This window comes from Thamnophis sirtalis, unplaced genomic scaffold, assembly GCF_051295495.1.
Source record: "Thamnophis sirtalis isolate CommonGarterSnake01/CBP01778 unplaced genomic scaffold, rThaSir2_p1.2 scaffold_15, whole genome shotgun sequence".
Classification (NCBI taxonomy): Eukaryota; Metazoa; Chordata; class Lepidosauria; order Squamata; family Natricidae; genus Thamnophis; species Thamnophis sirtalis.
Window position 1 is genome coordinate 10,664,488 of NW_028261395.1, and position 288,358 is coordinate 10,952,845.

At 43.6% G+C, this 288,358-nt stretch overlaps 3 protein-coding genes across 4 annotated transcripts in view; 2 read left to right on the plus strand and 1 right to left on the minus strand.

The window, feature by feature from the left end:
• Positions 1–2,459: 2,459 nt before the first annotated feature.
• Positions 2,460–43,441, minus strand: ANAPC16 (anaphase promoting complex subunit 16). The gene is made up of 4 exons (XM_087702187.1): positions 43,256–43,441; positions 22,440–22,597; positions 5,486–5,560; positions 2,460–2,759 (listed from the first exon to the last, which is right to left on the minus strand). Exons 2-4 carry the CDS (start codon positions 22,579–22,581, stop codon positions 2,644–2,646), a joined length of 333 nt encoding a protein of 110 aa, XP_087558313.1. The 5' UTR covers positions 22,582–22,597; positions 43,256–43,441; the 3' UTR covers positions 2,460–2,643.
• Positions 43,442–43,621: 180 nt separating this feature from the next.
• ASCC1 (activating signal cointegrator 1 complex subunit 1) lies at positions 43,622–174,923 on the plus strand. Of its 2 annotated transcripts, none has more exons than XM_087702653.1 (10): positions 43,622–44,050; positions 47,963–48,090; positions 53,528–53,627; positions 57,196–57,293; positions 61,922–62,100; positions 93,455–93,591; positions 104,790–104,909; positions 116,263–116,387; positions 122,819–122,895; positions 174,317–174,923. In XM_087702653.1, the coding sequence occupies exons 2-10, from the start codon at positions 47,982–47,984 to the stop codon at positions 174,431–174,433; spliced, it is 1,062 nt and encodes a 353-aa protein (XP_087558779.1). In that variant the 5' UTR covers positions 43,622–44,050; positions 47,963–47,981; the 3' UTR covers positions 174,434–174,923. The 2 variants fall into 2 exon arrangements, with proteins under 2 accessions (XP_087558779.1, XP_087558780.1); XM_087702654.1 differs by lacking the exon at positions 43,622–44,050 and adding an exon at positions 47,759–47,776.
• Positions 174,924–203,034: 28,111 nt separating this feature from the next.
• The window catches only part of SPOCK2 (SPARC (osteonectin), cwcv and kazal like domains proteoglycan 2), a 124,999-nt gene continuing 39,675 nt past the window's right edge, over positions 203,035–288,358 (plus strand). Inside the window, exons 1-2 of the mRNA XM_087702338.1 lie at positions 203,035–203,440; positions 280,869–280,914. Coding sequence (XP_087558464.1) covers positions 203,255–203,440; positions 280,869–280,914 — 232 coding nt within the window. The 5' untranslated portion in view covers positions 203,035–203,254. The remainder of the gene's footprint in view (positions 203,441–280,868; positions 280,915–288,358) is intronic.

A 288,358-nucleotide genomic window follows, 5' to 3' on the forward strand; every position in this document is an offset into this window, starting at 1 on the left:
ACAAGACAAAGACAACATATTAAAAACAAAACCAACATTCACAATTTCTATGGAGGTAGATGCTTCTCAGCTCCCCACCAGCCTGCTGGAACAGCCAGGACTTGGTGGCTTTGCGGAAGGCCGGGAGGGTAGTAAGGATCCGGATCTCAACAGGGAGCTCGTTCCAGAGGGCCGGAGCTGCAACAGAGAAGGCTCTCCCCCGGGGAGTCGCCAGCCAACATTGGCTGGCAGATGGAATCCGGAGGAGACCCAACCTGTGCGATCTAATTGGTCTGAGAGAGGTAATCGGCAGGAGGCGGTCTCTCAGGTACCCAGGTCCGATGCCATGTAGGGCTTTATAGGTAGCGACCAGCACCTTGAAGCGGATTCGGAGACTAATAGGTAGCCAGTGCAGCTCGCGGAGGATAGGTGTAACGTGGGTGTACCTTGGTGCACCCACAATCGCTCGCGCGGCTGCATTCTGGACTAATTGGAGTCTTCGAACACTCTTCAGGGGCAGCCCCATGTAGAGCTCATTACAATAATCCAGTCTTGAGGTCACAAGGGCGTGAGTGACTGTCTGAAGGGCCTCCCGATCCAGGTAGGGTCGCAATTGGTGCACCAGGCGGACCTGGGCAAAGGTCCCCCTGGTCACAGCCGACAGATAGTGTTCTAGAGTCAGCTGTGGGTTGCTGTCAGAGTTCCAAGTAACAGACCCAACACAATCAAACCTCTGAGGCCTAGGTGTTCCTCGAAGTATAAATTTATTAGGCATGTCATATTGCCACATCTGGTGAAAACCTGACTCTGAAGGTCCCACAGTTTTCCCCACCCAAATTAAAAGTCAAAGTTCTTCCCCGCCCAGACATCATGGCCATCACATGGTCCAATCCGGTCACAGCCCCAAATCCAGTTGGTTTCAATCCATGCCGTCTCAACCCTTGGTGAGAATGTCTGTGATTCCCAGGAGAAAGAATTTTATTTTGGCTACAAGTCCCCAGCTATCTCCATTACCCCCTCCTGCTCTCACAGCTCCAACCAATGTAGCTGTGGCAGCCCTGAAGATGCTCCAAAATGGCTTCAGGGTTGACAGTTGCAGTTACACTGACTGTCTTATTTGCCCCTGTGTAGACCCTGTGAATCTTAGTATCTTTACTGAAACTTATCTTGGTATCTGTCCATTTCCTTATTCCCAAACCTTTGAAAGAAATTTCAGATTTCAGATTTAATTTATTTGTATGCCGCCCTTCTCCGGGAGGGACTCAGGGCGGCAAACAACTCAAAAGGGGAAAGGGGATACAAACACAATACATATAATTAAAATACACAAGAGTCATACAGCCATACAAGTTGAGAGGGGAGGGGAACTCATCAACCCCAGGCCTGCCAGCACAGCCAGGTTTTGACGGCTTTCCGGAAGGCCTGGAGAGGGGTGAGGGTCCGAATCTCTGCGGGGAGTTCATTCCAAGGGCCGGAGCTGCAACAGAGAAGGCCCTCCCCCGGGTAGTAGCCAGATGGCATTGGCTGGTAGACAGAACCCGGAGGAGGCCGACCCTGTGCGATCTAACGCGAAAACCAACGTCATGGCAAGAGCTGAAACAATTTATTTACTGAATAAGACTATTCGGGTGGAGTGGTACAGCCAACAGGACAGTCCATGCCTCTTTTTAAGACTTGTTCTGACCATTTCCACACATAATTAACAGAGGAACAGCTGTCAAAATGCACTCTCAGCACACAACCTAAATATAGGAAATGGTTAATATTTTTCTGCCCTCCAAGTGAACCTGTCCTATTATCACATTTCTCTTCAAAGCAATAGCTTGAGGCTTCAAACTACAGCTTCTTACTCAGCCCTCCCAGAGTTACACCCAAGAAAAGCCCAACTGTTCGGTCAAATTTTCATTGTGGCAGCTCAAGACTGGTTCCACCAAAAAACCGTGGTAGACTAAAGCGCGCTCGACGAAAGCGCATACGTGACGTCATCACAGCGCGACGAAAACAGCACGCTGTGAGCAGAAAACTTAAAATTAACGCGTCCCCAAACCTAACCCTAAACCTAACCCTAAGCCTAACCCTTAACCTAACCCTAAACCTAACCCTTAACCTAACGCTAAACCTAACGCTAACCCTTAACCTAACCCTAACCCTAACGCTTAACGTAACCCTAACCCTAACCCTTAACCTAACCCTAACCCTAACCCTTACCTTTACGTGAATCGGCTTGCTTTAATTTTATTTTATTTTAATTTATTTTTAATTTTATTTGTCACGCTACTGATGACGTCACGTACGCGCTTTGATCGGGCGCGCTTTAGTGGACCGCGGTTTTGACAGGTCACGCTCAAGACCAACAAATCAAGACTGTTGAATTGAAATAATCATGCCTTTCCCCCCCTGAAAAGTGATTACATCTCCTTAGTTACAGAAATCACACTCTCCTCAAGCAGTGAAAGTGAACTAAAAAGGAAAACCCTAAAAAGGATGTATAAATATGCTTTATTGGATCTGGTGGAAATCCCCCCACCCCCAAACAACAACAATAGTTTCTGGATTGTCATCAGAGTTGTGGGAAAACGCAGAATGAAAGTTTAAAGCCACTGAAAGTTTTTAAATGGAGCTACGCTAATCCCGGATCTTTCCACACCAACCAATTGCTATATTTCAGCCTAGAGACGGAGTGAAGCCCAAGAGCTGTTCGATGGGTTTGTATCTCCATTCATCTGCCTCCAGTTCTTCCACTAAGCCGGCGAGTTTTTCCATTCGAGCGACTTGCTGATCTGTATCAGAAAATTAAAAAATGGGTTTGCAATCAACTTTTGGTTAAGCCTTTTAACTGGACTATAAGCCCCACATCGCGTCTTAAAGCAGAAAAAAAAAATCTTTTATCGCAAGTAAATTAACTAGTTAGAACCCACACAATTTGTTTTCATTCTACGATTCACAAGACACTATCCACCCACAAGACAGGGTAAAAATATAAAAAAATAAACAAATTCTGTTCAAAGAATCCTCACGTTTATTTTTCAGTTGCCGGAAAACAAATGTATTATTTCTACTGCTCTAGTTCTAAATCCTACAAAAGCTCTTTTCGATCCGACTTTATTCCAGCTATCCTGCTGTTTCTCATAGAATCTGTTAGCCAATGAAAATACTTCAGATAATCCCTACATAAATAGATGTTGGGAAATATCTTTCAAGCTATGAATAAGGCCAAAATATCTGTTCTCTAGAACAACTATATATGTATGTGAGCAAAAAAGAAGAAGCTATATTTTAACTTAAATATCAAACACTTCCACATATGTTATTATTCTGCCATGTGCTACAGCTGGTAGATTACAAGGAAGCTAAAACAAAGCTATTACACTGAGATTGTTCATGCCTTTATCTGTCAGATGCTTTTCCTTTTGTCCAAATTCTCAAACATGTAGATACACTAATAGTTCAAGAAAAGCCGCAAGTAAAACAATAAGAAACGTCAGCGTTAGAGCAGTTGACAAGGAACGATGACAGAATAATTGAAAGGGTTGGGCAAAAGACATGTTTTAAATGGTTGGTGGCATACAGATAGTCCTCAGGTTATGACCAGAATTGAGCCCAACATTTATGTTGCTAAGACCTTTCTTGCCACAGTTGTTAAATGCACCACTGAAGCTGTTAAGTTAGTAACAGCTTCAGTTATTAAGTAAATCTCTCTTCCCCACTGACTTTGCTTGTCAGAAGGCCGCAAAAGCTGATCACATGACTCCGGGACACTTCAACTGTCATAAATATGAACCAATTTCCTAGCATCTGAATTTTGATCATGGGGATAATGCAACAGTTGTAAGTATGAAAAAATGGGCATTAGTCACTTTTTCAGAGGCGTTGTAACTTTGAATGGTCACTAAATGAATAGTTTTAAGTCAAGGGCTACCTGTGTTTAATCGCAATGGGGTCATAGTTCCTCATTGACATAGACCAGTGTTTCTCAACCTTGGTAACTTGAAGATGTCCGGACTTCAACTCCCAGAATTCCCCAGCCAGCGAATGCTGGCTGGGGAATTCTAGGAATTGAAGTCCCGACATCTTCAAGTTGCCAAGGTTGAGAAACACTGACATATACAAACTTGATGAATGAGACAGCTATTCTGCAGTGACTGGACAATCTTATCTATGGGGAAAGTGGGTTTTTAACATGAACATGTTAACATCAGACTTGCTCCGCCAAAGCTTCTTTAATCAATATCCAGTGACACCTTACATTTAGAAATTCTGTTTCCAAAGGAAGATAGGAAATACTTAACGTCCTTAAAAGGAATTACCTATTAAATTAAACCTGAAGTGTTAACAGTCTTAATAGATGGATGGAATGTTTATTGATGTAGTAAATGTTTATAAATATGTATAAAGCTGTGTGAGTGTTGATACACTTAATAATTACTTTGAGATTGGAAATATTTAGGAAGTTGCAATGTTGTACTAAAATAAACTTAAAGTAAAGGTCCCCCTTGCACATATGTTTTAGTCGTTCCTGACTCTAGGGGGTGATGCTCATCTCCGTTTCAAAGCTGAAGAGCCAGCACTGTCTGAAGACGTCTCTATAGTCATGTGGCCGGCATGACTAAACACCGAAGGCGCACGGAACTCTGTTACCTTCCCACCAAAGGTGTTCCCTATTTTTCTACTTGCATTTTTACATGCTTTCGAACTGCTAGGTTGGCAGAAGCTGGGACAAGTAACAGGAGCTCACTCTGTTAAGTGGCGCTAGGAATTTGAACCGCCGAACTGCTGACCTTTCTGATCGACAAGCTCAGCATTTTAGCCACTGAGTCGCCGCATCCAATAAAATAAACTTAACATGGGACAAAAACAGAAAAAAATTATCCCAAGGCTTCCCTAAAAAAGGACCCAGAAATCTTAAGAGAGCTGAGGTGGCGCAGTGGTTAGAGTGCAGCACTGCAGGCCACTTCAGCTGACTGCGGTTCTGCAGTTCGGCTGTTCAAATCTCACCGGCTCAAGGTTGACTCAGCCTTCCATCCTTTCGAAGTGGGTAAAATGAGGACACGGATTGTTGGGGGCAATATGCTGACTTTGTAAACCGCTTAGAGGAGGCTGAAAGCCCTATGAAGTGGTATATAAGTCTAACTGCTTGAAATCTTGGCCTCACGGGTATTATATAACAGCATTGTTAGGTGCCACTGATTCAGCCTGACATCCAAGGATCAAAATGCTGTCCATTTGACAAAAAATGGGACTGTTTTCATTTTTTGCTCTACAAGCCTCCTAAAGGCTATTCATGCCCCTTTTTTTTTGAAAAAAAATGGGGCCATTTTTGTGAAAAACGGGCTGTTTTGGGGAGGTTTGCAGAATGCAGAAACTTTTTTTTTTTTAAATTGCCTCTTCAAAACCTTGGTGTGTCTTATATCCAGTGCGTCTTATACTCCGAAAAATACGGTAGATAAATCCTGACACAACATACAGGTCCACTGACACAACACAGTTTGTGAGTTTATTCACTTACCGTGTTTTACTTGTTTCAGTGTGGATGCAACTTGATAGCTGAAGACAGATTCACAAAGGAATCGTTCTGACCCATCTGTAAATAGAGAAAAAGGAAATCTAAAATATTTACAATCCCCCAAAAGCAATAGCAATAGCAGTAGACTTAGCAGTAGACTTATATACCGCTTCATAGGCCTTTCAGGCCTCTCTAAGCGGTTTACAGAGAGTCAGCATATTGCCCCCAACAATCTGGGTCCTCATTTTACCCACCTCGGAAGGATGGAAGGCTGAGTCAACCCTGAGCCGGTGAGATTTGAACCGCTGACCTGCTGATCTAGCAGTAGCCTGCAGTGCTGCATTTAACCACTGCGCCACCTTGGCTCTTAAAAGCCGTCTAAGGGTATCACAAAAAATTACAGTCTTAATTTTATACCTGTGGCACGACAAAACCGCGCTCCACTAAAGCGCGCCCGATTAAACTGCGTCGCTGACATCATCAGCAGGGCGACAACAGCGACCGCGGAGAAAAAAGGGCGCTTTAAATAGCGCTTTGAAAGGAAGCCGATTCACGTTAAGGTAAGGGTTAGGTTTAGGGTTAGGTTAAGGGTTAGGGTTAGATTGAGGGTTAGGTTAAGCGTTAGGGTTAGGTTTAGGATTAGGTTAAGAGTTAGCGTTAGGTTTAGCGTTAGGTTAAGGGTTAGGTTTAGGGTTAGGTTTTAGGTTTAGGATTAGGTTTAGGGGGGTTAGGTTTAGGTTTAGGTGTTAATTTTAGCTTTAGCGTTTGCAGCGTGCTTTTTTCGTCGCGCTGTGATGACGTCAGCTATGCGGTTTCGTCGAGCGCGCTTTAGTCGAACGCGGTTTTGTGGTGGAACCTTTTATACCAATTTATAAATTAACAAGTCTGTGCATTTCATATAATAATGACAAAAAGTGACTCAGGCCAACAGTTTAGCTTCTGACCCAACAATGACTAGCCTGTTGTCTCCAGGAAACTCATTGTATGTTCAACAGCAATGCCATTTGCTGCTGTCATCTTCAAGCAATGGATTAGAATAGAATAGAATAGAATAGAATAGAATAGTTTATTGGCCAAGTGTGATTGGACACACAAGGAATTTGCCTTTGGTGTATATGCTCCCTGTGTACATAAAGAAAAATTAAATAGAATACATTCATAAAAAATCATAAGACACAACACTTAGTGATAGGTTACTAATAAGCAGTCAAATTATACTAGGAAACAAATAAAACAATATAAATTGTAAAGATACAAGCAACATGGTTATAGTCATAAATGGAAAGAGATAGGTACTAGGAAGGAAGAGAAGAATAACAGTAATACAGTCTTAGTAGGTAGTTTGACAGTGGGAATTAGTTGTTAAGCAGAGTGATGGCATTCGGGGGGAAACTGTCCTTTAGTTGTTCTGGTGTGCAGTGCCCTACAGCGTCGTTCTGAGGGTAGAAGTTGAAACAATTTAGGTCCAGGATGTGAGGGGTCAGTAGATATTTTCCCAGCCCTCTTTTTGACTCCTGCAGTATACAGATCCTCAATGGAAGGCAGGTTCGTAGCAATTGTTTTTTCTGCAATTCTAATTATCCTCTCAAGTTGGCGTCTTTTTTGGTTGCAGAGCCATGTGCTAGTCGTTCCCAACTCTAGGGGGCGGTGCTCATCTCCGTTTCAAAGCCAAAGAGCCAGCACTGTCTGAAGATGTCTCCATGGTTATCTGGCCAGCATGATTAAATGCCAAAGGCGCATGGCACGCTGTTACCTTCCCACCAATGGTGGCCTCTATTTTTCTACTTACATTTTTTACGTGCTTTCAAACTGCTAGGTTGGCAGAAGCTGGGACAAGTAATGGGAGCTCACTCCGTTATGCAGCGCTAGGGATTCGAACCGCTGAACTGCCAACCTTTCAATTGACAAACTCAGCGTCTTAGCCACTGAGCCACCGCGTCCCTATGTTATGGGTTACTCACCCATAAAAGGTAAAGAATAGCCTGCCAAGCTGATAATACCGTGGCACGACAAAACCGCGGTTGACTAAAGTGCGCCCGATTAAATCGCGTCGCTGACGTCATCAACAGGGCGACAACAGCGAGCGTGGAGAAAGAAGGGCGCTTTAAATAGCGCTTTAAAAGCAAGCCGATTCAAGTTAAGGTAAGGGTTAGGTTTAGGGTTAGGTTAAGGGTTAGGGTTAGGGTTAGGGTTAGGTTAAGGGTTAGGATTAGGTTTAGGGTTAGGTTAAGGGTTAGGGTTAGAGTTAGGTTTAGGATTAGGGGGGTTAGGTTTAGGGGTTAATTTTAGGTTTAGCGTTTACAGCGTGCTTCTGTCTCCGCGCTGTTGTCACCCTGTGATGACGTCAGCTACGCGGTTTCGTCGAGCGCGCTTTAGTCGAATGCGGTTTTGTGGTGGAACCGATAATACAGACTGGATAGTACAGGTTGAGGAAGCTCATGTATGTGAATTGAATTTAGTTCTTATTTTTGTTCCAAAATATGAAACCTAAGCTAAATGATTTAAGTGAGAACATTATCTTGTTTCTCAATTGCCCAGTTCAAATTCTAATAAATACAGGCTCCCTGCTACAGGTACTTGGGATCACCAACTGACTTTCAAAAGATACCATTACATAATTTCTCAAATAACCATCATTATGAATGTGGTACGTTCCAGACAGGGCATATTTGATTTAAATCAAGTCAATTTAAATCATAAATTTTAGAGAGCAACTGTCATATCTGTCTTGCAGCAACTCCTCCTGTGCCCTGCTGTTGTCTCACTAACAGTCCCATTCATGGGATGGCTGGTGATGCGGCAGCGACACAACGAGGTGAGGAACGTGGTGGGCAGCAGGTGAGTGGATGCCCGCTAACCGGTGCTGCCATGATGGATCTGAAATGACAGGTGCTCTTTAATATTATAAGCTTCTTAGAAAGTTTCACTTTTATTTTTACTGCTTGCCCTTCTTCCTCACACTTTGAGCCTGGTGGCACAGATTCATTTCTCTTCAAACAATCATACAGTTTGTAGTGTACATAGATTTGCAAAACAAGGGGATAAAGGAATATTCTAGATTTTTGTTTTATGATTTATCTCATAGTTACTATGAAATTGTGTGAATGCAGTGCATGTTATCTCAACTTGCAGAGCTTGGATTCATTGAATGAGTTTACCAAAAACATAAATATTGCAGAGTATACAGCAGGGGTGGGTTTCTCGCCCCGTTCCAACCGGTTCAGTTGGAACGGGGCCGGCGGTGTCCTCGTGCACGCGCGCAGTGCACGCATGCGTACTAGCGTCTGTGAGATGCTCCAGCTGCTCCTGGAGGATCGCGCAGGCGCTGTATGCGTCCTGCGCATGCGTGGAAGCGCAGAACTCGTCAAAACCAGGTAAGGAACGCAGGCGGGCGGGTGGGCCCTTCGCCGTTCCCGGAAGTTACTTACTTCCAGGTTCGCCGACCAACCGGTTTGCGGGGACCACCACGAACCGGTTGAAACCCACCCCTGGTATACAGCCTCATGCTACATAACTAAGCTCCATTTCATACTGAGTAAACTAAATTGTTAATGTATCTTAAGTAGAAAACTATCTTTAAATAGATTTTTACTCCAAAAGCACTTCATTAAAATAAATTTGATGAAAATTTAAAAAACCTGATTTAAATAAAATAATCTGATTTTTTTTTTAAAAAACCAACAGTTTTTATCCACCCTGCTTCTAAATGTTCTGAATTGTAATTCCTATCATCCTATTCACGACAGCTGCTTCTGGAGGCACCAATTTCAGAAGTGAGATATGGATGGCTAACCCCTTGATATCTAGAAATCGCTTTTCGCTTTTGTCATGGAAGAGGAAGTGCAGAGCCCAATGAGATCTAGTAGGCAGGAGACTCAAACCACATACCAGGTGTTTCTATGTCTTCTGACCTTTTAGCTGATACTTGGCAGTTGAGTGGGGGTTTTTTTTGTTGTTGTTAAAATTCTTTCAGCATAGATGCCACAATTTTCCACCATTTACGTATCTGAAAATAGTAGAAAATGGCACAGCTGATTTTCAGAGGAGGGCCTGGGAAGAATAACCAGCTCTGGTGTACATGAGGTCTGTTCTAAGACGTAGAATGGCCACACAACTTTTTTTTGGAAATGATGCGCTACTGTCATTTCCAAACTTTTTGTTGAGCAAATCTAAAAAAGATAGCTGGTAGCTTTCCCAATTCACGTTTGCTTAACTCTAGATCTTTCCTTGGAAAAATAGAACCGTAAATCCCCAAAACAGGTTTAAAATTAAGATGATGATTGTGTAATAGGGAACAAAAGTTTCAGGAGTCCCATCTTGGAGACTTAATGGAAGGTAGGAATTGTCAGCAGAGCATTTAAAGGCATGAAATGAGCTGCGGTGGCGCAGTGGTTAGAGTGCAGTACTGCAGGCTACTTCTGCTGCCTGCCAGCTGCTTGCAACTTGGCAGTTTGAATCTCACAAGGTTCAAGGTTAGCCTTCCATCCTTCCGAGGTGGGTAAAATGAAGGCCCAAATTGTTGGAGGCAATAATCTGACTCTGTAAACTGCTTAGAAAGGGCTGTAAAGCACTGTAAAGCGATATACAAGTCTATGTGCTATTGCTATTAGTGGTCCTGTGTAAAGCCATCCTTCTGAGGTGAGTAAAATGAAGGCCCAAATTGTTGGGGGCAATAGTCTGACTCTGTAAACTGCTTAGAGAGAACTGTAAACAGTGGTGGGTTATGACCGGTACGCCCCGCTATGGGCGTACCGATGCTTGCCGGGAGCACTGGGTACCGTTCTGGTACCGTGCTCCAGAGGGCCCCTCCTGTCTTACCTGCATTTGAGCTCTTCGGGGCTTCCGCGCACGGAGATATCTATCTATCTATCTATCTATCTATCATCTATCTATCTATCTATCTATCTATCTATCTATCTATCTATCTATCTATCTATCTATCTATCTATCTATCTATCTATCTATCCATCCATCCATCCATCCATCCATCCATCCATCCATCCATCCATCCATCCATCCATCCATCCATCCATCCATCCATCCATCTATCTTGTATGCCGCCCACTCCCGGAGGACTCCGGGCGGCTCACAAAAGACAAGGGAAAGGGGGAAACGAGACAAAGACAACATATTAAAAACAAAACCAACATTCGCAATTTCCGTGGAGGTAGATGTTTCTCAGACCCCGCAGCCTGCTGGAACAGCCAGGACTTGGTGGCTTTGCGGAAGGCCGGGAGGGTCGTAAGGGTCCGGATCTCGACAGGGAGCTCGTTCCAGAGGGCCGGAGCTGCAACAGAGAAGGCTCTCCCCCGGGGAGTCGCCAGCCAACATTGGCTGGCAGATGGAATCCGGAGGAGACCTAACCTGTGAGATCTAATTGGTCTGAGAGAGGTAATCGGCAGGAGGCGGTCTCTCAGGTGCCTGTGCAATGCTCGCCGAGCAGCTGGAGTGTTGCGGAGGCATCGCGGAGCGTCGCAGATGGTAAGTACGCATGAACGTGCTGTGCGCGTTCATGTGGTGGACGCCGGGCCCCGTTGCGCCATACCAGTTGCAACGGGATCCAGAACCCACCGACTGTAAAGCACTGTAAAGCGGTATACAAGTCTAAGTGCTGTTGCTATTAGTGTTCCTGTGCAAATGCCTGCAGGTTCCTTGCCTAACAAATTTGATTTTATTCAGATTAATTAAAAAAAAATGATTTGGAGGTTAACTTGCTGCGAACTGCCAGCCTCAAATACAATCTTTGCTTTATAGCAGAGTAGCTGAAGCTGAAAAAGCAGCTGTTTAAGTATAATCAGTTGGCAACTGTGTTTATGCATGTATGTACTGCCCTCTATAGTAGAGTACAACTCAGCTGCTTTCCTAGAACCAACTCAGCAGTCAGTTCTTCTGCACTCATTGACATATAGCTGGCTTACTCCTACTCTGTTCTACTTAGGAGACATGAGAAACAATTAAGTAGGCAAATTTGCCTGTGGGGCCCTAACATACAGCCTTATACATCCATAATTCTGCTGACACTTAGCTAAATGTCTGGCAACTTATTATTATTTAGTCTGCTGTAGGAGCTTTTGATATTTAATGCTTAACACGCCGCCAATATAACATCAGTTGGTGTGTCCAAACAAGGCAGCGTCCTGCTTTTCCTAGGAGGTGACTTTTTTTTCCTGGGCCCAAGACAAACCAGTGTGAAATCTAGTGTGGTATAAGTGGGTGCTGAACTACGACTGACAAGGCCCAGATTCAACTCTAATGCTCAGCCGTAGAAATTTGCAGAGTGGTTTGGGGTACAGGGGTCCAACCAACCTCTCAAAGGTCTTAGTGCAGGAATGAAATGAAAGGAAATTCCAGGGAAAGTACCGTAAGCTCCTGCACATAAATTTAACAATCAACCAACCAAACTACAAGCAGCTGGATGGCTTTGGGGAAAGTTAACCCTAAAGTTGGGCATTCAACAGTCCTCTGGCAGGGTTCCACCACAAAACTGCGTTCGACTAAAGCGCGCTCGACGAAACCGCGTAGCTGACATCATCACAATGCGATGAAAAAAGCACGCTGTGAACGCTAAAGCTAAAATTAACCCCTAAACCTAACCCTAACCCCCCTAAACCTAACCCTAAACCTAACCCTAAACCTAACCCTAAACCTAACCCTAACCCTAAACCTAACCCTTAACCTAACGCTAAACCTAACCCAAACCCTTAACCTAACCCTAAACCTAACCTTAACCCTTAACCCTTAACCCTTAACCTAACCCTAAACCTAACCCTAACCCTTAACCTAACCCTAACCCTAACCCTTACCTTAACTTGAATCGGCTTGCTTTGAAAGCGCTTTTTAAAGCGCCCTTTTTTCTCCGCGGTCGCTGTTGTCGCGCTGCTGATGACGTCAGCGATGCGGTTTAATCGGGCGCGCTTTAGTGGAGCGCGGTTTTGTCGTGCCACGCTCTAGCAGTAGGAAAAGTGAGATGGGTGGTCTTCATCATCAGAGTTGGCTGGGGGCCTTGGAGGTCTTCTAGTCCACTCCCTTCCTCAAGCAGGGGACCCTATACCCGTGATGGCAAACCTAGGTTACATGTGCCAGAGGTGGCACGCGGACACCTCTCTATGGGCACGTGCACCCTTGTCAGCTTTTTTTCTGGTTTTTGGCAAACATGGGCAGCCGGTCAGGTGCCAGAGCGCTGGAAAACGGCCTGAAAATAACCCCAAAACAGGCTGCTTTTCGGGATGATTTGGGGGGTATTTTTGGGGGCCAAAAACAGTCTGAAAAAAGGCCTGAAACAACCCAGAAAACAGTCTAAAAATGTTCCCCAAAATGGCCAAAAAACCAGGCATGCTTGCACCGGCCAACTGGTCTTCAGGTGTGCATGTACGCACATTCTGATTTGGGCACCCAGTGCCGAAAAAGTTCGCCACCACTGCCCTATACCATTTCAGACAAACGGGCTTATCCAGTCTCTTCTTAAAGGTTTCCAGTGGTGGAGCACCCACATCTTCTGAAGGGACACCGTTCCATGGTTGATTGTTCTCACTGTTAGGAAATTTCTCCTTATTTCCAGGTTGAATCTCTCCTTATTCAGCTTCCATCCATTATTCCTTGTCTGCCCTTCAGGTGCTTTGGAAAAAATAGCTTAACCCGCTCCTCTCTATGGCAGACCCTTAAATATTGGAACTCTGCTCTCAGGTTTCCTCTGGAGCACAAAGAAGGAAGCTCTGCTCTTAGTTGTGGAGGGCTGGTGGCAGGGGTGGGTTTCAACCGGTTCGCGGCGGTCCCTGCGAACCGGTTGGTCGGCGAACCCGGAAGTAACTTCCGGGAACGGCGAAGGGCGCGCCCGCCCGCGGTCCTTACCTGGTTTTGATGAGTTCTGCGCTTCTACGCATGCGCAGGATGCATACAGCGCCTGCGCGATCCTCCAGGAGCAGCTGGAGCGTCGCGCAGCCGCTAGTACGCATGCGTGCACCGCGCGCGTGCACGAGGACGCCGCCGGCCCCGTTCCAACCGAACCGGTTGGAACAGGGCGAGAAACCCACCCCTGGCTGGTGGGCTGCATTTGCCTTGTAAACTGAAAGCTCCCTTTTCTTGGGTTAGCAGCTGTGGCATAAAACGGACAGCCAACATTCAGACCATATGAATTCAACAACTCAATATAAAATCACGGTGGGAATGAATGATTTGGTTAAGGCTGTGTGGAATGCACAAAGAACAAATAAATGTCTAATCACTGAATGTCAGAATGTGCCCCATGTGAAATTCTCTGCTGCGAACTCTGCGTTGGCGACAGGAAGGGCATCCGGCCAGTAAACAGCTCCATTCAGCTGCCCCAACCGCAGCCAGATGCAAGGGATTTACAGGGTCATGAAAAGACCAATAAATAAATTTAAAAAAATCACTGGAATGTCAGAAATGAAGATAATTCAAAAAAACAGCGAAGTATCTTTTAAACCTAGTTCTTTCAATGCAATTTCAACTTGCTTGTCTTCTGGTAGATTAGCACCTAACTTGTCTTTTTGGATTCTGCCACTCCTAGTACCGAATGCAACTTAAGGAGACTCGGAAGAGTTCAAATTCAACGGTACATTTCCAATCCAAGAAAACCTACTCCTATCTCAACAAAGGGCAACTTGTTTCAGTAAGTCGGCTAACATATTTTCTTCTTTGAACCTACTTCCTTGTTTGCTTAAAAAAAAAACACATGCCAAAAACAGTCTTGCAATTTTTCAGATGTATGCCCATGCAGAACGAACCCTGTAATTAAAAACTCTGAAGTTAGATTTTTTTTGCAGATATGAAATAGCCTGGAATTTTCCACGGTATGCCTAGCAACCTCAAACTGTCATCTTACAACTGGCACTCAATAGCTAAGGATACTTTCCAGACTAATGAAACTCCTATATGAATAAACACACCTATTAACCCGAAGGTGGAATAATCACCACTTTAATCCTGATCAAAGGGGGAAAAAACACCTACATATCACCACTTTGGAAAAAAAGCTACTGGTGGAGAAGTAAAAAGAGATTTCAAGGCCAAAGTCCAAAGAATTCTGCTGCTAATTTTCTACAGATTGCTTTGAACTTTTCTTTCTCAATCGGTATTCTTCGTTGCCACATAACTGTTTTTCAAAACTAGCTGAACTGTTTCCAAAGCGGTTGGACCACAAGTCCTCACCACACTGAAGTAAGGCACAGCAGATACAACAATAGCGATTGGTAGGATTCCGTAATAGTTATTCGGGCCAAATCTTCCCTCCCAGATTCTCCTACAGCAGGGGTGTCAAACGCGATTTCATTGAGGGCTGCATCAGGGTTGTGTTTGACCTCAGGAGCCGGGGTGGGCGTGGCCAGCTCAATATCACTTGTGTTGGGGGTGCCGGTGGTGGCCCAAGCGCTCTGCCGGCGAAAACGGGATCCCAAGCTCTGTTTTCACCTGCGATGGCCTCCTGCAACCATCTGCCAGCAAAAAGGGAGCTGGAGAGGGCCACCGGCGGTGGCTACATTTTCGCTGGTAGTGGGACAGGGGTGGGTTTTAGGCGGTTCGCGGCAGTCCCCGCGAACCGGTTGGTCGGCGAACCCGGAAGTAAGTAACTTCCGGGAACGCCGAAGGATCCACCCGCCCACGTTTCTTACCCGGTTTTGATGAGTTCTGCGCTTCCATGCATGTGCAGAATGCATACAGCGCCTGCGCGATCCTCCAGGAGCAGCTGGAGCATCGCACAGGCGCTAGTACACATGCGTGCACTGCGCGCGTGCACGAGGACACCGCCGGCCCCGTTCCAACCGAACCGGTTGGAATGGGGCGAGAAACCCACCCCTGTAGAGGGACCACAGACCGGTCCTTTGCTGTTTCCAGGCAGCCCCGCGGGCCAGATCTAAGCACCCCGTGGGCTGAATCTGGCCCCTGGGCGTTGAGTTTGACACCTCTGTCCTACAGGATCAAACATAGAACAGAACAGTCAGCAGTGGCAGAATTCCAGCAGAATTTTCTGCGTTGGATGAATAGGTTATCAGTGCTATCGTTCTTTTATATGTCTCCACAAGTAAGTTTCTCAACATAGACACTACATCAGTTTTAAAAGTCCAGACAGGATTAAGCCACTGATTGGACTACAATTTAGTCCTCAATTTAGGACCACAATTGAGGCTAAAATTTAAGTGAGACATTGGTTAGGTGAGTTTTCTTGCCACGGCTGCTGAGTGAATCACTGCAATTGGTAAGTTAGTAACCCGGTTGTTAAGTGAATCTGGCTTCCCCATTGACTTTGCTTATCAGAAGGTCGCAAAAAAGGATGGCATGACCTTGGGACACAGCAACGGTCATAAATATGATCCAGCTGCCAAACATCTGAATTTTGATCACATGATCATGGGCGGATGCCGCAAACTGTAACTGTGAAAAACGGTCAATAAGTCACATTTTTCAGTGCTGTTGTAACTTTGAACGGTCACGAAATGAAACTGTTGTAAGTCGAGGACTACCTGTAATTTAGCAGACACACACACAGGAAGGTAAGCCCAGAACCTGCAGAATGGAATAGGCCCCATCATCATGTCCCAACTACTTTTAATGAACTTTAGCTTTAACCAGTATTTATAAGTTTAACTGCATCCTTCAAATAAAGGCACCATTTAATTAAAAAAAAAAAATTGCACTAATGGCAAAAGCAGCATATAGATTCCATGCCAGTCCTAATTAGAGAGAAAACACAAAGTTAATATGCTTGAAATTTGGAAAAGGCCTTCTGTTTACATTGAAATAGTATCACCAATGAGTACTGGCCAAACGTCTACACCAGAGGTTGGCAACCTTAAACACTCAAAGAGCCATTTGGACCCGTTTCCCACAGAAAAGAAAACACCGGGAGCCACAAAACCCTTCCTGTGTCTGGCTACTTCCTGAGCGGCCACAAAACTAGCATATGTAGTTGCATTAAACTTCTGAAACTTTCCTTTTTCTTGGATTTATCCATGGTTGGCCTGATTGTACTGTTATAGAGACTAACCTGATTTTGAATTTAATAATGGCAGCAAGACTCTGGTCCAGAACGCGGCCGCGCGAGCGATTGTGGGTGTACCTCGATACACCCACGTTACACCTATCCTCCGCGAGCTGCACTGGCTTCCAATCGGTCTCCGGATACGCTTCAAGGTGCTAGTTATTACTTATAAAGCCCTTCATGGTATTGGACCTGGGTACTTGAGAGACCGCCTGCTGCCAATTACCTCCCAAAGACCCATTAGATCGCACAGGGTCGGCCTCCTCCGGGTTCCATCCACCAGCCAATGCCATCTGGCTACGACCCGGGGGAGGGTCTTCTCTGTTGCAGCTCCGGCCCTTTGGAACGAACTCCCCACGGAGATTAGGACCCTCACCTCTCTCCCTGCTTTCCGAAAGGCCGTTAAAATCTGGCTGTGTTGGCAGGCCTGGGGTTGATGAGTTCCCCTCCCCTCTCGACAGGTGTGGTTGTTGGTCATTTTAATATGTGTATTTTGTACTTGTATGTTTTCCCTTCCCGTTTAAATAAAAATAAAACTTAAACTTAAACTATTGGTGGCGCAATACTGGAAGAAGGAAGATTTGCCTACTAGTCAAGAATGGACTTTAAAAGTAACAAACCTAGCAGAGATGGCTAAAATATCAGCATATCTCAAGGACCACTCAAACGAGAGATATAAACTGGAGTGGAGAAGATGGATTGACTATATTCAAAATAAATACGGGACTAAGAAATTCCAGATAGTTTACGAATGAAGAAACAAGGAATGATATAATCTGTTTAGAGTTAGCCTAGCAAAGAGGAGTTAAAGCTCAAATGAAAGATGATATTAACTTTCTTTAAGTTTATTTTAGAACATCTTGTTAAAGATTTATACTCTGTATTTGTTCTGGGAAGTCGGGGGAGGTGGGAGGTGGGGGGGGAGGTAAACATTTGTAAAAGTTTTTTGTTTTAAAATTTTTCAATAAAAGAAAAAGAAAAACTCAATAATTGGTGTGCCGGTGGGTGTCGCACATTGGTGGTGGTGACACATATTTTGGGCGACACGGAGCTGCAGCAGTGGGATAAAAGAGCCACATGCGGCTCCAGAGCGACGGGTTGGTGACCCCTGGTTTACACCATCATGAAGAAGCTTGTCCTTAGCTTGTTCTCTTTCTTATCAGCGATGGCAAAACAATGAAAGGAAATCACCATTAATCAATGGTAATCAAGGCCAATGCAGTTATATAGTACCAGCCAACTGATCCCAGCCCTTCCTCCTGGCACCCTCCAGATCTTTTACATTACACAGCTTGACGTTCTGAGCCACTTATAGCCAATGGCTACACTGGTTAGAAATTATGGGGTTTACTATCTGACCCATTAGAGATTTTTGTTTTAATATTAGTTGCAACACTTCATTGTGTATAAGTTGAGGCCAGCAGTCCATGGGGGACGAGGGCTTAGTTATCTTTTCACAGAGTGAATCACACCTGGCATATCAGACATAGCTAACAGAAGGGCCCCTGGTTTATTTATTCTTTTGCAATACAGGTAGACGACTTGTATCCTTCATCCAATCAAAGTAGGGATGGCAATCTAATCCCTTCCAGGTGTAGTTGAGTTTTATGCTCATCATTTCTGACAATGGCCACATAGCTGATAAGAATGGAATTCCAAAACCTGATGTATGAAAGAAGAGCAACGAAGATGATTAGGGGACTGGAGGCTAAAACATATGAAGAACGGTTGCGGGAACTGGCTATGTCTAGTTTGATGAAAAGAAGGACTAAGGGAGACATGATAGCAGTGTTCCTATGTCTCAGGGGCCGCCACAAAGAAGAGGGGGGGTCACCCAGTGGTGAAATTCAATTTTTTTTACTACCAGTTCTGAGGGCGTGGCTTGGTGGTGTCCTGTGACTGACTGGGCGTGGGCAATTTGATGTCACTCCTGGCCACGCCCACTCAGTCACATGCGGCCACCACCACCACCAAGCCACGCCCGCAGAACCCGGTAGGAAAAAATGTATGTATGAGTCCATTCACAGCAGAGCTGTTGCTCCCTTTATGGTCCCCCGCGGCCCCCTCCCTCCCAGGGACTACCTTAAAGGGACAGGCTGCAGCAGCTCTGCTGTGAACGGAGGGAGAAACGTTTGGATTGGGTGGGCAGGCCGAGCAGCTGGAAGAGGTGAGCGGCGACAGGGTGACCAGGCAGGCTTGGGTGGGGCCACCAGAGATTTTTGCCACCGGTTCAGAGAACGGATGCCAATTGTTCCTGCTGATTTGGCCGAACAGGGCCGAACCGGGAGGATTTCAACCCTGGGCTCCCCCTATTTTCCAAAGCACCATAAGGCAAAACAAGAAACAATGAATGGAAACTAATCAAGGAGAGACGCAACCTGGAATTAAGGAGAAATTTCCTAACAGTGAGGACAATCAACCAGTGGAATAGCTTCCCTTCAGAGGTGGTGGGTGCTTCATCACTGGAGGCTTTTAAGAGACTGGATGACACTTGTCTGGAATGGTATAAAATGGTTCACCGACAAATGCGCGCCAACGAAACCGCAGCGACAAAACCACGATGTCGAAAGCGCGACAAATGCGCACTGACAAAAGCGCGCCATCAGCAAACAACGTGAAACAACGTGAAAACAACATTAACAACCCTAACCCTAACCTAAAAACCCTAATTGCACTTTTGTGGGTGCGGTTTTGTCGGCGCGCTTTAGTGGGCGCGCTTTCGACGTCATGGTTTTGTCGGCGCGCATTTGTCGGGTAACGGTATAAAATAGAGTCTCTTGCTTGGACAGGGCATTGGTCTAGACCAGTGTTTCTCAACCTTGGCCACTTGAAGATATCTGGACTTCAACTCCCAGAATTCCCCAGCCAGCGAATGCTGGCTGGGGAATTCTGGGAGTTGAAGTCCAGATATCTTCAAGTGGCCACGGTTGAGAAACACTGGTCTAGAAGACCTCCAAAGTCCCTTCCAACTCTGTTATTCTATTCTGTTCTTATGGAGAGTCCAATTCCAAACAGAATTGGATAAAATTCTTGCTCCCTTATAATAGCCAAATTATCGACTCTGATGTTAACACAAAGGGAAAATGTTTACTTCCTCTCTATTGGGGTATATTATAGAAGACTGTAGGATATTGTTTTCTACTTGCAGAGCAAAGCTAAGCACTGCCTTATCTCAACAGGAATGTAGAATGGCAATTAAATATAACACGATCAATGGCAATGGTAGTTTCTTAGGACTAATGAAAGAATAAATGTAAAAATGATGCTGAAGGAGGACTGAAGATAATTAATCTTCCTCTGGGTAAGGCAAGGAAAAGCTACTATTCAGCAAAGGGAGAATGCCCTATCAATACTTCTAAGCAACTCTAAGAATTGATAATATTGCATCTGTTACACAATGTTTGGTTGGACCAGTAATGGTGTTGGAAGATCTAGTGGCAAACAGTTGCAATGGCAACTTCCATAGCAATAGCACTTAGACTTATATACCGCATCTTGCCTCCAACAATCTGGGTCTTCATTTTACCCACCTCGGAAGGATGGAAGGCTGAGTCAACCTTGAGGCAGTGAGATTTGAACTGCCGAACTGCAGCGAACAGTCAGCTGAAGTAGCCTGCAGTACTGCACTCTAACCCCTGTGCCACCTCGGCTCATACGCCTTTGTTCCAGAGTAAGTAGCACTGAAAACCAAGGTGTATAAGAATGAAATTTACATAATCCCTAGAAGTCTTAGCTGCAACTTTTGACAGTGGGTAAAAGCATCAACTTTTGATCTCAACATTGGATAAAGCATCTCCGCCTGATCTCAAGGCTGTCAGTCTGAATGCAAATAAGAGTACATGGATTTCAAGGAAAACGCTTATATTTGGTGGACCCTAAAAAAATAAAGTATGTCATACAATCCAATAACCTGGGGAACAACATGAAATTAGCCAAGACATCTATTGATGTTGTCTTGATCAAGCAGAGTGACCAGATGTGCATGCTCTTCCCAACAGTTCCTTAAGAGTGAGGTTGAAGAAGATAGAGGATGGTGTATTTATTACATTTTACAATAAACACAACATACAAGAAAGATATAGGGGAGTGGTGCGGTGGCCTAAGAGGTGGGGCTCTCGCCTCACTATCAGGAGGCTGTGAGTTCGATCCTAGGCAGAGGTTTCTCTCTCTCTGGGCACAATGTGAATATATCTGATGAACAAAGCTATGCATTGGCGACAGGGAGGGTATCCAGCCAGTAAACTCTCAGCTCCATTCAGTTGCCCAGACTCCACCCCGCAAGGGATTATGGGGTTGTTAAATTATGATGATGATACAAGAAAGATATAGACTACAAAAAGCTGGGTCAATCTATCCTATCAAGAATCTTGAATGTCCAGAGAGTTTATATATCAACAAGTCTACGGTGATTCTTACTTTCTCATCCCATTCCATGGCCTCCTAGATTTGACCATTGCAATGTTCATATACTAACTATGATTATACACATTTTCCTTAAGAATTCCACAATGCTGGTTAGAAGAAGAGGATGAACCCCAATGAGGTGGTTGAACTCTATTGCAGTAATGATGGGCATTCTGTTGGCAAGCCTGAAAGGCTAGGTTGGGAACGGATTATTGTGGAGAAGGCTAACATGGCTGTTAGGAATGATTTCTGATTTGATGGCACATCATCAATCAATGGAAAATATAACTGGAACAGAAGAATCTGCGTTAAATGATGTCAAAATCTCTTCTGAAAAATATGTTCAGGGCTAACGCCAGTCATGCGAACATGTCATTTCATAGAGGACAGATGTATATTTTTGCTGGTTCATTCTCTTCTCTTCCCTCTCAAATAACTATGGATGCCCCTTCAATATCATGAAGAAAGACACTGCCCGTTTTATTACTTGGTTTCACTACCCTATCAGGTTGTTTGTGGTCCCAACATTTCTGCGGTGACATGCTTTTGGTATTGGCTTCCTTCAGCAGTGCGTTTCACATTTTGTTACCACTAGTTGGCCCCGTGCACGCCCGCTTCACTGGAGCACGAGCCCCTTCTAAGCATGCACCCAGCCTTCCACGCCTTCCACTCATGCACCCGGCCTCAAAAACAAGCCTAAGTAGGGCGGCATAGAGCCGAGGCAATTTCTGCTACCGGTTCAGACAAACCGGTCCAAACCAGCTGAATACCACCTCTGGCTTCCTTCTTCTTAGGCAAAGTACTGTATTTTTAGTATAGGATGCACCAAGATTTTGAACAGGCAAATTTTAAAAAAAGTTTTTGCACTCTGCAGACCTCCCCAAAATGGCCTGTTTCTTTGTCAAAAAAAAGGGGCATGCATAGCCTTTAGGAGGCTTGTAGAGTGCTCCTGGGGGCTGGGGCAAAAACAAGCAAAAAACAGTCTATTTTTTGCTCATTTCTGCCCTCCCCAGCCCCCAGGAGCACTCTGAAAGCCTCCTCAAGGCTATGCACGGCCATTTTTGCAAAGGGGGTGGGGTTTTGGAAGGCCAAAAATGCCATATTCAGTGTATAAGAGGCACCCAGATTTTCACCCTCTTTTTTGAGAGAAAAAGGTGTGTCTTATACTCTGAAAAATATAGCACTTACTTTCTTGATATGGATCTAATTCAGAAGATGAATCAATGTGGTGTCAGTGTTCCATAGTAGCCTTTGGATGAAAGAAACACACACAGATAGAGAGAAAGAGCAAGAGAAAGAAAGAGGGAGAGAGAGAGAAAGATAGAGGGAGGGAGGTAAGGAAGGAAGGTAAGTAGGTTCAGTTTATAGGTAATAGTAATCTCTGATTAGTTTGGCCTTAGAACATTGCACAAATCCACCCATTTTTAATTATCAACTGCGCCACTGTCATTCATTTCACACTAAAATTAAAAATCTTGACACACAAGACTGTGAATGCAGCCATACTATTAAGCACTACTATCTTGACTTACAAACCAAAATAATGTAGAACACTTTTACCTTCTAACATTTCCCCAGCTCCTTTAGGATATGTAAAGAGGGCTTTCTGTGGCGTGGCGAGATCTGAGACACTAAATCCAGATCCAGTCATAGAACTTCCACTCACTCCACCAGCTGATGATGACGAAGTAGAGGCTGCCATCTTGCCTCCCTTAAACCTGAATGTAGGAGAAAGAGAAACAAAACTTAGCTAGGTAGATTCCACCACAGTACAACTGTCAATCAACCAAAGAACATTTGCATTTCTAGTAGGGTATATATATATATATGTTTTCTGAGGTTTTCGCGGGTGTTAGTATGTAGGTCTCTAGTTATTTGGGTTTTCTCCCGCGTAGAATTGGAGATGTCTTGGCGACGTTTCGACGAAGTCTCATTCGTCATCTTCAGGCTACTTCAGGCTTGGTGTTTCCAGCAGTAATGTGAGATCTCGGCTGTTTCTTCCTTTTAACTGCCAGTGGGGGTTTGAACTGATTGGGTGGGGGCTTGGCTGTGTCCTGATTGGGTGGAGGTGTGTTCTGTTCTGATTGTTTGCGGGGTTGTGTTTCATGTAAGGGTAGGAGGGGTTTTAAAGAGGCTAATTGTGCATTTGCAGTCTGGCTTCTGGTTCTGGGTCGTGCCTCCTCATCAGTTTGTGTTTTTGTCTGTTTTCTTTGTGGATGTTTGGTGGTGATATTCTGTGTGGATCTTGTGAGTGTGGGCCTGGTGTCATTCATCATGTTCGGGACTCGTTTATCAATAAGGGCAGGCTTCCAAAAGGCTGGCAGGCGGGAGGTATCGTCCCGCCTGTTCATGCTGTGTGGGCGTTTTTCTATTTCAATTGCTTCTCTGATTATTGAGATCTCACATTACTCCTGGAAACACGACTTTGTCGAAACGTCGCCAAGACATCTCCAATTCTATGTGGGAGAAAACCCGAATAACTAGAGACGAGATTCAAATGTGCTTGAACTACCCTGTCCTAAAATAAGACCTCCCTGGATAATAAGCCCAATTGGGCTTTTGAGTGCATGCGCTAAAATAAGCCATCCCCCCAAAATAAGCCCTTCCTGAAAATATTGCAACACAGCAGCAGCCATGAGGTGACCACGCTCGCCATCTCCTGCACCTCAAAAATAATAAGACCTTCCCCAAAATAAGACCAAGTGCTTATTTCAGGGGAGTCAAAAGAAAATAAGACCCTGTCTTGTTTTCAGGGAAACACGATAGCAGTCTCCAAATCAAGAGTTCCTAGCATTTCTGCACTGATAAACATATCTGGAATTTTGAGATAGAAGCTATGGCTTCTATCAGAAAATGATCCTTCATAGGAGACTGGCCAATGACAAAAGTCCCACTGAACAAGATGAAAATTAGCAAAGTTCTGTCATATCATCTTACAATAGCCATGTTTTTGGGCTGCAACTTTTTATTTTCATTTTTGATGAATGCCTTTGTGGCACATATGAGAAAAATAATTTTGTAAATAAGATTTGCAGCTGCATTCTGGCTCCCCGTTTAAACTTTCTAATATTTTATTGCATAATGCGGATGCTGCTATTCAGTTGGCATCTGTTGAAGGAATCAATAAAGGGACTTGAATTTCACATGGCTATGTTAAAAATAAGAGTTTGCCTGAATGATCAGATGGTGAACCTATGGCACGCATGCCACAGGTGGCATGTAGAGCCATCTCTGCAGGCACGCGAGCCGTCGCCCAGGTCAGCTCCACTGCACATGTGCGTGTGCCTCCTGCCTGCCAGCTGACTTTCAGGTCTCTGCTGGGAGACACGCGCACATGCATGAGGGTGGGTGGGGGTCACGCACACATGCATGTGCAATGGGTAGGGGGAATGCGCCGCACCCTCTCCCCCCATTTTTGGTCCCAGGAGGCTTCAGGGAGACCTGCTAACACCAAAACAGGGGTCGCGTACGCATTTGCGGGGGGAGCGCAGGGGGGTCACATGCGCAGGGGGATGGGCCTGTTGGGGGCATTGCATTATGAATGTTGGCAGATGCACATGCGCTATTGCACGCGCACACATGCTTCCGGCTTTTCTTCGAGGGGAAAAAGGTTCGCCATCACTGGGTTAGACGTTATCAAATTTTTAGTAGATATTATCTTGGATGAAGCATCAAGTGAATCTTTTAACAAGGGGAGAGAGGTAATGCATCCCTAAAGAGATTAGTCTTTAAATACCTAAAACTAACTTGTAATCACATGATTTAATTCCAATTTTTTACTTGGAAAAGCATCAGCGTATTTGCACCAGGCGCCTCTTCTGCCCATATATCCAATTCAATTATAAAATCTGTTTCTAACACAAAACCATGTCATTTAAATGCTTGCATTATTAGAGGGGATGAGGAAACGTTAAAAGGAAATTTGAGACATTAACCCCAATTTGAAGTCAAACTGTTTTAATGCCATGCACTTACACATCAACAAAATTAAGGGGAAATCATTCCAACACAACACAGGGGTTTCCCTTTGGGCCAAGATTAGCAAAATGTTTGGTTGCAGGGATTATATAAATGTTTCTCCTATCTGGATGAAATCCAGGAATAAAATTCTGGAGGCTGATTTAATGATTTTGGCCTGGAGAAAGCTTGTTTCTATTGAAACAGAACATACATCAAAGTCAACTGGATTTGAAGCATAACTGGGGCCGGATATCCCGACTGTGTCAGGGAATTGCGCAGCCAACAGCCCAAATAAAGCCAGAGAGACTGACACGAACCTGTAGTTTTATATAAATAAATATATTTTATATTTATATTTATAGTAGATTAGATAAATCAGGAAAGTAGAAACATCAAGAGGTAAATCCAGAGGTAAAACTCCCTCTTTTTTATACCCGCAGCAACCAATCTTAGCGTAGATTGCCTCATGCATGAGCCAGCATTCTCCAATTAATCAACTACAATTGTGTGTTCTGGCACATTGTACACTTTACTGTTCTAGCTACTAAATTTAATAGCCTAACTATAGAATGAGGTCGTTGGGATAGACTTAAAAAAAACACAGAAGAAAGCTTAGAATAGAATAGGATAGGATAAAGCAGTGGTTCCCAAACTTGGCAACTTTAAGACTTGTGGACTTCAACTCCCAGAATTCTCCAGCCAGTCTTAAAGTTGCCAAGTTTGGGAACCACTGGGATAAAGGATAGGATAGAATAACAGAGTTGGAATGGACCTTGGAGGTCTTGGAGGTCTTCTAGTCCAACCCCCTGCTTAGGCAGGATATCCTACACCACTTCAGACAAAGGGTTATCCAACATCTTCTTCAAAACTTCCAGTGTTGGAGCACAACTTCTGACAGCAAATTGTTCCACTGATTACAGTAATTGTTCTAACTGTCAGGAAATTTCTCCTCAGTTCTAAGTTGCTTCTCTCCTTGATTAGTTTCCACCTATTGCATCTTGTCCTGCCCTCAGGTGCCTTGGAGAATAGCTTCACTCCCTCTTCTTTGGGGCAACCCCTGAGATATCAGAACACGGCTATCATGTCTTCCCTAGTCCTTCTTTTCATCAGACTAGACATATCCAGTTCCTGCAACCCTTCTTTGTACATTTTAGCCTCCAGTCCCCCAATCATCTTTGTTGCTCTTCTCTGCACTCTTTCTAGAGTCTCAACATCGTTTTTACACCATGGCAACCAAAACTGGATGCAATATTCCAAGTGTGGCCTTACCAAGGCATTATAGAGTGGTTATTAACACTCGCTGAGGAAACAATATGGAAATGCCCACAAGGACAAGATTATCAAGAGTAAACACAACTTTACAATTTTGGTTAGGAATCTGAAGTTTTATATCTCATAAAAGCTGGCTTCTGCAAACTTGCGAAGAGCCTGGGTGGGGAAGATTGCTGGATTGCTGAAAACACTTTTTGGTTATAAAATATACACAAGGCATGGGAAGGTGAAAGATCAAGTTCCCACTGTTTGTCAATGCAGAAGGTTTCGTAATACAAAACGTTGAAATCAACTAACCAAGATCACTCTCCTATAAAACCCAATTTTATACAGCTATTGCAGTTTTGCAATTTCCTCCAACAGAAATAGATGCTACACTAACAGAAATGAATTAGTCCGGGATGTGTCTTAATATCTTTGTAGTGACACATTTCAAATGCTATCATTCACTATCATAAATAATGAACAGGGAGGGGGACTCATAAAGCCCTCCCAAATTACTAAACAAATTAAATCAACAAATCAAAAGCCCCTTTCACTCTTGCTTCCAGCTAGCAAATCTAGAGTAACTTGCAGGAACATTTGTCATCAGTTGATTACACCTTTTATTAAAATTCCCAGGGCCCTGATAGCTTTTATGTGCACTTTATGTTAAATAATCAGGATAAATTTATTCGTCTAAAATTAGCAAAATTTTGATATGTTGTTTGTAAACTTTGCCCACAAATGGTTGCGGGTAGGATAGGGTAAGGTAGAGTAGAATAGAACAGAACAGAATATTATATTATATTATTTATTGGTCAAGTATGATTGGACACAGAAGGAATTTGGCTCTGGTGCGTAAACTCTCAGTGTACATACAAACAACACGTGGCACGACAAAACCGCGCTAGTCAAAATCGCGGTGATAAAATTGCGGCGCTAAAGCCGCGACGTCATCACCGCGCGTCATTACTGCCGCGACAACAGCGCGGCAACAGAAGGGTGCTTTAAAACGGTGCCGCAGCAGAAAGCCGACTTCAATTAAGGTAAGGGTTAGGATTAGGTTTAGGGGTTTGTTTTAGGGTTTGTTTTAGGGTTAGGGTTAGGGTTAGGTTTAGGGTTAGGTTTAGCGTTAAGTTTAGGGTTAGGGTTAGGTTTAGGGTGCTGAGTGCTTGGGAATGCGCGATTTCCCCCTGCGCGATTATGTCATCGCGGTAGGGTCGCGTTTTTACTTAGCGCTTAGAACGGCGCGAATTAGTCTTCGCGCTTATGTCTCCGCGGATAAGGGCTTCGCGGATTTGTGGTGGAACCCAAACAACAAAGTGATAGATCATAAAGCATACTGTCGTTATAATCATTAATCATAAGATATAAACAAATGATAAATCATGAGAATAAGAAGAACAATAAGATGAGAAAAGATGAGAAATGAGGAAGATGCAAGGATAATAGCAATACAGTCTACTACGTGGGTACTACTACATTTTGGCTTAATTCATTACTGTGAGAATTAGGTGATCAGCAGAGTGATGGCATGGGGAAAAACTGTCTTTGTGTCAAGTTGTCTTGGCATGAAATGCCCTCCAGCCTGAGGGGAGACGTGAGGGGTCTGATTTAATAGGGAATTGCTTTGTGCTGTTTATTTTATTGATTGGATTTGTATTGGTCAATGACCAAAATAAAATTCCGTCTATCTGTCCTACATTTTACTTCTGGATCATTTTACATGATCAAGTCAACAAGCCTGCCACACAAGATAAAATAGTTCATTATCCTAAGTACCAGTGCATTTAGCACTATGCACACTTGAAAAAAGAGATGAGGGAAAAGACAGCACCGTAAATGGAGTGGATAAAGACGGACTGTGGTGTCGAATTTTAAAAAATGAAGAGAGATTTACATCAGCACTGTCAGGAAGCAGAGCACCTTTACAAAATAAGCTACATACCATTGTGCCTTAAAGTTCAGGTTTCTTTAAGCTTTATAAGATAAGAGGCAAATTGAATGAAATCTGCACCTGTTTCTATGGGATTGGATCAAATAAACCCATACATTGCCCAGTTTTTATTGCATGTCTAACAATCTTTACCGGTTGGCAAGCAGATGCTGGGATATTTCCAACTTCCAATTTTTCCTCCCTTTGTTCCGTCTCCCGAGCTGTGCCAATGGTCCACCGCGGAATTTATTTCCGACAGGCGTTTTCACAGACAAATGCAATACAAAATGCATCCAGAGGGTGGCATCCTGAACTCAGAAATCCTCATCTTCAAATCTTGCAGCACATCCTAATTCTGGATCAGTTTCAAATGGGGGCCATGTTTTAAACTTTCTTCCCACTATAGTTGATAAGGTTGCTTCTCACGCTGTTTTAGTCTATTTATCCAAGCTCTCAATTGACAGCGGCGTGACGGTTATCTTTATTTTTTTAGCTTTATTTCGTGAAGTCATATTTTGGAATGGGCGACACAAGAAAGAACAAAAAAAAAGAATGCAATACCATGGCCATTCCAAAGTGCTGTTCTTAGGTCTGGTCCACTCATCTATTGTTAGCATCTATTGTTGGTATTAGAATAAGGGTATCAAACTCAAGGCCTGGGGCTTGGATCCAACCTGTGGGGTACTTAGATCTGGCCCACGGACCGCCCTGGAAACAGCAAAGGGCCGGCCCATGATGCCTCTTCAGCAAAAATGGACTCCCGAGCTCAGTTTTTGGCTGCTACGGCCTCCTGCAACCTTCTGCCAGTGAAAATGGAGTTTGGGAGGGCTGCACATGGCACTCTCAAGCTCCGTTTGTGCTGGCAGAGGCACCACGGGCCGGTCCTTTACTATTTTCCTGTGGGCCAGATGTAGGCCTTGAGCTCGGTTTCACTGGCAAAGGGCTACAGGAGGCCGTGGCAGCCAAAAACAGAGCTTGGGAGCTCCTTCCTCCCTTCAACTGGGCGTGGCACGACAAAACCGCGCTCGTCAAAATAGAGGTGATAAAATCGCGTCGCTAAAGCCGCGACGTCATCACCATGTGTCATCACTGCCGCGACAACAGCGCGGTGACAAAAGGGCGCTTTAAAACAGCGCGGCGGAAGAAAGCGGATTTAAATTAAGGTAAGGGTTAGGATTAGGTTTAGGGGTTTGTTTTAGGGTTAGGTTTAGGGTTAGGGTTAGGTTTAGGTTTAGAATGCTGAGTGCTTGGGAATGCGCGGATTTGCCCTCCGCGATTATGTCATCGCGGTAGGGTCGCGTTTTTCCTTAGCGCTTCGAACGGCGCGAATTAGTCTTCGCGCTTAGGTCTCCGCGGATAAGGGCTTCGCGGATTTGTGGTGGAACCTCAACTGGGGCTCTTGTAGAACTACAAAATTACTGTCATGCTTCTGAAATGAAAAGGTGGTGAAAGGACTGTTCCAAGTTTTACAAATCCCTGGGCCCCATCATAATTCTATTAAAAGGCAAGCAAAGTCTTTGTCACACCATTTCAAAGTTAGAATTAATGAAACGTTAAGGCTACTTGCCGAATATGAGCATATTGGTCTCACAACCGAAATAGACTTTCCAGGTATTAATATAGGCACAGCAGAAGGCAGCTGTTGCTTTCTGTTAATTTGCTGAAAATCTACTGCAGTCATTACTAAATCCATGTTCAACAATATCTTCTTCTTTCATTAGAAAATCCCTTACTGCCTTTTTCACAGGTGCACTACCCAATCAATGGCCCAGCATGGCATGCCAGTGTTTGTTAGAGAAAATGCATCTTCCTCACTACACGGACCACCAAGACTTAAGATTTAAAACACTAGCCTGCATAGGAGTGGTGTGGTGGCCTAGAGGTGGGGCTCTCGCCTCACAATCTGGAGGCTGTGAGTTCGATCCTAGGTAGAGGCAGATGTTTCTCTCTCTCTGGGCACAATGTGAATATATCCGATGAACAAAGCTATGCACTGGCGACAGGGAGGGCATCCAGCCAGTAAACTCTCAGCTCCATTCAGTTGCCCAGACTCCACCCTGCAAGGGATTATGGAGTCGTTAAAAGAAGATGACTTGCATCAAGCCTTTAGGATTGAGAACCACTGTTCTGAAAGCTTGTTAGGGAGAGAAAATTAAGAAAACGATTTTTTGAACTTGTATTAATTGCTCTAGCAAAAGCCAGAAAAAAATATTCAAAGGAAAATATACAACATCCATTGGATTTCTTATAAAAAGGACAAAAATAAGAAACTAAGAATCCAATGTCTCTTATTATAACAGGAGACCTGCCATCAATAAAACCAATTCACTGATTCTAAAATACAAAACAAAAAAAAGAGGAACAGATGCAGCTGTCTCTCCCAGCACAAAGAGCATCCATCTTTGAGATTATTAGCATGCAAATACACTTTCTCTACAACTTGAACAGTTGGGAATCCAAACTGTTGTATAAAATCTGCTTAGCCGCACAACCTGAAAACTGGAATGTGCTTAGATTGTTAAATTGGTAAAGCTAGTTAGGTGGTTAAAGTTCTAGTAGTGCCAGGCATGAAAACCAGCTGGGTGACTTTGGGCCAGTCACTCTCTCTCTCTCAGGCCAAATTACCTCTAGGAGTTGTTGTTGTGTGAAAAATGGGTGGAGGAAGGAGAATTAGGTGTGTTTGCCACCTTGAATTATTGGCAAAAATCATAAAGGGATAGAAGTAAATAAACATACATTCATAAACTCGAAATTAGAATCACAACTACTGTAGGCGTTCCCTTAAAGATAATTCAGCAGATTTACAAAAAGCTAATTCCAAAACAGTAGGCAGGTATATGTGTGTGTGTATACACACATAAACAAATATTCCAGTACCTTAAGGTTAAGGTTCCCCTTGCTCATATGTGCTAGTCGTTCCCGACTCTAGGGGACAGTGCTCATCGCCATTTCAAAGCCAAAGAGTCAGCGCTGTCTGAAGACCTCTCTGTGGTCATGTGGCCGGCATGACTAAATGCCGAAGGGGTACGGAATGCTGTTACCTTCTTACCAAAGGTGGTTCCTATTTTTCTACTTGCAGTTTTACATGCTTTTGAACTGCTAGGTTGGCAGAAACTGGGATAAGTAACAGGAGCTCACTCCAGGAAGTTGTTCAAGCGAGACGTTGGGTCTGAAATGCATGAATATATAAGTACTGAAAAAGTGGTGGTTCCGGATCTCATTGCAACCGATACGGTGCAACGGGGCCCGGTAGCCACGCAGCAGCGCATACACCCTCACCTCCTGTGATGCTCTGTGACACCTCCGCGATGCTCCAGCTGCTTGGAGCATCATGCAGGCACCGTACGCTGCATGCGCCTGCGCAGATGCCCCATTTCCTTCAAATACAGGTAAGGAATGAGGGCAGGCCGGTAGGCGCTCCGGAACACCGCACCGGAATGATACCCGGTGCTCCCGGCAGGCACCAGTATGCCAGTACCAGAGCGTACCGCCTGCAATCCACCACTGAACTGAAATAAAAATCATACACACACACACACACACACACAATTATTTATAATTATGAATTAAATCAAGCATTTTCTGCTCAGGGTTTAGCTTCTCTAATCTTGATAGACAACCATTGGTTTCTATCCCTAGTTGCTATATACATATACAATAGCATGATAAATAAAGCAAAAAACTTTAAGACTTTTTCCAAGTAACAGAAAGAAGCAGAACCAACTTCAAAACAGTCAATAGAGGAAGTGCTGTGGGTTGTTTTGTACATTTCTTGCCATAATTATCAAAACACGAGCTACTTTGTTACACTACCTCTTCAATCTTTATGCAAAACGCTTCATGGCTTTGGCAGGGATTTCTGAAAGAAGAACATGCCTCTAATTAATAGGTCCCACCACCAAAAGGTGTGTGTTTATGTGTGTATCTTTCTAGCATCACTGAACAAGCTCATGTGCATATTGACATCTTTGTGGGGGTCACAACAGCGAAATGATCAACTATTATGCTGACTAATTATAGGGTAGGCAGTGAGATCCATTACTATGCCCATGTACTTGACTGTCTCATTACTAAATGTTTTCACTTAATTTGAGACCATGGGTTTAGAACAATTGGAACAGATCCTCATCACAGATCCTGTAATGAAATGACTAGCAAACCATAAATATTTGGCACGATTGCCAGCAAAACGATCTTTTCTTTCTTTCAGCTTCACGGTCTTCTCCAAATCCTTCAGAATTTAGTCATTGCCTTCAGAAGTTGTAGGTGCTCCATCATTTGAGGTTTCTAATAAGAGACTGGGCAGCCATTTGTCCAGAATAGTATAAGGCCGAGATGGCGAACCTATGGCACGCGTGCCACAGGTGGCACACAGAGCCATTTGTCAAGGCACGCGAGTCATTGCCCTGTCAGATGGCCAGTGCGCATGTGCGCGCTGGCCAGCTGAGTTCAGCCTTTTTTAAAGCCATTTTTCGCCCTCCCCAGGCTCCAGAGGCTTTATAGGAGCCTGTGGAGAGTAAAAACAGCCTCCCCCCCGAGGCCCTCGGGAAGTTTCAGGAGCTTCCCTCAAGCCTCCAGAGCGTAGAAAAACCGGCCCTATGGGCAAACCGGAAGTTCGGGAACAGACTTCCAGTTTGCTCATAGGGTCGGTTTAAGTCCTCCCGAGGCTTCAGGGACCATCAGGAGGCTTCCCTGAAGCCTCCGGGGGGCTTAAACCGACCCTACAATCCGGTTTGCTCATAGGGTCCCTGAAGCCTCCGGAGGGCTCCAGGGAGGGGAGGCTCTTTTTGCCCTCCCCAGGCTCCTATAAAGCCTCTGGAGCCTGGGGAGGGTGAAAAAAGCATGCAAAAAAATGGGGGGAGCGCCTCTCATGCGCGCATTCACACTGAGAAGTCGCACGTTGCATAATGGGTGTGGCACACCCGCACACGACCCCCCTGCGCTCCCCCCACTTATGGTACGCGAGCCAAAAAAGGCTCGCCATCGCTGGTATAAGGTCTCCTGCTTGAGCAGAGGGTTGGACTAGAAGACCTCCAAGGTGCCTTCCAACTCTATAATTCCTCTTCAAATGATTGGAAGAAAGGCATTTCCAGGCTACGGTGAATACATCTTACTTTGTAGCAGGAAGGTCTTCAAAGAACAATACAGGCATCAAATGCTCCAATCTTTGCTACTGGTTTGGAACCAGGAGTGCACAGCCCTTCTGAGCATGCGCAGATCATCAGTGATGACATCTGGGTGGGTGGGCGTCGCCTCCCGCTGCTACCAGTACTGGTTCGTCCAAACTGGGGCGAACTGGCAGAATACCACCTCTGGAACAATACCTAGTGTGACCAGTTTTCCAGAAGTGTGTCTGTGTGTGTGTGTGTGAAAAGAGCATGTTGATTTATGTAAATTTACCTGTTTATTTGTGCTTAACTGTAACTTGTTTTTCTCCTAGACAAACTTACTAAAACAAACCAAAATCTAACACAGCAGTCTGTCTTTTTGAGTCTAGCCGTTCTCCTCAAAAATCATAAATGGTGAGACTTGCTCTTCATGATTATTCGCCTAACAGGTATTTCCTATAGAATGATTTTTTTAAAAAAAAAAGAATACTTTTGTTTTTTTTAAGAAGAAATTGTAGAATTCAGCATAGTATTATTATAGCTGACTCCCACAATAAGCAGTGTTTCAGAGATGTCAATTCCATTTGTCTTTTTTCATCTGCCCAAATATTATTCATAACGAAACATTTGTTTTACAGGCAAATATGTAGTAAATTCTACAAGGAAGCCAATATTGTTAAAATAAATGCGCCTGTTTACCAAACGGCTGAAAATCTGTATCCATAGCTTATCTGCTGAGTTTTTCCCTGTTCCATTCTATTATGTTGTCTGCACAATATTTCTTTGTATGTCAGCTCATCATCTGCTTCACTGGTTTTGTAACTGCAAACTGTAAAGACTGTTCCACCTTTTTCTTTCCAAACAAGGATCTTCTCTAGCAGGGTCCATGGGAATGTATTCATCTCAATTTAAATTTAGTTAAATTTAGAATATTACGCATAAAATGAAGCAATAATAGTTATAGTCAAATAATAAATGATTAACAATGATAATAATGCACAAATATACACTAGATTGATAATATGAAATTTTATACAAATTGTAAGTGAGGACTATGGAGAGGATGCCCAAAAGTTTTGTAACTAAAGATAAACAATTTTATATAGAATATAATATAAAGATGTAGTATTATTGGATGGTTTTAGGATGAAGTAATGAAATGCCATAATATAAATTTATTATAAATTTACAACATCTCACATAAAAGGATGTAATAATATAGTCAAATGAATGTTTAACAATGAAAATAATTGTACACATATATATTAGATTGATGATATGAGATTCTATATAAATTGCAAGTGAAGACTATTGTGAGGAAGCACAAAAGCTTTCTAACCAATCGACATACTGTATGTAACCAGGATGGTTTCTATGTTTTGTGTGTGTTTGTTTGTTTTACATACATACATACATACATACATACATACATACATACATTTAAAGTCACAACCCCTGGTATGCCCAAATATGGGAGGAAGCAGACTGCTTCCATTCTCTGTCCATTGGCTCGTCACAAGAGACCATCCAGACAGAAACCCAATATTTTTACTGTTGCCTTTGTTACATTTGTGTTGTATTTGTGCTGATAAATAAATAAAGGGAGACTAGTATAGATCTATTTCAAGCTATTTAGCTCTCAGTGTTGTGACTTTAAATATATACCTTTCTCCCTGTCTCAGCTGATAAGGAGAAGAACCTTGTAGCTTAATGGTTAACACATCTGCCTAAGATGCAATACAGCACAGGTTCTAATCCCAGTAAGGGTATGGCTAGCTGATGAGAGCTAAATAGCTTGAAATAGATCTATACTAGTCTCCCTTTATTTATTTATCAGCACAAATACAACACACACACACACATACACACACACATATATAAAAGAGAGAATGTATTCATCTCACTGAGGTGTACACCCCTTCCTCACCATTTCTCTGAGTAAGCAATACAGCTGTCTTAGAAAGAATGCATACATTTCTAAAACCAAGTTGCTTTTGCTGTTGGAAGTGAATTAACCTGCAGTTCATGGAATTTGTGGGCTTTCAACCAACTTTTCTTTCAGGTTTTTCATCTGGATGCTACCTTCTTATCACACAAAGTATTTCATCCTATAACATCTATTGTGATGTTGAACAGAGGAAATAGGGTCAGATTTCACTCAAGAGGCAATTCAAGTAAACAAGATTCGCCTTTGCAAATTTCTTCGTTAAATTTGCAACCTTGGTGTTTTCACTATCAACAGAAATTTGAGGCTTTTTTTTTGTTTGAATACAATTATCAGCATCTAAGGCAAAATCGAGAGGTTTTAAAGAGAAGAATCTATCTAGTTTTATCTCTACTTGGAAACCACTTCTGGACTTTGTATTCCAAACTGAAAAAAATAAATAAATTTGATTTTAGGTTTCGAAAACTAGAATGACTATGCTGTGACAGAAATGGTTTGGAAGATTTAGAAATGTAACAAAAAGATTGAAGTTATAACTTTTTTTTGTATTCTACTGCACCAAAAATAAGGTCAGAAGTCACACACTTTTTTCTTTTCTTTCTTTCTGTAGCTCTCTTAACTTTCATATCTTCTGTTTCTGAATGTATTTCATCCTATACAGGTAGCCCTCAACTTACAACCACAATTGAGCCCAACATTTCTGTTGTCAAGTGAATAAGTGAGTTTTGCCCCACTTTATGACTTTTTTTGCCACAATGAAGTGAATCACTGAAATTGTTAAGTTAGTGACAAAGTTAAGTGAATCTGGATTCCCCATTGACTTTGTTTGGTAATAGGTGATCATGTGACTTTGCTTGGTAATAGGTCCGTGATGGCGAACCTATGGTACATGTGCCACAGGTGGCATGCGGAGCCTTCTCTGCAGGCACGCGAGCTGTCGTCCCAGCTCAGCTCCACTGCGCATGCGTGAATGCCTCCTGCTGGCCAGCTGATTTTTGGGTCTCTGCCGTACATGTGTGTGCATCAGGGGTGGGTTCCTGCCAGTTCTAACTTCTTCTATAGAAGAGGTTCCACAAATCTACAGAACTGTTTAGAACAGGTTCCAGCTCCCTCCCCCTGCCCATCCGCACATCACCATCAAGATGAAGAGCGAGAGGAGGAATTCTGCGAGTTGACGTCCACAAGTCTTAAAGCTGTCAAAGTTGAATACCCCTGGGTTTTTTTTTCTAAGGGGGTAGGGGTGTAAGGGTCTTGTAACTTGACAGCTTTAAGACTTGCGTGCTTCAAATGCCAGAGTTTCTGAGCCAACATTTTGGTTGCTAAGTGAGTTTCACCACATTTTACAAGTTGGCCACGCCCACCCAGTCATATGGCCGGCAAGACACATCCACCCAGTCACATGGCCGGCAAGCCACTCCCACCCGATCACATGGCTGGCAAGCCACTCCCACAAAGCAGGCCTCCTCCGAGTACCAACTGCCAGTCAGTGTCGACTGGCAACCACACGGAGGAGAGCCTTTTCAGTAGTAGCTCCGACCCTTTGGAACGATCTCCCCGTGGAGATTCGTACCCTCACCACCGTCCAGACCTTCCGCACAGCCCTTAAGACCTGGCTAGCCCGTCAGGCCTGGGGATAAAGATAATCTGGCCCCACCCGAATGATGAATGAATGTTGTTTACTATTTTACCTTTATGTACTATTTTGTGTCTATTGTCTGTACCCTCCCTTCCCTATTTTATGTAAGCCGCCCTGAGTCCCCTCAGGGAAAAGGGCGGCCTATAAATATTAATAAAATCACTAAAATCACACCTGCAGAAGAGGTTCTAAAAAATTTTGAAACCCACCACTGGTGTGCATGCATGCGTGGGGGAGCACAGGAGATCGCATGCAGCATAGGGGGGGGGGCACACGGGGTGTCACACATGCATTGCATTATGGGTGTGGGCAAGTGCGCGCTGTTGCGCATGCACTTTCAGCACATGAGAACAAAAAGGTTAGCCATCAGTGTAATAGGTGGTCATACGACCATAGGACACTACAACCTTCATAAATATAAATCAATTCCCAAGCATCTGAATTTGGATTATGTGGCCATGAGGATGCTACAAGAGTCATAAGAGTGAAAAACAGTCATAAATCACTTTTTTTCAATCCCGTTGTAACTTCGAACGATCACTAAATGAACTGTTGTAAGTTGAGGACTACCTGCAATTAAATTTAATGAAGTGTTTAAAAACCATCAACATCTGACTTGCCACTATAAATAATATGTTTGGTAGGCCTTCTATAGGTCTCCATTGAATGAATAGAAAGTTCTTACTTTTTGCTTAACGAACTGCATTGCAAAATGTTTTAGTTATGGAGTACCAATTAAAACACATATTTGAGAAGTACAAATTTAAGGGGGGCGGGAGTAGTACCAATATTCTGAATTCAGTGTATTCTTTTTTTTAATCATTTTTATTTTGTTTTTTTCAACCCCCTCCAACTTTCATTCTTCCTTCTTACATACCCCTCTACTACCTACTTCCCCCCCTCTATCACTCCCTCTCTTAATCCAATCCCACCCTTCCTTCTCTTCCTCCTCTCTCTCTCTCCTCCTCTCTCTCTCACCCTCTCCACTCTCCTTCTTTCACTCAACTCCTCCCTTCGGTGTACTTCTATTACCTTCCAATATATTCAGCTTGTTCTATTTTAACACTAACATTAAAAAGCCACAGTATACAATTCAGTGTATTCTTGACTACAGTTTAAACATTTAAACCATTTTTCCCAGATAGGTATCTATCAAGAAAGTTCAATTTCCCGATGCAGGTTCTAAGATATTACTGTGCCTTTGACAGATGCATGGGTTGTGAACATGGAAATTACTGCTACTCAAAATATTTGGCATTCACACAAAGCTAGACTTCTGCAAATTCTGTGGTTGCCACTTGATGGCCAGTCAGGTTTGTGGGATTTGGAATATGTTTCTGGTTGGTTAAGGTATGTGCCTGGTTCCCACACTAAATTGAGTAGACTAGAACTGGAATGTCTAATCATCCTTAAGAGTAACAGCGCTTTATCATCCGACTACTTTATTTTGGTATTCAACATCACTGTGGGAACTCACTGTGGGAACCCTGAGTCCCTTCAGGGAAAAGGGCGGCATACAAATGAAATAAAATTCTAAAACTCAGTATTGGAGCAGGTGGATCTTTGATCCAATCAAGCAAAGTTCTTATTTATTAGGAAGATGTAACATTCATTTCATTTCATTTCATTTTATTAAGTTTGTATGCCACCCTATTCCCGAGAGACTCAGGGCGGCTAACAATAAAAAGAGAGAGGATACAAAAAATAAAATAAAAAACAACAATTTAAAATTCTACAACAGCCGTAACCTCGAATGGGGCTGGATAGTTCAACAGCCCCAGGCCTGCCAGAACAGCCAGGTCTTAACTGCTTTGCGGAAGGCCGGAAGGGTAGTAAGGGTCCGGATCTCCACGGGGAGATCGTTCCAGAGGGCCAGAGCAGCCACAGAGAAGGCCCTCCCCCGAGGAGTCGCCAGCCGACATTGGCCGGCAGATGGAATTCGGAGGAGGCCTAGTCTGTGGGATCTAATAGGTCTTTGGGAGGTGACTGGCAGGAGGTGGTCTCTCAAGTATCCAGGTCCGATACCATGTAGGGCTTTAAAAGTAACGACTAGCACCTTGAAGCGTCTCCGGAGACCAATGGGCAGCCAGTGCAACTCGCGGAGGATAGGTATAATGTGGGTGTACCGAGGTGCACCCACAATCGCTCGCGCGGCTGCGTTCTGGACAAGCTGAAGTCTTCGAATACTCTTCAAGGGCAGCCCCATGTAGAGCGTGTTACAGTAATCCAGTCTTGAGGTGACGAGGGCATGAGTGACTATCCGAAGGGCCTCCCGGTCCAGGTAGGGCCGCAATTGGTGCACCAGGCGAACCTGGGCAAAGGTCCCCCTGGTCACAGCCGACAAATGATGTTCTAAAGTCAGCTGCGGATCCAGGAGTACTCCCAAATTGCGGGCCCTCTCTGAGGGGCATATAATTTCACCCCCCAGGCTGAGAGATGGAATAGCTGGACCATCTTTGGGAGGGAGCATCAATAGCCACTCGGTCTTGTCGGGATTGAGCGCCAGCTTGTTCGTTCCCATCCAGACCCTGACAGCCTCCAGGCACTGGCACATCACTTCTACCACTTCACTGAGTTGGCACGGGGCGGACAGATACAACTGTGTATCGTCCGCATATTGATGATATTTAATCCCGTGCCGGCGTATGATCTCACCCAGCAGCTTCACGTAGATGTTGAATAGGAGGGGGGACAGGACCAAACCCTGCGGCACCCCATAATTGAGGGGCCTAGGGGTCGATCTCTGCCCTCCGACCAACACCGACTGCGACCTGCCCGAGAGGTAGGAGGGGAACCACCAAAGAACGGTGCCTCCCACTCCCACCTCCCGCAACCGTCGCAGAAGGATACCATGGTCGATGGTATCGAAGGCCGCTGAGAAGTCAAGAAGCACAAGGATAGAGGAGTGACCCCTATCCCTGGCTCGCCAGAGATCATCGATCAGCGCGACCAAAGCAGTTTCCGTGCTGTAACCAGGCCTGTAACACTCTGGAGTCAAAGCAGAAAAAAATACAGTATTCTGGAGTAGGTCTGTAAGTGCATGTCTCACCTGTCAGTGCTAAGGAAAATACATGCATGCATTAAAAAGGCATCAACAGGATGCAGTACACTGGTTTGAAGTTGGGAATGACACCATTGGCACTTCCTTATCTTAAAATCTATGTTTTCTTGGTTCTGCGTAGCCACCAGACTGTGAATCATCTTTGCTTTGGTTCAGAAGTCATGGTTATTCCAATTTACTATATTTTAAGTTTTTCTAGGTCAACCATGATATTTAACTTCCAGTACAAGTGTCAGGGTTGGAAGCCATCTTTTGCTTTGGACCTTCAATTCTGCCACATTGAGAAAATGGGAGGGGGGAATTATATGGAGTATGGGATATATATAATCAAAATAACATTCCTTTCTCAGAGAGTCATGGACATCTTGCCCTGCACCTGGAGTGGTGTGACTGGGAGGCATCTCCAGTTGGGAAGGGGCCTGATTGGGCCATGTGATGGACATGTGGGTGTGGGCAGGGACTTGGACTTTCGTTTGGGTGGGGAAAACCTGGAAGATTTGGGTTTTCCCAGATGTGCCAATATGACACCTCTAATAAAATGGAACTTTGGGGAAACTCAAACTTCAGAGTCTTCTTTTGTTAGAGGGGTTACTTGGAACCCTGACATTAACCCCGAATTTTCTTTACAAACTCAACCAGCTCTCCAGAACTCTGGGTGCTGTCCGGGTCCTGAGACCCGAACGTTGACCCAAAACCGGGCGGTGAGAAGACTCAGGGAAGATGGAGGAAGATGACAAGTATATGCAACATGTTGGATCCAAATATTGAATTTCTTCCTCCATCAGTCCTAACAAGTGTAGCCAATGATGATAGAATTAGAAATTCAACATTTGGTCAATAAATTACCTCCAATTCTAATGTTAACAGCAGCCCTTATATTTCCATCTAACTTTATTAAAACAAGTATCAACACAATGTAGTGGCTAATGTACTCGGTTGGCACTGGGGAGACTCTGGTTCAAATCCACTCTCGGTTATTAAAGGTGAATGTGGGCCCATCATTATCTCTGAGCCACCTTTTGGCAGGGTTTATATGTGAAGGGATACAGGTCTTATCTTATACTTATATAGAAGTGCATGTAAAGTGCATTCAGATACTGTAATATATATATAAAATATATATATTATAGTATAAAATATATATTTCATATCCCAGTAAGGGTATGGCTAGCTGATGAGAGCTAAATAGCTTGAAATAGATCTATACTACTCTCCCTTTATTTATTTATCAGCACAAATACAACAAAATGTAACAAAAAGGCAACAGTAAAAATATTGGGTTTCTGCCTGGATGGTCTCTCGTGACGAGCCGAAGGACAGAGAATGGAAGTAGTGATCTTCCTCCCATATTTGGGCATACCGGGGGTTGTAAAAATCATATATAAATATAAATATAAATATATTAGCAAAAATAAACACACACACACACATATATATATACATATATACATATGTTATATTTATGCTGATAATAAATAAAGGGAGACTAGTATAGATCTATTTCAAGCTATTTAGCTCTCATCAGCTAGCCATACCCATGCTGGGAATCGAACCTGTGCATATACATATACATATACATATACATATACATATACATACATACATACATACATACATACATATATATATATTATACACACACACACACACATACATACACACACTACTGTATATGAAATTAGTTTCCCAAATTGAATTCATGTAGGTTAATCTGCATCCCGTTCATAATTTAGTCAACATAATTTCTCCTGCTACTTTCAATGAAATATTTTCCAAAACACGTGCACAAAGGCAGCAAACAAAGAGCCCACCAACACTTTTCAACCAAGGAGGTAAAAAGATCTGGAAGGTAGGAAAACATATGCAAACAGCAGGGAAAACTAAGAAGTTTAAAAAAATTCCCTCCAATCTACCCTATCGGGGGCAATATGCTGACTCTGTAAATCGCTTAATGAAGGGTGTAAAGCCCTGTGAAACGGTATATAAGTCTAAGTTCTATTGCTATTATGTTAGGAAAAGCAGTTTGCAAATTTAGTGAAATAACGCCACTGGTCATTTGCATTTGTGTAAGGATAGTGGACAAGAAGCAAACCCCCAACCCTCCCACCTGCATCACACCAGCCACAACACACATTTGTCTGAAATAATATCTAGGGGTTTCCTGTCTAAGCAGAGAGTTAGACTAGAAGACCTCCAAGGTCCCTTTCAGCTCTGTTATTCTATTCTATTGCATTCTACTCGCTGATGTTCCTTCTGCGCCAACTCAGAAAGCTCAAACTGTCCAAGGAGCTGCTGATATAGTTCTACAGAGGAATCATTGAGTCTGTCATCTGCACCTCTATAACTGTCTGGTTTGGTTCTACAACCCAACAAGACAGACACAGACTTTAGCGGACTAGAACTGCAGAAAAAACAATTACTGCCAACCTGCCTTCTATTGAGGACCTGTAGACTGCATGAGTCAAAAAGTGGGCCATGCAACTATTTACAGATCCCTCGCATCCTGGACATAAATTGTTTCAACTACTGCCTTCAAAACGACACTATAGAGCACTGCACACCAAGACAACTAGACACAAAAACAGTTTTTTCCCCAAACACCATCACTCTGCTAAACAAATAATTCCCTCACCACTGTCAAACTATTTACTAAGGCTGCATTACTATTACTATTAGTCTTCTCATCGTTGCCATCACCCATCTCCTTCCACTTATGACTAGAGGACTGTAACTTTGTTGCTTGTATCCTTACGATTTATATTGATATTGGTTGTTTCCTGATTGCTTATTTGTACCCTATGACTATCATTAAGTGTTCTACCTTATATAGAGGAGCCGAGGTGGCGCAGTGGTTAAATGCAGCACTGCAGGCTACTTCAGCTGACTGCAGTTCAGCAGTTTGGCTGTTCAAATCTCACCGGCTCAGGGTTGACTCAGCCTTCCATCCTTCCGAGGTGGGTAAAATGAGGACCCGGATTGTTGTTGTGGGTGATATGCTGACTCTGTAAACCGCTTAGAGAGGGCTGAAAGCCCTATGAAGCGGTATATAAGTCCAACTATTGCTATTGATTGCTTATGATTTGTAATGTATGTATCTTTTATTTTTATGTACACTGAGAACATATGCATTAAAGACAAATTCCTTGTGTGTCTAATCACACTTGGCCAATAAAGAATTCTATTGTATTCTATTCTTGTCCTGTCCTGTCCTTATCCTTATCCTTATCGTATTCCTATTCCTATTCCTGTCCTGTCCTATCCTTATCCTTATTCTATACCTATTTCTACCCCTATTCTATTTTCTATTCTATTCTGATGTGCCATTCGCCGCTCAAAAGCGAGGAACCCGGCCGAGCAAAGCAGCGGATTCTCTTTTCCGGTGTTTTGCGCTGCTGCTGCATCGCCTAACCAAGAAGAGGCAAAGAAGGAGAGGGAAGATTGGGGGGGGGGGGGGCAAGGCAGCTTGTTACGGTTACCAGGCGTCCAGATTATCCAGGATGGTCCCGTCCTCCTCCGGCCGGTAGGGATGGAGAAATATCGCGATAGGTTAGGTCTTAACGAGAGAAGGCGGGCGACTCGGAGACGGAAGCCATTCAAATCCGACAGAAGCCAAGCCGCCAGTGACGCAGTCCCCACACCGGTCCGCCGCCAGAGTGGGCGGTGCCTCTGGCGGGAGCTTCGGTCATAGAAGCGCGCCCTCGGGTACCTCCTGATTGGTGCGTCAAGAAAAGGGCGTGGCCAGGAAGCCTATAAATAAAGGGGCCGATGGAGACATAAGCCTGAGAGGGGAGGTTTGGATTCGGGGGAAGTTTGTAGGGTTCGTGGGCTCCGGCAGAAGCCGGTTTCTCGTCTCAGATACCAGCTGAGTGGAAAAGAATTAGAGTTTAGCAGCAGCACCGCAGGAAATTTGGATTGTGTGTCCCAAACACTGGATTTCTGGGTCCCGACGGCAAAATACCCTTTTCACTTGTACGGATCCCAGACCACAAACACGGGTTCAGATTGCGGTCGTCTGAATCTGTTGCTGGGTTTTGCAACCCCTTTGCCTTTGCAACCACCGTGCTGGGTTGCATTGATAGTCTGCCCCTCCTCTCCCTTCGCGCCCCAATCAGCAAGGGCGAAGGGCTGCTTGCAATTGAAAAAGCGCCGCGTGTAGCCGCGGTTGGTCCGGTTTGTCCCATTCGGAGTTGGCACCACGTAAGGGCAGCCGGGTCTGCCGGGGCCGGTCTGTCTGTTAAGCGTTTAATCCCTCGACCAAAGAGCTAAGGGAGGTAAGATCGGGACGGGCTGGAGCATACTTGTACCCATTTTGCGAAATGATAAAAGATACGAGTAAGAGACGTAGCATGGGTGAAATAAATTCACCTGCAATGATGCACCCGGAATGATCCTGTTCCATTCATACAGGATAAGAACGGTTGCAGGAACTCGGTATGTCAAGTCTTATGAAAGAAGGATCAGGGGAGACATGACAGCAGTGTTCCCAGGGGTTGCCACAAAGAAGAGGGAGTCAAGCTATTCTCCAAAGCAGTGTTTTTCAACCTTTTTTGTGCAAAGGCACACTTTTTTCATGAAAAAGATCACGAGGCACACCACCATTAGAAAATGTTAAAAAAATTTAACTCTGTGCCTATATTGACTATATATAAAGTAATTCTCCCACGGCACACCTTACACTATGTCACGGCACACTAGTGTGCCACGGCACAGTGGTTGAAAAACACTGCTCCAAAGCACCCGAGGGTAGAACAAGAAGCAGTGGGTGGAAACTAATCAAGGAGAGAAGCAACTTAGAACTGAGGAGAAATTTCCTGATAGTTAGAACAATTAATCATAGGAACAGCTTGCCTGCAGAAGTTGTGAATGCCCCAACACTGGAAGTCTTTAAGATGTTGGATAACCATTTGTCTGAAATGGTATAGGGCCGTGATGTCAAACCTTTGGCACAGTTGGCACGCAGAGCCATTTGTTAGGATACATGAGGTGTTGCCCTGTCAGTTCCAGCGCGTGCGTGACTTCTGCTTTCATTTTCCGCCATTTTTTGTCCTCCGGAGGCTTCCTTGAAGCCACACACTTTGGGAAAGTTGGTGCCGGAATGCCCCTAAGAATTTTAAGAGTTGGCATTATATAATTCTCTGCCCACTCAGGTTCTCCTGACCAACTTGTTCAGATTGAAGAAGTTGCTTGGATGGACAATGAAGTACAGTAAACCAACAAGAAAATAAGCCCGTTGCCATGACCCAGTGTCAGATATCTCTGAAATGTTAACCCAAGGGGTTTTCTAGTTATTAGTAATTTTTGGTCAAGCATCATGCTAGGTGAATGTAACTACAAGGCAGACATTGTAAGTCTTCTTTTGAGAAAGACACGAGTAACAGAAGAATTGCTTTGGAATATACAGTCCTATGTTTGGTTTCTAAACACAATGACTGATTCCTAAGTTGCTTCTGGAATCTCAAAAAGCAGAATATAAAGGTAATGACCTCCCTCAGCTATGTTTTTCTAACATCTGGTATCTAGCAATGCTATTGACTCCATTCATACATGGATGGAAGGGACGCAGTGGCTCTGTGGCTAAGACGCTGAGCTTGTCAATCAGAAAGGTATTTGAATTTGAATTTGAATTTATTAAAATTTATAGGCCGCCCTTTTCCCTGAGGGGACTCAGGGCGGCTTACAATCACAAGGGAGGGAAGTGCAACATCAAAAACAAAACAAAATGTGAACAAAGAAAAAAAATAGTAAAACACAACTTTCGTTCAACAATCAAACACTCGGGCGGGTGAATTAGGAACCTATCCCCAGGCCTGCTGGGAGAGCCAGATCTTGAGGGCTGCGCGGAAGGTCTGGACGGTGGTGAGGGTACGGATCTCAGCGGGGAGATCGTTCCACAGGGTCGGAGCTGCAACAGAAAAGGCTCTCCTCCGTGTGGTCGCCAGTCGGCATTGACTGGCAGATGGGATTCGGAGGAGGCCCAGTCTGTGCGATCGAATTGGTCGAAGGGAGGTAATCGGCAGGAGGCGGTCTCTCAAGTACCCAGATCCACTACCATGGAGTGCTTTAAAGGTGGTCATCAGTACCCTGAAGCGCACCCGGAGACCAACAGGTAGCCAGTGCAGCTCGCGGAGGACAGGTGTAACGTGGGCGAACCGCGGTGCGCCCACTATCACTCGCGCGGCTGCATTCTGGACTAACTGTAGTCGCCGGATGCACTTCAAGGGCAACCCCATGTAGAGCCCATTGCAGTATTCCAGCCTAGAGATCACAAGGGCTCGAGTGACTGTTGTGAGAGCCTCCCGGTCTAGGTAGGGCCGCAACTGGCGGACCAGGCGAACCTGGGCAAATGCCCCCCTGGTCACAGCTGACAGCTGGTGGTCAAAAGTCAGCTGTGGGTCCAGGAGGACTCCTAAGTTGCGGACCCTATCTGAGGGGTGTAAAATTTGACCCCCCAGCCTAAGTGTTGGTACATTAGCCAACAGTTTGGCAGTTCGAATCACTAGACCCACGTAACGGAGTGAGTTCCCGTTACTCGTCCCAGCTTCTGCCAGCCTAGCAGTTTGAAAGCATGTAAAAATGCAAGTAGAAAAGTCGGAACCATCTTTGGTGGGAAGGTGTTCTGTGTGCCTTTGGTGTTTAGTCATGCCGGCCACTTGACCACGGAGATGTCTTCAGTCAGCTCTGGCTCTTCGGCTTTGAAATGGAGATGAGCACTGTTCCTAGAGTCGGGAACGACTAGCACATATGTGCGAGGGGAACCTTTACCTTTATACATGGATATTCTGCTTGGGCAGTATTGTTAAGAAGAACATATATTTAATATTATGTTTTGCAAATAAATTGATATATACCAGGTTTTTGAATTGTGACCCTTATATGTGAACATGTTGTTTTTTGGGAAATCCAGTCCTTGGTTCAATCTCTTCCCAAAATATTTTTTTTTTACAAACCATAATGTTTTGCCCTTCCTTACTAGGCATAAACTTTAAGAATTAATAATCTCACTAACTTTATATTGTCGCAGTGGATTTGCTATTTTGCAATATATACAAGACTGTGACTTCAGATTGCCTTTCTCCTATTTCTAATACAATCATCAAACATTTTGCAGTTCTCAGTAATTTAGTAATGGCATTTTGGCTGGCACCACATTTTCTTAGCCTTGCATGAAATAAGTATCTACCAAAATATCCTATTAAAATACTATTGGAAGGAAAAGGAACATTATACTGTTTGGCATCTAAATCAGCGTTCTATAGTATCCTGCTGGTTTTAGATTTGCAAATTTAAATCCAGCATATTTGGAGGTCATCAAGATGGAAAAAAACTGTCTTAATATATTCTTTTCCCTTTTTTGTCTCCCTGTGTCACAAATTTTATGTGGTTCAAAGACATAATTTAGACAGCTTTCATTCAGTTTTTTGTTAAATTTGATCCAGATAACAAACACCAATAGTTTTAGTTAACCTAGGAAGATAAAGGAGCTGAACAGCTCTGTTAAGATTCAGTATGTTTCTGATTATGATAATGATAATGAAATGGCATCTTTCTTCATTTCTGAGGTTCCTAATGCCTGCACAAAGTTGATGCAGTGCTGATATAATAGAATAACAGAGTTGGAAAGGGACCTTGGAGGTCTTCTAGTCCAACCCCCTGCTCAGACAGGAAACCCGATACTATTTTAGACAAGTGGTGGTTCCATCTCTTCTTAAAAACTTTCATTGTTGGAACATTCACAACTTCTGGAGGCAAGTCGTTCTATTGATTAATTGTTGTAACTGTCAGGAAATTTCTCTGTAGTTCTAAGTTGCTTCTCTCCTTGATTAGTTTCCACCCATTGCTTCTTGTCCTACCCTCAAGTGTGCTTTGGAGAATAGCTTGACTCCCTCTTCATTGTGGCAGCCCCTGAGATATTGGAACACTGCTATCATGTCACTCCTAGTCCAGCAGGATTCTTCTCTCATCCTGAAAAAATAATTCACTCCATGACTGAGGAAAATGTAAATATGTGACATTAGGTATTGGAAGATTAGATCCAAATAATTAGATCCAGAAAGATGGATCATTTCCTATTCACTTTCCTATTCTCTACAGTGGACATCTCTGAACTTGATATATTACTGTTAATATTGTGATGAATAAGAAACTGAAGTGATGAGACACATTTTATTTTATTTTTCTTTCAGCCAAATACAGTTATTGGTCATGGAAGTGCTACGGCCAGTTCTGATAAGAATCGATGGACGTGTTTATAGGAAAAATTTTATTCGAGAACAACCTCACCAACAGGAAGAAGAGGAAGATTTTAATACAGGTATAATCAATTCTCTAGAGCCAAGGTGGCGCAGTGGTTAAAAGCAGCACTGCAGGCTACTGCTAGATCAGCAGGTCAGCGGTTCAAATCTCACCGGCTCAGGGTTGACTCAGCCTTCCATCCTTCCGAGGTGGGTAAAATGAGGACCCAGATTGTTGGGGGCAATATGCTGACTCTCTGTAAACCGCTTAGAGAGGCCTGAAAGGCCTATGAAGCGGTATATAAGTCTACTGCTATTGCTATTGCTATTGCTATTGCTCTACAGGATCCCTTCATTTATGTTTATCGTATTTTTCGGAGTATAAGATACACTCCCCCACTAAAAGTGGGTGAAAATTTCTGTGCATCTTATAGACTGAATATGAGCTCATTTTTGGCCTCCCGAACCCACCACTTGTTGCGTTTTCACTTTCCCCAGTTCCCAGAAGCACTCTGCAGGGAAAAAATGAGTGCCTTGTTGGTGAAGTTGGTGTGCGCAGGGTTTGGGAGACCAAAAATGGGCCTGTTTTTGGCCTACAAAGTGCTTCTGGAGGCAGGGGAGGGAGAAAACGGGACATGTGGAGGCCAAAAACTTTTTTTTCTTGTTTTCTTCCTCTAAATCTAGGTGTGTATTATAGTCCAAAAAATACGGTATATCTTGTTTTAAACCCCACCCCCAAATGGTTTGGCAGAAATTGCTAAGCTCTTCCATTACTTTATTTTGGTTTCCTAAACTAGACCATAAACCCAGGTACATTTTCCTCCTCAATATTTCTAATTTTACCATCTTCTTTGCATGTTTTGTCCACTTAAGATTGAACTAAACCATAAAATGTATCCATTTCCTCCTCTTCTGAATCCGAGAGCAAAAACTTGGATAAAAGACATATGGAAGATTAGTGTCAACTTTCCGAGTAATGCACCCATTGAAAGCAGAACTCCGAGGTAGGCAGATTCCTCTAAAGAACATTTTAGGAAGGCACTACAGAGATTGGATTGGATTGGATTTATTACATTTATATGCCGCCCTTTTCCCCAAAGGGGACTCAGGGCGGCTCACAATTCAGTCAGGGAAGGGAGTACAGACAGGGGGATAAAAAGACGAACATAACAATACAAAATTTAAAAAACACACAACAACCATACTATTCGAGAAGGGGGGCAAAGCTCTTTAGCCCCAGGCCTGTCGGAACAGCCAGGTTTTAAGGGCTTTGCGGAAGGCCTGGAGGGTGGTGAGGGTTCGAATCTCCACGGGGAGCTCGTTCCAGAGGGTCGGATCAGCCACAGAGAAGGCCCTCCTCTGGGTAGTCGCCAGTCGGCATTGACCGGCGGATGGAATTTGGAGGAGGCCTAATCTGTGGGATCTAATCGGTCTATTGGAGGTAATTGGCAGCAGGCGGTCTCTCAAGTACCCAGGTCCAATACCATGAAGGGCTTTATAAGTGACGACTAGCGCCTTGAAGCGTATCTGAAGACCAATAGGCAGCCAGTGCAGCTCGCGGAGAATAGGTGTTATGTGGGTGAACCGAGGTGCACCCACGATCGCTCACGCGGCTGCATTCTGGACAAGCTGAAGTCTCCGAATGCTCTTCAAGGGCTGCCCCATGTAGAGCACGTTGCAGTAGTCCAGTCTAGAGGTCACAAGGGCACGAGAGAGTGATCACTTCGGCACAAGAAACCATTGGCTGCCCTCTAACACCACTGGATGACATCGCCAGGTTTCGCTGCTTTAGCAGAGTGAGAAAGATACTCAGAGATGATTCATACCGTGGTCAGTGTCTCTTTGCAATTCTACCATCAGGCAGAAGACATCGAAGCATAGCCAGGCGAGCAAATAAGTTTAAAAATAGTTTTTATCCTTGGGCCATCAGGCTCTTAAACACAACCACAATCACTCCATTCGCACACGGAAATGTATGAATAGTTTTTCTTTCTTTCTCCCCCCCCCCCCCCCCCGCAATGGTTCCACCACAAAACCGCGTTCGACTAAACCGCACTCGACGAAACCGCGTAGCTGACGTCATCAACAGGGCGACAACAGCGCGGAGACAGAAGCACGCTGTAAACGCTAAACCTAAAATTAACCCCTAAACCTAACCCCCCTAAACCTAATCCTAAACCTAACCCTAAACCTAACCCTTAACCTAAACCTAAACCTAACCCTTAACCTAACCCTAAACCTAATCCTAACCCTTAACCTAATCCTAAACCTAACCCTAACCCTTAAACTAACACTAACCCTAAACCTAACGCTAACCCTTAACCTAACCCTAAACCTAACCCTAAACCTAACCCTTACCTTAAGTTGAATCGGCTTGCTTTCAAAGCGCTATTTAAAGCGCCCTTCTTTCTCCACGCTGGCTGTTGTCGCCCTGTTGATGACGTCAGCGACGCAGTTTAATCGGGCGCGGCTTAGTCGAGCGCGGTTTTGACGGGTCACGCCAGGCAATTACTTGCATAGGGATTATTCTTTATACTATTTGTTGTTTGTATTTTTTGTCATGGATTGCATCATGTACAATGACAATAGGCTATACTGTACTATTTTATTAGATACATCATATCGGCACACCCGGTGGAAACCAACTCTGAAGGTTCCCATGCCAAACCAATTATTTCTTCATTACAAACACAAACTTCTGACTATAAAAATGATGCCTATGCATGTGGATATTACCAGATCGAGTATGCAGAAATCAAATGGACTATCTTAGGGGTTCAAGGAGGTAGAAGGAGATCCAGCTTAGAATGGGAATGCCAAAGGATGCCATGGACAGATAGTAACTGATTCAAAGAAGATCAAACAAAAATGGAATGAGTGGAGTGAAATTCTGGGCAATAAAAGTGTCAAAATCTAAGATACGTTAAGAAAATATTGGTCAAGCCCCAGAGAAATCAAGAGATCCGGGCAGTTCAAATGGATGTAAAGATTTATTGCAGGCTTTGTCAGGGTTCCAAATAGCATCCAAAATTAAATCAGAATCCGAGGCAAAGTATTCCTCAAATTCCAATTTATTACGAGAGCCATGTTGGGACATCTGGGAAAACCTGAATCTGAAAGCTTCCTGGTTTTCCCCACCCAATTGAAAGTTCAAAATCTTGCTCCCACACCCACAAGTCCATCACATGGTCCAATCTCCCACTTCCATGCTGGCAGTTCCACCCATCCAGTTCCGGTCAGGTGCAGAGGTGCAAAGACAAAGGATGGCCTTGGCTTTCTAGAAAGAATTTTGTTATGGCTGCATAGCATCTAACTCCGTATAATCCCCCCCTCCCCGCCGCCGCCTTTTCCCACAATAAAAAATGCATAGTAGAATAATAGAAAGTGTGGCAGGCCAAAGATCCAAAAGAAAATATGACTGCAGGCCGGACAGGCTTAAACTCTCTACAATAATCTGAACTATTGATGGTCAAAGAAATTTCGCCGTGAGTAGTTCAGGAATTCCAGCTTAGGAATTCCAGGTGGGCTGGACTTAGATCTCTTGGGGGACTCATGACTGATGACCCATTTGCCCCCCTTCCTTCAGGCTCCGCTTGATCATCTCCTACAATAGTCCATGTTTACAAGAACCTTTGGTACTAGAAAATCAGGTTATATAAGTACGGCATTCATTACCAAATCAAAAGGCTGCATGAATTGATGGAATATCTTAAGGAGGTGACAGATAAGAGAAGAATCAATAAAATTTCTATCTAAACAATGCTAGCAAATCCAGAAAAATGACATAAAGGCCAAGAGATTGTTCACGCTGCATATTAATGTACCAAAAGAGTTGTAAGAGAGAGAATGCAAACTCTCTTAACAATATACTTAATTTCACATGCTGGCAGAATATTAAAATAAGGATCATTAACCTTGTCTATATTTTATTTATTTTATTATTTTATTTTAACTTATTGTATTTTGTTTTATTTATTTCAAGACTACTGCCAACATTATGTAAATTGTCAAGTGTTTTAGAAATACATTATTGTTCTGACCTAGGATTCCCAAGAGCATGAAGCAACTTGACCCCGCAAAAATCCCTTTTATTAATTGATGTGAATTCTGCTCATTCACATCCAGCAAAGTCTTTCAAGGAAGGATTTACAGTCACAGGCCTTATCTGGCTTGGAGAGCTGCCAGGCCGATATTTGCAAAATAGCATCTCGGAGAGTCATGAACCAATTAAGTGAACTAATTGTCTCCTATGAACTCCCCTCCCCTCCTTTTCACTCCTCTTTTATTTCCTCTGGGAGGGGCTATTCATTGTCCACCTGTGGCCTTACTCTCAAGTCAACCTCTGTTCTTTAGCTGTTCCCTTCGTCTGGCAACTCTGTGCATGCACAGACTGGGAACAGGCTCCAGCTATTTGTCTGCCTCACTGATGTCTGATTCTGAAGGCAGCTGATAACTGGCATACGGCTCTGCCCTCCCTCTCTGCCTCCGACACAGAGCCCCCATCAGAGCCTTCGCCAGACTCCAGGACTGGCCCATGTTCCTCCCCAACCTCCTCACTGTCCGAATCTGCTGCCAGCTCCACTGGCTGCTGACAGGCCACAACAATTATATATAAGGAAAAGTTATATCCCATCAACTTATTTGCTGAATTGCTATTGAATTAATATAATTCAGTTTTCACATACGCAGCGTTTGGAAGATGATTGGTAGAAAAGAATAATTGCTATGTTTTCTTTTTCAGCTGAGAATATTGGCTATGACAAAGAGAATCCTTTTGCTTCCAACCGTCAGCTTTCAGAGACTGCATCTGCACCCTCTATCCTTTTATGCTTTCTTAAATAGACATTTGCATCAGTGGCAGAATCCACTGAAAAGTTTCCGACAAGAGTTCCTTTGCAGCTTGTATTCAAAAGCAGATTAAAAGAAAACATTGTTTGATTCACTATAGCAGCTGCTTATTGAAATGCCTGCAAGACTAAAATGTCAGTAGGATGGTTTTGAAAACCAGGTTGAAACAAGGCTGCTAGAAGTTCCCTCTCTCCCCTTGATGGTGAATCTATGGCACGCATGCTCAAAGTGGCACACGAAGCCATGTTGCCCAGTACACAACCTTGCCTGTTTTGTCTTCTGAGTTTCTGGTTGCAATCAGCTGTCTTTAGCGCACATGGCAGTGCCAAAAACCAATGCACACTGGCCAACTGATTGTCGGGTGCATATGCTCACCAGAACCCGGAAGTTTGACTTTTTCCGGAATGCGATCCCTTTACGCACACAGCAGTGCCGAAAACTGCAGTGATCATGCGCGCCAGCCAGCTGATCATCAGGCATAGCCGGAGCATTTTCCGGAGCATGGCCCTGCTGAGCGTGTGTGCGCACGCAACATTTCCGCACAACAGGTTCACTATTACGGCTCTATCCCATTCATTTAACAGGTTTTTTCCCCCTTTTCTTTAATTATCTGAGAAATGAGATGGCTGGACCATCTTGGTAAATGACTTATCGGCTCATGTTTTATAGGTCTTGGAGATGGCTCAGATGAATTCTGTGATGCATTTGCAGTAGAAGAGACAGAAAGAGGATACCAATGTGCTATGGACATTCCTAGTCCACTATATAAGTAAGTTTGAGGGAATATAATCGCAAGAACTGCATGCAGATGGGTATCTCCTGCTCTAATAGCAATAGCAGTTAGACTTATATACCGCTTCACAGTGCTTCACAGCCCTCTCTAAGCGGTTTACAGAGTCAGCCTATTGCCCCCAACAATCTGGGTCCTCATTTTATGGACTTCTGAAGGATGGAAGGCTGAGTCAACCTTGAGCCAATGAGACTTGAACTGCCAAACTACAGGTAACTAGCAGGCAGCAGAAGTAGCTTACAGTACTGCATTCTAACCATTGCGCCACCACAGCTCTAATGTTGACAGAAAACTCTTCTCTACCTATGCAAAGATGATGAAGGCTAACAATTCAGTCTCATAGAGTCCTGGCAGCACAGTGGTTAGAATGCAGTATTGCAGGCTAACTCACTGCTCGCTGCTAGGAGTTCGATTCTGACTGGCGGCTCAAGGTTGACTCAGCCTTCCATCCTTCTGAGGACCCGGATTGTTGGGGGCAAGATGTTGACATTGTAAACCACTTAGAGAAGGCTGCAAAGCACTATGGAATGGTGTATAAGTCTAATGTTAGTGCTAGTGCTGTTGCTTAAATAGCAGGGGTGATATGCTCTGAAGTCTGCTACCAGTTCGCTTCACTACCGGTTTGCTTCGTGTGTGCAGGCTACCGCGCAGCACTGAAAAAGGAGGATTAAGACGCCTTTTCTGAGTCTGCAAAGGTAAGTAGAACAGCAAGGGGGGGAAATAGCTGTGCTGCGCGATTTATATTCGCTAGAAAGCAGGATTTCCTGCTTTTTAGTGAATATAAATCTCACAGCACAGCTGATTGTTACACAGCTGATTGTCGGAATTATCGGTTGACCTGAACCGGTAATAAGAAAAATGCTACCGGTTTGGCCAAACTGGTAGTTCTGATGATCAGCTGTGCCGTGGGTTTTCTAGCGAATATAAATCACACGGCACAGCTGATTGTCACACAGCTGATCGTCGGAACTACCGGTTCGCCCGAACTGATAGCATTTTTTAAAATACTTGTTCAGGCGAACCAGTAGCATTAATTACTACCGGTTCAGGTGAACAGGTCCAAAACGGTAGTTTCAGTTCAGTTCAGTTTATTAAATTTATATGTCGCCCTTTTCCCCCGAAGGGGACTCAGGGCGGCTCACAACTCGAACCAGGGAGGGGGATACAGACAAAAGATTTAAAACAACAGTATAACAATATATAATTTAAAACTCACAACAGTCATACCATTCGAGACGGGGGCAACAGCTCTTTAGCCCCAGGCCTGTCGGAACAACCAGGTTTTGAGGGCTTTGCGGAAGGCCTGGAGGGTGGTGAGGGTTCGAATCTCCACGGGGAGTTCGTTCCAGAGGGTCGGAGCAGCCACAGAGAAGGCTCTCCTCCGGGTAGTCGCCAGTCAACACTGGCCGGCGGATGGGATTCGGAGGAGGCCTAATCTGTGGGATCTAATCGGTCTAGTGGAGGTAATTGGTAATTGGTAGCATTTCACCCCTGTTATATAGGGATGTGGGAAATGTTGTAAGCCCAGAATGATCTGCTACTATTATTGGACTGCTTCAGAAGACTTGGCATGTGTTGGAATAGCCCATTTTGAGGTGTGCATGGCCCATTTCAGTTGTAAATGTTCCATAAGGGAATGTTTTAAATGCTTCCAATTCTATAGTTATCTCTTAAGTGACTTTCATTGACAGCATCACATATCACAGTAAAACCAAGTTCTTGCTTACCCCCAAACAACCAGCTTTTTCTGCCCATATGGAGTGGCTAAACCAATCACAAATGCCACTTCTTTAAAATGTGCTAAATGTAGCTTCAGCCCTGCTTTGCATGTAATGATAATGTTTGGCCACTTCTGTATGGAGGGAAGGCCAGAGGGAGTGATCAGGAAGGATGCGCTAGCAAGCTTGTTTATTTCTAATCAAGTTACAGTATTGTAAATTATTTTATTTTATGGAGCACAGCCACAGCATTCAGTGGGGCTTGCATTTAGGAAGGGGATAATAGGATTGCAGCCTAAAACGCATTTAGCATCATCTTCTTTTCATGTTATCTTATGAGAGAATTAACAAAAAGAAAAGGCTTAAATGGGTGATTTTAACAGATAAGTGTATTATATCTTTTTTAAAAAAATGATTTTGCTTGTTTGGTTTGGCTTTCGTTCCAAATCACTTGGACAGCTTTGGACTGCTACAGAGCCGAGGTGGCGCAGTGGTTAAATGCAGCACTGCAGGCTACTTCAGCTGACTGCAGTTCTGCAGTTCGGCTATTCAAATCTCACCGGCTCAGGGTTGACTCAGCCTTCCATCCTTCCGAGGTGGGTAAAATGAGAACCCAGACTGTTGTTGGGGGCAATATGCTGACTCTGTAAACCGCTTAGACAGGGCTGAAAGCCCTATGAAGCGGTAAATAAGTCTAACTGCTATTGCTATTACTATTGCTTAATTTGACGTAGCTTCTATCTAATTTTGACCGTCGTTTCTCGCTGCGATTCTTTGTTGACGATTGTGAGCGTTACAATGAAGGCGTGTCACAATTCACTTACAATCAATCCGTCTTTCCTTGCATCGCTCGCCAAAGTCCACTCGCGGCAACCGCCATTTGGGGATGGGCAGCTTGAGACAACAGAAGACCTAGCCTTGGTCAACCGTCAAGAGTTTACATTGGAAACATCTATGCACATCTTTTAGTGAGATTGAGGACAAGCGATCACACTATATGCCAAAACAGCACACAGAATTTTTTATTAACTCCCTGGGTTTTTTTGAGACAATAAAGCCAAGTCATACCTCAGCATTTTCCGCACATACACTTTTTTCTCTCTCACAAACTCAGTATGAAATGCTACCTAGAAAGTGGTCAATGAACCTGAGAGGAATGGAGGAAATGAGCCACAACTACCTAGTTTTCCCCAACCAGTTTCCTCTTCGCCCATTTTCCTTTCCACCTCATCTAACAGTTGTTGTCACGGAGATAAATAAGTCGCCCTTGATGTGCAGTTTTGGCTTCCAGATTGGTTTAGTTTCAAATAGGGTCCCTCACTGAGCCTTTGCAAGACCACAGGCCCACCCAAGACTACATTTCTCATATTGCTTTATGTTTATTGGTTTGTTTCCTTGGTTCGTTGTTTTTTCTGAAGCGGCTGCCGATACGCCATGCCAGTAAATCCACATTGCGAAATTTATGGAGTCGTATCAATTTTACAGCCAGCATATAATCAATTACCACATTCTCTGGCTTTGCTTCTATTTCCTCTAATAGGTGGAAGGGAAAAAAGCCCCAACTTCTCATGCTGTTTCATTTACCAACTAATAAATGTGCTATAAGATAATTCCTAACGCTTGAATTTTATACGATGACTCCCTTTCCCAGGCTATATTTTGTGTCTTAAGGATTTGGATGTTGTGAGAACAATTGTGCCTATTAAGCTCTTACATTCCATAACAGACAGGACAGTTATTTTTGTGATGCAGGGAATCATTTAATACTAATTTAGCTCTTTAAACTTGGCTCCTTTTTTCTTCCTTATCCCGCTCAATGTTTTCTACAGGTATATAATAGGGAAGAAAGGAGAAACCAGGAAAAAACTAGAGACCGAAACCCGAACTTCCATCAGTATTCCCAAGCCAGGGGTAGAAGGAGAAATTGGTAAGATTTTGAGCTTGCAAAAATCAATAAACTTCTGAGTTTATGTATGCAGGTTACATAAAACTAAGAAATAATATATTTTGGTACTACAGTGTTTCCCCGAAAATAAGACCCTGTCTTATATATTTTATAGAGCTGAGGTGGCGCAATGGTTAGGGTGCAGTACTGCAGGCCACTTCAGCTGACTGTTATCTGCAGTTCAGCGGTTCTAATCTCACCGGCTCAAGGTTGACTCAGCCTTCCATCCTTCTGAGGTGGGTGAAATGAGGACCCAGGCTGTGGGGGCGATATACTGACTCTGTAAACCGCTTAGAGAGGGCTGAAAGCCCTATGAAGCGGTATATAAGTCTAACTGCTATTGCTATTGCTATTTGCCAAAAAAAAAAAAAAAGGCACCAGGTTTTATTTTCAGGGGAAATGTCGTGCATCGCCCCCAGCCACCATTCTACTATTAGAGGCCTTCAGGAACAAGCAAGACTTTCCTGAATGCCTCTGCAGCTGATAACAGAGCTCTGGATTGATCCGGAGCTCTGTTATCGGCTGCAGAGGCCTCTAGAAAAGCCTTGCCGGCTGCAGAAGAAATGGACTGGCAAGGCAGGTGTTATGGTATGTGAGGCTTGGCTGCAACTGTCCGAAAGTGAGTAGTAGGGTAACTCCACACACACCCCATCCCCACTCTAGCTTAATTTTTACTCGTGCACCCTGGAATGGGTGGGGAGGTCTTAATTAGGGCTTATATTGGGGGTTGGGCTTATATTGGGCACATGTGTAAAAAGCCAAGCTAGGACTTACTTTCGGGGAAGGTTTTATTTTCGGGGAAACATGGTATTTGAAAAGAATATATTACTATATATGAGATGAGCTACAAAAGGGAAATTAAAGAGGATTTGTTTTCCATTCCATGAGAAATAAAGACTTTCCATAAACGGGGGCAGTCTTTCATTTCATAGAAAAAGGAATCTTAATCAATGACAATGAAACAGCTGTTATCCAATGTGCATTCTCTACTTCTCAAAATCTTTAATTTACTTGCGGTAATTATTATACCGTTTTCACTTCTTTTTCCTTCCTCCAGTCTACTATAGTTGTTATTGTTATTATTATACAATTGTATCACAGCAGCCAGTTGTTTTGCCGGATTTGGCATTCGTTACTAGTTGGGCCCCACCCAGGGGCCTAGGACGTCGTAACGTATTTTCGTAATATGCGTGCAGATCCAAGCAGTGCGGCTTTTTGCACTTGACGGTGATTTTGTCAATTTTTAACTGTTTTAAATGTAATTCCAGTGCTTTTGGAATAGCACCCAGTGTGCCAATTACCACTGGAATTACCACTGCTGGTTTGTGCCATAGTCGTTGAATTTCAATTTTTAAGTCCTGGTATTTTGCGATTTTTTCATGTTCCTTCTCAGCGACCCTGCTATCACCTGGTATTGTGATGTCTATGATTGTGACCTTATTTTTCTCAACCAGTGTGATATCTGGTGTATTATGCGCCAGTATTTTGTCCATTTGTATACGGAAATCCCACAAGATCTTGACCATCTGATTTTCGGTGACTTTTTCAGGCTGATGTTCCCACCAGTTTGTTGCTGTTTTAATATTATAATTTTTGCACAAATTCCAATGGATCATTTGTGCTTCTGAATTGTGCCGCAATTTATAATCAGTCTGCATGATTTTTTTACAGCAGTTGAGTATGTGATCAACAGTTTCATCAGCTTCTTTGCAAAGTCTGCATTTGGCATCATCAGAGGATTTTTCGATTTTGGCCTTAATGGCATTTGTGCAGATAGCTTGTTCTTGCGCAGCCAGGATTAGTGACTCTGTTTCTTTCTTTAATGTGCCTGTTGTTAACCATAACCAAGTTTGTTCACTGTCCACTTTATCTTTTATTTTTTCCAGAAATTGGCCATGCAGTGCTTTGTTCTGCCAACTCTCCATTCTTGATTTTGACCATCTCAGTTGTTATTTCTAATACTTGCATTTGTTTGTTGCCAATGCTTTTCTCAAAGTCATGTATCCACTTTGCTTTCTTATTGTAGTCCTTCGCATTTTCCCACAATTCTTTCCAGAATTCAACTGTGGCCTGCTTTTCTGGTTTTTCACTTTTGGTGTCACCATTCACATTAAGACTTTGATAAAAACGCCGTTGGTCTGATCGAAATTGCTGATTTTGTTTATATTGGATGATTCGTGCCTCATATCTTTCAATTTTTCTAGCTGTTGCTGTTATCTGCTGTTTTACAATCTCTACAGCTTCATTGATGTTTCTTGTATCCAATTTATATCTTCTGATTAGCCGATCTATGGTTTTATTGTTTTTAAGCCGTTGCTCATGCATGTTCTTTAAGTTACTAGCATCTGCCCTTAATTTTTTGACTTTTTGTTCTAATCGGATTTTCCACTTTGGCTTTGATGCTTTTTCTGTTGTGTGACTAGGTACTTTGATTTTAATGCCTAGTTCATTAGTGACTATTACAGCTGCGCTGTACATTAACTGGTTCGTTTCCAAGATGGATCCCGATTCAATTTTTGAAAACACTGCATATAACCATTTTCATGATAGGGGCCAAAATTTTCTTAGGTACAGTTTTTAGTGATGGTAAACGTTGCCTTTCCTCATTAAGCAGAAAATGCTCCATGATCTTATCCTTCAATTCTTTTTGTTTTTGAGTTAGTTCATCAGTTGGTTCAGTGATAACTGGTTCTAGTAGTGGTGGTGTTATTTCCTCTCCGAGAGCTTCTTCTGGGAGTTCTACTATAATGTCTTTAGTTGTGTCTTGAATATCAGTTATTTCTGCTTATGATATTGTTTTTTGGGTTTTGCAATTTGCCTGAATTTCCTCCAGTTCAACTTCACTAAACATTTTATTCCGTACAATAAATCGCCTTTGATCTGCTAGTCGTTGTTCACTAACATTTGAATCTGGATATTGTTCTTTCCATAATTCATACATTCGCTTTAAATAACCTCTTTTTCTGCCTCTGAGTTGTAGTAACAGGCCATTATGGCACGGTTTTCATCTGCACTATATTTTTGTTGTTTTGTTGGCTGGTCCACTTGTAGCCCACTTGTCGACGGATGTCCAGGGACCCCAACATCCGCCGCGGCCCTTGTTAACCCGCGCGACGACCGAAGCGGTATAAAATTTTATTTAATTAATAATAATAATAATAATAATAATAATAATAATAATATCTTCAGTGAAGATACAAAAATCCACTGACAACCCAAACTGCTGACTTTGCAATAATAAAGTCGAAACTGTTTCACATTTCACATTCCTGGAGATGCCAGAGTCAAAGAAAAAAAATAATGAAATATTGCGACCTGGCCATCAAAACTACACAGCTAAGGATGAAGCATGTAACAGTGATACCCATTGTCATCGGGGCACTTGGCACCATGTCCAAGAATTTTACAAGATACATCAACAAATTGCAGCTTCCTGCAATAACACCAGCGGAACTGCAAAAAACTGCACTACTCAGAACATCTTATATTTTAAGAAGGTACTTGGTTGATACCTAGGACACTGGCAGCAAACCATATCAACCATTAGCACCAGTCACTGGTATTTGTAATGCATTTTTGAATGCTCAGTTGGCTGAGTTTCATGTTTAATGAATAAAGTATTATTATTTTTAAATATTCAGTTGACTGAGTTTCATGTTTAATGAATAAAGTATAATAGTAATAATAAATTTTTAAATGTTCAGTTGACTGAATTTCATGTTTAATGAATAATAATAATAATAATAATATCATCATCAATCATCTCCTGATTTGAGATAACATTCCATCCAAGAGTCCTCACATACCAACTATTCTTTTAGCAATCATTCGAAGTTATAGATAGTTCTAATTTTTTAAAAAAAACTTTACAGCTGATTTGCAACTTTCCCAGTGCCTGACAATCATGTTATCTCTATTGCAGACAATAGATAATGTCCTGTGGTTTTCTTCTTCTTCTTGCAAAGCAGAGAGATTGGGAAGGAAGGGATTTCCAAAGAATTTTGCTCTTATATACATCAAAAGCAATGTGTTCACGCTGGCAGCCCAGGCCTAGGAACTGGGCTCACTGTGCCTACTGCTTACAATATTCTATTGAAATCTTCCTCTCGAATCTCTTCAGTTTGCAAGAGAGTGGGAGAAAAAAGGCAAGCCGTAGGCAATCTTTCCTTTGCCTGACCTTACCCAGCCACACACCCACACCCCCCCCGCAGAGCAGACAGGTTGGAGAGGAAGGGATTTCCAGAAAATAAACTGTTTGCTTTAGTACACATCTAAAGCAATGTAATCATGCCATTAGCAGGAAAGGGTCGGAGCAAACAGTATGTATGCCCTCTTAAATCTCTTTACAAGCACAGGACATAGATAAAACAAAGTTGGAATATGAAGATCAAAAAGTAACATTTTTTTCCCTCTAACAACTACTTACTCCTTCCTGGAGAAAAGCTCTTCACTCCATGCCTATGTTGTCCTTTGTCAACTTAGCAGCCATGTTGTTAATTGGGTTTTGAGTACAGCAAGGACTTGCTAGCTGCCTGCTATTCTTAGATTTCTGGAGGGAATTTTGAAGCACATTAGCATATATCATGTCCTATTATTTCCCTTGTTTTCAGTGATCACAGGACAACATCGGAGTGGTGTTATTTCAGCCCGGACACGAATTGATGTTCTCGTTGAAAGCTTTCGTAAAAAACAACCCTTCACACATTTTCTATCGTTTGCACTCAACCAGCCTGCCATCCAAGCGAAGTTTTTACAATTCAAAGAGGAAGTGTTGGAGAAATGTTCCCATGTAAGTTTTCATTATAATATTCGGAAACAGTGGAGTAGACAGAAAGTAACTATGCTTTCCTTTCAAGATTGTTACCAAAACAGAAAATAATGTTTTAAGTCTTGCTTGGCATTATTTATTTATTTATTTATTTATTTATTTATTTATTTATTTGTTTGTTTGTTTGTTTGTTTGTCTTGTATGGCGCCCACTCCCAGAGGACTCCGGGCAGCTCACAAAAGACAAGGGAAAGGGGGGAACGAGAGACAAAGACAACATATTAAAAACAAAACCAACATTCACAATTTCTATGGAGGTAGATGCTTCTCAGCTCCCCCCAGCCTGCTGGAACAGCCAGGACTTGGTGGCTTTGCGGAAGGCCGGGAGGGTAGTAAGGGTCCGGATCTCAACAGGGAGCTCGTTCCAGAGGGCCGGAGCTGCAACAGAGAAGGCTCTCCCCCGGCATATTGTTTCTTGTTCTTATCTCGCTTGTTCAGTGTTTTCATTTTTCTCTCAATCCTCATATCTGTTTTCATTTTGGAGTGAGAATATATTAGACAGGTGAACCATAATGGAAGTGCCGTTCGTTGTCTACTTTTGATATAAACGAACACCAGCCAAAATTCCCAAGAGAAAACAATGGTAACTTTATTTACTACTTTGCAAAGAGGGTGCACCATGCACATGCAGGTACAGTGAACACACCTTAAACCATCGATGTGTTTTCTTTATATTTCCTATCGCCGTTGCAAATTTATCTCCCACCTTTTTCCTCATTGGCTTAGTACTCATGGCATCACAACCTATCCGAAACGTCCAAAGTGAATACGTTATCTCTGCCCCGATTACATCTCCCGTTGCTCTAATTCTATTACCCCCTGCCCTTATTTACAAATTACCTTTTACAGTCCTGGTTCCTAGGGCTTGTCGCTAGAGTAACTATCGTATCAGCAAATAATGGTTAAGACAGTGAGGAGATTGGGGAGCAACGTGCCCTGGAGTCTGGGGAAAGCTCTGATGAGGGCTCTGTGTCGGAGGCAGAGATGGGGCTCAGAGCCATATGCCAACTATCAGCTGCCTTCAGAGCCAGACATTAGTGAGGCTGACGAATGGTTTACTTGAGAGACCGCCTGCTGCCAATTACCTCCCAAAGACCCATTAGATCACACAGGGTTGGCCTCCTCCGGGTTCCGTCTACTAGCCAATGCCACCTGGCTACTACCCAGGGGAGGGCCTTCCTGTGGCAGCTCCGGCCCTCTGGAACGAACTCCCCGCAGGGATTTGGACCCTCACCTCTCTCCAGGCCTTCCGAAAAGCCGTCAAAACCCCAGGCCTGGGGTTGATGAGTTCCCTCCCCTCTCGACTTGTATGGTTGTGTGATTCTTGCTTATTTTAATTATCTGTATTCTGTTTTATGTTCCCCTTTTCCCTTTTTGAATTGTTCGCCGCCCTGAGTCCTTCCCGGAGAAGGGCGGCATACAAATAATAAAATTCAATTCAATTCAATTCAATTATAGCAGAGCAGAGCAGTGGTGGGATTCAATTTTTTTTTACCATCGGTTCTATGAGTGTGGCTTGGTGAGTGTGGCAGAGGAAGGATACTGTAAAATCTCCATTCCCCCCCCCCCACTCAAGGGGAAAGTTACTGCAAAATCCCCACTTCTCCAAACTATTCAAAATTTCCGCTACTGGTTCTCCAGAACGGGTTAGAACCTGCTGAATACCCCCTCTGTAGCAGAAGCCTTCCGACATACAATTATCAAGTTTCAATCTAGCTTATGAGATTAGAAATGTATTTTCTTCACAGGTTAGCATGTCTTATAGTTCTGCAAAAACAATAGGCTCTGTTTCCCACAATCCATAGCCTAAAAAAAATTAGGAAGGCAGTTATGAATTACATTTTTCTTGTTTGAGAAGCCTGGAAGTATAGAATTTTACATTTTTTTTATGCCAGCTTCATCACTCTCATGATGTGGTGAAAAAGGAAGGGAAAAGTGGGGCGGAGTTATTATATCTATATATATATTTATAAATCAGTGGCTACAGCAGTACAATGGAGGGAGCAACGGTTACCATGGTAACCGCTCTAGACGGAGGCAATGATACCGCATCATTATTCAACAACAACCAAAATGCTAATTTCGGCACCTGAAATTTGTGTGCTTGCTGATCTGCGTTTCTGATTGCTATTCAGTTATATCTGAATAGAGACGTCATTAATAGTTTGCTCTGTTCTGAAGCTCGAAAGAGCAGCACAAACTGCGCCCGGCAACAGATATATTTTCAGGTTCCTCGGAACATCCTACAAACTTCCCTGCTGTTTTGCGCAGCTCCAATAATATATCCTTATTATTGGGATGCAGTGCATAGATTTTTCCAAGACTCCTGGGTTTTCTGGAGCATCCTGCAGTGAAAATGATGGGGGCTAGGAAGAGCAGGGGTGACTATGAAAAACAGACCCGACAGAGATGGGAGTCTCAAGCAAGCAGCCAGGCTGTACATCTTCAACCCAACTGGAGCCAAGTGGAAAGTAAAATTATGTATTTCCTAGTCATAAAAAGTAGGCTCTTGCAATGACATAATTGTATCAGCTGGCCAGTTTGGGGGAAATCCAACAGAAACTCCTTAGAGCAGGGGTGTAAAACTCAAGGCCGGGAAAGGCGGGGGGAATCTGGTTTGCAAGGTGCTGAGATCTGGCTAGTGGGGCCGCCCTGGAAACAGCGAAGGAACAACCCACAGTGCTTCTGCCAGCGAAAAACGGAGCTTGGGAGGGCTGCGTGTGACTCTCCCGAGCTCCATTTACTCTGGCAGAGGGTTGCAGGAGGCTGTCACAGCCTAAAACAGAGCTTGGGAGCTCATTTCCTCTGGCAGTACAATAGCAATAGCAGTTAGACTTGTATACCGCTTCATAGGGCTTTCAGCCCTCTCTAAGCGGTTTACAGAGTCAGCATATCGCCCCCACAGTCTGGGTCCTCATTTCACCCACCTCGGAAGGATGGAAGGCTGAGTCAACCTTGAGCCGGTGAGATTAGAACCGCTGAACTGCAGATAACAGTCAGCTGTAGTGGCCTTCAGTACTGCACCCTAACCACTGCGCCACCTCGGCAGATCACTAGGGCCACCACAAGCGCCCCTGACAGGAGTGATGTCAAGCTAGCCACACCTACCCTGACCCCCTGAGGTCAAACCCAGCCCTGATGTAACCCTCAATGAAATCTAGTTGCCTTAGAAACACCGTAAACAAGCGTGTAACCAAATTTTTTTTAAGTCAAAACATACATTATAGGTAATCCTTGACTTGCGATTCGTCACTTAACGAATGTTCTAAGTTACAATGGACCTCCCTTGGGGTACTTAAGACCCAGATTCAAAGTTATGACGGTCGGGGTCCTTCCCCGCCTTCATGTAACCACCACTTTAAGTGCTCAACAACTGGGCCAAAATTATAGTCATCTGCAGAGTCCTACTGTCATTGTACTGTAACAGTTTTTGCCAAAACCTGGCATTTACTGCTGTTTTTTGGCAAAGCTACTTCCTAGTAAACACTATATGCACTTAACAACCGTGGCAAAAATAGTTGTAAAATTACATTGGTCATGTTGGTGTCTGATTTACAACTATCATGAGTTACAACCATGACAATAGGCGTGGTACGACAAAACCGCGCTCGACTAAAGCGCGCCCGATTAAACCACGTCGCTGACGTCATCAACAGGGCGACAACAGCGAGCACGGAGAAAGAAGGGCGCTTTAAATAGCGCTTTGAAAGCAAGCCGATTCAAGTTAAGGTAAGGGTTAGGTTTAGGGTTAGGGTTAGGGTTAGGTTTAGGGTTAGGTTAAGGGTTAGGGTTAGGGTTAGGTTAAGGGTTAGGATTAGGTTTAGGGTTAGGATAAGGGTTAGGTTAAGGGTTAGGTTTAGGGTTAGGGTTAGGATTAGGTTTAGGGGGGTTAGGTTTAGGTTTAGGGGTTAATTTTAGGTTTAGCATTTACAGCGTGCTTCTGTCTCCGCGCTGTTGTCGCGCTGTGATGACGTCAGCTACGCGGTTTCGTCGAGCGCCCTTTAGTCGAACGCGGTTTTGTGGTGGAACCGATAATAGGTTCCGTTAAGGTGGCAGCTTAAGGAGTATCTGTAATCAGACCATGTAAAGCTTTTGCATTAGGTAAGCATCTGTCTGTGAAAGTGTGCGAAGTTCAGGCACCAGCATAGATCCATTAATTTTCCCTTCTGTTGTTAATAAGATAACCACTTCTGTTTCTCCGTGGAAGTTAATGTTGCAGGTAACCTTAACACCATTAGCATAACAGCCATTGCAAATCCTAATTCATCAAAATGAAAGGAAGGCTGAATTCAGCTCCCCTAAGTGGGCAAGAAAGCAAGCCAAACAATCTGCTTGAAAATGGAAATGTCATCGCTCAGATGTGGCAGGTCGTCCTCAACTTACAACCATTCATTTTAGTGACCACTTGAAGTTATGACGACGACGGCGAAAGGGACTGATGGCTGTTGTGCACAGCATCCCCATGGTCACAGGATCAAAATTAGGACGTGGCATGGATTTATGATGGTTGCAGTGTCCCAGGGCCTTGGAATCACCTTTTGCAAGGTCAAGGGGGAAGCAAGTTCGTTTAACAACTGTAGTAACAACTGCAGTGATTCAGTGAACAACAGTGGCAAGAAAGGTCGTAAAATGTCAGGGTTCCAAGTAACAGCCCCAACGACGTGGCACGACAAAACCGCGCTCGACTAAAGCGCACCCAATTAAACCGCGTCGCTGACGTCATCAACAGGGCGACAACAGCGAGCGCGGAGAAAGAAGGGCGCTTTAAATAGCGCTTTGAAAGCAAGCCGATTCAAGTTAAGGTAAAGGTTAGGTTTAGGGTTAGGTTTAATGTTAGGTTTAGGGTTAGGTTAAGGTTTAGGGTTAGGGTTAGGGTTAGGTTAAGGGTTAGGGTTAAGTTAAGGGTTAGGACTAGGTTTAGCGTTAGGTAAAGGGTTAGGTTTAGGGTTAGGTTTAGGATTAGATTTAGGGGGGTTAGGGTTAGGTTTAGGGGTTAATTTTAGGTTTAACGTTTACAGCGTGCTTTTTTCTCCGCGCTGTTGTTGCGCTGTGATGACGTCAGCTACGCGGTTTCGTCGAGCGCCCTTTAGTCGAACGCGGTTTTGTGGTGGAACCCCCCAACCTTGAAGATTCCTCAAAGTTCCATTTTATTAGAGATGTCATATTGGCACATCTGAGAAAACCCAAATCTGAAAGTTTCCAGGTTTTCCCCACCCAATTGAAAGTTCACGTCCCTGCCCAGCATCCATTTCTCCATCTCATGGCCCAATCAGACCCCATCCCAACTGGAGATGCCTCCCAGTCATGCCACTCCAAGTGCAGGGCAAGGTGTCCTTGACTCTCTGAGAAAGGAATGTTATTTAGACTATATATCTCCCATACTCCATATAATCCCCTCTCCCAGTTTCCCCCAGCAGACAAATGTGGCATGCCTGAAGGCCCAATGTAAAAGATGGCTTCCTGGCCTGAGACAAACAGTACTGAACAAATGTCTTGCTTAAAGACAGAAATTTTGTGCTCAGTTGTGATCATAAGTTAAAGACTATCTCTATCTAGAAAAAATGTGTGTTTCCTACCTTGAGTTAATCACTCAGTACCCCAAAAAGAGAAAAGTGTGTTTTTGTGGAAGGCCTGCCATGCTAAAAATATAAGGCCCTCCACATTTAGAGGCACCCTTTCTTCGAACGTATTTATTCATCAAATGTATACAGGTAGGCCTTGAGCTTGGCAATTATGGTTGTAAGTTGAGATGGTTGCAAAGCAGGTCTCCATGTAACCGGACCGGATTATAATGACCTTTATTATGATGGCCGTTAAGTGAATACCATAGTCATTAAGCAAATTGATTGTGTACTATTGGCTGGTTTTTGTAAATGTGGACCAGTTGCCAAGCACCTCAGATTCAGGCACTTTTTATGTTGGGGGAGGGTGCAACATCAGAACTTCAAAACCAGGCACCTTTTGGAGAGTCCGTCTTAACTTCAATTGGTCATAAGTAGAAGTCTACCTATATCAGGGGTGTCAAACTTGCGGCCCACGCACCAGATGTGTCACACACTGCCATGCCCACTCCCGGTTTAGCGAAAGGGGAAAAATATCACAATATGTAACGTGACGACAACATAACGACCAGAGGTAGTGTTCAGACGGTTCGGACCGGTTCTTTCGAACCTGTAGCGGAAATTGCAGGGGGGTGCCCCCCCCCCGGCTCTATGTTGTCCTATTTAGGCACGTTTTTGAGGTCGGGCGCTTGCGTGGAAGGCTTATGCAAGAGCAAAGCACATGCGTGGAAGGCTGGGCGCATGTGCAGAAGAGGTGTGTGTGGAGCGAATGTGAAACCCACCGCTGGTGATGACGTGAGTTTGACACCCGTGACCTATATGATCGCCCATTTCCCCAGAAGTTTCTTCAAGAATAACGTTGAGAAAACGTGTTTGCTTTCAAGCCCTGTTTGTGAACTTTTCAGAGTCTTTTACTTGGGCGTTGTTGCGTATAGGACAGAGGTGGGTTCCTACCAGTTCGCACCTATTCGGTAGAACCGGTTCGACAAATCTACCGAACCGGTTAGAAGAGGTTCCACCAGTGGACCCGAAAAGCAGGCCACACCTACAGAAGAGGTTCCAAAATATTTTGAAACCCACCACTGGTCCTTGGATATGATTATTCTACACTATCATGCTCATATTTATAAAACTCAGTGCCTCTGTGAAAGGTAAGGATGACTACTGCATTTGTGGTGCAATCAGAACATTGTGTGTGTTGAAGTTGTTTTAACGCAAACCAAAGATGCCTTTTAAAAAACAAGTTTACATCATATTTTTATGCACGGCAGTGCTGTGTGTGAGGTAATTTAAGGTGGTTCTGACAAGTGTCGTCGGCATCTTCATATCCGGTCACATGGGTGGCAAGCCACTCCCATCCGGTCACATTGGCGGCAAGCCACTCCCACAAAGGAGGCCACACCCACAGAGTAGGTTCGAACAATTTTTGAAACCCACCACTGGTATAGGATAAACTAAGAAGGCCTTTAATCTGAATTTGTGGCTCTTTTTATAATGCTTTAAGGAGTTACTTCTGGGGTTGAGGGCATTTTCAACCCATTTGAGAAGAGAGAAAGATCCACACAGAAACTTCTCAGTTATGCAGTTTCCAAAGGTTAAGGAACCAGCCATCCAGTCAGCACAATTGATTTGGCGGGCTGAGGAATAAAAAAAAATACAACAGAGGTTGTTTATTGATTAGGATAATGTAGACTCTGCTTATCTGCTGCCTTTGCAGTAGTCTGGGTTTCCTTACATAATTGGTCTGCCAGTAAAATGGTAAGGCAGGCATGAATCACTTGGAAGTCCTTTGCAGTCGTGGCTCAGTTGTATTTGGAGCTTTCTTCTGAAAGAAATTGTGCTGTCCCATCACTCAAGAGAACTCGGAAGATATTTTTATTGACTGTGGTTTGGGTTCAGGTATTAATTTACCATTAAGTGAAAAATAGTGGTACGTTTTGCCTGCAGTTTGGGTCTCTCTGCTCTTGAATCAGTAAATATCTATGGAGATTCTCAGTCATCCAGGACATGGTTATCCCAAAGGTGCTTTTTCAAGAGGGAACTGGACTTGTTTAGTTTTTCCTTGAAGAACATGTCCCTTCTCATCCCAGAAGCTTTCTTCACTTCTGATAGCCAGAGCTGAAGAAGCTTCTTGGTTGAGAAGCAAAACATCTTCATGGAGAGTAGAGTAGAGTGGAGTGGAGTAGAGCGTGACCCGACAAATGCGCGCACGACAAAAGCGCGCCGACAAAACCGCAGCAAGAAAACCGCGACGTCGAAATCGCACTCACAACAGCGCGACAACAAAACTGCGCCCACAAAAGCGCGATTAGGGTTAAGGTAAGGGTTAGGGTTAGGATTAGGTTCAGGGTTAGGTTTAGGGTTATTACCTTGTTTTCGCGTTGTTTGTTGATGGTACGCTTTTGTCGGCGCGCTGTTATTGGTGCGTTGTTGTGGGCGCGATTTTGACATCGTGGTTTTCTCGCCGCGGTTTTGTCGGCATGCTTTTGTCGTGCGCGCATTTGTCGGTGAACCGAGTAGAGTAGAGTAGAATGGAATAGAATGGAATATAGAATAGAATATAGAATATAGAATAGAATAGAATAGAATAGAATTCTTTATTGGCCAAGTGTGATTGGACAAACAAGGGATTTGTCTTTGGTGCATATGCCCTCAGTGTACATAAAAGAAAAGATACATTCCTCACAAATCATAAGGTACAACACTTAATGATAGTCATAGGGTACAAATAAGCAATCAAATCATATTAGGAAACAATATAAATCGTAAGGTTACAAGCAACAAGTTACAGTTATAAGTGGGAGGAGATGGGTGATCAGAATGATGAAAGATTAGTAGTAGTGCAGACTTAATAAATAGTCTGACAGTGTTGAGGGAATTATTTGTTCAGCAGAGTGAGAAAGAAAACAAAGTTCAGTTGCCTCTTAAAAGAGCATCTTTGGTATGTCTTGAATCAGTGCAAAGCTAGTGGTTATGATCACCTGTAGGTTGGGTGAGCATGGGATAACAGGATCCCCAATCACAAGTGAACTGTAACGATGGATTTCAATAATCTTGTTGAGAGATTTACTCTTAGAAATTCCCTTCAATTTATTCACCTTTTGCCCAAATAACTTCTCTTCTTGGAATGTACCCTGTACTCAAATTAAGCTACCTACAACATTAAACAACATTAATTTACTGTTTGGTAAATTCTACATTTAGAATCAGGAAATAAAAAAAAATCATAAGAACATTGTGTGTGACAGAAAGATTGATTTGCAATGTGTTCCAGAGACAGAGAGTAATTGGATTGATTTTAGAGAATTAGACACTCTCCAATATCTTTAAAAAAAAAACACTTTTAATATCTCAAATTCAAAAATTTCCTGTAAATTCAATCAAAAGCCTTTAATATGTGCCTTCCACAATCTGTATGAATTAATCTGGAAAATAATTTATCTATTTGATACAAAAAAATAAAACTCAGGATAAAATTAAAAGCTACATAGCAAAAACTATCTATATTTGGATTTTTTTTAAAAAATCCTCATAAAATAGAAAATCACTTATACAAAGAAATTATAGATGCAGTGGAATTGATTATTGATTGGGAAGAAGTACTTCTGGCTAATTTGGAGTTAAAATCTTATGTATGTATGTGAGGGACGCGGTGGCTCAGTGGCAATTAGGTCCATCTTAACTCTAAACAGTCATTAAGCAACAAGTTATAAGTCAAGAGTTCAATGGAGTTGAATAGAGTTCAATGGAGTTTGTGATAGAGTTCAATGGAGATTACTCCCATCTGAGTTCAGCCTAGCATTTACTCCCATCTGAGTTCAGCCTAGCATTCTCAGGAAGTCTACCTCCCTAAGATGAATACTCCTAAATGAATTCAGCTTGTGCCAAGAAGAAACTGGGATTCATAAACTTCAAGAAAGATGAAAGCAGGAGCCATCAGAATTTAACTGCAGATTATTCAGTGAAATTTATGTATTTATTTTATTTTATTTATTTGTCAACAAGTACAAGGAAACAAGTATGAAAACACATGGAAGATGGCACAAATAAATAGATATAAATAGGCAAAACATAGCCATAAACACATTAAAAAGTATATATAAATGGGACAATAGGACAGGGACAGTAGGCACGCTGGTGCGCTTATGCACGCCCCCTTAGGGACCTCTTAAGAAACACGTAAGGTCCACGAAATTTAGGTAGTTGTGGACTGAGTCCACTTACCGTATTTTTCGGAATATAAGACGCACCTTCCCCCCCCCAAAAAAGAGGTTGAGAATCTGGGTGTGCCTTATACACGGAATACAGCATTTTTGGCCTCCCGAAAACCCACCCCCTTCACAAAAATGGATATGCATAGGCTTTGGGAGGCTTGTAGAGTGCTTCTGGGGGCTAGGGGGGCAAAAATGAGACCCCCGTTTCCCCCCAGCCCCCAGGAGCACCCTACAAGCCTCCCAAAGCTTATGCATGCCCTGTTTTTTTGCAAAAAACGGGCCCATTTTCACAAAAAACGGGCCTTTTTTTTTGCTCGTTTTTGCCCTGCCCCCAGGAGTGTTTTTTCACAAAAAACAAGGCATGCAGAGGGTTTGGGAGGCCTGCAGAATGCAATTTTTTTTTAATGTACCTTTTCAAAATCTTGGCGCTCTTATACTCCGGTGTGTCTTAGTCCGAAAAATACGGTAGCTAGACCATGAGGGAAGGAATAAATTGAGTATGAAAGCTTTTCTGTGGGTTTTGCATTTTCCTCAGTTACATCTTATTTCTGCCTTTTGACTGGTCCTTGAGTTCTGAATTGTTATTTAGTCATGATTCCATGTGTCTTTAAACCTGTCTCCTCTTCAATCCTGAGTTGTTGTTTTTTTTTCTGTCTTTGGCTACTGACTTATCTCACATCCAGTTCTTTGAGATTTCTAACTAGCTGTACAAATATAACACAAAAATGAGAAGGGGAATAAAACTTAGACCACACTTATAATATTGCAATCAGTTTTGATCGCCACAATATAAAAAAGGTGTGGAGACTTTAGAAAGAGTGCAGAGAAGAGCAATTAAGATGATTAGGCTAAACCCCACAAAGAACAGTTGTAGGAATTGGGGTATGTTTAATTTAATAAAAAGACGAACTGGAGTGACATGATAGCAATGTTCCAATATCTAAGGCAGTGTTTCTCAACCTTGGCGACTTTAAGTCCCGTGGACTTCAACTCCCAGAATCCCCCAGCCAGCTGGCTGGGGGAATTCTGGGAGTTGAAGTCCACGGGACTTAAAGTCGCCAAGGTTGAGAAACACTGATCTAAGGTGATGCCACAAAGAAGAGAGGGTCAGCCTATTCTCCAAAGCACCTGTGGGCAGGACAAGAAGGAATGGATGGAAACTAATCAAGCAGAGAAGCAATCTAGAACTAAGGAGAAATTTCCTGACAGTTAGAACAATTAATCAGTGGAACAACTTGCCTCCAGAAGTTGTGAATGCTCCAAAAACTGGAGGTTTGTAAGATGTTGGATAACCATTTGTCTGAAATGATATAGGATTTCCTGCTGGAGCAGGGGGTTGAACAAGAAAACCTCCATGGTCCCTTTAAATTCTGTTATTCTGTTAGAAGCATCTCATTGAAGCAATAAGATGTATAGTATTCTTTTTTATGGGGGGGGGGGGGAACAATAGGGATTTCAGGGCTATTAAGGATTAATATGATGAGGACTTCAAGTGAGTCAATTGGGAATTACCCATAATAGCTAGGAACATTGGATCCAATTTAAGTTTCTGAAAGAAATTCACTGGGGAAATGACAGCAAGATTATAAACTGTTATTAAAGAAAATGGAAAAAATAGGTGTTGGGACAACTGGGAGCTTATTTAGAGATTGCTGCTGTTGCATGCGGTACAAATAAAGCATTTTGCATTTTGTCTTGAAGGTGAGGGCTAACGCCTAATTTATTTCAGAAAGGTCTTGTCTGAAACAATTCTTGCTAGCTAATTTAGATTTTGCAAGATGGATGCCGAAGCAGGAGGAGGTGCCAGAAACAAACACTTTTTTTATTTTATTTTAAGTATCTCCATTTCATTACTTACAGCGCCAGGGGCTCTTCCTTCACGGTGATGGTCTCTGGAATTTGACTTGCAAAGAGGTTGCTTTCGTTGGGACGGATGTTTTATAGGCCTGCAACTTCTCTCTTTTCCCTCTCCATCCCCCCAGAGTTTCTCTGTTTAGGCATCAGCAAGGGAAACATACATATTAATGAGGATTAAGTGCCTGGCAGGCACCCACTTCCTGCCAAGACAAAAGTGAGGAATAATTATCTAATTGAGGTTTGAACCGAGAGCTTGTTATCTCACAAGAGTAAAAAAAGGAAAAGCGAGCATGTCTAAGCAGCCTCTCTTCCAGGTGTTAATTGAAAAATACCGGTCAATTACAAGAGAGGTGCAAAGCTTGATTTCTTAAAAAATTATGTAATAAATTAAGTAGTTGTGTTATGTCCTCTGATCAAATGTCCGGATTTACAAGAAACAAATCTACGGCTAGTTCTCAGAAAAACCAGTAAATCTGATCCAAACAACTACTATCTAATTAGTTTTTAAGGCATCGCCTCAATTAATCGTTGATAGTTATTGAATGCATTGGAATGGTGGAGCTTTCTGATTTCTAACAAACAAAATGTATTTATTTGTATTTGTATTTATTAGTTTGTCAAACATGTACAAGATAGCAGGTATAAATATAGGTTCCACCACAAAACCGCGGTCGACTAAAGCGCGCTCAACGAAACCGCATACCTGACGTCATCACAGCGCGACGAAAAAAGCACACTGTGAGCGCTAAAGTTAAAATTAACCCCTAAACCTAAACCTAACCCCCCGAAACCTAACCCTAAACCTAACCCTTAACCTAACCCTAAACCTAACCCTTAACCTAATGCTAAACCTAACGCTAACCCTTAACCTAACCTTAAACCTAACCCTAACGCTTAACCTAACCCTAACCCTAACCCTAACCCTAACCCTTACCTTAACGTGAATCAGCTTGCTTTCAAAGCGCTTTTTAAAGCGCCCTTTTTTCTCCGCGGTTGCTGTTGTCGCGCTGCTGATGACGTCAGCGACGCGCTTTAATCGGGCGCGCTTTAGTGGACCGCGGTTTTGTCGTGCCACGTAAATATAAACATGGACATGAACAAAAGAAATGAATACCAAAAAATGGGGACAGTAGGCACGCCGGTGCGCTTATGCACGCCCCCTTAATGGACCTCTTAGGAATGGGGTCCATGGTAGACAGTCTAAGGTTAAAGTTTTGGGGGTTTGAGGATGTAACAATGGAGTCAGGTAGAGCATTTCAGGCAGTGACCAGTCCGTTGCTGAAGTCGTATTTTCTGCAATTGAGTTTGAAGCAATTTACCTTAAGTTTGTATTGATTGTTTGCCATGTATTATTGAAGCTGAAGAAGTCATTGACAGGTAAGACGTTGTAGCAGACAATTTCGTGTACTGTGCTTAGATCAAAATGCAGGCGGCGCAGTTCCTGATTGTCCAAGCCCAAAACTTCAAGCCTGGTGGCATAAGGGATTCTATTGTGAGCAGAGGAGTGGAGGACTCTTCTCGTGAAATACCTATGGACCCGCTCAATCGTATTAATGTCCAAATACAGTGTGGATTCCTGGCAGATGAGCTTTATTTGAGAATTGGTCTGGCAAAGGTTTTATATGCCCTAGTTAGCAATACAATGATGCCGGAGAAGAAGCTTCGCAAAATTAGGTTAACAACTCTTAATGCCTTTTTGGCAATGCTGTTACAGTGACCTCCAGGGCTTAGATCGTTTGAGACAGTGATGTGCGGTGAGGTTTATGGCTGGTGAGGCAGGCACTGACACAGTGGTGGGTTTCAAATTTTTTTAGACTTGTGGACTTCAACTCCCAGAATTCCACAGCGAGGCATGCTCAGTTCCGATTTAAAGCGACATCATTTGTTTTTCTCTTTTGCGAAAAAGTTTCCTTCATTCTTTTTCTTCTCCCTCCCCCTCCTTCCTCCCTTCCTCCCTCCCTCCCCCCTCTCTCAAACAGACACATGCACACAGAGAAGTTGGATTGGACTATCTCTCCTACCTCCTTCCCTCTCTCACTCTCTCTCTCTCAAACAAACACAAACACAGAAGTTGGATTGGATATATTTTCCAATGGCTTGAAAGCAGCTCCTCTGCCATACCCCCCCCCTTCCCCTGCTGCCTTCCCCAAACACCATTGCAAATGCAGCCTGCTGTCTGGGTGGGAAGTGCCTGAAACGCAATAAAGCCCACCCACCCACTCATCTCCTGCTTGCAGGCTGGGGTCAGAGAACCCGGAGGGGAGCCGATCCAAGCCTTTGATTGCAGGCAGAGCCACATTGCCTTTTCAAACTTGTAATCAGTGAAGCTGGGCTTATATAGTTTTATCCGTGTGTGTGTGTGTGTGTGTGTGTGTGTAAAGGCAACATGGCTCTGCCTGCAATCAAACTACACTTGGGGAGGGATCTACATTTGAGGATGAAGTTTGAATTCCTCCCCCTCCCTCCGACCCACACGTACCTTTTCCAGCTGTTTCAGAGAAGATTTCAACTCTGCTCTTGCCTGTCATCATGAAAAGAAAAGAAAATTAAAAGGAAAAAGGCTGAGTTAGTTGCTGCCAGAGTCACCGTGGATGACTCTGCTTAACAGTTTAAAAAAGCCTCTAAAAAGTGCCCTCTACAGGAGGAGGCAGGAGAACGATGTGCCTCACCTACATCAGGAATTTTTTGGCTTTTAACCCTTGCTTAACTCTGCTCGAGTGATCATAAAATGCCTAAAGTCAGATTAGATGAGGCACGTTGTTCTCGTGCCTCCTCCTGTAGAGGGCGCTTTTTAGAGGCTTTTTTAAACAGTTAAGCAGAGTCATCCATGGTGACTCTGGCAGCAACTAGCTCAGCCTGACCTCAGCTCTTGCCTTTTTCCTTTTACATTTTCTTTTCTTTTCATGATGACAGTGGTGAGGCTCTGCCTCCCTTGACTGCACATCCCTGGTTTGAGATGAGTACTCCTAGATCCTTGACAGAGTAAGGGGTCTTCGACAAGATAGTTTCTGTCCAACTTGTATTTGGTGTTCTGATTTTTTTTTGCCAATGTGTAGGACAGAGCATTTATTAGTCAAGATTTGTAACTGAACATCATTTCCCCCTTCAGTTATAAAATGTATCCGTAGAAAAATCTTTGTCCCCCTAATATTCTGTAATAAAAATGATGATAACATTATATATAAATCTAAAGAATTTTTCCGTTATACAGCAAAGATCCAACTGGCTCACGAGCCAAGGAAAAAGAAAAATCATATTAAGAACTTAATAACCCTTTTGTCAAAAGTAAAACTTCAGAAAGGAAAATCTTTACATTTGAATAACATAAAAATGATAGTAGTAGTAAAAAAAAAGGGAAAAGAGTAAAAAGAACTAGTGAAAATAAAAAGGTGAGGAAATGCCACCTTTGGCTGGCCCAGATTGGGATGGGAATGGAGATTTTGAGTATCCTTCCTCTGCCATGCCCATCAAGCCACGCTCACAGAACCAGTAGTAAAAAAAAAAAAGAATTTCACCACTGGTCTTAAGTAGAGGCTCAGATGCTGTTTTCAAGAGCTCATGGAGGAGCAGAGAAGCAAACTATCCCAGCATTTCCACATCCTGAGCAGAAGTTGAGACCTGGACCCTTTCCCATAGGAAAGGCATCTGTCATATTCATTGCAGTCCCCCTCCACTACCTACCAATACTGCTGAAGAACCCAATACCGAAAAAGACAGATGTTCAAGAATGGGACACTCCCTCACCCAACAGACTTGTTCATCCAGTATTACTGTGGACGATTATCATCTTACTAGAAACTGATCCGTCACAGCAACACAAGGACATTCATTAGCAATCTGACCTCCTGGACAGGGGCAAATTGACCCAAGTAGAAACTAGCAGCACATAACTGGACTGCCTTGTACTATCAGTTGTTGTCATTAGAACTAAGATAGAATAACAGAATTGGAAGGGACCTTGGAGGTCTTCTAGTCCAACCCCCTGCTTAGGAAGGATACCCTACACCACTTCAGACAAATGGTTATCCAATCTCTTCTTCTTAAAAACTTCTGCTTAAAAAGCTAGGACAGGGGCAAATGGGGAAGTAGCAATCAGAATCAAGATAAAAAATGGAAATTGGGCAAAATATAATAAAACAAGGAGGAAAGGAGGAAGAAAGCTGATTAAATGGAAGAGACAACCCTGTTTTGCAGACTTTCACTCTCTCCTTAAAATTGAAACTCTAATCTACTTCAAAAAGTAAATTAAAGAAAAATTTGTGCTTCAAAATTTGATGCGCAATAAAAGAATGGTCCTCTTGATGTTTATCTAATTACGGTGAGGACTGCTGTTGTATTTCGATCTCAGTATGAGCTTCAGATCTTTTCTCAGATAATTAACAGCAATATTAGGATCATAAAAATGTTCCCATCCATCGAGAGATAAATAAAATTGGCAGGATGAAGAAAAGTTTTCACTTGTCTTCCTGTCTCAGTAATAGGGTTAAATTATTTGTGCTTTTTAACTACCTCAAACCTGAAACAAACCTGGAAAATACGTTACTTTTTTCCCCCTCCACCATATTCTAGAGAAGTTCATTTCCTAAAGAGGTGCAAATTGTTGCACTGAATAGATTTCTTGAGAATTCTAATTCTCAACTGGATTTGTCTATAATAAGATTAAAATATTGATGATTATAGAATTCTTTGAAACTTAATAGCCATGGAGGCTACTAGTCCTGAATATCCATGAGGCTTAAAACATCAGACCTGGCTATTTTATAACCCTATGGCCGGTGATGGCGAACCAATGGCATCCATGCCCAAAATGTTGCCCAGCGTGTGCGGCCTTCCCTGTTTGCCTTCTGTGTTTCTGTCACGAATGCGTGCATGACGATCAGCTGACCTTCGCGTGCGCGGCAATGCGGAAAACCAGTGTGTGCATGCGCGCCGGCCAGCTGATTGCCAGGTGTGCATGCATGCCAGAATCCGGAAGTTTGGCTTTTCCGGAGCGCGATCCCTTCGCACGTGTGGCAGTGCCAAAATCCGGCCTGCGCATGCGTGCCAGCTAGCTGATCATTGGGCACGCATACATGCTAAAGGTTCAGTTTTTCCAGAGTGTGGTCCCGACAAGCATGCATGCATGCACGAATATTTTCGTGTGAACTTTTTGGCACTTGGTGCCAAAAAGGTTCACCATCGTTGCCTTAGGCACCTCCAGCCCTTTGACTCTCCCTGCCTAGCCCACATGGATCTGGATCCGCTTCAAGGCGCTGGTCGTTACCTATAAAGCCCTTCATGGCATCGGACCTGGGTACCTGAGAGACCGCCTCCTGCCGATCACCTCCCATAGACCGATTCGATCACACAGGTTAGGTCTCCTCCGGATTCCATCTGCCAGCCAATGTGGGCTGGCGACTCCCCGGGGGAGAGCCTTCTCTGTTGCAGCTCCAGCCCTCTGGAACGATCTCCCCGTGGAGATCCGGACCCTTACTACCCTCCCGGCCTTCCGCAAAGCTGTTAAGTCCTGGCTGCTCCAGCAGGCCGGGGGGGGGCTCTCGATATATCCAGCCCCCCGGAGATTGTGATTGTTGTATATTTTAATGTTGTTTGTGTATTATTCCCACTCCCTTGTTTTATTGTAAGCCGCCCGGAGTCCTTCGGGAGTGGGCGGCATACAAATCAATAAAACTATAAACTATAAACTATTGCTTTTATTTTAAAGGCAACCGCTATTTTATTTTCAATTTACGTACATGCCTGTGTGCATATCCTGTGTACCTTCACCGCCCTATTGATTTGGTCCTCCACAACAGTCTTAGTTTCTCTCGTAGCCTCTTGGGAAAATTAATTTCCCATCCCTGGCCTAGATTTTTTTTTTCCCTTCAGGAGACCATCAGTTCCTTAATTTTTGATTTCTTTCTGCGTAGAATCAAATCTTCTTTCAGGTATGTTAATGTTCATTTTTGGAGATGACTTCATGCAGATTACACCACGACAAGATATCTCAGAATTAATTACAGTACTTCTCTTGGCTCCGCTTTGGAGTTCTCCTACCTCATCTTCAGTTGAACTGTCAACCAAAGCAATTTCCTCTTCTGTCTCGGAAAGGAAAATCATTGGACCTTTTACAGCTGCTGAAGCTGGTAATTATTTTTCTATTTCTGCCTGAGGTGATGTAAAAGTTGAATTAGCATTATGTGGCTAGTTAGTCTTAAACAAGGGTGAAGGTAGTTTGAGTAGTTTGGAGAACTGGCAAATGCCACCTTTGGCTGGCCCAGATTGGGATGGGAATGGAGATTTTGAGTATCCTTCCTCTGCCACGCCCATCAAGCCACGCTCACAGAACCAGTAATAAAAAAAAGATGAATTTCACCACTGGTCTTAAGTAGAAGCTCAGATGCTGTTTTCAAGAGCTCATGGAGGAGCAGAGAAGCAAACTATCCAAGCATTTCCACATCCTGAGCAGAAGTTGAGACCTGGACCCTTTCCCATAGGAAAGGCATCTGTCATATTCATTGCAGTCCCCCTCCACTACCTACCAATACCGCTGAAGAACCCAATACCGAAAAAGACAGATGTTCAAGAATGGGACACTCCCTCACCCAACAGATTTGTCCATCCAGTATTACTGTGGACGATTATCATCTTACTAGAAACTGACCCGTCACAGCAACACAAGGACATTCATTAGCAATCTGACCTCCTGGACAGGGGCAAATGGACCCAAGTAGAAACTAGCAGCACATAACTGGACTGCCTTGTACTATCAGTTGTTGTCATTAGAACTAAGATACAATAACAGAATTGGAAGGGACCTTGGAAATCTTCTAGTCCAACCCCCTGCTTAGGCAGGATACCCTACACCACTTCAGACAAATGGTTATCCAATCTCTTCTTAAAAACTTCTGCTGTTGGAGCATTTACAATTTCTGGAGGGAAGTTGTTCCACTGATTAAATGTTCTAACTGTCAGGAAAGAGGGGCCACTCAGTGTCCACATCAGAGGTTGTATTCAGCAGGTTCTGACCAGTTCTGGAGAACCGGTAGTGGAAATTTTGAGCTGTTCAGAGAATAAATACCACCTCAGGCTGGCCCTGCCCCCATCTATTCCCTGCCTCCCGAGTCTCAGCTGATCAGGAGGAAATGGCGATTTTGCAGTAGCCTTCCCCTGGAGTGGGATGGGAATGGAGATTTTACAGTAGATTTAGGTTAGATTTTGAGGATTTTTAGGTTAGTTTTTTTAGATTAGATTTTTTAGGTTTAGATTTTGAGATTTAGGAGGTGTGCGCACCAAACCCTTTTGCAATCATCTGCAACAGAGGTGGTATTCAGCAGGTTCTGACCGGTTCTGGAGAACCGGTAGCAGAAATTTTGAGTAGTTCGAAGAACCAGCAAATACCACCTCCGGCTGGCCCCGCCCCATCTATTCTCTGCCTCCCAAGTCCCAGCTGATCGGGAGGAAATGTGGATTTTGCAGTAACCTTCCCCTGGAGTGGGGTGGGAATGGAGATTTTACAGTATCCTTCCCCTGCCATGCCCACCAGGCCACGCCCACAGAACTGGTAGTAAAAAAAATTGAATCCCACCACTGGTCTACATGTGCCTTGCTTCCTGAGTCGACTCCTTGTCCTCAGTTGTTCTCCTGTCCTAAGAGCTCTGTGCATACGCACATCTGGAACAGGACCCAGCTGTTCTTCCTTTCCACTTATCTCAGCCTCCAAAGGCAGCTGCCTCTCCAGTGGCTGGGAAATGTCGGACGGCCCTGGCTCTATCTCTGTGTCCGATGCACAGCATCCATCAGAGCCTTCCCCAGACTCCAGAGCTGGCCCAAGTTCCTCCCAAATTTCCTCATCGTGTGAGTCTACTGCCAGCTCTGCTGGCAGCTGGTGAGCCCTAACATTATTCATAATTTCTGCTTATGTTAACATTCTTGTTAGAGGGTGTTCAAATTGCCCACCTCCCAACAGAAAGTTGAATCAACCCATCAGCATGCAATTAATGGGTAGTTGAGATTTAGGAGGTGTGCACATCAAACCTTTTGCAATCATCTGCAGCAGAGGTGGTATTCAGCAGGTTCTGACCAGTTTTGGAGAACTGGTAGCAGAAATTTTGAGTAGTTTGGAGAACTGGCAAATACCACCTCTGGCTGGCCCGCCCCATCTATTCTCTGCCTCCTGAGTCCCAGCTGATCGGGAAGAAATGGGGATTTTGCAGTAACTTTTCCCTGGAGTGGGGAGGGAATGGAGGTTTTACAGTATCCTTCCCCTACTACATCACGCCCATCAAGCCACACCCACAGAACCAGTAGTAAGAATTTTTGAATCCCACCACTGGGAGATTTGCAACCTATGCTTATCAACCCCTTTGTAGCAAAAATATGCATCAATACTTAAGTGCTGTTCCGGACAAGTTTAAATCAAGATTTAGGGACTTTTGCTACATACAATTTCATCTTGTTGGTGAAAAGTCATGATGCTTGCATCGTGCTGTTTTTTTTGTGAAATACAAAGAAAATCCTTCCGTTCTCTTGTGGGACCAAAACCTCAGAGTTTGATGGATGTTAGAACAATTGGAAACAAGTGCAGCAATTCGAAAAAGACGGTAACTCTCTGTTTTCTAATTAGAATGGAAGCAGGATAGATCTCTGTGGGGGAAATATATTATTTTTATGTATTACTGTAAACTGTCTAAAACAGACTTGAATATATTACCAGGATATGTTTCCTCAGGAAACAAAGAATAAATCTAACAACCATTCTAATTCCCAGAACAAATTTAAAATGTGCGTACATGATATCATTTTCAAGGGCTAGGCAAAATAAAAAAGGGGGTATCAAATATACTGAGAATTATAATGATTGAATGTTAATGAGTTGTAACCAAGCCTGACTTGGTGTGACATACTATGAATGATCAACAGCTTCCAATTAATACAAAGGGAACAGTGAGAGATTCAGGGCAATATTAACATTTGTAGGCTTCAACTCCCAGAGTTCCCCAGCCAGGGGAACTGGCTGGCTGAGTAATTCTGGGAGTTAAAGTCCACTACAAGGTCGGACACCTCTGCTCTAAGCATTTGTTTCTTGGTTCAAGGTACTAAATGTTTACAATAAAACGTGTCTCTGATTAACTTAAGTGATATTTTGTGGAAATAATCTTCTGGTAAAATCTTGGCTTTTTTCAGTAAATCAAGCCTGCAATTTATCAGGCTAAATATACTGATAAACTAGATTCTCTTAACCCAGAAAGGAATGAAGTCCCACCAAGTTAAGAAAAGAGGAAATGTAAAGAATTAGAGGTGTTTTTGTGTTTGTGAATGACACAAATGTATGCATGCTCCTTTTAGTCATTCTTGACTCCTAAGACTCCTGTGTATATAATTTCTTGATGGAATAAAATGATCGTTAATGATCCCCCCAAAAAAGTTGAATTGCCCCATAATTTTTTAAAAAAACCTATAGATTTTACAAGCTACTGGAATGACAACATAATTGCCTGCTGTTCTTTGAAATATAAAGTTAAGGTTTTACAATGATTTTATATCCAGCAGAGGGCAGTATTTGGAAAGTAGTTAGGTTGACTTACCTTTAGCAGATTTTTAGAAATCTGTACATTTTTTAGCTTGGAATATATTATGTAGATTTACATGGAATTTATTTTTTTCTATTCTACGCATAGAATTAAAATAAGTAATTTATAGATGCCTTACTACCAAACACTTTTTAATCAGAACCATATGAAATTCTGTAACAAAAATAATAATCCAAACCATCATCCTTAACTTAATGGCGTTTAGAAATACTGCTCTGTTTCTCAAAATTAGCAGTCCTTGTTGTCAATGTAAAGTATTAAGAAGCTGAATCAACTGCTTCAATTAATAAAAGAAAAGTTCAGTGTTTAAAGTAAAACCAGCAGTACTTAACGGTTCCACCACAAAACCGCGTTCGACTAAAGCGCGCTCGACGAAACCGCGTAGCTGACGTCATCACAGGGCGACAGCGCAGAGACAGAAGCACGCTGTAAACGCTAAACCTAAAATTAACACCTAAACCTAAACCTAACCCCCCTAAACCTAATCCTAAACCTAACCCTAAACCTAATCCTAACCCTTAACCTAACCCTAAACTTAACCCTAACCCTTAACCTAATCCTAAACCTAACCCTAACCCTTAACCTAACCCTAAACCTAACCCTAAACTTAAACCTAACCCTTACCTTAACTTGAATCTGCTTGCTTTCAAAGCGCCCTTCTTTCTCCGTGCTCGCTGTTGTCGCCCTGTTGATGACGTCAGCGACGCGCTTTAATCGGGCGCGCTTTAGTTGAGCGCGGTTTTGTCGTGCCACGGTACTTAACATTTCATATTTGCTTGAAAAAGGTGGAAAACCTCAGACATGAAGATGTCTGTATGGTGTCCTTGGTGTTCTCTGACCTTGATAGCTTCTCTGCAAAACTAGGTAATAGCCTCCATAGCCTCCTCTATCGGTGCATGTCCATATAGATAGCTGGAGTTAAGCCAGGTTTTAATTTTTCTGAGGTGGATTGTTCTAGGGCAGTGTTTTTCAGACTTGGCAAATTTCAAATTATGGACTTCAACTCCCAGAATTCGCAGCTTTCTCAATAATAGCCAGCACACTTGAAAACATGCAGCCCTCAGAAGTTCTGCTCCTCTTCACATTTAGGAAGGTCTTCCATTGTGTTTTATTTCAATGGCCTTTGGCTATACAGTACTGAGGAATTGGGCAGCAGCTTAATTATTGATTCATTGATTGATGTATTATGTATTGACTCTGAGCATAGATACATAGGTAGATTTTATCCTTAACGATCAGTCTCCAAGCTGTTCCTTCAGATCTTCCAACAGGATCCTTCATGTCATTGTAACTAAATCCACTCACCTTGCTCTTGGTCTCCTTTTCTCTTTCTTTCTGCCTTTCCCACCCTCAGAACCTTCTCTAGAACTTCTATGGCAGGGGTGTCAAACTCGATTTCATTGAGGGCTGCATCAGGGTTGTGTTTGATCTCCGGGGGCCGGAGGATGGTCGGGGGACATGGGCAGGGTGGGTATGGCCGGTTCCACCACAAATGCGCAAACGACAAAAACGCGCCTGACTAAACCGTGGTGACAAAACTGCGCCGACAAAACCGCGCTGACGAATGAGCGCTGAAGCGCGCCGACAACAGCACACCGACAGAAGCGCGCTGTAACCCTAAACCTAACCCTACACCTAACCCTACACCTTACCTTAACTTAAATCGCGCTTCTGTCGGCGCGCTGTTGTCGGTGCACTTTTGACATCGCGGTTTTAGCGCCGCGGTTTTGTCGGCGCGCTTTTGACGTTCACGCATTTGTCGGGTCACGGGTATGGCCAGCTCAACCTCACTCATCGAGACTCAGTTTTCAACGATGACAGCCTCCTGCAGCCTCCCTGTGCGCCCCCCCCCCCCGGACCTCCGTTTTCACTGGCAGAGAACTGCAGGAGGTTATCGCAGCCGAAAACGGAGCTCATGTGGGCCTTGCATGGCCTCCCTGAGCTCCCATTTTCGTTAGCAGAGGCACCGCCGGCTGGTCCTTTGCTGTTTCCAGTGCGGCCCCATGGGCCAGATCTAAGTACCCTGTGGGACACACCCAGTCCTGGGCCTTGAGTTTGACATCCCTGGTCTGTGGAGATTGTCAATCATCCAGGTGATGGTTGTTCCAAAAGTGCTTTTTCAAAAGGCACCTTTGTTTTTCTGTGAAGTTTCTCTGCTCATCCAAGAAGCTTCTTCTGTTCTAACAGTCAGAACTGAAGAAGCTTCTTGGATGAGAAGTGAAACATCTTCAAGGAAAAACAAAGAACGTTCAGTTGCCTTTTAAAAAGGCACATTTGGGACCTTCTCTAGAATCCTCACATATCTGAAGTAGGATATTTTGAGCCTGGGCACCTATCCCTTGAATTCTGGACTATTTTGTACAGTTTCCTTTTAAAAATATATATATATATTTTCTTGGTTGTCCATGGTATTTTCAGGAGTCTTCTCCAACACCCAAACTCAAAAGCATCAACATTCTTTTTTCATCATAATATTAATTACAGTTTGATATACTAACTTGTAGTGAATTCTTGTGATTTTCTACATTAATAAATTGCTGCATTTTTGCCCATTCGTACAATTGACAATTTTGTGCATTCATATGATCGGGATAGCTGTAAAATGAATAAACCTCAATTATACATTTTGAGGAGCAAATTGGAAATTATTTATTGGAATCAATGAAAGGATACTACAGTTGTACTGCAACCCTTTTGGATGCCTTCACAGTTTCATTTTATTCTGCTTCTGCTCACTGTAGTGACTTATTACAGGAAATTATCTTTCCAGTGAGATCTGAAAACTATTTGTACAAATGATTCTGTCTAATTGCTCGTCCTGTTGCAATATCAGGCCAAATGAATTTGCCTGGATACGTTCCGGATGGAGTCTTATTATTTATGCAGTACTATCTGTAAGCGTGGTACTTTGTATGAGAAGATAGCTTTACTGGTTGGATGGCCACCCAAGGTTCCGTGGGCCTCATAAGCATATAAAGGTAAACGTTCCCCTTGCACATATGTGCTAGTCGTTCCTGATTTTGAGGGGGCGGTGCTCATCTCCGTTTCAAAGCCAAAGAGCCAGCGCTGGGACAAGTAACAAGAGCTCACTCCATTGCACGGTGCTAGGGATTCGAACCGCCGAACTGCCGACCTTTCTGATCGTCTTAGTCACTGAGCCACTGCATCCCTACGTATATATGAAGCCCAATATATTTATTGATTTTGTATATGGCATATCATACATGGACTAGCAATAGATATTAACATTTCATCTAGATTAGCAGACCACATTAAAATATTAATGTTAAAAAGATCTATATTCAAACACCAATGTCTAGGCCAGGAGTCTCCAACCTTACCTGGCTGGGGAATTCTGGGAGTCCACCAGGCTTAAAGTTAACAAGGTTGGAGACTTCTGGTCTAGGCCACCTAACCAGTGAAGCACAGCATCATTTATATTTAAAACATCAGATACTGGACTGGTATACGCCCTCAGCTTACCGCCGGGCACTGTGATCTACAGTTTGATGTGAGACCCCAGTGGTGGGTTTCAAAAATTGTTCGAACCTACTCTGTAGGTGTGGCCTCCTTTGTGGGAGTGGCTTGCCGCCCATGTGACCGGATGGGAGTGGCTTGCCGCCCATGTGACCGGATATGAAGATGCCGACGACACTTGTCAGAACCACCGTAAATTACCTCACCCACAGCACTGGCATGCATAAGAATATGATGTAAACTTGTTTTTTAAAAGGCATCCTTGGTTTGCGTTAAAACAACTTCAACACACGCAATGTTCTGATTGCACCACAAACGCAGTAGTCATCCTTACCTTTCACAGAGGCACTGAGTTTTATAAATATGAGCATGATAGTGTAGAATAATCATATCCAAGGACCAGTGGTGGATTTCAAAAAAGTTTGGAACCTCTTCTGTAGGTGTGGCCTGCTTTCCGGGTCCACTGGTGGAACCTCTTCTAACCGGTTTGGTAGATTTGATGAACCGGTTCTACCAAATAGGTGCGAACTGGTAGGAACCCACCTCTGTGAGACCCCCCACAGTCACACTGAAGGGAGGATACTATGCCCCCTTTATAGAGAAACTCCTGGCAGATAGCACTTAGACTTACATACTGCTTCAAAGTGCTTTACAGCCCCCTCTAAGCAGTTTTACAGAGTCAGCATATTGCCCCCAACAATCTGGGTCCTCATTTTATGGATCTTGGAAAGATGGAAGGCTGAGTCAACCTTGAGCCTGGTGGGATTCGAACTGCTGAATTGCAGGCAGCCGGCAGGCAGCAGAAGTAGCCTGAAGTACTGCACTCTGACCACTGCACCATCGTGGCTCCAGACGCTATGTGAGGTGCCACTCCTGTTCGGGATTGTCCATTGCTGACGTGGTTGTTCAAAGCCTGGCACCATTTTTTTCTAGGATCATTTATATGCCTTCCTATGACTGGTGGTTCAGTGGCCCATTTGGCTTTCCATTGGGAATCAGTGTTAAAGTTGTGCCAGTTGTGGCTTCCAGGTTTTGAGTCAGTAAGCAACTGCTGTCATCCAGACAACTCTGTAGATCACGGATATCAAACTCGCGGGATCACGATGCTGTCACATGACGTATCATGACGTTTTCCCCTTTACAGAGCTGAGGTGGGCATGGCCTGTGTGTGACACATCCAGCCCATGGGCCACCAGTTTGACACCCCGGCTGTAGATTTTCCTATGAAACCCAGTTTAAAGTCCATTCTGTACTCCCAATATGAACCACTGGTATGCCTTGAACCCTAGACCATTCCAAGTACTTTTATTTACTTGTTGTCTCATAAGATAATTGATGCTTACTAAAACATGCTTACATCTTAACTGAGTTTATAAAGAATTTGTTAGAAGCAATCAGCCAGAGGTTATTAACAGCCTTCATTTTAATATAAGACTGCAATTTAGTTTGACCTAGTTGCATGTTGAAAAAAGAAGTTGAATGTAAACATACATTTTACTACAAAGACTCCTCCCAGATGTTTTTAGAGTTTTCATCCTATGTTGCCAAATTGATTTCAGCAGCATATATGAATGAATGAATGAATGAATGAATGAATGAATGAATGAATGAATGAATGAATGAATGAATGAATGAATGAATATCTTCCTTAAACATCTACTGCTTGGTCCTCTTTGGTATTAATTGTCCAATGCTAGGATATTCAAGTTTATTAGGATTTATAGGAATTTGCAGAGTGCAGTTTTAAATAAAAGTGTCAGTGCAGCTCAGAATCATTAAATTCATTGCAAATATATAATATATGTTCTTTCTAGAGCAAAACCTTGAACAATCCGCTTCAACTTTGCCAAAGGTTTTTAATCAGAAAAAGCATTGATTTGGCATATTTTAAGACCTACAAAATTTCATTGGAAAGAGGCAGCATGGATAGTAATACAGCAGATACTAATTTCGGAAAATCCCAGAAAACACTTGTAACAACAATTGTTATACTCAGGTGTTTAAAAAAAGTTGGCTTCATGAACCTTTTGTTTCTATTATAGCTAGTCCTCGATTTACAGCCATTCAATTAGTGACTCTTGAAAGTTACCATGGTGCTGGAAAAATTGGTTTTCACACTTATCACAGCATCCCAATATTAACAACTTCAAAATTTGGGCACTTAAATTTCTCAGCTGGCTTCTGACAAGCAAAAGTCCATTGGGGAAGTCAAATTCATTTAACAACCACACGATTCACTTAACAACTCCAGGCATTCACTTAACAACTATGTCATTTAAGAGCCGCTGTGGTGCAGTGGTTAGAGTGCAATACTGCAGGCTGCCGGCTAACCGCAATTTGGCAGTTTGAATCTCACCAGGCTCAAGGTTGACTCAGCCTTCCATCTTTCCAAGATGCATAAAATGAGGACCCAGATTGTTGGGGGCAATATGCTGACTCTGTAAAACCGCTTAGAGGGGGCTGCGAAGTTGGTATATAAGTCCAAGTGCTATTGCTATTTAGCAACTGCCTCGCTTAGCAACAGAAATTTTTGAGTCGCAAGTTACATAAGTCATAAATTGAGAACTGCCTATAACCGCGATGGAGAACCTATTGCATGCATGCCACAGGTGGCACGTGGAGCCATTTGTTAAGGCACGCGAGGTGTTGCCCTGTCAACTCCAACGCGCTTGTGTGTGCTGGCCAGCTGATTTCGGCCTTCATCTTCAGCTGGTTTTCACCCTCCAGAGGTTTCCTGAAGCCTCGGGAGGGCGAAAAACACTCCAATGCGCAATCCGGAAGTCTCCTGAAGCCTCCGGAGGGAGAAAAACGGCCCTACGGGCAACCCAGAAGTTTGTGAACGGATTTCCAGTTTGTGCATTGTGCTGTTTTTCGCCCTCCGGAGGCTTCATGGAAGCCTTCTGAAACCCCAGGAGGGAGAAAAACGGCCCTATGGGCATGCATGAATGAGGGTTGTCACGTGTGGGCATGACCCCCCCCTACGCTCCCCATGCTTTTGGCACATGATAGCAAAAAGGTTAGCCATCACTGAGCTATAATAAAGCATTCCAGCCTTCTCTTCTGCACTGGAGCATAGAAAAATACAGGTAGACAGTTGTGGGCATGGAAGATGACTTTGATTCCTGGAAAGCTTTAGAGGGAGAATTCAGCTATTTAAACTGATAGTAATTATGACATTAATTCAGGATTGTGGTTTGTTTGTTTTTTGCCACCATTCCTTCTCTATGGGATTAGATTAGACTATTCTGTTTTCCTAGAAGCTGCTTATTTATTGTGTTAATATACTTTGTGCTCATTATATCTGCAAGCATTGCAGAAATTAAAAAGAACTGCTGCCAATAATTGGAATCTACCAGATCTGCTCCCTGCTGTTTCACCAGCTTCTCTGTGCTCCTGATGTTCATTATCGACTATAATAGCTTCTGTTGCTAGGCTCTGATGTTTGGAGATTAAGAAAAGTTCATAAAAATAGACACTGAGCTTTGGAAGATATCTAAAACACCTTTTCACCCAGATGGGAGTTAGAGCTTTTTCTCAACTTTGTTTTGATAGTAAAGGATGGGGGAGAAGGACAAAATAGAGGAGTAAACTCCTTGGAGTTTTTTTTAACAGTTTAACAGAGTTGGAAGGGACCTTGTAGGTCATATAGTCCAACCCCACCCCCCCACCCAAGCAGGAGACCCTACACTATTTTTGACAATGGCAGTCCTGTCTCTTCTTGAAAGCTTCCAGTGATGAAGCTCCCACAGCTTCCAAATGCAACCTCTGTTCCGTTGGTTGATTGCTTTCACTGTCAGAAAATTTCTCCTTATTTCTAGTTTGAATCTCTCCTTGACCAGTTTCCCTCCATTATTCCTTGGGTGGCCTTCAAGTGCTTTGGAAAATAGCTTGACCCGCCCTCCTCTTTGTGGCAGCCCCTCAAATATTGGAACCCTGCTATCGTGTCTCCCCTGGTCCTTCTCTTCACTAGATTAGTCAGTTATGCAACCGTTCATTGTATGTTTTAGCCTCCAGCCTCCAGTCCCCTAATCACCCTGGTTGCTCTTCTCTGCACTGTTTCTAGAGTCTCAATATCTTTTTATAGTTGTGGTGACCAAAACTGGATGCGGTATTCTAGGTGTGGTCCAGGGGTGGGTTTCTCGCCCCGTTCCAACCGGTTCGGTTGGAACGGGGCTGGCGGCGTCCTCGTGCACGCGCGCGGTGCACGCATGCGTACTAGCGTCTGTGCGATGCTCCAGCTGCTCCTGGAGGATCGCGCAGGCGCTGTATGCGTCCTGCGCATGTGTGGAAGCACAGAACTCGTCAAAACCGGGTAAGGAGCGCGGGCGTGCGGGTGGGCCCTTCGCCGTTCCCGGAAGTTACTTACTTCCGGGTTCGCCGACCAACCGGTTTGCAGGGACCGCCGCGAACCGGTTGAAACCCACCCCTGGTGTGGTCTGACTAAGGCCTTATAGGAGTGGTGTTAGTACCTCACTTGATCTTGATTGTATCCTTCTGTTAATGCATCTTAGGATTGCATTGGCTTTTTTGACTGCCACTGCACACTGCTATCTTATATTTAACTGGTTGTCCACGAAGACTCCATCCCTCTCACAGTTACTGCTACTAAGCCTGGTTTCACCCAGTCTTTATGTGTAGTTTTGGTTTTTCTTGCCCAAATGTAAGACTTTACTTTCCTCTATTGTGAATTTCGTTTTGTTAGATAGGGTCCAGTATTCGGTTCCACCACAAATCCGCAAAGCCCTTATCCGCGGAGACATAAGCGCGAAGACTAATTCGCGCCGTTCTAAGCGCTAAGGAAAAACGCGACCTTACCGCGATGACATAATCGCGGAGGGCAAATTCGCGCATTCCCAAGCACTCAGTACCCTAAACCTAACCCTAAACCTAACCCTAAACCTAAACCTAACCCTAAACTTAACACTAAACCTAACGCTAAACCTAACCCTAAACCTAACCCTAAACCTAACCCTAAAACAAACCCTAAAACAAACCCCTAAACCTAATTCTAACCCTTACCTTAATTGAAGTTGGCTTTCTGCCGCGGCGCTGTTTTAAAGCGCCCTTCTGATGCCGCGCTGTTGTCGTGGCGGTGATGACGTCGCGGCTTTAGCGTCACGATTTTATCACCGCGATTTTGACAAGCGCGGTTTTGTCGTGCCACGCCAGTATTCAACTCTTGTCAAGATCCATCTGGATCTTGAGCCTATCTTCTAGAATGTTGGCTATTCTGCAAATTGGGTAAGTTCCCCTTCTACTTCCTCATCTAAGTCATTTCGAGTCTGCCATGAGAAGTACCATTCCCATTTACCATGTTTTAATAAAAAATCATTTTTCCCCATTGCTCGGTAACAATAAAAACCGTCTCCCAATAATACCATGTTTCCCCGAAAATAAGACAGGGTCTTATTTTTTTTGACAACCCCCCCCCCAAAATAAGCACTTGGCCATATTTTCAGGGAGGTCTTATTATTTTTGAGGTTCAGGAGGCAGCGAGCGTGGTCACCTCATGGCTGCTGCTGTGTTGCAATATTTTCAGAGGGGCTTATTTTAGCGCATGCGCTCAGAAGTCCGATTGGGCTTATTATCCAGAGAGGTCTTATTTTCAGGGAAACAGGGTAAGAACAGCTATTAATAGAAAATAAATAAGGAAAAGGGTTTCTAATCTGTCGGCAGATTGTTTTTCGTGCCATTAAGGTCTGGAGAGCTGAGAGTCATGATTACAGTCACAGAATATGGAGCAGTGTTGCTCTTTGTACTTATGCGTTCCATCTTTTTCAAAACGTGGTTATATGTTTTGAAAATTTCTAATGGCAGAGATTCCTCAAAAAGGAAATATTACTTCTTTCAGTGCCAAGGAGTGGCCTATATCACAGGCTTCTGTTATTTGAGGATCAAGACTTCATCATTATCATCAGAATTCGAAGGGACCTTGAAGATCTTCTAGCCCAATCCCCTCTTCAAGCAGGAGCCCCTATACCCATGATGGCAAATCTATGGCACATGTGCCGGGAGTAGCGCGCAGAGCCATCTCTCCGGGCACACAAGCCATTGCCTGTTGCTCTTCCAGGTTCTGGTGTGTCGGCCAGCTGGTCTTCATGCGTGCAGAGAGCCCGAAACTGGAAGAGCAGCCACCCGGCGTGCATATGTGCACCGGGCACCTGCTCTTTTGGTTTCTGGCACGCATTCATGCACAAAGACCAGATGGTGCGTGCTTGCTCACCGGGCAGCTCCTCTTCTGGTTTGTTTCACATGCGAGCTCCAGTTTTGGCACTTGGTGACGAAAAGGTTCGCCAACACTGTCCTATACCATTTCACATAAATGGATGTCCAGTGTCATCTTAAAAGCCTCCAGTGATGAAGCATCCACAACTTCTGGAGTCAAGCCGTTCCCTGGTTGATTGTTCTCACTATCAGGAAATTTCTCCTTCATTCTAGGTTGCTCCTCTCCTTGGTTAGTTTCAATCCATTGCTTCTTGCCTTGCCTTCTGATGCTTTGGAAAATTCTGATGTTTCTGCGCTCCCCATATGAGCCTCTGTCTTTGCTCAATACAAGTTACGTCAAAAATATTGAATGCACATGAAGTTTCTAATGTACACTTTTCTCACTTGAGGAATGCCTAATGTTTTTATAGGACTGTGGAGTCAGCAGCAGCCTGTTTCAGAACCCAGCAAAACTCCATCTGACAATTGGGACTCTGGTACTTCTGAATGATCAAGAAATCCAGAAAGCTCAGGAACTCCTGCAGAAATGTAGAGAAGACCTTGTCGAGTAAGTAAAACAGAAGTTTGGGAGTAGAGGAAAGAGTTGCATACTTTTGTCCATACTTTTGTACTGTGGAAAGAATCGAATCGAAAAAAGTATAGAATTGTAAGAAATTGTAGCAAGCAGCTACAACTACTGTGTTTCTCTGAAAATAAGACAAGGTCTCATATTATTATTATTTTTGCTTCAAATTTTTGCATTAGGGCTTACTTTCTGTTAGGTCTTATTTTCAGGGAAATACAGTCTAAATGCATCCATCTGGCTGACGATCTAATTGGGGGTAGGGCTTATATTACGAGCATCCTGAAGAAAAAAAGGGCTTATTTTCCAGTTGGTTCTTATTTTCGGGAAAACAGGGTATTTAAAGACCAGGGACCAATTGTGTTTTGTTTATGACATCAGTCAATAGTCAAAGAATTCCTTTTGATTGATTGATTGATTGATTGAATTTGTGCCAGCAAGTTGACATTGATTTTAATGATAGTTTTTCTCCATGACAACCTATCCCTATTCTAGTTCTTCAAGTTTTCTTTTCTTTCCCTGCCATTTTATTATTAATCCTTGGCTACGTTTTTTCTTGTGGTGATTTTGTGCATAAGCAAAGACTGATTTTATTCCATTGAAGTTCGTGAAAAATGTGATTTACCTTCACACTTTGTTCTAGCAGAGTGTTTGGCAAATAATTCTCTTAGCCCCAGATGGTTGTATATCCCTGAGATTCATTTCTTGGGAAAGCTGTAGACAAAAAGAGCCTTGGAAGCACACAACCCGTATAAGAAATCAGTCCTCAAACAATAGATCAGTGACTCCGAAGGGCACAAGTTGTCATAAAGCACTGCACAAAGGCACGTGGTTTGAGATGTAGGATGATAGATAAAAATCCTCTCTATCCTCCCCCCTTCCCCGCCCTTCAATGCAGTTGTGTTTGTAATATTTTTGCAAGAGCTTTCTAGTACAGTGATTTCTTAAACTAGAAATCACTGCACCAGAAAGCTCTTGGAAAAACAATTAGATACATTCTGAGTTTACAAATGAGCTCTTTTGTGATTAAGTAAAGGTAAAGGTTCCCCTCGCACATATGTGCTAGTCGTTTCCAACTCTAGGGGCCAGTGCTCATCTCCGTTTCAAAGCCGAAGAGCCAGCGCTGTCCGAAGATGTCTCCATGGTCATGTGGCCGGCATGACTAAATGCCGAAGGAGCAAGGAACGCTGTTACCTTCCCACCAAAGGTGGTTCCTATTTTTTCTACTTGCATTTTTACCTGCTTTCGAACTGCTAGGTTGGCAGAAGCTGGGACAAGTAATGGGAGATCACTCTGTAACGCAGGGCTAGGGATTCGAACCGCCGAACTGCCAACCATTCTGATCGGCAAGCTCAGCGTCTTAACCACTGAGCCACCACTCAGTATGTTTGTTTGTTTGTGTATATATATATATATATATATATATATACAAGTCTGTCTGTCTGTCTTTGGCGACGTTTCGACAAAGTCTCATTTGTCATCTTCAGGCGTCGCCAAGACACTTCCAATTTTACATGGGAGAAAACCTGAATAACCAAAGACCTACATACAAACGCCCGCGAAAACCTGAGAAAACAAATATGTGTGTGTGTGTAGGTGTGTGTATATGTGTGTGTATATGTGTGTGTGTGTATATATATATACACAAAAATATATACACATATATACACACACACATATATATATATGTATATGTGTGTGTATGTGTAGGTGTGTGTGTGTGTGTGTATATATATATATATATATATATATATATATATATATATATATATATACACACACACACACACACATACACATATATATACACACACACATATATATGTGTGTGTGTATATGTGTGTGTGTATGTATATGTATGTGTGTGTGTGTGTGTGTATATATATATATATATATATATATATGTATGTATGTATGTATGTATGTATGTATGTATGTATGTGTGTGTGTGTGTGTGTGTGTTTTTATTTGTGCTGATAAATAAATAAAGGAAGACTAGTATAGATCTATTTCAAGCTATTTAGCTCTCATCAGCTAGCCATATCCTTACTGGGATTCGAACCTGTGCTCTATTGCCTCCCAGGCAGGGAGTTAACCATTTGAGCTGCAGAGAACGACTCCTTTTATCAGCCAGCCAGGGTGGGAGGTATATACTTAAAGTCACAACCCCTGGTATGCCCAAGTGTGGGAGGAAGGTCACACTTCCACTGGTTCGAATCCCAGTAAGGATATGGCTAGCTGATGAGAGCTAAATAGCTTGAAATAGATCTATACTAGTCTTCCTTTATTTATTTATCAGCACAAATAAAAACACAAATATAACAAAGGCAACAGTAAAAATATTGGGTTTCTGTCTGGATGGACTCTTGTGACGAGCCTAATGACAGAGAGTGGAAGTGTGACCTTCCTCCCACACTTGGGCATACCAGGGGTTGTGACTTTAAGTGTGTGTGTGTATATATATATATATATATATATATATATATATATATATATATATATATATATATATATATATATATATATATATATATATATATATATATATATATATATATATATATATATATATATATATATATATATATAAATTATATTTATGCTGATAAATAAATAAAGGGAGACTAGTATAGATCTATTTCAAGCTATTTAGCTCTCATCAGCTAGCCATACCCAAGTTTGGGAATCGAACCTGTGCTCCATTGCCTCCCAGGCAGGGAGTTAACCATTTGAGCTACAGAGAACGACTCCTTTATCAGCCAGCCAGGGTGGGAGGTATATACTTAAAGTCACAACCCCTGGTATGCCCAAGTATGGGAGGAAGGTCACACTTCCACTCTCTGTCATTAGGCTCGTCACAAGAGACCATACAGACAGAAACCCAATCTTTTTTTACTGTTGCCTTTTTGTTACATTTGTTATATTTATGCTGATAAATAAATAAAGGGAGACTAGTATAGATCTATTTCAAGCTATTTAGCTCTCATCAGCTAGCTAATATATATATATATTCTGACCCCCACCTTGTTCGTTCAAAAACGACAGCCAAACAGAACTTCAAAGGAAATATTTTTATCAGTCCCGGCTTTTGCTGGCTGCGAGCCCAAAATAAATATAGATAAATTCTCTGGCAAAAAGTTAAACAGAAAATGCAAAAACAAACTCTTACAGCAAACCACTTCTCCAAGTTGGTTTCTTTGAATCATGAACATGAACACGGAACATTGACTAGAACAGGAACGGAACGGAATAGAACGGAACGGACAACGAACGAAATGAAACGAACGTTGATTTCTGCAACTAGGGCGTGGCACCATCAGTCTTTTATCCGCAGGAGGAGATCATTAATGAGCCACAGCTGCTTTTTATCCTCTCCTACATGCATCCCGAAACAACTCCCAGGAGGCTTCTGCTGAGTCACAACATATATATATTTCATCAGGTTTTTTTTTCCGGGGAAAACATGGAAGGAAGGAAATCCTTGAGGTCATGAGCTTGAACCTGTCCTCATTGTCCCAGTGATGAACTAGATTCACTTGTTCAGGCAGTGAGGCCATGAACCATGTCTGGCTGAATTTCAGAAGAGAAACATGGGTGGCTGGAGAATTCTGGGAGTTGAAGTCCACAAGTCTTAAAAAGCTGCCATATTTGGAGAGCCCTGCTTTAAACCAATGGTTTCAGACTTTCCTTGGGAAACCTGGGCACTCTTTTTAGATATTGATTACTCCGCAATACTGGAGACGCTTCTCTGAGAGAAACTGAGAGGTCTTCTGTTCAGTCTATCTCTGTGATGACCCAGGATAAGCCACGAAGGTCACCCAGCCAGCTGAGAGTTCAAACTCCCCTTTAATGCTCCAAATGTCCCCTCAAACGCTCCCACGTTCTTGGCAAGCCCCAGAGCAAAGTGTGCACATATGCGCACGCCAGGGGTGGGTTTCAACCGGTTCGCGGCGGTCCCTGCGAACCGGTTGGTCGGCGAACCCGGAAGTAAGTAACTTCCGGGAACGGCGAAGGGCCCGCTCCTTACCCGGTTTTGACGAGTTCTGCGCTTCCACGCATGTGCAGGACGCATACAGCGCCTGCGCGATCCTCCAGGAGCAGCTGGAGCATCGCACAGATGCTAGTACGCATGCGTGCGCTGCGTGCGTGCACGCACGTGCTGCGCGTGTGTGCGAGGACGCCGCCGGCCCTGTTCCAACCGAACCGGTTGGAACGGGGTGAGAGACCCACCCCTGGCGCACACGCACACACACACACACACACATACACACTAGCTAGCCTCTGGCTGCGCCCATTCCAGCAAAACAAAAGAAACAGGGAAAAGAGTCCATAAACCAAGGAACAAACAATGAGTCCACAAAGTCAGGAAGCAGTCGTACAAACTCCAAATGTCTGTAGCACCACACCAAACTCTACCAATTCAGCATTTCAAGCATCCCTCCTTACAGTGTCTCCTTAAATCTCAGTCCCCAAGTGTGCCTTGTGAAGAGGGTGTCAGGGTTCCAAGTAACATCCTCCAACAAAAGACGACTCCGAGGGTTGAGCTTGCTCAAAGTCCCATTTTATTAGAGATGTCCTATTGGCACATCTGGGAAAACCCGAATCTGAAAGTTTCCAGGTTTTCCCCACCCAAACGAAAGTTCAAGTCCCTGCCCAGCACCCACATGTGCGTCACATGGCCCAATCAGACACCGTCCCAACTGGAGATGCCTCCCAGTCACGCCACTCCAGGTGGAGGGCAAGATGTCCTTGACTCTCTGAGAAAGGAATGTTATTTGACTGTTGTCAGATGCTGCTTCACTTAGTAACCACGAAAGAAGCCACTCAACTCCATTTTGCAGAATTAAGAGTACTTTTACTGATTATAAGTAAATAGAAGCTAAGCAAAGCTGGATCTGAGCAAAAGCGCGCGGAAGCATTAGATATCAATACATGACCCATTCTCCTCCCCTCGGTAACCCCAGTCCATAGTCCAATCGTATATCTCCACAGCTATCAGGTGGGAGACATCTTCAAAAATCATCATCAGGTTGGTATGCCAGACAGTTGGCCTTGGCGGGAAACTCCCCTTCTTCCACATGCGCAAACGAACAGTGAGAACAACTCCCAATTAACAGTCCTCCTGTACAGAATATTTCCCTCTCCCAAATACCATGCCCCCCCTCCCCGTTTCAATGGCAGCCGAAAAGCAAGCAGCAAAACAGAGGCTGACACTGTATCTCCCATACTCCATATAATACCCCCTCCCAATTTCCCACAATAGAAAATGTGGCAGGGCTGTAGGCCCAATTACATGGCTTCCAGGAAGATGGCTTCCAGGCCTCACAGAGGTGTCAGCTTGCACTGTTCCTTCTCTCCATGCTTGGGGATCAGGAGGGGGCGGTTGTTGTTTATCGCCTGAGCTCTGTTGCTCCTCATGTCCACTGTTTGCCCTCTTTCGGTCATCCTGCCCCATTCCATCCTGCTAACAAGCCATCCCAATCCTCAGAGGCCCTAGGGTATCTCGGTATGCTCCTCTCACATTCCTCCGAAGCCAATGAAGCTGCCTCCTTGATCCCCGTTACCTGAGGACCTGGTTACCTGAGAGACCGCCTCCTGCCAGTCACCTCCCAAAGACCTATTAGATCCCACAGACTAGGCCTCCTCCGGATTCCATCTGCCCGCCAATGTCGGCTGGAGACTCCCTGGGGGAGGGCCTTCTCTGTCACTGCTCCGGCACTATGGAACAATCTCCCCGTTGACATCCGGACCCTTACTACCCTTCCGGCCTTCTGCAAAGCAACTAAGACCTGGCTGTTCCAGCAGGCCTGGGGCTGTTGAATTATTCAGCCCCATCTGATGTTATGACTGTTGCTGTATTTTTTTAATCGTTTTTTATTTTTGTACCCCCTTCCCTTCTTATAGTTAGCCGTCCTGAGTCTTCCGGGAATAGGGCGGCATACAAGCCAAATAAATCTAATCTAATCTAATCCCGTTGACTCCAGCTCTGGCTCCTCCCCCTCCGCAGATTCAGGCTCTGACAGGGACATGACAACAAGAGAGAACACTTAGAAATGAAAGTCTATTTGAATAATCCCTAGATGAGGGGTGTCAAACTCAAACCCCGGGGGCTGGATCTGGCCCGCAAAGGACTGGCCAGCATTGCCTCAGCTAGCGAATACAGCGTTCCGTTTTTACTGGTAAAGGGTTGCAGGAGGCTGTCGCAGTCCAAAATGGCGGTTGCAAGGGCCACGTGTAGCTCTCCAGAGCTCCGTTTTGCTGGCAGAGGATTGCAGGAGGCCGTTGCAGCTGAAAACAAGGCTCATGAGCCCGTTTTCACTGGCAGAGCACTTGGAGCACCATAGGCACGCCTGACTTGAGTGACGTTGAGCTGGCCATGCCCACCCTCGCCATGCTCACTCTGTCCCCCGCCTCCCCCAAGGTCAAACACAACCCTAATGCAGCCTTCAATGAAATCAAGTTTGACACCCTTGTCCTAGATGGTCTTGTGGAAGGATCCGGCTCAATAAATAGCAACTAAGTGTGGATGAGATAGCTGGAGCCTCAAGTATAAAACAACTTTGAGATTAATTTATTGTTGGAAGTCTCTTCTTTACAACCGCAAATAAGTTGTTACTTACATGCCATGAATCTTGATGAAGTCTTCTCTGCTCGGTCAATGAGTTTTGCTTTTAACATTTGAAAAATTGCTCAGAGTGAGTTTGGCTTTTGACTTCTGGATTAATTTACTAACTACTTAATCTAGGATTGCCATATCTGGAGTGCAGAACCCCAATTACTACTAGGTGGCAGCAAAGAGTCAGTGGGTCCTTCGTATCATTGCTGCCATCTAATGACTATCTAGATTTCTGTAATCTAGGTAATTCTCTGTGTGTCTCTGGTCACCAATAATCATTTTAGAATATATTAGTGTGTGTTTTCACTCCGAAACTCTAATCCTGATCTAAGACAGGATATTGGCTTAGTCTGATATGCCAATTTTTCCAGTGGTTGGTTATTCAATAAACCATGATTAAAACAAGGAGTAGCGTAATGCAGTATGTCATCACAACTCAGCCAGTGAGGTCTCGAGGGAGAATAGTTAATAATATAAAGCCTCTCAGGTCTGTAACATTCTATCCTGAATGTCAGGATACTTCCATGCTGGCTCAGGAATTCTGAGAGTTGAAATCCACAGGGAGTTGAAATCCACCGCATGGATGGGGGCCATAGCTCCCCATCCCTGCTGAATGTAGTACCAAGGGCTCCATTCACTGAAGCCATCAAATGGGCCCTATAACAGCTAAGCATAATTTTATATTTATGGGTTTATTATGCTGGTTTCTACTCTTATTGATAATTCTGAGTTATTAGTCTACTCCTTGATGCGTCTGAGTTTGATATATTGTATTTGCATTCTTTCCGGCTCTAATTAAACAAGAGGCACTCTAAATAATTATACACATAAAATTAAACAGAAGCTACTCACAGCTTCCTAGATTCAGAATAATGTCAAAGATACGATCAAGAGTGACAGCCTTGGTAGCAATAACAAATTTGGTGCGTATATTGAGGCCAGCCAAAATATTAAGACTTATGACCTGCTTTGCTATCACAGGAGCCTTCTTGATTTGTTACTAGTTTAATTGAAATCAGGAAATGCTACCTTAATTTAACATGCATTAATTCGATTTTTATACCACATTTTGGGAGGAAAATCTCAACCCTCCTCCTCCTCCAAATACATACATGCATACATACATACATACATACATACATACATACATACATACATGGCTCTGTGTGTGTGTGTGTGTGTGTGTGTGTGTGTGTGTTCCAGCATAACTCTGGAACGCCTCAAGCAATTTCAACCAAACTTGGCCACAGATTACTTACTCTCTGGAAATAAATACTGTGGGGGCAAGACACTCCTAAAACCCCTAGGTGTGTATGTTCTGATAAGATGCACCCTGATGTACCTTAAAATGGCTTCTACTGTACTGCCACAAAATGGCTTCTACTGTGCAGCGCCATGGAGTTGCCACAGTAACGGCTTCACAGTACTCCACAAGGGGGCTCCCTCTGGTGACGGGGAAAATCCAACATTAGAAATTACATTTGGTCTGGACCTATAAATAAATACCTGGGCAATGCTGGGTTATCATTTAGTTACAAATAAATGGCAGTGAATTAAAACAGTAAGGGTGTGTGTGTGTGTGTGTGTGTGTGTGTGTGTGTGCATGAGAGAGAGAGAGAGAGAGAGAGAGAGAGAGAGAGAGAGAGAGAGAAAGAGAAAGAGAGAGAGAGATTAAAAAAATAGAACGAAAAGAGGAACATTCTGATAAGGAAGTCTAGGTGCAGAAATGCATCTTTTATCTTTACAGCATTAAACGCTGAAAAGATTTTACAGTAAGTGCATCCTTAGGGAAGAACATTACCAGAGCATAGACGCAACCATAAAAAAGGAGGGATTTTTTGTGAGTAACTACGGGATGATAATAAGCAAGCTGAACCACAAGCAACTAGACCTGTTTGATGGCCTTAGCAGATGTGTAGGCCAATAGAGGTGAAGACTCATTGAAGAATTTACTGACCTTGCTCCTATAAATTCCCATGGATTATTCAAGAGCCTATTAGATTTCATAATCCCCAGAGACAGGCTAATCTTAATGGAGAAGATAGATACTGAGAATAGGTTTCACCAGATGAGGCTATGACTTTGACACTGGAATGACTTTAATGCTCACCCATCTACCCCCAGTTGTCCATTTTTGCTCTTCATTTCCCCAAAGATGGTACCTATATATATAAAAATGGCTGTGTATGTGTGTATGTTCCAGCATAACTCTGGAACACCTCAAGCAATTTCAGCCAGACTTGGTACACAGATTACTTACCCTCTGGAAACAAATACTGTGGGGTAAGACACCCCTAGCACCGTTTGGTGTGTGTGTGTTCTGTTAAGAGCCTGTTGTGCCTTAAAACGGATTCTACCGTACTAACCTAAAATGGTTTCTACTGTACAGCGCTGTGGAGTTGCAATTGTAACGGCTTCACAGTTCTTCACAAAGGAGTTCCCTCTGGTAAGGCAGAAAATCCAACATTAGAAATTGCAGCAATGTTCATGGAAGGAGGGTTGGGATAAATAAATACCCCAACAGGGACAGGTTATTAGATAGCTAAGGATATAATCCTTTGAGATGGTCTCAGGATTATTGTGGTGGCCATGACATGCTGAGATGTGCCTTGGAGCATAGTCTTAATCTGAATTGATGATCACTTTTATTGAAGTTCTACAAGGCCATTTTAGAAGCCAACTTGCTAAGGTAGGCCGTTCACTCAACACCACGTAAAAATCCTCAGTTTGATTTTCTGGTAGATTTTTTTATAAGTAGGATGGCATTTCAGTAGATTGCTACAAACCTTTCCTTCTGTCTGAAATCAGAGAGAATAACACTTCCAACCATATATTCTCTATTTTAGGGGTGTCAGACTCAAAGCCCGTGGACTAGATCTGGCCCGCAAGGTGCTTAGATCTGGCCCGTGGGGCCGCCCTGGAATCAGTGACGGACCGACCTGCAGTGCCACTACCAGCGAAAATGAAGCTTGTGAGGGCTGCACGCGGCCCTCCCAGGCTCTGTTTTAAGCTGCAACAGCCTCTTGTAGTTCACTGCTAGTGAAAACAGAGACCAGGGGGGCTGCACGTGGCCCTCCCGGACTCCGTTTTCACTGGCAGAGGGCTGCAGGATGTCGAGCTGGCCATGCACACCCTGGCCATGCCCACTAGCCGTCCCCCCCCCCCCCGGCCAGGTCAAACACAACTTTGATGTGACCTTCAATGAAACCGAGTTTAACACTCCTGCTCTATTCTTAGCTTATTCAGTTCTCCCAAACAGTTACCATCTTTATCACTAGTATAATGACATATTTATCCTTTCCTCAACTCAGGTGTATCACACAAATATTACACTACAAAGTTTGTCAGCTACAATCCCGTTGATTACACCAATTCTCTTAATTATGTGTTTTCAAAAATCAGGGATCCAGCTCTCCTGTGGTCCGGAGGTGCAAGTGGAAATGGTGGGCTGGTGCGTACACACGCAGCTCCGCTCATATCACGGAATGGCGTGCACGCACATGTGCGCCTGCCCGTCGCTTGTGCGGACTGGTTCCCTTCTCCTCCACCAAGTTGGACCGCTGCTCTGGTCCCTGCCCACTTTGACTCCACTCTCCCAAGACAGGATACCTCTCCTGTTATTTGAACTCCTAAGTGAGGAGATGGTATAGTTATAATGCGAAGCAACAGCAGCCACAAGAACAATGAGGCCTGCAGTATTGAGAAATCATTATTGCTAATGGAAAATAAATTGTACGGGTCTAGCTGTGTGAATTTCGCTATCTGCAGAACTGCACTGAATAAAAACCTCAGCTTCTAAGATTACAAAATGTTGGCCTTTCAATTTTATGTGAAAGACAGTACAATTCCTTGTATTATTTAACATTCCTTAATATTAATGCTATGCAGTGTCTAAAAGGGATGGGAGGTTTATAACCTAACAGCAGAATTCCATTTTTCTTCTTATGGCATGTAAATGCTGAACAGACAACTCTAAAGCTACAGCTATAGTCCAGGTAAAAGATTGCAGTGACATTTGAGTGGCATGCCAAAGGTCGCCGTTGCAAAGAAATAAACTAAATTTAATGTGATGCTCTTCATGAATATGACTACAGCAATCCCTTGAATACATGCCGAAGGATCATACCGTAGTAATTCTTAGAAGTGTTATTACTATTTGTTATCACTAGTATTGCACATAAATTAGAGCTGTTTGAGTATCTGCTGGCACAGAAGGGCAAAAAAGTGACTTCACAAGAAATATCCATCACTACAGGCAGTAACTCAATCATAGCAAAGACAAATTTAAGGAACCTAGAATGGGGAACATCCATTCTGTATGTTATCTGTAAAATATCCATTGACAGTGCAGCTCATGCAAAATAAACTATATGTGGTATATACAGCTGGGGAACTAACCGCACTCAAATATATTAAATTGAACAGCAGGTTACATACAATCGGGCCAGTGGTGCTTCTTTTATGTCTAACACGGTTGAAGTAACAAAATATGTAGTTGCTAGCTAAAGTTCAGAATGAACCATTTGGTATGTTCACACAGACCCTTTTATTTTTTGTTTTCAAATAGCACAATTACCGAAGGCAAACCGCTAACTGTGGAAGTAAGAGGTATCGAGTACATGAATGATGACCCAGCCATGATTGATGTGCTGTATGCAAAAGTCCGCATGAAAGATGGTTCCAAAAGGTAAACTTTTCCCTTCTTTCCTCGATAGTCATTGATGTAACGATACTCCAAAATCCTCTCAACCTCTTGAGTTTGATCATATCTGTCAGGAAACATTCCACCAGGCATCCAAGAGATGAAACTTCTGTTGTTCTGCATCTAAAAAGAGGCCGATGCTAACTTTTTACCCTTAGGTTCATAATAACTCACAATACATATTACTGAAAGAAGCGAGACATCTTCCACTTGTGCAATTAATCAGAACAATTAATGAGTGGATCAACTTGCCTCCAGAAGTTGTACATCCTCCGACACTGGAAGTTTTTAAGAAGCGATTGGACAACCATTTGTCTGAAATGCTACAGGGTTTTCTGCCTGAGCAGGGAATTGAACTAGGACACTTCCAAGGTCCCTTCTAGGTCTGTTATTCTGTTCTGTTGTAATTGCTGTTTATTCTGAATGGTTTAAAAACCAGGAACCTTAGTACTGTATTTTTCGGACTATAAGACGCACCTAGCTTTTGGGGAGGAAAACAAGAAAAAAAAATCTGCCTCTGCTTCCCAGCAATTTGCCTCCTTACAACAAACAGCAAATAGCCTGGTCAGCTTCAGCACAGCCTGATGTAGCACAAGCAGCTGATTGGCCATTGGATCTGCCTCCTGGAATACCACCGATCAGCTATTCCAGACTGCGGGGATTGTGGCACGACAAAACCGCACTCAACTAAAGTGCGCCCGATTAAACTGCGTCGCTGACATCATCAACAGGGCGACAACAGCGAGCGCGGAGAAAGAAGGGCGCTTTAAATAGCGCCTTGAAAGCAAGCCGATTCAACTTAAGGTAAGGGTTAGGTTTAGGGTTAGGTTAAGGGTTAGGTTAAGGGTTAGGTTTAGGATTAGGTTTAGGGGGGTTAGGTTTAGGGTTAGGGGTTAATTTTAGGTTTAGCGTTTACAGCGTGCTTCTGTCTCCGCGCTGTTGTCACCCTGTGATGACGTCAGCTACGCGGTTTCGTCGAGCGGGCTTTAGTCAAATGCGGTTTTGTGGTGGAACCGCGGGGATCACCTTCACCCATCGGCACTGCCACTTATTGCTGCCTCCGTGTGCAACATTTCCGGCCTCCATGCATTCTGTTTTTGGCCTCTACACACACCATTTTTGGCCCATTCCAAGCAGCGAGGATTACCAAAGCCGCCTATCCCACCGCCTGGAACAGGCCAGAAATGGGGCATGTGGAGGCCGAAAATGAGGCACACCGATGCCAAAAACAGGATGCAGGGTTGCTGAAAATGGGGCTCACAGAGGCAGTGATAGGTGGCAGCGGCAAAGGGCGGCACTGCTGCCGATGGGCAGCAACTATCCCCACAGCCTGGAACAGCTTATAGGCAGTATTCCCAGAGGCCGATCTAAAAGGCTGCTCATGCTAAATCAGTCTGTGATGAAACTGATCAGGCTGTTTGCTGCAAGGAGGCAAATTGCTGGCAGGCAGAAGCCGAAGGGTGGGGGCCAGTGGATGGGTGGGGCTTCAGCAACATTCATTCTATAAGACGCACAGACATTTCCACCCACTTTTTTTGCGAGGGTGGGTAGGTGCATCTTATAGTCTGAAAAATACGGTATTTTAAAAATGATAAAAGATTTCCATTCTCATAAGATTTAATTTCTGGGCCTAACTGCTTGGTCATGTTTGCATATAGTCCAGTTATTCCATAAGCATAAATGTTCTCGGGTGTGCTTTTTCCTCTCTCTTATTTGGCTTGCTCTGCTCAACAAATAATGGAAGGAAGTTTCTATAACGTGCAAAAAAGCATCTCTAATTTCTCTCTCCAAAGGAGACAGAAATTGGGGTGGAAACTACTAATAAACAGTGACTTCTGACTTTGATATTAGTGGCTAATAAACTCGATCCCTGGTTTCCATATCATGATAAACAGAGCAAGAAGCTTCTATGATTGGTTTAGCCATTTTCTCTGAAAAAAAGGGCCAAGTAGATATAACCAACATATCATGGCATTTATACCTAATCAAAATGCTGAATAATTCTGTTTAGCTATGAAATGTAAATGCAACCACTGTCTGTACCAGATGCTATTTAATTACTCAGCTACCAACTTCATAATATTCTCTCTTTTCCTAAATTATGTTGCATGCTTTTTTATTTCTTTCCAAATGCAAAATCGTATTATCTGGAAAGTCTTAAGTTTTCTTTTCCTAATATACACTAAATGTACTTCTTCCTTCTCCTTTTTCTTTTAAATGTATCTGTAATTTCCCCCAAGGGGAAAAAATATCAAAGTAAACAATATAATCAGATCTTAATACATCATTTTAAATTAAACTTTTGTTAAGATGAGAATTACCATATTTTACTTTGCTTCAATTGTCTGCCTTTGGGCTACTTGCATGATGCTCATAAAAGATAAATTCTAATCATGGTTGGAATTTACATCTTTTAAAAACTGATATCCTTGGCATTAGATCTCTTTCAATAGGCCAGGAGTGCAAAACTCAAGGCCCATGGCCCGGATCTGGCCCACTGGGTGCTTAGATCTGGCCCCCGGGGCCACCCTGGAAACAGCGAAGGACTGGCCCTTGATGCCTCTGCCAACAAAAACAGAGCTTGGGAAGACTCCTGACTCCATTTTCATTGGCGGAGGGTTGCAGGAGGCCATCACAGCCTAAAACAGAGTTTTGGAAGCCCATTTTCTCTGGCAGAGCCCTTGGGCCGCCATAGGCGCCCCCAACGTGAGTGGCATCAATCTGCTCCCCCCCCAAGGTCAAACATAATCCTGATGCACCCCTTAATGAAATTGACTTTGACATCCCTGCAATAGGGAGTAAATAAAACCTGGACTCTCAAAGTATATGCATTAGTTTACTAAAGATTGTGGCTTACTCAGTAGATTGTCTCTTGTGGTTTATCTCTGAAACCATAGGAGTAAATAATACGTATTATTGCAAAAATCACCTCTTTTTTTCTACCTTGTAATTAAAATATGTTCCTCCAACTCACCCATTCTATTTTTGACAGTGTGACAGCTAGATGTACTTTTGATTTTTTTGTTTCTCCTAAATACACAATTCCACAAAACCAAAGAGTCCCAATTTCCACCATCGCCGACATTATTGGAAAATTTCTCTGATCTTTATTGAAGAAGAAGGGGAGAAAGACGATGAGGAATGTTACGGTGCAATGATTCCGATCCAGCAGGCCTTTCATTATAATTTAATTTTCTTTCTTTCCTCGATTTTGTGGTATAATAAAGTATGGCTTTATTTGAGATATTTGTATTAATTGCTGAGGTATCATCCCACTTTTCATTAGGCGGGTCTAATTTCAACAGTGTATCTGCAGAAAAAAATAGGAGATTGAAATTGGACAGCTAGAAAGTAGCCATCAACAGCCTCATGGGGTCAACTGAAGGCCATTGGGCTATTACATTAGCTCATCAAGAATTATCAAACAAATGGTGACTAGAGGGGAAGAACATGTCTGAGCGAGACCGAAAGGGTCAAGAGACAAATCTATTACTGGAAAAGTGTGAACTGTCCAGCAAATTACCTTCCTAATGGATTCCACATATATAAGATGGTGTCTGTGTGTGTGCGTGCGTGCGCACACACATTATACATATACATATACACACACACACACACACACACACACACATATATATATATATATATTAGATTTTTTACAACCCCTGGTAAGCCCCAATTATGGGAGGAAGCTAACTGCTTCCATCATCTGTCCTTCGGCTCGTCACAAGAGTCCATCACGACAGAAACCCAATATTTTTACTGTTGCCTTTGTTATATTTGTGTTTTTTTATTTGTGCTGATATTTATTTATTTAAATATCCTTTATTTATTTATCAGCACAAATAAAAAAACATATATATATATATATATGTATATATATATATGTATATATATATATATATATATATATATATATATATATATATATATATATATATATATATATATATATATACATACATACATACACATACACATACATACATATATATACATACACATACATACATACATATATATACATACACATACATGTTTTCTGAGGTTTTCGCGGGTGTTAGTATGTAGGTCTCTAGTTATTCGGGTTTTCTCCCATGTAAAATTGGAGATGTCTTGGCAACGTTTCGACGAAGTCTCATTCGTCATCTTCAGGCTACTTCAGGCTTGGTGCTTCCAGGAGCAATGTGAGATCTCGGCTGTTTCTTCCTTGGAAGATCTCACATTGCTCCTGGAAGCACCAAGCCTGAAGTAGCCTGAAGATGACGAATGAGACTTCGTCGAAACGTCGCCAAGACATCTCCAATTTTACGCAGGAGAAAACCCGAATAACTAGAGACATACACATACATATATATACAAATGTACGTACACACACACATACAGTATATACATACATACATATACACATACACACTGTGTACATACACAGTGTGTTTACCCCAAAATAAGATAGGGTCTTATTTTCTTTTGACCCCCAAAATAAGCACTTGGCCTTATTTTTGGGGAGGCCTTATTATTTTTGAAGTGCAGGAAGTGGCGAGCGTGGTCACTTCATGGCTGCTGCTGTGTTGCAATATTTTTGGGAAGGGCTTATTTTTAGGGGGGGTTATTTTAGCACATGCGCTCAAAAGCCCAATTGGGTTTATTATGCGGAGAGGTCTTATTTTCAGGGAAACTGTTTGTGTGTTTGTGTGTGTACACATATATACAGCCCTTCCAAGCTCCACTTTCACTGGCAGAGCGCTTGGGCCACCACAGGTGCCCCCAACACGAGAGATGTCAAGCTGGCCACACCCACCGAGCCCCCAAGGTCAAACACAACCCTGATGCGGCCCTCAATGAAACCGAGTTTGACACCCCTGCTTTACACCTGTCCAAGCTTTGCTCACAAGTGTTGTTTGGGACTTTATTTTTGCCAGTACTCAGAAAATAAGCTTGTTCAATGGAAGTTTGTTGTGTTAGCAGTATTTCTTTGTGGACTGCTCCTAACACAGACATTTAAAAAAATAATGTATAGCTTGTAGCACTCTCAGTTTTGTTTATCATTTATGGAGGTAATATTTGTTACACAGTGAGGAGTCTTTGGTGCTCCAGGTTGTGTCAAAGGCCAAGTCAGCAGACAGGTGTTATAATGTTGAGAGAGCAGAAATTAATCATCATGAGAGAGATTGGGCAGGATATATTAAGTGTGGCGTTTCTCCTCCTCCTGCCATATATATTCAGAGGAACAAATGTCTGTTGTTTTCCTCTTAATGGAAACATGTCTCAGGAAAACAAAGTGATCGAAGCACATTAGGACCAGGAAGGATAATTTAAAACCTTACTGGCACATCTTTCCCTCCAAGGATCCCCCAATAAATCATACATGTGATAGGTTGCCAATGATCAGGCTTCAACCTCCTGACAACTTTTAATCATTCCTGCTGGGAAGCCATTTTTTGTTTCTTACAGTCCAGTTTTGGGAAGACTAGTTGGAAGAACGCTCCGGGTATTTCCATTGTTGTATTCAGGAGACCATACATAGGAAGTCTGTCTGAAGAGAGGTGAAGTCTACATAGCTAGCGGGAGCAGAGTTTTAAGGAAACAGTGCAGGAGAATGAATTTGTTTGTTTGTTTGTTTGTTTAATTTGTATGCCGCCCACTCTCAAAGAGACTCAGGGCGGCTTACAAGTAAAAAAAGGGAAAGGGAAGGACATACAAAAACAAGACAACATTAAAAGATCCACAACATTCACAACTGAGGATGGGGCTGGACAAAAGCAACAGCCCCAGGCCTGCCGGAACAGCCAGGTCTTGGTTGCTTTGCGGAAGGCCGGAAGGGTAGTAAGGGTCTGGATCTCCACGGGGAGATCGTTCCATAGGGCCGGAGCAGCAACAGAGAAGGCCCTCCCCCGGGGGGTCGCCAGCCGACATTGACCGGCAGATGGAATCCGGAGGAGGCCTAGTCTGTGCGATCTTATAGGCCTAAGGGAGGTAATTGGCAGGAGGCGGTCTCTCAAGTAGCCAGGTCCGATACCAATTTCTGGTATCTTAGATAACAAACCAACTAGTCCTTTTTGAACACGCATCAATTTTCTTGTGAAGAAGCAGACATACACCCATCCACAAAAATCTGTATAAACAAACAGACAGACAAACAAACAAATTCCAGACTTAGCAGAATAACAGAGGTGGAAGGGACCTTGGAGGTCTTCTAGTCCAACTTCTCTGGGTTCCGTCCACCAGCCAATGCCACCTGGCTACTACCCGGGGGAGGGCCTTCTCTGTGGCAGCTCCGGCCCTTTGGAACAAACTCCCCGCGGAGATTTGGACCCTCACCTCTCTCCAGGCCTTCCGGAAAGCCATCAAAACCTGGCTGTGCCGGCAGGCCTGGGGTTGATGAGTTCCCCTCCCCTCTCGACTTGTATGGTTGTATGACTCTTGTTTATTTTAATCACGTGTATTGTGTTTTATGTTCCCTTTTTTCCCCCTTGAGTTGTTCGCCGCCCTGAGTCCCTCCCGGAGAAGGGCGGCATCGAAATAAACTAAATCTTAAATCTTAAAACTTCCTGCTCAGGTAGGAAACCCTATATCCCTGATGGTGAACCTATGGGACGCGTGCCACAGGTGGCATACAGAGCCCTCTCTGCCGGCATGTGAGCCGTTGGGCCAGCTCAGCTCCACCTGAAAGGGACCTGAAAATCAGGGGATCGTGCATGTATGGGATAGAGAGGAGTGCAGGGGCGTACGGGGAAGGTCTATGAGGCCCAAAATGAGGGGGAGGTGTCCCGCTGGCATTGCATTATGGGTGTGTGGGAGCGCACGCACACTGTTATGCACGTGCATGCGCTTTCAGCACGCAACAACAAAAAGGTTAGCCACCTCTGCCCTATACCATTTAAGACAAGTGGTTCTCCAATCTCTTCTTAAAAATCTCCAGTGTTGGAGCACCCACAATTTCTGGGAGCAACTAGTTCCGTTGATTAATTGTTCTAACTGTCAGGAATATTTTCCTTAGTTCTAGGTTGCTTCTCTCCTTGATTAGTTTCCATCCATTGTTTTTTGTCCTGCCTTCAGCTGCTTCAGAAAATATAGTAAACTCTGGTGAAGACTGAGTTAAAAAGAAATCATTCCAGTTTGGTATAGATATCAGGTATAAAATTCCACAGAGCATTAAGAGTATAAGTATAATCTTTATTGTCATTGTACTACTAGTACAACTACTATTACTACTAGAAGAGTAGTAATAAATGTTTTACCTTAAATAGGGATTAGTAGAGTTCTGCCTAAGGTGCAAACTCTTTATCCTACTTGAATTATTTATAGCAATAATTTACCAAGTGTCAACAGAGCAAGCCAATTTTTCCTCATCCATTTATTTCAATCTTGTTTTGGGCTAATAGAATTGTGGTAACCTGACATAACATCTTTAAACTTCTTTTTTTAGTAAATCACTATCCAGGGCAATAACAGAAACTTTTAAGAGCAGGAATGGCTGAGTTTCAGAAGATAAAAAGGGTTCTTGTTTCTAAACAGACTAGGAATTATGGTTAATTTACGTTGTCCTACTTGACAATAGCAGGATAGAATAGAATAGAATAGAATAGAATAGAATAGAATAGAATAGAATGTTATTATTTGTATGCCGCCCTTCTCCGGGAGGACTCAGGGCGGCGAACAATTCAAAAGGGGGAAAAGGGGAACATAAAAACGAAATGCAAATAATAAAAAGCAACAATCACACAACCATACATGTCGAGAGGGGAGGGAACTCATCACCCCCAGGCCTGCCGGCAAAGCCAGGTTTTGACGGCTTTTCGGAAGGCCTGGAGAGAGGTGAGGGTCCGAATCCCTGCGGGGAGTTCATTCCAGAGGGCCGGAGCTGCCACAGAGAAGGCCCTTCCCCGGGTAATAGCCAGGTGGCATTAGCTAGTAGATGGAACCCGGAGGAGGCCAACCCTGTGAGATCTAATGGGTCTGTGGGAGGTAATTGGCAGCAGGTGGTCTCTCAAGTACCCAGATCCAATACCATGAAGGGCTTTATAAGTTATGACTAGCACCTTGAAGCGTATCCGTATGAAGCGTATGAAGGATCTTCATATTGTGTAACTATGCCACCTTTTTCTTCCTAAAAAGATGTTTTCCAATTAAAAAAAGAAAGGAAAAGAATGGGAAGTGATACCTATTTGTCTACTCGCATTTGCATCCTTTCAAACTGTTAGGTTGGCAGGAGCTGAGGTGAGGATGGGAGCTCACCCCATCGCGTGGTGCTCAGGTCTCGAACCTGGACTGCTGGTTTTCCAGTCTACGAGCCCAGTGTATATTAACTGCTGAACTACTGTGCCACTCTGTGATGTCATGTTGGCCACATGCCTGCAGAAATGTCTTTGGTCAGCGCTGGCGCAGTGGCCTTGAAACAGAAATGAGCACCGCCCTCTAGAGTTGACAATGAGTAGTGAAGTAAACCCTGCATGGACTCCTTTTAAAGCAAGACTACATCATAAACAAGGGACGCAATGGCTCAGTGGTTAAGACTTGAACTTGTCGATCAGGAAGGTCGGCAGTTTAGCGGTTCAAATACCTAGCGCCGCATAGTAGAGTGAGCTCCGTTACTTGTCCTAGCTTCTGCCAACCTAGCAGCTCGAAAGCATGTAAAAAAAATAGGAACCACCTTTGGTGGGAAGGTAACAGCGTTCTGTGCGCCTTCAGGGTTTAGTCATGACCCTGAAGGCCACATGACCACGGAGATGTCTTCGGACATTGCTGGCTCTTCGGCTTTGAAACAAAGATGAACACCACCCCCTAGAGTCAGGAACGACTAGCACATCTGTGTGAGGGGAACCTTTACCGTTACTTGAGAGACTGCCTGCTGCCAATTACCTCCCACAGACCCATTAGATCTCACAGGGTTGGCCTCCTCCAGGTTCCATCTACCGGCCAATGCCATCTGGCTATTACCCGGGGGAGGGCCTTCTCTGTGGCAGCTCTGGTCCTCTGGAATGAACTCCCCGCAGGGATTCGGACCCTCACCTCTCTCCTGGCCTTCCGAAAAGCCGTCAAAACCTGGCTTTGCCGGCAGACCTGGGGGTGATGAGTTCCCCTCCCCTCTCGACATGTATGGTTGTGCGGCTGTTGTTTATTTTTATTATTTGTATTTCGTTTTTTATGTTCCCCTTTTTCCCCTTTTGAATTGTTCGCCGCCCTGAGTCCTCCCGGAGAAGGGCGGCATATAAATAATAAAATTCCATTCCATTCCATTCCATAAAGCCAAATCAAGTGTGGAGTTAATGCATCTAAATAAATTTATTTGTTCTGCATTATTTTGATAACACCAACACTATAAGATCAAAGTCGGAGAAGCTACCAAGTTCTCGAGGATAAGTAAAGCATCAGCAGCATCCAACTCTGTATGTCATGAACCTTGTCTTGTTAGGGATGAGTAATCTGAAGGATCCCTGTAGAAAAAAAACCCTCGTTATTCATAGGCCTTTTTCTTATGTCAGAAAGGCTTTTTTATCAAGTTCTTACTTTCCACATAGTAAACATTGTATGTCAAACTATTTTTATTGGCCTATCAAAGCGGTGTCGTCCCCCCTCACCCATCTCAACCTCTTTCTTCATAGAATGCAGTTTTGTTCTGTTTCAGTGACGGATGTGCTATCTAGGCTGCTCATATTCTAAGGCCAGGGATTGAAATGTGTTTCTGGTACTTTGGATTTATTCTAGTTTTTTTCCCCCAGTGTTAATCTTCCCCCTTGAAGAAGTAACAGGACACCAACGACGTACAGGCAGCCCTCGACGTGTGACCACAATTGAGCTCAAAATTTCTGTCGCTATGCGAGACATTCGTTAAGGGAGTCTTGCCCCCTTTTTGCATCCTTTCTTGCCACCGTTATTAAGTGAATCAGTTAGTAACACGGTTGTTAAGTGGATCTGGCTTTCCCATTGACACTGCTTGTCAGAAGGTCGCAATAGGGAATCATACAACACTGGGACACTGCATCTGTCATAAATGAGTCAGTTGCCAAGCATCTGAGTCTCGGTGGCACAGTGGTTAGAGTGCTGTACTGCAGGCCACTTCTGCTGACTATCGGCTGCCTGCAATTTGGCAGTTCAAATCTCACCAGGCTCAAGGCCAACTCAACCTTCCATCCTTCTGAGGTGGGTAAAATGAGGACTCAGATTGTTGGGGACAATATGCTGACTCTGTAAAACCACTTAGAGAGGGCTGGAAAGCTCTATGAAGTGACATATAAGTCTAAGTGCTAGTGCTATTGGGACCAAGGGTTTACTGCAAGGGCTGAAAAATTGAAAACCTGTCGTAAGTCACTTTTTCCCCGTGCTGTTGTAACTTTGAACAGTCACTAAAGCCCTTCATGGTATTGGACCTGGGTACTTGAGAGACCGCCTGCTGCCAATTACCTCCACCAGACCGATTAGATCCCACAGACTAGGCCTCCTCCGAATTCCATCCGCTGGCCAGTGTCGACTGGCGACTACCTGGAGGAGAGCCTTCTCTGTGGCTGCTCCGACCCTCTGGAACGAACTCCCCGTGGAGATTCGCACCCTCACCACCCTCCAGGCCTTCTGCAAAGCCCTTAAAACCTGGCTGTTCCGACAGGCCTGGGGCTAAAGAACCGTGCCCCTATCTCGAATGGTATGATTGTTGCGCTTTTAAATTATGTATTGTTTTGTGTTGTCAAATTGTTTGTATCCCCCCTTCCCTTGTTTTGAGTTGTGAGCCGCCCTGAGTCCCCCTCGGGGGAAAAGGGCGGCACACAAATGAAATAAACATAACATAAACATAAACACAAACATAAACACTAAATGAACTGTTACAAGTCAAGGACTACCTGTACCGTACTTGTGTTTTGAGAATAACTGTTTGGAAACAATTGTTTTAATTCTTCTTCAGAGTATGAACCTTCAAGTATCTGTTCCATAAATACAGATACAGTCCTCGACTTACAACAGTTTACTTAGTGACCACTCACAATTAAAACGGCAGGGAAAAATGTGACTTAGGACCATGTTTCACCGTTACGATCTTTGCAGCATATTTATGACCGTCGCTGTGCCCTCAAGGTCACTTGATCCCCTTTTGTGACCTTCTGACACACAAAGTCAATGGGGAAGCCAAATTCCTTTAACAACCAGGTTACTCACTTATTAACTGCAGTGATTCACTTAACAACTGTGGCAAGAAAGGGTGTAAAATGGCCTAAAAATCACTTCACAGGTATTTCCCTTAACTACAGAAATTTGGGGCTCAATTGTGGTCATAACTCAAGGACCAACCTGTACGAGTTATTGAATAAGGCATCTTTTTTTCTCTACTTCCTTTTCTCTTGCCTAGGCTTCAGCTCATAGCAGATAAACTGGTGGATCAGTTTGCGACCTCTGGGCTGATGAGGAAAGAATGGGATAGAGTGAAACTCCATGCCACTGTTATGAACACGGTGTTCCGGAATGATCCTAATGGTGAGCCTCTATTAAGATCTTTTGGGAAATGTTAACCGCAGCTTTGACCCCCGAGTTTGCTACAACAGTCCTTAGGTTTGCTATTGCTCGCTCGCGCTCTCTCTCTCTGTCTCTCCCTCCCTCCCTCCCTCCCTCCCTCCCTCCCTCCCTCCCTCCCCCCCCTCTCTCTCAGTATGTACGGTATGTGTGTGTGTGTGTATACATACATACATAAATAAATACCGTATATACTCGAGTATAGGCCGACCCGAATATAAGCCGAGGCACCTAATTTTACCACAAAAAACTGGAAAAGTTATTGACTCGAGTATAAGCCTAGGGTGGGAAATGCAGCAGCTACCGGTAAATTTCAAAAATAAAAATAGATACCAATAATGTTTTTGAATATTTATTTCAAAGAAAAACAGTAAACTAGCAGTGTATTCAATGAAATACTTCACTCACCTCATGATGCTGATGTCCCGCTGTGATGATGATGTCCCGTGCAGCCGCGGGAGCGATGTCCCGCCTAATATGACACACGGCACAGTGATTCCTATCATTGGATCACTGTACCAGAGGAGGTGGGACATCGCTATGTGGCTGCTTGCCATAACAAGGAGGAGGTGGGACATCGTTGCAGAGCGGCAGGAGGGGGAGGAAGGGGAATCGTAAGACAGCCCTGCATTACATTAGAACGTGAGGAGGGGGGATGGTGCGGTGCGCGCTGCGCGGCAAACTGACACAGAGGGAGGGGAAACTCACAGGGGCACTGGGCCATTCACGAGTGTCACCCAGCGGCATGGCCCCGCCCCTTTTTCTCCTCCATTTCGGGCAAATTTTTCACTGACTCGAGTATAAGCCGAGGCGGCTTTTTTCAGCCCAAAAAGTGGGCTGAAAAACTAGGCTTATACTCGAGTATATACAGTACATACTTGTATTCATACATACATACTGTGTTTCCCCAAATATAAGAAAATAAGTCTTATTTTCTTTTGACCCCCGAAATAAGCGCTTGGTCTTATTTTCAGGAAGGTCTTATTATTTTTGAGGTGCAGAAGGCAGCGAGCGTGGTCACCTCATGGCTGCTGCTGTGTTGCAATATTTTCCGGGAGGGCTTATTTAAGCACATGCGCTCAAAAGTTCAGTTGGGCTTATTATCTGGGGAGGTCTTATTTTGGGGGAAACAGGGTACATACACACGCACATTCGCACACATACGTACGGACGTATGTACATATGCATATACCAGTATATATACAAAAGCAATAGCAAACCTAAGATATATATAGCAATAGCACAGACATATATACCGCTTTACAGTGCAGCCCTCTCTAAGTGGTTTACAGAGGCAGCCTATTGCCCCCAACAATCAGGGGTCCTCATTTTACTGACCTCAGAAAGATGGAAAGCTGAGTCAACCTTGAGCCTGGTGAGATTTGAACTCCCAAATTGCAGGCAGACAGCAGGCAGCAGAAGTGGCCTGCAGTACTGCATTCTAACCACTGCACCACTGTGTGTGCCACTCATATATTTGAGACCTTGCAATGCAAAAATATTCAATGCATCTTTTACACCCAGCAGATATTTGGTTCCTACATTATACTCTCTTACGTCTAAGAGAAGCTTTGATTCTGTATGGCTTTTTAATCAAGGTTGTCTCCTCTCTTTTAAAAGGTGGATTTGATAACATGTCATTTGGATTGAGGATTACAGTTGAGTACCCTGAGTCTGCTTTTCCATTTAAACGGGCTTGGTATTAATCGAGCTGCAGTTTCTTTTTAATTTTTAAAGCTGTTTTTAAAAGCTTCTTTAGTAAGCAGAATAAGAATAGCTGCTTGTCTGTCTGCTAAAAATAGCAACCCTTAATTCCAATGGAGGGCTAAAGGCAAACTGATGCACGTGGCTATAAAAGGACATCTGAAGTTGTACGAAAGAACCATCAAGCCATGGGGAACAAGTGATCTATTTACCATACCTCCCGTGTTTCCCCGAAAATAAGACAGGTTCTTATTTTCTTTTGACCCCAGAAATAAGCACTTGACCTTATTTTCAGGGAGGTCTTATTATTTTTGAGGTGCAGGAGGCAGCGAGCGTGGTCAACTCATGGCTGCTGCTGTGTTGCAATACTTTCGGGGAGGACTTATTTTCCGGGGAGGGCTTATTTTAGTGCATGCGCTCAAAAGCCCAATTGGGCTTATTATCTGGGGAGGTCTTATTTTGGGGGAAACAGGGTACATGTAAATATATCTACCTTGAATATAAGATACGTGTGTGTCTGTTTGTCTGTATATGTACTACAGTACATAATTACACAGCCCTATAAATGCCTGTGGATAATGTTCTGGAGTACACTAGCTGATACAGGAGCCGTCTGTTGCAACGGGCCTTGCAAATAAAATGGAAAATGTTCTTAGGTCCCCACAGTTTTTCCTATCCTGCGTGTACAATTTGCATACACGATTGGCTTTTGTACAACTATCTTAAGGATTGTTGATCAAATTTTATTTTTCATGCTCATGTTCAGATTTTTTAAGAATGACAAGAGTAGAATGATGTACAGCAGGGGTGTCAAACTCAAGGCCCACGGGCCAGATTTGGCCTGGAAATATCAGAGGACCAGTTCATGGTCCTTCTGCAGCACTCTGCCAGCCAAAAACGGGCCTCAGGAGTGGTGTCAAACTCGATTTCATTGAGGGCCACATCAGGGTCGTGTTTGACCTCGGAGGGCTGAGTGGGGTGGGCCTGGCCAGGTGGGCACCAGTGGTGGCCGAGGCAGGGCTGAGGGATCCATTTTTGCCAGTAGTTTGTTTTGCTAGCACTCTGCCAGCGAAAACAGAGTTTGGAGGGACCCACATGGCCTCCCCAGGCTCCATTTTTGACTATGATGGCCTCCTGCAGCCCTCGGCCACCAAAAAGGGCCACCACGCGTGGCCCTCCTGAACTCCATTTTTGCTGACAGAGGCACCACATGCCGGTCCTTTGCTGTTCCAAGGGCACCCCTGTACGCCCAATCCAGCCTGTGGGCCTTGATTTTGACACCCCTGCCATAATGGATGCATGCCCTGGCCTAGCTCAAGGCCTGGGGGAAAATCCAGGTTTCCATTTGAAGGAAAATAGGGTGGGCCCACCAGGGACAGTGCTGGGGTAATGCGCCACGGCAGAGAAGGCACACCTTCTGGGTGCTCTAAGATGGCACTTTTGATAGATGGACCCAGAACATGCTTATAGGAACAGGCAGAAGACGTGAAAGAAAGATTGTCCTTTAAGTAGAGTTAAATGTTTTGGAGATTAGGAATTCTGGGCCTGTATCATCAGTATACAGGAAGCTCTCGACTTATGACTCCCACAGTTGAGTTCAGATTTTCGGTTGCTAAGCAAGACGGTTGTCAAGTGAATCGCGCTGGATACTACAACCTTTATGGCATGGTTGCTAAGCGAATCACTGTAGTTAAGCAATTCATGTGGTCTGTAAGCAAATCCAGCTTCTCCATTGACGTGGCTTGCCGGGAGCCAGTTGGGAAGATCACAAAGGGTGATCACATGACCATTGCAACTATACCATGATTGCCAAGGGCCTGAATTTTTATCACATGGCCAAGGGGATGCATCGACAGTTGTAAGTGTCAGGGTCAGTCGTAAGTAACTTTTTTTCAGTGCAGAAGCTTGCTGTGAGTTGAGTCGGGATGCAAGATTAACCATGCAGCTGGGGCTCGTTAGTGTCGTCTTCTGGAGATAAAAGGACGGATGGTACCACACCCTGGTTGCAGAAGGCAACGTTCGTCGTTCGTTTATGGAGAATTCAGTTCCGATCCTGTTTGAGTTTGTGAGACACTTGGAGAAGTGATTTTGCTTCGTGAAAACTTGGTGCTGTAAGAGTTTTGCTTCTGCATTCTGCTGCGTAACCCTTGTTTGCAAGAGACTTTATCTGTGTTTGCTTTGGGCTCGCAGCCAGCGTGAGTCGAGGCTGATAAAGTTCTTTCCTTTTAAGTCTGTCTGCCTGTCGTCTTTGAATGAGCGAAGGAGGGGGGACAGAACAGTAAACTGTGTGTTGTTGTGGCCCGCCAGCAGAGCTGGCACCAGATTTGGACAGTGAGGAGGTTGGGGAGGAGCATGGGTCAGTCCTGGAGTCTGGGAAGGTTCTGATGAGGGCTCTGTGTCGGAGGCAGAGAGGGGGCCAGGGCTGTATGGCAGTTCAGAGTCAGACAGCAGTGAGGCAGATGAACAGCTGGAGCCTGTTCCCATTGTGTGCATGCGGAGAGTTGCCAGACAAAGGGAACAGCTAAAGAACAGGGGTCTACTTGGGAGCAAAGCTGCAGGTGGACGAGATGAATGGCCCCTCCCAGAGGAAATGAAAAAGGAGCAAAAGGGGAGTGGAGTTTGCAGGAGACAACTAGTTTGCTTAATTAGTTCATGGCTTTCCAAGACTCCTTGCCAAGTTTTGCAGTTATTGGCTTGGCAGCTCTCCAAGCCAGATAAGCTCTATAAATCCTCCCTTGAAAGATTTTGCTGGATGTGAATGAGCAGAATTAACATAAATTAATAAAAGGGTTTTTTGTCGGGACCAGGAGTCTGCTTCATGCTCTTGGGAAGCCTAGGTCAGAACATGTGTAATGTTCCTGTTTATGAACATTTGCTGCACAGTGGAACACACTCCTAGCAAGGCAACTAGAAACATGCTTTTTGAAAAAAGGAAGCATGAAGTTCTCAGTATGTTTCCCAAAACCTGCGATTCTAAAGATCAGATGGGTAGCGGTACACTTGCAAGGAATATCCACAGTCGGGCCAAGTGAAAATAACTCTTGGTTTAAGGAGCCATTGATCTTCTTTTGTTTGTTCCCAGCTTTGAGGAATTAGAGGCACCTTGAGAACAAGGATGGATTGCCCAAGTACCCAATTTTTCTCACTGGTTTTTAAATTTGTAGCCTGCAGAATGATCAGCCCTTGAAGGCTGGACAGGGAAGCAAGATGAGGGAATGCTTTACTATCAAAGCTTGCTTTGACAGAGCACTGAATCTTAAAAGACTGGATTGCCCTGGATGATTCTATTACACTAAGCTGTCAGCCTTAAATAATCCTCAAGACAATATTGATGACTCTAAACATTCTGACAATGTATTTTTGGAAATAATTTCTGTTGTTTAAAAAGCTGTTATGGTAAATGGATAAAAACAATTCAGAATAATCTCCCTACATTTAAATCAGTCAGTCAGTCTGTCTGTCTGTCTGTCTGTCTGCCTATCAATCTATCAACCTACCTACCTACCTACCTACCTACCTACCTACCTACCTACCTACCTACCTACCTATGCTGGTGTGTGTGTATTCCAGCATAACTCTGAAACACCTCGAGCAATTTCAACCAAACTTGGTACACAGATGACTTACTCTCTGGAAACAAATACTGTGGGGGTAAGATACACCTAACACCCCTCGGGGTATGTGTTCTGTTGATGTTGATGTTTAATGAATTTATAGGCCGCTCAATCCCGAAGGACTCTGGGCGGCTTACAACAATGCATTTAAAAAATAAAAAAGTTAAAAACACAGAAACATAGATTTAAAAAGATCACAACATACACCCAGTCTAATCAGGGCTGGAACTCAATCATGAGTTCAACAGCCCGGGGCCTGCCAGAATAGCCAGGTCTTAAGAGCCTTTCGGAAGGCCATGAGAGTGGGTAGGGTCCGGATCTCTGGGGGCAGTTTATTCCAGAGGGTCGGAGCGGCTACAGAGAAGGCCCTCTCCCGGGTAGTTGCCAGCCGACATTGTCTGGCTGACAGCACCCGGAGAAGGCGTGTGATCTTATCGGTCGTTGGGAAGTATGTGGCAGAATACTGTTAAGATACAGCCTGTTGTGCGGTAAAATGGCTTCTACCAGGGGTGAAATTCAGCAAGTTCTGACAGGTTGTAGAGAACCAGTAGCGGAAATTTTGAGTAGTTCGGAGAACTGGCAAATATCACCTCTGGTTGGTCCCAGAGTGGGGTGGGAATGGGGATTGTGCAGTATCCTTCCCCCAGGAGTGGGGTAGGAATGGAGATTTTGCAGTATCCTTCCCCTGCCATGCCCACCAAGCCACACTCACAGAACCAGTAGTAAAAAAAAATGAATTTCACCACTGGCTTCTACTGTTCAGCTCAGTGGAATTGCCATGGTAACGGCTTCACAATACTCCACAAGGGAGCTGCCCCTGGTAAGGGGGAAAAAAAACATTAGAAATTACATTTGGTCCGGACATTTTCAACAAGTCTTTGATTAATTTTGAGGACAAATGTATGGCTTCTGGTGGCACAGGGAAAACATTTGTAACTATTTTAATTGTCGCTGAAATCAGGGCTTTTCTTATCTAATACAGGATTAGGATAAATAAATACCCAGGCAACACTGGGTTATATATATTGGGGAAAAGGCATTGACTCAGTTTGAGTTGAAATCCCATTTATTTTGTAGCTGAAGAACCGAATAACAGAGCCACGGGCAAACCGTTCAAGGAAAGGGAATCATTTGATGGCAGAACAATTTTGAAGGTGAGTATAAAATTTCATCCTGCTTTATCTTATCTTAGTCGACTTTTAAAAGTCAAGTTTCAACTCAACTGTATATTGCAGATGGCGTTCCAGTGCAAGAAACGCAGAGAGTTTGAATCTAATATATTGCTGGAATTTCCAGCAAACACACAAAATCTAAATGGACTTTGGCTCCCTCATATTATTTTCAGACTGTTGTTCCTATATCCATTTATGTGTAGGCAAAATTCAAATGAACGATAACAAAAAAGGGGATTTGGTCAGCAGAACTTTTAATCTGATGGGGACCTGTGTGTGTGTGTGTGTGTGTGTGTGTGTGTGTGTGTGTGTGTGTTATGCACTGTTTTTCCTAAAACACAAAGACAAGTGAAAGAGAAAAACTGAACTCTTCTACTTTGACCATTTATTTATTTATTATTTTTTATGCCGCCTTTATTGTTTGTTTGTTTTTATAAATAAGGTGGCAAATACGGACTTCTTCCTCTTATTTTCCCCACAACAACCTTGCGGGGCTGAGAGAAAGGAACTGGCCCAAACTCACTCAGCTGACTTTCATGTCTATGGTGGATCTAGAACTCACAGTCTCCTGGTTTCTAGCTTGGTGCCTTAACCACCAAACTGGCTCTAGTTCCATGATGGCAAACCTATGGCACAGAGCCCTCTCTGCTGGCACGTGCGCCGTCACCCCAGGTCAGATCTCTGTGGCATTTCTTTCGTGACCTTCTGTTTCCCTGCAAGCGACGAAGCAGAAGCTCATGAAAGAAAAAGATCTTGCCACGATGCCCCACTTCCCGCTGGCCAGCTGGTCCTCAGGTCTCTGCTGTGCATTAGCACATGTCCATGCATGTTTGTGCATGCGTCCGCACATGTGTGCGCACCTTTCAGTTTTGGCACACGTGTATGTGCAGTTTTGACACTCGGTGTCGAAAGGATTCACCATCACTGCTCTGGTTGATGTAGCAAATGACCAGGGTGAGTTTGAGGGTGGGGTCAAATGCATCATCAGTCTGGAGTCCATACGTGCCTGAAAGTCCAGCCTCCCTTGAAGTCTGTTGACTCTCAACCTGGCACCAATTTGCCATGACTGTTAGTAGATCAGATTCTTGTATATAGTTTGTGTATGGAATAAATCTGCAGTGCTTTTGAACTTTAACCTGTTTCCTGGTTTCTTCTGCCTGACAGTTTAGTTACAGTTAGTTAGTTAATTATATATACAAAATCTCATTCACGTATAAATATTCTTCATCTGAAATTTAGAATACTGTATTTTTCGGAGTATAAGACGCACCTTTTTTCCCTCAAAAAAGAGGCTGAAAATCTGGGTGCGTCTTATACACTGAATAAGCATTTTTGGCCTCCCAAAACCCTGTCCACTTCACCAAAATAGCCATGCAGAGCTTGTAGGAGGCTTTCAGAGAGCTGCTGGGGGCTGGGGAGGGCAGAAATGAGCGAAAAACGGCCCATTTTGTGCTCGTGCCCCCCAATCCCTAGGAGCACTCTATTAAAAAAAATGAAAAAAAGGGCCCATTTTCACAAAAAACGGGCCATTTTTGGGAGGTTTGCAGAGTGCAAAAACTTTTTTAAAAATTTTGTTTCTTCAAAACCTTAGTGTGTCTTATACTCAGGTGCGTCTTATACTCCAAAAATACAGTAATTGCAAATAGCCTATTACTTTGCAGTCAGTAAGTATCTAGCAGTAGCAAGACTTTATAAATAGAGTTGCAGTGAATGTGTTAAATCAAACAATCCACCGAATATAAAATTAATTGATCCTATATCTTCATAAACATAATCCAAACTATTGTCTCATCAAAGTAAATGTACTTTGAGCACCTGTAAGAGCACCTGTTCTTTTATGAACAGTTAAGTGGTTCAAAACTCAAAAGAAATAAATAGGAATAAATGGGCAATATTCTGAGTTCCTCAAGGACCCATTTTGAAAGAAGTGCTTTTTCACTAGTCCATAAATAATGTTAATTTAGGAACAAACAGTGAACTGACCAAATTTGCAGATGGGATTAAACCAATGAGAATGGCAGAAAACAAAAAAGTGACTATGCAGAACTTTGGAATGATCTCTTTAAACCAGGTGATTGGTTAATCAAATGCCAAAACCAGATCAACTAGGTGCATTGTGGACAAAAATTCCAACTTCCTAAACTCTTTGGTGTGGTATGAACTGTCTGTGACTATAATCAGAAAAAAAGAGATTGGGTTTATAGCAAATAGTTCATTTGTGAACTGTGAAAAAAGGAAAGAGCCATGCTAAGTATCATTAAGCAAGGAGGCTATAAATAAAAGCATCAAAGTTATTCTTATCAATCTGTGATATTTCCATGTCAGGAGAACTGTGTACAGTTCTAGCCACTGTATTTGAAAAAAGGGTATAATAGAGCTAGAAAGGATGAAGTCAAAGGCAGTTAAAATGATCAAGTGGCTCAAAGAACATATCTTCTTCTAATATGTGTGTGTGTGTGTATGAATGTATGTATGTATCTGTGTATGTGTATATGGGTGTGTGTGTGTGTGTGTGTGTGTGTTCCAGCATAACTCTGGAACGCCTCGAGCAATTTCAACCAAACTTAGTACACAGATGACTTACTCTGGAAACAAATACTGTGAGGGTAAGACACCTTCACCCTAACATCCTTCAGGGTGTGTATTCTGTTAAGAACCTGTTATGCCTTAAAATGGATTCAACCATACTGCCTTAAAATGGCTTCTACTGTACAGCACTGTGGAGTTGTGTGGATGTGTCTTGTGTGTGTGTGTTCCAGCATAACTCGGGAACGCCTGGGACGCTGAAATGAAAAGGACTGAATTATATCTATAGTGTCAAGTCACAGTACTTTTGACAGCAATCGTGTGCATTTTGGATTCAAGTTCTGTTAAGATACAGCCTGTTGTGCCTTAAAATGGCTTCTACTGTACAGCACAGTGGAGTTGCTGTGGTAACGGCTTCGCGGTACTCCACAAGGGGCTCCCTTTAATACAGGATTGTGATAAATACGTATCTACCCAGGCTACGCCAGATTATCAGCTAGTTTACTAAAAAAAAAAAGAACCTAGAATGTTGGGGATTCTGTAATTTTGGAGAGAGAGAAAAGAATTGGGGGGAAATGATTTAGGCATATAAAGTTATGCATGCCCTATAGAAGAGAGGCAAGAAGAAGGATAATTTAAAATGAACTTTGCACAATACCTAACTAACCTATGGAATTTATTATCATAATGGTTATAACTTGGATGGCTTCAAAAGGGGATTAGGCAAATTCATGGAGAACTGATCTACAAAACCTTTTTAAAAAAAATTTGCCTCTTCAAAATCTTGGTTTGTCTTCTACGCCGAAAAATATGGTATGTGGAGCCTTAATGCATGTAGTCTAATAAGATGCTAGTTTAGCATAATGAAGTCATCCAATGTATCTCGAGAGCATCCACTTAGGGAAGGCCGATGCCAAACTATGTATCACAATAATGGGGGACAAAAGCACAACAATTATACTGCTTTCCTTTGCCATTTTGTCAGGCTGACCTTGAACGTCCCTCAAATTATTTCAGGTGTGAAGGCAAAAAGGTGATTCAGAGCATGCGGGGGTGCCACTGCAGCACCCTGCCTGTCGCTTCCTAAACCAAGCATGTCTTTTCTTCAGACTGCATCTGCAGAGGGGCTGCTGAACAATCTGGCTGTTTTGAAGAGTTGTAGACAGGTGCTATGTGCCAGCTCTCCATCCAACATTCCAAAGCACATTTTTGCCTTTGACTCCAGAACCTTGCACCAAAAATCTAGGTCTCTTGCAGTGTTGTATTGCAGTGCAATAGATTTCAGGGGAAAAAAAGCCATTCCTGTTGTGGCTCGCCAGCAGCCAACAGAACTGGCAGCAGATTCGGAGAGTGAGGAGGTTGGGGAGGAACATGGGCCAGTCCTGGAGTCTTGGGAAGGCTCTGATGAGGGCTCTGTGTCGGGGGCAGAAAGAGGGCTAGAGCCGTATGCCAATTATCAGCTGCCTTCAGAGTCGGACATCAGTGAGGCAGATGAACAGCTGGAGCCGGTTTCCAGTGTGCGCATGCACAGAGTTGCCAGACGAAGGGAACAGCTAAATAACAGGGGTCAACTTGGGAGTAAGGCCACAAGTGGACAATGAATGGCCTCTCCCAGAGGAAATGAAAGAGTAGCGAAAGGGGAGTGGAGTTTGCTGGAGACAATTAGTTTGCTTAATTCGTTCATGACTTTCCAAGACTCCTTGCCAAGTTTAGCAGAGATCAACCTGGCAGCTCTCCAAGCCAGATAAGGTCTGTGACTGTAAATCCTCCCTTGAAAGACTTTGCTGGATGTGAATGAGCAGAATTCACAATAAATTAATAAAAGTTTTTGACGGACCAGGAGTTTGCTTCATGCTCTTGGGAAGCCTCAGTCAGGACAATTCCTTTAAGCCAAGGGTGTCAAGCTCGTGGTCCGCGGGCCAGATACATCATGGCCACCCCCACTCCCGGTTTAGTGAAGGGGGGGGAATTCATGATATGTCACATGATGCCATGATTTTGACACCCCTGCTTTAAGCCTTAGGAAGAAAAAAAAAGTAGAGAGAAGTCTACAAGTAGTCCTCGGGGTAGGACCAAAACTGAGCCCCAAATATTCTGTTGCTAAGCAAAACATGTGTTTACTGAAGTTTCCTCCACTTTTAGGACCTTTCTTGCCACCACCGTTAAGTAAATCACTGCAGTTGTTAAGTAACACCGTTGTTAAGCGAATGAGGCTTCCCTGTTGACTTTGCTTGCAAGAAGGTCGCAAAAGGGGATCACACGATCCTGCGACACTGCAATCGTCATAAATATAAGTGGCCAAGCCCCCCAGTTTTGATCACATGATCATGGGGATGCTGCATCGGTTTTATATCTGAAAAAAGCATCGCAAGTCCATTTTTTCAATGCCATTTTAAATTTGAACAATCACTAAATGAACCGTCATACGCTGAGGACTACCTATATTCTCTGTTTAGCCCCTTCAACTCCCTTATTGGAGAACAAATACAAGATGCTCCCCCTGCTGGTTGTACTTAGTATTATTTGCAGCTGAGTATTCTCTTGTGCAAAAGGGATGTGGTGGCTCAGTGGCTAAGACGCTGAGCTTGTCAATCAGAAAGGTCAGCAGTTTGGCGGTTGGAATCCCTAGCGCCGCATAACGGAGTGAGCTCCCGTTACGTGTGCCAGCTTCTGCCAACCTAGCAGCTCAAAAGCATGTAAAAATGCAAGTAGAAAAAATAGGAACCACCTTTGGTGGGAAGGTAACAGCTTTCTGTGCGCTTTCAGCGTTTAGTCATGTTGGCCACATGATGACGGAGACATCTTCGGACAGCGCTGGCTCTTCGGCTTTGAAACGGAAATGAGAACCACCCGCTAGAATTGGGAACGACCATGTGCAACGGGAACCTTTACCTTTATCTTCTTGTATAACATTACTTCTAAGCAGAGAAACACATTAGGCTCCATCACTCCCCTTATTCATAAAACTGCTCTGTGAAATGTGAAGCACAACATTAGGATTCTCCACTCCCACACACGCCCACCCTAAGCCTTAATTGATTTTGTCTAGCTTCAGCCAAAAAACACCCAATGACTCTTCGATGCATGAAAGAACGTGGATAATGGCCTCCGAGCCGAAAGGCCGTCTTTTCCCACAGCTCCCACGTTCTTTTCCAGCCTCTTTGACATTTCCCTCCGCTTTGCCAGGCACCCAGGGCAGCGCCCACTGGCACTCGTTACTTATGACTCATAACTGGCAGTCGAGTCCCATCCTGCTGTCCTTTCATCGGAGGAGAATGATCTGATTGCGTGCCTCCGTGTCCCTCTCTTTTCATAGATCCGTTCCTCTTCCGGGCATCTTATTTGCAAAGTGGCTTCCATGGGCTTAGAACAGGGGCCTCCAACTTGACAACTTTAAGACTTGTGGACTTCTACTCCCAGAATTCCTCAGCCAACATTAATACTTATGGACTTCTACTCCCAGAATTCCTCAGCCAACATTAATACTTATGGACTTCTACTCCCAGAATTCCTCAGCCAACATTAAAACTTATGGACTTCTACTCCCAGAATTCCTCAGCCAACATTAATACTTATGGGCTTCTGCTCCCAGAATTCCTCAGCCAACATTAATACTTATGGGCTTCTGCTCCCAGAATTCCTCAGCCAACATTAATACTTATGGGCTTCTGCTCCCAGAATTCCTCAGCCAACATTAATACTTATGGGCTTCTACTCCCAGAATTCCTCAGCCAACATTAATACTTATGGACTTCTGCTCCCAGAATTCCTCAGCCAACATTAATACTTATGGACACTTCTGCTCCCAGAATTCCTCAGCCAACATTAATACTTATGGACTTCTACTCCCAGAATTCCTCAGCCAGCATTAATACTTATGGACTTCTACTCCCAGAATTCCTCAGCCAACATTAATACTTATGGGCTTCTGCTCCCAGAATTCCTCAGCCAACATTAATACTTATGGGCTTCTGCTCCCAGAATTCCTCAGCCAACATTAATACTTATGGACTTCTACTCCCAGAATTCCTCAGCCAACATTAATACTTATGGACTTCTACTCCCAAAGTTCCTCAGCCAACATTAATATTTATGGACTTCTACTCCCAGAATTCCTCAGCCAACATTAATACTTATGGACTTCTACTCCCAGAATTCCTCAGCCAACATTAATACTTATGGACTTCTACTCCCAGAATTCCTCAGCCAACATTAATACTTATGGACTTCTACTCCCAGAATTCCTCAGCCAACATTAATACTTATGGACTTCAAGTCCCAGAATTCCTCAGCCAACATTAATACTTATGGACTTCTAGTCCCAGTCCACCAGTCTTTAAAGTTGCCAAGTTTGGACACCCCTGGTTTAGAGGACACAGCCGGAATTACCACAAGTGTGAGAAAAGCCACTCCAATTCCTTATAAAAGGCATTTTTGGCAGCTTTCTGCCATCCCAACACCATGTGCTATTAATTCTCCATTTGCCTATTGCTTTAGCTGTAGCTTTGATTTTGTTTTTCATCATTATTAGCTTTTGATCCTCATTTATGTTTCGTTGCTTAATTGCTTCGCTTTGAGAAGGCTTCTACCCCAAGGGGCGTGATGGGGTTGATTGTCCCAGGGTTGCTTAATAACCAAGAACAAGGCGATGTGAGACCAGAACAAAAAACGTTTCAGTGAGCAGCAAAAACAAAAGAGGTCAAGCAGTAGCTGAGCTCACAAAGGAATTCCCTGTGAAACTAATAATTAAAGTGTACTTGAAAACTTCAAATGGGAACGAGGGACAATGGAGAACTGCTTTATATCCAGCCAGTGATAATTTCCAATATTAATGCTTCCCTACTGTTAAGTCGCTATTCCAATATGCTTTCATATATTTCATTTTAGGACTCAGTTTCTTCAAACAGATACATGTTTAGATCAGTAATGGTTTTCTCTTACCTTCGCTAGTGGTTCGGAACTGGGAGTGTGTGCATGCTCGCTTTGCTCACACTCACTTTGCTCGCACACAGCACTTCTGCATATATACAGAACCTTCTGCACATGCTCAGAGCATCTGTGATGACATCTGGGTGAGTGGGCAGAGCCTCCCACTGCTGCCCCTACCAGTTCACCTGAACCGGGGCAAGCCAGCAGAATACCACCTCTAGTCTAGAGCCAATACCTGCCCATAAAGGTGTTTTTCCCTGTGTTTCCCCAGAAATAAGACCGGGTCTTATTTGGGAGGGGTCCCAAAATAAGCACTAGGGCTTAATTTCGGTAAATGTCTTATTTTTTTCCCCATGTGCTTGCTCGCGTTGGGGCAGGAGGCCACGGGCTTGCCAGTGCTGCAGTTGCGAGGCAAGAGGGGTGAAGCTTCCTCACGCGCCACACATTGTCTTACCTCAGGGCCCCCGCAACCAGGCCACCCATGCCCCGATATCTGCCTTGCCTCACGGCGGCAGTTCCAACAACCCCATTCATCAGGACCCCCTGTAGCTGCCAGCCCACTTACGCTTGAGGCCGCAACAGAGTAGGAGACTGAGCGTGCCACCTGTGCTGCGGCCACAAAGAGATGGCCCATCTGTGGGGGCCCTGAGGTAAGCCAGTGCAGGGTGCATGAGACAGCTCCACACACCTCTCACCTCATGTCGGCGGCACTGTGAACAGCCAGACGAAATGGGTGGGTGGGTGGCTGCGTAGGCACTTAAGTAGGACTTATTTTGGGGTTAGGGCTTATATTAGGCACATGTGTAAAAAAACACCATGCTAGGGCTTATTTTGGAACGAGCTCCCCGTAGAGATCCGTACTCTCTCCACCGTCCAGGCCTTCCGCATAGCCTTGAAGAACTGGCTCGCCCGTCAGGCCTGGGGATAAGGACTGTTACCCCGCCCGAATGTAGTATGCATGTTGTTTGCTATTTTATTATGTGTTGTAATCTCAATGTCGTATTCCCCCCTCCCTTGGTTTTCTGTGAGCCGCCCTGAGTCCCCTCAGGGAAAAGGGCGGCCTACAAATACAAATAAAACCATAAAACCATAAAAACCATAGGTCTTATTTTGGGGAAAACGGGTAGTTGTATTATTATAGTTGCATTATACGGTCAACTTGGATAAGTAGTTAAGGCACCTGGCTAGAAAGCAGGAGACCAGGGGTTCATGTTCCTTTGCGTGCGCTCATTACCAGTGAACCTGTTGTTAAAGTTCACCTCTGGGAACAACTGATTGGGGGTATTCCGGGAGGTTCATCCACCCGCCAATCAGCTGCTCCTGCTGTATCAGGCTAATGGTGCTAAAGCTGACCAGGCTGTTTGCTAAGGACGCAAGCCAGATGAATACCGATGGAAGCTGGTAGACAGAGGCATAATTTTTCTCCCCTTATTTTCCTCCCCAAAAACTAAGGTGCATCATACGCCGAAGCGTCTTATATGCCGAAAAATACTGTATCTTCTGGATTAATTCATATATTTGTATCCAAAACTTCCTGGCTTTTTAATATACCCACCAAATATAATAAAATGATCCTTCCTGTTGTTCACACTTTTCCTATCCTCCGCAAGCTGCACTGGCTACCTATTAGTCTCCGAATCCGCTTCAAGGTGCTGGTCGCTACCTATAAAGCCCTACATGGCATCGGACCTGGGTACCTGAGAGACCGCCTCCTGCCGATTACCTCTCTCAGACCAATTAGATCGCACAGGTTGGGTCTCCTCCGGATTCCATCTGCCAGCCAATGTCGGCTGGCGACTCCCCAGGGGAGAGCCTTCTCTGTTGCAGCTCCGGCCCTCTGGAATGAGCTCCCTGTTGAGATCCGGACCCTTACTACCCTCCCGGCCTTCCGCAAAGCCACCAAGTCCTGGCTGTTCCAGCAGGCTGGGGGGAGCTGAGAAGCATCTACCTCCATAGAAATTGTGAATGTTGGTTTTGTTTTTAATATGTTGTCTTTGTCTTGTTCCCCCCTTTCCTTTGTCTTTTGTGAGCCGCCCGGAGTCCTCCGGGAGTGGGCGGCATACAAGACAGATAAATAAATGAATGAATGAATGAATGAATGAATGAATGAATGAATGAATGAATGAATGAATAAAGTCCTTGTTTTATTCCCAAAGCAGACTTTAGGAGTATTGTTCAGTCTTTAGCTTGCTTTTCTCTTAAGACATTCATAGTAAGATATTCTATTTGTAATGGAGAAAGTGACAACATAGAGGAGCTACCAATCTTACATCTTCATCCTAAATCAGCTTTTCCAACTGGGTACCCATTAGCTGCTTTAGATGTCAACTCCTATAATTCTCAGCCAGCATGGCTAAAAGTCAGAACTAACCTTGAAGCATATCTAGAGGATGAGATGCTCCTGAAATCTGTGATCTTCTATCAGCTATCAGTTCCACTGCCGTGTGTCCCTGAAGCAATCAAGCAGTAAACTCACAGTTCTCTAGGTTATTGAAGTGCAACAGCTGGTGAGCTTTTATTTCACATTTTTAAATGTGTACCACAATAAATCTTGAAACTAGGTAGCATCTGGAATAGCGAGAGAGAGAGAGAGAGAAAAAAAAGGCCAATTGCCATTTTATTGTAAATACTAATGTCTCTTCGACATACGACCACAATTGAGCCCTAAATTTATGTTGCTAAGTGAGGCATTTGTTCAGTGAATTTTGCCCCATTTTACGACTTGTCTTGCCACAGTCGCTAAGTGAATCGCTGCCCTTGTTAACTTGGTAACCTGGTGGTTAAATGAATCTGGCTTCCCATTGACTTTGCTTGTCAGAGGATCGCAAAAGGTGACCCCAGGACACTACAGCCGTCATAAATAGGAATCAGTTGTCAAGCCTTGATCACGTGACCATGGGGAGGCTACGGCGGTCGTAAGTGTGAAAAATGGGCATATGGCGCATTTTTCACAGTCGCTAAATGAACTGTTGCAAGTCTAACAGGAGGACTAACTGTAATACGCTGCATTTTTGAAATTGAAAGAAATATCTTAAAGACAAAGCATAATATAAGGTCAGAGGCTATATCTGTTCAGGAGGAATAAGCTACCCAGTTGATTGTCCCCAAATAGTTCACTGATGCTTTTCTTTCATAAATTAAAGTAATCTTAGGAATTAGCAATGTTAAAAAATGCCTATTAATGGCTATTTTACATCGTCCTTTACTTAACATTCTGCTTGAAAAGTGAGATTTTTCTTCGTAACTTAGGCCCATTTCTCGCCAAGATGGTTAAAGGAAGCCAATATTTGGATAATGCTTCTTTAAGGCAATAGTCTGGAAGTTTTAATATGAGACAGTCTTCAGTGGCATTGGCAGGAAGGGTGGCAAAAAAAACAAAAACCAGCACAAGACACAGTGGCTGCAGAAATGTGATTACAGCCTTGCCTCTTTTGTATATAACAGGAAGGCACCTTGGAGGTCTTCTAGTCCAACCCCCTGCTTAGGTAGGAAACCCTACATCACTTCAGACAAATAGTTATCCAACATCTTCTTAAAAACTTCCAGTGTTGGAGCATTCACAACTTCTGGAGGCAAGTTGTTCCACTGATTAATTGTTCTAACTGTCAGGAAATTTCTCCTCAGTTCTAAGTTATTTCTCTCCTTGATTAGTTTCCACCCATTGCTTCTTGTCCTGCCCTCAAGTGCTAGATAGTATTTTGTTCCTATGATGTCATGCCCTTTAGTTTAAAGACTTCCAATTTATGGTTCTTGTTATAATTGTCTCTCCTTGAAAATTTTCCATTTGTTCTCAATTCTTGACCTTAAACTTGTACATTCCCTTCGGTTCTTCGGAGCTCTGTTTTCAGCTGCAACGGCCTCCTGCAACCGTCTGCCAGCAAAAGGCGCTCCTGACACGGGTCATGAGCTGGCTAGGCCCCCTAGCCATCCCCGCCGCCCTCTGAGGTCAAACACAACCCTGATGCAGCCCTCAATGGCATCGGGTTTGACCCCCCTGGTCTAAGTCCTAGTACTGCATTGTCCTGCTGAAATTCTTCTCTTGGCTTGATTTAAATCTTGCATTTATGTAATGCATTTACAGTTTCGATCCCCCAACAACTGTCTTCTGGAAAATGCAGAGGAAGAAAGTAGATTAGGATGTAAAAAAAAGAAAAGAAAATCTGTCTGTATGGATGAGAATATGCATGTGGAAAGGAAGCCAAAAATTATTTGACAAATGTTTTACAAGAGCTAATGAGTCATGGCCCATAGCTATGATACTCTACTATGAGTAACTTCCATGTTAGTAAATAAAAGCAACCTAGTTGTAAGACCCGTTTTAGTAAGGCACTTATTTTTGCAATGTCACAGATTTGTATAATGCATAAGGGAAACAGCCTGGATCAAAATACAATAGTTGGATTAACAGCTGCCTACATAATACTGAGCCGATTTAATTACTTGTGGAAGTCCATCTGACAGGGCAATGTTTTATGGCATTCTACCGTGACTATTTTTTTTAAAAAAAAATTGATAATGCTTAATTTACCTAATGATGCACCTCACAAGTTTTACCCGGCCTGATATTCCAACTATTTTGTAATGCCCATATTGTTAACGCTGGTTCAGGTGTCTACATGGGATAGTTTTGATGAATTGCAACACCATACATGAATGCTAAGTAAGGATTGTCTACTGAGCACAATTAAGCCTGTGGCACCAGTGTTACGGACTGGTTGTGAGTCGTATACTTTGCATAAATCTAGGAATGGTGCATTTGCAAAATACATCTTTTCTGTCTCTTTGCCACACAATGCCAGGGATGGGGAATGCTGTATTGCAGGCTACCGTATTTTTTGGACTATAAGATGCACCGGAGTATAAGACGCACCACGGTTTTGAAGAGGTAATTTATTTATTTATTTTAAAAAAAGGTTTTTGTACTCTGCAGACTCCCAAACCCTCTGCACGCCTCATTTGTTTTGCAAAAAAGGGTGGGAGGCATGCAGAGCTTTGAGAGGCTTGTAGAGTGCTCCTCGGGGATTTGGGGGGGGGGGGGCGGCAAAAACAAGCATTGTCATAAGGTTAAATGCATCAAAATATTCAGCATCATATAGATACATAGACTGAAGTTTAAGTGCCATTGTCCATATAGGAGCAAAAGACTAAAGCAATAAGGATTAAAAGATGAAGTTACTAATTGTAGTCATATTTACTACTACAGTATATGACCTATTTTAAGTCCTGGATCAGAAAATACAAGGATAATAAAATACGTATCTTCCTCTTATCTTAGAATTAGCAGTTAAAACAATACAAGTACTGCATTGTAATTATACAGCAATTTAAGCATACATATTCTTCAGCCTTTCTTCATCCTGAAAAATAGGCTTATATATAAAAAAGCTTTTATTTTACTTGGCTTTACTATGTGCTGAGTTTTAGTGTTCAATATTTTCTGTTCCACACTTTTATACATATATATTTACAAGGGAATACATAATACATAAATATTAACAAGGGAATTATTAATGAAACTATAATAGTTTTTAAGAGAGAAAAATGGATAATGAATATGCTAGACACACTCCCTCTATTTGCTAAGGAATGCCAATAATCAATTGTCAAGCAAAAACCTGGCCTTTTTTGCAAAAAAGTAAGGGCATGCAGAGTCTTTGGGAGGCTTGTATAGTGCTCCTGGGGCTGAGGGGGGCAAAAACGGTCCGTTTTTTGCTAGTTTTTGCCCTCCCCAGTCCCCAGGAGCACTTTGCAAGCCTCCCAAACCCTCTCCACGTCCATTTTTGCAAAGGGAGCAGGGTTTCAGTTGGGCAAAAATGCTATATTCAGTGTATAAGATGCACCCAGATTTTTACCCTCTTTTGGGGGCGGGGGGAAACGGTGCATCTCATACTCCGAAAAGTACAGTAATTCTGCTGACTGCCAACTGCTGTTCAGCCGTTTTCATCCTGACCAGCTCAAGGTTAGTGTTCTTAGGAGCCATGGGGGCACAGTGGTTAGAATGCAGTATTGCAGGCTGACTCTGCCCACAGCCAGGAGTTCAATCCTGACTGGCTCCAGGTTGACTCAGCCTTCCATCCTTCCGAGGTCAGTTAAAGGAGGACCCAAACTGCTTGGAGGCAATACGCTGACTCTGTAAACTGCTTAGAGAGGGCTGCAAAGCACTGTGAAGCGGTATATAAGTCTAAGTGCTATTGCGATTGCTGTTATCTTCTCAGTTTTGGATGTTAAGTCAGTATAAGTAGTCCTCGGCTTACGAAGGTTTGTTTAGTGACCGTTTGAAGTGACAATGACATTGAAAAAGGGGAGTTATGACCATATTTTCACACTTACAACCACTGCTGAATCACCAAAATTCAGCCGCTTGGCAACTGGTTGATATTTATGACAGTTATCGTGTCCCGAGGTGATGTGAGCCCATTTTGCCAGCTTCTGCCAAGCAAAGTCAATTGGGAAGCCGGATGTCCCTAACAAACATTTGTTACTGGCTTAACAACTGCAGTGATTCACTTAACAAGTGCAACAAGAAAGGTCGTGTAAAGGTCGTGTAAAGGCTATAAAGCGCTCCATGGTAGTGGATCTGGCTATTTGAGAGACCGCCTTCTGCCAATTACCTCCCTGCGTCCCATCAGATCGCATAGAGTTGGCCTCCTCCGTATTCCATCCGCCAGTCAGTGCCGACTGGCGACTACTCGGAGGAGAGCCTTCTCTGTTGCGGCTCCGACACTATGGAACAATCTCCCCGTGGAGATTCGTACCCTCACCACCGTCCAGGCCTTCCGCACAGCCCTCAAGAACTGGCTAACCCGTCAGGCCTGGGGATAATCTTATTTCGCCCCTCCCGAATGCTGAGTGAATGTTGAGTTTTATTGTCTAATTTACTTTGTGCACATTTCTTTTTTCGTATTGTCCTACACTCCCCTCCCTTTTTGATTGTAAGCCGCCCTGAGTCCCCTCAGGGAAAAGGGCGGCCTATAAATAAATAAAACAAACAAACAAACAAACAAAGGGGCAAAATTCATTTAACAACTGTTTCACTTAGCAACAGAAATTTTGGGCTCAATTGTGAGTGAAAGACAGGGCCTACCTATTGTTCCCATCAAATTAAATACACATTCATGTCTCTCTCTCTCACACACACCCTCTCTCCCTCTGTGTAATGAAATCTATCCTTTGATATAGCTCTTAATTCCATTAAAGGAAGAAGTGGGTTCGTCTCTCACCATAATAGCATTTACAAACACATCTCTTAAAAAGATAATAACAAAATGGCTACCATTTGATGTTGTAGAGGGAAGAACAGACCACTTCATTAAATTATTTATGAAGCAGCAATTGTTTATCCTTTTTCAGAAATGTAGATGTTTAGGTTTCACTGATTGGGGCTATAATGTATGCAAGATGCTATACATTCCACAATATCCCTTCACAATGCAGTGATTTCTACGTAATTAAAATAAGATGCATTGCTTGCCGGCTTACTTTAAAAGGTGGGATGTAGAACAAAGAGGTAGAAGAATGAATGTGAGTTACGTTTTGTACCATCACTGACTAAAAACATTTGGTTAGAGAACAGCATTTTTTATTTGAGTAGCGATGTAGTAGAAGAGAAGGGAGAATTGTACTATCCAAGATTGTATCCCTTTCTGATCTCTGCATAATTCAAGGATTTTTTATTGTAAAGAACATTCAAGAAGTCGCGGTAAGAGATTGCGGCCTAAAGAAAGAAAGACAGTTAAGGCTTGCATTATGCAGAGACAGGGAGGTTAAAAGGGTGGAAAACTATATAAATATTACAGTAGAATTTAAATTTTTGATAAAGGACTGATTTAAATTATCTGAATATGGAAGAACCTTAGAGTGGTAAGAAAATGAGATAATTCAGAAGAGAAACTCAATAGAATATTTATGTCATTTAAATGACAGGGATGCAGAAGAAAAATTGATTTGAGAGGGATTTCAAAAAGAATTAAATAAGACCTTCAGTAAAACTATATATACAGGGGATTTTTTTCTGAGATTAATCTGAATGGTGGTGTCCTGCATTATTTGATCTCCCATGATAATTACCTAGAAACCTGATTGTTTTGAGATTATCACTATTTTATTTTTTGCTAAGGTTGTCGACGCTGAGAAATTCCTGAATTCAAATTCCAATTTTCCCTACGTTCTCTTTACTTCTGCAGTTTCCTTTCTGAAATGTTTCTTACGCAACAAATTCAATTTATCTCTTTTTCAGCAACTGAAAAGAAATGCTATAATTGATTTATAGTATCCAATAGATCATAGACACCCAATGCATTTTGGATTTGGAATAGAAACAAAATTTGGGAAAGTAACTAAATTATCTTAAAGGTTCTTCATTCACTTTTTGTTATCCAAATTTAAGTGAAATATGATTATAATCATACTTAGACTAAACTTTTCTTGTTAGACTAAATATTTATTGTTGAATTAATACCAAAGGTACCATTTTATCCATAATTTCACTGATGGTACAAATATAATGATGTGCACAATTCTTGATGTCTCCCCTTTGAATAGCTTTACACAGCACACCTTAAGTGTCACTCACAATGTATGTCAGATTTTTAGCACTTACCCGAAAGTGTTATTTGATTATTGTCTGCAAATAACCTTGAATACATTACTGCAGAAATGTGACAAAGATGCACATTCGACAGCTTAAGAAAAGATACTGACTATGATAAAAGCCATTTATATTATTTCATCTGAAACCCTCATTAGGTATTTTTAGCTCCTTACACTGGTTAATCTTTAAATAAATCTTTTTCATAGAAAACGCAAACAGTGACACAAACATACCGATCAGCTGTGTGGAAGTAAAAAAAAAAAAAGAGTGCTTTGTACGGACTATCAGTAGATCAAAAGCCAAACTGTCTATGGAACAGATAATTTTATATATGACGGTAGAAGTTACAACAGCGACAGAGGTGGTATTCAGCAGGTTCTGACCACTTCTGGAGAACCAGTAGCAGAAATTTTGAGTAGTTTGGAGAACCGGTAAATACTACCTCTGACTGGCTCCGCCCCATCTATTCTCTGCCTCCCGAATCCCAGCTGATCGGGAAGAAATGGGGATTTTGCAGTAACCTTCCTCTGGAGTGGGGAGGGAATGGAGATTTTACAGTATCCTTCCCCTGCCACACCCGCCAAGCCACGGCTACAGAACCAATAGTAAAAATTTTGAATCCCACAACTGAACAGCGCTGAAAAAAAATGGATTATGACAATTTTTCACACTTCTTACATTCCCACAGTCCCAAGATCAAAATTTGGACATTTGGCAGCTGACTCATATTTATGATAGTTGCAACGTCCAGGGATCATATAATCACCATTTGTAATCTTTGGATAAGCAAAGTCAATGGGAAAAACAGATTCATTTAACAACCTTGTTTCTAATTTAACAACTGCAGGGATTCCCTGTGGTAGGAAAGTTCATGAAATGGTGCAAAACAGGAGTTGTCTTGCTTTTAACAATGGAATTTTTGGACTTTATTGTGATTGTAAGTTGAGGACTGCCTGTAGAGGGAACCGTCATGGCATTTGTGTAATGGCTTTAATTGACAGCAATTATTCGTTGTGGCTTGCCAGCAGCGGGCAAAGCTGGCAGCAGAGTCAGACAGTGAGGAGATTGGGGAGGAACATGGAGCAGTTCTGGGGCTGAGGAAAGCTCAGATGAGGGCTCTGTGTCGGAGGCAGAGAGGGAGCTAGACAGCAGTGAGGCAGAGGAACAGCTGGAGCCTGTTCCCAGTGTGTGCATGCGCAGAGCTGCCCGAAGACAAGAACAACTAAGAAAGCAGGGTCAACTTGGGAGTGAAGCCACATCTTGGAGGTGATTGCCCCCGTCCCATAGGAAACAAAAGAGGAGCGAACAGGGAGTGGGCTTTTGCAGGAAACAATTCATTCATTTAGTCATTTCAAGAGTGGAAAGTTCTGTTTGTGACTATAAGAGACTCTGTGCCAAGTGTGGCCTTGCCTTCCGTTTGGAAACTAGTTATCTGGCAGCTCTCCAAGCAAGATAAGGTTCATGTTGATAAATATTCCTCTGAAAGACTGTTCGCCATGCCTTGCTGACTGTGAATGAAAGGAATTCAAAGAGATTTTGCCAGGACCAAGACTCTGCTTTATGCTTTTTCAGGAAGCCTAGGTCAGAACACTATTAGGTAGCAACCAGTAGAAGTATCTTACACTTTGACAGCTATCAGTACCTTATTTAAGCATCAATTTTAGAACAGCAACATTCAAAATGCATAAAACCTCATGCAGCATGAAAGGGAGCTTTCAAAATCACAAATATTTATTTTCATCAATTATTTTTTCAGAAAGTACCATTACTATTTATTTAACATTGAATCTAAAGAATATACCAACACAAGTGATCCGTTTTCCTTGCTCTTGTGGTGCTTTGAATGGGTACCCCCGTCCACCTCCCCCCCCAAAAAAAGGATTAGATGGGGTATTTCCAAATTAGGTAGTTTAATGTTGAGCGAAGGCTATGTCAGATGAAGTTGGTTCCACATGCGTTGGTAATCAACAAATCTGTATTTGCAATCCATCCTAATTTAGGAAAAGTAAGTTTTTAATTTAGAACTAATTGTGGACTTAATTGCCTTTCATGCTGAGGCACTGATGATGCGTGTGCAAAATGGTTATCCCTTAAATTAATAGGATCGAGACTCCAGTTGCTCTTAAGATTTGTTTCTCACCTCTTTTACCTTAGAAAGAGGTGTGAGAAATACAATTAGGTAACAGTCCGTATCAAAACAGTAGATAAAAACAAAAACTGAGGGGAAAAAATAAGCCTAAACTTTAAAGATAAAGCAGCATGTGTGAGTTGTTTGTGACTGCAGAATGAGCCTCAACATTCAGAAAGTTTTTGAAATGCTCTAGGGTAATCATGTACACAGCAGAGTCTCCATTAACACTTCAGTACTCTTGTAATAAAATATGTATGATTAGAGATGTTCCAGATTATAGCTGCTTAAAAGGCTAATTCTAAAAAAGGAATGGAAAAGGTTGGATGGGAGTAATTGTGTGCTCTTCTTAAAATTGAGCATGTTTCATGCTTTCAGGCCTTCACAATAAAGCCATATCATAGCTCTCCAAATTTTCATGGAACGCTACTCATTACTGGAATGTATTTTGTGATAGTTAGTGCCTTCATTTTTGGAGACCTGACATATCTTGTGAACTGAGAAGGTCGCTTTTCTGTTGCACCTATTCATTACTGATATTGTCATCCCCCCCCCCCCCCCCCCCGTCAGAGACAGACTCTGCGGAGATGGAGCCAACGGAGATGGAGGGGGTGGTTTTGTTGGCTTCAGAGGAATGTGGGGAGGAGCAGGCCAAGACAGCCCAGGGGCCCTCAAGTTTGGGATAGCTTGTTAGCAAGGAGGAAGGGGGGGTCAGGATGGCCAAGAGAGGGCAAGCAGTGAACATGAGGAGTGACAGAACTCAGGTGATGAACAAGGACCTCCCCCTCCTGATCCACAAGCACGGAGAGGGGAAAGAAGGCGGGAACAGTGCTGGCCGACCCGGCAACTTGGGAGGAGAGTGCCCCGCCCCTCTTCACAAAGCACACCTGAAGACTGAGATTTAAGGAGATGCTGTGGGGAGGGGCATTCTTTCCCTGTTCCTTTGCTTTGCTGGACTGGGCGCAGCCAGAGGCTGCCATGTGTGTGTGTGTGTGTATGTGTGCTTTGCTCTGAAACTTGCCAAGAAGGTGGGAGCTTTTGGGAGGACATTTGGAGCATTAAAGGGGAGTTTGAACTCTCAGTGTGACCTTCGTGCCTTGTAATCACAGTGAACAGAAGACCACTCAGTTTCTCTCAGAGAAACGTCTCCAGTATTGCGGAGTAATCAATATCTGAAAAGAGTGTCCACGTTTACCAAGGAAAGACTGAAACCATTGGTTTAAAGCAGGGCTCTCCAAATTTGGCAGCTTTTTAAGACTTCCCCACCCCTGCTGGGGAAATCTGGGAGTTGAAGTCTACAAGTCTTGAAGTTGCCAAGTTTGGAGACCCCTGATTTAAAGCACGGCCGAGGAGGTCAACAGCATCAAAGTCACAGGAATAAATGGGCACTCTTAAAATATGCATTGCATCACACAATTTAAAACGGAGTGGGGTTTCCATCACCCTGGTTGTGCCCACCATTTTGTCACTGTTGACTCACCAAAGATGCTTTTAGATATTTCTCAAGAGAAGGACAAGTCAGCAAAAAGCATACCAGCCAAGCTGCTTGCAAAGAACAGAGGTCTGATTGAAGAATTCTGAGAGTTGAAGCCCACACATCTTAAAGTTTGCTAGGTTTGAGAAATATTGATCTATCTGGGCCAAACCAGATAGATACTACGGTGTGAAGCATAATGTTTACAAATTGGATTAAACTCTGAGAGTAAATTACATGTCATTTAGCAAACTGGTGAAGGGGAAGTCATTCTGGGCCATTTATCATAGTTTTATCCCGGAAGTGACAGTTTGAGAGGTGTAGCCACCTGATCTATCCAAGAATTATGGAAAACAACTAGGATTTCAAACCTGGCTTGAGAAAACAGTTGCATCTTCCAAAGCAAAATGGAACAGAAATTCTATTGCATGCAGGATTGCTGGTTTGTTTATCAGTATAGCAATATGCCGTCCTATTTAGGCACATTTTCAAGCCGCGCGCATGCATGCAAGCCACACATGCAATCAAAGTGCATGCACGGAAGGCCAAGCGCATGTGTAGACGGGGCACATGCAAGCGAAGCCACCATGCGCACACGCTCACCTTTGCTAACCAGTAGGGAAAGTAAGTGAATACCACCCCTATTCTACTAGCAGAAACCCTAGCAGAAATTCACATTTTTTATCCCAGTTTGTGAGCCATAGCCACCTAATTATTGTAGACACACACAGACACAGACACAGACACACACACACCAAGTAAACTCAACAAGTTCTATAGGAGACCCCATTTACAACAAAAACATGTTTAATGTATCTCACAGGTATAAGATTAGATGATTGGAAGATTGTGCTATGATGACTTTACAATCTTGTGGTCCCTCAGATACTGTGGATGGACCTGTTCCAGTGGTCTCAGCCAGCAGAGGAGATATTGGTACTTGTAATCCTGAAGGGCCACAATGCTTAAACCTCCTATCGAAATGTTTGTGCTACGAAATGGAAGGAGAGAAGAGAGCTTGGCGATTCATTGAATTATATTTAATTTTGCTTTTTTTTTTTTAAGTTTGGGTGCCCTGTTGTTTTGTAGAGATGAAGGGATGGTATCCCCCCCACCCCTTTGTGTAATTCCACCTTCTTTTTGTGAGATGTTTTGGCACATCTTAATCAAAGAACACCTGAGCCATAATTAAATATTTGAGTTTGTCATCTAGCTTTGGGAAGCTGTTTGAAAAGGAGCCAGCATGGTCATTTTGACAGAAAGTGAAATGCATTTGCAGGATTTTTTTGCTCTGGATATGAATTAGCAACGTCCTCTTTTTATTATTGCTACTGAAAAGTTTCCAGGCATCATTAAATGATGTCAGACAATTATTAGTATAGCAAAGCCAGGAATCAAACTGAGTTCGAAAAAAGTATGCATTTTGTCAGTGAACTGTTCTTGAATGTGGAATGAGAAATCAGAATCTATTAAATTAAGGTCTTTTATTTGTTCTTTTGATAAGTTGATTTGAGTGCAAATTTATTTTTCGTCTAACATGAACCATTAAGGAAGCTAATCTTTGTATGTATGTGTGCGTGAAAGAATATCAATATGCATGTTTATTTCTGTCTGATTTATATCACAAGTGGATATAATACAATCAGATTTTAGTTGTCAGAATCTTTTAGTTGAAGAATATTTTATTTTGAATATTTAGCTGAAAAATAGCAAGGGGAATGTTCCTCAGAAATCTTGGGGATGATCCTGGAACTTGAATAATTTAAGCTCTAGAATAAGGTTTCCCACCTAGGCCCCTCTGTCAGTGGTGGGATTCAGCCAGTAGCACCACTTTGGGGAGAATTGGTTAACTTTCTGAGCAGTTTGGTGAACTGGTTGTTGGAAGAAATCATTAGGGCAGAGAACCGGTTGTTAAATTATTTGAATCCCACTATTGCCCTCTGTCCTCCACTATCTCACAGTTTGCCCAAATTCATGTTCATTGCATCAAAGAGACTATCTAACCATCTTATCTTCTGCCGTCTCCTTCTCCTTTTGCCTATAATCTTTCTCAACTTCAGGGTCTTTTTCCAATGAGTTCTCTCTCTCTCCTCATTTGGTGATCAAAGTATTTGAGGCTCTCTATTTGTCTTTACAAAGGTTGACTTTTTAGGACTAACAAGCATAAAAAGTTCCTAAATATATATTTGCAACACCAATTTGGTGGAACAGGGGACAGCAGACTGTATGGTTACAATTGCAGCAATATTATTAAATGCTAATTGCTCATCGGCCATATATATTGTATTTCCTTTTGCTTTCTGTTTTGTGAGTGGTTTTTTTTTTTTAATTTAAACCATGGGTGAAATCGACTTATCTTTGCTACCGGTTCGCAAATGTGAGCGCACATGCCACCTCCATGCATGCACAGGACATTCAATGCATGCGCGGAGCGTAAAAAAATGGGTGATGACGTCTGGGCAGATGGGCGGAGCTTCCGGCCGCCACCACTATGGGTTCGCCCAAACTGGATAGAACCGGCTGAATTGCACCACTGATTTAAACCATTCTCACTGCACATGCGAGTGTGTGCCGACTATTTTGCTTTATGCTTAGGTTTAAGTGATTTTCAGATTCTTTTTCACAGCTTTTTAATTCTAGGAATAAAATACTGGCTTTGTTCCATGTAGCAATTAAGGTTCATTAGCAGAACTGTGTGGTACAGATGGCCAAAGCATACTATGTCTGCTCCCATCTGCTTCTTAGCCAGGCATGTCCGTTCTATTGCAGTCATGAGCTGTGAAATTCACCCCATTTATATCACTCAAACTTCTTTGCCCTATCAATCACTTTGATTTATTCCCTATCCCAACATGCATTCCTTTCCCTGTCCTCTTGCTCACACAGTATCAAATGTGTTTCTAAATCCATATAATTCCCAGAGGACTGCCACCACAGTTCTTTATTCTTCCTGACCTTTCTTTGATTTTAAACTGGCCTTAGCTCTCTAAAAGATCTTGCAGTTAGACGTAGTTCAGCTACTACTAGTTAAAAAGAATGGTCAGCTGATATGGTCAACATTCCCTTTGTCGATAAATTAGAACAAGATCAATGGGATAAACTTTTCCTTCCATTTGTGCTGGAATAAAGAATTGGATTTTTCCAAAACGTTTACTGATTATGATATGCTACATTTTGAATAAAAGTTCCTATTTTTAGTAATCCTGTTGACTGGGGTTTAAGGAAATAGTTGCCTCTTACATACTTGGAGGCCAAGAGATTGGGCAAAGCCCCAAAGATGCTTTTTGTAAAAAGCAACTGGACTTTCTAGGGTTTTTTCCCCCTTTAAAAACATTTCACTTCTCATCCAAGAAGCTTCTTCAGTTCTAAAAAATGTCCAGTTGCCTTTTGGAAAGGACAACCATGATCTGGACGATTAAGAATGTCCATAGAGATTGGTGAATGTTTTTTTCCAAAATAATATGTTTGTGATGAACTAAGTAGAGAGTCCTTATAAATCGTATAGGTAAAGATTCCCCTTGCACATATGTGTTAGTCGTCCCCAACTCTAGGGGGCAGTGCTCATCTCCATTTCAAAGCCAAAGAGCCAGCGCTGTCTGAAGTTGTCTCTGTGATCATATGGCTGGCATGACTAAACGCCAAAGGCACACAGAACATTGTTACCTTCCCACCAAAGGCGGTTCCTATTTTTTTACTTGCATTTTTACATGCTTTCGAATGTCTATGCTGGCAGAAGCTGGGACAAGTAAAGGGAGCTCACTCAGTTACACAGCACTCGGAGTTCAAACCGCCGAACTGCCGACCTTTGTGATTGACAAGCTCAGCGTCTTAGCCACTGAGCCACCGCGTCCCCACATTATATCCTATGATATAAATATCCATATTATATCCTATGATATAAATATCCATATTATATCCTATGATATAAATATCCATATTATATCCTATGATATAAATATCCATATTTTATCCTATGATATAAATCATAGGATTCATGTAATTCCCAATTTAGAGAACCCCACCTAGAGCTTGTTTTCTTTAATGATAGATTTATATTTAATGAGAGTATTATCTTTTAGGAGAATCAGTTTGGAGTTACTGGTACTCCCTTCTGCATTTGGCAAAATAGGCTTCCACAACGAATAGTTGAAACATCTTTATACATCCATTGGGAATCCAAGGCAGAAGACAGTTATAAAGGGAGGCACTGGCAGTTAGAAACTACCAAGTATCCAAGTTTAAAAGCAAGGGGAATTGTGGTTTACAAGCCATAATCTGAGCAAAATCGCCTCATAATACTATCTGCATTCCGAAAGCCTCACGGGGCTCTCTAAAATTGTCTTCCATCTTGTAAGACTGTCGTGCAGTATTTAGTCCAGTTTTTGTACCTGTCAAAATCCCAGTCTGAATATCACTTAATTCGGATCCACCCTCTTCTCTTTTTGTCAGAGTGGCTGTATTGAAGATTGTTTTACTTATTTTCATAGGAAGAAGCCGTTAGAGGCTTATGAAAAACATTTAAAATATTGGTTGCCTTCACTTGACTAAAGATGAATTAGAGTCAGTCAGCATCCCTCATAAAAAAATATGGCTCCAAAACGTGCAGATCTGTCCTTCAGAACATAAATAACCCCCGGTAGATATTCGAGGGGAAATTAATGAGAAGTCAAAGGTTGCAGACAGGCAGAGAAAAAGACCTTTGCTCTTTTCTGGTGAAAATGTACTCAGGCTGACTGGTGGTGCTCTCCATTAAGATGGAGACGGACTGAATGGTTTAAAGGCCTGAGGAGACATAACCAAGCCCATGTCTGTTTGATTAAAAACTCTCTCTTGAGTGTGTTTGTGCAGACGTGCCATTGTGTTCTGATGGGAAAGGCTCTGTCTTTGTATCTCCAGCACAGACGGGCCTATTTCTGTCTTTCAACTGTGCCCTCCTCCCTTGTAACCGAGTCTAAGACTTGCTGTAAGGTTGAATTTTGGAGATCCAGATTTAAGATCCATGAATTATCTAATTGCTTTTAGATCCTAATACATTCTTCTCCAGGTCCTTTGCTTTCTGCAATTGCTAAATATTTGTGTCTGCCAGCCTCCCATGTTCATCTGACTAAAGAAAGTTTTGTACCATTAATCTCCAGGAATTCCTACTCTAAAATGTAGTTGATATTTTTCTCCCCCACCCCCAACAGAAGGAATTCCCTCTTCACTTAACTGCAAGTGGGTGTGTGGATGAATATGAAAACTTCATCATCATAGTGATAATGCTCTTTTGGGAGGGTTGTTTTGCTTCTTGCTGTTTCAGTGCAAAGCATTACAACTAATTGTTCCCAAAATATTGCAAAATTGAAATTCTTGGCAAAGTAACTTCTTCCTTCCTTCTTCCGCCTGTCTTTCTTTCCTCTCTTCTTCCTTCCTTCCTCCCTCCCCTTTCTTCCCTCCTTCCCCCCTCCTTCCATCCCTCCTTCCTCCCTCTCTCCTTCCCAGTGACGTGCGGTCAGCTTTAGCCCTGGTGAGGCACTTTTTAGACTTGTGGACTTCAACTCCCATAATTCCACAGCCAGGCATGCTCAGTTCCGATTTAAAGCGACAGCATTTTTCCCCCTTGCAAAATAAGTTTTCCCATTCTTTTTCTTCTCCCTCCCCCTCCTTCCTCCCTCTCTCCCTCCCTCCCTCTCCCCTCTCTCAAACAGACACACGCACACAGAGAACTTGGATCCCTCTCTCATTCACTCACTCTCAAACACAAACACAGAAGTTGGATTGGATATATTTTCCAAAGGCTTGAAAGCAGCTCCTCTGCCATACCCCCCCTTCCCCTGCTGCCTTCCGATCAAACTTTTGGAATTCCTCCCCCCTCCCCACACGCACCTTTTCCAGCTGTTTCAGAGACGATTTCAACTCTGCTTCTCCCTGCCCTGCCCTCCCCTCTTGAAAAGCCAGAGCTCTATCAGACTGAGCTAGTTGCTCCCATAGAACTCTAAAAAGCCCCTAAAAATGCCCTCTACAGGAGGCGAGAGTATACGTGCCTCATTTGCATAAGGAATTCTTTGCTTGTTAACCCTTGCTTAACTCTTAAAAGGCAAAAAATTCCTTATGCAAAAGAGGCCCCTAGTTCTCTGGCCTCCTCCTATTTAATACTGAGAGCAGACACCAAGCCACTGTGACTTGAAATCTGGTAGCAACTACCCTGGCTTTAATTATTTTAAGAAAATTATTTAAAATCCTTTCCTTTCTCTGAGGAGACTGGTGAGGCCCCGCCTCCCTTGCCTCTAGTGACTGCACGTCCCTGCTCCTTCCCTCCCTCCCTTTCCTCTCTTCTTCCTTCCTTCCTTCCCTTGTAAAGTCCACCAAAATCTTTGAAACTGATCAGAGTGACTTAAATATCTCAGCTTCTCCATTCTCTCTTCTGGATGTTTTTGCACATTTTCAGGCAGATCTATTAATGTTTCTTATCCTTGTTGCCTACATGACAAGTGACTTAAAAATAGTCATTTGTCCTGGCTTGCCCAGGCTTTCAAAAACGGAGCTGCATGGTTGCTCTACTAAGATTCCGATGCAATATCAGCCCTGTGATTTATTATAGCTGTTTCAAGGTTTAAAAATCGAAGCATTGCATCACGTCTGGATAGAAGAGAAGGTCCTCTTTCTCAAATGCCTTAGCAGCGTTGTCAAGGACTTTTTGTGAATTCATAGGATTTGTTGAAAGATGCAGTGCAAAATCTTTTTGAATATTTTCCTGTCTTATTATCCCAACAAATAGTGAAGAGCAAAACCAGATGGCTACTACACTATCCATTCACCATCACCATTTAGCTCTGCCAGTTTAATATATAACTAGACATATATTATATATTCATATTTTTATTATTTAGTTCCTATTGTGTATAGGCTTTGTAAATTTTTTATCTTTTTAATATTGTAAACCTCCCAGGGTTACCTTGGAATATGATGGACAGTCATTAAATTTAATAAATAATAATTAATAAACCGACCCTGGGTTTTTCTGTCATCTTCTGTTGATTTTTATTGATAATTAGCACGAAAGGAATGAAACCATGGCTTGAGGCTTAAAATGGATTTCAAAGGGAAGGTTTTCCTCAGATGAACATTATGCAGCTGAAGTGTTCTCTTACATATGCATAAACTCTCTTGGTTTAATGTGTATTTATGCCACTCTATTTCTAAAGTCTCTAACAATATATTTATTGGTAATCTTTTTAGCATTGGTGGTTAAAATGGAGGATATCGGGCTGACTCTGCCCACTGCCATGAGTTTGATCCTGACCAGTTCAAGAGTGAACTCAGCCTTCCATCCTTCCAAAGTCAGTAAAATGAGGACCCAGATTGTTGGGGGCAATATGCTGATTCTGTAAACAGTGGTGGGATTCAAATAATTTAACAACTGGTTCTCTGCCCTAATGACTGGCTGGGTGGGCATGGCCAAAGTGGGCATGGTCAGGGGATGTGACAGGCAGCACTCGACCTCCTGCACCCCACTGGTAGCAAAAACGGGCCGCAGGCAGTTGTACACCCCCATGCCCAATTTTGGGCCTACTAGGCCTACCTACAGCTTCCTGGGAGCAAAAACGGGCTGTGGGGGGACTCCAGGAAGGGGCAGGAAATCCAGCCAGAAATTTAACAACCAGTTCGCCCGAACCAGCTGAATCCATCCCCTATCTGTAAACTACATAGAGAATGCTATAAAGCACTATACAAATCTAAATGTGATTATTGTTGCTTTTTAGAAGTAGAAAAGAAGAGCTAGCTGGCATTGTTTCTCTCTGAGGCCAGCAACATTACTTTTTGCCTCAAATTCTAACTGGGAGAACTTGGGCTTCCTTGCATCCCTTTGTGGTAGACAGATTTTGTTGCATGTTGGTTTGTCTAGATTATGCCCGGCTCCATTTAGGAATCTTTGAACTTCTCTCAAATTAACACTGCTGCTGGAGATCAAAACTTTTCATTTCCAGATCATCAGCCAATTTTACTCATTATTAAAACAAATCATCAACAGTCAGTGCTGTCTAAACCCATCTTAAATTACATGTTATTACAACTTCTCCATCTAAGTTCTTCTCCAAAGTACTCTTTTTAGAAAAAAAAACAAAACAAAAAGACCCCACATTTCTTCATTAGCTTACCAGCCTTCCTCCTTTCTCCTATGGGAAAGTCTTTTTTGGGACAACTAAGCTGTCTCCTCCTCTAAGTTTTTTATAGAATAGAATAGAATAGAATTCAATTCTTTATTGGCCAAGTGTGATTGGATACACAAGGAATTTGTCTTTGATGCAATATTTTCTCAGTATACATAAAAGAAAAGATACATTCATCATGAATCATAAGGTACAACACTTAATGATAGTCATAGGGTACAAATAAGCAATCAAACCATACCAGGGAACAATCAATATAAATCGTAAGAATATAAACACAAAGTTACAGTCATACAGTCATAAGTGGGAGGAGATGGGTGATAGGAACAATGAGAAAATTAATAGTAGTTGCAGACTTAGTAAATAGTTTGACAGCATTGAGGGAATTATTTGTTTAGCAGAGAGATGGCATTCAGGAAAAAACTGTTCTTGTGTCTAGTTGTCTTGGTGTGCAGTGCTCTACAGCGTCGTTTTGAGGGTAGGAGTTGAAAACGTTTATGTCCAGGATGTGAGGGGTCTGTAAATATTTTCACAGCCCTCTTTTTGACTTGTGCAGCATACAGGTCCTCAATGGAAGGCAGGTTGGTAGTAATTGTTTTTTCTGTTGTTCTAATTATCCTCTGAAGTCTGTATCTGTCTTGTTGGGTTGCAGAACTAAACCAGACAGTTATAGAGGCGCAGATGACAGATTCAATAATTCCTCTGTAGAACTGTATCAGCAGCTCTTTGGGCAGTTTGAGCTTTCTGAGTTGGCGCAGTGTTGTAATATAGTTCCTTGTGTAGGTGTGTGTCCTCCATGGCCCAGTTCATACTAGGGCTTGCAGAGTCACGCTGAATCACACAGGAGAAAACAAACTCCTAGAACGCCATAACATCTTGATAGTGCATAATATAACATTCTGATATGTGCCCTACCATTGACGTCCAGGATTTAACCATATATAGACTGAGCAGTAGATTAGAAATTGTACTTTTACAGGCTGTTTTTATTCACATGCTATTGCTCCTCCTGCCTTTGTCCTATCTCAATAAAAGGGGCTCTCAGACCCCCAATCTGGGTCGCTCCATCCCGAGAAAGGTTGTCTCCTGTCTTTTCTCACCATTGGCCTCATGGGCGAATCACGGGAACTTTACAGCGCAGAAAGAACATTCTTTGTTGTGCTTTTTAATGGTGTTTTTGATGTTAGGTGTCCATTTTAGGTCTTGAGATATGGTAGAACCTAGAAATTTGAAGGTCTCTACTATTGATACTGTGTTGTCTAGTATTGTAAGAGGTGGTAGTATGGGAGAGTTAGGGTTAGGATTCATTCAAAAAAGTGTTGAGGTGCCTATAGTCATCCCTCAAGTGACATTCATAGAGTGAATTGACCTCCTCTAGCTTGTGACAAGCATGATTTAGAAAAGCCTCATTTTGAGCTTTAGCAAACTAAAGCTAAAATATTTTTATTTACTTTTCTCTATCCCTAATTTACCTCATGAGTTCAATTTCATCCTTACTCTACCCTTCAAGCAGCCAAAATCTTAACCAAGCTTTGATGACTTGAAGAAGCAATAGAGGGTAAATATTTCTTTCAGTTTACTTACATTTTCTTCATGATATTATTTCTTTATCTTGAAAGAAAACAAACACTGTCACCCAGTATCTATTTTCTTCTGATTCATCAACCTTATGGACTATAAACCCAACTCTAAAAAGACATATACAAGTACAGTAAATACAATATTTACCACAATGGAAGATGATACTGAATTTAAGACACATGTACACATACCCCCATGGAAGATCATCACAGATAAAAGATAATCCGTCATTGGTATTCTCAGATGACTGTCCCATTTTAAAGTGACATTATCTGGGAAAATAACATTGATTTTTATTTTCAGGAAATGTAGTTAGAGATTATTTGTTTTCTTTTCTGTGATACTTTTATTAAGTGTTTGTGAGAAAAGAAAGCAAACAGACAAGAAAAGAGAAATATAAAAGGAAAATAAAATAAAATAAAAGGAAAATAAAATAAAATGAATAAATACAGAATTTGAAATGTCTTCAATACATTACAGTACAATACAGTACAAATTAGCATATATATAAAATGGGGAAGTTTAAAAACAGTTTTTTTTCTCTTTGTATGTCTGTCTTTCTCTCTTTAATTATTTTTGATATTTTAATTTTTTAAAATATGATCTGCCTATATTTTTTTATTTTATTAATGTCTCATAATAACTCATAATTTTTTTGTGGTACGATACTAAAAGAACAAAAAAAGTGCATTTAGTCAGATGCATCATTAAAAAAAATTATTATGGGATTGGGAGAATATACGTATAAAAATGAGTTATAAAACCGATGACAGATTAACTTCCATCTGAGTGAAGAAAAATGATACTACAACAGCCCTAAAGGGCCAAAATATAGAAAAGCAATTTATCCCTTTCTTCTTTTTTTGGCTGGTCGTGGTATAAGAAAAATGAACCAAAAGGAATAGAAAACTCCATGGATACATTTAATACATACCTGTTAGTTTGCCAGCTAACATCCATGAATGTCTTTCTTCAGAAAACCACATTAAGCATGTGAAGTGGAAGGTAATCTATTAAACCAATGGAAAAATCAAAAGATTAATTTTGAGCAACCCAAACTCTTGTAGTGCCATTTGTATTCCTCAAGGCCTTTCTTAACTGAGTTTGGGGGGGTGGGAATCTCATGTCCTCCTGCCCTCATTTGCCTACCTGTGATCTTCGGTCGCTTTATTATTTGAAGCCTGGGGGAATAAAGTGATGTGGTAACAAAAATAGAAGTCCTGAAATGAAAGCAAGACTTTTTTTAAGGCATGCTTGTCCCTTAAATCAGTATGTTTGTGATTAATATGTGGCTGGCTAGTGTTCCAAAAATCAATTGTTCTAGCAAAGTTTTCTGTGCAGAAGAACGAAGCCTAATATGCTCACTGTCTCTTTTATTCTCAGTCTTCTATTTTTATTTATTCTAAAGCACCCACATTCAGGCACCAGATAACCTCTGTCAGTTCATGTTTTTAAACAATTGTATAAGCTTTGGCCTATCGTGCATTCTTATCTTTGCATTTCTGTGTTGTTAATTAAACAATAGGGTTGACTCAGAAGTACATTCCTTCTCATTCTGTACATTTTTCTTTATGGCTTGCAAGGATATACGGAGAGAGAAAGGGGGTTGGACTGATGAAAACAGCATCATGTCACAACTCCCTTCCCTTCTCTACCTCTGTTGCAATGTCATACATGTGTCACGTCCCAAAGATGTAGGTAGAGGTTATAGCATGATGCCACCACACCATTTTCTCCGTTCTTGTAAAATCAGCAAGGTTTGGTAAAGGTAAAGGTTCCCCTCGCACATATGTGCTAATCATTCCCGATGCTAGGGAGCAGTGCTCATCTCCATTTCAAAGCCAAAGAGCCAGCACTGTCCGATGACATCTCCATGGTCATGTGGCCGGCATGACTAAACGCCGAAGGTGCACAGAACGCTGTTACCTTCCCACCAAAGGTGATCCCTATTTTTCTACTTACATTTTTATGTGCTTTCGAACTGCTAGGTTGGCAGAAGATGGGACAAGTAATGGGCGCTCACTTTGTTACGTGGCGCTAGGGATTCGAACCACCAAACTGCCGACCTTTCTGATCAACAAGCTTAGCCACGGAGCCACTACTCAAGGTTTTATAGGCACAGACAATTACAGTTGAACTCAGCAGAAATTGGATGATCAGAACATTGAGTGACTGATTTTGGGGAAATTATAAACCCACCTCTTATCCAGGGTTGGTCTTTTTAAACCAACAATGCCCTTTAAAAAGTTGAAGTGCTCTTTCGAATTAAAGTTCAAGGCTGTTAAAGGGGATTGTTTAATTGTGTGTGTCTGCATGAGAGAGGAAGGAAGGAAAGAAGGAAGGAATTTAAAAAAATCAGATACCCTATTTGAACCGTGGTAGCGATATGATGACCCACAATTCAAGGATACTGTTTTATGAAACATTGTATGAAATCTTAAGACAGGGTTATTTCTTAAAACCAGGTATTAGGAATTCCTGTGAAGAATAAGGGGAACATTCTTTCAATCTCTCTGTTGTATGACATTTGGCAATATAAAAGCACATGTCAAACTCAACAATTCAGGGACCAAGGTTATTCAAATGTGAAACAGTTTAATCCATGTTAGCTCACAACAAGAATCTGAACTACTAACAGTCAAAACAGATTGGTGGTAGATACAGTCAACAGAATTCAAGGAGGGCTGGACTTAGATCTCTTATAGGCATGAAGGGAGTCCAAACTGATGACATGCTTGGCCCCTCCTTCTGGCTCAGCCTGGTCATCTCCTATAGCAGTCTAGATACAACAAACTCCAAGCAGAATCATAAGAAACATATGAGGAAACAAGGAAAGATATATGTGTAATTGTTGGTGCAACCATGGAAGTTATATCTAGTCATCGATGGTGCAAGGGGCAGTTGTGTTTTAAGGTACTCTTTGTATCTGCATTTTGAGTTGAAAATAGCAGTTTAATCCCATAAATTCTCCACTGATCCAGAGCTTGAAACTTTGTAAAGAATTAATGGCAAACAAAAATAGGGAAATACAGACAAAGAGGAGATTTCACTGTAACTTTTGACCTTGATGCTTTTGGCCATCTCATATAGTATTACAGCCAGACTCCAAAATTTATTTCACCCGCTGTTCAGAATGCAATTAAACCTACTGTATTAGTTTTTAAAATAAATGTAATAAAATAATAATAAAATAATAATTGGCATAATAGGTCCCAACTACACTCAGTTTAAATGTCTTATTGAAGGCTTCAAGTATGAAAATGAGTCCTTGAAGGTATGAAACAGATTTTTGGAAGTAGAGATGTCATTTTAGATTCTCTGTTAGCAAAGAGAAATTGGACACAAATTTTGTCTGGGTGACCTTTGAAGCAGAATAAAATTTGCAGTCCAGTATGTAGATTCAATCTCATCCAAATTACATGGGAAGAGTCCCTGAGGAACTGAAGTTTCATAAAAACCTGCCTTCCCCCCAAAAATGCCAAGAATATAGATAGCACTGAAGGAAACTCCAGAAGATACCCATCAATTTGGGAGATAAGTAAAGAAGATAAACTGCTGGAGCAGATCTTTGGAATTCTCTAAGATGTTGAAAAGTCTTTGAAGCTCAGCTTAAATGATTCTGAGTGCTATGTCTCAGCTCATCTGTTTGATCCCCTCTCTAATCTTTTCTGATTGTGAAGGTAATAGATATTCAGGTGCAAGAGCATAGAAATGCAAATTATGTCTGGTGCTCTTCTACTATGTAGAGATAATATAAGCAGAAGAACTCCCTTTGGAGCTAGAATAAGCCTTAGCCAGGTTCTCAAGATAACTGACCAAACCAATATTCTGTAAGCCACCTTGAGTTGCCATGGGTGAATAGGCGGCAATATAAATTCCCTAAATAAAGCATCATCAGTTTGGAGCAACGTGGCCTCACACCTAAGAACCACATTAAAAACATATTTGGGTGACTTGAAACATCTAAAAATTGGACATTTTCAAGGGGGGGGGTCATCACTGAAATGAGATCCCCAGTCCACTTCATAAGATAATGGTGTAATTTATTTGTTACAAAAAGTTTGATAGCTGATAAAGTTCCTTCTGTGCTTTCGATTGAATCTTAATGTTGCTGTCCCCCCCCCCCTTTTTGAGCCATATATTTAAGGCGAGCAGTTTTCTTGAGCAAGCTTGGAAATGGCTAAATATTTAAAACTTTTGATTTATTCCTATGCCACTGGTGTCTGTTCACCAGCTGTGGAGCCCTTTATAGGATTGGGAGGGGGGGAAATGCAAACTCTTGTTTTATAATATTTCATGATTATATTGGTCCTATTGGTAATTTTGAACAAGGGCCTTAAGGGATCTAATCTTGTCTAGGTAAATGGCAAAATGACAGCATCTTCTGCATAAGAGAAAACAGAAAGATATTTGTCTGCAATTTTGGCATGCAAAAGTGTCCCCTGAAGATTCTGATGAGAGAATTTATATAAATATCAGCAATAAGGAGTCAAAAACTAACCTTGTTCTACCCTCTCAAGGAGCTCTTCAGAGTGACTACATTTCATTCTCAGTCTTATATTATCATGTCATTTGAGTATCAACAGTGGCAGATCAATAGAAGAATTCTTAAGTTTTCCCCATTAAAAGATAAAGGTGAAGGTTTCCCTTGTCCAGTCATGTCTGACTCAAGGGCCATGAGGGTGATCCTATGGCACGCGTGCCGCAGGTGGCATGCAGAGCTATATTTGGTGGCATGCCAGCTCTCAGCTCCGGTGCGCATTCACATGCCGGCCAGCTGATTTATTGCCCTTCTGGGGGGCAGGGAAGCCATTTTCACCCTCCCCAAGCTTCAGGAAAGCCTCCAGAGCCTGGGGAGGGCAAAAAATGGCGCCAACAGGGCAACCGGAGGTTCGTTCCCGAACTTCCGATTGGGCCGTTGGGGCCGTCTTTTGTCCTCCCCAGGTGCCGGAAGCTTTCCTGAAGAAGGAAAGGCGTAAAACAGCCCCGAGGGCCGAACTGAAATTTCGGAAATCATCTGTTTTCAGCTTCTGGCGTGCCGGGGGAAGCCGTTTTCACCCTCCCGAGGCTTCAGGAAATCCTTCAGGGCCTGGGGAGGGGTCTCGCAGGCATTCACGGAGGATCGCACATGCATGTGCAGGTGGGTGGGGAGATTGAGTGAGTACAGCACACATACATAATTTTGGCATGCTGTAAGAAAAAGATTTGCCATCACTGCTCTAGGGAGTGGTGCCCATCTCTTTCTTAGCTTTGGACATTTCAGCGGTCATGTGGCTAGCAAAGCTATATGCCAAGGCTCATGGAATGCTATTACCTTCCCGCCAAAATGGTACCTATAGTATTTTTTCAGAGTATAAAACACATCTTTTTCCCTCAAAAAAGAGGCTGAAAATCTGGGTGCATCTTATACACTGAATACAGCTTTTTTTGCCTCCCGAATCCCCGCCACCTTCACCAAAATGGCTGTGCAGAGCCTTTAGGAGGCTTATAAAGTGTTCCTGGGGGCCGGAGAGAACAGAAATGAGCAAAAAATAGGCCATTTTTTTTGCTCACTTTTGCCCCCCCCCCAGCCCCCAGGAGCACTCTATAAGCCTCCTAAAGGCTATGAATACCCTTTTCTGACCAAAAAAAAAACGGACCCGTTTTTGCAAAAAACGGACCCGTTTTTGCAAAAAACGGACCATTTTGGGGAGATCTGCAGAATGCAAAAACTTTTTTTAATTTGCCTCTTCAAAATCTTGGTCCGTTTTATACTCCAGTGCGTCTTATACTCTTATATGGCATTTATCTACTCACACCTGCATGCTTTCGAACTGCTAGGTAGGCAGAAGCTGAGGAAAGTAAAGGGGCCTCATCCAGTTGTGTTGTCTCGAACCCAGACTGTCAGCTTTCCAGCTGACAAGCTCAGTATCAGTAATTGTTGAGGCATTGCTGCCCCTTCTCCATTAAAGGATTCCCTAAATCAGTCCTGAAATCCACCAAAACAGCAGATGAGACATTTTTCTGCATGTGTAATTTTCCATCAAACTCTCCAGAGTCAGGCGGTAAGCCATAATAGACCTTCCTGCTCTGAAGACCACCACACCACAGCATTCATCCGCCAATATATTCTCCTACACAAGCCAATTGCAGAGTTTCCACTTCCATTCCTGGATTTTAATTTGCTAATTATGTTCTATGTAGACTTACAAGTCTTGAGCTGGCAGGATAATTACTACAATCTTTTTTCAAAAAAAAAAAAAAAGGACAATAGCTGTACCCCAAATCTCTATGTAGCATATACTCTGTTTCCCCGAAAATAAGACCTCCCCAAATAATAAGCCCTCCCTGAAAATATTGCAACCCAGCAGCAGCCATGAGGTAATCACGCTCTCTCCTGCACCTCAAAAATAATAAGACCTCTCCCCAAAAAAAGGCAAAGCACTTATTTTGGGGGTCAAAAGAACATAATACTATGTCTTATTTTCAGGAAAACATGGTAGTATATGCTAGGTTGCTTATATAGACAAACTATAATCCTAAAATAGCCGGAGTTAACCAGTCTCTGTTGGATGTTGTGATCTCTGCTAGAATGAAATGATGATCAGGAGTTTGATTTCATTTTAACTGGATGATTTAATGGCTTATTCTCTGTTCACAATTTTGGAAGCCACCATTGAAAGGGAGCCAGTGACATAGTTAAAGGAGTCATCACAGATTGATCCAGATAGAATGTCAAAGTTTTGTTCCCATGCCAGCATTAGTATATAACAAGGCATCCAAGATAGACTGGGGTCATGGTGTCCTCGGTAAATGACCTGCCAAAAGGATAAGGTATCTTTATCTTTGGCCCTCGCAGTAGGTCACTGCCCCATTAGTTCTAGAATAACTCTTTTCTTCTCTTTCAATGCAGTTCTATAAAACCTTTTAGATTGAATCATATTCCGGCTATTACTGATTCGTGGGTTTCGTTTTCTTTCATTTATAAGAGTCAAGCTGGGCTTTTTGGACAACCACACAGTCATGATCAAGCCAAAATCGAAAGCAGGATTGTGTGGATTAACTTGGCATCTGTCCTCCGCACATTTCTGAATCATCACCATACCATCTATACTTCCAATATATCAATGGGGCAAGTGAAATCTATTCCTGAAGCAAAAGACTGCTTTTTGCTGGCTTTAATTGTGAAAGGAGAAAGCTTGCTAATTAGGATACAAAAAAATAATAATGCTAATCATAAAATAATCTATAGCTGAGAGTCACTGGCTAGATCAGATTGAACATTGGCTCAGGTGAGCACTTCAAGTAGGCAACACAATTCAAAATTAAAAGGTCCTAATTATTTGCCATTGAACTAGGCATAGCCTAGTTCAGGGGTGTCAAACTCGATTTCATTGAGGGCTGCATCAGCATTGTGTTTGACCTTTTGGGGGGAGGGCATGGCCAGGGTTGGCATAGCCAGCTCAACGTCATTGTGCTGGCCCGAGCGCTCTGCCAGTGAAAACGGGCTCCCGAGCTCCGTTTTTGGCTGTGACAGCCTCCTGCAACCCTCTGACAGCAAAAACAAAGTGGCTGTCAGCCTCTGCTTTGCTGCTGCTTCGGCTGCCATTGAAACGGGGAGGGGGGCATGGTATTTGGGAGGGGAATACTGATTGTGCTGGAGGAAGATTCTGGAGTTTCTGCTGCCTGTCTTACTGCGCATGCGGAGGAGGTTTCCCGCCAAGGCCAACGGCACCGACATTCCATCTGGGTGATGCCTTTCGAAGTTATCTCACACCTGACACTTGGGAGAATTATGATTGGACAGTAACTGGGATGCCAAGGGGTGGGGAATGGGTTATTCTATATATCATTTGCTTTCGCGCCTAAATAATCAGTCTTCGCTTTGCTACGCTTCTAATCATTTATAATTAGTAAAAGTACACTTGATTTCTATCAATGGAGTCTCGTGGTTTTCTTTCCTAATTATTCAATGGAGGAGTGCTGACAGCGGCCCTCCCGAGATCCATTTTCACTGGCAGTGGCACCACGGACCAGTCCTTTGCTGTTTCCAGGGTGGCCCCGCGGGCCAGATCTAAGCACTCCATGGGCTGGATCCAGCCCACATGCCTTGACTTTGACAGCTTTGGTCTAGCTGTATTGAAAATATAGTGAAGATGCACAAATAGAGGCAAATTATTATGTCCCAATCTGGCAATGAAATCACTTTGGATAAAATTTGTTAAGTCTGCAAAAGATACTACCACAAGGTAAAATTACTCTTGGATGTGAGAAAGTTACTATAATTCTAAATAGTGCTCAATATATCATTATAGCTTTTGATTTGTGCAAGACAATCTTCTGGGGGGCAATGAATAGAGTTAGCCCTCAACTTTATATCTGGTCACTTGGCAACCATTTCAAGTTATGACTGACACACCCTCCCTCCAAAAGTTACTTATGAAATTCCAAAGTCGCAATGCCTTCTCCTCCCATGTGATTGTGGTTTGGGTGCTTGGCAACCAGTCCAGCTTTACAATTACCACAATTTGTGAGGGGTTTTTTGTTTTTGTTTTTGGCCAGTTTCTGGCATTTATTTCCAGATTCCAGCAAAAAGACACAAATTGGATAAAATGATTTGCCTAACAAATGACCACTCAAAAAATTCTGAAAAAATCAAGTCCGGTCTCATGGTACCTCAATTTACAATCTCAGCAATTTACGATCACAATTCCTGGTTCAATTCCAGTCATAAACAGAAGACTACCTGTACATCACATCAGGGGTGGGTTTCAACCGGTTCGCGGCGGTCCCCGCGAACCGGTTGGTCGGCGAACCCGGAAGTAAGTAACTTCCGGGAACGGCGAAGGGCCCACCCGCCGGCCGCGTTCCTTACCCGGTTTTGACGAGTTCTGCGCTTCCACGCATGCGCAGGACACATACAGATCCTGCGCGATCCTCCAGGAGCAGCTGGAGCATCGCACAGACACTAGTACGCATGCGTGCGCTGCGCGCGTGCACGAGGACGCCGCCGGCCCCGTTCCAACCGAACCAGTTGGAACGGGGCGAGAAACCCTCCCCTGCATCACATGCATCTAAAATTCTTACGTAACTCCAATCTTGTAACACATACTCTTAAAAACCAGATCATTGATTGGAAAACTCTTAACTCAAATGTCAATGTTGCATGCTTCCTTTTCATGGACATATCTCGGTTCTTTCTTCTCCCTAAATAACTAATGTGGGAAGCAGGTTAACACATGCAGCCAAATGTGTGTGCTGGCCCATTAATGAAAACAAAATGTGTACATATTAAGAAAACTACTGGCTTTTGTTTTTGCCAATATTTATTAAAATTGCACCAATCAGTGGTGCAATTCAGCCGGTTCTGTCTGGTTCGAGATAACCATTAGTGGCAGTGGGAGGGTCTGCAGATGCTCACATTTGCGAACCGGTAGCGAAGGTAAGTTGATTTCACCCTTGGCTCCAGTACAGGTAGTCCTCGACTTATGACCACAATTGAGTGCGGAATTTCCATAGCTAAGCAATGTAAGTTGCAAAGCAAGATGTCACATGACCATGCACAATTGGTTGCTGTCACAGCTACAAACAGGCAAGAATCCTAGACGGGGCAGAGGAAGGTCCTAAGGAGTGCTTTGTGGTGCAGCTTCGGGGGTTTCTTGGCCTACTGTATCTCTGAAGCAGGAAGCCTTAGTCATCCCTGAAAGCCTCACCCCACGCCAACTTTACCCAGCAGTGTGGCAGGAAGCCACTATGCCCAGAAAGCAGCAAACACCCTGCACTGCACTCCACAATCCAGCTGACTTTCGCCCAGATCCTCCCTCTGTTGATGTATGTATGTATGCATGCAAGGCTGCTTTTTCCTAAGGTCACTCGCATTGTTTTTATTTATTTTTCATTCGTTTGTTTATTAAATTTATTTGCCTTCATCTGGTTTCGAAGCGACTCTGGGTAGCTTATAGTTGTGATGGCGAACCTATGGCATGTGTGCCACAGGTGGCACGTGAAGCCATATCTACCAGCACGCAAGCTGTCAGCTCAAGCGTACATGCGCGAGCCAGCCACCTGATTTTGGGCCTTCCGGGGGCCGATCCATTTCTGAACTTCTGGTTGGATTTGGATTTGGATTTGGATTTATTACATTTATATGCCGCCCTTTTCCCCGAAGGGGACTCAGGGCGGCTCACAATTCAGTCAAGGAAAGGGGTACAGACAGGGGATAAAAAAGATGAACATAACAGTACACAATTTAAAACAAACAACAGCCATACCATTCGAGGAGGGGGGCAGAAGCTCTTTAGCCCCAGGCCTGTCGGAATAGCCAGGTTTTAAGGGCTTTGCGGAAGGCCTGGAGGGTGGTGAGGGTTCGAATCTCCACGGGGAGTTCGTTCCAGAGGGTCGGAGCAGCCACAGAGAAGGCTCTCCTCCGGGTAGTCGCCAGTCGGCATTGGCCGGCGGATGGAATTCAGAGGAGGCCTAATCTGTGGGATCTGATCGGTCTATTGGAGGTACTTGGTTGGTCCGTTGGGACATTTTTTGCCCACCCGCAGCTCCGGAGGCTTTCCTGAAGCCTGAGGGGGGGGGGAAACGGCCACCCCTGGCCCTCTGGAAGTCGGAAACAGATCATTTCTGAACTTCTGGTTGGTCTGTTGGGCCCGTTTTTCTCCCTCCCCAGGCTCCGGAGGCTTTGCCGAAGCCTGGGGAGGGCGAAAACTCCCCCCCACACACACACACATGGGCTCATCTGGCCCACCCGCCGACGCTCTGTACCTGTTTTTATGGCAAACGGCAACGTGCACATGCACACACAGTGTGCAGTGCCTGCGCGAGCCCCAACAATCAGCTGGTTGTCGCAGGGGTGGTGGATTGCGCATGCGCGCACAGCGCAGGGCAGGCACATGCACGAAGAGAAGTCAGGCACATGCACGAACCGGTAAGAGCAACCCACCACTGGTCAGGAATCTCATTGCTCGGCGCCATCCTAACTTTGAACATTCACTGAGGGAATAGTTGTAAGTTGTGGACTAGCTGTATTCCATCCTTTATAAACTTACTCAGCGTCAAGGTAATATTTCCTGTTGGGTGCAGTGCAGGGAGGAACCATTTATGCTGAGAAAGCATAAATGTAGTATCATGAGGACCAGCAAGCACTCCTAATTTAAAATATATGGAAAATAAAAGCAGGCGTTGTCTTAAATTCTTTTGTCTGCCCCTCAGGTACAAAATATGTGCCCTGTCAAAAGTGCTGTGCTCGACAAAAAAATTACTGTCTCAGTATGGCACTCAATCAAAGTAGCTTTTATGTAAAACAACTTTTGTCCCATCCGTGCATATATATGGCTAAAGACAAAAAATATATCCTAGGTAAACTATATATATTAGTTCAATATATATGTAGTTCGCCTAGGAGATATTTTTATCTTTAGCCATATGTATGCAGGGATGGGACAAGAGTTGTTTTAAATGAACACCACTTTTATGCACCATGTTTCCCTGAAAATATGACATATCCTGAAAATAAGGCCATGCCAGATTTTTGGGGTGGGCAAAAATATAGGCCCTCCCCCTGAAAATAATAAATAACTGCCACCCTCCGGCCAGGCAGAGCGCCACTCATCGACCTAACGGTATCCCAAAGGCACCAAGCCCCAGAACCCGGGAAGAAAGGCGCTTGCACAGCTTGGCGCCTTCGGAATACTGCTAGGTCGGTGAATGGTGCTCTGTCCAGCTGGAGAGGAGGGTTGCTGGGACGCTGCTCGCGAGCGTGGTCATCTTATGGCTGCTGTATTGCTAATACCCTGTCGTATTTTGGGGGAAACTGTGTGTGTGTGTGTGTGTTTGTGTGTGTGTGAGAGAGAGGGGGGGGGAGAAAGAGAGAGAGAGAGAGAGAGAGAGAGAGAGAGAGAGAGAGAGAGAAAGAAACAAGCCTCATTCCATATTATATTTTATTCTTATAATTGGGTGAAACAATTTTCCAAAGGAATTGTCTAATCTTCCTGCCCGCCCTTGCTCCTAAATTAGATAGCATGCTGGACCAATTCTTTTCTGAAAAATCTTTCCTGCCATTTATTGTCGCTAAGCTTAACAAGAATAAAAATTCAAATCTTGATTGTACAGGGATTCTAATTATTCCACCTCCCGTCTTTTCAAACATGTAACCACCTATTTTTAGTGAGTAAGATTTTTTTCCAGACCATTCTCAAAGGGATTCACAGAATGGCTTCCGAAGACAATTCACAATAACATGACTGTGTGTGTGATAGAGAGAAGGGGGGGTTAAGCCACATCTGTATGTTCTTGTGGGGCCTAGAATTCTTCAATCACCATTTGAAAGGACCAGGTAGAAAAAAGTTTATCAATTTGAAAGATTCCATTTTATTCATGGATTCCTGTATCAAACATAACAGGTAGCCCTCAACTTAAGACGGTTCGTTTAATGATGGGTCGGAGTTATGAAAAAGTGACTTAAGACTGGTCCTTAATGCACCACCCCATGACGATGTGATTGCAGTTCAGGCATTTGGCAACTGGTTCACAGTTACAAAGATTGCTGTAGCTTGTGTGCAGATGATTGCAAGTTGCAACCTTGCTAACTTTTGACAGTCAATTGGAAAAGGCATATTCTCTTAATGGCCATATGATGTTGTGGCCCGCCAGCAGAGCTGGTAGAAGATTCAGACAATGCGGAGGTTGGGAAGGAACATGGGCCAGTCCTGGAATCTAGGGAAGGCTCTGATGAGGGCTCTGTGTCAGAGGCAGAGAGGGGGGCGGAGCCATATGTCAGTTATCAGCTGCCTTCAGAGTCAGTGAGGCAGATGAACAGCTGGAACCTGTTCCCAGTCTGCGCATGCACAGAGTTGCAAGATGAAGGGAACAACTAAAGAACAAGGTCGACTTGGAAGTAAGGCCATACAATGAATAGCCCCTCCCAGAGGAAATGAAAGAGGAGCTAAAGGGGAGTGTAGTTTGCAGGAGACAATTAGTTTGCTTAATTAGTTCATGACTTTCCAAGACTCCTTACCAAGTTTTGCAGATATTGGCTTCTCAGCTCTCCAAGCCAGATAAGGTCTGTGACTGTAAATCCTCCATTGAAAGAAAAAATTGAGCAGAATTCACAGTAAATTAATAAAATGGTTTTTTGTCAGGACAAGGAGTTTGCTTTATGCTCTTGGGAAGCCTAGGTCAGAACACATGACTCACTTAACAACCACATAATTTGCTTAATAACAGAGGTCACATTATTTGCTTTATGACCCCACCAACCTACCATGGACATTTGGGTCCCAATTCTGGTTGTTAGTCAAGGATTACAAATGCTTCCAATGCTAATATTTTGATTTCATAACAGAGTTGGAAGAGACCTTGGAGGTCTTCTAGTCCAAACCTTGCTGAGGCAGGAGACCCTATACCCTTTTACACAAATGGTTGTCCAATCTCTTCTTACAAGACTTCCAATGTTGGGGCATTCACAACTTTTGGAGGCAAGTTGTTCCACTGATTAATTGTTCTCACTGTCAGGAAATTTCCCATTAGTTCTAAGTTGGTCCTTGATTAGTTTCCACACATTCCTTTTTGCCCTACATTCAGCTGTTTTGGAGAATAGGTTGACCCCAGGGATGGGTTCTTCTACTGCCAGTTTGCTCAGGGGCATGCTTCGGGTGTGCGCACATGGGTAAAAAATTGCTCCTGTGCATGCGCAGAAGCAAAAAACAAGATGCCGGTGCCTACAGCACTGCCAATAGAACCAGTTCAGGGGAGCCCACCTCTGGTTGACCCCCTTTTCTTTTTGGCAGCTCCTTAGATATTGAAGGCTACTGTTATGTCACCCTTAGTCCAGAGGTGGGTTCTTACCAGTTCGCACCTATTCGGTAGAACCAGTTCATCAAATCTACCAAACCGGTTAGAAGAGGTTCCACCAGTGGACCCGGAAAGCAGGCCACACACCTACAGAAGAGGTTACAAAATTTTTGAAACCCACCACTGACACACACATACACACACAGACAGAGAGACTGACACACACACACACACACACACACACACACACACACACACAGAGGAAGGAAGGAAGGAAGGAAGGAAGGGAAGGAAGGAAGGAAGGAAGGAAGGAAGAAAGAAAGAAAGAAAGAAAGAAAGAAAGAAAGAAAGAAAGAAAGAAAGAAAGAAAGAAAAAGAGTGAGAGAGAGATGAAAGAAAAAAAGAAAAAAGGGAGAGAGAGACAAAAGGAAGGAAAAAGAGAGACAGACAGACAGACAGAAAACACATGGCCGGCAAGCCACTCCCACAAAGGAGGCCACACCCACAGAGAAGGTTCCAAAAAATTTTGAAACCCACCACTGCCTTAGTCCTTCTGTTCATTGAAATAGAAATACCTAATTCCAGCAACCATTCTTTATATGTTTTAGTCTCCAGTTCCCTAATCATCTTTGTTGCTCTTCTCTGTACTCTTCTTGGTTTTTCTTGCCTACAAGTAGAGCCTCACTTTTTTCACTCAGTTTCATTTTGTTACGACACAGTGTTCAAGTCTGTCAAGATCCTTCTGTATCTTAAACCTGTCTTCTGGATTGTTGGCTTTTCCTGCCAGCTTGGTGTCATCTGGAAATTTAATGAGTTCCCCATCTATCCTCATCTAAATCATTGATGAAGATATTGAAGAGTACTGGGCCTAAGACAGAGCCTACTTACTTCTGTCCATGCAGATGCAGTCCCATTAAGGACTACGGTACCTTTTAAGTGCAGTTGGTCAGCCAGTTACAAAATCCATCTGGTGGTGATGTTGTCAAACCCACCTATGATACACTTGAATTGAAGAATATTCATTTTAGTATATGCTGAAAATAAAAAAAACAAAATTCAACATAAACCAGAAGTAGAATACTGTATTTTTCGGAGTATAAGATGCACCTTTTTCCCTCAAAAAAGAGGCTGAAAATCTGGGTGCTTCTTATACATCGAATACAGCATTTTTTTTCCTCCCAAAGCCCCGCCCCTTCACCAAAATGACCATGCAGAGCCTGTAGGAGGCTTTCAGAGAGCTGGGCTGGGGAGGGCAGAAATAAGCAAAAAAAAGAGCTGTTTTTTGCTCAATTTCCTCCCCCCTCCCCAAGCCCCCAGGAGCACTCTATAAGCCTCCATAAGGCTATGCATGCAATTTTCTTGACAAAAAGCAGGCCTGTTTTCGCAGAAAAAACAAGCCGCTTTTTGCTCGTTCCCCCCCCCTCCAAGGACCACTCTGCAAGCCCCCCCCCCCGACTATTCATGCCTTTTTTAAAAAAGAAAATCAGGCCCGTTTTTGCGAAAAACAGACCGTTTTTGGGAAGTTTGCAGAGTGCAAAAACTCCCCCCCCACCCCCGGAAAGCTCTTTAGTTAGAGTGATTGATGAGAATTAGATTGATCAAGTGCTGTGGCAGCAAAAACAAAGTCTTAGGTGCTGCAGATTGTCAATGATTTCCTTCTCCAGCACATGGATAAATACACCTGGAAACATCTACTACCTACCTACTCTCTCTCTCTCTCCCTCTCTATCTACTATATTTCTCTCTCTCTCTATCCCTCTACCTACCAACCTACCTTCTCTCTCTTCCTACCTACTGTATTTCTCTCTCTCTCTCTCTCTCTCTCTCTCTCTCTCTCTCTCTCCCTTTATCTACCTACCTACCTAACTACTCTCTCTCCCTACCTACTGTATTTCTCTCTCTTTCTCTCTCCATCTCTCTCCCTCTATCTACCTACCTACTTTTTTTTAATTTGCCTCTTCAAAACTTTGGTGTGTCTTATACTCCAAAAATATGGTATTTTATATTTCAGTCTCATTTCTAACTACCAAACTTTTGGGTTTAATTTATTTTCTTCGTGATGCATGCCTGTGGAAACTCTCTGCCAAACACATCTTTTCTTGTACACTAGTCTGCTTAACTAAGTGGAATTGATTCAGATCATTACCGTTGCATCTCTCTTGAGACCAAATAGTCCAGCTCTACCTCTGCAACTTCCAAACATTTTGTGCAGCCAATTAAGTCTTTCTATCTGGGCTTTGGGATCTTTTTTTTTTTTTTAAACTCTTCCTATCAGAATTCTTTTAGCTCAAAAATAGCTTGAAGTCTCCTTGCTTGCTCTGCATGTTTGAGATCACCTCAGATTGCAAAAAGCATTGACATCTATGGACTGCAAAGATCATTTAAAAATCTTTATCTTTCCTGTAAGCACTTCATGATTGATTTTTTTTTTCAATTTTGTGTGTGGGGAGGGGAGGAATCATCATCTTGTAAAAAGATCCAGCCTCATTTCAGTTTCTTCACTGATTATTATGGGACACAAATGCTGATATTTATTGGAATTCAATTTTCTGCACACCTTTTTTTTTCCTTGCGTCACTGGCTGCTGTACCCCAAAATATCAAAGAGTCAACAGATGCTTTCATTTTTTCCTTTTTCTTTCTTCCAATGTGGCTTTGGTCTGAACAATTGATTCAATTTTGCATATTTTACAATGACTGTGATAAAGTCAGAGAAAATATTTCCCTCTGGCAATTCTCCCGTACAGCCGCTTCTTGTTGTTTCAGTGAAATTGTATAGTGGACAGTTCAGATTAGTCAAAATTTTCAGCAAGCTATTTATAGTGATTGGTGGGTTCTGACCAGTTTCCAGACACCATATTTTTCTGACTATAACGTGCACCGCCATATAAGACGCACCAAGATTTCGAAGTAAGAAAAAAAAGTGTTTGCCTTCCCTCAGCCTCCAGCATTACTCTGCAGGCTTCAGCAGGGCTGGGGTAAGGTAAAAACACCCACGTTTTTGCAAAAAATGGCCAGAAAACAGGTCGTTTTTTTGAAAAAAGAGAGGCATTTTGGCCTTATCTCAGCCCTGCTGAAGCCGGCAGAGTGCTGCTGGGGGTTGAGAGAAGGCAAAAATGCCTCAGTTTTTTTTCAAAAAACGGCCATTTTTTTGCCCGTTTTCCGCAAAAAGGGGATGCAGGGGCGGGGCTTTGGGAGGCCAAACATGACTGTATTTGGTGTATAAGACTCACCAACATTTCCACACCCTTTTAGTGGGGAGAAAGTTGTGTCTTATACTCTGAAAAATACGGTAGTTCCATCAAAAAAAATTCTTGACTTTTCATGTTTTGCCCTGACTTCAACAAATGCAAGTTCCATTATTTCACAGCATTTCTCATAGTTGAAATTGCTTCTTGGAGATATTTAGAAGGTTTTCTTAATAGCCCTGCTTTGTAAGAGTGAATTATCTTAGTTTTCAGTTGCCCAGACAACTGCTTTGAGGAGCTCATGTTCTTCAAAGTAGATAGACCTGAGAAGTTAGTGAGGGGTTGCAGTATTTGTGCACCCGTGGAGTTTTCTTTGATTCATTAGTAGCAAAGGTGGTATTCAGCAGGTTCTGACCAGTTCTGGAGAACCGGTAGCGGATATTCAGAGAACCAGCAAATACCACCTCTGACTGGTCTCGCCCCATCTATTCTCTGCCTCCCGAGTCCCAGCTGATCGGGAGGGAATGGGGATTTTGCAGTAACCTTCCTCTGCCACGCCCACAAAGCCACACCATGCCCACAAAGCCACACCCACAGAACCAGTAGTAAAAAAAATGTGAATCCCGCCACTGCTTTCTAGGTCTCACAATTCGATTGCTTTTTCAGCTTTATTGGTCTCTTCAGAGCTTTCAAAATAAAGCTGAATCACCTGGAAGGGTGACCAAACTTCTGTACCTGCTACATTCACCATTTGCTTATTTTAAATCCGAAAACAACCACTAATGTAATTAGCAAATACCCATTGAGATGAGCAAAAAGATACCTGCTTAACTTTGTATCACATGAAGTTAGTCTCTGTGTCTATTTGCTTAGAGGATTTATACAGCTTGATCAGGGGTGCTTAAATTTTTGCATGCAACTCAATGGGCCATATAGAAAAACATAAAATAAATAGACGAAAACCAATAAAAAAACCATTTAAGATAATCAGTGTTGGGGAGAACTCAGTATTTTTCTGGAACTGGGGTAACAGATATTTAAATTTTAATACTGAGCTTGTCAGTTGGAAAGCTGACAGACCGGGATTGAAGTCCGAGAGCCACCTAATAGGGTGAGCTTCCATTCCTGTCCCAGCTCCTGCCCACCTAGCAGTTCGAAAGCAAGTATATAAATAGGTGTTCTGACCTAGGCTTCCCAAAAGCACGAAGCCGACTCCTTGTCCCAATAAAACCCCTTTTATTTAGTTTAAAGTGAATTTATCTCCAGCAAAGTCCCGGCCAACAGTCTTTCAAGAGATTTCACAACTATAGACCTTTATCAGGCTTGGAGAGCTGCCAGGCGGATATCTTCCAAACACCACTCTGTGGCAGGCAATACTTGGCAAGAAGTCAGGAACAGATCTTCATCCTAATGAATTGAACTAATTGTCTCCTGCAAAGTCCACTCCCCTTTTGCTCCTCTTTATTCTTTATGGGAGGGGCCATTCACCATCCACCTGTGGCTTTACTTCTGAGTCCACTCTTGTTCCTTAGCTGTTCTCTTCTCCTGGCAGCTCTGCACATGCGCACATGGGGAACAGGCTCCAACTATTCTTCTACCCCACACAGAGCACTCATCAGAGGTTTCCCCAGACTCCAGGACTGGTCCTTCTTCCTCCTGAGTCTGCCTCAAGCTGACCACTGGCAGGCCACAAAAAGAGGTACCACTTTGGTGGAAATATAACATTCTGCGAACCTTTGGCATATAGCCATTCTGGCCACATGACCACAGAAAATGTCTTTGACAATGCTGGCTCTCTTGGCCAAGAAACAGATGAAACCACCTCCTAAAGTCGGATATAACTGGATAGTAGAGGTGGGTTCCATATCCTGGTGCTACCAGTTTGCTTGTGCTCACACACACGCATGAAACTTCTGTGCATGCGCAGAAGTGTCTGGGTGAGTGGACGGAACATCTTGCCACCCCCGCTACCAGTTGCCCGATCCCGGTTGAATCAACCTACCTCTGCTGGAAGGGAGACCTTTACCTATACATTACTTCAGTAGACAATCCGTGGGTTGTTAACTAGGAATGGAGAGAGTATAATGAAACTCTAGGCCTTTTCAAAGCCACTGGGATGACCTTGAGCTTAATGACAAGAAGAGTTGGATATAACCCATTTTGAACTAAGGGCTGGGGGAACAGATGTAAAAATGCAGGCGTACTCAGATGGAGTATGGATTTTTAAGCTTGTCTTAATGGGGAAACTAGATTATTCAGCCTTTGTTGACCCTTGGCACAGCCACATTCAGCTGAGTTTGAAATTAATGCAATTGTTCAAAGATTTTTCTAAGAATTACTTTCATTTTAAGGCAGAGCAATTTCCTGCTTCTTTAATAGAATGAAGAAAACCACTTGAATGTTTTGGTTCATCAAAGCAATAACTACTGAGTTCATACAATAATCTGTGTGTGTGTGTGTGTGTGTGTGTGTGTGTGTGTGTGTTTGTTTGTTCATCTGTCTCCTCTATTGCGCCATTGTGTTTCTCCTGACCTGTACATACGTAAGCGTGCAAATGCCCTTGAATAGCTATATTGCTGGTATTTGGAAGAAGAGTGCTTCTTATTTTATTATTCTGACTTGGACAAACTGGCCATAGATGGATATGGGTGGATACACTAATTGCAGATTAGTAATCTACATAAATTAGAAATTTCTCTCCTTGCCCCATTACCCTCCTCCCCCATCGCAAAAACACCTACTCAGTCTTGACTAAGCAACTTAAAGGTTTGTTGTTGGATCTTGGTGCCAAAGTCTTCTATCTTCTTTTATGTACAGGCTTTCTTTGTGTAATCTGTGGAAGCAGCAATTAAACTTCTCTTGTGTGATGAAGAGCTGCAATCATATTTCAGTAGAAAGAGACATTTAAGAAAAGGATCATGTTGGTTGGGCCAGCTGATAACCACTATTACTTTTCTTTTTATGTCTTCCAGAAGGTTGTGTGAACAAGAAATGTGAAATGTCAGAAACAGAGATGATTAACTGATGGGCTATAGGCCACATGCTACTGGATGTAGCCTCTGGCAGCAATATTAAAATGCTCCTTGCAGATTTACTCATGCCTCCAGAAGTTGTGGGGTGCACATTGGCTCAGTGATTAAAATGCTAGGCTTGTCAGCTGGAAGTGCCAGCAGCCCAGGTTTGAGACCCAAGTGGCACGTAACTAGAAGACCTCCCAGATTCCTTTCAACCAGGGGTGGGTTGCTGGGGGTTCACAGGGGTTCGGCAGAACCTCTAGCTAAGATTCTGTGCAATTTGGAGAACCCTCAAATCCCACTCCTGGCTGGCCCCGCCCATCCCAGGAGTCCCCATGCGGCCTGTTTTGGATGCAAGTAAGTGTAAGGCACCTGCGGAGGCTCAGGGAGGGCAAAAAAATGGGCCTACCAGAAGTTATAGAGCCCGTTTCCGGCCTCCAGATGGCCTCTGGAGCCTGGGAAGGTCGTTTTTCCCGGAGGCCCAAAGAAAGCCTCTGGAGCCCAAGGAGGGCAAAAACACCCACCCACCCCCCCCATTGTGGTGCAGGAGGCCAACTAGGCCACGCCCACCATGGCCATGCCCACCCAGCAACCGGGCAGGGAACCACTTTCTAAATTTTTTGAAGCCTACCCCTGCTTCCAACTGTTTTACACATAAAGAAAAAAAAATGGTTTGTAACAAGGAGGGGGTTATTGTTTTTGTCTTTGGATATTGCATGTAATTCCTTTGATAAAATATTCTCAAAGAAGAATCAAAGTGAGTGTATGCCTGTATAAACACACGTGTGTGCCCAAAGGGAGATGCATACATACATAAATACAAATAGTTATTCATAATCTCCTTATTTGTTCTTCTCAGATTCTTCCCCATCAGTCACTTGTAAATGTATGTTACTAACTTTATATTAGAACTTGAATAGCTATGAAAACATGAGGTGATGGATCCAACTCCCCATAGAGACTGTCACAGACAAAACCACGCATTTTCTAGCTGTTTAGCTTTCCTTTCTGCGCCTTTTCAAAATGAATTTTTGGTCATGTCACGTAGGTTAATAGCTGTCAGCCAAGAGGCTGGGTTTGCCCTCTTCCTGCAATAGATCAAATGGAGCGAAAGTATTGTTGGTACTCTGCTATAAATAAAGTTTCAGAAACTCCCTTCCTGTTGGATAATTTTATATATGTGTGTGTGTGTGTGTGTGTGTGTTTTATTTATGCTGATAAATAAATAAAGGGAGACTAGTATAGATCTATTTCAAGCTATTTAGCTCTCATTAGCTAGCCATACCCTTACTGGGATTCGAACCTGTGCTGTATGGCATCTTAGGCAAACGTCTTAGCCATTATGCCACAGGTCTCCTCCTTATCAGCTGAAGCCAGGGAAGAAGGTATATATTTAGTGTCACAACCCCTGGTAAGCCCCAATTATGGGAGGAAGCTAACTGCTTCCATCATCTGTAAATTAGTATAAATCTATTTCAAGCTATTTAGCTCTCATCAGCTAGCCATACCCTTACTGGGATTTGAACCTGGGCTATATTACATATTAGGCAGATGTGTTAACCACTAAGCCACAGGCTCTGATCCATTATCAGCTGAGCCAGGGAGAAAGGTATATATTTAAAGTCACAACCCCTGGTATGCCCCAATTATGGGAGGAAGCTAACTGCTTCCATTCTCTGTCCATCGGCTCGTCACAAGAGACCATCCAGACAGAAAGCCCAATATTTTACTGTTGCCTTTGTTAGCACAAATACTACACAAATGTAAATATAAATTTTATATATATATATATATATATATCCCAACAGGAAGGGTGTCTACCAGTTCGGACCGGTTTTGCAGAGCTGGTAGTAATTTGGTGGCCTGGGTCTCTGGAACCAGCAGCGACCCAGGTCTGCTACGCCTCTGAACCGGTACTCCTGCGGGCGCTGTAGGCACCGCCATCTTGTTTTTTGTTTCTGCACATGCGCAGAACAATTTTCAGTGTACTCTTCAGTGTACTCTTTTTGAGGTTTATAGTTTCATGAGTCCTCTCTCCTCTCTTTCAGCTCTTTGAGAACTTCGAATTTGGAGAAGTGCAGCTGAATTCCGTCTACCTCTCACAGCGATTCTCCACTGACCACTCGGGTTACTACGCCTCGTCTGGGCAGCTCAATTTCTTCTGAATTGCAGGCTCATCTGTCCCGATAGATTGCACATAATGATATTTAGGAGTGTCTAGTATACAAGGCAGTAATGATTTAAATCTGCCCTCCTATTAGATCAGGGTCGCTCTGTCCTCCCGAATCAACCTTAGAACTTTGCCAATATCTGCGCAAAAAAACCCCTGACCTACATTGAATGAAAGAAAATGGCTATGCAATCAAATAAGTTACATTGCTTGACAGGTAGTTTGTTGGAAAAAGAAAAGGCTGGAAATAAAAGACAGTCATAGCAACTGCAATTAGAAAGCTATAAATGTACAAAAATTACCCATTCGTTATTTTTAATGGCTAACTTTTCAAATTAAAGGGCGGGGGGAGGTCTTTTTGTGGCACTTCAGAGTGAAATCCAAGTCTTTTTGTAGCTTTCAAAACAAAAACCACTCTCTTTGGTAACCTTGTGATAGTTTTTCCTTTAACTGCGAACGGCAATATATTTGCATTTGTGTGGGTATTTTTGTTGTTGTTTTGTTATTATAGCTAACGTGCTGAATCCGCCAAGGATTCATGGTGGTTTACAACTAATAATTAAAACAAGCACATTACAAATACAATTAAAGCATCCATGGTAAATAAACTAATTAAGAGAATTAAATCAAAACATAATTGCAATCATTGTCAGAACATTAACAGCCAGTTCAAAAGCAACCATAATAGTGAAAACGATGCCGAAAGAATCATCACCAAAGGCCCTTCGGAAGACTGTTCATTGTCATCTTCTAGAAAGGCATTAACGAAGATACCAATTTAATTTGTAAGGGAGCCAGTTCCACAGAAATGGAGATGAGAAAGCACCTCCTAGTTTCATCTCCTCTCATGGGAAGTGAGGAAGAATCCCTAGCCTTTCCTGGAATAATCATTAAGGTTGGAATGATTCAATTAGGAGATGATGACCTGTGTGCATTTAGGTGCTGAGCCATTTACAGTTTTAGAAGTCAAAACCTAAGGTGGAATTTAATCTGAGGGATTCCCAGGAGGGAATCTAAAGCACCAGAAGGCAAGACAAGGGATGGAAACTAATCAAGGAGAGCAGCAACCTAGAACTAAGAAATTTCCTAACTATGAACAATTAACCAGTGGAATGGCTTGCCTTCGAAAGTTGTGGGTGCTCCACCACTGGAGACTTTAAAGAAAACACTGGACAGCCACTTATCTGGAATGGTATAGGGCAGCGACGGCTAATCTTTTTTGGCCCACATGCCATAAGGGGGGAGTGCAGGGGGATCGTGCGGGGGGTGCTGCACCCATAATGCAATGCACGACACCCCAGTGCGCATGCGCACATGAGATGTGCTCCCCCCCCATTTTTTGCATGCTTCACCCTCCCCAAGCTCCAGAGGCTTTATAGGAGTCTGGGGAGGGTGAAAACAGCCTCCCCTGCCCTCCAGAGGCTTCAGGGACCTTCAGGAGGCTTCCCTGAAACCTCCGGAGGACTAAAAACAACCCTACAAGCAAACCGGAAGACAAACGGCTCCGCGTGCCACCTGTGGTACGTGTGCCATAGGTTCGCCATCCCGGGTATAGGGTATCCTGCTTGTACAGAGGGATGGACTAGAAGGCCTCCAATTTCCTCCCAACTCTTTTATACTGTTATGGCTGCCAGTATAGGTAGGGGTAGAGATTACTTGACATAAAGCCATGGTTGCCATCAACCTTTCCCATCATAACCCACAGGGCACTATCAAAAGATGAGGGGACTCCAGGGTCAGGCTTGGGAGGAAGTTGAGGAACTCAGGAAGAGGCCCTGCTGGACAGCAGAGCATCCAATTCATCAGGTGGATTCCTACTTAAGTCTGCTCAGCCCAAGTAAGCATCAGGCCTATTCTAGAAAGGTACCACTGAGAAAACCACCCTCCTGACAGGTCCTGCTGTCAAAGGATGCCCTAGGGTCCCAAAGCTAGAAGAGATGATTTCCATAGGGTACAGAGGTGGTATTCAGCAGATTCTGACCAGTTCTGGAGAACCAGTAGCAGACATTTTGAGTAGTTTGGAGAACTGGTAAATACCACCTCTGTCTGGCCCCGCCCCCATCTATTCTCTGCCTCCTGAGTCCCAGCCGAGGAGGAAATGGGGATTTTGCAGTAACCTTCCCCTGGAGTGGGGAGGGAATGGAGATTTTACAGTATCCTTCCCCTGCCACGCCCACCAAGCCACAGAACCGGTAGTAAAAAAAGTTTGAATTACACCACTGGTAGTGTGACATTCCTACTCTCACTCAACCAGGTTTTGATAATACACAGATCAGTGGTGGGTTCCGGATCCCAGTGCAACCAGTATGATGCAATGGGGTTGGGCATCCACCACATGCACACGTGCATGCATACTTACCGCCTGCAACGCAATGCAACGCTCCAGCTGCTCGGTGGAGTGTCATGCAGGCGCTGTGCGCGGAAGCCCCAATCGGCTCAAATATAGGTAAGGAGGGCAGGCGGATGGGTGGGCCCTCCGGAGCACCGTACCGAAACGGTACCTGGTGCTCCCAGCAGGCACCAATATGCCTGTACTGGGGCGTACCGGTCGTATCCCACCTCTGACACAGGTTCATCTATTCATTCACTGCCATATCATAGAAGAACAAAGTCTTCTTATCAAGCCTGAAGCAAAATCACCAACAATCAGGCCACGAGGACCAAGGAGTAGGGCTACTGAAGTAGAAATGGAATTAACTATCAAACATCAGGCCTCTTTCCTTCCGTGACCCGTCAAAACCGCGGTCCACTAAAGCGCGCCCGATTAAAGCGCATACCTGACATCATCAGCAGCGCGACAAATACGACCGCGGAGAAAAAAGGGTGCTTTAAAAAGCGCTTTTAAAGCAAGCCGATTCACATAAAGGTAAGGGTTAGGGTTAGGGTTAGGCTAAGGGTTAGGGTTAGGGTTAGGTTAAGGGTTAGCGTTAGCGTTAGGTTTAGCGTTAGGTTATGGGTTAGGTATAGGGTTAGGTTTAGGGGTAGGTTAAGGGTTAGGGTTAGGTTTAGGGTTAGGTTTGGGGGGGTTAGGTTTAGATTTACACGTTAATTTTAAGTTTACCGCTCCCAGCGTGCTGTTTTCGTCGCGCTGTGATGACGTCACGTACGCGCTTTCGTCGAGCGCGCTTTAGTCTACCGCGGTTTTGTGGTGGAACCCTTTCCTTCATAGTGGGAATTGTCTTGTGGCATATACTTCTGGACCTATTATCACCTCACAACAACTAAATTCCAGAGGGCTAGCAATCTGGCAAGGCATTCTCACTGATCTTACTCCTTATACATAGTAGAGGCTGCTACAAAATCATGGGAATTGATGGAATCCCTGATATAATTCCACAAATTACACAAGGACAACTTCCTCCCTCTAGGCTGGGCCTTTCTCAGACTTTCAATCTTTCAAATTGCCTTCCTGAATCCCTTTCCAGCAGCATGTCAGTCAAAAAGATTAATGCAAATACCCCCAGTCACCTCCTCCATGCTGGCTTTTGCTATTCTTCCTCCCACCGGGTCTTCTGGAAATGGTGGTGCCATGATGTCACTGCTGTTGTCACTCTAGACTCAGAGCTTCATACCGACCAGAAGGATACTGCTGAGGATTCAGCACCAATTCACTTAAGCAGCAAGGATTCTTGACACCCAGTGGTCCAGACAGACCAACACCATGTTGTCAAACACCTCATAGCTCAGTTTCTTTCTTCAAGTTCCCTCAAGATTGAATGCCATTCAAACCCACAATTATCTCAGTAGCCCTCATTCAAACACACCACGCCTACAAACTGTTCTGACCCAGGCTTCCCCTAACCACGAAGCAGACTCCTTGTCCTGACAAAAAAAACCTTTTATTAAGTTACTGTGAATGCCTCCCATTCACATCCAGCAAAGTCTTTCAAGGGTGCATTTACAGTCACAGACCTTATCTGGCTTGGAGAGCTGCCAGGCCGATATCTGCAAAACATGGCAAGGCATCTTGGAGAATCACAAACCAATTAAACGAACGAATTGTCTCCTGCAAACTCCACTCCCTTTTGCTCCTCTTTTATTTCCTCTGGGAGAAGCCTTTCATTGTCCACCTGTGGCCTTACTCCCAAGTCGGCCCTTGTTCCTTAGGTGTTCCCTTCTGTCTGGCAATTCTGCATGCACACACTGGGAACAGGCTCCAGCTGTTTGTCTGCCTCACTGATGTCTGACTTTGAAGGCAGCTGATAACTGACATATGGCTCTGGCCCCCTCTCTGCCTCTGACGCAGAGCCCTCACCAGAGCCTTCCCCAGACTCCAGGACTGGCCCATGTTCCTCTCCAACCTCCTCACTGTCCAAATATGCTGCCAGATGTGTTGGCCGCTGGCAGGCCGCAACACAAGCTCTGCCCTCCTCCTCACCAATAATACTATCTTCAATTTCTCTCTCTCTTTTTTATATTCATAGCTCTCTATCATTCCCATTCAAACATTATGATAAATGCTAATCCATGTTTAGAGCGGACATAATTACCACAATTCAGATAACACTTTTTTCAAAGAGTCCAGTTTCTGTGGGCGGGGACCAGGCTTTGTAGAATGATCAGAAGTGCCTACATCTGTTCTATGGTTTTGAAAGTCCATATCCATATCTTAATACTTAAGTGAACAGTCCGGTTCCACCACAAAACCGCATTCGACTAAACCGCGCTCAACGAAACTGCGTAGCTGACGTCATCACAGGGCGACAACAGCCCGGAGGCAGAAGCACACTGTAAACGCTAAACCTAAAATTAACCCCTAAACCTAAACCTAACCTCCCTAAACCTAACCCCCCTAAACCTAACCCTAAACCTAACCCTAAACCTAACCCTTAACCTAACCCTAAACCTAATCCTAACCCTTAACCTAACCCTAACCCTAAACCTAACCCTTAACCTAACCCTAACCCTTAACCTAACCCTAAACCTAACCCTTACCTTAACTTGAATCGGCTTGCTTTCAAAGCGCTATTTAAAGCGCCCTTCTTTCTCCGCGCTCGCTGTTGTCGCCCTGTTGATGACATCAGCGACGCAGTTTAATCGGGCGCGCTTTAGTCGAGCGCGGTTTTGTCGTGCCGCGTAGCAGTCCAACATTGTCACCAGCCTAGATTACAAGCTTGAAGGATCTGCTTCCAAGATCGCAAAAATTGCTCCGTCTATGAATCTCAGCCTTTTGGCTTTCATCTGGAAACCATCAGTCAACTGTTTTACATGAATTCTGTAAGTCATTTCATAATCATGTACAACATGAGGAAACAGGGTAGGGAGATAGTTAAAAGAGAGACAAGAATAAGTACACAGGGAATGCCTCAAATTTTCAGACAAGTAGACAAATGGACTTCCCGGATGCTGAATCAGTGTAGCAAAACCCAACCCATCAGTTTTACTGACTTGCTGGTTGAATATTTTGTTGTCAATAATTCATTTAGGATTTAATTGCTTTTCAAGGGGGAAGACCAGCATCCATTCCCTCCCCACCACTGTTACGAATTGGGGCTATTTCTGAGAAGTCGACTGAAAAGAATCTGAGTATGTGGTGTTTCCAGAAAGAAAGCTATATTGTTCCACAGGGTCTTCATGTAATAATAAAGAGTTTCAGCAAGGAAAGGTTTTGTTATTGTTGTTGTTGTTTATTTGCTCAGTCTGTGGACTTGTGTTTGACTCTGGATTAAAATTAGACTACAATAGAGCTGGAAGGAACCTCTTGAAGCAGGAGATCCTATACCTGTAATGGCGAACCTATGGCACATGTGCCCGAAGTGGCATGTGGAGCCATTTCGCCTGGCACATGCGGCATCGCCCGTTCCTCTTCCATGTTCTGGTGCACATATGCACATGCTGATCAGCTGGCCTTTGTGTGTGCGGCAGTGCCGAAAACTGGAACAGCTGGTCTTCTGTTTTCCGGCGTGAGCATGTGAGCTGGCCAGCCGATTGGTGCGTGCGCCTGCGCACTAAAACTCGGAAACCAGAATTTCATTTTTTGCTATGCGCATGCCACCTTTTCGGCTCCTCTTTCTTGTTGCAGCCCAGACGAGCGTGCATGAAGTGCTCCCTTTTTGGCATTCAGTGTCCCGCGTGCCCAAAAGGTTCGCCATCACTGCCCTATACCATTTGAGACAAGTGGCTGCCCAGTATCTTCTTAAAAACTTCCAGTGATGAAGCTGTCAGCCCTGGCGCTCTCAGCAGCTTGGGTCTGCCATCCCGCTGATGGGGAGATTCGTGAATGGGGTGTTTCGTGCCTTGGACTGCTGCTATGCCATGCGTTTCCCTGCAATGTCAAGAGCTTGAAGGACCTTCGGATCTCTCCCTGCCAGATCCTTGGCTGTGAGCGCTATGTCAGTGGTGTGCAATGACTTTCATACGGAGTGGCACCAGCGCATGCGTGGCAATGTAAACCAGCATGATCTGTCACATCATCGAAGTATGTTGGGTGTATTGCGTGTGCATAGGAGGGTTTAAATGGTGGAGGGAAGAACGGAATTACAGGCTTGACTTTATTTCACTCGTGACTTACATTGTGTGATGGTTAGAAGTGCCAGAATAGACTTATAACGTATAAAATACACTTACCACAAACTACCAGTTTAGTCCTCTTTTTGAACCTGACAGAAGCACCTACAATGTTTGAAGGAAAGCCTTCAACTGGTTAATCATTCTCATTGTCAAGAAAGGTTTTCCTTAATTCCAGATTGCTTCTCTCCTTGATTAGTTTCCATCCATTGTTTCATGTCCTGCCCTCTGGTGCTTTGGAATAATAATTTGACACCCCCCCTTCTTTGTGGCAGTCCCACAAATATTGGAATACTGCTATCATGTTGTTAGGAATATAATCTAATGGTTGGGTTGGCAATATATTAATCATGTAACAATGCTATACCTGTTTCTTTAAATCATACTGTAAAATGTGATTGGTTGCTGTTTTCCTCAATCGGCCATAAGCGGGAGCCAGAATTACTGTTAGCTCTCTGTTTGTTAGATGCTGGGCTGATCTGATCTGAGTGTTATGGAAGCTGGCTGTTAGAAAGTGCCATGAGCTATTGTAAGTTTTGCAACTGCTAGCAAATTTTGAGTACTGAACTGTTTATATGATACTGGACTATGTTATTTGGATTATCCCTTAACTGAAAGACATTGATGACTGACTGTCTTATCCATGTATGACTTGGACTGTTTGATGGACTCTGATACCTCTATTTCCACGAAAATAAAAGCCTATTTAAACTGCAGTGTTTCTGTATGCTGGTTTGTGTGTTCTCCAACACAACTCTCACAACGCTTCTCTGAACGCACTCGCTCTCCCAACGGGGAGCTTACCTAACACTGGTTATGGGCCCAGAGTGTACCAGACGTAGCTAAAGGAGAGTTGGTGTTGATACGCAATACCGCATACAGACAGCTGTTTATAGTAGTGATTGTTACTATCCTGGGGAAGATGGCAAGCGACCCATCAACAAGCCTATTGATGATAACCCGGTTGGATGGAACAAACTATGTTTCCTGGTCTATGAAATGCAGTCTACTCCTGCGTAGGGAAGGTTTATGGGATGCTGTACAGAATCCACCAGATGTAACTGCTTGGCATCCAGATAACAATGATGATGCAAAAAGATAGCAGATTTTCAATGATGCAACAAACGGATGTTGTGTACTATTGGTCTAACACTGAATGACCAACAATTAGTTAATATTCGTGGAGCAAATTCTGCTGCAAGATGTTGGGAAAATTGGAAGAGGATTTATGTATGTGACACTGTAGGTGCACACATACATCTCACACGCAAACTGTTTAGGGCACGTCTTCTGAGAGGTGGAGATATGTTAGCTCATTTAAACTTCATGAAAGGGGTTTTTTAGGAACTACCTGAAAAAGAACTATTTTTTTTTCTGAGCTACATCAAGTTTATATCATACTTTCCTCACTGGATGAGAGTTATGATGTTTTTGTGTCTTCTCTTGAAGTCCTAACCCGAAATGAACTAACATTGACTGACATAACTGCACAACTGTTGGAAAAGTCAAGGAGAAGGACGGAAAGGGAACAACCGAGAGAGAAACCACCACAACATGAGGAGTCACCTTCTACTGCCTATACTGGTCAAAAATGTTTCTCTTGTGGGGCTAAGGGACATATAGCTAGGTTCTGTCAAAAGGCAAAACAACAGAATGCCGGAAGAGCTAGAAAAAACGCTAATGTCAACTTAGCTATGTCTATTTTGGCTATGTCTAGCAATGTACCAGTAAACCATGATTTATGGGTTGTTGATAATGGAGCATCACAGTCTATTGCTACAGATAGAAAAAGGTTTGTAAAAATGGACCACGAGCAAGGATCAAGTATTTTTGGCAAATGGATGGAAGGAGGAGAGGGATTTTGGGAGTGGGCACTGTTTGTGTTCCACTTGTCCATAAAAGCCCGTAATATCTTCTGCAGCAGAGCGCATCTAAAAGCTTCTTGACACAACAGTCAAAAAAGAAGCTGTTTATGCACTTAAGCTACATACTGTGGTGGTTCGTGCTGAATAGTAAAGGCTTAAAGAAAAAATAAGAAATAAAGACTGTTTTTATTCTGTTTGTTTGCAAGTTCCTCCCAAACCTCCCTTCCAGTTTCTTTTTCCTGATCCCATTTAAAGTTTAGCATTGATTTTTTTTTTCTTTAGCTGCTTTTGTCTTTTTGGGTGTCAGAATTAAGAGCAATGGATCTGATTGTTTCAAACCAAGGGCTGCTGCTGGTTCTTCTTTGGCTGTAGCATCCTCCACCTTTGGCTGTAGCATCCTGCCAGCTAAACAACATAAAAGGAGTAGAAGTGAAGATTAAATCAGCACAGGGGCCTTTTCAGCTCCATAGATTCAGGCCCAGAGCATAACATTTCCATGCAAAACCATAAGACATTATTTATGAGGTTAAGACCTTCGCATAGCATTTATTTTAATGAAGTTAGAAAGTGTTTCATTTGTGTGCGTGTGTGTGTGTGTGTGTGTGTGTGTGTGTGTGTGTGTGTTTGTGTGGTGTTCTCCTGTATAATGTATGAGATGTAATTAATTTAACAATGTTGGATTAAGTTGCTAAATTAAACTCGCAGTGGAAATAAACATCTGGAATTAATTCCTATCAAACGGAGCGCTAGTCTAATATTTCACAGGGACACTTTTAAAAGCAAACTATTTAATACAGAGATGTTAGTGTTATACTAATTAAGTTTAGCTGTTTAGCTGAGAGGGGCCTTGTGCATGTGTGTCAGTAATGGTTTCCTCTTATCTTCGGAACTGGGAGTGCGTACACATAGCACTTCTGCACATGCGCAGAGTGTCTGTGATGAGGTCTGGGCTGGTGGGCAAACCGGCAGAATCCCACCTCTGGTGTGTGTGTGTGGTGTGTGTATTCCAGTAAATGTTGACTCATAGCAACTGCCTGGAGAAATCCCTGCAATTTTCTAGCAAAATTTTGGAAGTGGTTTGCCATTGCCTGCTTTCTAGGGCTGAAAAGAGCCAAGGTGGCGCAGTGGTTAAATGCAGCACTGCAAGCTACTGCTAGATCAGCAGTTCAGCGGTTCAAATCCCACCGGCTCAGGGTTGACTCAGCCTTCCATCCTTCCGAGGTGGGTAAAATGAGGACCCAGATTGTTGGGGGCAATATGCTGACTCTCTGTAAACCGCTTAGAGAGGGCTGAAAGCCCTATGAAGCGGTATATAAGTCTACTGCTATTGCTATTGCTATTGAAAGAGAATGACTGGCTCAGGGTCACCAAGGTGACTTCCTGCTAAGGCAGGACTAGAACCCACAGCCTCCAGGTGCCTTAACCACTACATCAGTAAAGAGGGTTTAATAATGCTCAATATTAGGCACATTTGGAAATGTTTCATCATAAATCACACAGTGTATTGCAAGGAAACGTGCAAATGAATGGACTCATTGCATGAAGCAGATAAAAAGCTAGTTCCAACCTTATGTAATTACTGTATTTTTCGGAGTATAAGACGCACCCTTTCCCCCCCCCTAAAAGAGGGTGAAAATGTGGGTGTGTCTTATACACTAAATGTAGCCCCACCCACCCACCAGCCCCCACCCTCCGGCCTCTGCCTCCCAGCAATTTACCTCCTTGCAGCAAACGGAGAAAATGGGATTTGCTGAGGTGGCAATAGGCTACGGCAATCCCTGCAGCCTGAAACAACTGATGGTTGGGAGCCCCTTGCTTAAACTGAAATTGAAAGCGAAACAGGCTGTTTGCTGCAAGGAGGCAAATTGCTGGGAGGCAGAAGCAGATTTTTTTCTCTTCTCCTAATCAGGCTAAACTGAAACAGGCTGTTTGCTGCAAGGAGGTGCGTCAATAACTATAAATGCCTACAGAATGTTCACATTATAAGACTTACGTTTTTAAAGACTGCTTTATAGACAACTTAACAAAATGAAGAAGCTTTTTAAAATAAATGCTTGATCTGAAGAGGCTCAGTGCTATTGTATTTTTTTTTAAATAGCAGAGAATAATGTATACTTCCAGAATGTGACATCAATTTTAACAGCATTTGTACAAGTATAGTCTGAAATGTAACACCATAAACAGTGTACATTTTCTGTGCTGTTCGCTGCAAGGAGGTAAACTGTTGGGAGGCAGATGGCAGATTTTTTTTCTCTTGATTTCTTTCCCAAAAGCTAGGTGCATCTTATACTTTGGAGCGTCTTATACTCCGAAAAATATGATATATCTTTCTCAAAGCCACAGATAATTCTCAGAATCTAGGAATAAACAGGAATAGCAATAGCACTTAGACTTATATATTGCTTTACATTGCTTTACAGCCTCTCTAAGCGGTTTTACAGCGTCAGCATATTGCCTCCAACAATCTGGGTCCTCATTTTACAGACCTTGGAACGATGGAAGGCTAAGTCAACCTTGAGGTAGTGAGACTTGGACTGCCAACTTGCTGACAGCCAGCAATCATCAGAAATAGCCTGCAGTACTGCATTCTAACCACTGCACCACGGCTCTTATATGTATTAATGCTTTTGCTAAATGCTATTCATTGTAAATGACGATATCCAGTTGATGAATAAATGGACTCAAAGAACAACAAGTACATGTTCCTTGCAGCTGGATTTTTCTCTCTCTCTTAAATAGGCTCACCCTTCCATGTCACTGCAATAGGAAGCTGAAGTACAGCAATGAGCCTGAATCAGAACGTTGATTGACTGATGTGTCAGTGTTACATGGCACTCATAAGTCTAGGAAAGCTTACATTGTGGCTTACCCCTTGCTCAAGGTGACAGATTTTCAGATTGGTAAAGAGGGACACCTTTGACCGGGAGGGGGGGGGGGCTTGATTAAAAAATTGATACGGAGCAACAAAAATTTTCATACAACGCAAAAATAGTATTGTAATATTTTTTATTTCAACATAACTACAATTTACAAATATAAATTGTAACTGAGGCCAAACATCAAAATTTTGATTACGTGACCATGAGGATGCTGCAATGGTCGCTAAGTGTGAAAATGGTCGCTAAGTGTGAAAAATGGTCACCAGTCCCTTTTTTCAATGCCATTGCAACTTTGGTCACTAAATGAACTGTTTGAAAGCTAAGGCTAGCTTGCATTATAACGCCTTATGGTAGCTTACATTTTCAAGAGAGAGAAGCTAAACTCCTAAACACACAAGGAATTTGTCTTTGGTGAATATGCTCTCAGTGTACATAAAGAAAAATAAAATAGAATACATTCATCAAGAATCATAAGCTATAACACTTAGTGATGGTCACTAAAGCCTGGAGGATTGTTCCCTCTGTGCTTCTTTAAAACAGTATATATTAGAATAGAATAACAGAGTTGGAAGGCACCTTGGAGATCAGCAAAGCAAGCAAAGCAAAGTTAGACTTATATACAGCTTCATAGGGCTTTCAGCCCTCTCTAAGCGGTTTACAGAGTCAGCATATTGCCCCCAACAACAATCCGGGTCCTCATTTTACCCACCTAGGAAGGATGGAAGGCTGAGTCAACCTTGAGCCGGTGAGATTTGAACCGCTGAACTGCAGATAGCAGTCAGCTGAAGTGGCCTGCAGTACTGCACTCTAACCACTGCGCCACCTCGGCTCGCTCGAGATCTTCTAGTCCAACCCCCTGCTTAGGAAGGAAACCCTACACCATTTCAGAAAAATGGTTATCCAACATCTTTTTAAAAACTTCAAGTGTTGGAACATTCACAACTTCTCTCCTTGATTAGTTTCCACCCATTGCTTCTTGTTCTACCCTCACGTACCTTGAAGAATAGTTTGACTCCCTCTTCTTTGTGGCAACCCCTGAGATATTGAAACACTGCTATCATGTCTCTCCTAGTCCTTCTTTTCATTAGTGGTTCAGGCACCAGACAAGAAATCAGGAGTTTCTAGTCCCATTTTGGACATGAAAACCTGCTTGGATGAAATGAGACCAGTCACTCTTTTTTCCCCTTATCTGCTTATCTCAGATTCTCCTTAATAGCCCATCCCCATTGCCCTCCCTTTCTCAGTTGTTCTCCTGCGCTTAATTTAGATTGTAAGCTCCGCACTGCCTCCCTCTCATATTTTGCAAACCTCCGGAGATATTGATTATGCTGCGTTAATAAATAAGGAATGGAGTGGTCAGTACAGCACGGCTTAAAATGTTGGCTCCCTTTTCAACAGCATTCAGAATTTGAGGAAATCCCACACAAGGAGGCTGCAAGGAAATCAAATGTAGCTCTGCAAGTCACTGAACGTACGCAGAAGTTTTTTAAAATGCTGCATTGTATTGTAGAAGCTGCATTTCCGACTGTTCTGATAATCACTGCAGCATTCGTTGGCTGATCCTGGGCTTTAGATTTGTCTAATCAAACGCTGAGTCGCTTTACCCAGGAGTGGGGTTTTCTGCCCGGATGCTGGGTGGGTGTGACCATGGTGGGCGTGGCCTAGTCCGCCTCCTGCACCACTGGGAGGGGGGATAGTTTTTGCCTTCCCTGGGCTTCAGATGTGTTCCTCGAGCCGCTGGGAGAATGAAAATGGCCTCTTCAGGCTCTGGAGGCCTCTGAAGGCTGGAAAATGGGCCCCTTTCTGCCCTTCCCAAACTTCCAGTAGGCCCATTTTTCGCCCTCCCGAGTCTCCATGGGGCTGCCCTTGAGGAGTATTCGGCGACTTCAGCTAGTCCAGAATGCAGCCGCGCGAGCGATTGTGGGTGCACCTCGCTTCACCCACGTAACACCTATCCTCCGCGAGCTGCACTGGCTACCTGTCGATCTCCAGATACGCTTCAAGGTGCTACTTGCCACCTATAAAGCCCTCCACGGTAGTGGATCTGGGTACTTGAGAGACCGCCTACTGCCAATCACCTCCACACGACCTATTAGATCTCATCGATTAGGCCTCCTCCGAGTTCCATCCACTGGTCAATGCCGACTGGCAACCATGCGGAGGAGAGCCTTCTCGGTGGTAGCTCTGACCCAATGGAACGATCTCCCCGTGGAGATTCGTACCCTCACCACCCTCCAGACCTTCCGCACAGCCCTCAGAATCTGGCTATCCCGTCAGGCCTGGGGCTAAAGATTGTAACCCGCCCGAATGGTATGAATGTTGTGTTTTAATCATGTATTGTTTTATATGTAAAAGTCTGTTTTCCCCCCTTCCTTTGGATTGTGAGCCGCCCTGAGTCCCCCCCAGGGAAAAGGGTGGCATATAAATAAACCTTCTAATCTAATCTAATCTAATCTCTGTGCGCACCCTGCATTTACCTGAACCCAAAGCCATGTGGGGACTGCTGGGAGTGGGGAGTGGGCGGGGCCAGCCAGGAGTGGGATTTGGGGGTTCTCCAAACTGCCCAGAATCTTAGCTAAAGGTTCTCCGAACTCCCAGCAGCCCATCCCTACCTTTACCTCCCTGAAAAGTATTGCAAATTAGGTTTCCTAGTTTTGAAATCAACCTCTTTCCCTCTGTACCACCACCAAAAACTCTGACAAGTTGCTGGAGCCAATGCCCACCTCTCTGTTTGCAGCTTGGCTGCAGCTTAAATTTCTAGTGCAACATTTCAGATTTTGCTTTCCTTCCCCTCCCCACACCCAGCCCCGGATACCTTGGCGATGCATTTGACAAAGCATCGCTTTTCGTGGTGCAATCCAGCTGAATCGATTCTGCGTCTCGTGTAGCCCTGCCTTACACGTCCCTTGTGTTTCTTGCTGGAAATTACAGGTTTAGTCTTACTGTAAAACCTTTTTTTCTTGATGGCCACTTTGAAATTACATCTCTGCCTTCCAAAAACGGTAGTGGCACTCAAGACTGCAGGGCTTTTGCATGCGAGACACTAACGATTCAGAGCTGATCTATTAATTATATGTTTTTCTCCTTTCATTTCTGGAACCCAGTAGAGCTTTTGTCCTGATAATCTCAATCATAGCTCTTTATCGATGCAGGAAAATTAACATAAGTGCTGTTTGGCTTACTTTAGTTTCATCTAGCAAAAATCATCGAAATGCATTGAAGGCACCAAAAAAACAATATTATAATGTCTATTCGGTGTTCTTTCCTCTAAATCACAATCAAAAGCAAAACAGAGGTGAGGCGAAAGTGTTAAGAATCTTGGGTCCTTTCGAATTCTGCTATCTATCATCACATCTGAGGTTTAAAGGCAGGTGATGTGATGAGCCATCGTGCTCACAGACAATAAATAAGATGGATGAAACAGTTTAGTGTAGCCTGTACTTGGTCAGATTGTAGAAAGATTTTAACAGTTCAAGCCTCTCTGTTCTCATAATGAAGGAAAATTATGACCACTGGCTTAAGAAATAATTATCATCATCCCAAAATACGAAGATCTTCAAATAGATATAGAATAACTGTGCATAAAAAATCATAATCAAAGGTTGTATCAATAGTAATAGTCACCTTGGGTGCCATCCCAAAATGTCTGAAACGTCACTGGAGCATCACTGGCATTGACAAAATCCTTTTTACCCTGTTTCCCTGAAAATAAGACCTCCCCAGATAATAAGCCCAATCGAGCTTTTGAGTTCATGTGCTAAAATAACCCCTCCTGCAAAAATAAGCCCTCCCCAAAAATATTGCAACACAGAAGCAGCTATGAGGTGACCATGCTTATCACCTTCTGCACCTCAAAAATAATAAGACCTCCCTGAAAATAAGGCCAAGTGCTTATTTTGGGGGTCAAAAGAAAATAAGACCCTGTCTTATTTTCGGGGAAACACGGCAGTCAATTGCAAAACACAGTTTTACTTGGAATAGTTTGCATCCTGCAAAGATAACTTTCACACTATCAGACATCAACACCTGCCTCATATGGGTTGCCTATGAATAAATCCCACCTACTTTGAATTGAATTGAATTGAATTTATTATATTTCTATGCCGCCCTTTTCCCCGAGGGGACTCAGGGCGGCTCACAACCCAAGTCAAGGGGGGAGGGGTACAAATAAGGAATAAAAAAGACGAACAAGACAATACCAAAATTTAAAAGCACACAACAACCATACCATTCGAGAGGGGACAAAAGCTCATTAGCCCCAGGCCTGTCGGAACAGCCAGGTTTTAAGGGCTTTGCGGAAGGCCTGGAGGGTGGTGAGGGTTCAAATCTCCACGGGGAGCTCGTTCCAAAGGGCCAGAGCAGCCACAGAGAAGGCCCTCCTCTGGGTGGTCGCCAGTCGGCATTGGCCAGCGGATGGAATTCGGAGGAGGCCCAATCTGTGGGATCTGATCGGTCTATTGGAGATAATTGGCAGCAGGCGGTCTCTCAGGTCCAATACCATGAAGGGCTTTATAAGTGACGACTAGTGCCCTGAAGCATATCCGAAGACCAATAGGCAGCCAGTGCAGCTCGCGGAGGATAGGTGTAACGTGGGTGAACCGAGGTACACCCACAATCACTCACGTGGCTGCATTCTGGACAAGCTGAAGTCTCCGAATGCTCTTCAAGGGCTGCCCCATGTAGAGCACGTTGCAGTAGTCCAGTCTTGAGGTCACAAGGGCACGAGTGACTGTTGTGAGGGCCTCCCGGTTCAGGTAGGGACGCAACTGGTGCACCAGGCGAACCTGGGCAAATGCCCCCTTGGTCACAGCTGACAAGTGGTGTTCAAAAGTCAGCTGTGGGTCCAGGAGGACTCCCAAATTGCGAACCCTGTCTGAGGGGCGTACTGTTTGACCCCCCAGCCTGAGAGATGGAAAACTTGTATTTAAATTGTACCTCTATATTTTAAGAATCCATCAGAAAAACCCTTCAGGATGTCACCGCGCAGCAGCCACCAAGGTTGCATCAATTTCAGACCCACTTAGACCCCTCAATGGAAGAATGTAAGTAGCAGCAGCATCTATGATGGAGCTACTCTATCAGAAGAGCATCACACAGAATCTAATCGTGCCACTTTTGCCAATGGAGCAGATGGCTAGGCTTTTTGGTTATAAAAAGTGGTGCCGCCCAGGCATTGTCTGCAAAGTTACAGCCACATGGAGCTTACTCATAAATCAAGCAGCCAAGTCTGAATCTGCTCAGATACTAATTCTATGCTTCATGTATTAATTGCACAGGTCACCTTGACTGAGCCTGAAAACTAACAGGCTTCATCTTGGTTGCAACCAGTGGTGGGTTGCAGACAGTACGTCCTGGTACGGGCATACTGTTGCCTGCCAAGAGCACCGGGTGCTCCGGAAGGCCTTCCCACCTGCCTGAGTTCCTTACCTGTATTTTAGCTCTTCGGTGCTTACATGCATGGAGCGTAGGGCGCCTGGGCGATGCTCTGCCAAGCAGATGGAGCGTCATGGAGGCGTCATGAAGGCAAGGATGTATGTGCATGTTGTGCGCATGTGCGCGTGTGCATGTATTGTATTGTATTATATTGTATTTTATTATTTGTATGCCGCCCTTCTCCGGGAGGACTCAGGGCGGCGAACAATTCAAGGGGAAAAAAGGGGAACATAAAAAGACAAAATACAAATAATAAAAGTAGACAACAGTCGCACAACCACACAAGTCGAGAGGGGAGGGAACTCATCACCCCCAGGCCTGCCGGCAAAGCCAGGTTTTGACGGCTTTTCGGAAGGCCTGGAGAGAGGTGAGGGTCCGAATCCCTGCGGGGAGTTCGTTCCAGAGGGCCGGAGCTGCCACAGAGAAGGCCCTCCCCCGGGTAATAGCCAGGTGGCATTGGCTGGTAGATGGCACCCGGAGGAGGCCAACCCTGTGAGATCGAATGGGTCTGTGGAAGGTAATTGGCAGCAGGCGGTCTCTCAAGTACCCAGATCCAATACCATGAAGGGCTTCATGGTCCCCCATGTGGGGGACATCAGGCCCCATTGCACCGTACTGGTTGCAACTTACATGGGTGGCTGGCTAGACAAGAGGACCAAAGAATTTTCTGGATGCCAGGGCACTCTGGATGATGCTTTCCCCTGTAGGACGTTAGCACCCACACCTCTCCTAGAAAAATGAAATATCCTGGGAAATATTGAAGAAGCAGAATATTATATTTCCCTGGCATTCTTTGAGCCTCTGGGAGGGCGAAAACTGCCTCCCCCTGGCTGTGGAGGCCTTCCAGGAGGCCTGTTTTCCCGCTTCCCCAAGCCTCTGTGCAGGCCCTGCACTTATCTTGCATCCAAAATGGGCCGCATGGAGACTCCTGGGAGGGGAGGTGTGTGTGGGGCCAGCCAGGGATGGCATTTGGAGGTTCTCTGAACCGGCCATAATGTTAGCTACAGGTTCTCGTGAACCCGTAGCAACCGATCCCTGCGGTCACAAATGACGAGAACAGAAATGAGAATTGAAAGAAATTACGGAGCAAAAAACAGAACTGAACCCAGAAGCACTCTTATTAGGAGTATTAGATCAAAAAAACAGATAAACAACCTCAATACATCATAATACACATGCTCACTGCAGCTAGGATTGCTTTTGCACAAAACTGGGGGAAAAATCAAAACACCCGCAGATGAAACAATAATTAGAAAAGTACTCGAACGTGCAGAGATGGACAAAATGACAATAGAACGAAAAGAAAGAGAAGAATTGGATTTCTATAAAATATGGAACAGAATTTATAAGTGTCTAGAAAACAGAAGCCAAAACAGAAAACAGAGAATGTAAATATATGGTGATTATAAATAATTAATATTATTGTAAGCGTTAGTACTACTGTTGTTATATTATAGGGCAAGGTAAAAGCAATAGGAAGGCAATGCAGAATGGAGAATTATAAAGGCTCAACTTGAAAGCCAATACAGAAGGCTGTATAATTACTTTATATCGTTATTTATGTTTTGTGTTTTGTTTTGTCTTGTTGTGTTTTTCTTTCTGTTTTTAAAGATAAAAACATTCAATAAAAACTATTTTTAAAAAAGAGAATTGAAAGACACTAAGAAACTCAGAATAAAGAACGGAAAAAGTTGTTTGAAGCATGGACGAACCTGCCTTGTTTTTCAGTAGTGGATTCCTTGCAGGGTTCTTGGTATCTTTCTTATGAGAGGCCTTGATTTTAAAACTCATTGACTTGAGAAAAAGGAGGTGTAGGAGGAGAATTCCACTGCAGAAGTGGAACAAAAACAATTGTGAAAAGAACTTGTCTGCCTCCTTGGGGCTAGGCACTAAAGGGGTAGAAGGTATAAAAATAATTCAATTAGCAACATAAAGGTCATATATGATAATTTTGCAAGCCAGGTGATATCTGACATCTGGCATATATTTTGAAATCTTTGGATTCTTGTATCAGGGCATGTGTAAACAGAGTAGAGTAGAGTAGAGTAGAGTAGAGTAGAGTAGAGTAGAGTAGAGTAGAGTAGAGTAGAGTAGAGTAGAGTAGAACAGAACAGAACAGAACAGAACAGAACAGAGTTGGGAGGGACCTTGGAGGTCTTTTCTTGCTCAGGTAGGAAACCCCACACCACTTCAGACAAATGATTATCCAATCTCTTCTTAAAACCTTCCAGTGATGGAGCATCCACAACTTCTGGAGGCAAGCCGTAACCATGATTAATTCTTCTAACTGCCAGGAAATTTCTTCTTGGTTCTAAGTTGCTTCTCTCCTTGATTAGTTTCCACCCATTGCTTCTTGTCCTCACCTCAGGATGGATGGATGGATGGATGGATGGATGGATGGATAGGTAGATAGATAGATAGATAGATAGATAGATAGATAGATAGATAGATAGATAGATAGATAGATAGATAGATAGATAGATAGATAGATAGATAGATAGATCCAGAGGAGAGAGAGAGATTTTACTGAAGAAATTTTTAACCAAGTAAAAACCATAATGTCAGGATTCCAAGTAACACCAAGTAAGACTCCGAGGCAAACATTTCCTCAAATTTCCATTTTATTAGAGGTGTCATATTGGCAGATTTGGGGAAACCGAATCTGAAATCTCCTGAGTTTTCCCCACCCAAAGGAAAGTCAAAGAGCCTTTCCCCTGTACCCACATGTCCATCACATGGTCCAATCAGGTCACCATCCTAACTGGAGTTGTTTCCCAATCACCCCTCTCCAGGTGCAGGCTGAATATCCTCAACTCTCAGTGAAAGAATGTTGTTTTGGCTACACATCTCACCCCATCACCATTCAATCCCCCTGCCAGTTTCCACAGCATGCCCATCCACCAAGTGTGGCAGCCCTGAAGATCCCCCCCCAAAAAAAAAGATGGCCTCTAGGGCTGACATAGAAAAGAAAACAAGAAGAAAGAAAAGTAGTAAATAGTAGGGAGAAATGTTGTTGTTAATTGCGAAGTCATATCCGACCCATCGTAATCCCATGGACAATGTTCCTCCAGGCCTTCCTGTCCTCTACCATCCCCTGGAGTCCATTTAAGCTCAGGCCTGCTGCTTCAGTGACTCTATCCAGCCACCTCATTCTCTGTTGTAACCCTTCTTCTTTTGCCCTCAATCCTTCCCAGCATCAAGCTCTTCTCTAGTGAGCCCTTCCTTCTCATTAGGTGGCCAAAGTATTGAATTTCATCTTCAGAGTCTGACCTTCTAAAAAGCAGTCAGAGTCAATCTCCTCTAGGACTGACCGGTTTGATCGCCTTGCAGTGCAAGGGACTTGCAGGAGTCTTCCCCAGCACCATAATTCAAAGGCTTCAATTCTTTGGCGCTCAGCCTTTCTCATGGCCTGACTTTCACAGCCATACATTACAACTGAGAGAAATAGAATACAAAAATATTTTTAAAAGTGGGGGGATTATAAAGAAATGGCTTCCAAACTTCTTGACAGAGGTGATAGATGAATTATATTTTGTACTCTCTCTCTCTCCAAAGGTAAATCACAATTCCCTTATTTCCATAAGCTCCCCTTTCTAATCTTCAAACTCATAAATCACAAGTTCATTTCTCTCTCTCTTTTCCCCCCAACAAAAAGTCCTTCAAGGGTTTCCAATCACTGATAAAGATAGTTGTTGATCTTTATGTAACTATGGGAAGTTATCACCTAGCCCTCTCCCAGAAAAATGAAATATCCTAGGAAATATTGAAAAGGCAGAATATTTCTCCATGTGAAAAGAAAGAAACATGTTTTAAAAGACAGAATAGCTGCCTGTAGCTTCCTGCCCATCCCCACCTTGTTAATGGGCCATTAAGAAGACCAAGTTAGTCCATTTTACATAATAAAGACTTCTCCACTTCAGCTACAGGAAAGCATGATAATATTGGCCCCAACTGACCACATGGCATCTGAGAACTCAACCAAACCTGGATTCAAAACATAGCCTAGAGTGTTGCCCCTGCATAGCCCCATGGGAGTCTGACAACCAATCAGAATACCTTTCTTACACAGGAACAGGAAACCGAGAGGTGGGACTGAACAGGTTATAAAAAAGCCTAGCAAGCCCATTCCTCAGCCCTTCTTTTCTTCTCCATCAACATTGAAGCAGATGATCACCTTTTCTGTTCAGGGCTCAAGCCATGTGGTCCTGTCCAACAATAAACCATCTTTCCAAGCAGCCTCCATGTCTCCAGTGTCTTTTTCCCCACTTGGAGCCGAACCCAGAAGGACATTTCTTTCATTATAACCAAGCAATTTTGCCATTTCTGCTAGTTCTGTTGTCTTTAACAATTATTCCTCTATTGTGTCTTTCATTCAGAATCCTTCCTTTTGTGCATATAATATTTTACACTTATTATGAAATAATCTTCCAGGACACTTTCCTACTGGCTGTCCATTAATCCTACCAAGGAAAGATTTAGTCTCAACTGAATGTAGATCTTTACAATTCTTTGTATCATTATGTCTGTGTAATTTTAAAAAAATGATACAATTCAACCAATACAATAACACAATATGTGTAACTGAAGAAATGATACATTTTTTGTATCACTAGCTGGCAACCCAGCATTGCCTGGGTGTTCATTTATCCTAATCCTGTATTGGATAGGAAAAGCCTTGATTTCGGCGACAATTAAATTAATTAGAAATGTTTTCCCGTGCCCCCAGAAGCGTTAAGAAAAGTGATACCACCTACATTTCTAATGTTGGATTTTCCTTCTTACTAGAGGGAGCCTCCTTGGAAAATACCCTGAAGCCATTACCATGGCGACTCCACTGCATTGCACAGTAGGAGCCATTTTACGGCAGTACTGTAGAAGTCATTGTAAGGCACAACAGGCTGTATCTTAGCAGAACACACACTCAGAAGGGTGTTAGGAATGTCTTACCCACACAGTATTTGTTTCCAGAGGGTAAGTCATCTGTGTACCAAGTTTGGTTGAAATTGCTCGAGACATTCCAGAGTTATGCTGGAACACACACAAACACACAGCCGTTTATGCATGTATTTGAATCCAGAAATTTCTGCCTTTTTTACAAGTCTGTCAGGCGTGATAAAGTGACCTTTCATTGTTGTCCATATTTTCAACCTACAGTTGATGTGTATTTATGCTTTCTAGACACCTTTCTGGAGTCATATACCAACAGTATGTCATTTTATTAAAATCTACTAGGGTGTAACATAATGTAAAGGTCAATCCTCTTAGCCACATATTTTCTCACTGTTCCATCAGTATACAGGTACTCTTCAACGTATAACTGAATTTGAGTCTGCAAATTATGATGTTAAGTCATTATGGTTATTAAATGGGTTATCACATGACCATGCTTGATTTTATATTCTTTTTTGTGGCAGCTGTTCAGCGAACACCATGCCTGTAAAGCAAACATTACAGTTGTTAATAGCAATAGCACTTAGATTTATATACCACTTTATAATGCTATTACAGCCCTCTCTAAGCAATTTACAGATTCAGCATATTGCCCCAATAATCTGAACAGAATAGAATAGAATAGAATAGAATAGAATTTTTTATTAGCCAAGTATGATTGGACACAAAAGGAATTTGTCTTTGGTGTATGTGCTCTCAGTGTACATAAAAAGAAAAGATACATTTGTCAAGAATCATAAGGTACAACACTTAATGATAGTCATAGGGTACAAATAAGCAATCAAATCATACCAGGAAACAATCAATATAAATCGTAAGGATACAAGCAACTAAGTTACAGTCATACAGTCATAAGTGGGAAGAGATGGGTGATAGGAACGATGATAAGATTAATAGTAATGCAGACTTAGTGAATAGTTTGACAGTGTTGAGGGAATTATTTGTTTAGCAGAGTGATGGTGTTTGGGGGAAAAAATCTTTATCCTCATTTTACTGACCTTGGAAGAATGGAAGGTTGAATCAACCTTGAGCTGGTTAGGATTGAACTGCGGGCAGCGAGCAGTGAGTTAGCCTGCAATACTACTTTCTAACCACCGCACCATCACGGCTGTTTAAACAAACACTGCAATCATTATGCAAACCCACTGTACATTATGGGACGTACAGTGTGAAAAATGGAAGTGAATAGGGAGTTTCCAGCAAAAAAAAGATGTAAATCAAAGTCATGAAACTATGAGAAGCTGCAAACATCTGTAAAGGAGCATCGGTTGCAAAGCACTCCAGGATATTCCAGGATGACTGAAATAATTATCATTTTGATATTTTTTTACTTCCTTGTTCAGCATGGTTGTGGGGTAGACATGTTGGAAAAGGCATAAAGGTAAAAGTTCCTCCGCACAACAATATAGTTAAATCAGACTATATATAAATTCCTTATTTCAACAGATTATTTCCTTGTGACTGACAGTAAATAAACACATAAGATTTATTTTAGTTTTTAAATTTATTTTATGAAGATATTGGGAATTATTACACTCATGGATTATTCTGTATCCTGGAAATTCAGATGCATTTTTTTCTCCCTACTTTCTCATGTACATGTTTTTATCATACAGAGTTTTCCCCCAAGCAATGCCTTTGATTTTTTTTGAATTAATTTAGATAAATGCATTTTTCTTGCATTGTATTTTAATTGATACATTATTTACTGAAAACTCTGTTCACTGGCTCAATAAAGGTAAAAGTTTCCCTCGCACATATGTGCTCATTGTTCCCGAGTCTAGGGGGCGATGCTCATCTCTGTTTCAAAGCTGAAGAGTCAGCGCTGTCCGAAGATGTCTCTATGGTCATGTGGCTGGCATGACTAAATGCCAAAGGTGCATGGAACACTGTTATCTTATAGTTAGTTTATAGTTTTATTGATTTGTATGCCGCCCACTCCCGAAGGACTCTGGGCGGCTTACAATAAAACAAGGGAGGGGGGAATAATACCCAAACAACATTAAAATATACAACAATCACAATCTCCGGGGGGCTGGATATATCGAGGGCCCCCCGGCCTGCTGGAGCAGCCAGGACTTCACAGCTTTGCGGAAGGCCGGGAGGGTAGTAAGGGTCCGGATCTCCACGGGGAGATCGTTCCAGAGGGCTGGAGCTACAACAGAGAAGGCTCTCCCCCGGGGAGTCGCCAGCCGACATTGGCTGGCAGATGGAATCCGGAAGAGACCTAACCTGTGTGATCGAATCGGTCTATGGGAGGTGATCGGCAGGAGGCGGTCTCTCAGGTACCCAGGTCCGATGCCATGAAGGGCTTTATAGGTAACAACCAGCGCCTTGAAGAGGATCCGGAGACTAATGGATAACCAATGCAGCTCACGGAGGATAGGTGTAATGTGGGTGTACCTGGGTGTACCCACAATCGCTCGCACCATAGTGGTCCATATTTTTTCTACTTGCATTTTTATGTGCTTTTGAACTGATAGGTTGGCAGAAGCTGAGACAAGTAACAGGAGCTCATTCTGTTATGTGGTGCTAGGGATTCAAACTGCCAAACTGCTGACCTTCTGATCAACAAGCTCAGCATCATAGCCACTGAGCCACTGCGTCCCTTATATATTTTATTTTTATATATGTTTTTCCCTTTGAAAAGGCATATTCCCTTTCAAAATGACCCTGAATCCGAGGAGGTCGATGAAGGGTGACGGATTTTATAAGCTTCCCTTCTTCCAAAGAGGTTATTTTATGTTATCCCCAACTCAACCCTGTCAATTAAGTTAGGCTGAGAGTTTGTAACCGGTCAAAGGCCACCCAATGGGTTTTGCAGATGAGTAACCATTTTAATTAATTAACCACCAAGTTCTACCGTCTAGCCATGACACTGTCTCTTTTTAACAGCCTGGCAACTGGGTGCAACGAGACCTTTGTTGTTGCAAAACCCAGAGTGAGTTTATTATTTATTCTGGCCTGCCTGAGAATCTGGAAATGTGTAAATTAAATGCAAAATGCAAAAGCCGCAGGGGGACAACAAACAAATTTAAATTTGTCTGGCTCCTACATTTATTTATTCAATCCACCACCCAACTCCAGGGCAATTTGGAGTGGGTCGCAGAGTAAAAAAAACAAGACAGGAAAAGATAACAACAGGACAAAACAAATGATAAAAGGAACAAAAAATGGCAACAGGAGGAAACAACAAAAGGCAGACCCACACAATTCGGAAGTTTTTCAGAGGCCCCTGAAAAACTCACAAGGGAAGAGTGAGTGATCACACCAAGATCTTGAGGGGGAAACCTCAACTTGGCCAGAAAACAATTTTGTATTTATTCTGTTCAACAGATGTTCATTACTCTAGAAAGAGGAAGGATGGAATGAAATTTTATTATTTATATGCCGCCCTTCTCCGGGAGGACTCAGGGCGGCGAACAATTCAAAAGGGGAAAAAGGGGAACATAAAAAACGAAATACAATAATAAAAATAAGCAACAGCCGCACAACCATACATGTCGAGGGGGGAGGGAACTCATCACCCCCAGGCCTTCCAGCAAAGCCAGGTTTTGACGGCTTTTCGGAAGGCCTGGAGAGAGATGAGGGTCTGAATCCCTGCGGGGAGTTCATTCCAGAGGGCCGGAGCTGCCACAGAGAAGGCCCTCCCCCGGGTAATAGCCAGATGGCATTGGCTGGTAGATGGCACCAGGAGGAGGCCAACCGTGTGAGATCTAATGGGTCTTTGGGAGGTAATTGGCAGCAGGTGGTCTCTCAAGTACCCAGATCCAATACCATGAAGGGCTTTATAAGTGATGACTAGCACCTTGAAGCGCATCCGGAAACTAATCGGTAACCAGTGCAGCTCGCGGAGGATAGGTGTAACGTGGGTGTACCGAGGTGCACCCACAATCGCTCGCGCGGCTGCGTTCTGGACGAGTTGATCAGCATTCCAGCAGAATCTAAACACAGCTAAAGGCTTTCAGTCCCATAGATGACTTTCAGAGAGGAAAGTTGTGTTGAGGCTTAGTTCTTGTTCACAGGAAACCAAAAAGAAACAGCCATTCTTAATTTAGTCTGGATCATGGACATTAATACAATTGAGCGAGTCCAAAGGTGTTTCATGAGAAGAGTACTCTACTCCTCTGCTCCCAATAGAATACCTAATGCCATCAGGCTTAAAATTTTGGGCTTGGAGAACCTAGAACTACACTGATTAAGGTCTGACCTAAGCGTAGTACAAAACATTGTCTGCTACAACTTCCTACCCGTCAATGACTGTTTCAGCTTCAACCACAATAATACACCGACAACCAATAGATACAAACTCAAGGTAAACTGCTCCAAACCCAATTGCAGAAAATACGACTTCAGCAACAGAGTGACCAACTATGCTGTTGTTATATCCTCAGACCCCACAACTTTAACCTTAAACTGTCTACGGTGGACCTCACCCTATTCCTAAGAGGTCTGTAAGGGACGTGCATAAGCACCGTGGCACAACAAAACCGCGCTCGTCAAAATCGCGGTGATAAAATCGCGGCACTAAAGCCGCGATGTCATCACCGCGCGTCATCACCGCCGCGACAACAGCGCGGCAACAGAAGGGCGCTTTAAAACGGTGCCGCGGCAGAAAGCCGATTTCAATTAAGGTAAGGGTTAGGATTAGGTTTAGGGGTTTGTTTTAGGTTTAGGTTTAGGGTTAGGTTTAGGGTTAGGGTTAGGTTTAGGGTTAGGATTAGGTTTAGGGGTTTGTTTTAGGTTTAGGTTTAGGTTTAGGTTTAGGGTTAGGGTTAGGTTTAGGGTTAGGGTTAGGGTTAGGTTTAGGGTTAGGGTTAGGTTTAGCATTAGGTTTAGCGTTAGGTTTAGTGTTAGGTTTAGCGTTAGGTTTAGCGTTAGGGTTAGGTTTAGGGTTAGGGTTAGGGTTAGGTTTAGGGTACTGAGTGCTTGGGAATGCGCGGATTTGCCCTCCGCGATTATGTCATTGCGATAGGGTCGCGTTTTTCCTTAGCGCTTAGAACGGCACGAATTAGTCTTCGCGCTTATGTCTCCGCGGATAAGGGCTTCGCGGATTTGTGATGGAACCCATAAGCACACCAGGATGCCTACCATCCCTGTCTTACTGTCCCCATTTATTTGTACTCATTTCCTTTGTTCATGTCCATGTTCATACTTATACCTGTTATCACATACATGTTTGACAAACTAAATAAAATAAATAAATAAATGCTCCTCATGTGAAAAGCAATGGTCTCTTAGTGCTAAGATCAAGCAGGCTTTAATGGTATTTTGATACCAACAGAGGACAGTGAATAATCTGTTTGATTCCTATGCTTGCATAAGAATCAGAAGATCTATTAAGATGGTAGCAAAATCTAATTGGTTTCAGTTTCAGAGTTTGGCATTTAAGTAAAAACAGCTGGCTTTCAAATGTTTGGCATTTAAGTAAAAACAGCTGGGTTTCAAATGTTTGGCAAATTCATTTGGTGATCTACTTGGAATCCTACAAATGAAATAAAAATTAACATGGGAGGGAAATTATTATTTTTTTAAAAAACACAACCATTTGATTATTTTAGCATGGAAATGTGTCATATTTCTGCATCCTTATTGTACAATTGTACAATTATGTCCTTGGATGCTATGTCAATCTTAATCTTAGCTTTCACTGAATATGTCAGAGGATCCCTAGCGACTTCCATTGAAGCCATCTACTTATTGTCCCAGTGGCAAGACTTTGGCCAAAGTTTGCAAACTGTTCATCTACTAAATTACATCTTTCTGATCTTCCAGGATCTGTATGGCAAGTCATGCAACAATCTGTGGGGTCAGTGATCTGAAGAGGAAGAGGGAGAGAGCGGGGTGGGGGGAGAAGGACAAGGAGCAGGAGGAGAGGAAGAAGACAGAGGAGGAGGAGAACAGGAGGAGGTGGTGGTGGTGGAGGAGGAGAAGAAGAAGAAAAAGGAGGAGATGGTGGTGGAGGACTTAGGACTTAATCTTCGTAAATGTCAACGTCCATAAGGCAGTGACAGTTGCATTGTGAAGGCCAGGGGAAGGACGTCACGGATTACAGCACGCCATTGATTCTGATTTAGGGCAGCTTGTTGGGCATCCGTTATCGAGAAATGGAGTGGTTGAAGATCGTGAGCCACTTGGGATATCCACGTTTTCTTTGGGGCATTTCGTGCGATTTTCCACCCATCCGGTCGCAGTGAGTTAATCGATCGGTAAGGTAATCGGCTATTGTCCATACGGCAAACGTGTCCAAACTATCTAAGTTGTTGTCTTCTTAGGTAAAGTTTGATTGTAGTTTGGTTTTTACACAGCTGCAAACCCCCAACCCCCCCCAAAAACCCACCCCCAATGGTGGTGGAGGAAGAGAAGAAGAAGAGGAGGAGGAGGAGAAGAAGAAGAAGAGGAGCAGGAAGAGAACAGGAGGAGGAGGAGGTGGAGGAAGAGAAGAAGAAGAAAGAAGAGGTGGAGGTGGTGGTGGTGGAGGAGGAGGAGGAGGAGGAGGAGGACGAAAGGAGGTGGAGAACAGGAGGAGGAAGTGAAGGAGGAGAAGAAAAAAGAGGAAGTGGTGTTGTTGGTGGTGATAGAGGAGGAGGAGGAGGAGGAGGAGGAGGAGGAGAAGAAGAAGAAGAAGAAAGAAAGAAAGAAAGAAAGAAAGAAAGAAAGAAAGAAAGAAAGAAAGAGAAGGAAGGAAGGAAGGAAGGAAGGAAGGAAGGAAGGAAGGAAGGAAGGAAGGAAAGAACGCTATTGTAGCCTCTGTATGGGAAGGGAACTCAGCACCGACGCTACCTGCGGATCAGGCTGGTCCCCCTTCCTGAATCTCCTATCTCCCGCACCCTCCCCAGCCTCTTCTCCGCCGCCGGGCTGGGCTCCCCCCCCCTCCCCAGGTACCATGATGTCAACCGTGATGCTGCCGCTCCTGTGACTTAAGCCAGCCTCTTTTGGCGCAGACTCCGTCCCCCTCCCCGACGCTGCCGGAGCTGCCTTTTCCCGAGCAGCGCATCTGCAAAGCCGGTCGCTCGCCTTTGGGGCTCTCTCGCGCTCTCTCGCTCTCTCTCTCCCACCATCCTCGCCTAGCCCGGGTCCGCCGAAGGGGCGCCCGGGAGAGCCACAAGGCGCTTCGCGGCCATCTGAGGAGAAGGAGGAGGAGGAGGACCACGATCCCCAGACCCGCTAGCCCGTCCCGCGATGAGAGCCCCGGGTTGCTGCTGCTGCTGCCTGGTGCCGTTTCTGCTGGCCGTGGCTTGGGCGGAAGGAGACGGCAAAGCGGCCAAGGAAGGCGAGAGCCCGGGCAATTTCATGGAGGACGAGCAATGGCTCTCTTCCATCGCCCAGTACAGCGGCAAGATCAAGCACTGGAACCGCTTCCGAGACGTGAGTGGCCCCGGCTCGATCCGCTCCTCTCTTCCCCCCCCCCCGCTCCCCTTCCCCGGGTTTCTCCCGTTGCTGGGGAGGGCGGCGATGCCTTAAGGGAAGCCCCGGAGCATGTGCAGAGGGCGGCGGGGAGGAAGGGAGGGAGGCAGGCAGGAGCTGCTTGGTCGCGCTTCGCTTCGCCACTTGCTCCACTTGCTCCTTGGGCGGAAGGCTGAAGGCGAACCGGTTGCACTCCGGGCTCCGAGAGGCGCTGCGGCTGGAACGGGGAAAGGATGCGGGGTGGGTGGGTTTTTTCGTAACCGGCGCCCGGTTTGTCCCCGGGAAGGCAAGCCTTTGGGGAGGAGGGGCAGTGGAAGCTGGGGAGGAGGAGGGCGAGAGAAGCCTTATTTGGGATGAATTGGTTCTTTTTTCTAAATAAATGTTATTAAATACATTTATTAAGCATATATTTTATAAAATGAAATTTTATCAAACCTATAGAAGCAACAAGATACAGTTCCACTCATTACAGTGTATTCCATCACTTAGATTAACCTAGTTACTAATTATATCGATTACCAGGCTAGGTGTTATATATTTCATTTAAATTATCACCATATTTACAAAGATAGGAATGTGTTCTTTTTTTAAAAAAAATTTTTTTATTTAACCTATTTCAGCATTAAAAACAACAGCATATAGTTCCGCTCATTACAGCGTTTCCGGATTGATGTCCACTTAGATTAACCTAGTTACTAATTATATTGATTACAGTGCTAGGTATTATATATTCATTTAAATTATAACCATATTTGCAAAGATAGGAATGCGTTCTTTATTCAGCCTCTCATCCTTCCCAGGTGGGTCAAATGAGGATCCCGATTGTGGAGGGGGGCCAAGCGGGCTGACTCTTGTAAAGAGCTTGGGGAGGGGGCTGTAAAAAGCACTGTGAAGTCGAAGGGCTCTTGCTAGGATAGCTTAGTATCAGTATAGCAATGGGGGAGGGGGGAAACCGGACCCTCAGGGCAGCCGGGGGAGGTGGAGGTTGGGGGGGGGGCTTTGGCGGTGTGTCTTGTGAAACAAACTCACCCGGCTGCAGAATTTGCCTTCACCAAAGGACCCGCCCTGCCAAGGACGGATGGATGGGCGACAGGGCGCAAACCGGGCATGGGAGTGTGCAGTTGCCACCGAGACCTTTCCCCTCCCCCACCTGTCGGATGTCTCCTCTGTCTCTCCCTCCCTCTCCCCCCTCCCTCCATCCCCCCCTCTCCCTCCCTTCCCCCCTCTCTCCCTCCCCCCCAACCAATCCCAGGCGTTTTTAAGCCCTCTGGCCGTGGCATGCTTCACCAACCCGGTGCCCGCCTGGCCACAAGAGCCATTCCTGCTGATGGGGATGCGGAGTACCTGATGCTTTTTGGAGGGCACCAGGTTGGGGGCTGGCTGCCCACCCCTGGGAGGAACAGGGAGGGGGAGGCGAGGGTGGGATGGACGCAGGGAGTGGGCTTCACGTGGTGATGCCTTGGGCCAGGCGGGGCTCCCGTTGCTGCAGTGGTGAAGAATTCGCCTCTTTTTCCAATTTCCCTCTGGTGGCTGCTGAGAGTGGCGAGATGGGGCAGGGAGAGGGAAAGCCTCCAGCTGAGGGGGAGAAAACAGTTCCTCGCCATCATCATCATCATCGCCAGCCACCTAAGGCAAAAAAAAAAAAACCCTAACCCATCCCTTCAATAAATGTCTGCTGGTTGCCAGAGTCCCTTTTCTTTCCTGGGAATTCAGCGTCAGATCGCTTCTACTGCAAAAGGATCTCTGGAGGAAATGCCTCTGAAATGGGGGAGGGAGGGGGGGGGAGGATGGTTTCCCCAGAACTAGAGACCTTGAAGAAGTGGGGAAACTGCAGGGCGAGACTCCCTTCAGTGGAGAGGATAAGATGGGGGACCCAGACTGTGTGGGTGGGATAAAGGAGGGGAGGGGAGAGAAGCAGGATGCCGATAAAGATACCCAAGCAGGTTTGTGAAAAGGTCCTTCTTCCTCCCTCCCTCCCTCCCTCCCTCTCTCCCTCCACTCGGAAATTCATGTCCGCCTGGAAGGCACAAAGGGGAACTTTGAAATGCCATCCCCCCTCATCCTAAAATGATTTGGCTCCCTTTGGAATTTGGCTCCCCTTGGAGTCACTTAGAACAGATTCTGCATGCCACTGGGGCTGTCCTTTTTGCATAATTTTGCTTCTTCCAAGGCAAACTGTCTGTGGCCCGTTTCCTACCGCACCTGGCTCAGCGGATGCCCTGCACAAGTGAAACCGCCTGGCTGCAACTGTTGGTGGTGCTGAGAATGCAGCGGTTGAAGTAAGGCGAGGGTTGCTACATTCAGTAACCAGATAAACTTGCCCCTGCTTGATTTTAGGGATTCCCGTGGCTGAAAGACTACCCTGGATTTGGCAGGGTTTCTCCATATATTTGCTCCCCTTAGGATAGGGAAGCTGGATCCCTCTTGATTGCTTCTGTCCACGTTCTCACGGAATAATCTCTCCAGCATAAAGGGATTGTTTTTTTTCTTTTTCAGTTCTTTGTTTATTTATACTGGGTAGACAATGGAACACTAAAAGGCGATTTGGCTCAGACTCATGCAGGCGTATTACTAATTCGCATCTCCTCCCAGTCTCTAAAGAGATATTCTGTAGGATCTAGAATGAAATGAAAGACAGCTATCTAGAAAAAAAAAAGAGTTGAATGGGGATCCTTGTTTCCCCTGCTTTGCAGTTTCATTCCGGTTACGCTTTCGTGCTGATAAAACCGTGAAATGCAGGAGTTTTGAGACTTCTCTGTTTAAACTTGTTCTAAGCCAAACCTGATCATCTTCCACTCTTAAATTTAGCAAATCAAAATCTCTTAAATTTAGCAAATCAAAATCTGCTTTTCTTCGTGCCAGGTAAAGTTTTGCCTGCGTAATTTCTTGAGTGCCAAACGATAAAGACATAGAGGTCATGAAAAATGAAGGAAGATTCCCCCATCTAAGCTCTTTATTTGAGATGGGGAGAAAATGGATAAAGTTTGCAATTTTATTCATGATCCTGGACTTCTGCAGCAGATGGTTTAACATCTGCACTAATAGACAAAAATGTACCTAGCAATTCCTGAGGGCAGTAACTGAAGACCATTTCATACAGAAATGCTTTCCGTCCAAAGATTTCATCAGCCCCACTCTGATTTTTAATCACGTTACGGTTAAAACGTTGGATCTCTCTCCCAACCATGAATCAAGATCCAGTTGTGTCCTTGTGAGCATAGTAGCAAGTTTAATCCATAAGGGAGAGAAGCCACAAAACATAGCAAAACATTGAGTGCAGCCAGCTAGCCAGCTGTGCTACCTTCAAGAATATTCTCCTCTGTTATCTATCTAATTTTCTCCTCTACTTCATCCAAGACAGATTTCTGACCATCATTAGCTGCTGGTAGTCCAGGTTGGCTTGTGTTGGGTTTCTTCACCCCGAGAATTGCCAGTTGGCAGTTCCCCCACTGAATTTAGCAACTAGGCATTCAGAATCAGGAGACCCTATCAACTACTTCATTTCAATCCGCTCGCCTAAGCATGAGAAAAGCTGGGTGTTTGAGCAAATATTTTCCAGTGTCATCCTGACCTCTGGTCTGGTCTATGTGAAAGCTCATCCCAGCGATGACACGGTCTGCTTGGCTAATGGGAAGAAAGGCCTGGAAGCAGCTGTGGTTTCACTTAATGGCAACTTCATCCGTAGGAAAAAGCCTATTTGGTGAAGCAGTAAAATTCAGAAAAGCCTAGCCTTTTGCCCCTTTGATTGTATCTGGAGAGCGACTTTGTTTTTTTCACTCACTGCCCGCCCTTTCCTGATTTATTAGCAAATGCTTTCATAAAAGCGCGGAGGGGGGGAGACATTAAGCAGACTGGATCTCCATTGAGTCGAGATTCTGAACATGTCCCTCACAGGTGGTATTCAGCAGGTTCTGACCAGTTCTGGAGAACCAGAAGCGGAAATTTTGAGTAGTTTGGAGAACTGGTAAATATCACCTGTGACTGGCCCCGCCCCAATCTTTTCTCTGCCTCCCGACTCCCACTTATTTGGGAGGAAATGGGGATTTTGCAATAATCTTCCCTTGGAGTAGGGAGGGAATTGAGATTTTGCAGTATCCTTCCCCTGGAGTGGGAGGGGAATGGAGATTTTGCAGTATCCATCCCCTGGAGTGGAGAAGGAATGGGGATTTTTCAGTATCCTTCCCCTGGAGTGGGAAGGAATGGGGATTTTGCAGTATCCTTCCCCTGGAGTGGGGAGGGAATGGGGATTTTGCAGTATCCTTCCCCTGGAGTGGGAAGGGAATGGAGATTTTGCAGTATCCTTCCCCTGGAGTGGGAAGCGAATGGAGATTTTTCAGTATCCTTCCCCTGGAGTGGGAAGGGAATGGAGATTTTGCAGTATCCTTCCCCTGGAGTGGGAAGGGAATGGAGATTTTGCAGTATCCTTCCCCTGGAGTTTCAAGTTTAATTTTATTTATAGGCCGCCCAATCCCAGAGGACTCTGGGCGGCTTACAGAGAGGGGAAAGAAAATAAAATAAAAAATAAAAATAAAATAGACAAGTTTAAAAAACAACACAGATACATTCACTTCAGTCGGGGCTGGACCTCAACAATGCGGTCAACAGCCCCAGGCCTGCCGGAATAGCCAGGTCTTGACAGCTTTTATGAAGGCCATGAGAGTGGGTGAGGTCCAGATTTCTGGGGGTAGTTCGTTCCAAAGGATCGGAGCAGCCACAGAGAAGGCCTTCCTCTGGGGAGCCGCCAGCCAACATTGTCTGGCTGATGGCATCTGAAGGAGGCCTACCCTGTGGGATCTTACCGGCTGCTGGGAGGAGTGTGGCAGTAGGCGGTCTTGCAGGTATGGGGAAGGAATGGGGATTTTGCAGTATCCTTCCCCTGGAGTGGGGAGGGAATGGGGATTTTGCAATATCCTTCCCCTGAAGTGGGAAGGGAATGGGATTTTGCAGTATCCTTCCCCTGGAGTGGGGAGGGAATGGAGATTTTGCAGTATCCTTCCCCTGGAGTGGGGAGGGAATGGGGATTTTGCAGTATCCTTCCCCTGGAGTGGGAAGGGAATGGAGATTTTGCACTATCCTTCCCCTGGAGTGGGGAGGGAATGGAGATTTTGCACTATCCTTTCCCTGGAGTGGGGAGGGAATGGAGGTTTTACAGTATCCTTCCCCTGCCACTCCCCCCAAGCCACTCCCACAGAACCGCTAGTAAAAAAAAATGAATCCTACCACTGATGGCCCTCCATCCTGCCTCAAAATAACATGAAAAGCAAATAATGTGCAAAGGATTTGAGCAAATCTCAGGATGGCTTGGCATAGCTTGTCCACTTTAGAAATCTCTTCTTTGCTTAGGATCGAAATTGTGGGGTTGTTTTGTAGGTCTCAACAACCTCAGCCTGCCTTCCTTGCCATGACAGAGGGATGTTGAAATAATAGGGAGCAGGCATTTGGAGCCACTCACACGTTTTCCCAGCTGCAGTGTGGATTCTGAAAAACAAATCTAGGATCCCACTACAGGTAGTCTTTGACTTATGACCCTTTGTTTAGTGACCGAAGTGACAACGGCACTGAAAAAAAGTAACTTATGACCATTTGTCAGACTTACAACCATTTGCAGCATCCCCATGGTCACATGATCAAAATTCAGATGTTTGGCCACAGGTTCATATTTATGACCATTGCAATGTCCCGGGATTGTGTGAGTCCCCTTTTCAGACCTTTTGACAAGCAAAGTCGGAATGGGGAAGCCAGATTCACTTAACAACTTTGTGATACGTAGCAGTTGCAGTGGTTCACTTAACAACTGTGGTAAGGAAGGTTGTAAAACAGGGCAAAACTCACTTAACCAATGTCTTGCTTAATAATAGGAATTTTGGGCTCACGGGGGGCTATAGGTTGAGTACTATGGCTGCAAAATTCAGGTGTTGTTGGTTCTCGTGACCCGTCAAAACCGCGGAGGACAAAATCGCGCTCGACGAAAGCGCCCATTTGACGTCATCACAGTGCGACGAAAAAAATTAAAAATTGAAATAAAATTAAAATTAAAGCAAGCCGATTCACATAAAGGTAAGGGTTAGGTTTAGGGTTAGGGTTAGGTTAAGGGTTAGGGTTAGGTTTAGAGCGTTAGGGTGACGTTTAGCGTTAGGTTAAGGGTTAGCGTTAGGTTTAGCGTTACATTAACGGTTAGGTTTAGGGTTAGATTTAGGGTTAGGTTAAGGGTTAGGTTTAGGGTTAGGTTTGGGGGGTTAGGGTAAGGTTTTCGCTTTATTTTTACATTTTTCGATCACAGCGCGCTGTTTTCGTCGCGCTGTGATGACATCAAATGCGCGCTTTTGTCGAGCGCGATTTTGTCCTCCGCGGTTTTGTGGTGGAACCGTTGGTTCTATTGCCTCAGAACAATATGTGGCCCTCAATTCCTACAATTCACTAATAATGTAGAGGGGCTTTGCAAGATTATAGTTGGAAGTATTAGGAGGATATTTATTTAACAATACATACTATTATGGCAGCAAGAATGGTCTTTGCGCAAAACTGGAAAAACAGGGAAATTCCACAAGGAAATAATTAGGAAAACTCTGACTTGTGCTGAAATGGATAAATTGACATGGGAATTGAAGAATAAAGATGAATCAGAATATTATAAGACAGTGATGGCTAGCCTTTTTGTTGTTGGGTGCAAAAAATGTGAGGGCGTGTGTGCATTAGCATGCGTGGATTACGGCACCCATAACGCAAAGTGCGCCCCCACATGCGCATTTGCACACAACCCTCCCACAAGCTTCCCCCCACATGTGCCACACTATGTGCCTCCAAGCTGAGCTTGGTATTTCCTTCAGGGGGCGGGGGGAACGCTATTTTCGTCCTCCCTAGGCTCCAGGAAAGCCTGAGGAGGGCGAAAAATGGGCCCAATGGGCCAACCAGAAGTTTGGATATGATCCATTTCCGGCTTCCAGAGGGCCTCTTGGGGGCCCAGGGAGGCCATTTTTGCCCCCCCCAAGCTCCAGAGGCTTTCCTCCAGAAGGCCGAAAATCAGCTGGCTGGTGTGTGCATTCACGCTGCGGCTGATGGCTCGCGTGCCAGCAGATATGGCTCCATGTGCCATCTGTGCCACCTGTGCCATAGGTTCACCATCACAGTTCTAAGATCTGGGATAAATTTTGTCGATGCTTGGAACGAAAAAGGAAAGATGCAAAATAAGCAATGGCTAAGATTCATAGAAAGGAGACTAGAATTATGTATGAAGCTATAATAGTGAAAATGTATAAGATAAACACAAAGCAACATGGTTGGAAATGTGAAATTTCTATATTTGTAAATACGGAATAGATCAAATGTTAAAAAGCAGGGTGGTTAGAATGTATAACTTTATATCTTAGCATGTATGGCATAGATTTCGCCAGGACGGTGACACTCTGCCCAATGTTTTAATTTGTGTTCAATGAAAAACTTTCTTAAAAAAGGAAGTATTAGGAGGTTTGTGCAATGTCGATACTGTATGCATGGTAGCCCTACCAAAGATCATAAATTAAAAAATATACAAAAAGGATAGGGGAAATCTCTTTTAGTTCTTTCTTAAGAGGATTTTTCTTTTTCTTTTCATGCCCTCAAGTCAACCTTGACACTTGGGAAGCACCTGAGCAATTCCTGCAATTCCTGCAGCTTTTTGCTCTGCCCTTGTAGGGGGGGAGAGAGAAGGACCACTGTGTTTCCCCAAAAATAAGGCAGGGTCTTATTTTCTTTTGACCCCTGAAATAAGCACTGGGCCTTATTTTTGAGGAGGTGTTATTATTTTTGAAGTGCAGGAGGCAGCGAGCGTGCTCACCTCATGCTGCTGCTGTGTTGCAATATTTTCGGGGATGGCTTATTTTGAGGGGAGGGCTTATTTTAGTGCATGCGCTCAAAAGCCCAATTGGGCTTATTATCTGGGGATGTCTTATTTTCAGGGAAACAGGGTAGCTCAAAGTCAACCAGTTAGTTTTATGTCTGAGGTGGGACTAAACCAGGGGTGAAATGCTGCCCGTTTGGGCAGATTCACCTGAACTGATAGTAAAAAATGCTACTGGTTCGCCTGAACTGGTATTTCCGACGATGAACTGTGACGCACGATTTATATTAGCTAGAATCGTCTGATTTCTTGCTTTCTATCTAATCTAAATCGCGTGGCACAGCGGATTCTCCCCCCTCGCTGTTCTACTTACCTTTGCAGACTCTGAAAGCTTCAAAATGTTCCTTTTTAAAGCATTGCACAGGCGCGCCTCAGGTGCACATGCGCGCGCCCTCACCAAACCGGTAGCAGACTTCAGAGGATTTCACCACTAAACTAAACCATATGGTCTCCCAATTTCTGTGATGGGCACAGAAGGGGTGACCTTGCTAAACAGGAGGAAGAGCTGCAGTCAATACGACCGTCAGATAAAAGAAACTCTGAGCTCAAGGCAGAAATATAATTTTACAAAGTGGCTCAGGCACTCTCCAGTTCTCATGAGCAAAAGGGGGGGGAATAATTATTCAGATTTGCAAGATTTGATTACTTATAATAAAAGTAGTATTCACATTTATAACTTTGGTTTTCTAGTCTCATCTACCTTGAAGAACTATCAGTTTCAAGGTTTGTGCCTTAACCAGTACGCCAAAACTGGTTCTCTACTGAATTTAAAAATGTTCTCGTGGGAAGAAGGCGGGGCTTAGCAGTGAGAAGACGGAATTTCAGGCTACTCCTGAAACTCCTCTATTCCGAAGCATTTGGACGGTCCCTTTTTGGACCCAAGCTGTCCCGGAGAGATAGTGAAAGGTAGGAGGAGATCCAGTGGTCCCAGAGACGTTCGCAAAGTCTCTGGGGAACTCGAAAATAACCTCCTTTGCCAGTGACTTCTGGATTAGCCATAAGGCTAACTGAAACTGCAGACAGCCCTAAAGAATGTCGAAAGTGTTTTCCAGCTGGTAAGATGATTTTATTACTCAGAGAAAAACAGTCCGCCTAAAAATTCAAGCTAATTTAAATTAAAGAACAGAAGAATCTAGCGGCGATTTTGATCTTTTTATTGGTTTTTGGACGGTGGTTATCCTACTTTTTAAATGTTTTAAATGCTATTCACACGGACAAAGGATAGATTACTCCAACATCTCCTCTGATCCTCTGCAAGCGGGCTGTAAACCAATTCACTATAATTTGGTTGTTTACAACTTGACACTTTTATTGCTTGGCTGTATTGGTCTAAGATCTGATAAGATTGCATAGCTCCCAGCTTGCTTTTATTTGCAAATACCTCAGAGCTCTCAAGAAAAAATACTAACTGCGTACAAATATGGCGTCTATTCAAGCGTCGATTCAAATGATTTTTTCAGCACTACAGAAATTATCTGCCACACATGATAGAATTGAGAGAAAATTGGATTATTTGGTGTTTTTAGCAACAAAATACGAGGAAAAAAATGAGAATGTTCTTCAAATACAAACTAAGGATGTCAGAGATAAAGATTCTCAATTTGCTGATATTCAGGGCAACTGGTTTACCTCTGAGGGAGAAAAAGATGGAATGTCTGAAGGGGGAGCAGCCACACAGAAGATTTACTTCGAAAGACAGGGCGCAGGAGGAGTGAGAGGCATTAAAGAATTCATACTTTATGAAATATCATCTGCAAAACATTTGATACCACCACTGAGAATTAAAAACAAGTGATAAAGGAAATAAAAAGAGGGCAGCAGTATTATATGAGAGGCACCATAAGCAAAAAGGTGCAAAGATTTTTTCGTATGGACTTGCTCATAAAGATGTTTGGAGAACTGGACCCACGAATGGTAACAGATTTAAGGCTGTTCTGTTACTGGAGAGACACAGGCTGATAGATGGAAGAGTATAATTTAAAATTAGCTAAACCTAGTTAAATTCATTTGTAATAGGTATGGTTGAATAATAATTGATAATGATAGTAATGTATATAATGTTGAGTTGCTATGATAAATAATAATTGGATATGAGAAGGGAAGGCTAGAAATATCTTTGGACTATATATAAAGGTTATTAATCACAATAATAATTATTATAAAAAATAAAATAAAACTATATCTATATAGAGTTAAATTTTAACTAATAGGGGGAAAATGCTATGATATAGGATATAATTAAATAAAGAAAGGAGAATGATAATAAATTATATACATGGAGGATGAAATTTTTGGTATTAAATATTATGGATGTTTAACTAAAACAGGATATGAGGATTTGATGTTAATGGAGGATTTTATAAATAAGTAAATGAAATGCCAGCATGTGGTTATGGATTAAATCTTTGGTAGAGTTAAGGATGAAGGATGTTTAAATAACTGTAGTCTATTAAAAGTGGCGGTATGATGATGTTAATATAGTAAACATTTGAGTTAAGATATTTGAATTAATATGAATTAATGGAAGAGATGCACAAAAACTTGTTGTAACCAGCTGATATACTTTTTTATAACATATACTTGTGTTGTTGTTTTTTTGCTGTGAGTGTGTGTTTTTCTTTTTTAATTGTTGTGTATATACAAAGTGTGTCTGTGGGGGGAAATATAGTTAGGATAAACTAGTAAAGGTAAGGGAATACCTATTAAATGAAGTAATAAATGTATAAGAATGATAAATGTTAAAACGCCTGTAACCAAATGACATGCTACATGTGATGATGGTTGTTTTTTTCTTCTCTGTTTTGTTTCTTGTTTTTCTTTTCTTTTCCACTGTTGTGGGTATGTGTTGTTTATGTAACAAAAAAATAAAATAATTTTAAAAAAATTGTTCTCGTATGGCTGTCCCTCTATTTTGTAGCTCTTTTGAATTCATTTTATATTTTCTGCTGATTTCCAAGATGGGAATCAACCATCCACACCTTGGGTATAATGCATTCCCCACCTTCCCACTTTAAAAATATGCCCCATTTTGGCTCCCAGGTAAGTGCAGGGAGGACTACTAGGCCCAAAACGGGGTGCAGAGTGGCCCCTCCGTGGCTCGTTTTTGCTCGCAGGGGGTGTAGGAGACCAAGTGCTGCCTGTCACACTCCCTGGCCATGTCCACCCAGCCGGTCATTAGGGCAGAGAACCAGTTGTTAAATTATTTGAATCCCACCACTGCCTTTTTGTAAATGTGTAGTATATTTAGGCTACAAGCAAATTGGAGCTAAGAGTATCTCCTGAAATACTATAATAGGTGTGGTGAGCTGATAAAGGACAATTCACACTATCAAATACTTTTAACTTCAAGTTCTAGCACTTCAAACGAAAACTTGTGTTTTGAACTGAGGTAGGTGGCAGAGACAGAATTTAAGTTTTCCAAAGGACAGATGTCACATACCTTTTGTAGAAAAGGGCATACAATCTGATCCCCCAACACTACCTGTAAGATTATAAATTTTAAATACTGACAATTCTTCCAAAACTGCCACCACAATGCACCTTTTACGGTGGCAGAAGAGGAAAACACTGCAAACATATTCAATGTAAATTAATATTCAATGCATTTTAATGCTAACTAAAATTAAACAAATATGAAAGCAATTGATTGGGCACCAACTACTTAATTCCCCTGCTGTTGTTTACTTTTAGGGATATGACCTTCACTTGCTATTTGAAAGTCAAATAAGAAAAGTAACCTTAAAAGTTAAAACAGATCACAGTACCTTGGTGGTCTTGACTGATCTTGAAAAAGATCAGTCAGCTTTAATTCTGGCTATGTCTAGATTGGGAGATCGCCATGAGTTTCCATTCCTGTAAACTAAAAATTTTGTACAGTGGGAACAATAAATCAGTGGAATGACTTGCCTCCTGAAGTTGTGGGTGCTCCAAAGATGGTAAATTTAAAATATTAGCCTTAAAAATGGGTATGTGTGTTCATTATTGTGTGTATTGTTTCATTGTACCTGATGTTCCTTCCCTTGTAATTTTATATTTTTATTTTATTTATGCTTGTCACAATGCTAGACAAACTGGTTAGTGGGCCTTTATCTGTTTAAAAAAACAAATAATTAAAATTAATAGATGGTTGATTACAATGGTATTAGATTCAGTTATGACCATATTTAAAAAGTCAAAAGGTGGGAAATGGATTTCCACTAGAAATTTCCTATAATTAATCAGTGGAACAACTAACCTCAAGAAATTGTGGGTGCTCCATCACTGGAGGCTTTCAAGAAGAAACTGGACAGCCATTTGTCCAGAATGGTAGGGTCTCATGCTTGGGGGTTGGACCAGAAGATCTTCAAGGCAGGGGTGAAATTCAGCAGGTTCTGACAAGTTCTGGAGAACCGGAAATTTTGAGTAGTTTGGAGAACCGGCAAATACCACCTCTGGCTGGCCCCAGAGTGCGGTGGGAATGGGGATTTTGCAGAATCCTTCCCTGCCATGCCCACAGAACTGGTAGTAAAATAATTTGAATTTCATCACTGCTTCAAGGTCCCTTCTGACCCTAGTGTTGGAGGTTCTAGATCAGAAGTTTAGAAGAAGGCAGCTGCAAATCATTTCTTCATTGTTGGTCTCGGGTCACCATGAACCTCACATCTCTATTCAGTCACTAAGAGCTGAGTTTGACTCAGAAAAATCTATCCTTACCTGTGCCTGACATAAGTGGTACTAATTCTAATTTCTGAATCATTACTGAAGAGTTATTGAAGATGTCAGAATAATTACATCCTAGTAGGAGCATTCTTAGCATGCGATGAATCATATCATAAGGAAAGAAGAAAATTGTTAAAAGAAGCCCCAATGTTTTGGAGTTTGCAAATTTTTATATTTACGGAGTCAATTTAGTGCAGTGGTTAAGGCATCAGAGGAGAAACCAGGAGACACTGTGAGTTCTACTCCCTCTCTAGGCACAAAGCCAGCAGGGTGACCTTGAGCCAGTCACTCTCTCTCAGCCCTAGGAAGGAGACAATGGCAAACCATTCAAAAAAAAAAACTTGCCAAGAAAACGGTGGGGACTTGTCCAGGCAATCTCCAACAATCAGACACAATTGAATGGAAAGGGAATATGAATATCCATCCATCCATCCATCCATCCATCCATCCATCCATCCGAACATCATTTGTCAGCTGTGACCAGGGGGGCATTTGCCCAGGTTCGCCTGGTGCACCAGTTGCGTCCCTACCTGAACCGGGAGGCCCTCACAGCAGTCACTCGTGCCCTTGTGACCTCTAGGCTGGAATACTGCAATGTGCTCTACATGGGGCTGCCCTTGAAGAGCATTCGGCGACTTCAGCTAGTCCAGAATGCGGCCGCGCGAGCGATCGTGGGTGCACCTCGCTTCACCCACGTAACACCTATCCTCCGTGAGCTGCACTGGCTGCCTGTTGATCTCCGGGTGCGCTTCAAGGTGCTACTTACCACCTACAAAGCCCTTCATGGTAGCGGACCTGGGTACTTGAGAGACCACCTACTGCCAATTACCTCCACTAGACCGATACGATCGCATCGATTAGGCCTCCTCCGAATTCCATCATCCAGCCAGTGCAGACTGGCAACTACCCAGAGGAGAGCCTTCTCGGTGGCTGCTCCGACCCTCTGGAACGAACTCCCCGTGGAGATTCGGACCCTCACCTCCCTCCAATCCTTCCGCGCCGCTTTAAAGATCTGGCTGTCCCGGCTGGCCTGGGGTTAAGATTCTAACCCCACCCGAATTGTATGACTGTTGTGTTTTCCTTTTTAATATGTTGTATTGCCTTTATGTTGGAAAATTGTTTGTCCTCCCCCCCCCCTTTTTGAACTGTGAGCCGCCCTGAGTCCCCCCAGGGAAAAGGGCGGCATACAAATAAAGGGAAATAAAGGGAAATACATCCATCCATCCATCCATCTATCATCTATTATCTCTATCTATCTATCTATCTATCTATCTATCTATCTATCTATCTATCTATCTATCTATCTATCTATCTATCTATCTATCTATCTATCATCTATCTATCTATCTATCTATCTATCTATCTATCTATCTATATGATGTATGTGTATGTATGTAGATGTATGTGTGTGTATGTATGTAGATGTGTGTGTACACACACACACACACACACACACACACACACACACACATTCAGAAAACCTCCAAATCACACCCGTGGTTAGCCTCCCCCCCACCCCAAGCGTCTCCACACGGCCCGTTTTGGATGCGAGGTAAGTGCAGGGCCCATGTGGAGGTCTCGGGAAGGGAGAAAAATGGCCCTCCTGGATGTTCCAGAAGGCTGGAAACAGAACGCCTGTGCCTCCGGAGCCCAGGGGAGGGAGTTTTTGCCCTTCCCGAGGCTCGAGGAAAGCCTCCTGTGGAAGGGGAAAACGCCCCTCCCACCGGTGGTGCAGCAGGCTGACTAGACCATGCCCACCATGGCCATGCCCACCCAGCAACCAGGCAGAGAACCCGTTGCTGAAATTTTTGAAGCCCACCCCTGACTGAATCCTTTAATCTGGGTAATTTTCCAGTGTTATCTGAGAACACTCAAACGTTCATGGACATAGGTAACATAGCTATTTCCCTTCCTGTTTCAGCAATGTTAACTGGTGCTTTGTCATTGACTTTTTTCCCATTGTTAAGACATGCTGTAATTCTGTTGTGCCTTGTCAACGTGTTTTCCTTTCATCAAAGGAACGCAGAAGGAAAGTGCTGTTCTACCATCTCAGCTATGTGTTGATCTTTGAGAAAGTAGACAAACAAATGTTTCTTTGTGCTGGATTACAGCCATGGTGCCTGCTGGCATCTACGTGGAGAATAGTTTACTGGTGAATAGTTACTGGTGAAGGTATCTCACACACAATCATTTCATGTGCGAAGAGTTGTCTTTCCCACAGTAACATGTAAAGCCCCCTTGAGCTAGGAACAATTCCCAGAAATCTTTTTAATTAGAAAAGGAAGAGGAAATGGCAGCTGGTGGGCATAAACAGAAGGTGGAGGTAAGAAGCAAAAATAATTTGAGAGACCTTCCAGACAAGAGTCTCCAACCTAGTACAGTTGGCTGGGGAATTCTGGGAGTTGAAGTCATCCAGGCTTAAAGTTGCCAAGGTTGGAGAACCCTGCTCCAGAGTGTAATGTTACAGCCTATAGCAAGAGCTGGGGTGGCGCAGTGGTTAGGGTGCAGTACTGCAGGCCACTTTAGCTGACTGTGATCTGCAGTTCACTGGTTCAAATCTCACCGGCTCAAGGTCGACTCAGCCTTCCATCCTTCCGAGGTGGGTGAAATGAGGACCCGGACTGTGGGGGCAAGTTGCTGATTCAATTTGCTAAAAAAATTGTAAACCGCTTAGAGAGGGCTGAAAGCCCTATGAAGCGATATATAAGTCTAATTAATAATTAATAATAAATAAGCATGAGTGATACTGATGACTGGATCTGAGAGAGCTTTGGGGTTTTCTAGTACAGGTAGTCCTCAACTTACAACAGTTCATTTAGTGACCATTTGAAGTTACAACCGAACTAGAAAAAGTGACTTATGACATTTTTCACATTTATGAACGCTATATCATCTCCACATTATTTATTGTGATTTGTATGTAAATCACGTGAATTGCATGCGGATACTTTATATTTTTACGGTTGCTGTGTGCCAGGGTCATATGATCCCCTTTTGCGACCTTCTGACAAACAATGGGGAATCCACTTAACAACCGTGTTACTAATTTAATAACTGCAGTGATTCACTTAACAAATGTATCAAGAAAAGTCATACAATACACTCACTTAACAAATGTCTCACAAATATCTATCATCTATCTATCTATCTATCTATCTATCTATCTATCTATCTATCTATCTATCTATCATCTATCTATCTATCTATCTATCTATCTATCTATCTATCTATCTATCTATCTATCATGTATCTATCATCTAAAGAAGATTTGTATGACTGTCTACTCACTCTTAGTGATTCTGGGCAGCTTACAAAAATAAAAACCCAATATATAAACAATAAAAAACAATAACCCTCCACCTGGCAACAACAATCAATCAACCTAGCCACTTGATGGGCTCCATCCAGATCTTGGTTTCACATAATTTTACCACTGGTTCCCCACACACCAAAAATGTGAGAGAGCTCTTACTGCACATACAGCAGCCTTCTGCATATGTGCTTTGTTCACATGTGCAGCTTGCATCTATGCGCACGGCTTAGAAAATGTGACTAAATAGGACAACATAGTGCCAGGGAGGTAGGGGGTGGGCAGGTCTCCTCTACCGGTTTGCCTGAACCGGCTGAATACCACAACTGGCTCCATTCCACTCTGAGTTCCCCAACCCATTGTCAAAACCAGTTCCTTTTCCTGAAACTTTTTTGCACATTCCTTATTTTATGATGCTGTTGACACTTTGTTTACATTAAGTGTTGTGATTCACGACAGAAAACCAAGTAGATGGCTAGAGATGACCATTGAGAAATCAGGATCAAGAGAAGGCACATGTACAGGGTGTATCTAAAACGAGCTCTTTCCTCTCTAGTTTACAGTAAAAATAGAAATTCCCCTAGGTAGCAATGTTCACTCTGGCCACATGGGAGTTATAAGGCAGAAATGGAGATAATAATCTCTCTTCTGTCTTTAGTACCTTTTTCCCCTCAAAAAAGAGGGTGAAAATCTGGGTGTGTCTTATACACTGAATACAGCATTTGTGGCCTCCTGAAACACTGCCCCCTTTGCAAAAATGGCCATGCATAGCCTTTAGGAGGCTTCCAGAATGCTCCTGGGGGCTGGGGAGGGCAAAAATAAGTGAAAAATGGGACATTTTTGGCTCGTTTTTGCCCCCCCCAGCCACCAGGAGCACTCTATAAGCCTCTTAAAGGCTATGCATGCCCCCTTTTTTTGACAAAAAACAGGCCCGTTTTCATGAAAAACAGGCTGTTTTTGAGAGGTCTGCAGAGTGCAAAACCTTTTTTTTAATTTGCCTCTTCAAAATCTTGGTGGGTCTTATACTCCTGTGAGTCTTATACTCTGAAAAATATGGTAGCTTTCCCTTTCTCCTATCTTCAAGCCATTGGAACTAGTCGAGAGCACTGTTCCCTCTAAGGTGCACGGCTGCGCGGCCGCGCACATGGGAAGAAAACACCGTGCAGCCGTTTCTAACTGCGCGCAGTGATTTCTGTCACAGGCTCCAGAAGCTGAGGGGAATATCTGCTGCCGCCTCCTCCTCCTCCAACAGCACTGCCGGATTTGCCGCCAACGCTGCAGCCGAGGTGAAGCCTCCAAAGCTCCTGCAGGCGCCCCCGCCCATGGCAGCGGCGGCGGTGCCTCCCCCTCTGCTCGGAGCACCTCAGCTGGGCTCTGGGTTACCCCTGCCGCCGCCTCCACCTCCGCCGTGCTTTTGAGAAGCCATGAGGCCTTTTTTCCTGCTCCCGCCCCCTCCGCCACCTTCCTACTAGCTCCCGCGGCCTCATGGCTCCTCAAAAGCACGGTGGAGGAGGAAGGGGGAGGGATAACGCGGGGCCCACCTCAGAGCTAGTAGGAAGGCAGCGGAGGGGGCGGGAGCAGGAAAAAAGGCCTCATGGCTTCTCAAAAGCACGGCGGAGGTGGAGGCGGCGGCAGGGGTAACCCAGAGCCCAGCTGAGGTGCTCCGAGCAGAGGGGGAGGTGCTGCCGCTGCTGCCATGGGTGGGGGCGCCTGCAGGAACTTTGGAGGCTTCACCTCGGCTGCAGCGCTGGGCAGCAAATATGTTGGTGCTGTTGGAGGAGGAGGAGGAGGCGGCAGCAGCTATTCTAGTGGTGGCGGGGGCTCGTTGGCATCTTCAGCGGCAGCCCTGCCCCCTTTGAAAAAAACCAAAGATAGAGCAGATCCACGCAGATGACGTCGATGCAACATGACTGGAGGAGGAATTCTGGGAGTTGAAGTTCACAAGGCTTAAAGCTGTCAGGTTTGAAGAACCCTGGGGTTTATTTTCTAAAGGGTTAGGGGTGCAAGGGTCTTGTAACTTGACAGCTTTAAGACTTGCATGCTTCAATGCCAGAGTTTCTGAGCCAACATTTTGGTTGCTAAGCAGGACCGTTGTTAAGTGATACTGATATTATATAACACTTTTAATTAAGAGGGTACCTTGAATAAACATAACTTTGAGTTTCAAATAACACTGATTTCGTTGTTGTCTTAGGTGACATCTGTGAAAAAAATTCAGGTGCTCAGGCATGAAAATATGCCGCTCAAACACTATACTTTTCTGCTCACACTGAAAAAAAATTAGAGGGAACATTGGTCGAGAGAACCATGAAACAAATCCCTTGTCTCTATTTTTATTAAAGATCACCCGAAAGACAGACAGTCTTGCAATTTTGAAACTGACAAAACTTGCCTGAAGTGGACAAGTTTCTCCAAGAAAATTGACCACACACATCTCTAGCTAGAATATGCAGCCTTTTTTGTGGTTAACAGGCATTATTATCTTGCTTAACGTCCTTTGGATAAACTCAACAGCCTGACATACTCAACCTGACAGATGGATGTGTATGGAGCAGCGATGGTCAGGACCTTTTCATTTGGTTAAAAGGAAAACAGATCACTTCTGATGATAGCCTCTTTTGAATCTTCCCAGCCTTAGAATGTCCTGATGTTTAAAAAAAGCATCCTCTAATGCTTTCAATCTTTTGAAGTTCAAGCTGTTCTTCTGACCTCCAAGAAGAACATTCAAAACAAACAAAGGCCCCTAGGACACTGTTTCAGCAGCTCTACTATTACAACTGCAAATGTTCTTCTCCAAGGAGGTTTGACTACGGCAGGGGTGTCAAACTGGATTTCTTCGAGGGCCGACACATCAGCTTTGTAGTTCTCCTCTGCAGGCAGGCTGGGAGGGAGGCGGAGACGCGACGGATGCCTCCTGCAGCACCCTGCTGGCCAAAATGTGACCCCCCACGCCCTGTTTTTGGCCTGGATGGCCTCCTGCAGCACTTTGTCAGCCAAAACGGGGCACGCCCACCCCACATACAGTCCCCCCACATCCCGTTTTGGCTGCCAGAGGCACTGCGGGCTAATTCTTTGCTATTTGCAGGCTGGCCCCGTGGGCCAGATTTAAGCACCCTGCGGGCCAGATCCAGCTTGTGGCCTTGAGTTTGATACACCTGGCCTATGGCATCTATATATGAGTAACTGCCTTAGAGTATAGTAAGCTGTCTTATATTGAGCCAGATAATTAATCAAAACCTCTGGTATTTCCAGAGGTGGGCTGCTACAGGTTCGCCCAGGTTCGGGAGAACCCGTAGCTAACGTTATTGCCGTTCAGAGAACCTCCAAATCCCACCCCTGACTGGCCCCATGCACCCCTCCCAGGAATCTCCACCCGGCCTGTTTTGGATGTGAGCCAAGTGGAGGGCCCGTGCGAAGGCTTGGGGAGGGGCTAAAATGGGCCTCCCAGAAGTTCCGGAAGGAACTTCAGAGAGTCTCGAGTGCCCAGTGGGGACAATTTCACTCTCCCAGAGGCTCGAGCAAAACCTCCAGAGCCTAGGGAAGGCGAACCCCCCCCCCCCATGGTGCAGGAGGACAACTAGGCCACACCCACCATGGCCACACCCACCCAGCAACCGGGCAGAGAGCCCATTGCTGAACTTTTTGAAGCCCACCCCTGGGTATTTCCATACTTACTGGCAATAGTAGTTCAGGCCTTCAAGTCGGTAATTGAATGTGGGATCTACTCTTAAGAGGCATTCTCAGAATGAATGATTCATGCCAACTCAAGGCAGGTAACAGTTATATTTTCACACTCTGTATGTAACTTATTTTGGTGGCAAGGACAAAGTGTGACTCTGTAAGGCTAATTAAGGAAAAGTGTCCCATTTCTCTGGCTTTGAGGAAGTCCAAAGGCAGAACAAGGGAAAATAATCACTTCTGCAGTTATTTTTAGATCAAGTGTGGAGAGCCTGTGGGTTTCATGATTTCACTGGATTTCTCATCCAAATGCAGCAATATTTAGCAGGCTTGTTAGCCTTTGAATAACCCCTAAGTGGGCACCCAAGTCCAGAAACCCCTGAAAGGAGTTTCACTTGCATACTGGATTTCATTGCTCCAATTGCATTCAAATGGCCTGACTATGTTTAAGGTCAGTTTTAGGCATGTTGAACAGAGTTAACTTGAGGTTAAGTGAAGTCAGCAACGCAAAACTCTCCTTTATCAACAATACCTAGTTCCTCATACAATCAGTAAGGGGAATTTGTGAGGTTTCTATCTCCTCTCTCCATGTTCCCTTCCTGGTCCTAGGCATAACATTCTTGGTGCTCTGATTAAGCTGAGCCAATGCACCAGTGGTGAAATTCAATTTTTTTTACTACCAGCTCTGTGGGTGTGGCTTGGTGGGCATGGTTTGGTGGGCGTGCCAGGGGAAGGATTTTGAAAAATCTCCATTCCCACCCCACTCTGGGGCCAGCCAGAGGTGGCATTTGCTGGTTCTCTGAACTACTCAAAATGTCCCCTACCGGTTCTCTGAACTACTCAAAATTTCCATTACCGGTTTGTCAGAACCTGCTGGATTTCACCCCTGCAATGCACCCTGCTAAAACGTGATCAACAATCCTTAAAATAGTTGTGCGAAAGCCAATCGTGTATGCAAACTGTACAGGCAGGAATACCACCTTCTGGTTTTTCTTTGAAGATGTTCGCTTCTCATCCAAGACGTTTCTTCAGTTCCGACTGGTTGGTGGAGAAGTCAGTCAGAACTGGATGAGAAGCAAAACATCTTCAAAGAAAAACCCAGAAAGTCCAGGTGCGTCTTGAAAAAGGCACCTTGGGGACAACCATGATGTGGATGACTGAGAATCTCCATTGACATTAAGTCTTGTGACCATGAATTTTTGAGGGGGTTTTTTGGGTCACTTTCCGGCATTTACTTCTGATTTTGGTAAAAACAACATCCATTGTATAAAATGGATTCAGTTAACGATTGCAGCATTCCCTTAACAACCGCTGCAACCGCCCCCCCCCACAAAAAAAAATAGATACAGTCACATGATGCCTTGACTCAGGAGTGGGCTTCAAGAATTTCAGCAATGGGTTCTCTGGCTGGTTGCTGGGTGGGCGTGGCCACGGCGGGTGTGGCCTAGTTGGCCTCCTGCACCACTGAGGGCGGGAGATGCTTTCGCCTTCCCCAGGCTCCGGAAGCTTTCCTCAAGCCTCTGGGAGGGTGAAAACTGCCTCCCCTGAGCTCTGGAGGCCCTGCGTAACTTCCTGGTGGCCTGTTTACACCCCTCCCTGAGGCCCTGCACCCAAAATAGGCTGTGTAAAGACACTTGGGAGGGGAGGTGCGGAAGGGGCAGGGTGGGATGGGCAGGGCCAGCTAAGGGTGTGATTTGGAGATTCTCTGAACCGGCCATAACATTAGCTACGGGTTCTCCCAAACCCTGCCTTGATTTACCAGAGGAATGATTTACAACCATACTTCCAGGCTCAGTTATGGTTGTAAGTCGAGCACAATTGTAGTCAACAACATTAATCTAGGTTTTGCTCTTTCTGCGGTTTAGTGTCAACGAGGAAACAAATCAGGAAAGGACGCTCTTGTTTTCCAAAGGATTTCAGGCAGACTTGCTCAATTCCGTTTCCTCTTCTCTGCCAGACTGGATGCTGAGTTACCAGATCAATTTTTCCTAGCCATATGGAATTCTAAGATTCTCAGTCAGCATTTCTAAAGGATGTTTTTCTGGGGAGGATTGCCACAGAGTGAATAATGGGGGGTGGGTGGGGTGTTTATGAAAACTTGCTGTGTAAGAAAGGGGAAAAAAACTAAGAGCGAATAAGTATTTGGCTAGGGACACAGTGGCTCAGTGGCTAAGACACTGAGCTTGTCGATCAGAAGGTCAGCAGTTCAGTGGTTTGAATCCCTAGCGTCGCATAACCGAGTGAGCTCCCGTTACTTGTCCCAGCTTCTGCCAGCCTAGCAGTTTGAAAGCATGTAAAAATGCAAGTAGAAAAATGGGAATTACCTTTGGTGGGAAGCAGAGGTGGGTTCCTACCAGTTTGCACCTATTTGGTAGAACCGGTTCATCAAATCTACTGAACCGGTTACAAGAGGTTCCACCAGTGGACCCGGAAAGCAGGCCACACCTACAGAAGAGGTTCCAAAAATGTTTGAAACCCACCACTGGCAAGGATCTTGTAACTTGACAGCTTTAAGACTTGCATGCTTCAGTGCCAGAATTTCTGAATAGCTACTTGGACCGACCTAAGTACTAATTCATAATTTCATATCCGGTCACATGGGCATCAAGTCACTACCATCTGGTCACATGGGTGGCAAGCCACTCCCACAAAAGAGGCCACACCCACAGAGTAGGTTCCAACAATTTTTGAAACCCACCACTGGTGGGAAGGTAACAGCGTTCCGTGCGCCTTCGGCATTTAGTCATGTCAGCCATATGACCATGGAGACTTCTTTGGACAGCGTTGGCTCTTCGGCTTTGAAACGGAGATGAGTGCCCCCTAGAGTCAGGAACGACTAGCACATATATGTGAAGGGAACCTTTACCTTTAAGTATTTGGCTAAAGAAACCTTAGTACTTATAGCTAGTCTTCATTCCCGCCCCCCCCCTCCAAGATAGACATTTTATCCTCCTGTATTTGATAGCTTGGGTTTTATTTCTCTTTGCTAATGCTTAATAGACACAATTGCCCTCGGATGCCTCCTTCCAAATAAATTGGATGTACAGTATGCTGAAAAGCTGCAGTGGGCTCAGTGGAGGACCGACTTGGAAGAAGCTAGTGATATATCTGGGCTTCGGAATTATGCAGGAGCTGGGTTGACTATGATTACTTTATTTGTTTTTAATCTGTGGGAAGAAATTTATTGTGTTTACAGGCTTTTGGCTCTACACGAGTAATCATTCCTCTTCCCTGCCCACTGAGTTAATCACTTCTTCTTGTGATCCAGATGGTTTTCTTCTTCTTCTTCCTTTTTCGGTGCAAGAGCAGTCAGCCTCTAAATAGCAGAAGGAGTTTAATTATTATTATTATCATTATTATTATTATTAATTATTATTATTATTATACAATTGTATCACAGCGGCCAGTTGTTTCGCCGGATTTGGCATTGGTTACTAGTCGGGCCCCACCCAGGGGCCTAGGACGTCGTAACGTATTTTTTTCTGGCTCTGAGTTGTAGTAACAGGCCATTATGGTACGGTTTTCATCTGCACTATATTTTTGTCGTTTTGTTGGCTGGTCCACTTGTAGCCCACTTGTCGACGGATGTCCAGGGACCCCAACATCCGCCGCGGCCCTTGTTAACCCGCGTGACGACCGATGCGGTATGGAATTCTTATTTGTTTTTTTCACCATATTGTATGGGTTGGCGGTTTTTTTTTTACGGGACCAGATGCCAACCTGACCCGAACCCTCCTCCTTTCTCATCCGGGCTTGGGACCGGCAACGGCGGAGTTGTTGTTGTTGTTGTTGTTGTTGTTGTTGTTGTTATTATTATTATTATTATTATTCAATAATGAATATGATTGCAGAAAGCCTGGAGCTTCCTTTGAATGCTCCAACAGGGAAGTTTTAAAGAAGAAATTGGATAACTATTTGTCTTAAATGGTGTAGGGTTTCCTGCTTGAGCTGGGGGCTAGAGTAGAAGAACTCGAAGGTCCCTTTCAGCTCTGCTGTCCTCTGCTGTCCTCTGCTGTGCTCTACTCTACTCTACTCTACTCTACTCTACTCTACTCCATTCTGTTCTGTTCTGTTCTGTTCAACTCTGCTCTGCGCCACTCCAGTCCACTCCATTCCATTCTATTCTTTGAGAAATGACTGGTAGGATGAAAAAAATCCATTCTACACATCTACAGGTATTCCATGGAGTAAATTTCATTCAGGTTAATGGGGCTTACTTCTAAATAAGTAACCTTAGGATCATTCATTCATTGCCTTTATTTTTACAAATAACTCAAGGTGACGAACATACCCAACACACCTTCCTCCTCCTATTTCCCCCACAGCAACAACAACAATCCTGTGAGATGAATTGGGCTAAGAGAAAGTGACTGATCGGAAGTCACCCATCTGGCTTTTATGGCTAAAGTGGGACTAGAACTCACTGCCTCCTGGTTTCTAGCTTGCTGCCTGGACCTCTAGACCAAATTGGCTCTCTTAGCTTGCAATGCAATCCAACCGTCACCTGGGAGTAAGTATGCAGAACCCATCATTATTACAAGGTAGCATCTCTTTCAAGCTGATCTCAACTAATGCAGATCGCAGCGTGACTATATAGACACATCTGGGTGGACTTTTGTCGCAGCAATATGGATTGCTAATGCCTTTCTTTAGAATTGTGGCACGACAAAACCGCGCTGGTCAAAATCGCGGCGATAAAGTCGCGGCGATAAAGCTGCGACATCATCACCGCGCATCATCACCGCCGCGACAACAGCGCGGCAACAGAAGGGCGCTTTAAAACGGCGCCGTGGCAGAAAGCCGACTTCAATTAAGGTAAGCGTTAGGATTAGGTTTAGGGGTTTGTTTTAGGGTTAGGGTTAGGGTTAGGGTTAGGTTTAGGGTTAGGGTTAGGTTTAGGGTTAGGTTTAGGGTTAGGTTTAGGGTTAGGTATAGCGTTAGGGTTAGGGTTAGGGTTAGTTTTAGGGTTAGGATAGGGTTAGGTTTAGGGTACTGAGTGCTTGGGAATGCGCGATTTTGCCCTCCACGATTATGTCATCACAGTAGGGTCGCGTTTTTCCTTAGCACTTAGAACGGCGCGAATTAGTCTTCGCGCTTATGTCTTCGCGCAGAAGGGCTTCGCGGATTTGTGGTGGAACCCTTTAGAATGGTTTTCAAACTTCCTAGCCTTGTTTCCGTTCCTTTTTTCTGATAGTGTCCCTTCAAACTATCAATCCTGTTTAGTTTTCTTTCAAGCTGTCACCTGATTGGGCTCATCATTAAGCAACCTCTATTAGATAATCAATATAGGGATTGAAGTTGGATTTTATTTTAATGGACCAGTGTGATCGATTAGTCAATGGATTTTGTTCCATTAAGTTATTGCTGTCTCTTGATGATCACAGGACTTTCTCCAGGACAATTAGTCCCTAACCTGGACCTTCACATCTTCCAACAGTACTCTCATTGCTGCAGGTCATCCTCTTCTTGTTTGACCTAGGCTTCCCACAAGCACGAAGCTGACTCCTTGTCCTGATAAAACCTATCTTATTAGCATGAAAGCCTTTCCAGCAAAGTTCTGCCCAACAGCCTTTCAAGAGATTTCACAACTACAGACCTTTGTCAGGCTTGGAGAGCTGCCAGACCGATATCTTCCAAACGCCCCTCTGTCGCAGACAATCCTTGGCAAGAAGTCAGGAACAGATCTTCATTCTAATGAATTGAACTAATTGTCTCCTGCAAACTCCACTCCCCTTTTGCTCCTCTTTATTCCCTATGGGAGGGACCATTTACTATCCACCTGTGGATTTACTCCCAAGTCATCCCTTGTTCCTTAGCTGTTCCTTTCTCCTGGCAGCTCTGGGCATGCACATACTGGGAACAGGCTCCAGCTGTTCTTCTGCCCCACTGATGTCTGACTCCAAAGGCAGCTGATAACTGTCAAATGGCCCTGGCCCCATCTCTGCCTCCTCTGCAGAGAACTCGTCAGAGCTTTCCCCAGGCTCCTCACTGTGTAAGTCTTCCACTAGCTCCATTGGCAGGTCACAACAATAAGAAGCTCCTTTGATGGAAAGATAACAGCATTCTATGAACCTTTGGCGTATAGCCATGCTGGTCACATGACCATAGAAAATGTCTTTGAATAATGCTGGCTCCCTTGGCCAAGAAATAGATGAAACCACCTCCTAAATTCGAATATGTTCGGGAGAACCTGTTGCTAACATTATGATTGGTTCAGAGACCCTCCAAATCCCACCCCTGGCTGCCCCTCCCTGCCCCTCCCAGGAGTCTCCATGTGGCCCATTTTGGATGCGAGGTAAGTGCAGGGCCCATCTGGAGGCACGAGGAGGGGGGAAAAGGGGCCTCTTGAAAGTTCCAGAAGGCTGGAAATGGCTGACTAGGCCACACCCACCATGGCCACCCAGCAACCGGGCAGAGAACCAGTTGCTGAAATTTTTGAAGCCCACCCCTCCCATCACACAATTCCATCATGAGATCATTTGGCGAACATTTTAATTTGAGTCTTACGTTTTTGGGGAAGTTAAATTTACGTGGATTCACCCATCCAGGGTCTACGTTCTGTAGTAATCCAATGTATTGTATTGTATTGTATTGTATTGTATTGTATTGTATTGTATTGTATTATTTGTATGCCGCCCTTCTCCGGGAGGACTCAGGGCAGCAAACAATTCAAGGGGGAAAAAGGGGAACATAAAAAGACAAAATACAAATAATAAAAGTAGACAACAGTCGCACAACCATACATGTCGAGAGGGGAGGGAACTCATCACCCCCAGGCCTGCCGGCAAAGCCAGGTTTTGACGGCTTTTCGGAAGGCCTGGAGAGAGGTGAGGGTCCGAATCCCTGCGGGGAGTTCATTCCAGAGGGCCGGAGCTGCCACAGAGAAGGCCCTCCCCCGGGTAATAGCCAGGTGGCATTGGCTGGTAGATGGCACCCGGAGGAGGCCAATGTGTTTTGTCAGCCCAGAGCAGCTCTGCATTGGGTGAAGCCAATGTGTTCAATTTTTTTCCCAATTCATTGGGTGTGTTGGGTTTAACGAGCAAAACCAGTCCTTGAAGTCTCTTCCTTTTGTGCCCTAAAATCCCAAAGGACACCAAAGTGTTGCACCCATCCACTCTGGCATCGCCTTAATGTTGCAGCCATTAGCAACAAGATAGATAAACACGCCTGAGAATAATATAATAATAATCACCATCAAAAAAATAATGATAATAGACCTGCCAGTTGGCCCTTCCATCTGTTCTGGAAAAGTGCCAGTGCTAATAGGGTGTGTGAGTCAAGGCAGGATGTTTTTTCTGCCTATACACTAATGTGAATAAGATGGAGGATTATATGTTTCCATGGCATCTCTTTGATAAAAGTACTCTGATCATAAACACGGTTTAAAAAAAGAGAAAAACAAAGCAGAACTGGCAGCTATGGGTTTATGGAAGCTTGTTTGTATTAAAAAGAAATAATGGATGCATTTTTAATGTTTGTATCAGGACAGCTGTCGCAGATGGCGATGGAGTTATTTTTGCAAAGTCTTTTTCTCTGAAGTCATTTAAATTGGATCTCTCTAATATCTCTCCCCCCACCTGCCTCAACCTGATAATATTCTCTCAGGGTTTTAATTTTGCAAGTTGTGAAATTCCCTTCCACTTCACTTTAGAAGATAAAGATAAAGTTCCCCTCGCACATATGTGCTAGTTGTTCAAAGCTGAAGAGCCAGTGTCCCAAGACGTCTCCGTGGTCATGTGGCCGGCATGAATAAACACCAAAGGCACATAGAACGCTGTTACCTTCCCACCAAAGGTGGTCCCTATTTTTCTACTTGCATTTTTACGTGCTTTCGAACTGCTAGGCTGGCAGAAGCTGGGACAAGTAACAGAAGCTCACTCCATTATGCGGCGCTAGGCATTCAAACCGCTGAACTGCCGACCTTTTGATCGACAAGCTCAGCATCAGAGCCACTGAGCCACTGTGTCCATTCACTTTAGGTTAAACAGATACAAATAAACCTTTACTTCATCTGTAAGAATAACCACTCAAATCCATGCTAGTTCTGCTTTGATTGTAATAATTATTAGCCCAGGTTCAATAGCTCCCCATACGTGCTTTGAGAAGTCATTGCTTTTTACACCCAGCAAATCTAAATCCCTAATTTAGCATCCACAGCATACCAATTCACAGTAAAAATGGCACCACAACAACTTCAGGCACCAATATATCATTAAAGCAGGTGATGGTTCTAGCTAACTGGCAGGTGTTTTTATTAAAGACATGTTGATAACCTGGCATTGCCTGGGTATTTATTTATCGGGGAAAATGTCCAGACCAAACGTAATTTCTAATGTTGGATTTTCCCCCTTACCAGAGGGAGCCCCCTTGTGGAGTACTGTGAAGCCATTACCATGGCAACTCCACTGTGCTGTACAGTAGAAGCCATTTTAAGGCACAACAGGCTGTATCTTAACAGAACACACACACCGAGGGGTGATGGAGGTGTCTTACCCCCACAGTATTTGTTTCCAGAGAATAAGTCATCTGTGTACGAAGTTTGGTTGAATTTGCTTGAGGCGTTCCAGAGTTATGTTGAAACATATGCGCATACACACACACACACACACACACACACACACACACACACACACACACAGAGCCATTTTTATATAGATAGATTTTCCTGGTTCCTTGTTCTGCTGTAAAAAGCAATGCTTAGAGGCCTCTCTAGGCAACTAGGTGAAGGATGATCTTTGTGGTTTGCATGCTGTTCCAGAATTACCTCACTGTGGAACTGTGGTTTGCTTGGGTTGTGCTTATTGTGTTGTGTGAATGAATTGCTGTCAGTAATCCATGGTGGGCTTTGTGTGGACTGGGACATTGTAGCTTGTTCTGATCAGAACATGGAATCATAGGGCTGGAAGGGACCTCGGAGATCTTCTAGTCCAACCTCTGCTCAAGGCAAGAGACCATATAGCATCCGGGACAAATGGTTGTCCAGTTTTTTTCTTGAAAATCTCCAGTGAGGCAAGCTGTTCCATTGATTAATTGTTCTTAGTGTGAGAAAACTTCTCCTTAGTTCTATATTTGGTTTCTTTTTAATGATCTTCCACCCATTACTTATTGCCCTGCCCTCAGATGCTTTGGAGAACAAGTCAATCCCTCAAGTACTGGAAGACAGTTACTGTGCCCCCCTCAATCCTTCTCTTCAATGGGCTAGAGACATACCTGGCTCCCTCAACCGTTCATCATAAAATTTAACCTTCAGATGCCTAATCATCTTAGTTGCTCTTCTCCGCACATTTTCTAGGATCTCAGCATCTTTCTTAATATCATCATGGCAAGAACTATATACGGTTCAATGGATGTTAGTCCAATGTCTGAGCCCTATCAAGCCTCCTGTGGTTTTTACCAGAAGGATCATGTACAAATTGTGTGAAGGGTATCTGAGAACATTCTCATATGCACAGTAAAAAGGAAATATTATTTTTCTCATCTGAAATGTGCCAGGGGCAAGAGGAGGGGGGAATATTTAAAAAAATCAACATGGTATCTGCAACTGCATAATTGAAGCCAGGCCAGTGGTGGGTTCCTACCAGTTTGGACCGGTTCAGCCGAACCAGAAGTAGCTTGGCGGCCTAAGTCACTGGAACCAGCAGTGACCTAGGACTGACACGCCTCTGTTTGGTTCTACGGCACCACCATCTTATTTTTTGTTTCTGTGCATGCCCAGAGCAATTTTAATTGTAAGGCGCATGTGCGTGCAGTGTGCATTGAGTGCTTGTAGCACACATGCGGGGCACCTCCTTGAGTGAACTGGCAGTAGTCTCTGCCGGAACCCACCCCTGAGCCAGGCCCTTTGTACAAGCATCTCATGTGCAATGAACATAGAAGAGATGGAACTTCAGTCACGTATATGCAGCAGCCATCTTGTCTTTATGATCCTCCCTGCAATGCAGCCTGTGGAAAGACAGGTCCATTCTCTGATCTGCTCGGGCAAACAATTCAGAAAACAAGAGTAGACATGTTTTTATTAGATTTGCCAGTCATTTTGTTGGCTCTCTACAACTGTATTGCTTTTAAGAGCAATCCAAGATAAAGATGTTGATTTGTAGACGGTTCGAAGCGCAACCTCTTGAGTTGCTAAGTGTCCAAATCAGGCAAAGTAGAATCAGCGGAAATAGCCAATAATTCTTAATTCCTCTGGCTCCTATCTTGTCTCAGCAATACTCTGCCATTCAATAACACAATTTACAAAACTTTTCAGGAGAATTGAAATCGACTGTACCCAGCAGGATTTGCCACCTGATTGAATTAGTTTCATTGCTCAGTTGAATTGTACAGGAACTAGTTGTGAAATAGGAAAAGGGAATGAGGGAAAAAAGGCACAAATGCAAATTAGGGGGGGGGAAGCACTTAGGGGAGAAGGGAGAGTTGGCGTGGCAATAATAATAAATAATGAAGGTTCTTGGAAACTTCTTGGTGATTGGAAGCTCTGTCAATAGAAGTACAGTTGTGTAATCCTGGCAAATAATATTTCTGCTTCATTAAACTTTGGTCAGAATCCAACTTCAGTTCTGTCTCCAATTTTGGCTGTTGTATTTCAGAAAAGATGGACACTTATCATCGAGAACAGGTTCAGAAAAAAATGTTATAAGGTTATCCAACCTGGAAACTAAGCATACAAGGAAAAATTAAAGGAATTTACAGAATACCAAGTAACAGAATTGGAAGAGACCTTGGAGGTCTTCTAGTCCAGCCCCCTGCTCAAACAGGAGACCCGATATTATTCTGGACAAATGGTTGTCCAATCTCTTCTTAAAAACCTCCAGTGATGGAGTACTCACAATTTCTATACGCAAGCTGTTCCACTGATTAAATGTTCTCCCTGTCAGGAAATTTCTCCTTAGTTCTAGGCTGGATCTCTCTTTGATAAGCTTCCATCTGGTACTTCTTGCCCTGCCCTCAGGTGCTTTGTAGAATAAGTTGTCCCCTTCTTCTTTGCAACAGCCTTTCAAGTTTTGGAAGACTGCTGTCATGTTCCCCCCATTCTACCTCTTTGTTAGACTAGACCAGTGATGGCGAATCTTTTTGGCACCAGGTGCCCAAACCGGAACACATCTGCATGCACGCCTGCCAGCTGGTCTTCGTGGGGGCCAGAGCACTGGAAAACAGCCCGAAAAATGGCCAACAACCAGGCTGTTTTTTGGGTTGTTTTCAGGCTGTTTCTTGGACTGAAAACAGCCAGAAAAATGGCCAACAACCAGGCCATTTTGGACCGTTTTTAGGCCAAAAATGGCCTGAAAATGGCCCAGAAAACGGGCTGTTTGGGGGGCATTTTTTGGGCCATTTTCCGGCACTCCAGTGCCCACAACGACCAGCTGGCCAAAAACCAGAAGAGCAGCTGGCAACGGTGCATGCCCACAGAGAGAGCTCTGTGTGCCACCTCCGGCAGGCGTGTCATAGGTTCACCATCACAGGACTAGACCTACCCAGTTCCTTCAAAAGTTCATCACAGGTTTAATATGGGAAATGAAAGCTGAGGGAACATTGCGATTGGTAAGAGGAGATGGCAGTAAAAAAGGCAAGATGGTAATCATAGCAGAATGATGAAGCCATTTGTCAAAGTCACACACACACACCAGGGTTGGTCATTGGTTGTGCTGCTTTGATCACCATATATTTTTTAAACCTCTGGTGGGCACCAACCGGGAGGAGATACTGATCCTTAAGGTTACTGAAAGACAGGACAAAAAACACAGGAGAAATTCAAGGCTTGTTTTTTTTTTAAATTATTATTATCCCAGAGTGCAGGACACAGTGGGATAATAGATTTAACTTAAAGTAAAGCTACATTCCAAATGAATGTTAGGGAAAATTCTCCATCTGCAAGACCAGTTGGACAGAAAGTCCAGTTATCTGGGAAGGAGCTGGGTGGGCTGTTGAGGGGCACAAGCTCAGAGGTGGTATTCAGCAGGTTCTGACCAGCTCTGGAGAACCAGCAGTGGAAATTTTGAGTAGTTTGGAAAACTGGTAAATACCACCTCTGACTGGCCCGGCCCCATCTATTCTCCCGAGTCCCAGCTGATCGGGAGGGAATGGGGTTTTGCAGTAACCTTCCCCTGGAGTGGGAAGGGAATGGAGATTTTGCTGTATCCTTCTCCTGCCATGCCCCCCAAGCCATGCCATGCCCATTAACCAGTAATAAAAACCAGTAGAACCTGTAGTAAAAAAAATTGAATCCCACTATTGGACATGTTAGATGCCTTAGATCAGGGGTGAGGAACAACGGACCTTTTATGAATTATGGACTTCAACTCCCAGAATTCCTGAGCCAGCCATACTGGCTCCGGAATTCTGGGAGTTGAAGACCACAACTCATAAAAGGGGCTATCACTCCTTACCTCTGCCATATTCATTGTTTCTCAACCTCAACAACTTTAAGACTGGTGGACTTCAACCAGAGGTGGGTTCCTACCAGTTCACACCTATTTGGTAGAACCGGTTCGTCAAATCTACCGAATTGGTTAGAAGAGGTTCCACCAGTGGACCTGGAAAGCAGGCCACACCTACAGAAGAGGTTCCAACATTTTTTGAAACCCACCACTGACTTCAACTCCCAGAATTCCCCAGCCAGCCTTGAGGTTGAGAAGCCCTGCTCTAAATTAAAAACCTCTTCCAGCTGTCTGCTTTTATAAAGATGTTCTCCTCCGAAGCAAAGTTTATCTTCTCCATAAACATGGCCATTTTTCATATCGCTGGGGGTGGAAGAGTTGAAGTGACAGTGGTGAGAGTGGAGATTTCTCCCATTGAAATAATGTCTCCTTCAAATTGCAAATAATTGCTATGAAGCCTCTTTGAGATGGACTCTTTTGCCCAGGAGGACTGTTTTTAACGGCCTTCTATTTCTCTTCCAGCTCCCTACAGCTTTTTCTAAATTCTACAAGTAGATGTGTCGAAAGGAAATGAAAGCTTTCAATAGACTAGTGTGTATCTTTGTAGGCTATAATGTTCCTTTTCTTTTCATGGCTGGCTGTGCCGTTTACTCTTGCGATGCTCCCAATGACCCGTGAGGCTGTTTTTATTGAAGGGGGGAGCTTATGATGTAAGCATTTGGTGTATCTTCCTGTATCTATTTCTGCCCTCTTTCATTTTTTGACTGCAGCAGGATAGAACTGTGGTGCCGTTGAGGCCTCAAGGCACCACTTGATTAATACGGCAAGTCTTTTGGAACACACTTCTCTGCCGAGAAAGATTCTGCGTGTTGTGAATCACAGTTCGCTGTGTCACCAGAGTCATTGAGGTGGCATTCAAAAATAAATAAATTCTCAACTCAAGGTCTTGCTTTTTGTAGTGCAGAGTGGAAACAGAGGTGGTGAGAATCTGGGAAATGAAGAGTCATTATCTTATCAGATTAACAAAACTAATCTTATAGGTTATCTAGTCCAACCCCTGCCCATTTCTTACAATCTCTTCTTGAAGCCCACACAACTTCCAAAGACAAGCTGTTCTACTGGTTGATTGTTCTCACTGTCAGAAAATTTCTCCTTGTTTCTAGGTTGAGTCTCTTCTTGATCAGTTTCCATTCATTATTCCTTGTCTGCCTTCAGGTGCTCTGGAAAATAGCTTGACCCCTTCCTTTCTATGGCAGCCCATCAAACATAGGAACACTGCCATCATATCTCCCCTGGTCCTTCCCTTCACTAGATAAGCCATGCCCAGTTCCCGCAACTGTTCATTGTATGTTTTAGCCTCCAGTTGCCTAATCATCTTGGTTGCTCTTCTCTGAACTTTTTCTAGAGTCTCAGTCTTTCTTCTTTCTCAGTCTCCTTCTGTATGGTTCTTCTTGACATTGCTTTAGGGCAGCGCAGGGGTCTCCAAACTTGGCAACTTTAAGACTTGCTGGCTGGGGATTTCTGGGAATTGAGGTCCACAAGTCTTAAAGTTAAAACAGGGTTCTGGTATTTGAGGGGCTGCCACAAAGAAGAGGAGGTCAACCTATTTTCCAAAGCACCAGAAAGTAACTAAGGAGAGAAGTGTCTGTGCTAGTTGGGCATGGTCAGAAAAGGCTCCCTAAAGTCTCCCCTTTTGTGTAAAATAGAAGGGCAAAAGAGGAAAAGATCTGGAGTAGAAGTCCTTTTCTACATAATATTTTTTGGAGATGTTGGGTATATGTTAGTTGTGGCTGGAAATAAGAGACGTCTGCAAAGAATGAGTGCCTATTTTCTGTGTCATGGAATTCAATTTTTTAATACTAGAATCTTTACTGACCGAATAATAACTCACCGAAACATGAAAGCCACTCCTTCTGGCCAGTCTCTTATCAACTCATTGAACTGATAAGTGTAAAATTCAAAAAGCAACTAGCTCCTTTGAAGAAAGGTTGAATTAAAAGCCATGCTTCCATTGGTACAAAACACCCAACAGTAGGCAATGCAGAAATACTAGAAACTCTGTTGTATGCCCCCCCCCCCCAAACATGAGGAATGTTGATAAGCTGACAATGGACGATCAGCCGATCAATTCAAAGTGAAACTGCTGTCAAGCTTGGCGTTTCATAGGAACATGTGGGCCACGTTTTTGATGTTCTTCAGCAACAGAAGGCTTGTACAACATGGGCTCCTCACATGTTGGTTGTGGCTTAGTGGGTTGAAATTTGTCAACAATTGTGTTCACACTATAAGAATTAAGAGGAGGGATTTCTTCACGGCATTGTGACAGCTAGCATAATGTAAACTGTTTGGTATGCTCCAGAAACAAAGCATCAATCTATGGAATCTCTCTCTCTCTCTCTCTCTCTCTCTCTCTCTCTCTCTCTCTCTCTCTCTCTCTCTCTCTCTCTCTCTCTCTCTCTCTCTCTCTCTCTCTCTCTCTCTCTCTCTCTCTCTCTCTCTCCCTCCCTCCCTCCCTCCCTCCCTCCCTCCCTCCCTCCCTCTCTCTCTCTCTCTCTCTCTCCCTCCTTCCCTCCCTCCCTCCCTCCCTCCCCCCTCTCTCTATATGTTTTTCTGTGTCTATGTGTGTCAACTGCACATGGGGGGAGTGTTTATGGTGAATAAAAGCCCAAGTTTCAGCAGGAAAGCTCATGATTACAATTTCTGGGGATATAGATGGATTAATCTAAATTCATGGAGATTTTCTTGAATTGGGCACTGCTATCAACTCCGACAGCTAAATTGCAACACTCAAAACTTTGAAACAACCATGTTTGTTTATTTAATCGTGTCAGATGCATCACAATTGAAATAAGGCAAACTCTAAGTCATAAAATTTGTAATATAAAATACAAGATTAAAACATGGACAACTTAAATGGCTCTTGCCCAGAAACTAGCAACATTAATTGTGTTCTGATGCGTTGCCATGAGATCCTCAAGTGTACACTGATCGGGGCACAAAGGACAGATATACATATGTGTTGTTCTCTGCATGATAATCACAAACAGCAGAAACAACTGGATAGCCCAGGGGCCAGCAATCTGCGGCTCCAGAGCCACATGTGGCTCTTTTATCCCTATGCTGCGGCTCCCTCCTTTCATCCCTCTTCTGCAGGGCTGATAGCCCCATTTGTACAGAATGGCTTGGGATCTTGTGGTGGTACCTGTGTAGTCTATTCCCATGATGGCGAACCTATGGCACGCCATTTGTCAGGGCACACGAGGCATTGCCCTGTGAGCTGGCCAGCACACATGTGCGTACTGGCCAGCTGACTTTGGCCTTCTTTTGAGGCCATTTTTCATCCTCCAGAGGCCTCCTTTAAGTCTCTAAGGAGCAAAAAACGGCCCTACGGGCAAACCAGAACTTCAAAAATGTACTTCCAGTTTGCTCGTAGGGCTGTTTTTCATTCTCTGGAGCCTTCAGGGAAGCCAGGTCCCTGAAGGCTCCAGAGGTCGAAAATCGGCCCTGCGAGCAATCTGGAAGTACGTTCCTGAACTTCCGGGTTACCCGTAGGGCTGGTTTTTTGCGCTTTGGAGGCTTCAGGAAATGGTGACTTCCGCTTTGTCCGTAGGGCCGATTTTCAACCTCCTGGGCCTTCAGGAGGCTTCCCTGAAGGCTCCAGAGGGCAAAAACTGGCCCTACGAGCAAACCGGGACTTCCACTGGGGGTGCTTGCATAGCATTACGGGTGTGGCATGCCGGCGCATGACCCCCCTGTGCTCCCCCCGCTTTTGGAATGGCAGCCAAAAAAGGTATGCCATCACTGGCCTATTCAATGATTTCTATACTTCCTAGCTTTCTTCTGATCCAGATGCCAGCTCTTCCACTTCCATCAGTTCCATCCAGTGTTTGTCCTTTGTAGCATTCCAGAAGTCTGCTCTGCTTTCAAATCCTTCAAAGTCTTCCTTTGGAAGCTTGTCCTGGATTTTAGTCTCTGCTGAGCTGGCTGTAGGTCATAGAGAGAGTGATTAAACAATGATTAGGCAGCGTTTGGAAGCATAAACAACCATTTTGTTGCAACATGGCATGACAGTCTTAAATCAACCAAGAGGCAATTGTAAAGTTAGTTCTCACCATCTTCTCCATCTGCCAGGCAGCCCAGAATTTGCACCATGCAACTTCCACATTTTCCTAAAACTTTCCTTTGTTGGCATCTGTTTGGCTCAGATTAAGAGGTGGAAATGACTCAGGGCCTGGTTGAAAAGACAAAATATGTGGTTCTTTTGTGACAGCTTTAAGAAGCTTGTCCATTGTTGGTAGAAGGAAATAGTGAATAGTGGGGATTATGTAAAGAAGTAAATATGGTTAACAAAGAAGCTCATTTCAAGGATGACTTTTCTCTTTCATTAAATTACCCCTATTTAAACTAAGACTATGGAGGCAGAGACATTATTTTTCATCCCGTCATATTTTTCAGCATTGTCCCAAGCTTCCAAACACACACTTCAGGTGAAGTTAGTTTTGGAAGAGAAATAATGGACTGGAAGCAGAACTGCAGAAAATTAGATATTGGAGCAAAAGAGGGGCCTGATTTGTATTATAATCCCTGCTTGTCACACTGCCAGCATACACATATATTATGGGTGTTGCTATGCATACAATTTTAATTATCCTGTTGTCATCCCTGAAGCTGACCTGACCAAAAACATCTTGGACGTTTCAGTGTTGCCACACTGGAGCTGAAGGATAGGGAGGCGGGATTTTAGATAGCTGGGATTTTATAGCCAAAACAAAATACTTTCTCTTGGGAACCAAGGACATTCTCACACCTGGGCAGAGGAAAGTGGAGTGATGTCACCAGGCAACTAGGCAGCGCCGTGATTGGACCATGAGACTGATTGTTTTGAGAAAGTGACAAACTTTTACTTTTAATTAGGCGAAAACCGCAGGAACCTTCAGAGTCAGTTTTCACCAGAGGTGGGTTCCTCCTGGTTCACACTGGTTCGGTGGAACTGGTAATGGAAATGGCGAATGGGTCTCTGGACCAGTAGAAACGGCATATTCGCCACACCCTCAGACTGGTTCCCCGGTCACCGTGACATCTTTTTTTGACCTTTTAAAATGTTCTGCGCATGCACAGACCTATTTATAGGCAATTATGCATGTGTGTGCAAAATTGTGCCAACAGAAACCTACCCCTGAAATATGTGCCAATATCTGTTTGCAACGGGTGTATTACTTGGAACCCTGACAGATCTATCCAATAAAGCTATTTTTTGAGGAATCTACCTGCCTCGGAGTTTTGCTTTCTATGGGTCTATTACAGGGGTGTCAAACTCGCCGCGTCATGGCGGTGTCATGTGATGTATTGGAACTTTCCCCCCTTTCACTAAACCGGCGGGCCGGGCCAGCATGTGACGCATCTGGGCTGCACTAGTCCATGTGATCCTCCCAAGATTTAGGTTGCAGTGGTTGAGTTTAAACAGTGTCCAAGATACAGCAATTAGCAAGCTGATGTCTTGCCAACCTGGAGCAACTCAATTATGTTGGGAGAACTACTTTGAAATTCTGCAGTGAGAAAAAGCCACACTGTTTTAGAGAATTTTAGGGATTTCTATTTTATGTAGTTGGATGCTCCAAGACTAAAGTAGAGAAAGGGAATTTTAAGAAATGGTAGTGCTTCCTGCAGTGCTGCATGGGTACCAACCAAATACATCAGTTGGCAGCTCCTATATTTTAGCTGAGACTAACGTCTTATATCAGGTTTTATTCTGTATGTGTGCACATAGGTAAAGGTAAAAGGTTCCCCTCACACATATGTGCTAGTCATTTCCAACTCTAGGGGGCAGTGCTCATCTCTGTTTCAAAGCCAAAGAGCCAGCACTGTCCGAAGATGTCTCCGTGGTCATGTGGTCGGCATGACTAAGGCGCACGGAACGCTGTTACCTTCCCACCAAAGGTGGTTCCTATTTTTCTACTTGCATTTTTACATGCTTTGAAACTGCTAGGTTTTCAGAGCTGGGACAAGTAACAGGAGCTCATTCTGTTACACGGCACTAGGGACTCGAACTGCTGAACTGCCGATCTTTCTGATTGACAAGCTCAGTGTCTTAGCTACTGAGCAGCCAAATATTTATTCGCTCCTAACTTCCCCCCCCTTTCTTATGCAGCAAGTTTTCATCTCCCCCCCTCCCATTATTCACTGTGGCAATCTTCCCCCACTAGAAGCATCAGTGTGCACCAGGTTCTTTGCACCAGCTGACTTGCACACTTAAAAACACTATCCAGATATTTTGATTACAACTTCCACCATGTACAACCTATAGGTAATGATAGGATCTGAAGTTCAATACAATTAAAGAACTTCAAGTTGAGCATAACTGTGTTACATATTCTTGCTGCTCCATTTGTTGTCCTGAATCTCTTTTGAGTCATTCACCATTTATCCCATCTTGATCTAAATCATATGAAGCAGCCTGTTCTTTTCTTCCTTCTTGTTCTGTGTCCAGTCTCCAATCTAATTAATTCTGGGCTATTCACCCTTGCTGAACCATTAGCAGTGATACAAAGACCAACTTAGATCTCATTTCCATTTTCCGTGATTCAACAAACCCATTTTGTTGTTGTTGTTATTAACCATTGCTGATTGTATCTTCTATGGTTTATCCCTGTACATTTTCAAGCTAGTGTCGCTGTTAAACTGAGTTTTCTGGTCAAAGATAATGTAAGGATATTTTATTTCCAGAGAGTTTAGAGACGGGAAAGGAAAAATAGAACCAAGAAAAAGACAGAGAGATCTCCCTCTTTTGCTCAGGAACCTGAAAATGGTCCGATGAGATGAGTCATTGCTTTTAGTGAGACTATAGATGCATCATAGATTCCTACTGGATTTTGGACACTGTAATTCTGGGATGGAGATAGATGGATAGAGGGATGGATGGATGAATCGATAGATACGATATAGAAGATAGATGGATGGATGGGCGGATGGATGGATAGATATATAGATAGATATGATATAAAAGATGGATGGATGGATGGACGAATAGATAGATATGATATAGAAGATGGATGGATGGATGGATGGATGGACGGATGGACAGACAGATAGATAGATATGATATAGATGATAGATGGATGGACAGATGGATGGACGGACTAATAGATAGATAGATATGATATAGAAGATGGATGGACTGATGGACGGACAGACAGACAGAGATGTGATATAGATGATGGATAGATGGATGGATGGATGGACAGATGGACGGATGGACAGACAGAGATAGATAGATATGATATAGATGATAGATAGATGGACAGATGGATGGATGGACTAATAGATAGATAGATATGATATAGAAGATGGATGGACTGATGGACGGACAGACAGACAGACAGACAGAGATGTGATATAGAATGATGGATAGATGGATAGATAGATGGACAGATGGATGGACAGACTAATAGATAGATAGATATGATATAGAAGATGGATGGACTGATTGACGGACAGACAGACAGACAAAGATGTGATATAGATGATGGATGGATGGATGGATGGATGGATGGATAGAGGTAGAGATAGAGAAAGATAGCCAAGCCCATTTGGCAGATTTTAGGATTGTCTTAAAATCTATCTGACCCTAAATAAGAGAGGAATATGCACTCCTTGGGGTGTTTGCCTGGACATGAACATTGGTGAGGAGTATTTCAGCTCATCTTGTGATGGGCCTCCAAGGCTTTGGACGACCCTTTCAGATCTCTCAAGCCACAGAAACCTCCTGAAACATGAACAGGGTGGGGGAGAGAGTCAGCAACATCCTGGCCTTTTTAGCCTGCAGGAGGCTTCCTCTGAAAAATTCCATGTTTGGCTTTGAAGAAGAACTTGAGCTGTAACAAATCCTCAATTCAGTAAAAGACACAATAGCTCAGAAATGCTGTTGGTGTGACCAGATTTATAATTAGATTACAAAGCTGGGTTTGTTGCTTGCTCCTTTTTTATTTTGCATAAAGTTTTTATCTTTTTTAACATGTCAACGTTTCATTTTCGATTCGACAGCGTGTTGTCTGGGTATAAATAGTTTGAAAGATAGTAATCATAATGTTTACAACAATACTAGTTGCATTGATATTAATTCTATAATAATAAAAATAGCAATCATAATATATACTTCTATATTTTAACAAATCTCCCTTATTTCATTAATCTTTTTCTTATATTTCCATGTTTCTAACTTCTGTTTTTGTTATCTAACCCCATTGATAAAATAAATCCCATATAAAACATTCAGTTTGTTCCTTTTCCTTAATTGCAATTGTTAATCTCTTCATTTCTGCACATTCTAATAATTTTTTAATCACATTTTCATCTATAGAGATGTCTTTTCCATTGTTGTGCAAATATAATTCTGGCTGCAGTTAATACATGTGGGATCAAATATGTATTCCCCTTATTATAATTATCTGGTAGACTGCCCAACAGAAATATTTCTGGTTTTAAATCAATATGGTGCTTTATCATTTGTTCCAACCATATATTTTTGTCCAATATTTTTTTTTGCTTTGGGGCATGTCTACCACATAGGACAGTACAAACCAAGCATCTGATGGCATTTCCAGCATTTAACCAACATATCCCTAAACATCTTTGCCAATCTTGAGGGTGAGAAGTGCCATCTATAAAACATTTTATATACATTTTCTTTATATGCAGTTGACATCGTTAATTTGTAATTCCTATCCAGTGGTGGGTTTCCATTTTTTTTTACTACCAGTTCGCTCATGCAGGGCGCTTCTGCGGATGCGCAGAAGTGGTGGGAGAGTGGGCGGAACCTCCCACCGCTGCCACTACCACTTCGCCCAATCCGGGCCGAACCGGGAGCAACTCACCTCTGTTCCTATCCCATAATCCAAAGTCAATTATCTTTTATGCCTCAAACCAATCCATTCCTTCACCCAAGGAAGTACCGAGGCCTGATAATACAACTCCCAAAATCACCTCTATCTTTCAAGTAGTTTTCAAGCTTATTCTTGCTTTTTTTCCCCTTGCCAAATATATCTTAATATTATTTTATTTAGTTCTTCAAAATATCTTTTTTCTAGCTTTATCGCAATTATTTGAAATAGATAGAGTAGTCTCGGCAGGATATTCATTTTTATAGTAGCTATTCTTCCTGTCAGCAACAGGAAGTTGCAAGTTTTTCCACTTCTCTAAGTCTATTTTAATTTGATGCATCAGTTTATAGTAATTATCTTCTTTAATAGTTACACATCTTGCCATTGCTTGCTCCTTGATGCTGTCTAGATCTAATAGATTCTCTTATTTGCCAAGGTTTCTCTTCTCCCCCCTCTTCCAGATAGCATCAGTCTCCAAATAATATCTTCAGGATGTACTATCCTTTCTCTCACACTGCTCTCCTTTTTTAAATTTCTCACACTAATAGCACTTAGACTTATATACCACTTTACAGCGCTTTACAGCCCTCTCTAAACGGTTTACAGTCAGCATATTGCCCCCAACAATCTGGGTCCTCATTTTACCCACCCTGGAAGGATGGAAGGCTGAGTCAATTTTGAGCCTGGTGAGATTTGAACTGCCAAATTGCAAGCAGCCGGCAGGCAGCAGAAGTATCCTGCACACTTAACTACTGCACCACCTTGGCTCTATGCTGAACTCTTCTTCCCAATGGTGCTATCAAACATGCCAGAGGCTCAGTTTAGACATCAAACCAGTACAATAGGCTACCTGTGCTCTCCAGTTTTGTAAATATGAAGCCTACCTCCTGATATAATGTTAAGTTCATCTCCTGCTAGTGATGTAGACAATTTCCACATGGCTTTCTGGGCATGATTTGCACTTTTGAGATATTTTTGCACCTTCCCAATCTGCACTATACTTGGGTCCAATCATACTTAGCTCTAAGACCAAGTAGGATAGCCCCAGACATCTGTTGTCACTAGGGATGTTTTCTAGGGATGCTGGGAGTTGCAGTTCAGCAACATTTGGAGTATAAAAATTGCTCATTTTGGAGCTGAAGTCACACGTAGCCACCAGCTTTGTATTAAACACCGTATTTTTCGGAGTATAAGACGCTCCAGAGTATAAGACGCACCAAGGTTTTGAAGAGGCAAATTAAAAAAAAGTAGGTAGATAGATAGAGAGGGAGAGAAAGAGAGAGAAATACAGTAGGTAGGTAGAGAGAGAGAGTAGTTAGTTAGGTAGATTGGTAAGTAGGTAGGTAGGTAGATAAAAGGATAGAGAAGAGAGAGAGAAATAGAGAGAGAGAGAGAAATACAGTAGGTAGGGGAGTGAGAGTGTGTAGGTAGGTAGGTAGAGAGAGAGAGAAATAGAGAGAGAGAGAAATACAGTAGGTAGGGGAGTGAGAGTGTGTAGGTAGGTAGGTAGAGAGAGAAATAGAGAGAGAGAGAGAGAGAAATACAGTAGATAGGTAGGGAGAGAGAGGGAGAGAGTAGGTAGGTAGAGGGGTAGAGAGAGAAATATATATAGAGAGAAATGTAGTAAATAGGGAGGGAGGGAGAGAGAGTAGGTAGGTTGGTAGGTAGAGAGATAGAAAGAAAGAAATAAGAGAGAGAGAGAGAGTAGGTAGGGAGGTAGATATTTCGAGGTGTATTTATCCATGTGCTGGAGAAGGTAATCGCTGACAATCTGCAGCACCTAAGATTTTGTTTCTGCTGGCACAGCACTTGATCAATGTAATTCTCATTAATCAGTTAAAGATTTTTTTCCCAAAAGGGGAAAAAAAAGTTTTTGCACTCTGCAAATCTCCCAAAAACGGCCCGTTTTTTTTTTTTAAAAAAGAGAGGCATGAATAGCATTGGGGGGGCTTGCAGAGTGCTCCTGAGGGGGGCAAAAACGAGCAAAAAATGGCCCATTTTTTAATCAAAAAATTGCATGCATAGACTTATGGAGGCTTATAGAGTGTTGCTGGGGGCTGGGGAGGGCAAAAAAGGCCTGTTTTTTGCTCATTTCTACCCTCCTCAGCCCCAGGAACTCTCTGAAAGCCTCCTGAAGGCTATGCACGGACATGTTGGTGAAGGGGCTGGGGCTTTGGGAGGCAAAAAATGCTGTATTCAATGTATAAGACACACCCAGATTTTCAGCCTCTTTTTTGAGGAAAAAAAGTGCATCTTATACTCCAAAAAATATGGTAGGTAGGAATTGTAGAACATATGTAGGAATGAAATATGCAGGAATTGGATATGTCTAGTTTAATGAAAAGAAGGACATCTGGTGACATGATAGCAGTGTTCCATTATGTAAGGGGCTGCCACAAAGAAGAGGGAGTCAAGCTATTCTCCGAAGCAGGACAAGAAACAATGGATTGAAACTAATCAAGGAGAGAAGCAATACAGAACTAAAAAGAAATTTCAGTGGAAATTTCCTCAAGAAGTTGTGGGTGCTCCATCACTGGAGGTTTTTAAGAAAAAGTGAGCAGGGAATTTGACCTCCAAGATCCCTTCCAACTCTGTTATTCTGTTATTCTATTCTCTTAATGTGGGAGCCATTGCTGAGTAGACTCTGATATGTGTGTTACTATGTTGGATAAGAGATTTAGTAGTGTGAAGTGTGTCTTCCAGTTTGTAGTTTTAGAGTGAAAGGCAAGAAGAGAGGAGTAAGGACAAGCGTGGAGTTATTATTGCCTTCCTCTGGGTCATTAGTAATCAGTATTCCAATAGATGCAGAGACATCTTGTGTTGTTGTCTCTCAAGACAGACTCAAGAGATGATTATTATGCTACCTACTTGTTTTATTTACTCCTGTTGGGAGCCTCAGGCAATGCCTTGCCTTCCTCTGAACTAATGAGCGGCATCTGCTCTCAAATGTTCTCATTGACAAGAGAATGAGGAATGGACCGAAGTCAGAGATGAGCCACGGTTATGTCTTTTTCTAGCTCAAGATCCTGCAACAAAATTTGCTTCAAAGGAACAGACCTGGCACTAACTCTCCTCTGTTGGAATGGAGTGGCTGACAAGGACTTTTATCAAGACTGTATAATGAGGTAGCTTCTGGAGGAAAAGGAATTCTGAATTTTCCAGCTGAAAAGACTGACCCAACAAAGGTGTCCATTTAGAGAGTTTTGACTCTAGGGCTTTAACAATCAAACATTTTCCCCCATCAAAATTATTAGTGGTAATCACCAGTGATAATTTCCATTGTATGAAATATATATGGCCTCCATGCTGATACCCTCACAAACCTCTAGGTGTAGATAATCTTGTTTCTGCTTACCTTGCGATAAAAGTTCTATAAATCCAAAGGTTCTCTGGATTATTCAACGTGTTTGTTCTGACAAGGCCTTAGCAGAAGCACAAAACAGACTCCTTGTCACCTCTTCATTTACCTCTTGTGAATTAATTGCATTCACTCACCAAGAAGTCCAGGCAATAGTCCTTCAAGGAGTTAACTGCAGTACAGACCTTATCAGTTCCTTGCGATGCCAGACGGCCCTGGCTCCATCTCTGCTTGTGACATGGAGCCCTCATCAGAGCCTTCCTCAGACTCCAGGACTGCCTATGTTCCTCCCCAACCTCCTCACTGTCGGAGTCTGTCACAAGCTCCGCAGGCCACCTGCCCCAGCGGGCCACAACAGTGTGCTCTTCAATCTACACTCTTCTTCATACACCTTGACGGGGAAATAAACCAAACCTAATTACCCTGTTCCAACCCCCCAGGCTGTGTTCCTTCATCAACTCACAATGCCTTATTGTTCTTCTGGTTCTCCAAATTGATATGGAGCATGTGTGATGTGGCGAAAGCCCTTATCCTTGCATCCACCTGAGACTCTTCCTGCTGGATCAGTTGTTAGAAAGAGAGAATAATATTAATCCATGCACAAGCACACCTATTGACACAGTATGGCTGCAGTGTAGAAGCGGAGAGCTGTTATTCATGCGAGCATTTATTGGAGCACCTGCATCAGTGATTCGGTGCTAGTTAAGTACAAGCCGCTTCACCACACATGAGGGCAGTTTCTTTATGATTCCTGCTTGCAAACAAATGATGGTACGGAGCATATGGAAGGGAGCTTAGCCAAATAGGCTGCATTGCTGTCACGTGACATTTTGTGACGCTTTCCACCTTCATGGAGCTGGGGTGGCCATGGCCTGCGCGTGACGCATCTGGCCCGCAGGCCACCAGTTTGACACAGCTGCAGAGGTGGGTTCCTACCAGTTCGCACCTATTCGGTAGAACCAGTTCGTCAAATCTACCGAACCGGTTAGAAGAGGTTCCACCAGTGGACCCGGAAAGCAGGCCACACCTACAGAAGAGGTTCCAGAATTTTTTGAAACCCACCACTGGTCCTTGGATATGATTATTCTACACTATCATGCTCATATTTATAAAGCTCAGTGCCTCTGTGAAAGGTAAGGATGACTACTGCGTTTGTGGTGCGATCGGAACATTGCGTGTGTTGAAGTTGTTTCAACGCAAACCAAAGATGCCTTTTAAAAAACAAGTTTACCTCCTATTCTTATGCATGCCAGTGCTGTGTGTGAGGTAATTTAAGGTGGTTCTGACAAATGTCGTCGGCATCTTCATATCCGGTCACATGGGTGGCAAGCCACTCCCATCCGGTCACATTGGCGGCAAGCCACCCCCACAAAGGAGGCCACACCCACAGAGTAGGTTCGAACAATTTTTGAAACCCACCACTGCACAGCTGCATGTAGTTGATAAGTCATTTCACCCCTGATGCCCTTGCTTACAACTCTATTAGAAGGACAGAGGTTCTTCTCTCTCAAGCAAACCCCAGAGCTTTTGTCTAGGGGGCATTAAACTCACCTTCATGCTGTGTTGTTTGAGAAGGGAGGGAGGGAGGAGCACTCCCTTTGAAACGCACATTGCTTTCATCTCTCCTCTGTTTGGGAGCTCCATGCTGTGACATTTAATAGAAGCTACTGGCCATTCTCAGCCTTCCCCACCCTGCTCGGTTGCCGTTTCAGCGTCTCTTTTCTTTTCTCTTCCTTTTAACGGTGACCTTACAAGGAAGCAGGAGGGTCATCTGAAGGGCCTTTCATGGGGGGGGGGGGAAATGGACCAAGTGAGTAATGAGCCTCTCTTATGCACTTTTTCTGCTTCTCCCCCATTCTCTTCCCTTCAAGTTGAATGTATTAATGTTTCCTCTAATGGGCCCAGCAGAGCACGGCTGTAATGGATATGCCGAATGAGATGACCTCATTCTGGCAGAGCTCCTAAGCTTGGATGGAATCAGCTCCTGAAAGAGGGTTAATTGCTTTCCCTGAAATAATGATGGCTACTGAAAGCTAATGCAGGGAGCTGCGGCTCAGCCCTCTTTTGAGCTCTCTTATTCTCTCTCCCCCTCCCCCCCGCCCAATAATTTTCAGTATTATATTTATGCAGGCAGGAATTTTGAGGAAGGAAGAGTTACAGGAGCAGCAGCTCTGTTTTTCCTGAATCTATGGATCTCTGCAGATCAATGGTGCTATTCATCTGGTTCGGACGACCTGGCTATGTTGTCCTACTTAGCCTTGTTTTCTAAGCCACGCACATGTGTGCAAGCTGCACATGCGAGCAAAGCGCATGTATGGAAGGCATGCATGCTCACAAAGCGAGCATGCATTCTCTCATGAAGCGAGCATGTATGCACACACCAGAGGTGGGTTACTACCAGTTCGCACCTATTCGGTAGAACCGGTTCGTCAAATCTACCGAACCGGTTAGAAGAGGTTCCACCAGTGGACCCGGAAAGCAGGCCACACCTACAGAAGAGGCTCCAAAATTTTTTTGAAACCCACCACTGCCACACAGACACACACACACACAAACACACACGCACACACAGACAGACAGACTGACACAGAGAGAGAGAAAGAGAAAGAAAGGAAGAAAGGAAGAAAGAAAGAAAGAGTGAGAGAGAGATGAAAGAAAAAAGAAAAAGGGGACAGAGAGACAAAAGGAAGGAGAGAGAAAGAGAGAGAGAGAGAGAGAGAGAGAGAGGGAAAACACATGGCCGGCAAGCCACTCCCACCAGGTCACATGGCCGGCAAGCCACTCCCACAAAGGAGGCCACACCCACAGAGTAGGTTCCAAAAGTTTTTGAAACCCACCACTGGCACACACTCACAGTTCTGATGGTAAAATTATGTGAAACCCACCTCTGCTGCATATCATACTTTTCAGCACATAGCATGGCACACTCTATTTCTTTCTGGTTTTGCTTGGGAAAAGAGAAGTTGAGTAGGGCCACCAGTTCATGGGGAGAAGGAAGCCCCCTCTGCTCTATTTCAACAATGTGGTTCGAGGTCTTCACTTCTTTGCCAAAGACATAAACCAGAAGGTGCTTTCAGGGAAAGAAAGAAAGAACTTTCTTTTGTTAGATTTAATCAGAACGGAGTAAGCGTAGCATGGTGGGTTCCTACTGGTTCGGGCGAAGTTTAGCGGCCTGAGTCATGGGAACTGGCAGTGACCCAAGCTTGCCACGCTCTCGAACTGGCTCTCCCGGCGATGTCATAGGTGCTGCCATCTTGTTTTTTACTTCTGTGTATGCACAGAGCAATTTTTATTGCATTTATGGTCAAATGCGTGTGCGAGCAAAGCGATTGTGCAAGCGCAAAATTGCACGTGCACCAAACTAGCTGTAATGCCGGCAGCAACCCAACCCTGAAGCATAGGAAATTAGCATTGGGGATGTATGGCATTATGATTAACGAATTTGACTTAGCAATAACACTTAAACTTATATACTGCTTCACAGTGCTTTACAGCCCTTTCTAAGCAGCCTACAGAGTCAGCCTCTTGCCCCCAACAATCTGGGTCCTCATTTTACCCACCTCCGAAGGATGGAAGGCTGAGTCAACCTTGAGCCATTGAGAATCCAACTGCTGAACTGCTGGTAGCCGTCAGTCAGCGGACAACTTGCAATACTGCCTTCTAACCAGTGCGCCACCACGGCTCATAGGTTCGGGTTCTTTCTGATGGATCATGTGGTCAGTCACTTTTCCAAGATCAACCTGCCCCATAGGTGGGTTGTTGGGAACAAAAATCGGGGAAAGGAGCATTATATATGCCGCCTTGAGTTCCTGAAGGAAAGGCAAACTACCAATCTAATAAATAAATAAACAACTTTCTTGAATTTTGCCTGATTCCTTCAGCCAACCAGACAGTACTATGGCACTATTCACAACTTAATTCCTTTCTTGGATGAAAATGACATTGGGAAAGGTGATGTCTTCAAAGCTTGCATTTTTCTGCAATACAACCCTCAGAATAGAAGCAGGTAAACCCTTGAAGTAGGTGCAATGTGGGAAGCCAAATCAATCTCACTTACTTCTCCATCGCAGGATAAGAATTGAGGTCGATGAGCCAGATTTTCTTGCCTCCCCAGGTGTCCATTTGGTTGTGTTAAAAGCTCTGATCAGGTCTAGCTTTGTGTTACATTTGTACAGGTTGTCTCCATTAAAACAGTTGATTTAATGACTGCTCGAAGTTACAACAGCACTGTGGGAAAAAAGTAACTTATGGACCATTTTTCACACTTATGACCATTGCAGCATCCCCATGGTCATGTGGCTTACAGTCAGGTGCTTGGCAACTGACTCACATTTATGACGATTGCAGTGTCCCGGGGTCCTTTGATCCCCCTTTGCAACCTTCCAACAAGCAAAGTCACTGGGGAAACCAGATTTGCTTAACAGCCGTGTTTCTAATTTAATAACTGCAATGATTCACTTAACAACAGTGGTGAGGAAAGTCATAAAATGGGGCAAAGCTCACTTAACAAATATTCCACTTAGCAACATAAATTTTGGGCTCAATTGTGGTCGTAGGTGGAGGACTACTTGTATCAAATTTCCTTCCTGATTCTTTGTAGTGGCTCTCAGGATAAAATAGCAATAGCAATAGCAGTAGACTTATATACCGCTTCATAGGCCTTTCAGGCCTCTCTAAGCGGTTTACAGAGAGTCAGCATATTGCCCCCAACAATCTGGGTCCTCATTTTACCCACCTCGGAAGGATGGAAGGCTGAGTCAACCCTGAGCCGGTGAGATTTGAACCGCTGACCTGCTGATCTAGCAGTAGCCTGCAGTGCTGCATTTAACCACTGCGCCACCTTGGAAAAAAGAAAAAGAAAAACGTTAGTGCCATGATGGCGAATTTATGGCACGTGTGGCATAGGTGGAATGCAGACCGTCTCTGCAGGCATGCAAGCTGTCGCCCCAGCTCAGCTCCATTGCCCATGCGCGCGCACCTCCTGCCAGCCAGCTGATTTTGGGGTCTCTTCTGTGCATGTGGGGGGGTGGGGTGCATGCGGGAGATGCACACACATGGGCATGCGCCCATGCAAGGGGGATGGGAGGTGCTTCCACGCGGGCTGTTTTTTGGTCCTAGGAGGTGACGGGGGGGCTGCTAGGCCCAAAATGGGGTGTGAGGGGTGCAGTGCACTCCCCCATGGCCTGTTTTTTGGTCCCAGGAAACTGTAGAGAGACTAGGCCCAAAATGGGGCAGGAGGGTTGCATGCTCATGCACAGTGGAGCGGGACATGCAGTGGGGTGTCATGTGCATTGCGGGTGCGCTTTCGGCATGTGACAACAAAAAGGTTAGCAATCAGTGTGTTGGGGGTTCCTCGGATTCCTCCCATCCAGATCCGGTCAGGTGCAGAGACAAAGATGACCTTGGCTTTCTAAGAAGAATGCTATTATGGCTGCATATCACCCAACTCCATATAATCCCCCCTCCCATTTTCCCACAGTAGAAAGTGTGGCAGGCCTGAAGTCCAAAAAGAAAAGATGGCTTGCAGCAGGGGTGGGTTTCAACCGGTTCGCGGTGGTCCCTGCGAACCGGTTGGTCGCCGAACCCGGAAGTAAGTAACTTCCAGGAACCGCGAAGGGCGCGCCCGCCCGCCCCCCCACAGTCCTTACCCGGTTTTGATGAGTTCTGTGCTTCCACGCATGCGCAGGACGCATACAGCGCCTGCGCGATCATCCAGGAGCAGCTGGAGCGTCGCACAGACGCTAGTACGTATGCGTGCACCGCACGCGTGCACAAGGACGCTGCCAGCCCGTTCCCACCAAACCGGTTGGCACGGGGCGAGAAACCCACCCCTGGCTTGCAGGCATAACACATTGCCTTAGAGCTTCCTAAGCTTATACTTATACTGGCCGTAGAAGAACCAAAGCTTCCCTTCCAGTGTTTGAAGATGTCCACATTTTCTAATGCTGGATGCTTTCCAGATATTGTGGACCGTAACTTTCAGAATCCCTCATTCCCCTAATGATGTGGCACAGGATTCTTAGAATTTATAGCCTGCAAGAGAGGAACGCCTGCTGTAAACTTACTTATCTCATCCTGTTCCTGCTCTGGAGGAAATGACTTCAGCTAATGTCAGGACCGCGCTGACTTGCAACGGGTGAATCTTGGAGAAACGACGAATCTTCTGGAGGTCCAGGGAGGACAAGGAATAGAGATCTTTCTAGGCCAATGAGCCAATTTTTCTTACCGGGATTAGTCTCATATGGCATCTTTGAAATGAGATTCACATGTCCAACTGTGAAAGATGGAAAGAATAAATAACTTGCAAAGACTGCATGAAATGTCAACGTTATGGTTAAATGCATCAAGGTTTGGTCTTTTGGCTTTTTTCTACTACTTCTTCCTCTAAAACAGAGGTGTCAAACTCAATTTCATTGAGGGCCGCTTCAGGATTGTGTTTGATGTCAGTGGGACCAGGGTGGGTGGGACGTGGCCATGATGGGCGTGGCCAGCTCGATGTAACTCAGGTCCGGGGCGCCTGTGATGGCTGGCCCGAGTGCTCTGCTAGTGAAAATGGGTTCCTGAGCTCTGTTTTCAGATGCAACAGCCCCCTGCAATCCTTCTACCAGTGCTAACAGAGCTCAGGAGGGCCACACATGGTGGGCTTTGCTATTTTCAGGATGGTCCCAGGGACCAGATCTAAGCACCCTGCAGGCTGGATCCAGCCCATGGGCCTTGAGTTTGTCCCCCCTGTTCTAAAACAATTGCATTAACAGAAGGTTAATGGTTCTGTTTTTTGCTGCTGCTAATTTAATGGGTGGACTAAAGAATACTTGTTCCAAGTACTCAGTTTCTCAAAATCAGCCAAATGGCCTGCAATACTATAACCCACATTATTTTGGAGAGAAGCAGGTGGATAATACCTTTGCTGTCTGTTGTGCCTATGCCATGCACTGCAGTGGTAGGATTCAAAATTTGTTACTATGCCAGTTCTGTGGGCATGGCTTAGTTGGTATGGCGTGGCTTGGCAGGGGAAGGATACTGTAAAATCTCCATTCCCTCCCCACTCCAGGTGAAGGTTACTGCAAAATCCCCATTTCCTCCCAATCAGCTGGGACTTGGGAGGCAGAGAATAGATCGAGTGGGGCCAGTCAGAGGTGGTATTTACCGGTTCTCTGAACTGCTCAAAATTTCCACTACCGGTTCTCCAGAACTGGTCAGAATCTGCTGAATACCACCTCTGTGTCAAACTCAATTTCATTGACGGCTGCATCAAGGTTGTGTTTGACCTTGGGAGGCTGGGTGGTTGTGGCCAAGGTGGGCGTGGCCAGCTCTCCAGAACCGGTCAGAACCTGCTGAATACCACCTCTGATGCACTGGCTATCCAAGGGCTGCTCTGTATCTAAGTTTGTTGATTCAATGCCTAATCAGGTCTCATGCAGTGTGGATATTAATCCTTGTGCAGGTAGACCTCAACTTACAACGGTTCATTTAATGACCATTCAAAGTTACAACAGCACTGGAAAAAAGTGACTTATGACCATTTTTTCACACAATCGGTGCAGCGTCCCTATGATCAAAATTCAAACTCTTGGCAACTGACTCATATTTATGACGGGTTGCAGTGTCCCAGGGTTTTGTGATTCCCTTTCAAGACCTTCTGGCAAGCAAGCTCAATGGGGAATCCAGATTCACTTAACCACCTTGCTACTCACTTAAAAAACTGCAGTCATTCACTTAACAAATGTGGCAGGGATGGTCGTAAAATGGGGCAAAATAAAACTCACATAACAATGGAAATTTCGGGGCTCGATTGTGGTTGTAAGTCAAGGACTACCTGTAACTGTATCAGAAGCTTGCAGAATGCAGGCAAACCTCTGATTAGTGTTTGGTATGTATAATCTAATATCTTTCTAAGCGTTGCCATGGTTTGACACGGAACAACAGCCTGGGTGGAAAAAATAAATAGAGAGACAAGAAGTGAACTCAAGAAGATCTGCCCTAGCTGAAGGGCAAGTCAAGAAGGATGTAGGAAAGGCCACAATGTCAGAGACAGGTATCTTCAGAGTAATCAACTGGAACAAGGTTCCCCAACCCCTCAGTCAGTTGGCCAGCACCTGTTCTGACCTAGGCTTCTCCAGCAGCACGAAGCTGAGTCCTTGTCTTGATAAACCCCTTTTATTTAATTTGCAGTGAATTCCTCTCCAGCAAAGTCTTTCCTCTCCCACAGTCTTTCAAGATAGTTCACAATTACTGACCTTTATCAGGCTTGCAGAGTGACCAGGCTGATCTCTTTCAGATGCCGTAATACTTGGCAAGAATGCAGGAATGAAATAATTGCCTCCTGCAAACTCCCCTCCCCTTTCGCTCCTCTTTTATTCCCTATGGGAGGGGCCATTCACCGTCTACCTGTGGCCTTACCTCCCAAGTCAACCATTGTTCCTTAGCTGCTGCCTTCATCTGGCAACTCTGCTTATGTGCACACTGGGAACAGGCTCCAGTTGTTCATCTGCCTCACTGATGTCCGACTCCGAAGGCAGCTGATTACTGTCGGACAGCCCTGGCCCCATCTCTGCCTCTGATACAGAGCCCTCATCAGAGCCTTCCCCAGACTCCAGGACTGGCCCATGTTCCTCCCCAACCTCCTCATTGTCCGAATCTGCTGCCAGCTCCACTGGCCATTGGCGGGCCACAACCACACTGGTCTGCGGCGTGCCAGAAACTGGGTTGCACAAAGAAACAAAGTCTCATTTGCAGGACAGAGGCAGCACATGAAACCATGCCCCCCCCCCCTCTGGTCTGCAGAATAACCTTTCTCCATGGAACTGGTCCCCGGTGCCCAAAATGTTGGAGGCCGTCAATCTAGAATAAACCTGCTGAAATTGCTCCATTTCCATGCTGTGAAACAAAACTGAACCCTGCACATTTAGAAGAGAAGTTACTATTAGTATCCTAGTCCTAGTTGTCTAAATGCAATTTTTAAAAAAGTCAAATTGTGTTGTTGTTGTTGTTGTTATGATTTGGGGGCGGCCTTAGAGCAACTGATAGCAACGCCGCACAGTTACTGTGATTCTATCCTGACGAAGCCCTATTACCATTTCTGCGGCAATTGCAGAGGCCAGCTTGAAGTGGCTGAATCAGCGTGCCCTTTATCGCTTGCCAGAAGAGGCGTCCCCGTCCTTGCCTGAAGAATCCGTTCTGAAAAGCAATGACGGCGGGTCACCGTGAATTGTGTCCCTTGACAGAGATGGGCGCCCTCGCAAGAGCTCTTGGCGGCCAAATGCTAACCGGAGATAGGCCTGCAATTAAGCTGAAGAAGAAGATAGCGATGAAGATGCTCTCAGCGCTGGGCCCCGCGCGGCCTTCACTGAATACGAAAGTGTCAAAGTGCCTCAGTTCTGCCCCCCCACCCCACCCCCATTATCTGGATTGAGAGCTCAGATCCCTCTTCTGCCTGAAAGCACGCTCCTGCTTGTGTGACTGTGCTGTCTTGTTGTGCTTCCAAAGCAGCACGATGCAGCAGCCGAATCCCTCTGCAGTCTTAGTCAGCAGGGCAAGAAACGAATCTGTTGATTTCGGCTCGGAATGTAAATGTTGCCTCACAGATCTAGACTGTTTATCCTGACGGGGATTAGGATTAGCTCTGCGGTACTGCACAATTTCAACCTACTTGGAGGGAAGGGGGGAAAACAACATATTATCATATAGGGAAGAGAAGATGGGGGAGGAATCTGTTGAAAACAAAAGCTGGATCTTATTGGCTATGGAAATGCTCGTCTACCGTTTCATAGGGTGGCATTATTTCTTTCCAGAACTTTCAGCCAGGCTTAATTTAAGATGGCTGTCTTGGGACAGAGATAACCAGCCTAAACTCCTAGAGTAGACCTGGACATTTTACAAACCCCTGGCCACATCTGGCCCTGTGTTGCTTTTATGTTGAAGGCAACTGCTTTTTTTTTTTTAGGTTATGTATGTGAGTGCATGCATGCCTATGCATCTTCAAGGCCCTACTAATTTGGGGCCCCCATAACAGTCGAAGTTTCTTATGTGCCCCCCCTCCCGATACTTTTCACACCAGCAAGGAAATAGATGGGGAGAAAAACACAAATGGAAACACACCGCTCTGTGCTTTGACTTGCTTTTTGCTGATCACTTTTCCTTTACTCTCCATGTTCTTCATCTGTAAAGTAAGCGGGATGAATTGGGCTGTTTGAGCTGTCCTTTGCATAGGAACAGTTTTGTGTTTAAAAGCACAAAGGGTTTGTCACTTCGAGATTTAAATTTGGAAAAATAATGCACAACTGTTGCCAGTGGTGGGACTCGAATAATTTAACAACTGGTTCTCTGCCCTAATGACTGGCAGGATGGGCGTGGCCATGGGGGCATGGCCATGGGGCATGACAGGCAACACTCAGCCTCCTGCACCCCCCTGGGAACAAAAACAGAGGCAGGGAGGCACCACCCATGCCCCATTGTGGACCTAGTTGTCCTCCCTGCAGCCTCCTGGGAGCAAAAATGGGCCACGGGGGGGGGACCCACACTGCACCTCCCCCCCGCATGCCCCATTTTGGGCCTAGTAGGCCTCCCTGCACTTACCTGGGAGCTGAAACAGGGTGGGGAAGGGGCTCCTGGAAGGGGCGGGGCAGGAAGGGGTGGGGCCAGCCAGCAATTTAACAATTGGTTCACCTGAACTGCTGAATCCCACCACTGACTGTGGCCCACTGTATAACTTTACCATCCCCTACTATTATTTTATGGCTGGTATTCTAGCAAAAAGAAGAAAAAAAAACCCAGTAGATTCAGTTCAAAGCCAACTTCCCACCTCAGTGTTTTATGATATGATGGTCATGATCCCGTGGGAATCCTTCTTAATCTCTTTTATAAATCTTGATCTTCTGTTATCTTTCCTCAAGCTGATGTCCTCCAGACTTCTTCACATTGGCCACCACTACAAGCAATGCGGAACTCTCTGTTTTTCTGTTTATCTCAGAGAACTATAAAATATTAAGGAAGGTTGAGCTGACATCATTCTTCTCCTTTTTGATTCCTTTTTCACTTCAGTGGAACAGTTTTCCGGTGAGTCTTGATTTACTCAAACCCATTAGACTTTAAAGGACTTGGAACAGATGTCAGACTTGCTGGAAAACAATTACTGGAAATCTCTCCGGTGTTCCGTAGTAGCTGGAAATGTTGTAGACACTTTGGGCCTGTGCCATAAAAGAACCAAATTGCTTGTCCTTCTCCAAGGTGATTTATCTTTGCGAGAAGGTTGCAATCCAAAAACGGGCTAGATTGTTCAAAGCAATGCATTTAAACCATCACTATAGTCTCTTGTTCTGTCTCCTCCACTCCCATATTGATCTCCATGTCATAGCCCTGCATTGATGCCTCAACTGACTCAAATCTTCCATTGATGGTCTAGGTAGCCAATCCAGAAAATCGCATGCTCCCTTTGTCCCTTTTCTTGCCATTTTCTTTAGGCCTCCGTGCTCCCCACTCATGACTTTAGGCACAATGTATTTTTAATTAGAACCAGCTTTCTCTCTAACCAGATTCCTTAATTCTCTTTTTGTTGTCTTCTCCCCCCACTAGATTTCTAGGTTTCTCTTATGATGTCCTACATCATCTCTTCAGCATCTTTCCTTTCCCGGGTGTTCTCCAATAGTGGACTTCAAGTCCCAAAATTTTCAGTAATTGTTATGTTGGTTGGAGAATTTAAATCCACACATTGCGGACATCCAGGTTGGTGTGTGTGTGTGTCTGTGTGTGTGTGCGTGTGCGCGCGCGTTTTCTTCTTTCTTCTTTTATTTTTTGTTGCAAATTTTAAATTCTTTTATAAACAAGGCTTTCCCATTTAACATCTTCTCAAATACATAGTTCATTTTACATCATATTTCCATTTCCAATTTCAACCATGTTATTTCATTCCCTCATCTTAAATTTACTTTGCTTCTTAACACATAAACAGTATCATAATTGCCCCCCAAATTAACCAAATTTATCATTTCATTTCCATCTATTATTCTTCTTTTACTATAGATAGCATGTATCCTCAATGCCATTTTTTGTATAATAATCATTTCACTTAGTTAGTTATCCACAATTTATAATACTAATATAGCTCCCTCACATCATAATTAGCTCCATACCATTAACAATAATAATACATTTCACTTTATTGTACTAGTAAATCATTTTCTTTCTTTTTCTTCTTTTTCTAACCGTTTTCTCTTAGTTTCTCAGAAATTTCACTTTTTTAATGTTCCCTTCTTTCCACCCGTTCACCTAGCTTTTTCTTTTTTTCTTGATTTTATAATTCCTATATTTTTTCTTCCCATTCTTTTTTCTCCCTTTTAATTTTATTGTTCTGGTAACTTTCCCCAGGTTTTCTTCCAATCTTTCCCCACTATTCCCATCTTTATTGTTTATTTTTGCGTTTTGGGGGTGGGGATCCTTCCCCCAGTCTATTTTTTGCGTGCCACTGTAAAACACAGTGAAATCATCTAAGTATTTTTCTTCAATCTTTCTTCCTTCCATGATATCTCCCTCTCTCTCTCCCTCTCTCCCTCTCCGTGACCCGGCAAATGCGCAAACGTCAAAAGCACGCCGACAAAACCGCGGCGCTAAAACCGCGATGTCAAAAGCGCGCCAACAACAGCGCGCTGACAAAACCGCGCCGACAGAAGCGCGATTTAAATTAAGGTAAGGTTTAGGGTTAGGTTTAGGGTTAGGTTTAGGGTTAGGTTTAGGGTTTGGTTTAGGGTTAGGGTTACAGCGCGCTTCTGTTGGCGCGCTGTTGGCGCGCTTCAGCGCTCATTCGTCGGCGCGGTTTTGTTGGCGCGGTTTTGTCACCGCGGTTTAGTCAGGCGCGCTTTTGTCGTTCGCGCATTTGTGGTGGAACCCTCCCTCTCTCCCCCCTTCTCTCTCTGTGTTCTTATGGCACTCATTTCTCCTTCCATTCTAGCATGTTGTTGAGGGTAGATGTCTAGGTTGCATTTAGGAGAATGGGCAGGAGAATTCCTGATGGAACAGACGTCTGAATCCCCACACTTGAAATAAACATAGCAATGCACATTACCAGCTAAGTAGACTTCCTTCTTCTCCCCCTCCTTCTTCCAGATCCCTATTTAGTCCAAAGTGTAAACTTACTGAAGTGTGCTAGCCTCTAACAATAAATAGGCTGACATTTCTTCAGAATCAACTCTTTGGGAGACCTAGTCAATGATTCGGGTATGAGGATCTTATTTTGCAATGCCATTATTATTTAGTTCATACAACCACAATTGAAGTTCATTTTCCGGGGCATGCATTCCCTCTGCACAGCTCCTCTTCTGGGTTGCAGGCTCGATGAGCACATGTGCACACTCCCTTTTTGGCACTCGGTGCCAAAAAGGTTCACCATCACTGCCATAGGGTGACACAAAGTGACTTTCATAGGCAAGACAAGAGGAGCTAATGTTCCTTTTTGCACCAGATGGATGAAAAATGTATGTCTTTGTTTAAACATGTGTGTTTATAAATGCTTATGGGTTTGAGGCTGGATGAGGAAAGGTGATATCCATTCAGGTTCATCTCATAACTCACTAATCATAAGTTCTCCAAGATACACAAAGCAAGGTAACCTATTTCCAAGTCAGAACTTCTCCTTTGACTGATGATTGGCTGTCTGGAGTCTGAGATGAGACAGGATTTTGCATTTGTTCCTATCAGATCTTGTTATCTGCAGAATTCATGAGACAGACCTTGATTCTCAGGGTCCATAATGGTACATCAAGACTCCTTGCTACATCTCAGATGTAACTAGTGTCAGTGTAGTATTCATGAACTGTAATAGGGTTTAGTAACAAGGTCAGCCAATGAATAGATACGGTAACTGGGTCAGCCAATGAGGGCTGTTTGAAAACTGAAACTATTTGCTGTAGACAGCTAGTAGCCTGGGTGTGGCTTAGCTCTGTAGATCTGAGTCTGTGCTGAGCTCTAAACTAGTCTGCTGCTCTGAACGGAAACTGAAACTGTTCTCTTCTCTGCCTGTGTGTTGCTTGTATTTACTACCACTTTGGAAAACCTGCTTTTGGTATTGTATATTTACTTAATGTGTTATATTATATATAAAGAGAAGTTAATGAATCCTGCAGAATCTGTTACCTGTGTGTGGTTTCTGGATGTGATTGCTGCAACAAACTCTGACAACTAGTTGTCTAAGAAAAGGCTGTATTGCTTTTATTTGGTCCCCTCTTATTAAGCATTTATTTAAAATATCTGCCCATGTGCTCATAAAATGGGGGAATACATCATTATTTTTCAGTTAATTTTTAGTGACCTGAAAAAGAAGCTTAACAAGTCAGGCATAGTTAGTACTCCAAGGGGAGACTGTCAGGAGAATCCTGGAGCTGTTGGCTAGACTTGAGATTTGTAATATATCTTGGAAAAACCAGTAGCAAACTACTTTTGTAATTTTCTTGAAAAACTGGATGCATGCCAATATTAGGAATAATACTCACCTTGTGTCATTCTAATATCAGACAATAGGTTTCATCATAATAAGCATGCAATTAATTGCTGAAACACCAGAGTATGCACAGTATAGTAAGCCTTAGAGATGGTTTCTATGGGACTTGTTTCCCCATTGTTGTTCTCCCCAGGTAAGAGCAATGATGCAGAGTTGAATTCTTCTATGGACACCCAAGAAATGGGACATTAAGTTAATGGTGAAGCACAGGCTTAGAATCCATTTGATTCGGTCTCTAGCTGTTCAGTTTAAAAAAAAAAATAAGGAAACGGGTTGGCGAAGTTGATAGAGCAGGCAACATGAGATGGAGAAATAGTTTGCAGTACTCTGGTCAGAATGTGATAAAGAAGAAATTTCCATTTTGTGAATCCGCAAGAAGGCTACATTGTACTCACTGAATCAGAGCACTTTTCAAAAATTGCTTTTAGCATTGCTCAGTTCTCTTAAAACTATAACTGTGAGTTGTTTTTCTCTCTTCTCTGGGTCTGTGGAAAAACGGAGGTGAATATTTTCCTGATTGCTGTGTTGTTCTAATCTGTTGCTCAACCTTCTTTTAAAAAATGTTGCTTTGACCCACTACACTGAGATAAATAAAGAAGTGGGCTTAAATGGTTGACCCACTTCTCAAAACCTGTGGCAAATGGTGAATTGGGGCAGATGGTAGCAAATCAACTTCTGAATTTTTAATCCCCAAATGTTTTCAGGGGGAAGAAGGGTGAATCATTAAGTGATAGTTGGAAGCTTTTTTCTCTTTTCTCCTGATTGGTGGAGCAATGGAGCTTCAGCTGCAGTTATCCCTGCATTCTACCATCCATCCATCCATCCATCCATCCATCCATCCATCCATCCATCCATCCATCCATCCATCCATGAAAATGGCAATAAGAAGCACGTTCAACTTACAACTGCAAAACCTCCTGTCCCCAAAATGTACTTCAGGAGTTGTTTTTGCTGGACAGCTCCATGGGGATAACTTGTTAGACTCTTTAACAGCTGATGATTTTGAATATTATTACTTAATAATAATATTATTACGCGAGCCTGAAGACATGCGTTTAATATGTCTTCTCATGTAAGGATTTCTTCAGTGCAAGGCCCAGAATCTTGAAAAGGGGGAACTAAATGGACATTGCTGATGTAGCAGAAAGAGAAACTATCAGACATGATTGGAGAGGAAAGGAGCCAAAGTATGTTTAATTTGATTTTATTTCATGTATTCCTACTTTACATTAGCGAATATATGAAATAAAATCAAAGTTAGGATTTCATAGAATCGCATATTATAACGGTTGGATGGCATGTTAGAGATCATCTAGTCATGCACAGGAATCTGCTACTGAAGCATCTCTGACCAGTGATTATCCTCAAATTTCATGCAAAGGAAAGTGTACACACACACAGACAAACACAAACACACAAACACACACACACAGCAGTCTCTCTCTGTGTGTGTGTGTGTGTGTGTGTGTGTCATGTAACTTAAGCCTATTTTTTTCTTGTGCTGTTTTTTGGAACAATATTGGGCAATTTTGCCCATGTTCAAGTATCCTTCAAATCAGGGGTGGGTTCCGGCAGAGGCTACTGCCGGTTTTCTCTGGGATGCGCTACACGCACATGTGCAGTACAACTAAAATTGCTCTGCACATGTGCAGAAGCAAAAAAAACCAAGATGGCGGCATCTATGGTGGGAGAACCGGTTCGGAGGTGTAGCAGGCCTGGGTTGCTACCGGTTCCAGTGACCCAGGCCGCCAAGTTACTATTGGTTGGTCCGAACCAGACCGAACCGGTAGGAACCCACCACTGCTTCAAATACACTATATTGTCAAAAGTATTCGCTCACCTGCCTTTACTCGCATATGAACTTACTGTAAGTGACCTCCCATTCCTAATCCATAGGGTTCAATATGACGTGGGTCCACCCTTGGCAACTATAGCAGCTTCAACTCTTCTGGGAAGGCTGTCCACAAGGTTCAGGAGTGTGTTTATGGGGATTTTTGACCATTCTTCCAGAAGCGCATTTGTGAGGTCGCACACTGATGTTGGAGGAGTTTACGTGGCCTACCACTTCGTGGCTGAGTTGCTGTCGTTCCCAAATACTTCCACGCTCTTATAATACTGCTGACAGTTGACTGTGGAATATTTAGGAGCGAGGAAATTTCACGACTGGATTTGTTGCACAGGTGGCATCCTATCACAGTTCCACGCTGGAATTCACTGAGCTTGTGAGAGCGACCCATTCTTTCACAAATGTTTGTAAAAACAGTCTGCATGCCTAGGTACTTGATTTTATACGCCTGTGGCCATGGAAGTGATTGGAACACCTGATTCTGATTATTTGGATGGGTGAGCGAATACTTTTGGCAATATAGTGTACTTCAAAACACAACTCAAAGACAAAATGGCCTACCAGAAGGTAGACACCCTTGTTTTATTTCGTTCTTGTGAAGGCTTGTATGTAAGAAAGCTAGTTTTTCTTGCACTTTCTGATTTAAATCTTAGCTTCTGCCATTCATAAACTTCTTTGCCATTAAAAGGGAAACCTTCCTGTTCAAATGTTTTATTTTCATTTTCATTTTCAATTCATACAGTCACTTATATACTGTGCATAACCGGGGCCATATAACATTGAACAATAACCACAGCCATCCTTGTCAAAAATACTCCCCAAAATACAAGCCCAATAGACCACTTCAACCCTCCATACACCCTTTCTTTCACCCCCCCTCCAACTTTCCTTTCTCCCCTCCAACATTCCCCTCTCCTACTTCCCCTCTCCCTCTATCATTCCTTTCTCCCAATACACTCCCTCCCTTCCACCTCACCCTCCTTCCGATCCTTTCTCCCACCCTCTCTACCCCTCTTTCTTCTTTCCCTCTACTCCTCCCTTCAGTGTATTTCTACCATCTATCAATATATTCAGCTTCTTATTTTAACACTAGCATTAAAAATGCAACAGTATACAAGTGCAATCATGTTACTTTAAATCCATTAAAAGGGAAACCTTGAACACAGTGGTGAGAGCCTACTAATTTAAAAAACCGGTTCTTCCTAATGACTGGGTAGACATGGCGGGGGGGGGGCGGTTGTCCTGTGACTGAGTGGGTGTGGCCAACTCGATGTCACTCACAGCAAGGTGGGGCAGCGCTGGTGGCCCAAAGCGGTGTTGGTGATGGCCGGAGCCTTAGACTTACCTCTGTGCAGCAACAGCAATGGTGATTCTCCGATGCCTCATCTCTTACTGGGTCTCACTGCCTGACAGTCAAGTTTTAAAAAAATATTTTTGCAGTAGGAAACAGGGGGTGGCTACTCCTGCTCGCAGTGGCTTGAGGTCCCTCATGCCAACAAAGAAGAAGTGGCTGCTGCCTGGGTTCAGGTCGGCAAAGAGGTAGCAGCTGGAGGCCCCTTGTGCCAGCAAAAAGGCAGAGGCTGAAGGCTGCTCATGCCGGCAAAGGGGCAGCAGCTGGAAACCCCTTGTGCTGGCAATGAGGGGCAGCTGAAGATCCGTTGCACTAGCAAAGAGGCTGCAACTGGAGGGCACTTGCATTGGCAAAGAGGCGGCAGCTGGAGGCTGCTCGTGCTGGCAAAGAGGCGAAGGAAGGCTTGCCAGGCAGGCAGGTAGCTGGGCAGTGGAGAATGGCACAGGCAAGTGGGCTGGGCTGCGGGGGCCACATGGTCACGGCAAGCGAGCGACTGAGGGAGCCAGAGAGCAGCAGCTGCTATGCCAAGGCAGGCGAAGCAAGATAAGGGGTGACTATGAGGGGCAGGGGGTGCAGCCAGTGGTGCGATTAGCCAGTTCTCTAAACTACACAAAAGTTTAACAACCCGTTTGCTCAAACCAGTCCAAACCAGCTGAATCCCACCTCTGCTTGAAAAGTCACCGTTGGAAGGAGTCCTATTTATTTTTAACCACAATGTTAACTCATTTCCTCAACCGATATTTGTATGTCAATCCCCAGTGTTCCCTTTAGTTCCCAGGTTGGCTTGAAGCTATAAAAATCAGCATATCTGGAAGACATTATATTGGAAAATGAAGGTAGCCTTAGTGAAATGTAGCATGTTTGAGAGAGGGGAAGATTTACGAATGGGAAGAGTCTGTCAGCTTTGTAAAGGTCCATTTTTATGCTTCTTTATAACAAAGTGTGAGTTGTCATGCTGAAGAGTGAATATTTTAAGACTACCTCCCGGAGGGTTGAAGGAAGATACCAATTAGCATTTCAAGTAGTCGTTAATAAATAACCAGCCCGAGAGATGGCTCCCAGACTTTTCATGTGATGTTTGTTTTCTTCTTATGTGTAAAGTCCTGCCTTCGAAAAAATCACCATTGTGGAAGGATTATCACTCCTGAAGCAATCTTCAGCAACGATATGTGGTAGAAGAGTGATGAGTCTTGATGTGACTGACGGTATGGGAATTCAACAAATCAAGGGGCTTAAATGGTCTGCTCTGAGAACTTTTAATCTCTCCCCATTCATTCATCCTTCCTCCCTTTCATGCTACTTTCTAGAATAAGACTTTTGATAGTCAATTTCATCTTTTTTTGCTTTTTGGGATGACACATTTTCTCCCTGGGCCATGAGAGGAAATCATTTGAAAGCATTTGCCTGAAGGAAGAAATTGACTGGCTTTCTTTTTAGGATGATCTGGCCCCCCAAGTTAGCCCTCCTGTTGCAAATAAAGTGATGGAAATGTGCTGAAGCTCATAATAGATTATGAAAGACATCCGTCCCTAACCCGATATCATCTAGAGGTGTTTATAATCTGCTACTTGGCTTGGAGCTATTTTTCTCAGCCTTGGCAACTATTAAGATGTGTGGACTTGAATTCCCAGAATTCCCCAACCAGCTGGTTTAGGGATTAGAGCTGCATCCTCATTATTAACATTGAAAAGGCTGCTGAAAACCCAATTTATTTAAGCAGGTGTATGCAAAATGATATGCAGATATGACTGGGAATTAGAACTTTAAAAGTTTGTGGATATATATGTGTGTGTGTGTGTGTGTGTGTGTGTGTGTGTGTGTGTGTGTGTTTCTGAGGTTTTCGCAGGTATTAGTATGTAGGTCTCTAGTTATTCGGGTTTTCTCCCGCATAGAATTGGAGATGTCTTGGCGACGTTTCGACGAAGTCTCATTCGTCATCTTCAGGCTACTTCAGGCTTGGTGTTTCCAGGAGTAATGTGAGATCTTGGCTGTTTCTTCCTTTTAACTGCCAGTGGGGGTTTGAACTGATTGTGTGGGGGCTTGGCTATGTCCTGATTGGGTGGAGTTGTGCCTGATTGGGTGGAGGTGTGTTCTGTTCTGATTGTTTGGGGGGTGTTTCATGTAAGGGTAGGAGGGGTTTTAAAGAGGCTAATTGTGCATTTGCAGTCTGGCTTCTGGTTCTCGGTCATGCCTCCTCATCAGTTTGTCTTTTTGTCTGTTTTCTTTGTGGATGTTTGGTGGTGATATTCTGTGTGGCTCTTGTGAGTGTGGGCCTGGTGTCATTCATCATGTTCAGGACGAAGATGATGAATGAGACTTCGTTGAAACGTCGCCAAGACATCTCCAATTCTACGCGGGAGAAAACCCGAATAACTACACACACACACACACACACACACACACACACACACACACACACACACACATATGTTGTCCTCAACTTATAACTTCAGTTGAGGCTGCCAGAGCCAAGGTGGCACAATGGTTAGAATGCAGTACTGCAGGCTACTTCAGCTGATTGCTAGCTGCAGTTTGGCAGTTCAAATCTCACCAGGCTCAAGGTTGACTCAGCCTTCCATCCTTTGGACGTCAGTAAAATGAGGACCCAAATTGTTGGGGGCAAGAGGCTGATTCTTAAACCACTTAAAGAGGGCTGTAAAATGAAGTAATGCATAAGTCTAAGTGCTATTGCTATTGCTAATTTCAGTCACTTAGCAATGCAGTTGTTAAGGAAGTCATCACATGATCAATTTTACCACTATTTTTCCATTGCCAGTAAGTGAATCATGTGGTTATTAAGTAAATCCAACTTCTTCAATTGACTTTGTGGAAGTCAAGATGAGCTCACGGATCATGTAGCACAAGATGCTGAAGCTGCCATAAGTGTGAGCTGGTTGCCAAGCACCCGAATTACAATCACATGACTGCCAAGGTGATATGATGGTCATAACTTTTAGGATGGGTCATAAGTTGCTTGTTTGAGGCCACAGTAACTTTGGACCATCATTAAACGAATGGCTATAAGTCAAGGACTGCGCTGTTCTGACCTAGGTTTCCCCCCAAAACACCCCCAAAACACAAAACAGATTCCAAAACTCCTTTTATTAAACAAATGTGAATTTATCTCATTCACATTCAGCAAAGGCCCAGTAAACAGTCTTTCAATGGTGAATTTATGACCACAGACCTTATCTAGCTTGGAAAGCTGCCATGTAAATATTTTCCACAGTGCTGTGCAAGGAAAGACTTGGCACAGAGACTCTGAGATTCACGGACAGATTTTCACCATCCTGAAACAAAAGAACGAACGAACAAATTGTTTCCTGCAAAAGTCCACTCTCCTTTTGCTCCTCTTTTATTTCCTATGGGAGGAGCCAGTCACCGTCCACCTGTGACTTTACTCCCAAGTCAACTCTGATTTCTGAGTTGTTCTTTTCTTCTGGCAGCTCTGCACATGTGCACACTGGGAACAGGCTCCAACTGTTCCTCTGCCTCACTGCTGCCTAGCTCCGAAGGCAGCTGAGAATGCCAGACAGCCTTGGCCCCATCTCTGTCTCCAACGCAGAGCTCTCGTCCAAGCCTCCAGGACTGGTCCATGTTCCTCCCCAATCTCCTCACTGTCTGACTCTGCTGCCAGCTGCACTGGCTGCTGGCGGGCCACAACATACCCATGGAAGTGCTACCACAGCTGAAGTGTCATTTTGAGAATCCCATGGTTGCTGCCAAGGGTAGTTCTTCCAGTAGATGCAGAATAGATCCTTTGGCAAGTCTTGAGGGAGATCTGCTTCAAAGTTGAGTTGCTTGATGTGGCTGACAGGGCGTGAACCATCATTTGAGCTGCCCACATACTCTTTGCTCAGCAGGGAGACATCTCTTCAGTACTGTGAAGGGCAGGCAAGCTCTCCCTCAATAGTTTGACTTCCCAAGGGAGCTGCTGCCTCAGGTGACCACCTGTCTCACTCCAGAACAAGAATGACAGAAGTTAAAAAAAATGCTGATTGGAAAGGTTTGCTTCATGAAAATAAACCCTATGAGAAGAAACTCCTTTCCCTGTTTTGGATTAGCACGTAATCAAATTCTTCTAGAAATGGAAATAGCTCATTTAATTACATATTGCTCACTAGCCACATCTGAATAGCTTTCTTCTCAGTTGAGAAGCTATGGCATCTGGAGCTTGGTAAAAGTTTAGAGTTTAGAGTTTTATTTCATTTGTATGCTGCCCTTTTCCCTGAAGGGACTCAGGGCGGCTCACAACTCAAGCAAGGGAAGGGGGATACAGACCGTTGACAAACAACACAAAACAATACATAATTAAAAACCACAACAATCATACCATTCGAGATAGGGGCAATGATTCTTTAGCCCCAGGCCTGTCGGAACAGCCAGGTTTTAAGGGCTATGCGGAAGGCCTGGAGGGTGGTGAGGGTGCGAATCTCCATGGGGAGTTCGTTCCAGAGGGTTGGAGCAGCAACAGAGAAGGCTCTGTTGAAATGTGTTGACCGTGGGTATTTTTTGGTCATATTTTTTCTTCAATTATTCTTTTAATCTGAGAGCTCAAGGCAGTTTACGCATCAGTCTTCATAATATTCACCTTGACTTGTGAATGAGCTGGGCTGAGATGAGCTGGGCATTAACAATACATTTCAGCCTCTCATTTAATAACAAACTTACAAGAGAAGCTTCAGAGACCCAGCAAAATTGCATGTTCTATTGCAGGTAAGAAAGAAATCATACTTGTGTAGTAGATTTGCCTGCTGCAGGGGACAAGAATACTTTGAGCTTTCAGAGTTGGAAATTTCTATTCCATATGTAAAATGGCAGATGGGTCTGATCTGAGTACATCAGCTCCTTTCTCATCGGTTGCAAACCTTACACAATGTCATTGGCACCAATCTCTCAGTGAGCTCTTAGTCAAGTCCATACTCAAATCTAATAGCACTATATCCTTGGAGTTCGATTTCACTGGTGATGCAGTGATTAGAATAGAATCCTTCTTTGGCCAAGTACCATTAGACACAAGGATTTGTTTCCAGTGCATAAACTCTGAAGGTACATATAGCAATTGTGGTATCATTAACATAGTCATTGTAAAATACATCCATCATAAAATATTAGATACAACACTTAAGGTTGCATTCTTCAAACCATCTCTGGAATTGGAACTGTGTATGCAATATTGTGTCAACAGTGATATTCTAGAGCCGTGATGGCGAACCTAGGGCATGCATGCCCGAAGTGGCATTTGAAGTCATGTCGCCCTACACGCGCGGCCTTCTTGTTTGTCTTCTGGGCTTCTGGCACGCATGCACGCATGACGATCAGCTGTCCTTCATGCGCGCAGCAGTGCAGAAAATCAGTGTGTGCATATGCCCCGGCTAGCTGATTGTTGGGTGTGCATATGCACCAGAACCCAGAGGTTTGGCTTTTCTGGAGTGTGATCACTTCATGCATGCGTCAGTGCTGAAAAGCGGTGTGCACATGCACACCACCCAACCAATTGTCAGGCATTCATGCACACTAGAACCTGGAAGTTCAGCTTTTCTGGAGTGCAGCCCTGATGAGTGTGCATGTGTGCGTAACATTTATGCGTGACCTTTTCAGCACTCGGTGCCAGAAAGGTTCACCCTCACTGTTGATGCATGAGAGCATCAAGATCACCCAAGAACAGCCGACGGATGGATGAATCAGTACATCTCGCCCATCACCTCCAAATTTGTCTTCAGGGTTACTTTTCCCCCCTAAGGGTATCACTGCTTTTTTGAAAGCAGTAACCCAAATGGCAGGTGGCTACCATCCCAATGTGAAGCTTCATTTGTTCACTTGGCAGAACTGAAGCAGAGTGGCAGGGTGCCAGCTCTGACCATGCACAGTTTCCTGTTGGGCAGAGATGGGATGGAGTGAGGGGTGGGAGGGGAACTGGGTTTATATGCTCACTTTGGGTTGGTGTTATTGAAAATGCACCCAACGGGAGTGCAGCAGGCAGAAAGGCTCGAGGGTGCCATGCAACAGAGAATAAACTGGTTTTGTTCTCTGGCCTTCCAATTGGCAACCCTGGACAACGCTGGGAGGGCAGATGGGGACTCCTAACGCATCTGAGTTTGAATTGTGCGTCGCATGGCTTCTTCCATCTGCAAACATCCCTTGACTCACAGTTTGGGAATTCCAGCTGGGCTAGAGGCTGTGGCAGAAGATGGAGACGCCACCATGGCATTTTAAAAGAGAAACAATGGGAGAAGAAGAGCGATTGCAGGAGTGAATCAGGGAGATAAATGGCTTGGCTAGACAGTTCTTCTCAGCGTGGAAGTGAAAGCCGCAATGATGTCTCTGTCGAAATGAAAACTTGCTGGCTGAAAATAACAACCCTGAGAAATTGTAAGAAAAATATGAACCTTGCTGGAATGGAGGCTCGCTATTCTTGATTTGATGTCCATGCCCAAGTTGCCCCTTCTGTTTGTTTTTTAGACAAACTTGGTTGATCTCATAATTTGGTCCTTTTATTGGGTTGCAAATGCCTTAGATTCCTGAAGGCCATTGCAGGTAAGTGATAAGAGGAACTTGTTCTGAAGGAAGAAGATTTTTGTTTTAAACTGGAACTAGATTTTGAGGGACGAGGTGACTCAGTGGCTAAGACACTGAGGTTGTCAATCAGAAGGTCGGCAGTTCAGCGGTTCAAATCCCTAGCGCCGTGTAATGGAGTGAGCTCCCGTTACTTGTCTCAGCTTCTCCCAACCTAGCAGTTGAAAAGCACATAAAAATACAAGTAGAAAAATAGGTGCCACCTTTGATGGGAAGGTAAGAGCATTCCATTTGCATTTGGCATTTAGTCATGCCGGCCACATGCCCACGGAGACGTCTTTGGACAGTGCTGGCTTTTCGGCTTTGAAACAGATAGGGGCACCACCCCCTAGAGTCGGGAACGACTAGCACATATGTGTGAGGGGAACCTTTACCTTTAGATTTTGGGATTCAGTTCCTAGCCTCTCTAGTTTCAGGGTGCCCGGAGGAAAAGATTTTCAAAACTTTAAACTAAAAGCATCCGATAAAATGGTGCATTTGACTGTGGGGGTTGGCTTTTGGTTGTAACAATGGGCTTATCCGTATGTATGAATCTGCTCTTTCAACTCCAGAAAAATAATTTCAGATGAGATGCTGATGGTGCCTTATCTTCTAAGGACTATTTTACATGTTCCTGTCATCATGAGAAAAGAGATGCAGTGGCTTAGTGGCTAACACACTAAGCTTGTCGATCAGAAAGGTCGGTAGTTCAGCAGTTCAAATCCCTAGTGCCACGTAACAGAGTGAGCACCCGTTACTTGTCCCAGCTTCTGCCAACCCAGCAGTTTGAAAGCATGTAAAAAATGCACGTAGAAAAATAGGAACCACCTTTGGTGGGAAGGTAACAGCGTTCCATGCGCCTTCAGCATTTAGTCAAAGATGGCCACATGACCACAGAGACATCTTCAGACAGCTCTGGCTCCTCGGCTTTGAAATGGAGATGAGCACTACCCCCTAGAGGCAGAAATGAATAGCACGCATAAAGTGTGGGGAACCTTTAACTTCACCTTTATCATCAGGAGATGCTACTATCCTGACGTGCTGAAGCCATTTTAGGAATAATGTCCCTTGGACTGGCTTCCCTGGGAAAATGCAGAAACCTTTCCTAGCTGTATTATTATTATTTTTGTTCCTGGGTGTAGCAACTAATTATGGCTGGACGATATCCTGCTGAGGCCATTAGACTCTAGAGTGATGTTTTTACAGAAACAGACAGTTTCATTTTGCAGAAGGATAGGCTTTCCACCTGAGCGCTTGCTGAAAAAGCACATTTCTTAGCAAAGGCGGTGGTCCCATTATTATTAAAAAAAAAGACCCAAGCAGATAGTCCTCATCTTTCAACAGTTGATTTAGTGACCATTCAAAGTTACAATGGCACTGAAAAAAATTACTTACGACAGCTTTTCACACTTATGACTGTTGCAGTATCCCCGTGGTCATGTAATGAAAATTCAGACGCTTGCAAACTGACTCATATTTTATGATGGTTGCAGTGTCCCGGTGTTATGTGATCCCCTTTTGCAACCTTCTGAAAAGAAATGGAGAATCCGGATTCACTTAACAACCGTGCTACTAACTTAACAACCCCAGCGATTCCCTTAACAGCTGTGGCAAGAAAGGTCATAAAATGGAGCAAAACTCACTTAACAACTGCCTTGCTTAGCAACAGAAATTTTGGCCTCAGTTGTGGTCTTAAGCCAAGGATTGCCTGTACAACGGGAATAAATTCCTCATAAGTTGCACCCACCTGAGGGTTTTGTGAACTTTGGGGATTTAAGGAGGCTGCGAATGACTGGAGAAGATTATCATTTATTTATTTATTAATTAGACTTATATACCGCTTCATAGGCCTCTCTAAGCAGTTTACAGAGTCAGCATATCGCCCCCACAGTCTGGGTCCTCATTTCACCCACCTCGGAAGGATGGAAGGCTGAGTCGACCTTGAGCCGGTGAGATTTGAACCGCTGAACTGCAGATCACAGTCAGCTAAAGTGGCCTGCAGTACTGCACCCTAACCACTGCGCCACCTCGGCTCTTGCTCATGCCCTGAGCGAATGAATTTTCCCACACATCCTTTGGTTTAAACATGTCTAAGAGGACTACCACCCTCTATGAGAAATTCTCCAAAATCCTCTCATTCTTTGAAATGTTTTTACATAGAACATAGAATAACAGAGTTGGAAGGGATCTTGGAGGTCTTCTAGTCCAACCCCCTGCTCGAGCAGGAGCCCCTCTACCATTTCACACAAATGGATGTCCCGTGTAATCTTAAAAGCCTCCCATGATGGAGCATCCACAACTTCTGAAGGCAAAGCTGTTTCACTGGTTGGTTTTTCTCCCTCTCAGGGAATTTCTCATAAGTTCTAGGTTGCTTCTCTCCTTGGTTAGTTTCCATCCATCGCTTCTTGTCTTGCCTTTTGGTGCTTGGCGAATAGCTTGACCCAGTCATTTTTTTGTAGTAGCCCCTCAAATATTGGAACACTCCTGTCATGTCTCCCCTTCTTACTAGACATATAATTAGATATGTCTAGTCTAATGAAAACTCCTCCTTGTCACTAGACTAAAGGTAAAGATTCCCTTCGCACATATGGAGCCGAGGTGGTGCAGTGGTTAAATGCAGCACTGCAGGCTACTTCAGCTGACTGCAGTTCTGCAGTTCAGCTGTTCAAATCTCACCGGCTCAGGGTTGACTCAGCCTTCCATCCTTCCGAGGTGGGTAAAATGAGGACCCGGATTGTTGGGGGCGATATGCTGACTCTCTAAACCGCTTAGAGAGGGCTGAAAGCCCTATGAAGCGGTATATAAGTCTAACTGCTATTGCTATATGTGCTGGTTGTTCCCGACTCTAGGGGGCGGTGCTCATCTCCATTTCAAAGCTGAAGAGCCAACACTGTCCAAAGATGTCTCCATAGTCATGTGACTGGCATGACTAAATGCCGAAGGCGCAGGGGATGCTGTTCCCTTCCCACCAAAGGTGGCTCCTATTTTTCTACTTGCATTTTTGCATGCTTTTAAACTGCTAGGTTGGCAGAAGCTGGGACAAGTCACGGGAGCTCACTCTGTTACGCGGCGCTAGGGATTGGAACTGCTGAATTGCTGACCTTCTAATCTTTCTTAGCGAGCACCTAGAAGCCAAGAGGAACACCTTTCTGATCTACAAGCTCAGCGTCTTAGCCACTGAGCCACCACGTCCCATGTCACTAGAGTAGACATACCCAGTTCATAACTTTTAGTGTCCAGAAATGGGGGCTTTTTCTACTAACTACTAGTAAGTCCAAAAGGCTTCCACAGCCCTGCCTTTTTGTTCCAGAATGGCAACAGAAATCCTCATGAAAAGCTCAATAGCTGGGCAAAGCATCGTTGTCTCCTGTAACTCCTCCAACAGCTGCTGATCTTGCTGTAGCCTAATAGCTATTCTTTTCTAATTGACCAGTTCTTCTAATAGCATTATAGATATTAATTTCTACAGAACAAAAGAGGAAGTGTGACTGGAGTGGATAGAGATAGTCCTCAAGTTATGACCCTAGCTGAGCCTAGCAATTATAGTCATGCATCAAGACTATCCTAAAGTCGATCAGACCTGATTTTACGACCTTTTTTTTGCAGTGGTCATTAAGTTAACATGGCAGTCATTGGCTGAATCCACTGTTCCCTATAGGGCATTGGGGTTTTTTTTGGCCAGAAAGTGGAAGTAAGTGTCACTTTGTTGTAAATTGTGTTCATGTGACTGTCGAGCACTGCAAAAGGTCATATATTGAGACCAGTTACCCAAAATCCGATCACATGACTGCTGGGAGACCAATGTTGAACTTCAAAACTGGTTAATAAGTAGCTTGGGGAGGGTCTGTTGGGACTTCAAATAGTTGCTAAGCAACCTGTTGTAAATTGAGAACTACCTGAAGATAGGAGTAATACCAAAGAATACACACACACATACACACACACACATACACACACGTCTGTATGTATATGTATGTATATATATATATATAAAACTTTTGTCATCTGAACACACACACACACACACACACACACACACACAACCACATGTAAAATACCACTCATGCATCATCACAATCTCCAGAACCGTAAAGCCTACAAACTTGAAATTTGGCACGTATGTTCCTCTTGTCTTCTAGGTGCTCACTAAGAAAGGGTTTTTCAAAATGACCATCAGATCACTAGTATTTCTTATATTATTATTAACACACTCTGATGCTAAAGTGTTAGACGTTCTACTCCCCCTCCCCACCTGAAAAGAACTCTGTTCCAACTGCCACTTGGGCATGGACGTGGCCAAAGTGTGGCTCATTTAGCCTGCGAGCTGGCAGTTTAGACATTCTACTCCCCCACCCCACCTGAAAAATGCTCTGACACTAAGGACGTAGACCGAGGGAGAGAAGGGGATAAGATAGGAGAGGCCTCTGTGGGGCAAGCCTGAGGGAGAGAAGGGGAGAGGAGAGGCCAATCATAACGACTCATTAATTTTCAAGCTGTAAGTGTCAATTTATCAAGCTCGATCACAAGGTTTCGTAGGGGAGCTGAAAAGTTTACTGGGGAAAAATGGGTGAGTCCTATTCCACTGTATACAATTATTTATACAGGTAAAGCCTGTTCAGAGATTATGCAATACAACCATTACAATCTGATGTCTGTTTCCTCATGCAGTAAATCAAGCTGGTACTGCAAGGCTTCAGTTTTACTTGCAAAGGAAAAGGGAGAAATAAGCAAGTGTACACATTATTGGGACTGTCAGAGTATGAAATATATTGCGCAACTCCAGAAGAGCCTGCTGGGACACCGTACTTCACGCCCCAAAGGCATGAAAAAACCTCTGGAGGAAAGTTGTTGCTGTTTAACCAATGTCCTGGTTTTGATTAATATTCCTTTCGACTCCCAAGACCCCACTGCTGTTGTTACAAATGACTTTATGCACTTCAACTGCACAAACAAATCAAAGCAAACCTTTATTGATTGATTGATTATTTCAATTTACACGGCTGTCCATTTCAAATTCATGATTCCGGGTGGCCCCATAAAAACGACCCCAGCAGAATGGTTAATAAAACAACATTTATGGAGACTGAATTCTGATGTTAATAGAAAGATATGCTGTAGAAACAACAGTCGCTTTCTCTGCCCTGCTGGTATGCATTATAACCATTGCTTTTTTTGTGCACAAAGAGTTGGTTTTTGTTTTTATTTTACTTCTCTTTCTCTCTCTCTTTCTGCTGCCCTTCTGCTGTGGTCTGAATTTTCCAGGAGGTGGAGGTCAGTATAGATTTTTTTTAAATCAACTTTTCATTTCATCAGTCCTGTACCATCTCCCTTCCTTTTGTCATCTCTAACACAGTGCTTTGGATTGGGTTGCTTTTAAAGGTCATTCTCAGTGGTGGGACATGGTCCACGAAAAATGGACCAGACCCTCCCACCTGCTGTGGATCTATATATAATGTATTTTTGGAGTATAAGAAGCACCTATTCCCCACAAAAAAGAGGGTGAAAATCTGGCTGCGTCTTATACAATGAACACAACATTTTTGGCCTCCTGAAACCCCGTGCCCTTCACAAAAATAGATGTACAGAGGGTTTGGGAGGCCTGCAAAGTGCTCCTGGGGGCTGGGGAGGGCAAAAATGAGCAAGAAATGGGCCATTTTTTGCTCGTTTCCCCCCCAAACCCCAGGAGCACTTTGCAGGCCTCTCAAACTCTGCATGCCCCGTTTTTTTTTTAAAAAAAAGGTGTGCAGAGGGTTTGGGAGGTCTGCAGAGTGCAAAAACTTTTTTTAAATTTATCTTTTCAAAATCTTGGTGCATCTTATACTCTGGTGCATCTTATACCCCCCCAAAATACATATAAATGGGTGTGTGTGTGTGTGCGCACACTCAATTTCAACCTAACTTGGTACACAGATGACTTACTGTGGGGGTAAAATACCCTTAACACCCTTTGGGGTGTGTATTCTGTTAAGATGCAGCCTGTTGTGCCTTTAAATGGTTTCTACTGTACTGCCGTAAAATGGCTTCTACTGTGCAGTGCAATGGAGTTGCCATGGGTAATGGCTTCACAGTACTCCACAAGGGGGCTCCCTCTGGTAAGGGGGAAAATCCAACATTAAAAATTATGTTTGGTTTTGACATTTTCCCCGTATAAATAAATATTCAGGCAACGCCGGGTTATCAGCTAGTTGCCTATAAATTCTGATAAAGCACAAATTGCTGAAAGTCTTTGTGCTGTGTGTCCAAATCATCTCCACAGCCCGTTCACAGACGTAAGTCAGCTCTTGCTATTTTCTTTCTATCCACTCCTTGTGAGAAGCAGCAATTTTGACACTTCCCCAAAAGCCGTTTGGATGGGAAGAAATAACTTCTCTCTCCAAGCCAGCCTCTAATTTTTAAAGATTGGCAGGAGAAATGAAGAGCGATGTGCAGCACCTTGTCATCTTCCCTTAAAGAAGCTGCGTCCTGGAGTCAGAGGTTTCTGACTCTTTATACTCGAGTCCACCCACCTCCTTCTCCCACCTCATCCCTTTCAAGGGAAAAAGGTGCTTGGCAGAAATGCCGCCTTTGAGTCATCGCAAAGAAAGCTTATTTTAGACATCATCGCTTCCCTTTGTTTTCGATCATAACCCTTAAGACGGCATGAAAACCAGTGCAGACATCGCCACATCTTGCTTACAAAAGCAAACAGCGATGAATATTATGACATGTCATGTAGGGAACAGCCGGAGATGAAATGCAGCTTTTTCGTTTCAGACAACCGTTTGTCTCTGTGATCATTTTCTCGATCCAGGTTTCTCGTTGCAAGTTCCTCACCGGTTTACGTTAGCATTTTTGTTGTAGCGCCTGGTTGTCTTAAAATACATTCCCGGCTGACAATGCTGTCAGTATGTTAAGTGTAAATCAAAAGATCCTCGTAGACTGGGGCTTGATCTACAATTTGGCGCAGATCCCTTGCAAATAACATCCCGCAAGCATTTCTTTGCATGTTTTTGGCTGTCCTTCACTGATTGACAATTGTCTCCTTTTACCAGTAGACTAGTAAAACTGTTAACCACCATGGACAAAGTTATCAGTTTCCATCATCTAGAACAGGGGTGTCAAACTCAATTTCATTGAGTGCCACATTATGGTTGTGTTTGACCTCGGGGGGGCTAGGGGGGGCGTGGCTAGGGTGGGCATGAGCAGCTCAACATCCCTGTTGGGGGCACCTATGGTGGTCTGCGGTGCCTCTACCAGTGAAAACGGGCTCTCAAGTTCCATTTTTGGCTACGCCGGCCTCCTGCAACCCTCTGCTAGTGAAAACAGAGCTCGGGAGGGCCACATGTGGGAGGGCATCCAAAAACGGAGCAGTCACACTGCAGGCTGTTCCTTTGGTGTTTCCAGGGCAGCCCTGCAGGCCAGATCTAAACACCCCCCCACCCCCCCAGACCTTGAGTTTGACACCCCTGATCTAGAAATCAAATTAGGAAATGTGGATTTTTACTACACAGGATCACGGTATATGTGAAAATTGAGGAGAGAAAAGAAAAACCCAGGAATGTTCCAAAAAGTATTACATCGATCAATTCTAAGCTTCAGCAAAAAAAAAAAGATTGCTGAGATTGCAATGAAACAGAGTGGTGATCCTGTACCCCAAGGGCCGTATCGCTAAATTATTTTAATTTTGTTCTTCTGGCTGAGTGAGCATGTTTATCTTTAATTGCACAAGACTTTTAAACCAGAAAATGTTGGATTGATTTTCAATGGATTGTTATTTTGTTTTGTGACTTGGCACTTTGGGAAAGTCTCATTAAAAATTATAAGAGGGATGAGGATACAGCCTGATGTTGTAGAATTCCTGGCTTAAACATTTTAATTGAACCCAGATTCCCTGGGTTAGATTTTGTCCATTTCTTTTTCTTTGTGCAGTTTTTAAAAAATCTCCTTTATGTTCTTCTTGTGCAAAAAAAAAAAAGACCCAACTGAAACTTTCTGGAATGAGGTCTCTCAAGAAAGTACAGATAGTCCTTGGCTTATGACCACAATTGAGCTCAAAATTCCTGTTGCTAAGCAAGACAGTTGCTAAGTGAATTTTGCCCCATTTTGTGACCTTTTTTGCCACGGTCGTTAAAGCAATCACAACAGTTGTCAAGTTAGTAACATGGTTATTAAGTGAAGCTGGCTTCCCTTTTTATTTTGCTTGTCAGAAGGCCGCAAAAGCGGGAATCACATGACCATGGGACACGGCAACTGTCATAAATATGAGTCAGTTGCCAAGTGGGGTCAAGGGCTATCTATGTCAGATATTTCAGCCTCTGAATTAATGTTCCTTCTAATGCAATTTATCCCAATTACTGAATTGGGATAAATTGCATTAGAAGGAACATTAATTTGGATATGTTAAAACTAGAGATTTCCCCCTACTTCGAGTCCTATAATGCTGTGTCAAAGTGTTCTGACTGAGGCTTCCCAAGAGCATGAAGCAAACTCCTTGTCCAGACAAAAATTAAGTGAACTAATTGTCTCCTGCAAACTCCACTCCCCTTTTGCTCCTCTTTTATTCCCTGTGGGAGGGGCCATTCATCGTCCATCTGTGGCCTTCCTCCCAAGTCGATCCCTGTTCTTTAGCTGTTCCCTTCATCTGACAACTCTGCCCATGTGCACACTGGGAACAGGCTCCAGCTGTTCATCTGCCTCACTGACCTTTGACTCTGAAGGCAACTGATAAATGGTATACGCCTCTGGTCCCCTCTCTGCCTCCGACACAGAGCCCTCATCAGAGCCTTCCCCAGACTCCAGGACTGGCCCATGTTCCTTCCCAGCCTCCTCACTACCTGAATCTGCTGCCAGCTCTGTTGGCCACTGGCGGGCCACAACACCAAGATCGAGGAACACTTTGGATTTCCCTGGCATTCTAAATAAGAAGGTTTTTTTTATTGCTGGCATTTTCTATGGTCTAACAGTTAACTTGTCTTTTTTTTTCCTTCTCTCTAACAGGATGACTACATCAAGAGCTGGGAAGATAATCAGCCAGTAGATGAGGGTAATTTTTATTCCCTTTTTGTAGTGCTTATTTTTTTAGTGTTGGTACTGCCAAAAAAAGAATGGCTGAAGTTGCTTGGAAAAAAGGTTTTTCTGCAAATTGCTGAGAACGAGGAGAAATTGAACTGAAATGGTTCATCTCATTTGCTTGTTATCCATTCTGTAAACATTTGAAAATAACTGCATGCCAGGATGATCATACAGGCAAATGTAAAGAAAAATGTTCTGCTTTCCTTTATCAGCTATGAATGCACTTTACAAATTGCAACATTTCTTGTGGATGAAGGCTATTATTTTCCTTTTTATCTTTAAAGTTTGATCTTTCTCTTTTGGAAAAGAGCCAGTTTAAATATTAGGACACATCGAGTGCCAGGAGTCAAGAATGGATTCCAATTTTTCTTCTCTATAGTTAAAATCCATCTCTCTTGAATATCCTTTGTGGTTGTATATTTTCTAGTAATAGATCAGCGTTCCGTTTCTTTTTCCAATTGTCTCGGAAAAAGTCTTGTTGTATAACATATATTACAACATAGATTTCCCAGTGTTAATTTAACTATAGTGCCCTTTAACAATATGCTGTTGAATATTTGTACTTAGGACTTGCTATAAACAACAATAAAAAGTCCTTTGTGCATTTACATTGCGTTTTGAACTCCAGAATTCCAACTGTTACAACTTCCATCCATATACGATCTAACTGCTATTGTGAATCCTCAAAATGATTGAATTGGGAATTGAGCACAGGTTATTTTTACTGTTTCTTCCCCTGATCTGGAATTCAATAGACTTGGCTGTCCATGTTCATAGTTATGTTCTGAATGAATTTGGATTGCGTTCCAGGTTTTAATTAACTGCAGTGCAATCCTATACAGGTCTATTCAAAAGGAAGCCCTGTTGTTTTTAATGGGGATTACTCCCTGTTAGATTATTGTACAATTGGAAGTGCTAGTCTTTGTTTGTTAAACGTGGCTGGGCTGCAGTAAGACACTGATTTTATTTTTTGGTGGAGGTGTTTAGTAAGGTGGAATGTCTGCTAAATGGCAAAAACAAAGATTTTCAAGGCCGAAAACAAATTTGTTCGTGACGAAGCTTACTTTATTGATAAGTCAATACCAATATTGAATGAATATTCTTCAGACAGTTTAATCAAATAAATAACTGTCTGTTGTTTGAAAAGAATTCATTACTGCCTGACATTTGGACAAAACTCGGTTCCAGTGAAAATGAGTTCATATTGACCTAACTGATTAATTCCCAGGAGGTTACATTTAGCCCCCCAAAAACACAACCCAGGATAAAAAGGTAAAGGTTCCCCTCGCACATATGTGCTAGTCGTTCCAGACTCTAGGGGACGGTGCTCATCTCCGTTTCAAAGCCGAAGAGCCAGCACTATCTCAAGACGTCTCCGTGGTCATGTGGCTGGCATGACTAAATGCCGAAGGCGCATGGAGCACTGTTACCTTCCCACCAAAAGTGGTCCCTATTTTGCTACTTTCATTTTTACATGCTTTAGAACTGCTAGGTTGGCAGAAGCTGGGACAAGTAATGGGAGCTCACTCTGTTACATGGCGCTAGGGATTTGAACTGCCAAACTGCTGACCTTTCTGACGGACAAGCTCAGCGCCTTAGCCACTGAGCCACTGTGTCCCCTACAACCAAGCATAAGTTAAACTAATTAAACCAGTCCATTGTATCGGGAAATCTCCAAAGTCCCAGTCTTTGTCCTTCAAAAGAAAGGAAGAGAAAAAAGAACTGAAAAAGCAAGTTTCTCCATTATAGAAGTATCTCGGGTCCCACCAAAAGAGAGAAGGCCTCTTAAGCACTGATGGGTTAGAGTGGCTCAGCCAAACTGTTGCTATCTAACAGGAAAGGTTTGCCTATGCTAGAGATGGCGAACCTATGGCACACGTGCCACAGGTGGCACGCGGAGCCATTTGTCAGGGCACACAAGGTGCTGCCCTGTCAGCTGGACAGCGGCATGCGCGCGCTGGCCAGCTGAGTTCAACCATTTTTTGCCCTCCGCAGGCTCCAGAGGCTTTATAGGAGCCTGGGGAGGGTGAAAAGAGCCCCCCCCAGAGGCCCTCCGGAGACTTCATGAACTTTCTTGAAGCCTCTGGAGCGCAAAAAAAATGGCCCTACGGGCAAACCGGAAGTTTGGGAATAGACACCCCTGCATGCCCCCACACATGCGTGTGTTCCCCCCAGCATGCCCCCTGCACATGCATGGTAGAGACCTGATCATCAGCTGGCCGGCGGGATGCACACATTTTAAGGCATGGCAGAGCTGAACTGGGGCAATGGCTCACATGCCCACAGAAAGGGCGCTCCGTGCCACTTGTGGCACATGTGCCATAGCCATCACAGCCTTAGCAAGTAAGATGCTAACTGTTATATCAATTGAACCTTCTGTCTACTCTTCAGGATTAGTCTCATATAAAACTCACTGGAGTAATCATTATAACCATGTCTGGGTAACTGTTGGCAGGTGCAGCTTTCATAAAGTTTATCAGCACCATTGAAATTTAATATCTGACTGCTACCATTTTGGTCCTGTAAGTTGGAAGACTGTACAAACATTTCAGTAATTTTTAATAGGTGTTTTTTTCTTTATTTAATACTAGCTTATAACCTGGCATTGCCCTGGTATTTATTTCTCCCAATCCTGTATTAGACAAGAATGGCGATGTCAAGTGGCAATGTAAGTGCAGAATGGCCTGTCCTCCCTCCTTCCATGAACATTGCCGCAACGCCTGAAGAGGCAATGGAAAGAGCAACTTCTCCCCGAGCCCTGATTTTGGAGACAATTAAATTAGTTAAAAAGATTTTCCCTGTGCTTCCAGAAGCGTAATTTCTAATGTTGGATTTCTCCCCTTACCAAAGGGAGCCCCCTAGTGGAGTACTGTGAAGCTGTTACCATGGCAACTCCACTGCACTGTACAGCAGAAGCCATTTTAAGGCAGTACAGTAGAAGCCATTTTAAGGCACAAAAGGCTGTATCTTAACAGAACACACACATCGAGGGTGTTAGGGGTGTCTTACCCCCACAATATTTTTTTTACAGACAGTAAGTCATCTGTGTGCCAAGTTTGGTTGAAATTGCTTGAGGCAAGGTTGATTTTTAAGACATCTGAAGAAAAGGAGAAAAATGACTCCTTATCTTCTGGTGCCTTCTAGATCAGTGTTTTTCAACCACTGTGCCGCGGAACACTAGTGTGCCGTGACATAGTGTAAGGTGTGCCGTGGGAAAATTACTTTATATATAGTCAATATAGGGACAGAGTTACATTTTTTTAACATTTTCTAATGGTGGTGTGCCTCGTGATTTTTTTCATGAAAAAAGTGTGCCTTTGCACAAAAAAGGTTGAAAAACACTGTTCTAGATGTTATAGATGATAGCTTCATCTTCTGTTAATTCTTGAATTATATGGCAGAGTCAGAGGAATAATTGATTGCTTCTAAACAGTTTTGAAAGTTCCCAATAAAGTGGAATACCATAATCTGCCCATCAAGTCCAATACTGTACAACCCCAGGAGTCTTTGCTGACTGGCTAACTTAATTCCTAGATACCTATGACTATGGTGCTGGGGATAATGGTAGCTGTATTCCATCCAGGTACCTATTAGGTAAGGGAAGCTACTGTAGAAAGACCTTACTGAGCTAGACAGATCAGGGTTTATCTTACTAGAAAGCAGATTCATCTATTTAAACAGTGGGAATGTCTAGGCTCATCAATTACCGGCATTGACAGACTTGATAGCTGAGATGTTGACATTTTTTTTAAAAGAAACTTCCAAGGCAAAATTGAAGAGGAAGTATTCAATCACTAACCTTTCATCATCTTGGGTGATTCAGTTCAATCTAAAGCACCTCTTGACTTTCCTGGAATATTAGGGTGATGGTGTTTTTTTCCCTCAGCTTCAGAAAATTGTGTGAGAGCATCTGCCTGACAGCCTTTCTCTGCCTGTAATGTTTGCTGGCTACCAACTCACAGATTCATTTATTTTGCCAATGAAATTGGGAAGTCTAAAAGCTAGATCTGAGTGTTGTTTGCCATCCAAATCTAGCAATTATTGCAGGCAATTAGTAATATGTAACTGGAGGCCCTGCAAATTAGGATTACCGGTTCACCTCAAGAGATTTGTGCTGTCAGTACAATATGATATTATGAATAAGCACTATCATTCTATGTCAAATATGTCCACTCAGTCAGTGGGTACATACCTTTGGGAGACCTCTGATAAACAGATCGGTGTTGCTTGCTGGATCAGAGCAAATGGGGAAATTTCTTACATTTCTAGATCGAGTCATTATGATTACTTACAGTGCTTAAATTATGAGCCTAAATGTCTCTGATCCAGATTCAGATGTTCGTGACCATGCTCCAGGTGGTTTGGCTTTTATCCATAATTACGTTTCTTTTTTTAAATCCAAACTATAATATGGGTTATGATTGAAGATGGGAAACAATATAAGTTGTTTTCATTAATTCTGGTTGTCAGACCTGCCACCACTTACACCTTTAAATAGAAATTGGCTCCGTTTGCTGAGAAAAGCATAGTTTTATTAGAAGTCAAGTGTATTGCAGCAATGCATAGCCAGAACTGTGAATTGTGCACCAAAATCTCTTAAATTCAGCCTCCCATCACTGATCCCCCCCCATAACCAGGGTGAAATGCTATTGGTTCAGGCAAGTTCTCCCGAAACGGTAGTAAAAAATGCTACCGGTTTGCCTGAACCGGTAGTAAAAAAATGCTACCTGCCCATGGCCAATCAGTTTCAACAAGATGTTTTTTGAATGGTCAGTTCAAACATAGATTGGTAAGCAGCTGCCATCTCCTAGCTGGATGACTTTGAGGCAGTGTCTTGGGGAGATGCAGAATTTACTTTCATTTTCCCCCAAGCATTCCTCCTCCTACCCACTCTCCCCAGAGTTCATGGAAGATTGTCACCACATGGTAGTGAAGCACAAGCAAGCATAAGGTGGCAGCTGACACTGGTGGAACTTGGCCATTTGCTGCCTGGGGAATTCTCGGTTTTGGAGTCCACACATCTTAAGGTTCCCAAGTTTGAGAAACAGTGGTTTGCAGATATATGCCCTTTGCAAAACCAAGGAACCTTTCGACTTGTGAGTGAGCATCTCCATGTAAGGATGTGGATCCACTTATTTACCTATTAATCAAATATTCAGAGGTGCATTCAGCTAGCGAATACAAGTCCTTGAGATCTCCTACACTGAACAAATGCAATTCCTTTAACAGCATTTTAGTTTATATTGAAATAGGATCAGAATATAAATTCAACACATGAATAAATAATGTGGGTACATCATTTCAAGATTATAAGTGGCAGCCAGGGTATTAGAAAAAGAAAACAAAATTGACAATCAGACTGCTTTTAAAACAAATCATGAGGTGACTTCTAGTTCCTGAGATTGTTGTATAAAACAGCACTGCACTATTAACTGGGATTGCCTACAGTATGTTAGATTACAGTCTAAGTTAGTGGTGGCGACCTATGGCATGCGTGCCAGAGCCCTCTCTGTGGGCATGCGTGTCGTCGCCCCAGCCCAGCTCCATCATGTTTCTCCCGCAGGGAGGGGAGAGAGGTGGGGAGGGAGGGAGGGAAAAGAGAGAGGGAAGCAATAGCAATAGCAATAGCAGTTAGACTTATATACCGCTTCATAGGGCTTTCAGCCCGCTCTAAGCGGTTTACAGAGTCAGCATATTGCCCCCAACAACAATCTGGGTCCTCATTTTACCTACCTCGGAAGGATGGAAGGCTGAGTCAACTCTGAGCCGGTGAGATTTGAACAGCCGAACTGCAGAACTGCTGTCAGCTGAAGTAGCCTGCAGTGCTGCACTTAACCACTGCGCCACCTCGGCTCGGAAGGAAAGAAAGAGAGATGGAAAGAGAGAGGAAGGGAAAGAGAGAAAGAGAGGGAAGGAAAGAGAGAGTGAGGGAAAGAGAGAAAGAGACAGGGAGGGAAAGAGAGGGAAAAAGAGAGAGAGAGGGAAAGAGAGAGGGAGAGAAAGAGAGGGAGGGAAAGAGAGAGGAAGAGAGAGGAAGGGAAAGAGAGAAATGATATTACAAACATTTTTCCTTTTTATTGTTGCTAAACGTAATATTTCAAAAGCAGGAAAAATGAAGGGGCATAAAAGTGCATTTATCACTTTTTCTTGGAACAATTAGCTGAACTCTGCCTTGTTTATCATTATTTTAGGTAGTAAAACCTCATTATTCAAATTAAATTGCCGTGTTGGCTCTTTACAATAAATAAGTGGGTTTTGGGTTGAGTTTGGGTACTCGGTCTCTAAAAGGTTCGCCATCACTGGTGTAGGTGAAGGTACTCCAGGGAAGATTAAGCAGGTCAACTTATTCTTCAAAGCACCGGAAATACAACGAGAAGCAGTGGAGCTATGAAACTAATCAAGGAGAGAACCAATGTAGAACTAAGTAGGAATTTCCTAAGAATGAGAACAATTAATCAATGGAATGACTTGCCTCCAGATGTTTCCAACACCATGGCACGACAAAACCGCGCTCCACTAAAGCGCGCCCGATTAAACCGCGTCGCTGACGTCATCAGCAGGGTGACAACAGCGACTGCGGAGAAAAAAGGGCGCTTTAAATAGTGCTTTGAAAGCAAGCCGATTCAAGTTAAGGTAAGGGTTAGGGTTAGGGTTAGGGTTAGGTTTAGGGTTAGGTTTAGGGTTAGGTTTAGGGTTAGGTTTAGGGTTAGGGTTAGGTTTAGCGTTAGGTTAAGGGTTAGGTTTAGGGTTAGGTTTAGGTTAAGGGTTAGGTTTAGGGTTAGGGTTAGGGTTAGGTTAAGGGTTAGGTTTAGGGTTAGGTTAAGGGTTAGGTTTAGGGTTAGGTTTAGGATTAGGTTTAGGGGGGTTAGGTTTAGGTTTAGGGGTTAATTTTAGCTTTAGCATTCACAGCGTGCTTTTTTCGTCGCGCTGTGATGACGTCAGCTACGCGGTTTCGTCTAGCGCGCTTTAGTCGAACACGGTTTTGTGGTGGAACCTCCAACACTGGAGGCTTTTAAGATGAATCTGGACAACCATTTGTCTGAAATGGTAGAGTTTCCTACCTGAGCAAGGGATTGGACTACCGTGTTTCCCCAAAAATAAGAAAGGGTCTTATTTTCTTTTGACCCCTGAAATAAGTGCTTGGCCTTATTTTTGGGGAGGTCTTATTATTTTTGAGGTGCAGGAGGCAGAAAGTGTGGTCATCTCATGGCTGCTTCTGGGTTGCAATATTTTCAGGGAGGGCTTATTTTCAGGAGAGGGCTTATTTTAGCGCATGTGCTCAAAAGCTCAGTAGGGCTTATTATCTGAGGAGGTCTTATTTCCGGCGAAACAGAGTAGAAGACCTCCAAGATCCCTCCTAACTCAGTTATTCTGTTACGGCGAGTGATATTTTGGATCCCAAACTCATTGTCAGG

Bases quoted from the DNA above. Each gene is read 5' to 3' on its own strand.
- ASCC1 (XM_087702653.1), top strand. From the start codon at position 47,982: ATGGAAGTGCTACGGCCAGTTCTGATAAGAATCGATGGACGTGTTTAT. The intron at 48,091-53,527 runs GTATAATCAATT...CATGTTTTATAG, and splicing joins AGAGGAAGATTTTAATACAG to GTCTTGGAGATGGCTCAGAT. The intron at 93,592-104,789 runs GTAAGTAAAACA...GTTTTCAAATAG, and splicing joins TGTAGAGAAGACCTTGTCGA to CACAATTACCGAAGGCAAAC.
- ANAPC16 (XM_087702187.1), bottom strand. From the start codon at position 22,581: ATGGCAGCCTCTACTTCGTCATCATCAGCTGGTGGAGTGAGTGGAAGT. The intron at 5,561-22,439 runs GTAAAAGTGTTC...CTCTATTTACAG, and splicing joins AGCTGGGGAAATGTTAGAAG to ATGGGTCAGAACGATTCCTT. The intron at 2,760-5,485 runs GTAAGTGAATAA...TTTCTGATACAG, and splicing joins ACTGAAACAAGTAAAACACG to ATCAGCAAGTCGCTCGAATG.